The 288,358-nt window shown below is 35.7% G+C and overlaps 2 protein-coding genes across 2 annotated transcripts; both read right to left on the bottom strand.

Moving 5' to 3' along the window:
* Nucleotides 1-159,728: 159,728 nt before the first annotated feature.
* Nucleotides 159,729-245,019, bottom strand: LOC129760879 (protein yellow-like). Its single transcript, XM_055758560.1, has 3 exons — nucleotides 244,541-245,019; nucleotides 176,235-177,290; nucleotides 159,729-161,136 (listed from the first exon to the last, which is right to left on the bottom strand). Exons 2-3 carry the CDS (start codon nucleotides 176,749-176,751, stop codon nucleotides 160,076-160,078), a joined length of 1,578 nt encoding a protein of 525 aa, XP_055614535.1. The 5' UTR covers nucleotides 176,752-177,290; nucleotides 244,541-245,019; the 3' UTR covers nucleotides 159,729-160,075.
* On the bottom strand, nucleotides 192,405-265,299 carry LOC129760880 (uncharacterized). The gene is made up of 2 exons (XM_055758561.1): nucleotides 263,997-265,299; nucleotides 192,405-192,640 (listed from the first exon to the last, which is right to left on the bottom strand). Exons 1-2 carry the CDS (start codon nucleotides 265,297-265,299, stop codon nucleotides 192,405-192,407), a joined length of 1,539 nt encoding a protein of 512 aa, XP_055614536.1.
* Nucleotides 265,300-288,358: the final 23,059 nt, after the last annotated feature.

Raw genomic sequence — 288,358 nt, 5'->3', positions numbered from 1 at the left:
ATTTCTGATACATTGTAATTTCTTGTAAGGATTTTTTTTAACATATCGTTTGATTTTAAGGATTTGATTACGTCTATTCTCGTAAGCTGAGCGCTAAGCGGTGAACATCACTCGGTTCAGCGACAAACTTTACAGTGAATCAACCGATTTTTGCATGTTTTTACATGAACTTCTCGATTTTTTTAAAGAAATTTATGCAAAAATTTAAAAAAAAAGTTAAGGGATGTTGGGACTATTTAGCCGTCTATATTTATTCTTGTACAACATAGCGACACGATCAGCTTAAGGATGAATAAATCTACCAAAAAGATCATTCCAGATGAAAAATCGCTGGATTATACTTTATTTGGCTGCATTTCTTTGAAAAATTTCTTTATTTTAGGGGAAAAGAGGCAAAACAGGCCACTTTTCGTTTGGAATATCAGGAAAAATAAAGCGTTTATAAATATTTTATCATAATGTGGTGTGAACTTTTCGATTCTCTGTGTTTTTTTTTACACAAATGATGTTTGGAGATTTCCCTAAATTTTCGATGTTTCCCGAGATCCGGTATTGTTCGATTTTTTGTATTCCCAGGAATTCTCGGGATGGAAATTTTTTTTGCAAACGTTACTCTGAAATTATTTGAAAAATATTATGAATGGGTTTTCAACCAAGACAAAACTTCAAAGCCTCAGTTCCCAAAATATTCTAAATTGATTTCAAATTGACAATAACTTATGTGACATGATCATTATTACAAGGTAGATCAATGACAATCGTCTGAAAAATCAACAAAATATTTTAACCCTTTATTTCATGATTTTTTATTTTCCCTTAAAAATCGTTTTAAACAGTTGTAAATGATGTGTACATTTTTCACAGAGTTAACATTGTAAGACAGTAATCTGACACTTGAAGGTCGAATTGAAAGCGCTATTTTGCTCTGCATTTTCTAAATTATTATTAGTTGGGAATCTTGAACGCTGAATGATACTGATTATGAAATATGTTAATCTTGTTTTATGGAAGCTGAGTATCAGTCTTGAAAATAATTCGAGAACAAGCAAAGTTTTTGTTGGTAAAATCAGTTGATAAACAAAAATAAACAATTGATAAGGGTACATATAAACCCACAAGTTGATAAAAATTGAAAACTAGGATCAAAAAGCAAAAGCTCGAAATGGAAAATCAATAAACCTACGACATTCAATTGAATTAATTAAAAGCATAATGAATGCCGAAGAGGGGGAAAGAGCCGCCGCCAATGGAGATATCCGATTACTTTATGACATTTCTCGCCGCCTCAGTGGTGCAAGGACTAATGCAAGAATGCCGCTGAAAGACCGAGCAGGTCAGTTATTGACCGATCGAACAGATCAGCTCAAACGATGGACTGAGCACTTCGAACAACTCTTCCGAGTCACGAATAGCGATGGCCAACAGAACCCGCAGCTTGAAGCGCCAACAGTAAGTCGCATAAATGGCGTCAACTCGGAAGCGCCCTCGCTGGCTGAAATAGAAGCGGCAATCAAAAACATGAAATCCAACAAAGCACCTGGGATCGATTGCATCCCTGCTGAAATGCTGAAAGCCGACCCTGCCCTGTCAGCACAAATGTTGCACCGTCTTTTCGCTGACATCTGGGATACTGCAACATTCCCGGCCGACTGGATGCAGGGTATCCTCGTAAAGGTCCCGAAGAAAGGAGACCTGACAGAGTGCGGTAACTGGCGAGGCATAACGTTGATCTGTACAACCCTCAAAGTACTCTGCAAAGTGATCCTGAACAGGATCCAGGAGAAAATCGACGCTACACTCCGACGGCAACAAGCTGGATTCCGATCCGGACGATCATGTGTGGACCACATCACAACGCTACGAATCATACTGGAACAAATCAACGAATTCCAGGACTCTCTTCTGCTGGTGTTCGTTGATTTCGAAAAAGCAGTCGACCGACTTAATCATGAAAACATCTGGGCGGCTCTAAGGCGACGAGGAGTCCCAGAGAAACTAGTCCATCTCATCGAAGCACAATACGAGGCATTTTCGTGCAAGGTCTTGCACGATGGTGTCTTGTCCGAACCAATCCCGGTAACTGCTGGAGTGAGACAAGGATGTATCTTATCACCGCTACTTTTCCTCATCGTGATGGATGAGATTCTGACTGGATCGATCGACTGTGCACCGAACCGAGGATTGCCGTGGAATCCTTCAACAATGGAGCAACTGAACGACCTTGACCTGGCTGACGATATTGTTTTGCTCGCCCAAACACAACCGGACATGCAGAGCAAACTCGACGACCTCACCGAAAGTTCCAAGGCAGCAGGTCTCAAAGTCAATGTCGGAAAGACCAAGTCGATGGAGATCAACACAGGAAATCCCTCCAGTTTCATGGTAGCTGGGCAACAAGTTGAGAAAGTGGAGTGCTTCCAGTATCTTGGTAGCCAGATAACGCCTGATGGTGGTACCAGAAAAGACATCGAAACCCGGATCAGAAAGGCCCGATTTGCGTTTGCGAGTCTCCGAAACATCTGGCGGTCACGCCAGATCTCTCTACGAACAAAACTCCGAATCTTCAACTCAAACGTCAAATCCGTATTGCTGTACGGGTGCGAAACTTGGTGCACATATGCGGTGACGACGCGAAAACTGCAAGTATTTGTAAACCGCTGCCTGCGGAACATCATCCGCGCTTGGTGGCCTGGCAACTGGATCTCGAATGAGGAACTACATTGCCGGTGTCATCAAAGGGCGCTAGAAATCGAGATTCGGGAACGTAAGTGGAGATGGATTGGGCACACGCTGCGAAAAGATGAAAACGAGATTTGCAGAGAGGCGCTTGACTGGAGTCCAGAAGGTCATCGAAGAAGAGGCAGGTAGAGTGTCCATTTCCCGGCCATTTTCCCGTTCCCGGGAATCGGGAAATCTCGAGGCCTATTTCCCGGGAATTCCCGGGATCCCGGGAAATATTCAAAAACATGTAAAATTTATGCACTTTGATTCAAATATACAAAGCTTATCGAACATTTCGTGCAAACAAGCCCATAATTTGTTCAAAATGTACTCTTCATAATGTTTTTTAACTTATTTTTAATCAAATCAATTATACTATTTTCAATGATGATAAATTAAAAACTTTTAATTATGAAATAACCAGAATAAGTCAAATGAAGAATTCATTCATGCAATTAGGATTTAAAACAAATTTATCTTATTATTTGTTTGATTATTCCCACTTTTTTTCGTCTTTCTGAACACTTTACATATTTGCTCTTCATATGAAAAACCACGATAATTTTTAAAATTCCTCTGGCTTTCAAAGCTACAGGGAAATAAGTGCATAGATGTAACTTTTGAGACTACCTGCCTTTCTGTCTACCTGCTGCGAAATTTTTCATATATTTTTCGAAGTGTTGTGGGTTTTCGTTCAATAAAAAACGGAGTGGAAATACATATGATCTTTTAAAACTTATCAATTTGAATGAAAAAAGTTGCACCAAATGGCTGTAAAATGTCTACTGCCAAAGGAATCGGCATATTCTCAATGAGTTTTGCATGACTACATTTTCAAAAAGAACAATTAGAATGGTTCCGAAGGCTATCAGGGTTTTCCAGAGAAATAATTTCATACATTTCGGGAATTCCCGAATTATTCAAATTCCCGGGAATTCCCGCCCGGGAAATCTCGGGACGGACACTCTAGAGGCAGGCCCAGAAACTCGTGGCGGCTAAGCCTAGCCGCTGAAATCCGAACTGTCGACGAGAATCTTGACTGGGACCAGGTGAAGACGCTGGCTCCGGATCGTCAACAGTGGAGGTCTTTTACCACGGCCCTATGCACCGGTGGATCGGCGCGGGATCATTAAGTAAGTAAGTAAGTATAATGAATGACAAAAAACTGTCTTTCAGCTCAAGGGGACATTCAGTATCTATTATCTATGCTCTTGGACCCAATGCAATGGCAGAGAATAGGAAGATTTATTGCAAATCAATCATTTCAACACTTTTAAATTTTTTAATTTATTGATTCGTGATTGATTCTTTTGGCTCTAAAGTAAGGTTGCCAGATTTTTTCAGCACGTATTCGGGCCAGAAAAATCCGGGCAATTTAATATAAAAACCTGGCCAAATCCGGGCATTTGATTTTAAAATTGACGACCAGAAATCCAAATTTTGTCGAATCCCAGAAATTAGTCAACAATGATCAAGAGAAACAAAATGAAAAAAGTCATCTAAACTTATCGACAGATTTTGAATTGTATTTTAGGCCACCACACAAAATTTTGCTTTAAAAGCATAAATAAAAACAATTTAAAAAGCATTTTTTTTTGTTTGAATTGCCAAATAAATTGAATAAATCCATGCAATATCAAGGTTCTTCAATGAAATCCGGGCAACCGGACCGGATCGGACTGTTCCAAAATGTTTATTTTTAATATTCAGGCAAACCCAGATAAAATCATACCGGGCAATCTGACAACTTTACTCTAAAGACCTCGATTTAATACCCAAAACTTATTTTAGCAACTCAAATACGCTCCAAAGAACCTTAAACTGATTTGTCAAAGTCCAACATCAAGATGCAAAAAAAAATTACTAACCTTTTACAAAAACTATTCGTAATGTTTGAAAAATCTCGCATCACGAAACATTTACGTGTTTCCTCTCAAGTATTTTTTAGTCTTAAACCTTTTCGAGGTATCGCGTAATTTTTGGAAGATGTAATTAATTGTTTTATTGTTGTCTTGACAAAAAAAAATCCTCAAAAATTTAGTCAACTGCTCATTTCGGTAAAAAAAATGGACGGCAATGTTTTGGTGAGAACGATTTTTATTAATTTAGGGGTCATATATAATTAAAAAGTGTTCAGTCGTTTGCTTAAATATTTCAAAATTCTTTAATTGTACTCTTACAATCATAGCCTCTGTCACCAATCGAGCACGACTTGAAAATGCCGGGTCATTTAAATTTGGAAACTAGGTCAATTGAACTTGAAACGAATGTTCTCACCCATTTCAGCTGCAGTGGGTTGAAATTTGGAAGCCCGACAAAAAAACTAATTAAATTTGGTCTGATTATGTTTCAATCGCAAAAGCAGGAAGAGGCATAACGATAGAAAATCCAATTTCTACTGCCAACAATGGAGAAATTACGTATTTACTCATGGAATTCGAATAGTATTTCTCTTTCTCACAGGTTTTTTTTCTATCGGCCCTTTTCCACCGGTAAGCACAATAGGCCCAGTGAAGTTTCGAAGCAGTAGAAATAAACTAAAGCTGATTTGAAAGAGGGAAAAAGAGAAATCCGGATGAAGAATCCGAGCTCTTCGAAATTTACGATTGAATCATCATTGTTGAGATGATACTTGGGGCCGGCAATTGTTCCATTTGATTACTTTTCTTGTAAGAAGAAAAGTCATGATTATTGAGTTATTTTCAATTTGTAAATTTTTTCAATTAACATTTTAGAACAAAAATTTCAGCTCTTAAAAATATTTAAATTTAAATTTAAAATATTTAAAAATCAAAAAGTGCTTTCGAACATTATTATCTATACCTCCTCACCCCACTCATCTAGTCACCCAACCATTCGATCCCATTCAGAAACGTACCGAACAAAAAGTTGTTATGGTGTCGGAAAATCTTCTCCCTGCTCAGCTGAGATGTTTCCGTCAGGCTAATGAAATTAGTCGTAATTTGAAACGGAATGAATTTGAACTGATGGGCGTCTTCCATCCATTCATGGTGAGTGCTGGCTCAGGTTTTGCAAAATGCCGAGCCTAGTAGAAGAAATGTTGCTTTCCGCATCCGGTTGTCTAGCTTCAGTTGTTTGTAGGAATCTTGGTTTTTGAATTTGTGTTTTTCACCCATGGTTTGACAATTCGATTTGTTTGGGGTGAGGTGCCCGAGGCGAAGCTTTTGATTAAGAGTAAATTTGTTAGCAATTAAAGATACATGAGATACGATCGTTGAGATACCCTTTCGATTGTTGGAAATAAAATGAAGACGGATAGAATTTGATGGATTGTGCCAATTTATGAATCGATTGTCGGTACACTTCACTTCAATTATGATTTGTTATGTATAATTCGATACAGGGGAAAGTCGAGTAAGACGGACACAGCGTGTAAAGGGGACGCTTTCAATATTTCGAAAATTACAATATTTGACACAAATCTAATCATGGGAAAACGTTAGCAATTTTCGTATGAATAGATTTTGCTGATGCGTTCGACAAAATATTCCACATGAAGCTTATCGAATAATTATTTCTTAATTTAATTTTTTTTCTGAAGCCACCTCGAAAATGATTTAATTATACCTACAGGGTCGTCATCAGGCTGTATTCGTAGAAGATTGTATGTGGTTGTACTCCATTTACCCGAAAACCATTGCCCAGAATGAAAAATCCCCAGAATTCCAATCGCCAGAAAGAACCATTCCCCAGAATTTTTTTCCCCAGACGAACCATTCCCCAGAAAAATTTTCGCCAGAATGTACCAGAAATTTTTTCACCAGAATGAACCATATTCCGGAAAATTTTTCGCCAGAAGAACCATTTTCCAGAAAATTGAAATCATTTATCCTTACTAGAAATTATTAAAAAAAAAGGAATTGTTACAAAAAAAATGGGGTTTCATAACTTTATTCTTTTGCAACCAACGAGGATGAAGGGGTCGAGGCGGCACAAAGCCGCCGGTGTTCCCAAATCCGAGGTGGCCGCCGACCCGCCGTCGGAAGTGGCGGCCCTAAGACATTGGTCTAGGTCTGCCGGGGCTTTCTAGGTCTGCGTGAAAGCTAGGGGTGATCCCTTAGTCCCGTCCGCCACGCGACAGCGTGAAGGACATAACGTCTTTCAAGTTCGAACGCGCAGCGTGAGGAGTCGGATACCAAAACGGTTTTTTGAAGGACCGTGGTAAGCATTGAATCAATTAAAGTACCCAAACCATAAACAAAGCAGCACAATATTGGTTATAAAATAAATTTAGTTGGGAAATTTTAAAGTTGTAGTTTCATTTAAAAAATAATTTTGAAAAAAATTAATTTCGAATCATATTAAATTTACAAGAAATCATTAGAAAAAAAATCAAAAAAAAAATACTAAAGAAAAAAATCTGGGATTTGTGCCATTCTGGGAAATGGTCCATTCTGGGAAAAAAAATTCTGGTAAATGGTGCATTCTGGGGAATTTTTTTCTGGGAAATGGTCTGTTCTGGGGTTTGATTTCGGGTATTTGGCATTCTGGGAAAAATTTATTCTGGGCAATGGTTTTCGGGTAAATGGGATACAATCGTTGTTTGCAGCAAACATTTGAATATTGCTTTATTCAAATGTTTGCTGATGACGTGCAAATATATTTTTGCTCTGACAAATCAATGTCACTTTTGTTTTGAAGTTTGTGATAAAATCAATTAGGTATTTCAAAAAGTTAATGAATGGTCCTTAACCTGCTACCTATAAACCCCGCTAAAACAATAGCTCTTTTTTTAAAGATGGAATGGAGGTTAAGATCTTCCGAGACTTCAATTGGCAGATTATTTTCTCCGATTATGTTGAAAATATTGGCGTTATATTTGATCATGAATTGTCATGAAAAAGGCATGTTAACAAACAATGTATTGCGGAAATTGCACCTTTTTAGACTCATGTGCAAATAATTTCCACGCAGAAATATTTTCGCACTAACGCACACATAGACACTCGATGTAATTTTTTTTTTAAATCAGCTGTTACTCGCTTCTGATTATCGAATTACATTTCCAAACGGCATAATCGTTGTTGTTTCGAGTGAAAATTATTTTGAAATGCGATCCAAGGAGTTTAATAACGAAAATTGACCGACGTACTTCATATGTAAAAAAACGAAAAGAAAACAGAATGCATTCTGTACATTCTGGTACCAGAATGTAAGTGGAACAAACAAACCAAGCATTTTTTAGGCGTTTTTAGAAATACTAGAAGCTCAAAATTAAGAAAAAACATACCAGCCATTCCAGTAGTCAATTTCATCTAAAGATGTAAAGAATGTAAATATGTGTCATGGTCTTTGTATACGTCAGTGAGCAGATTTTATGGCGCCCAAATTATTTGCATGGGGGTCTAAATAGATGCAATCAGCCTAGTTTGCTGAAGATATGAATGTTAACTTTTTGGTAGAAATAATGTGAAATAACTGAACTCTGATGTACATCCTTTTTTCTGATACTATCTTTTCAACTTTAATCACATGATTGTTAACATGAAGAATGTTATGGTATGAGTGATTGCAAGATTTTTTTCTGTCAAATCAGATACTTGCAGAAGTCTAAAAATTCAAGCAATTCACAACAGACACATTCCACAGTGACGTGAAATATGTCTGTGACGTAGCTTATTGAATTTCCTTCAATATGAATAAAATTTGATCATTAAGCAGTTTAAATTGTTTGTGTTGTTTTGTGATGTGAATTCCCGTTAGAATTGACCATTTTTGACATCAGGACATACTACTTGATTTCCTGTTCTTTCTGTAGAATTAGGATATTGGTGTCTTCAAATTACCCACAATTTGATGCTCAAACATTCTCTATTGAACAACAACTGAAAATTTTTTAGAGCCTTCAAACTTTATGTTCACTTTTAAAAATGATATTTTGTTATTCCAACTTGTACAGTCATAAATTTAAATTTTTTTTTTCTATCTTTTTCCCTATTCTAACTGGCACATGAATAGCAACATATTGAGAAATTATACGTTAACGTTACTATTTCTCAAGGACTGTGATTTGAAGATTCACATTTTTTTTTTTTAATTTTTTTCAATATTTTTATTTTTATTCAGAAAATATCGAACAATTAAAAAATCAACTAAAATACGTTCAATTTGTAAAAATTAGACCATATGAAGGGTCGAAATAGTTTCCAGAGCATAATAAACTGATCAAATTTAACCATAAATCAAATTTTGTGACGTGAATTCACTCATTCGCGCTGTTATAACTCAGCTGGATTCCAACCGATTTCTATAAAATTTAGTTTTTCAAAACCCTTTCCTCATTTTCAAAAGAGATTTTATTTTTCATTGTTTTACAATGTTTGGGTTTTCTCGTTCAATTAAAAAAAATCCTTTTTTTTGACGTGAACTCGCTCATTTCCGACTGTTTTTGTTCGCTTTTTAAAACAACCCCATTGGATGTAAAAAACAAAACTTTTTTTTACACAATGAAACAGTATTTTTTGACTTCTAAACGTTTTTAAAAAACCAAAAAAAAATCAACCCATATGTTTGAATAAATTATTCGGTAAAAGTTGACATTTACACTTTATCTAACTAAAAAATTAATTTTTAAAATTACATAAAATTTGAATATTTGAATCTTTCAAAAACAGGGCTGCAATGCTATAGAGTCTGTCTGAAGCACATCTCTCAGATTTAAACTTTTTTTTCTTAGATTTAAGCTTTATTTTTCTCAAATTTGAGCTTTCATATGCTATGCCCTCGAGGCAAAACAGCTTAAAACTGAAGAAAAAAGCCTAAAAACGAGATTCACTAACATTTAGCAAATAGATGTTGCTCACACAATACATAGACAAATCCTATATCATTGCAGTCTAGTAGTGCCCAGTGACAATGATAAAGGATTTGTTTATGTATTGTGTGACCAACATCCAGTTGCTAAGTGTTAGTGAATCTCGTTTTTAAGCAGAGGGCGGCAACGTTACACGATTTGTCTATGTATCGTGTGACCAACATCTTTTAAATAAGTGGTCGTGAATCTCGTTTTTGAGTTTGTTTTCCTCAAATTTAGGCTTTTTTTGCCTTGAGAACATAGGAGATGAAAGCTTAAATCTGAGGAAAAAAAGCTTAAATCTGTCAAAAAAGGGGAAATCTGAGAGATGTGCTCAATATGGTTTTAATAACATTGCAGGGCTCTGTTTTTAAGCTGCTAGTCGGTCATTCCTTGGAATTGTACGCCTCATTTATGCAGCACATGCATGTGGATAAGAGTGCCCCAAGTGACCCAACTTTTGAATTATTTATGTGTTGCAGACTAAAATTATTCCTAGGCTTAGTGCATAAACTCATGACAAATTTGGGCCAGATCGGATAACGGGAAGAAGTCGCTCAACAAGCCTGAAGTTTGTGTGGAAATTTGAGGCATTTTGTTCGGGATAAACATGAAAATCCAGGTTTGCATTAATAAATTCGGTTTCCTTCGACCGATTTCTTTTAAAAACTGGTTGTTTTAAAGCCTTTTTTTTATTTACATAGTATTCCGCCTCACGACATAGCTTGACGAACATAATTCCTAGAATTCACTCGGTTTATGGCAACCGTTCTCCAATTTCTCGGACACTCCAGGTTCGCCAGATCACGCTCCACGTGGTCTAACCACCTCGCTCGTTGCGCCCCCGCCCCGGCGTTTAAAAGCCCAAGTTGTGACAAATATTTTTTCTGTAGACTGCAAATCGATTCGAGTTAAAATAATAAAGATATTAGCTTAAAAAATGAGCTAACTTTTTTAAGGGTGGTATTTATCACGGATTATTCTGCGACAAAATGTTTGAACGCCCCGACTCATTAAAAATGATGAATACCACCCTTAAAAATGCTAACCCCAGGGTTGTTAGCGAATTTTTATTTTGAAATTCCAAAGTTCTTCCCGGTTTTTCTCCGGTTTTTCCGGATGGTAATTTTCCCAGAATTTTTCATACTCGTTTTTTAATGTAAAATTGTGGAGATTAAAAAAAAATAATGTAAAGCCCTTTAATTTTGATTAATTGTTTTCCAAAACTATGAACCGGTTTGAAATCATGACAAATGTTTCAAGTTTTCATAAATTTTTGGAACGAATCCAACGAAATAGGTATTTTTTCATTGTGTCGCTCCACAATTTAAACAATTTTGCATATAAAGTTTAATTAATTTGATCTTGAAATCTCACTGTGAAAATTATAGTTTTTCTATAATTTGTACAGAATTGTAGAAAAAGAATTTCTAGTTTGTTTAGAAATATGTAGGAAATACATCGAATTATAATATCAAATGAGCTTGTGAACTTGGTTGGGGATTTGTTTTATAAAGCTCAAAATCATCATTCCTGCAGATCTATTTATTAACGAATATTTTACATTCAATATCCATTTCATGATTAAAATCTTTTGGATGTTTTTTTAAATAAAAATCAAATTCTACTTTATATTCGTGATTTTAAGCTTTTTTTTCTTTTTCTCGGAATTTTCATCCCGAAGGATGATTCATCCCTCTATGATTTTAAGCTGAATTGCATATCTAAGTTTTGAATATGATTTATTAATTTGAGTTTTGGAGATTATAAAGTTTTTAAGGTTCCTGATGTACCCAGTGATACCGGAAAAAGAGAACGTCGATGCCGATCAAAATCGAAACAGAGAAGAATCAGCGAAAGCGATGCCACTTCGTGCATCGTTCCAGAAGTAGCCGATCTATTTCTTATGGCAAAAACAAGATTAAGAAATTGATTTAAAAATAATTTAAGATTTTATGAAAAACATGACAATTTTCCCGGTGATTTGCTGAAATTCCCGATTTTTCCCCGGTTTCCCGGTGATGCTATGAAATTCCAAAGTTTTTCCCGGTATTCCCGGTTTGCTAGCAACCCTGTAGCCCATTTTTGAAGGCTTTTAACTTTTTTATCTTAATTCGAATCAAATTGCAGTCTTGGGATAAATGTTTGTCATAATTTAGACTTTAAGAAAACCCGTTTAAAGGACATCGGCCGAAGTTAACCAAAGTTATTGCTGAAAAACTGGTTTTTCATGTTTCTGAACAAAATGTATCAAAATCCCACGCAAACTTCAGGCTCGTCAAGCGACTCCTTCCCGTGATCCGATCTAACCCAAATTTGGCATGAGATCTTGCACTAGACCTAGGATTAATTTTAGCTTGCAGCGCATAACATTTTACAGCTTTATAATTTCCCATACAAATTTGGGGCAGTTTCGTGCGGATTGATCTTTTCAAGGGAACTTAGATTGCACTTGGAGATCCAACCTAGATATGTGTGTACTCGTAGTGCAAATGAAAAGAAACTACAACTTAAACCAATAGTGCAGGGGTGTCATGTAGCATAGCAAAGAAAAAATAATAACGCGGGATAATACCACAATAGATCAACTTATTGTTCGCAGTGGACTTCTTGCCAACAGGAAAAAAAATAAATTGATTTCAAAATATGGTATTAGCTCATATTATTCTCTAACGATAGACATATTGGAATAAATATTTTAATTACAATATTTTCATGTGAGAAACATTTTAAAGTGATAAAAAAAATCATCAAATCACATTTTGTTAAATTTTTCAAACAAAATAAAATAGCTTAAAAAAAAAATTTTAGAATTTTGTTGAGATAACAGCATTGTTGTTTTGTTCTATTTGGCACATTTTTCTAGAACATTTGATTTTTATAAGACATTCCTCTTTCGAGATATAGCGAAGGAATCAAGTATCCCCAGGGATCAAGAATCCTCATTCTCCCCTAATTATCGTTTATTTGCTCTTGATTTTTATGAATTACAAAAACTGAAAAAATCTTCTGAACTTTGTACAACATATAAATGTAAAAATCTGAACGAATTTTCATTTCTAAATGATAAAGTATCTAATAGATATCCACCTACAAATAATGGTTCACGATTTAACTTTCACGTTATTAAGCATAAACTCTCCACAGCCAGCTGTCAATGTTTTCCCAACAACACTTTGTCAAAATTACGCTTGGCCACACACGTATCACATTTGCATCGAAAGGGAAGGAGATTCAAGAGGATAAACTCTACATGGGCACATGGGTCAAGATGTAAGGCATTTAGCTTCAGGAAAGGATCTTTTCCAAACTTTGACGAACCAGCAGCAGCAACGGCAGCCGGGCTTATTTCCATGCTTTGGCGACATTCTATTGCCCCCTTAAACACATGTGTGGGTTGTTGAAGGGACAAAACAAAATAACATCTAGGGTATTTCATGGTCCGGTGCAAGGGTTTTTCCATTTCCCTAGATAGAGGAAACAGCAGTAGTGGATTTGGCTTCCTTTATTTTGTCTACCTTTAGGCGAACAGTTGGAAAACAATAATAGCATAATACAGTGAATATGGTAAAAAGAAAGGAAAAACTGATTCCATGGATCACAGCTTGTTTATTCACGGTCGCTGAATTGGTGCGGGTCCAATTTCATTCACCTGTAGTTCTTGAGGCTTTTCCAAAAACCCGGAAAGCCTTAAGCTTTCACACCGTCAAAAGCTTTTGATGACTGCCTATATGAGAAGTGAGTGTTAAAAGTAATAAATTATGTCAACGCTGCATTAACAGGGATGAAAGTTTGGGGATTATTTCCAGAAAATTTACCTTTTTACGTTAGAAGAGGTGTTTTTTTTAAATTTTCTAATTTAGGAACAATAAAACATAAACAAAATTTGAATTTAGAACTTCAGATATCAGCAAAAACTATCAGAGTTATTTTTAAAAAAATTGATAATTTTAGAAAATTTGTCATTCGTTTGAATTTTGGACGATTTTAACAATTCTCTCAATGATGATATTTCAGACAACTATAACGATTTCAACAATTTTGACAATTTTGAAGATTAAGACAATTTTGACTATTTTGTCAATTTTGACAATTTTGATAAATTTTGACAATTTTGACAATTTTGACAAATTTTGACAATTTTGACAATTTTGACAATTTTGACAATTTTGACAATTTTGACAATTTTGACAATTTTGACAATTTTGACAATTTTGACAATTTTGACAATTTCGAGAAATTTTACAATTTTAACAATTTTAACATTTTTTACAATTTTTACAATTTTGCAATTCTGACAATTTTGACAATCAAAATAATTTTAACGATTTGTGAAAGAAAATGTAACGATTAGACGATGTTATTAATTTCGAAAATTTTGAAAACACTTAAAAGATTGATGAATTTTTCACCTTGTTTAAGAGTATTTCGAATCAACTAACCTGACTTTTTGTTATAAACTTTTATGATTTATTTTCATGATTGTTGTTGTTTACCAGCTTTGAATTTTCTCCTCACGCGTTGAATTCATTTATCAGATTTAATGCTTTTTGAACAACTTTATCGAGGGCACTAGTGCTGACAGATTTTACGATTAACCATAAACTGCGACAAAAAAAAAGCAGAAACTCAAGTACTTCGACTCAAATTACCTAACATAAACTACACGGGCACACATTCGCGAGACCCGCGGCAAAAATTCGAGTACAAACAACTGATGAATGCGAGACGTCAATATGTCGTCCTTCAGCCGGAAGTCGCCGGAATGGCCATTGCTAAATCCTCGAACCCACGGATCAAAATGACAGTTTTCTGTCATGTCAGCCGAATGGGATCGGCGATGACATTTTACGAGCGCTCTATTTATGGATGGAGGAAAAAAAAGGGATCAAGATGAGACGGAAAGAAGTGACAGCTCAGGAGCGAAAAAAAAAATGATCAAAATACAATCGTAAATCTTCATCACTTTGACGCGACAATGCGGAAGTTTTTATTCTGGAACCCCAAGGAATAAAAAATGAGACACAACAAATGCACAGTAGAACACTATCATTCGATGATTTGTTCAAGTTTTGACTGGGAAAAGAAGATATCATGAATGTTTTTAGCGGAAGTTGGCGACTTTCCACCGGACAGCTGGGGATTTTCTTCCAATTTTTCAAGGATGTCATTCGAAGCTTAAATCTAGTGAATCACAAGTTGTGATAATTAGCTTTAATAAAATCAAAATCAAAAATTTGAGATAGAATAACAAAAGAGGGTAGATTGTTGAAAATTTTAAAAAAAATTCAAATAATAGAAAATGTATTTTAAACATCGAACATTGAAGAATATTTGAATGATGACGATTCAAACGAGAAATTCCCCAGCTGGACGACGGGAAAAAACGAAATATCAACTGAAACGCTTCAACTAAAATGTAAATTTCCCGTGGGATAATAATGTTCTCGCTTTGCCGCTCTGACTGGCCCCCAACCATTTGGATGGGAATAAAACAAAGAAAATGGCCACTTCCGGGAGCATAAATATGCGGATACTGGTGGCGCTGCCGGGAAAAAATAGCACATTAAAACGACAGTTTGATGGCCATTTTGCGTCACGCTTCGGAGCCGATTTGCCGTGCGATTTCTTTATTTCTTTTTTTCGGAATTTATTAAGGTTTTTGATCATTTGAATGAAATTTACTTTCCCATTTTTTTATTCGCTTTGCAGAGATTTTTTTTCGATTTGAGAAGCATTAAGAGAGGGAAAAGAATTCCTTAAGACTGTTTTCCTTCAATTGTAATTAAATCTGCACATCAGCACATCGAAATGCCTAAATGGCAGTGATCGGCATAGCTAACTGAAAAAATTTACGCCTCTTGTTGAATCTCTAACCCTTCAAAGTAAGCTATCGCTAACCTAATACGCTAGATATGGTGAAAAAGTTATCGCTTCAAGCATAAAGCGCTAATAAGGGTTGATGATTCACGACAGGCTGAAAAAAAAACAGAACTTTTAACTGTTAACTAATTAAAATGTGTAGCAGTCCTCAAATTTGAAAATTTGATATTTTGTCTTCGCCTTTACGTATACCCAATTTTTCCGTCCCTCAATCGATCTCGAACATATCTAAACCAATGCTGGATTGAATTCGAACAATCTTAGCAGACGTTTAACATAGCTCCGTCAATGATGTAGGCAAGAGATGAGCAACCTGCGGAACCTTCTCAAATTAAATTTATTTCTTCTATTTTTCCTGGGATAGATTGTTTATTACTACAAAAAACTAGTCAATACTGAACCAAAGTTCTAAAAAAAATTTCTCACGCTTATCCAGGCGACCAAATTCGAGCTATTTTCGACAACTTGGCAAAATCTAAGCATTGGATTTTTAAATTTTTATCCAAAATCCGGCCAGATCCGGACAAATTTGGTCGAGCCCCAAGATCAATTCAACACAATTTCAAAAGAAACACATAAAAAAATATTGTTGTCAACGAAAGACATCAGCAGCTTTTGAACCGTATTTGAGGCTTTTACATAACCCTTCATTGTTATCTTGATTGAATTAGCTTAAACATTTTTTTTTTAACACAAACATAAAAAAAACTCGATTTGACCCAGCTAACATGAAATCGTAATAGAAATGGTAATCCAAATCGATTAGTAACACATTTTCAAAAACCGTCGCAAAAAGGTTGGTATTGAGTGAATTTCCATCATTCATTTACGACAAGCTTTGCCCAAAAAAGTTGAATCGGATAGCAGTTTATTCAATTCGTAAATATGTCTCCAAAAAGTTGAGAATATGCTAATTCGACATTTACGATTTGAGTGAACTGATTTACGATAAATGGGCGGTCCTTCAGTTGACAGTCTATCCTGTCTCTTCCTTTGACCGGTTCGTAAATAGAAAATCTCACCTATAGAGCTATATCTTGTATCATATCAACTGATGAGTTGGCATCGTGGTAGCATATCGGGCAGCGAACTCGGAGGACTGGAGTTCAGATCTCGGTCGGGGATATTTTTTTTTTCGTTTATTTAGCTTTTTGTGGGGAAATCGAATCGTTGGAATCTTGTCATTGTAGATATATCGCCTCCACTTTTGTAGCTCTATGCTATTTTGGTAAGTTTTATACAATCTTTTCATCTGGTATATTTGTTTGAATTTTTTTTTTTGTTCCTGCGTTATACCTTCATAAATGTTTGCTGGGGAGTTTTTAGTTTGATTTTGTTAGCGAAGTGAAAAAATTGGAGCCTTTTTTAAACGAAATTCAGGCAATCAGGCCGTACCGGATCGTCACAAAAATTTATCTCAAATATTTGTGCAAGTTCGGGTAAAACCGGGCAACTTGATAAGCTTATACTAAACCGTAAATAACTGATATGTCGTTTACTAGTTGAATTATGCACTTCACTTCCATAGTTTCATATGAATTTATACAACAATCATTCGGATCAGTGACCTTTTTACTAACATTTTAAGCAATTATTATGTTTTTTACTGGCAGAGGTGCAACAATAAAGTCCAAATCATAATATTGTTAATTTTTCTTCAGATTTCATTTCTTCTAAGTTTTCGTAACCAGAAAACTAATGATAAACACAGGCTTTTTCAGTAATAGTGGAAAAAGATCTTTTTTTCAGTTTTGTTCAAGATACAGTTGTATAATTGATTTTTTTTTTGAAAATTTTATTAATCATCAAATTGGTCAAAAATGCTCTATTCATAGACTCTCAAAAACATCATGAATCAGCGTCGAAGACGTCAAAAAAATATTTCTAAGTTATTATTAAAAAATTTGTTATTCTGTAACACAAAAAAATTCTTGGTTTTCTGCCATAATATTACCACAAGTTTGAACAAATTGACTCATTTTTCTTGGATAATATCAACTTTCTATACCAATATCATCATATGATTTCCATTGATAATCGTTAAAAACCTTTTCTTAGTAGCATCTAAATTGAATTTGTAATTTTTTTAATCTGTAAATCCAATTTAAAAAAAAATATGAATGTAAACTGTAACCTAGATTTTTGACGAAATTTACTAAAGAGTGTATGAAATTATTGGTTTTTCAACAATCTTGCTGAATTCATATTATCAAAGAAAGGGTAGGCTTATAGCAGCATTACAAACGAGAAAATAACCCTAAGTAAAACAAATAACAGCCTGGTAAGTTGAAATTGTGAAAAAAAATATTTCTCAACGTTATTGCTCATTTAAAGTTGTTAAATTTAAAATGTTAAATTTTCATGGAAAATTTATATTAAAATATAAAGATATTAAAGATAAATTACACATAAATTCGTTGATTTTTAGATTTTCAATTTGTTGACGTGCCCTTTTTTTATTAAATACAATTACGTTTTGTTTCTACATTTCTCTCTTCCAATGAACATTATCAATAAAATTGTTCAAGTTAAATTTTTAGTGATATTTCCAGGCGGACCGCCGATGGTTTAAAAGGTTGGTCATCCCTGATGTAAGCCAGTTGGGGAACATGTTCTATTATGTCCCATCAAAGCGAATCGCCAATTTGCCATATTACCCATGAACATTTCGAGTAAAAAATGAGTGAACTCCTTGAAGAAATGTGTTTTCTACAAATGCCAATATTTGTTCATTACTTAAATTTACTTATCTGCTTCAAAAGCTTAATTTTTAAAACCTTCTCAAAAGCCACAGAACTAAACTGTGTATCAATACTTCTGATGTAGTGACAAAAGAGATGTCCCAGAATACGCGCATTTTCCCCCACTTTTAAACATCTCTCTGGCCGCCACGACATCGATCACCGGACATTTTTTGATTACAAATTGAAAAACAGACCAAAACAAAATAAAAACATTCGCACGCATCGCTCTGAAATTTCTATTTTGATTGGTTCAAAATAAAATAAAAAAGCATTTAAAATAACAATCAATGTCCTGTAACGAAAAGGAGCAGGACATTTACCGTAGTTTTACAGGGCGAAAAAAAATACGTGGTTTAAATTACGTGACACGTATTTTTTCAACCTATAAAACTACGGCAGATGTCAAGCTTCTTTTGTAACAGGACATTTGCTGTAATATTAAATGATTTTCTAGTTAGTTTCAAATCAATCAATTGAGAATTGCTTGTTTTGCACATTACGGGTTGAATTTTTTTTAAAGGCAACCATTTTAAAGTACATGTATTAATCATAACTTTTTTCTGTGTAGTGTCGAACACACCCGAGCATAGTCGAAGACTGATAACACACTAATACTAAAAGACTTTATCACTTCAAAGAAAAATGAAAATGAATTTTTAAAGAAAACCAAAGTGGATTTATTTAGGATGAATTATTCCCGAAAAATTGGGTTTTTACACTTTCTGTTCAATTCCAAAATTGACCGTTTTGAAAAATAGTGCTTTTTTCAGCATTTTATGGGTGGCGCGTTATATTGAGCACATGGGCCGTGATGAAATATACCTAGAAAAAGCATATTTCAGCTAGTTGTGTATGATTTTTTTATCATAAAATCAAATTTTAGGTCCGCCTCTATTGATGTGTCATAAAATATTGTCTGATTTATCTTTCTTCGCATCTTATTTAAAGTGTCTTAAAAGATACATCGAAATTTAAAAAAAAAACTAAATACAGACCCGTTCGTTTTTGGCAACATCCGATTTTGGCACATGTGCCAAAATAAATCGATTTTTAGAAACAACATTACCATTTAGTTTTCGTTATTACAGGACCAATTCAATTTAGACAGACACCGAAAATACGTTTTTATGTTCTAAAATGGTGATAAATAAAACAATATTTTTTTTAATCATTTTTCAAAGTACTCAAAAATGACAAAAAAAAATAAAAATTCGAAAAGTTAAAAAACAAATTCTAACAAAAGACTAAAAATTACCAAAAACAACTAAACAATTATGAAAAATGACAAAACTTACTTACTTACTTAATGATCCCGCGCCGATCCTCCGGTGCATAGGGCCGTGGTAAAAGACCTCCACTGTTGACGATCCGGAGCCAGCGTCTTCACCTGGTCCCAGTCAAGATTCTCGTCGACAGTTCGGATTTCAGCGGCTAGGCTTCGCCGCCACGAGTTTCTGGGCCTGCCTCTTCTTCGATGACCTTCTGGATTCCAGTCAAGCGCCTCTCTGCAAATCTCGTTTTCATCTTTTCGCAGCGTGTGCCCAATCCATCTCCACTTACGTTCCCGAATCTCGATTTCTAGCGCCCTTTGATGACACCGGCGATGTAGTTCCTCATTCGAGATCCAGTTGCCAGGCCACCAAGCGCGGATGATGTTCCGCAGGCAGCGGTTTACAAATACTTGCAGTTTTCGCGTCGTCACCGCATATGTGCACCAAGTTTCGCACCCGTACAGCAATACGAATTTGACGTTTGAGTTGAAGATTCGGATTTTTGTTCGTAGAGAGATCTGGCGTGACCGCCAGATGTTTCGGAGACTCGCAAACGCAAATCGGGCCTTTCTGATCCGGGTTTCGATGTCTTTCCTGGTACCACCATCAGGCGTTATCTGGCTACCAAGATACTGGAAGCACTCCACTTTCTCAACTTGTTGCCCAGCTACCATGAAACTGGTGGGATTTCCTGTGTTGATCTCCATCGACTTGGTCTTTCCGACATTGACTTTGAGACCTGCTGCCTTGGAACTTTCGGTGAGGTCGTCGAGTTTGCTCTGCATATCTGGTTGTGTTTGGGCGAGCAAAACAATATCGTCAGCCAGGTCAAGGTCGTTCAGTTGCTCCATTGTTGAAGGATTCCACGGCAATCCTCGGTTCGGTGCACAGTCAATCGATCCAATCAGAATCTCATCCATTACGATTAGAAAAAGTAGCGGTGATAGAATACATCCTTGTCTCACTCCAGCAGTTACCGGGATTGGTTCGGACAGGACACCGTCGTGCAAGACCTTGCACGAAAATGCCTCGTACTGTGCTTCGATGAGATGGACTAGTTTCTCTGGTACTCCTCTTCGCCTTAGAGCCGCCCAGATGTTTTCATGATTAAGTCGGTCGAATGCTTTTTCGAAATCAACGAACACCAGCAGAAGAGAGTCCTGAAATTCGTTGATTTGTTCTAGTATGATTCGTAGCGTTGTGATGTGGTCCACACATGATCGTCCGGATCGGAATCCAGCTTGTTGCCGTCGGAGTGTAGCGTCAATTTTCTCCTGGATCCTGTTCAGGATCACCTTGCAGAGTACTTTGAGGGTTGTACAAATCAACGTTATGCCTCGCCAGTTACCGCACTCTGTCAGGTCTCCTTTCTTCGGGACCTTTACGAGGATACCCTGCATCCAGTCGGCCGGGAATGTTGCAGTATCCCAGATGTCAGCGAAAAGACGGTGCAACATTTGTGCTGATAGGGCAGGGTCGGCTTTCAGCATTTCAGCAGGGATGCAATCGATCCCAGGTGCTTTGTTGGATTTCATGTTTTTGATTGCCGCTTCTATTTCAGCCAGCGAGGGCGCTTCTGAGTTGACGCCATTTATGCGACTTACTGTTGGCGCTTCAAGCTGCGGGTTCTGTTGGCCATCGCTATTCGTGACTCGGAAGAGTTGTTCGAAGTGCTCAGTCCATCGTTTGAGCTGATCTGTTCGATCGGTCAATAACTGACCTGCTCGGTCTTTTAGCGGCATTCTTGCATTAGTCCTTGCACCACTGAGACGGCGAGAAATGTCATATAGTAATCGGATATCTCCATTGGCGGCGGCTCTTTCTCCCTCTTCGGCTAGGGAGTTTGTCCAGGCTCTCTTGTCTCGTCTACAAGCTCGTTTAACTGCCTTTTCCAGCTCCGCATATCGTAAGCGGGCGGCTGCTTTGGCTGACCCGGTACATGCCTGCTCAATTCCGACTTTCGCCTTTCTCCGATCATCGACCATCCTCCAAGTTTCATCCGACATCCATTCACTCCTTCTTCCACAAACTTTACCGAGAGTACCATGGCTCGTCGTGATAAAGGCATTCTTGATTTCACACCACTGTTCTTCGACTGTTCCGTCTGTCAGCAGCTCCGAGGCTCGGGATTCTAGCTGTTCAACGTATGCCCTTTTCACCTCTGGATTCTCCAACCGGCGGACGTCGTATCGACACCCGACTTTCTCCTCGCGCCGTTGGACACGCGCAACTCTCAGTCGTATCTCGCCAAGGACGAGGTGATGGTCAGATGCAATGTCTGCGCTTCGTTTGTTGCGAACATCAAGAAGGCTCCTTCTCCATTTTCGGCTGATGCAGATGTGGTCAATTTGATTTTCTGTTCGGCCATCTCGGGATACCCAAGTGACCTTATGTGCTGGTCGATGGGGGAAGAGCGATCCACCGATCACCATGTTGTTGTTGCCACAAAATTCTACAAACAGCTCTCCGTTTTCGCTCATCTGTCCTAGACCATGGCGCCCCATGATGCGCTCAAGGTCCTGATTGTCGGTGCCAATCTTTGCGTTGAAGTCGCCCAAATGGATTTGAATGTCACCCTTCGGAATTTTCTCTACCACGCTGTTCAGTTGACTGTAAAACTGCTCTTTCTCCTGCAAGTCGGCAACGTCAGTTGGCGCATAACACTGGACCATTGTAAGGTTTCTAACCCGTGTTCTAAATCTGGCTACGATTATTCTTTCGTTTATTGGTTCCCATCTAATGAGGGCCGCGTAGGCCTGCGGGCTTAACAGGAAACCAACTCCTCGTTCCCGAGTAGCATGTTCTCCTCGTATGCCAGAGTAAAGCAGGACTTGCCCGGATTGTGTCTTGTGTTCTCCAGTATTAGGCCAACGGACTTCGCTCAGTCCCAGAATTTCAAGCTTGAGGCGGCTAGCCTCTCTAGCCAGTTGTTCCAGTTTGCCTTGTTGGGCAAGGGTTAAAACGTTCCAAGTTCCAATTCGTGTCCGTGTTTTCATGCTAAAAGTCGTCGCCAAAGTTCCAGGTCGGTCATTTCTTTCGGATTCCGTAACAATTTCTGAATCGGGAACAGTAGGTTGTTAGCCTAAAGTCCCTATCCCGCGATGGGGCTGCCATCTTGGACTTAGCTGGCGGGAGCCGCATTTCATAAATTCAGCCGCTCGCTGCGAGACAGACGCTGTTTGAGCCGCCCCTGACCTGGAGAACAGACGCTCGGTTGTTGTTGCACGCCGCCCCTGACCTGGGGAACAGACGCGTGCGGCCACCTTCTCAGTCTGCATGCGACCAAAGCATCCACCGGGGTTGGGTACCCGATCTCCGCTTAGGTTACTCGCACCCCAGCCGGCACCGCGGGGAGGTAGAGATAGGAGTTGTGAATAAGAGGTGATATGACCACTATGGACAAAATGACAAAAACAGCAAAAAATTACAAATGAAAACAAACACTATTAACAAAACTAATAAAGTACTAAAATCATCAAAATATGATGAAAATAATTAAAATTGACTACAAATGGTCGGAAAATGAATAAAAATAACGATTTCGGTAATAAAAATAGAAATTTTGTAAAAAATACATGAAAAAAGTTGAAAAAAACCGTTCGATTTTGGCAACATTTGATTTTGGTAACAGAAAAGGTACGGGCGTGTTTCCAAAATCGAACGGGGTTTGAAGTGAAATTTTCACAAATCAGGGGCATTTTAAGGATAAATTCATAGGTCCATGACAAAACACATCATTGAAAACAAATTGGTACTTTTTTACAGGCTTAAAACGTTATAGTTTCTTGAAAAAACGAGTGACGCGTATTAGCAACATGAATTTTCCCCCTACCGGGTCGAAATTTCCGTACCGTCATGTGAGAGTACCCCACTGGTCAATATAAAAGCCCGGGTGCGATGATTTACATCACATTGAAGTTTGTCGCAAAATATGCACGATTTGGAAGGAAAAATTTAGGCGTTTTTCAAATAAAGTGGAACACGGTGTCTTTGATAGAACCATTTTATTTGTCGAAAATAAACATAGCTGTAGATTTAATTGATCGGTCTAGCGGTGAAAAGTGATGTCCTTTTTAGTAGGGACATCTAAAGATTATGAAAATTGAGGAACAAAAATTTGATATGTGATGATATGCTTCTAAATAAAATTCTACCCGCTCATTTTCAACCTCTTTCATTTCATCTAACCTTCTATCCACCTAAATAAAAAAAATTCATAATCTTTAGATGTCCCTACTAAAAAGAACATCACTTTTCACCGCTAGGCCGATCAATTAAATCTACAAATATAAATTACGATGGTTAATCCTACATTTCCCCTTTCATTTGAGCCCAAATTGAAAATAATCCATCGGAAGGTCTAGAACAATTTATTGAAGATTTGTTAAAATTATATTATATTATATTAACTGTTGTTCATGTTTTTTTTTTCGATCTAAATTATCTCGATTTTTCTATTTTGAGCAAGTGGATTATAAACAAGTTATGCAACAAACTTTTGTCTAATTATTCCGATTTATTGAAAATTTGAATTAAATTTTATTATCCCACCTCCTCCCTTTTTCTGATCCAACTCCTAGTTAGTGACAGAAGAAGGATTTCAAATTTGTCCGACCTAAAGAACGGCACCTGTAATACATGAAAAATTTTGTTACTAATTTTATATTTTGAGCAACGTAACATCTTGAATATGTGCATAATCTGGGGAAATAAAGGTAACAAAAATATTTTAAGCATACCAAGCTGCTGCAATAAATTCTGTTCATGACATGTTGTTATTTTTTGTGTTCATAAAACTAAGAAAATGACATTCCAGGGGAAAACCGAAAACGCAGAAATCCACAATAAAATGTTTGCATTGTTCCATAGCACCAGATTCAAATCCGCGTTTTTTAGTTTCATTTAGGAAATTTGAGAAAAAAAATCTTTAATATGAACAAATGCAAAACTTAAAAAAAAAACAAAATAAAAATTCGCAACAGATCTGACAACTTAAAGTGCATGGAGAGAACATTTTCCAACTATAGTATTGCTTCAAATCAACCTTTTGATCGAAAAAAATCAATGAAAGACATGAGGTTCAGTTCGTGTACTTTTGACAAAAAATGAACAATCTTGAATTGTCGCTTGAAAACTCAAATTCGACCACATTTTTAAAATATACGAATGCTTCCAAAAACGCTAATTTATAAAATAGCTTTATTATGGTCAGCAAAGCTTCGTTAGGACTATAGCATTGAAGCTAAATCGCGTTCTATAAAAAAAATCCAAGAAACGTCATAATATAATTGAAAAAATTATGACTTAAAATCGCATCAAACCCCAACTATATGGAAATTGAGTTAAAGGGCTTATCTAGAAGAAGTCAAATTTCGTTATCAGAAACCGTCTTGAAATTCAAGATGGCGGCATCCGCTCAACTTTAAAATGCTGTTGACCACTGAAAATTTCATGAAAGCCCAACAATATGGGTAATGGGAAAGGCGAAGTCAATTTTCGCTATCTGACGCCATCTTGAAATCCATGATGACGGTTTCGCAGGGAAAAGGGCTTAACTAGAAGAAGTCGTATCTTGCTATATTTCGCTAACTTTAAATCCAACTGGCGGGTTTTTCTAAATCTTAAAATGCCCCATAATATGGGAATTGGGTGAAAGAACTAAACTAGAAGAAGTCAAATTTCGCTATTCGACGCCTTCTTGGAATTCAAGATGGCGGCTTCCGCTGAACTTTGAAATGCTGTAAATGACTTAAAATCGCATAAAACCCCCACAATATGGGTATTGGGTAAAGGGCTAAACAAGAAGAAGTCGAATCCGGCTAACTATCAGATAAAAACTTAAAATCCAATATGGCGGCTTCCACTGATTATTAAAATAATTTTAATCACTGAAAATCTCACTAAATTACCACAATATAGGTATTGGGTAGAAGGACTAAACTAAATTAAGTCGAATTTCGTTATCTTTAATCCTTAAAGATGGCTTTTGCTATTCTATTCAAAGTTGTATATTACTGAAAATCTCTTGAAACATTCACAATGAGAGGTATAAGGTGAAAAGACTAAACAAATACAAGTCGAATTTCGTTGTCAGACGCCATCTTGAAATCCAAAATGCTGACCTCCGCTCTACTTGAAAATACTGTAAATGATCGAAAATCGTATAAAACGCCCACAATATGGGAATAAGTTGCAAAAAAAAAAAACAAAACGACAGAATACTAGAAAATGCATAACTAAAAAAAAAAAAGGTTAAAATAAGTTAGAAAATTAAATAATACGAAGCAATATAAAACAAAATCAACAAGACTTATCGAAGAAAACAAAAATTAAATGATAGGAAAATTAATACAAAATGAACAAGATAAAAACTAAAAAACAAGTTAAATGTAGGTAAAAATGATTAAAAAAGGAAATCTTAAATGGGGGTTTCCGTTTACTAATTAATGCTTATTTTTCCAATAAAGTTTTTAATTGTTATTTTTTATGCCTTTCAAAGTTCAATTCAATCTCGTTGTAACAACTTAATTTTTGTTCCTTTTTTATATTAATAGTGTGCTTTTGGGTTATTTAATCTTCATCTTTAATGTCATGTCTTGTTACAGCATGATTCACCTTATCTCATCTAGTCTATTTTCGTTGTATAATTCTTTTGCCTTCTTTTACCTTTTTATCATTTTTTGTAATACTTTTATCTTGCTTAATCTTGCTGCACCTTTTTCATCCTTTTAAAATAGTCTTACCTTACTAAATCTACGATTTCTCTTGTTTGCTTTTCTTCTGTCCAGTTTTAATTTCAATCATCAAGTGTCTTCATGTTTTATCTACTTCATTTAAATAATTTACATATTTTGAAGGTTCCATGTGATATTCTAATTCATAACATTTTTATAGTTATTCGAAAGCTGCCAATATTGTCAATAGTCAATTGGACATATCTATAATGTTTATTTTTTTCAATAACAACCCTGTTATTGAAAAATTGCCAAAGAAAATTATGCAAAAATAAACAAAATGAACAGTCCATAATCAAAGCAATTAAGACTCTGGCCAGTAATTTTTAAGTAAAAAAATCTTAAGATTATATGGTTGAATTTAGCATAAAACTAGAAGCCATATTTTTTTTCTTTCAAAAGTAGGTAAATTCATCTGAAACCAAATCTTCAAATCTTACTTTCAGTTATATAGGCAAACGGTGCATTTTCATTGCCAATGATACATTTGCAATCCCGGGTGTATGCGCGAAAATTGAAAAACACCAGCCAAAGAAATAAACTCGTAATGCATGAAAGCAAACCTACATAAATCCGGGTCAATCCTATTTGTCATAAACAAATATCGCCTGGTCGAAGTGCCACCCAGTTTTCCACCATCTTACTTTCCCATTACCCGTTCGGTGAGTTTGATCCGCAAAAAATCCTGGTTCCACCCGACACAGACCAAATGGAAAACAGCTTTTCCCCATTTGAGTTAACACTGCGGGGAAAAGTAAGTTTGCAACTGGTAGTAGAAGTAGTTGCACCAAGCAAGTGACACATGAAAAGCGGAAAACGTCGTCGTCGTCGTCGTCGAATGAAAGTGCATCGGTGGAAAACGGGAAAAGCATCCAACCAATCTTCAACTGTAGTTGTAGATGTTTTCCTGCTCCTTAACCCGGTTGCAGTTACTAGACTAGGTGCTGTTGGCAATTTTTCGACCCCGGGGACAGCGTTTTGGTCCTCTTGGTCGTCTTGGTCTTCCTAGTCGTCGCGGCGTTTCTCGGTAATTCGTGTATTTTGCAGTGTCACCCGAACTTTGATTCAATTACCTATCCGGGGAAAGAGTTCAAGCAAGAGAGCAAGCTCGACAGTTTTACTTCTGCTGCACTAAGCAGAAGCGCCTGGAAGTTTTGCAATTGCACTTGAAATGATAAAAAGTTTGCAAAGTGTGTCTGGTTATCCGTGTTTGGAATTTCTGCTCTAAGTTTATATAATGAGATTACCGATGAGAAAAAACAATACAAAAGTTGTGATGTGAAATACATGATGGTATTTTGTAATAAACAAAGTAACAAGATAATGATAAGAATCTCAATGGATGAAAATTTTCTTCAAAGAGACCCATTTCTTATTTTAAATAAGGTACACTAATCAAATACCTATTATGCTAGATTTACTTAAGTTAACTTTTTTTTCGATTATAGTCGTTTTACCATTTCTATGGCATTCGCGACTTTATCAACGGTGCAGTTGGCGGATCGTTCTTGAAAAACTTATCCGGTACAACTGTGTTCGATGTTTGCTCTTGGGCTCGAACTCGCGGACATCGGCTAAGCAGACAATCGACTTGCCAACTGAGCTATATCACAAGCCCCAGTTTACTTATTAAAAGTGAAAAATACGACAAAAAATCTACGATGCTACTAAACAAACAAAATGTGATTAAAAAACTGGTACTTGATCGATTTTAGTAATGATTCAATTTTCCTTTCATTAACTGTACCTACTATATTCTTTGTCCTGTTAAGGAGATTCTTTTTTGCCCTTATGATATCATGGATCGGCTTCGTTGCAAGTTATTATTTTGACGAGTATTGTGAGTTCGTAATCCCGTATTAAAATGAAGGTTTTGGTTATTGTTACTCGAGTGTAATAATAACGGTGTATAATAACGGATTACAAATGACATAGTTTGGTTTTTGTAAGAATGCTATGCGATTCCAAAGAGTACAGCTGTTGGGTAGGTAAAAGCAGGAGGAGTCTGAAGATGTTTTTCAAACATCTATTCTGTATAAAACCCTTATTACCCAATTTATTTTTGTAGACAAATACACAGAAGTTTAACTTTTTTTACGTAAGTTCCACGAATAACTTTATCGTTTAAAAACAATTTTTTTTTTGAAAAAATGCATAATTTTATGGGTTTAATTACTGAATAAAAGATTTTTTTCAGTTGCAATCATTTAACATATTTGTCGATTTGTAGTCGTTTTTCCGAACCTCGCCTTAAGACGTGATTTCGTGATTAAATCTCTTCTTTTCTATCTAACATAAAATACTTTTTTGTTAAAAAAAAACCAGAATGGTGGTTAGATTAAGACCTAATTGTGAAAAGCTATTTCAGATAGAAAACACATAAACCAAGGATTTCTGAAATATTTTGGGCAAAAAACAAGTAGAAAATGATGATTTGTTTTTGTTTTGTTCTGATTCCAGAAAATCCCATGTTGAAGAGGATCCATAAAATTTAGATTTGGTTTTTTCCATAAGGTATAAAAAAATGGGCATATACAAGAGATACATGGAAATAAGAGATATATTTTTCTGAAAAAGTGTATATTTCTAGTATACTAATAAACAGGATATCAAACTAAAAATTCAATACTTTGAAATGAAGGGATTCTTTTTCTTGTGATAACCGTTAAATGAATTTAAATTCTTATTTTCTTATTACACTTGTAATTAAAAGTCCTAATATCAACAAAAAGCAACCTAAAACCTCATTCTTTTACTTTTACTAAATAAAAGGCAATCACACTCATTAAAAAGATGCATTGAATCTGAGAATCACACAAGTAGTAATAATGTCTACAACACAAAAACTCCAGATCACATTTTCAAAAAAAATGCTTTACTTTTATGTTTGTCTTACAATTCTACTGTGAATTATAATTATAATAATAAAGGTGCATATGTTTCAAATACTGTTTTGAAAATTTTTGGTATCATGAGTTTAATTATTACGTCAAATTTTATCTACCTTAAGATTTGTTGCAATAGCTCGTATAATTTTAAAATTGAGCAATTTTTGATTTTATTTCAGTTGATAATCTAATAAACCTACATTATTACTAAATAATGATTATAAATCTATTTATTATCCTTTATTTCATAAATAATCCAGATTTTGCCTAGATTTTCTGAATTCAGTGATTAAATTTTTTAGAAAAATGTTGCCAGATTTTTTCCCGATGAACAAATAAGGGCTATTTGAACTTCAAACCTTGCAAAATCTAAGCAGTTGATTTCAAAGTTTTCTTTTCAAATAAAAAACCGGCCAAAATTCCAGAAAATTTGAGAAAAAAAAATTGAAACATTATTATTTATACGAAACACATCTACCGCTGTTAAATTATATTTTTGGCTTAAATAAAACCATTTATTTATTTTTTACAAAACTTGTTCAAAAATTTTCATTTTTGGTCATAAAAATAAAAACGAAATTGTAGTTAACCGTTTCGAGTTTTTTTTTGTTCATTTTGCCAATATAAAGCAAAAATCCGGTCAAAATCCGAACATTTATCAAAAAAATCCTGGCCGGGCCGTACTGTTCTTAAATGTTGAACCTCATATCCGGGCAAGTCCGGATAAAATCGGACAATCTTACAAGCTTAATTTTGAAAAAAAAAGTTGTAATTCGACAATCTTTTGAAATTTCAATTGAAAAGGCGTTTTTAATCTTCAAATTTTAAGATTATAATTTATTTAATAACTAGCTGATCCCGTACGAACTTCGTTTCGCTTCAAATCATTGGTACGTCAAAATGAGTTTAGAAAATGAATTCGAAACATTCTTTCGACAATTTTGGGGAAAAAATTCAACAGTGTTTAAAGTCGCTGTTACTGTTATTATTACTTGAAATTCAAATTAAACGGTTGATTGGCTTTTTATTAAAATTTATGTGAGAGTGTTTTCTTCTCGATCGGTTGCAAAATCTAGACTCTATGGCAGAAACATGTACTATTTGTTTATGCGCACGACTCTTTTGCTTGACCTTCACACTTAAATTGGTATCAATTAACTGCCTCCAACAAAATTATTGCACAAAACACTAAACTTTCAATGAATCCCTCTTTTTCTGTCCCAGGGCCCGAAATTCGATAATTGAAACCAATTTTACGTTCCTCAAAACTCCCTTTTGCCATATTTTCTTTTCAATTTATATGTAAAATAACGTCAGGAACTTGAAAACAGTGAACAGTGAATATAGACGCCCCTTTCGTCGACCCTTGACACGGAACATGCTACCTGGAGTCAATTGCTCATAGTTTATAATCCTCATCTGAACATTTTCATCTCAATCCGATGCATGATCACGACAATATCACGAAAACAGTGAGCAACTAACATGGACGGCCTTTTTATGACCACGATTCAAAACTTGACACCTGAAATCAATTATCTTTTCTGTTAACCTCTCATGTGTCAATTTTCATTACAATTCTATGCTCAATCAAGAGAATATCGTAAAATCAGTGAACAGACAATAACCCCTTTTGCCAACCCCTGAGTCAAGATTTGAAACCTGAAAGCAAAAGAACGTCCCTCAAAACTCCTATGCGGAAATTTTCATCTCAATCCAATGTAGAATAACGTCAAAATCGTAAAAACATTAAATTTGGGTATGGACGACTCCTTCAGCCAACTTCTGATCCGCAATTCGAAACTTGAAATCGATTGCTAGTCCTTCAAAACACTCATGAGCTAATTTTCATAACAATACGATCTATAATAACGCCAATATCGCAAAAACATTAATCAGTGGATATGGACGACCCCTTTGGCCGACCCCTGACCCTAAATTTGATAACTGTAATCGATTGCTCGTCTCTCAAAACACTTATGTGCAAATTTTCATCACAATCCGATGGGAAATAACGTCAATAACGTGAAAACAATATTTGTCTTGTATGGACGACCCCCTTCAGAAGGGGTCGTCCAAAAATCAAAAAACATTTTTCATCATTCCTGGTCCTAATGAGCATCCATGCCAAGTTTCAGATCTCTAGCTCTTAAGACGGCTGAGTCTATAGAGGACAAACAAACAAACAAACAAACAAACAAACAAACAAACAAACATACAGATAATTGCTTTTTATATATATAGACTAAGTAGAATACTGCAAAACTTGTTGTTTTCAAAAGTTTATAGATTAATTTAAGTTTCTCATTTCTTTGAAATTTGATCAAATTCCTGTATTTCCGTAGAACTGTTTTAAAAATAAATAAAAAAATTGTATCTTTTTCTCAAAAGTCAACATTACTCGCAGTTATCGAAAAATCATTTAATGAAAACCTTTTTTTTCTCAATAGCTATGTAACAATTTAAAGACACTCCCAAACAAGCAAAAATCAACTCTTAATTTTTTGGCACCAATGCACTTTGGGATAGCTCCATACAATGAGGTGGCAATAAGTTTTATTTGGTGTTCAGGATTCTATTGTAAATTTAAAAAATTTTGTATGCAAATTAACATTTTTGCTGTTTTTAGATGAATTCATACAAAATTTGTTTAAACACAGCCTTTCATTGGACTAATTGTTAATTGATTGATAAATATAATCAAAACATTTCATAAAACTGAAATGTGTGAAATGATTGGCTTATCATGAGAAATGAATTTTTTTACAAACCAGCAACAACTTTGTTGAATTTGTACTCATTATTGGGTAAAACTTACCCATTTGGATGATTTTTTCAACTTTATAACCTATAACTCTAAAAACGGTGCTTTAAGGTGCCTGGAAAATATTTTATTGTATTTTTAGAACTTGAAACTAGATCTTGAAAGTGATAAAAGTATGATGCAATGCGGGGCTTTTTTTGACAAGGCTTTAAAGTTTTTGACTTTTTAAAAATTGTGTATTTACTCATTGTTATCATAAATCCATTTAGTTTGTAAGAATTTTGAACGATTCAAATGAAAGCTCTTAACATAAGCTTTCATATGGTGTTCTGTGAATTTGAGAAAAAAATGCTTTCCATATAAATATATGTAGTTTAATTTTGTTTTCTTCATCTTAAATTTTTTTCAAATTTTCGAAAGTCTGATGTCTGCGGTGCATTTAGTATCCAAGATAATGAGTTGAAAAACCGGGAATATCTTAGTTAAATATAAGGTTATTAACTAATAGAAATATTAGAAATTGATCTTTCATTCCATTTTATTTTATTAATATTTCTCAAAAATCGTTTCAAAATATAAGGAAATTTGTGCCCTTCAAGGAATAAATAAACTATTTTCATTTTATTCTTATTTAGTATTTCTCTGTGTTGCAAATTTGTTACTATTCTAAACAAGCTATTCATATTTCATTCTATTCGTTTCAGATTGAAAAAAGTTTTACAATTCAAATATTTTTATATTTTATATCAGAATTTAATTTAGATTTAGAAATAACATTTCTGGACCACAATTTACAATGAGAAATGAATTTTCAGAATTGATAGAAACACGATGTTTTCACGATGTTACTGAAAAATATATCAAAATAGCTTAAAAAGTTAAACATATCTCAAATATGTGTTTCTTGAACATCTAGTTTAAAAATGGATTAATTATAATTTCTTTGTGACAACTTTACACATATCAGAAGCTCTGGAAAAAGATACTTGAAAAGTTTCTTAAAATTTTCTTGTATTCAACATAAGCTGATTTTTTTTTAATTTATAAAATGACATTAATAATGAGAGATTTCTCAATAAGCGCATGAGTTATTTTTTATTAACTTTCTTGCATGGTAAACAAAATACGAAAATCACCTTTTTATTAACATTTCCTCGCATGGAAAATTATAGATTCGCAGATTGAAGTTGCATCAAAGAATATCAAGTTCGAACAGAAAATGGTTTCAAAAAGTATTAATATTATCCCTAGCATTGATTTATTCAAAATACCTGAAATTTACTTCCTACATTAAACTGCGTCGATTTCGGGTCATATTAAAATTTTTCAATCCCTGGGTCTGAACAGCTTCGATTTGGTTCAAAATTCATCCATGATTTTTTGCAGAATTTTCAAGTAACGTTTACATGAGTTATATGGAACTTTTAGGATTATATGGGAAAATTGATTATTTTTTTTCTGAAAAATCAACAGCATTTTTGTTTCTTCTGAAGAAACGAGCCTGTTAATGGTTTTTGTGCCTATTTTTAAATTGTTTAAAAGAAATGTTTCGCTGGAGTTCCACAATTTCAGTGATAATTTTGCGAATTCATAATTTTTGTCGTTATCAAAGCAAAAAACTTTGTTTTGATTAAAAAAACAATGATTTATCCTTTACACTCATAGGCCCAAGGTAAAAAAAAATCGGTCCTCAAAACTCAAACACCTGTGACTTGTCATTTTCTAAGCCGAATTTTGCCAACTAAATTTTGTTGAGTTTTTTAGAGCGTTAGGTTTGAATTCGATGCCCTTTTTCTCTTCTTTTCATTTCAGAAGTTGGTGCGACGTAATGAAATGTAGAGAGTACTTTCTTTTGGAAAAAAAACTCTACTTTGCCTTCATATGGTAAGAAGGTTGAATTCATCACGAGCAAATTTGTAATTCTGTATTCACTCAAACTTCTGTAATTCTAAACTCTTCACTATCTTTTATAGAATTTTCCAGAGATGACAAATTTAAAAAAAATATCAATCAAGTAAATAAGAATTTTTAACAGATTTTTTGGCGGCCTAATTTTTAGAAATTTCAGTCATCTTTTTAATATAATAATTTTTCGGTCTTCCGAAAAGTTCAAGAGACGGTGGGCCTCGAAGTGTTTATTTTTTTTAAAGGCGGCATCAATCTTGTCAAGAGTAAAATTGTGACATACCCAAAAAAAATTGAACAAATAAGTTAGACTTCTGATGAATATCCATCAATAGTTTCAATATTTGTAAAATTCGGTAAAAATTTCGATAAATCTCGCACGAGCCTTCATTAAGTCGTATGAACCTAAGGCTATGATCATTTCGAATCCGGGCAGTTACAAACGTGTGTATTTTAAAAACTATTCATTTGATCGAAAAACTCTCTATGGAGGAAATGATGGTGTTTATATGACATTTAATGTAAAAATATATAAAAATAATAATCAATGATTTCAAGAATTACTCTAACTTTTCCATAAAATCTCTTTATGATCTTTGCACACTTTTTTCAGTAATGTATGGTTTTTTTTTACCACAGAAGCAAAACCTTTGCAAAATCATGATATTTTACAAAAACTCACCTGGAAAAAGTAATTGGAATCTGGTTGAAACCTTTTCATGAGTAGGCATCTCGAGGAATTCGATGTCTTAATCCGGTTCTAACATAAATTTTTTTTGTCCATCAGAACGCATCTGTCATATTGCGTAAAAACCGGATGCACAAATTGAGATCTTTGGAACTGATCATTTTTAGTTATTTACTTAGTGTCTACTAGTCAGGCAACACTTTTTGCTTGCCGGAAATAGATTTTTTGCATTATTAAAGGAGGTGCATTTAGTTATCCCCAATAACCAGAGACTTTTTACCATATTCAAGATCAAGGGTTGGTTTGAACTTCGTGTGGATCCTAGAGTGGTTCCTTATACTTCTTAACCATTTGGTCCAAAAAAAAAATCAGAAAAAATCAACAGTTCATGAGCTTTCAAATCAACAATGAAGAATTTTCGAGGCGCAAAATGCTCAAAAGGAGCAAATTTGTGCAAACTATTTTTTCCATTTCTTTTTGCATTGTAAATATCTCAAACACACGTCAACTTAAAATTCTATCAAACATAGGCAAGATAGTCCTTTTCATAACCAACACAACGTCACTAAAATTTTGCATATCCGAGATCTATTAACGTAGCTATCATCGAAATAAAGTGCCCGGATACTAAATGATCATAGCCTTAAATTTTAAACAAACAGTTTTATTACAAGAAAAAATTCAAACTAGTCGCAATTTTTTCCCATTTTGAATATGTGTAGTCTAGACAACTTATTTTCTATGTAAAAAACAAATTTTAAAGTTGTTTTGAAAATTTTTGCAGCATTTTAATGTAAATTCCTAAGATCATTCTTTATACGACGTAATGAAAGCTTACGGGAGAAATAATCTTTTAGATTGATATGCTGTAAAAAAAATGCATTCATTTTTTTCTTGTTGCGGATAAGGTTTATCAGTATTTCCCAGTCAAACTATATATTTCAAAACATGAGGATGGTACCTATGTTTTCCATCCTATTCCAAATGCGACTCTAATAAATATGGGAAGAATACTTCAAAATTAATAATCCGTCCCTAACTGGCATTCGGCTCAACTCAAGTAGACGTGAGCAAAACGCTGCCTGGGCCAACGAAGATTGAGACTCTTTAGAAATGCAAAATAAGGTCCCTTCCGAGGCAAAGTTAATCTTATCATCCCTCGAACATTGCAACGCAGATGATAAGAAATGTTTTCTTATTTGCCTCGACTCAACTTGTCTGTAGTCCCATGAATGTCCGAAAAAGAAAACCCATCATCCACCGACGAAAGTCAAGAATCAACTTCTACTGAATGACTGAATGGTATTCATTCTGGGTCCGGCTCTATCCATTTGTTTAGCTTATTTCTGCTTACGACTTTTCCCAAAGCTGCTGCCAGCTAGGAAAATCGAGTTTTCCATCATCTTTCCCTTCTGAGCGAAAGGAAATCGAGGGAGAGCGCAAAAAAAGATGCTATAAACTATTTGCAGAAATGATTTAGCAAGATTGTGCTGCTGCTGCTTCTATCACTTCTGGTTGGCTGCTGGAAAAAGGGTTTTATTCCACTTTCCATGCCTTCGTCACATCATCAGCCAGAGAATTGCGGAAGGCTATGGTTTTATCTTCGGAGCTTTTTTTCCTCCTAGATGACATTTCCAATTCAACTTGGCGCGGAAGAAAATCAGGCTCTTTACAGACTTACAGTTTTTCATCTTCGCGCAGCTCTACAAAATGCAATAAGTTTAGGATTGCTCTCCTCCGAAACTACTTTGGCAGTCGATGTGCTGGGCAAGTGAAATGGAATCTAGCTAGGCTAGAGGAGTGAAAAAAAGAAACCGAATCTCGAATGGGTTTTTCGGTTCGTTACTGGCTTGGTGGCTTTCGGTTTGCTTGCACTGTCGTTGACTTGGTAATGTTGAGGTTTATGAGTTCTGCCAGACTGGCATCGAGTCGATTTTCGAAGAACTGAAGTACTGCGAAGTGACTCCGAAGGAGTGATTCCGTTATTGGTCGTTCAATTCCGATCGTATTTTTAGGCATAATCTGCCATTAAAAGAACAGCGACTGTTCGATGAAGAGGTTTTTGAGTGGTTTTAAAAATTCATACAATCACTGACGTACAGCTGTATGATTGGAAAATTATGTGGAACATTTCAGTTACTAACAAATTGAGTTTCAGCATAAGATTTCTATAGAAGGTCGTAAAAATGCAACTTAGCTTTTAAAATCATGGGATTCAAGGTCATTTCTTTGTGAGGCGTGATATATGTGCGTAAGCATTCTCTTTGCTATAAGATATTAATCGCTGTTTATTTTTGATTCGATATTTTAGATGACATGTTCGGCGGGATGAAATTCTAGAGAGAAATTTTATTTCTATATTATTTGAAAGAAAAGTTGATAGACAGACATAAGTGCGCTAATAGAAGAAAGCTTGATATGTGTTGACATTTAAGGCTAGAGGGAATAAGCACCGTTAATCGGGGCACGATATGCATTTTTTGGCATAGAATCTAGCAGCGAATTCAACTCGATGAAGTCAACTGAATAATAGAGCTACAGCTCGACTTGTTTCATCTAACGATTTGGCCTATTGGTAAGGTGACGAAGAAGTAATCAGAAGACTCGTGTTCGATTCCTGGTCGAAGTGATTTTTTTTATCTACAATTCATGATCGAAACATTTTGCACTAAAGGATGAGTCGTAGATCCATAAAACAAAGCAATAACAAAATAGTGTAGAATACAAACAATTCTCTCACACTCATACATTATGTTTCTTGTGCTTTGTTCGGCGAATGATGCTACTATCCGTTAAATGCAACCATCAAAATAATCGGTTATGAATGGTAAATGAAAAAAAAAATAACCTCGACCAGGAATCGAACTAAAGTCTTCAGATTACCTCTCCAACACCTTACCAATAGGCTAAATCGTCAATTGTAAACTAATCAAGCTGTGGCTGTGACTTCATCGAGTTGAATTCGCTGCTAAATTCAACAGCAAAAAATACTCATCGCGCCCCAATCTATGGAGCTCTATACGTCTCGAGTCATCAAGTCAAAGTAAAAATGCATTTTAAAATTTATCATAATGAAAAAAAAATTAATAATGTTGAAAAAGAAACAATCCATTCATCATGTGACAGTGCGTATCTTATAGATCAAGATGATTTAACGATCATAAGAGCTTATTTTCCAGTGTTTAAATTAAACAACTTTAACTTATCTTATAGACGACTCTATTACAAACAATAATAGTATTCAGCGCTGTGTGATCTTAGCTAGCTATTAACTGTACTGTTAAACGATTCGTGGGGCAACAGTGAATCTTTTTTGGTCGGAGATGTCTTAGAAGCAGCATCTGCTTTTATGGAATCGTTTATCACAGAACCGGATTTTTTGAAGCGTCGCCTGTGTTTTTGCAAACGCCGACTGTATGTGCCAATTTTTTTTAACTTTTATAATTTTTTTCTTAATTAAAACTGCCTTCATTTTTGTAACAAAATTTGTCAAGGATTTCCAATTTTTGCAATTGTTGACATAAGGTGATTACGAAATTACTTAACATAGGAATTGCATTATTAACAATTATTTACCGATTAAGTATATCTCAATAAGCGACTTTGAATGACAAGTACGAATAGATTATTTAAATTCTATTATACGATGTTCTCACAATTACTGTACGACCTTTCATGGAAATAATATGTCATCAAAGATCGCAAGCTTGAAAGATTGGTTAATTGTACAGTGGGATTAAATATTGACCTTTACGCAGTTCTACCGCGATTCAAAACAATTTTAATGATCTTTCTATACGATTAACAAAATGTTATCGTAAATAATGAACTATACAAACCATAAATGATAAAATATAACTTGGTTTAGCTACAACATGTCGTTTATACAATTCCATTCTAAACTGGATGCTTATACAATCTACAATGAACACTACTTTGCGATCTCTGGTTGACTGGGTACCTTTAGGCTTTAAGGAGCCAAACTCGTTTTGTTTGAGTACAATTGTGTGCCTTAATCTAGTGAATCACTTTTTAGTAGAATAGTAAAGAAAGTAGATAGGGAAATATGAAATTAAAAAGAATTATAGACGAATATCAATAGCTTTTAGGAAAAGGTATATTTCGAACATGTAGTCCAAGTCTATCATAGTCCGAACTACTCTCACTGGAACATAGGGTGGTTTTCTTCGAGCCCTAAGGGAGTCTAAAAAAATCGTTCAAGCGACAAGATGGACCTCGTACGATCAAACAATATGCTCGATGTCGTGGTAACCTTGGCCGCAACCACACAAGTTGCTGCCAGTAATATCATCGATATCGATAGAGTATCGCGTCTAAGGAATAATGATTGGACATGAGACGGGAAAATATACGAATAAAATCCCGACTCAGGTCCAATCTATTTAACTAGGGCTTAACATTGGGATAATCGAGTGGAGCCACCGACCCAACTCATCCTTGACCCATTTGCGCTGCAGTTGACAAGAGAGTTTCTTTGAACCAAATAGTAGAATGGACGATTTCACGTTGATACGTGTCGCCTTCCATCGCCCCCACCTTTTCCAGAGAGTCTGACTTCCCATTGCCCACTATCGAGCAATGCGAGGGAACATAAACAAAGGTGATAGTAAAGCGACATATTGATAAAGCTTTCATATTAAAATAAAAAACGAACACACACATATAGGATATCAGTGAAACTTCATGTTTCTTTGAAGAGATTTAATTTCACTTTACACTAAGGCGTACATCTTTCAACTATATGATGGCTAGCATCTTACACATGCTAAAACCACCAGCCCATAGAAAGTGTACTATGCATGCCGTGACCGAGACTGGATCTCACAACCTCTGGCTCAAAAGACTTGAACGCTATCCTCTAAGCCACAGTCGGGGTATCCGTATCTTCTCGAGTTCCGTATCTTCTCGAGGAAGTACGGCGAGTGCTTTCCCGGTTTTATCGAATGGATTGCTTCAACAGAGCTCAGACTATCCGTAATAATATAGTAGTGTCCAACTGGCCCTGAAGCGACACTGTCCAAAGCCCAGTGAATAGCTGCTAACTCCGCTACATATAAAGAGCATGGTGACTGGAGACTGTGAGAGGCACTAAATATTTCGTTGAACACTCCAAATCCTGTTGTTTCCTCTATAAGTGATCCATCGGTACAGTACATTTTATCAGCATCGACGTGTCTGTATTTAGCTTCGAAAATTCTCGGAATCAGAAGAGGATGGTGCGAGACTGTGATTTCATAAATTTCCTGCTGCATAGACAAATCAAACTGAACAGATGAATGATCGTTTAGTCTGGGCTACAAACACGAGTTGTAGAATACGAAGCAGGATTCACCTGCATTGACATGAGGACACGGCATATAGAAATAAACTGAGTGGAAACAGAGCTACCATATTCGATTACTGAGAGAATGTTTGTTCAATACAATTTTAAAAGATCTTCTGGACGGGCTCCCCACCAGGTGCCAGTGATGGATCGGAGAAAATTGATTCTTTGTTGACATTTTCCTTTCAGATACTCAATATGGGCCCTCCAGGTATACTTGGAATCAAACCAATCCCCAAGATACTTAATACACCTTGATTGAGTGTTCGTTTTGCCTAGTAGTTAAAGCTGAAGTTGAGCAGGGTTATGCTTTCTAAAGAAAACAACCATCTCCGTTTTTTGTGGAGAAAACTCAATCCCAAGCTCCAAAGTCCAAGTTGACAATCTGTCTAAAGTATCTTGTAAAGGCCCGTGCAGATGAGACTCTGTAGCTCCTGTTACAGATACTACACCATCATCTGCAAGTTCTCTTAAAGTGCAGCCTTCAGAGAGACTATTGTCAATATCGCTTATGTAGAAACTTTACAAAAGTGGACTCAAACATGAACCTTGCGGGAGGCCCATTTAAGAGATCCTACTAATTGCAATATCTCCGTGAGAAAAGTTCAGATGCTTCTCACAAAGCAAGCTGTATACGATGTTGTTCAATAAAGGAGGCAGACTCCGGGAGTGCAACTTGTCTGACAAAACCTCTATTGAGACTGCATCAAAAGCTCCCTTAAGTCTAGAAAGACTGAAGCCACTGAAGCCTCACGTTTTGCGTACGCCATTTGTATCTTTGAAGACAGCAAAGCAAGACAATCGTTTGTTCCTTTGCCTCTTCGAAACCCAAATTGCGTATCTGAAAGGAGACCATTTTTTCCACTCATTTGTCCAAACGAAACAAGAGAATTTTATCCATCAATTTGCGGATACAAGACAACATCGCTATTGGACGGAACGAATTGAGATCAGACGCTGATTTTCCGGGCTTTTGGATAGCAATGACTCTCACTTGTCTCCACTCTTGGGGAACAATGTTGTGCTCCAAAAACTGATTAAATAAATTTAACATGCGAAATTTTTGCGGCATCCGGAAGGTTTTTCAACAAGTTAAACTATTTTTTTTCATTCCTGGAGCTGAATTGTTCCAAGAGAGGAGTGCAAGTGCAAATTCGAGCATCGAAAAGCTGGAATCCAGATCGCACCTGTCTAGGGACACATTCCGAACAATTTTTTGGTTCGGTGTGGAGTCAGGACAGACTCTCCGTGCAAAGTTGAATATCCATCTATGTGAATGTTTCGCGCTTTCATTTTTTGAAGATCGATTACTCATGTTTCGTGCTACTCTACACAAAGACTTCAAGAACGTTGCTCGTGATAAACTCTCCACGAATGTACGCCAATGCTAGTTTTTTTTTCCTTTTAATCAATTTTTTTAAATTGATTTTCAAGGGATAGATATGTTTGAAAATGATCGAGGGTTCCATGTTTTCTAAAATCTTTGAATGCTTTTGATTTGTCCTTGAAAAACTTAGAACATTTGTTGTCCCACAATAGATTAGGAGGCCTTCGACGAACAGATGAATCTGGGATGGGTTTCGTTTGAGCACAAACTGCACTATCAAACAAGCGAGAAAGTTATACTCTTCCAAAGGAGGTAGAACATTCATAGAATTGATAGTTGTCGAATCGTGTACGCATATTTGTTCCAGTCAATGTGTCTTGTAAGGTCATGTGCCATATATGTTTGATTTGAAGTGCTGGCCCCATTGGTGATTGTAATTTTGATTGGTAAGTGGTCCCTACCATTGAGATCAGGGATTACCTTCCACAGACAATCCAATGATAGTGAATTTGAGCAGAGTGAGAGGTCAATTGCACTTGGTCTTGCAGGAGGTTTACGAATAATGTTAAAATCGTGGAACGAAATGAGAAGTTAGTAATATAATCAAGAAAAAAAATCAGCAAGGCAAAAAACGATGCACTGGTTTGCATTTCAAACCATGAAGCGAAAAATGTTTTACAGTTTCTAAGAACACTAGTTCCTCAATAAATAAGCAACTGTCCCTGTTCTTCCCACTCGGAGGGTGAACTTAAATCAATATTTAAAAAAATGAGAGAAAAAACCCATTCATTTTTAGTTTTAACTTCTGCCATTAAGTTTGGTTCAGGTCATCAAAAAATCATCGGAAACTATTGGGGTGCTGGAAGAACAAAATTTGACAGAAATATTACGTAAATAGTCCAAAATTCTCCCGATTCACTCCATTTACGAAACTTAATATTACAAAAAAAATTATTTTGATTGAAAACAGTCAAGAATCTGGTTTATTTCTATGTTTTATTATGTCAATACTAATGTTCTAAAATCTTTGGTACATCTTTGTACCTGAAAAAAATCAAATTTTCGAAGATGAAGGAAAGTTTGAGAGAAACATGAGGTATCAAAGAAGGAAAGAACATAAGCCGTAAAAATCGTGAATTTTTCGAAAAAGATACAACAGCTTACCGGCAGGACTTGAACCCGCAATCTCCGCTTCAGTACATAGGCGCGTTAGCCAATTTCACCAGGTGATGGAATCGACCGACACGAGCGAACAAACTGATATCAAAATTGGATAACGCGCCGTTGTACTGAAGCGGAAATTGCGGGTTCAAGTCCTGCCGGTGAGCCGTTGTATTTTTTTTTATGAAAAATTCTTGATATTTACGGCTAATCTCAAGTAACCAAAAGTTCCATAGAATGGTATCTTAGAAGCTTACTCAGCCCCGATTGAAAGCTTTATAGCGTTCTACTTAGCTTTTAAGTTCTTATTGTTACTTTCAGTTCCATAACAAAGCTGAGGCTATTCAGCTTCAAATGAAACTTAAAAAAAAAATTTTGCAAATATAAAGCGTTCTTAAGTCGTTTTTCACTTTGAATTCATATTTGCCTATTATTATTTATGTTTGTTTATGCTTTCAACAATTTTAAACTTACTTGAAAAATTTTCCTGTATGGAGATTTGAACCTGAACCTGTGGAATGAAAGCTGAGCACGTTACCTTTGAACCATGGCTGTTTTCTGGTTCAATGGTATTTAAAACATCTGTTTGAAATAATTTACGGGTTATCCTTTTAAAAGTGGGCGGGATGAAAAATAGCAAACAATCAGCTTCAAAAAGAATAAACAGAAGTTGTGAAACGAGGGCTGCCGTACGAAATAAATTATCCTTGCCTTCAATTTTGCACATCATCTATAGGTAATCTCCCTGTGAGTCGTATCCGCAACAATTAAATTTGAACGTAAGTACACAAACTGAATTTTTTTTTGTGACATACCCGATCAGAAGAGCAAATCAAAATAATAATTCAAACGTATCTCACCAAGATATTTACATCTGATTCAGTTATAATTAATAACTCTAAATTTTCGATTTTAAGTTTCTCCAATCTGAATTATATCTTATTCTGATTGACAGACTTGAATGGGGTTGAGCTCATTTTCAATGATAAAGATTTTTTTCGGTTTGTGCTAAAATAAAATGATTACATATATCATATTTTGATATGCGTGCAACTTTTTATGAAACACGAACATCGAAGTCAACGGCCCAAACCGTGAATTAATGAGTTACGCTCAACAGATCCATAAAAATGAATCCAATTTTTGGGAAACCAAAAATGGAGCATGGTTGTTGCATACAATGTGGTTTATTGACATTCCACTTGAAATTTTTCTCGAAGCACTCATATCTTGATAAGTTATAAGTTTGATAGGATTTGTTCTGTCGAATATCAAACTATGCTATCTGAATGAGATATAATCTTGAAAGGAGCATATCTGAAATTGATATAATTCAGCTATGATCGCATAGATTTTTTTAATTTTATTTGAGATATTTTAACATCCTACGAGTACTGAATAATAACTCATTTAGATAGGAAAAAAAAAGTATCAAAATATCTCATGTCGATATAATTTAGTTTTTCCCTTCTGATCGGGTATGTATCTCATTGAATAATGTTTATTTTCAGTTCAAAAAGGAAATATACCTTAATATGAGGGCCGTGAACAAAGCGCTGCAATTTCTGTTACAATACAATCCAATTTTAAAAACTGCAGAAACACACAGTAATTTTTTTTTGCTGGAAACAGCAAAATTTTGCTGCTTTTTGTCCCGCTGACTTTCCAGCAGTTTAAATTGCTGGAAAGAACAGCAAACGTCAATGCTGGTTTCCGGCTATTCAAATTGCTGGAAAATCAGCAATCCAGATTGCTGGAAACCAGCTATTTCTTTAAAAACTAACCGGTTGTATGTAGTATCAAATGTATAATTCAATTCAAAATTTTATATTGAATACAGGCTGTGCATATTATGAGCAATAAAAAACAATTATTTAATTCCAAGATTTTTTTTTATTTTCCAACACCGACTCTGAAGTGGCAGCTTTGTGCCAAAGTGTTGAACATTCGCCACCTGAGAAAAGAGTTTTGATTAGTATCTTTTATGAAATATCTACCTATCCAATAAAAACTCACCCTTGAATTGATGTCTGATTGCTAGAATATAGAGGAAAATAAAAAAAAAATATTTATCTAATTCGTAAAACAGAATCTTCAGCGTACGAAAACAAACAGACTCCAATTTGACAACTCAATTGCTAATTTTCCAGCAAACCATAGATCAACTGCTGGAAAGTCCAGCAATTAGAAAACCGATTTCTGGTTTCCACTAAAAATTTTGATTGCTGAACGTTTCCAGCATTTTTTTTTTGCTGGAAATCGAGACAAAAATTTACTGTGCAGATTCTACAGGAGGGAGTTGCAATTTGTTCCTAGTTTTTCTAATATTTTTCTAAATTAATACACATTATGTACATCTTAGATTGGCTGAAACAAGAAAACAAAATTTAAGAAAATTATCAGAATTTTTCGATTTTTATGGCAAATCTCCACATTCAACATTGAAAAATAATGAGCTCAATCGACCCACATCTCCTAAGTGTCCATCGATGAACTTCCCGTCGAAATAATGTAGTTTGTTGTTGATGTTTGTTGGAATGTACTAGGTGCTGGATGTGTCGTTAATGTTGCTGTGAAAAGGCATTCATTGAAAAGGGAAATATGAAGAATCGGAATTACTATGTTTCTACTAATGCGCAAAACGTAAAAACTATGAAATGTAGTCTGATAGTGAATAGTTATATGTTATTTAAATTTATAACCTAAATAGCTGACCCGGTAAACTTCGTTTTACCCGTTATTTAAAAAATCGTTGGAAAATGTTTACAGTTCTTCAACTTCTTCATGCTCCTGAATCAGTTTTCATGAAAATCGTCTTCAAGTTGTTCGAGTTTTGTCCCGTTTCAAGTTGATTTTGTATAGGAGCCCCTTTCCATAAAAAGTGAGATTCTTGAAACTATTATACTAACCATCTCTGACCCGAAAAACCCTCGGATACCAAATTTCGCTCCATTCCGACCGACAATTCATACGTGATGGTGTTACAAAGAAAACGCCTCCATTTTTATATATAAGAGAAGATAATATACAATCGCTGATAAATGTGCATTTCCTAAATAATTTGAACTTTATTTATGTTTCTTCCTCCACCCATTTTTGTCCAATTCATCATGACGTAGGGATAAGGCAACTTTTATTGGGAAAACTTCTGAATGAATATAATAGATCGAACTGTTACCAATTAAGAAAGGTTCTTTGATGTTCCAAAACTAAAGAGTTTGTGTTTGATAACTCTGGTTCAAGGAAAGCTGGTGCTGAAATTCAACTTTTAATTAGTAAAATATTCTCGTAATATTATTTACCTATGAACTTACTTATGTAATGTTCTTTCCTCATCCCATTTTTGTTCCGATAGCCGGCGACGGTAATAAAACACACCATTCTTTCTTATTTTTTTTTTTTTTGCAAATAATCCATTTTTGTTCACAAATTGAGAACGCCTTCGAAAAAATTTCTAAGAGAATGTAAACAAATCATTTGAAAAATTTGACACAACTCAATTCGCATTAAAGTTCCATAGAAGCTCCGCTTGGAACCAAAAAGTTTGTAAGAAGTTCCGCATGGAATCAAATAGTTCGCAAGAAGTTCGTAACGAAGCACGATAAGCCGAGTTGATTTTACTTTTTAAGGTATTTAGAACGCACAAATATGTTATATGCTACCTGTTTAGTCTTTTTATGTTCGTTCAGAAGTCCAAATGAAGCACTTAAGGTTAACGGATTTTATTTCTCTCGAGTACCTTTTACTCAGCGAAATGTGAACATAAAACGTACAAGATTAAGTAGCTATGTATGTGACTTTTGGTTACTTGGGAATGTTCTTTCTCTCTTTGATACCTCATGTTTCTATAATACTTTCCATCACCTTTGAAAATTTGATCGAATCGACACAATAGAAACTGTAAAGTTCTAAGTTGAATTTATATCAACTTTTCCGAAACAATCATAATTGAAGACGATGTTTTTTTTCTATCAATAAAATTTCTAAATTAAGTTAGAGATGTTTATCAGAAAACATTCCACTTTCGCGTAACAAATTGGAGACGTAGATGAGTTGCTACCTTACAAATCCACCTCTATTCCATCCTCAGAGGCAACCAGCCAAATAAATATCCTTGTTCGAAAATTTTAGCTCGGAAGGCCAAAAACATGCTAAGCACCATATAAACAACATTCATTCGGCTTTCCCATCCATTCATAACATTATCACACCGACAAAGATACACATTCACATCCGCATCGAGTCACATCCTTATCTTGCCCATGCTTCGATTGGATTCACATTTGAATAAATAAAACTCCAAACGAATTTTTCGGCAGCTTTTATTTATTTTATCGTTTCTTTTTCTTCTTTTCTTCTGTCTCTCTCTCTCTCTAGCCAGGAAACGCCAATCGCCAGTGAATGGTTCCAGTTTTCTCTGAAATTCCGAAAAGACCGACCGAATCATCGTCCCGGAAAAATCATCATCGACCACGTAGCAATAGAGAAAATAAACACACACACTCACAGGAGCAACTCTGCTAGTTCGACGAATGCAGAACAGCAGAATTGGGAGAAAAATCTACACGAAAACTAATTCGATTTGAATTCTCAAGTGTAACCGGAAGACAAATAGAAATCGTTTCAAATACGTTTCCGGGAAGCCATTTTCGGTCGCTTTACGCTTGTGCTTCTGCATACCGGTAGATTTTCGGTGGAACATTTTAAAGCTGAATGAAGGAAAAATATTGAAAAAATTTCGTGGAAAGCAAATAAAAAACCGATCAGAAAAATGAACAGCTTAGTGGTAGCTTTTCCCAGACTCTATTGGGTAATTTTATGAACCTCTACCAGGTAACGACTTCCGGTCAAAGTTCTATCGAGAGGGCTAAAATCATCGAGCGGGGCAGCGAAAATTAATGGGCTCATCAATTTGTGAACGAGCGCAAAATAGACCGTCAATCATTTGCCATCGCAATGGAATGGCGATTATGACAATTATGGCGTTCAAAGTGATCGTGTTTCTTGCAAGTGGCAAAAAATAATAATCGGTTTCCAATTCCGATTGGAACGGTGAAAAAAAACCAAAAGTGGAACGAACGTGTTTGATAGCAGCTTTCTGTGTTTCGGATCTCCCACGCCATCCCGCGGCAGGGATTCGATAAACAAATCAAACAGCAACAAACAAAACATAACAAGCAGCACAAAATGAAACTTCGAATACAGCTAACCCTGGATTTATGGATTATCGTCCTCTACATAATAGGTGAGTGGCATTGATTTATTGACGAATATACCGTGTTTATTGGAAATACATGCAGACATTCAATTTTCAGTTTTTTCCAATTACAAATTTAGATTGAACAACTTTGCCTGGATTCAAATTAATTAGAACTGCAAATGATTAAAAAATAGCCTTAATGGCGAATATTAGTTTCATTTTGTTGAGTGTAAAACAGGAATGGAACAAATTATTAATTAAAATCATGCCAAATTATGCAGCCAAGGATCATGAGCTGTGATAATTTATCCAGGATAATATTATGTACTGTTTTTTAAGGGTTATAGTTTTAATTGAATCATCAACAATTTAACGCATCTACGTTTTTGAATTCTTAAAAAACATAGAAAACCTGGTACAAATATTTTGAACCTTCTATCTAAAAATTTGTAAGTTGATTGGAACTGTATTTTAGCATTCGAAAAACTTTAGTTGAAACTTTTGAAAAATTGATGAAACAAGACAGAACTTACACTTGAGAATCCTCTCAGTGCATGATTTATACTAGATGGTCATTTTCACAAAAAATAACTTGGCTTTGAAATGAAATTGATGGTGAAACAGAAATTTAAGTGTTATTCTTGTGTGTTAGTCTATTGAACGATTGTGTTGCATGAAGCTGTATAGTGTGAGAGTGTTAATTATGTCCCATCGCTCTCCCGATCACTGCTTGTCTGTCTAAGCGTTTGCCTCTCGTAGGGCATCATTCAGTAGTTAACACTGTGGGAGATAAGAAGTGTTGTGCTTGTTGGGTGATTCCTTGTGAAGGACCATTTTGCATAATTCTATTCATTTTTGAGACATTTTTTGACCTAAAACGTGGATTATTCGTGCATTAAAATCAATGTATCTTTTTTTTGAAGTTCAATATGAGTAAAAGATGTAAAAAATACTCAGTTAAGATTCCGGTTGACCTAGTCAAAATTGGTAAGACTTTCGTTTGACGCGTGCCATCAGATTTTCTACAGTCACCTTAACCACTTTCTTCGCCGCAGAACACCAGCTTGATTTGAACTGCTTCTCACTGCTAACAGTTTTTTGGTCTTCTTAAAGTTCTGTGTAACTATCACCCAATATTTTTCGATTGAACGAAGTTCTGGTGTGTTGGAAGGGTTTGCATCCTTGGGCACAACCTAGACGTTGTTAGAAGCATACCATCCATTATGGCAGGATGCCAAATCCGTGCACAGAAAGGTAACGTTTTTTTTCACAATCACTATTGAAGACTTTAATGATTCTAATTTAATGATTAATGGCATATCTATTGAAGACTTTGTTTCACGTGAATTGCCTGGTTGTCGGTCCCAGTTGCAACGAAAATGCCGCTTTTCTAGGCACAGGTACAGAAAGCTCGACAAACGAGATATTTCTTGGCAAACTTTTTAATATGCTTGAAAATGTCTGCCACGGCTACCTTTCCCCTTCCGGTTGCTGTATAATACTCTTGTCGAGGAACTGACGGATGTCTGCCTCGGCTTAGGTTTCGTCGTCCATTACCACACCCAAAATTTAGTGTTTACTCCAATCATGAGCTCTCAATAGTTCCACGTCATTGGCATAAGATGTAAACTTGCCGATGTTTCGATTTGAGACCGCCAGCATTAACCTCCCAGCGCAACCATTCCAAGATAAAGGAGGTTGGAAACAATGTATAAATGAATTGATCCGCTCGATTAATGCTGTGCGTATCTACATATGTGAGACGACATTAGGAACACTGTAGGGAAAAAAACATTTCCTTGTTTCAAACCACTGAAAAACAACCTCCGGTCCAGAGGCCGGCAATTCTATTCCAACCGTGTGGAGCACATCTCTCAGATTTCCCCTTTTTAACAGATTTAAGCTTTTTTCTTCAGATTTGAGCTTTCATCTCTTATGCTCTCAAGGCAAAAAAAACGACAACTTATTTAAAAGATGTTGGTCACACGATACATAGACAAATCGTGGAATGTTGCCGCCCTCTGCTCCGGTCAAGCTGCCCGGCTGTGCGTGTGTATGTAAGCAAGTAATAGGGAAGCATCACAAGACAATCCTGGCAAACCTCCTGTCAAAAGGCAGACTACGAAAATCTAGCTCAGGTGGTACACAAGTTAAGCTGTCGGGCGAGAACGTTAATGTGGAAAATTGTTGTGAGTTCGATTCTCACAGAAGGTTTTTTTAATTTCCTTTTTTCTGGGATGAATTATCCTATAGGATGAAAATCCCAGAAAACGTTTTTCTTGTTTTGCTTGAATGTTTTTAAGAAGTGGTCCTGCACCGTTTTGCCCGAGGACCAGGGGTGCCAGGTGGTTTCGTCAAAAATCAAGACAACGCGAAGCTAAAAATCAGGATTTTTCAGTACACTTTTTGAATTTTGGAAATAATAAGCAGTTATGCTTATATTGCATAAATAATGGCGCAATACAGCACCTGTAAACGCCTTGATTTATGTTACAGCAGTACGCAACATCTTGACTGGCCTGCAGTTCATATCGCAAAACACCATTTAAATTTCATCTGAACCGAATATTACCTTCAGATAAATGGGTTTTACTATTTCATTTAAGGTTTATTCGATTTTCTCATAGTTTAGCTACAAATAAGAATATATTTGAGAATTTTTTATGAAAATCAGGACCATTCAGGACATTTTCGAGACCAATTTATCAAAACTCGAGAGTTTTTGAAAAATCAGGACGGTCACTCGAAAATCAGGACAAATCTTGATAAATCAGAACACCTGGCACCTCTGCCGAGGACACTTGTCTTTAATCTTTATGAGTGTGACGGGAAAGCAATATCATTTTTCGCGCAATTTTGGCACAAACTTAACTCCATTCGGCATTAAAATTTCGCAAATTCTTCTTCGGGTGCACGCAATCAAACTTTTCCAACAATGTCGTCTGTCAGCTTCCGTGATCTTGTTTTTGCCGTAAGGTTTTGCTTATCGTTGCGATTTATAGTCACTACCTTTTTTTAAGTCGAAAGTCCGGATCATTTTTTAGCTTCATGAACGGTTGTGGACGATATCCCCAACTTATTGGCGACATCTCGAGCGGAGAGATTAAGGTTGGAAGTGCATGCCACTTTTCTGTTCGTCACAGTGACTATATACTTTTTTTTTGCGAATTTTATTCTACGTTTATCAACTCGAAATCCAGTGCCAAGTTAAATTTAGGTGTATAAAGATCTTAGAAATTACAAATTGATAAAAAGTTCGAAAAATTTTGAGAATTTAAAAATGAGAAAATGCTTTAAATGACATCTACCTTCCATCCCACTTTTGAAAAAATTTCTACTATGACTGTAATAAATTTTACAGTTAATTGGATAGAAAGTACGATTTTTGACCACTTTTTGACCTTGTTTGTGGTTATGATCTTTTAATAAATAAAATACCTAATAAAAATATTCCTATGCTCAACGCATACCGTCAAACGAGTCATCATGCAACAGCAGGGTAAGATGCAACATTTGTATACCATAAAACTTATTCAATTTTTTTAACATAACGTTATTATTTGTGATTATTTAATGATAACAAAATGATGACGACATAGTTTCTCACATAGTGAGAAAGTTTTTTAGAGTTTTTGGTTCTCATTGAAAGTTTATAAAATCATTTTTTACATTTTTCGAACCGGTAAAAAACTTTACCCAGTATGACGGATTGACGTAATGAAACTTTATATTGCTTTCATTTGCCTATACCATCACTATTGGTTTAAAAATATTTATCGTCCAAATCATTTTTTAAATAAATATTTTAACAATTCAGTTACCAGTCTGGGCTAAAATTTATCAAAATTCAATTCAAAGATTCACCATTTAAATCTTGTTTCTATATGCGTTTCCAATGTTTTGAATCAAGCGTTTGTTAATTTCAAAATTTCATCCATCAAAACATTATTTTCTTATGATTTCAGCTAAGGAACTTTTTGCAGTATTTTTTACCCCTTAATATATGCAAATATGTACATATGAATTTATGAAAAAATGTAAAATTTAATTCGTATTTAATTCGAATTCGGCGGGATACAGAAAAAACTATATGATAATTTTCGTGCTTGGTTAGCACCAGAAAATTTAGACCTTAACTATTCTTTGTAAAATTTGAGAGCTCAGTGATGTCAAATTTGGCAATTACTTGGAAATATTTGATGTCTTATATCGTCATCATTGTGCTCTCCAAGCTCTCGTAATACGAGGTTAAGTAAGAGTCTCAGTTTTTGCCAAACTTGGTGTTACTTTGCTAACTAAATTTAAAAATTTGTACTCTCATTTTTGCTGTGTACCACCTTATGTCAAGCAATCTCGGAACAAATTTAGCTTTCAAGACTCAAAACTCATGTCAAAACCTAGAAAACAATCCCAAATTCAGAATTCTGCTACAGACACATTCCACCGTGACGTGAAATCGCTTTTCTGGACTTTTGATGCTAATAGCTTCTCGATGGAACAACAACCGCCAAAGTTATGGCTCTTTAAAGTTGTAACGTGAATCCACTCAGTTAAAACAGAACGGGGTAGTGTACTGAATTCACGTCACGAAATGTCAAGTTATTCTGAAAAATTCTCAAGAGCCTTCAAATATTATGTATGGCAGAGTGGGGAATCATGGGCCACTTTTTTTCGTTGTTCCATAACTTTTTTACTATTAAAGATAAAATGAAAATAAAAAATGGTATGGTTTTCTACATTTTCAAGGTATCATAGGGTATTTTTTAACAATTTTTAGCAAGTTATTTTCCCCAAATTCTGACTGTTTTAAAAAAAGGCAATATTTTTTGGATTTTGAAAAATGGTGGGGAATCGTGGGCCACAAAATCCAAATTGACCAAATAACATGCAAAATTTATGAGTTGACCCAAAACTGTGATTTCATAGTTCATTTCGGCATTAAAAAGCAATTTCAGATGATGAAATAAAAAAGAGAGCTGCGTATGATCGAATAGATTCCAAAACCTGGCTCTCGAACGTTTTGGAAAAATTCCTTATATAGGATGGACAACATATTTTTCATAATTCTTCATTAGGCATAAAAAAAAACTTAACAGATATGGAAAACGAATTTTAAGTTCTGAATGTGTATAAAAACATAAAAATATAGGTGGTTCAAGATGTGTGGCCCACGATTCCCCACAAGCTATGATTTGTAAATTGATTGCGTTTGTGTGACTTATTCATGTTTCATCAAAAAATCCTTTTCGGCGTGAAAGATTATGACAAAACTAAGATCATAAGCGTATGAGCATATTTTTGTTATGAACTTTAGGTTCCTTATCGATACAATTAGCGGGTGTATTTTAAATTATGAATGTAAATTTTTCTAACTTTTTTTAGCTTGATAAATAAAAGAAGCGTATGATGCGTATTTAAGTCAACAACATATAGGAATATATGCTAACGCAAAGCGACGACGATGACAGTTGGTTCAAGATTTTTATCTCAACACACATCTGAGATGTTAAAAGTGGCCCACGTTTCCCCATGGCCCACGATACTGGCACGTGATCAGCAACATATTGAGGAATCTTACTTTAAAATTACTGTTTCTGACAGTTTTTATTTATTCACCAATTCACAAAAAAAAAAATCAATATTCTTATTTCTTTAGTTCAAAATAACGAATTTATTGAGAAATCAACAAAATTATGTTCGATTTGTAAAAATTCGACCATCTGGAGGGTCAAAACTGACATCAGAGAATTTTTTCATTATAAAATTTTACAAAAAATAAAATTTTGTGTCGTGAATTCACTCATTTGCGCTGTTGTAACTCAGCTGGATTTCTATTAAATTTAGTGTTTAAGAATCTCCTCATCATTTTTAAAGAAGATCTTATTTTTTATTGTTTTAAAATGTTAAAGTTATCTCTTAAAATTAAATTTTTCCTTTTTTTATGACGCGAATAAACTCATTTGCGACTGTTCTTGTTCTTTCTTGTTTTTTCCCCTATTTTGTAGGTTTTGTATTGTTTTAAATATCGAAATTATTGACAAGCTTGAGATTTTTTGTTACGCTTACGTATAAAAATCACTTTTTGGCGGTACAAGCGCATGGAATGTGTCTACAGTTTTTCAAAATTTTTAAACTCGTTTACATAAATTCAGAATTTTCAATGACATACAACTTATTTTAAGGGTTCTGGTTGCCTTTTTCCGAACCAAAAAATGTATTTCTATTGTCATATTTTGCATTCATTATCCACTTTAATATTCTTGATTTTCAGTTTGAATATGAAGTTAGAAAGGAAAAGCTGCTTTAAAATACCGGATCTTTTTTGTTTTTTTTTTTTCAATTCATACCAAATTTGATGCATGATTGACGAAAATAATATGCATTTTCAATTTTTGATAATATTTTTTTTCATGAGTTGATCTTCGGTTTTCAATCTCAAGTTTTTCAGTAAAATAATAACCATCCGAAATTGAAAAAAAAATTCTTGTTTCATATTCAGTTTCAAAGTCCTAAAACTGAATTCTGATGAAAAATGGTAATACATCAATGCTTCAAATGGCGATTGAGGGCTCTGGAACTTGGCTTTTAAGATGTGGTTGATGTGGCGTTAAGATTCAGAAGTTCTTACTGGAACAAATAGTCTTGAAATGTAATGCGGACCTCCTCGAGTAACTATTCTATGGACCAAAACGCACAACCTATGTTCATAAAAGTTGTAGAATGGGCAACCGATCAGCATTTTTTGAAGATGAGAAACACTTGAAAATCTTGATAGACGATAGACGTAACGGACACATGAGTTGAAAGCAACTCGAAGTCTGTCCATGGACCAAGCTGAACAATTTGAATAGATAAAATCTCCGTATATAAACAATGGATAAATGTAGCATTTGAACAGTTTTAATTTTGTATTCATATCGAGGTGCCTAGTGGTAAGATTAAGCCTTTTTAAGGATCCATAGATTCTGCTACGTTGTTTTTAAGTTGGACTCCGGATGCAGCGACCATCTGATTTGCAATGAATCTTTACTGTCTTCAAGCCGCAAATTGAAAGTTCCTGTTAAAATCAATGTGGCAAAGGAAGGACAGATGATGATAGCTAACAACGTAGGCGAAATGACCGGTAAGAGCAACAAAAACGTCACCTTTCAGATTAAAGATGTGCTAGTGGTCCCCGAGCTTCGTTCGAATTTGATGTCAGTAAAGAAATTGGCCATGGCGGGAATCTGTGTTATTTTTGCCGGTGACACAGCGATCTTGAAAAAGGGCAACGAAGTGTTGGCGACAGGAAGACTTGTAAATAACCTTTATGAGCTGAAGTTATTTGTCGAGCAAAGGTGTGCAAACTTGTGCAGCGTGGATTTGTCCAAGTTGTGGCACCGTCGATTGGGCCACATCGGTCAAACTAGTATGAAGTCGTTGGTCCGGAACAACATGCTGAAAGGTGTAACAAAATTGAAGGAGCTTGATCCATGCGACGCTTGTGTTCAGGGAAAGCAGAGCCGGAAACCGTTTAAGGGAGCAAGACCACGCACAAGCCGACCCCTTGAAAGGATCCACTCCGACGTGTGTGGTCCCATCGGCCCACTGGCGTACGACGGTTCGAAATATATAGTTTCTTTCATCGACGATTTTACGCATTTCAGCACCATCTACGTTATCAAAAACAAGTCAGATGTGTTCGAATGTTTTCAAAACTACGAAGCGACAGCCACTGCTTTGCATGGAACCAAAATCGCAAAATTAACAGTGGACCAAGGGCGTGAGTACTGTTCATCGTTGCAGAAAAAATACTACGTAGAAAAAGGCATCCAAATTGAAACTACCGTGGCATATACACCGCAACAAAACGGAGTTGCGGAGAGATTGAACAGGTCGCTGATGGAAAAGGTACGTACAGTGCTCATTGAATCAAATGTTCCAAAAATTCTATGGCCAGAAGCAGCACGAGCATGCACGTACATACTTAACCGTAGCCCTACGGCCGCTCTGACCGATGGATGTACGCCAGCAGAAAAATGGTTTGGGATCAGGCCAGATCTAACAAAACTACGGGTGTTCGGATGCAAATGTTCTAGCTGGATACCAAGTCAACTCAGAAAGAAACTCGACCCCAAAAGTCAGCTCCTAATGATGGTCGGGTATGCACCTAATGGGTATCGGCTGTGGAACTCCAAGTCTAAGAAGCTGGTGATTGCTCGCGATGTGATCTTCGACGAGTTTTGCTTCCCGTACATCGCTGCTTCCGTAGTCAGCGAACAAGAAAATGTTGAATACGTTGTTCGTCCAAATATCCCATGCGAGCAAGAGGGGGAACCCGATACTGTAGCAGAGCCTTCAAATAGTTCTCAACTTGCTCCAGAAACTGAATCCGACGAATACATGTCCGACGATTCAGACGACGACGCTGACGATGACGCAGACTATGAACCACCCACACCGGTCGCGCTCCCTTCGCACTCAGAACGACGCGACATTCCCGGAGGTTCGACGTCGAGGTCCAGCGAACGGGAGCGCAGGCTCCCCGGTAAGTTCAAAGATTACTTTATGGGATTCAGTGCAACTGCTGGTAATTCATTTATTACAGAAATACCAACGAAGTACTCCGACATCGAAGGGCGAACAGACAAGCAACAATGGATGGCCGTAGACGACGAACTTCAATCAATGAAGCAGAATCACGTTTGGCGGCTCGTGAGGTGCCCAGCTGGGGTGAAACCTCTGAAATTTAGGTGGACGTTCCGTGCAAAAGATGATGGAAACGGAAACGGCGTTCGGTTCAAAGCTAGGCTTGTGGCCAAAGGGTTCCTGCAAAAACCGGGCATCGACTACGACGACACCTTTGCTCCGGTGGCCAAGTTGTCTACGATCCGCACCGTTCTAGCAGCCGGTGTTCATCAAGGTTTTTTCTTCCATCATATGGATGTAAAAACAGCTTTTCTGCACGGAGAGCTAAAGGAAGACATCTACATGGAAGTTCCTGAAGGCGTGAAGGCTCCACCGAATACCGTCTGCAAACTTCTCAAGTCCCTTTATGGATTGAAACAGTCGCCCAGATGTTGGAACGAGAAGTTTAACCGAAAGCTGTTGGCCATGGGTTTTACAAGATCCAGCCATGATTATTGCCTTTACACAAACATCCAGAGAGGTGATGAACTGTACGTCTCTACGTCGACGATTTATTAGTGGCTGGAAAGAAACAAGAAAGCATTAATATTGTAAAGAAGCAATTAACAGCCTCATTTGCAATGTCAGACTGTGGCAACGCAAATTTCTTCCTAGGAATAAAGCTCGACTACAACCAACAAGCCGGTCGCATGCATTTAACACAAACTGCGAACATCGAGAAATGCTTGGAACGATTCCAGATGACGGAATGCAATCCCGTGAGAACGCCAATGGAAAAGGGACTAGAGCTGAGCAAGGATGGAGATCGTACCGAGAACCCATTTCGAGAAATGCTGGGAACATTAATGTACGTGATGGTTTCTACACGCCCCGATCTTTGCTACCCAGTTGGTTACCTAGGAAGATTTCAACAAAACCCAACTACTGCACACTGGTGTGCTCTGAAGCGTGTTGTCCGCTACACCAAGGGAACCAAACGTAGAGGACTACACTTCGAACGAATAAACCAAGCTGCTCCGCTGATTGGATTTGCGGACGCCAACTGGGCGTCAAACACCGAGGACCGAAAATCAGTTAGTGGCTTCCTTTTCCAAGTTTTTGGATGTACCGTGTCGTGGTCAAGTAAGAAGCAGGCAACCGTTGCAACATCTTCCAGCGAAGCAGAATACATCGCACTGAGCGCCGCCGTTTCCGAAGCTGTCTGGCTCTCCGGAATCCTAGAAGACCTTGAAGTGAAGAATTCCGACGAACCTGTAATCATCTACGAAGATAACCAAGGATGCATCGGGATGGCCAAAAATTGTGAGTCCAAGCGATCCAAACACATCGACATAAAACACCACTTCATTCGTGACCACGTAGCAAGAGGAAGTGTTGATATAAGGTACATCAGCACTCAGGATCAACTGGCTGATCTTCTAACCAAACCTATGGAAACGGGACGATTAGAGGATCTCTGTCGGAGGATCGGGTTGGCCGATCGAGAGGGGGTATAATGATGCAACGATCGCCCATCTCTACGCAAGCCGTTGCGCGGGTGACAACCAGTCAACTGTTGGTTGGTACTACGCCGCGTTTTTCTATTTCCTGCTATCATATCCAAAACGTCATTCAAGCTACACGTGAAATACAATTCTCGCTCTTCAAGTTTAACCACGTTTATTCTTTTTAATTCGGTCCGATCGTCTTAGTCCCAATAGTTTTCTTGCCTTTTCCATGACAGTTCATGCTCAAAGATTACGCCAAGATTTTCCGCATAATCGGAGAAAATAATTTCAGAGTCTGCCAATTGAAGTCTCGGAAGATTTGAACCTCTATTCCATCAATTAAAAAACAGAGCTTTAGTTTTTACGTGGTTAGTAGGTAGAAGGTTTAAGTAGGACCATTCATTAACTTTTAGTAAATCATAATTGATTTTATCATAAACATCACTTAGGGGCACTGATTTGCCAGAGCAAAAATATAATTGCACGTCATCAGCAAACATTTTAAAATTGCGATATTTAAGAACTGTAGGAAGATCATTTATAAAGAGTGAAAAGAAAAGTGGACAAAGAATTGATCCTTGAGGAACTCTCGACTAAATGGGCATTAGGACGGACAAACAGCTATCAAGGAATACAGCCTGTTCACGACCCTGAAGGTATGATTTAATCATTTTCGCTGCGGGTCCAGAAAAATAAAATTTAGAAATTAATTCTTCGATGAGCTTCTTATGGGACACCCTGTCGAACGCTTTAGCAAATATGCAGCTGACCTTCACCTAAAACATTTGCACAAAATTTTTTTGTTGGTGTTATAAATTTAACATTATAAAAATTGGAATTTATCGAATAAATAAATTTTAAACTCAAATCATAAATTTGGATCAAGTTTGCTAGAACCAGATTTGAATCGAAAAAATTTCAATCTTTAACTTTTATTATTGAACGTTAGATTTTTTTTTTCATCAATATGGTTTAAATCTAAGAATTTCTACCGGAGATTCAGTTTGTTTTGAAAAAATTTGAAAGCTTTCCTTATAAAACTTGTTTTTGATTAAAATCTATTCTTACAGACTCTTGAACAAATAAAATTATTTTTACCACTCGATGGAAGTGGATTCCATATTTTGTTACTTAAAGTTTCAATATAAAAATATGGCTCACAATTTTTTTGATTTCATTTTCGCATTTCGTTTTTTTTCTGAAGCTACGATTTGAACCTTCAAGAGCCCAAATCTTTTTTGCTAAAAAATAAAACAACTTTCGTTCTACGAAAACTTCTAGGCAAACATCTATTGATACTTATCTATAGCTTTATTTTTGTGTAGTTTTTGTTAAAATTGGCCTACAAATAACGAGATATTTCATTTTACATGTAAAGTAAATATTATGCGTATTTTTTTAATCCTACCGTACTTTCCCAAACTCGCCTTTATACGGGTTCTATGTTCCATTTCTCCTTCCTGATTAAGAATTTTTTTTTCTCAAATGCCAGAATGATGGTAATCCTTTGACCTAACTGCCAATCTTTTTTTATATCGAACAACACATTGATCAAGGATATCTGAGGCTACTAAATTAATCATTTTTGGAAAAATAGGTCCATTACCAACTTTCTCATGTTTTTAAGCTTCTCTTTCAATTTAATAATTTTTAATTATATTGTTTTAATTTTTTTGTCATTCATGCATTGTTTGATCAATAATATCATAGTCAGAATCAATCATTAAACATTTATTGCATTTTATTTGAAAAAAAAACGTTTGTAAAGAATCCTGCAATTTAAAACAAGATATGTTTAATACATATAATTATATTTCGTGGTAATTGTTAAATAATTAATATTGTTTTTAGGGGATAATTTTAAAATGCAAGCAGCTTTTAATACTAAACGTAAAAGATCATCCTTAAATCCACTACACCTTCAAATTAGTCTTTTTTCCTATAATGACCTTCCTTGGAGGTAGAATTCTCGGCATAAGATTCTATGCCAGACCGGCACTAACAAGGTTTTTGATAACTGGTATTGTTCTCCCAGCGCAACCGTATTGCATATGTCTGATAGAAACCAAATATCCCATATCCTATAACAAACAAAGCAGGATAGAAACAATCAGCCAGCAAATATATTGTCAAATGATGTGCCGGGCGCTGCACACAGGGGTAAATACACCTAATAAGCGATCAAAATTATTTGCGGACAAACGGTAAACGATAGACATTTAATGTCTTCACATAATTTTTATATTTTTTGATGATCTATCAAATTCTTGAAAGAAAAAAGTGATTTTTCCACCTGGAAGGGAGATAAAAAAATTATTTCAAGAAATAATTAGTTTAGAGACTTAATGTCTTCACAAAAGTTGTAGATCTTATTATTTTAAGTAACTTTGGTGAAGACATCATAAAGATCGCATGAAAATCATAAAAGTTACGAGCATTTTAAAAATAACGAGAATTTTAACAAGTAATTTTGAGTTTTTATTTAATATCTTTTTCAGTATACGATTTACAAACTTGGTATATTTGAGAAAGTTGTTTAAATTGTTAAAACACACAATTTTGTAAAACATTTCAAATACATATTTCAACTAATAAAGGAGATAAACTACAAAATATCCAAAATAATGCCATTTTTCAGTAAGTTATAACCTTAAAAGTTCGGACGAGTTCGGATAATTTTTTGAGTGGATTTTGTTGGTCAAGTGATTGGCTTTCCATTGATTTATAAATTAAACATTAGTTTTGAATAGATTTTTTACAAAAAAGCAATCAAAAATGAGCTTTTTCCTTTAGAAACACTTAAAATTTGAAGAAAAAACCCTCAATTTTTCCTGTTTTTAGAGGAAAAAGCTCATTTTTGATTGCTTGTTTGTAAAAAATCTATTCAAAACTAATGTTTAATTTATATATCAATGGAAAGCCAATAACTCGACCAACAGAATCCACTCTAAAAATTATCCGAACTCGTCCGAACTTTTAAGGTTATAACTTACTGAAAAATGGCATTATTTTGGATATTTTGTAGTATATCTCCTTTCTTAGTTGAAATATGTATTTGAAATGTTCTACAAAATTGTGTGTTTTAACAATTTGAACAACTTTCTCAAGTATACCAAGTTTGTAAATCGTATACTAAAAAAGATATTAAAGAAAAACTCAAAATTACTTGTTAAAATTCTCGTTATTTTTAAAATGCTCGTAACTTTTATGATTTTCATGCGATCGTTATGATGTCTTCAACAAAGTTTCTTAAAATAATAAGATCTACAACTTTTGTGAAGACATCAAGTCTCTAAACTAATTATTTCTTGAAATAATTTTTTTATCTCCCTTCCAGGTGGAAAAATCACTTTTTTCTTTCAAGAATTTGATAGATTTTCAAAAAATATAAAAATGTTGCGAAGAAATCAAATGTCTATCGTTTACCGTTTGTCCGCAAATAATTTTGATCGCTTATTAGGTGCATTTACCCCTGTGTGCGCTGTGTGTGTATGTAAACCGGCATTAGAAAAAAAAATTAAGAAGGATGAAAATCTGATAAAATGTTTTTCTTGTTTCGCTTAAATGTTGTGGTCATGCATCATTTTGCTTGGGATCTCGATACTCAATGCCAGTAGTACTTTTTCAATCATACCATCTTATCAAAATTGAATTTTTTAAGAAAAATCACGTAGTTTTGATAAAATTTAGTCATGTCATGTTATTCAGTTTCGAATCAATTTAATACTACAAGATCCTTTTCCAAATTGAGGCAGGTACTTGTGTGACCTCCAGCTTGTTTTAATTTTTTTTATTCAACCCCTCCTTCTGTCCAAAGATCACGGCTGAACCGTTAAAGAAGCTGATTTAACTAGGCAGTAAACTGGACGAAATTTCAGTTAATTTGTCACGCTCCGCCATTTCCCCGGATAAGCTACATAGTAGAGGGCCCGCCGAAAAAAACACAGTAAAATAAATGAGTTCATCCGCCGAACGTGAAAACGTGAAACAAAAACACACCGAAAAAAAAACACGACTTTATTACCAGCACCAGTAAAATCCAAATTATTACAGTTTGCTTCCCAGTCAGCGGCCAATGTAGAACTTAATTGCCACTCGTTTACAATCGCCAAATTACTGACCGAATTGTGTGAGCAAGGGGCCTGAAGGGCCATGAAAGTGGGCCAGCAGGAGACCCCTCAGGGTCCCCTAAGTTTGTTCCTTTGCTCCCCTCTTCTTCATTTGGTATGGAATTTGGGTAAGGGGGGATGATGAACGATTCTCGAATCCTTCGGGGAAGTTGTTGTCTCACGTACCTAAAGAGAACTTTATTTCTGTGCTCCTGTCCTCCTTGGGGCAGCACCAATGAATGTGACGGCACGGCGGCGTGGAGCAAATGAATTGGTTCCAATTAGAGGATTCTAAAACATCGTCCCGATTCGGAAATCTTTTTAGGAAGTACTTTTACGACACCGAACCAGCGAGAGCCAACCGAAAGAAGGTAAAGGCACTGGACAGTAGCCATCTGGGTAGATGGATATTGGAGTTGGTTTTGCGATGGGTCGAATTTTCATTTGCAGTGTTTTTATTTTTCTAAACTGGCTGGGGTGTTTGCTCTGTTTTTAATGTAAGGAGGAAGCTGGAAACCAGATGCTCTGCTGGGTTGATATTCCGGAACCAATTTCCGTTTGCTTTACCATCTTTATTGCCTGGAAGAAAACCAAACAGTAAACAGTTCAGCTTGAATTGCACAAAAGTGGATAGCTAACACCCAAGTTTATCGAAACTGTTCAAGCATCCAACAATGTCGGTTGAAGCTAATCTCAAACTTGAATAAAAGTTTTCAAACGAAAAATTCAATATACAATTTTTCATTTTTTGGCATTCTAAAAACTCAATAATCAACATTAAATGACATAACACATAATTTATATTGTTATTTGTATGTCTTGCGAATGTTTTCAAGAACCTTGTTTTTAAACTTGAACATATCTACTTGAAAAAGAGAAATCACAGTTATTTTTGAGTGTAACTTCAATAACAGTCAGAAAAGGAACTAGAGCAGCATGATGACAGCAATTGAAGTGCGAAAACTTGGCTAGAGGGTATCATAAACAGCGCATTGGAAGTTCAATTCGGAAAGTGTTGTTTATTGAATCGCCTTACAGCATTTTACTAACGATTGTTAAGGTAGCTAAAAATCATCAAAGTTATTGCTTGAGGACCGAATAAAGAAATAAAATATATTGGAACTGACCAGGGGCGGTGGGGTTGATTGTACAAATTTTCAAAAATTAACCAATAAAAAAAATTTATATCTCGTGAATAAACGTGTATTTTGAAAGAGTTATGGGGCCCACTAGGTGAAGATACAGTGTGTAACCCCCTTTCTTTCAATATGATCTCATGGAACTTAGTTTAAGATTAGGGATACCATACGTACTCTTTTAAGAAAACATGTACTCTTTTTCGATCGGGAAATGGGCGTACTCTTCTTTTTGTGAAATTTTTCGAAATGAACTCTTTTTTGATGAGAGCCATTTAATCGTAAAAATGAGCTTGTTTGTTCGTAAATATCCCATATTCATGAGGGCGTCTTTGTATTGTAATTTACAGTGAGCGCAATAAGCGCCTTTGAGTATCTTATAATACTTTGAACAGTTATCAAAGAGCCAGAAACCAATATACAGAAATGCTTTGTAGCGTACAAATCTATCAAATTGTTTGTTCAAAGGTAATATACGAGCCTAAAATTTCTCAAGTATTTTATCGTGTATTGTGGGGTTTGTCAGCATAACATCTATAATAGGTACTTTCCCTTCGAATAATCCAAATAGGAATATTCAGCTTCTGACTTTTCCCTTTTCATTATTTGAATAATTATTTAAGAGAAAATTTATAACTATCATGTACGTTATGCCTAAACTTTCGAAATTTTACTGAGCGAAGAATCCAAGCATTGGATTTTAAAATGCTCTTTTCAAAAACCGGGCAATATCCGGACAAACCTGACAAAAATCCAGGCTTTTCTTATGAAAATTCAAGAGAAAATGTGTAAAATTAACACAAAATTATTTTTTATTGAGTCACATCAGCGGTTTTAATTTAAATTTTACATTTTCAAAAAAATGATTGCACGTGTATTTCGATGAATCAAACTAAAAAAATACATTATGTAAACCAATGTAGCTTTGGTTTGGATTTTGTGTAGATTTTAGACAAATCCTGGCATTTTTTTTTCGATATCTGGGTAACCAGGCTAGACCGGGTTTTTCCTTACTTTTCTTTGAAAAATCGGGTAAGCCCGGATGAACCAGGCAATCTGGAATGCTTAGTCATACCTATTAATTCCAACAAATTGGTTGTATTCGAATGATTTTAAATCACACATATTTTGTTTTGCTTTTTTTTAACTTCATGAAGTTTTCCTTACTCTTTTGGAAACGTTTTTCAATTGTACTCTTTTTAGTAAAGATGTACCGAATAGTGGTATTCGGCGAACGGCCGAATATTGACCTTTTCAACTATTCGGCCAAACGAATATTCGGCCGAATATTCGGTCGAATATTCTGTTGTGTTTTCAATAGAAATACTTCTATTTCTACTGCTATTTCTAATAAAAATTATATATATCTGCTATTTTAATGTCCTTCATGTTTTTAAGTCGATTATATCCAACCAGATCTATCAGATCTTTTTTTAGTAGATGTTTCTTTAATTTTCGAAATTTCACCATTAGCTAAAAGGACATCAAATGACTTGTAGCTTCTAGAACGTTTATCACAACAGAGATTGGATTCCAGTGAAATCTGGGACAAAACATGTCAAAACATGTGTTAAGCTATTTTAAATAGCTTTTTTATTATATAGAAATAGATGAATGTCTAATTTTTGCTAGATGTCATCAAAATAGTTGACAACGAGTAAATTTAGTCTAAATTATCGTTTTGTAACGAAAATTTAAAAAAAAATCAAGGAGACATTTGATTTTTTTATTTGATTAAGTTACAAACCCGAATAAACTCGGGTAAAATCCGGAAAGTTTAAAAAAATATATGGCTATCCCTATCAGATTTAATTTTTCTCGAATTCTTTATTTGGTTCATGGGCAAGCCTGGATATATCAATAAAATTTAAAATAAACGATAATCAAAGTGTAAAGCTATCTTTAGTAAAAAATACACGGATACATCTGAAATGTGTTACTGAAACCAAAAAATTTTGATGATTTTGAAGGTTTTTCAATATTACTTTTTAATATCTTATAAAATATCCAACATCAGTTGAAAATATTGAGAAATCTGTTGTTGTATAAATTTAAAAAAAAAAATATTTGGACTACTCAGCCTATTCGCCCGAATACCTAGCTCAACTATTCGGTGAGCCGAATATTCGGCTTAACGATTTTTTGGCGGTATCAGGTGCGGTACATCTCTACTTTTTTTTCTTTTGGGGGTTCTAGTTGAAACGATCGTAAATAAATCTCTTCTTTTAAGCATAGCGAGATATGTTACCCCTATTTTAGATATTCTGAAAAATTTTCCGTGTGAGAGAATATTGATAAATGCTGAGTTTCGTATTTTGTATACCAGGTAGACTCTTTGAGCTTATTAGGGAATCTCTTGTTATGAATGTCATTTCACAAATGAAAATGATTCACCTGTTGATGAATAGAAGAATTGTTTTAGAAACTTTTAAATTTTTTTGAGCTTTTTCATAACAATGAAAGTTAATCGAAACGAAATTTAAATGATTTTCAATTCGCAACTGAATGTTCGAGAAACAAATATTTCAGATTATATTTTATAATCAATCATTGTAATAAACTTAAAATTGATTTTAAAACACTTATTAGTCCTGATTTATTTTTCAGAATGACGATTTGAGAATATCATGTTGTATTTTATTCTTAAATTCATATATCATAGCGAATTGTAGTTCAAGAGTTTCATTTCAAAAAATCTAAATTTTATTCTATTCTATCTTTATGTAAGAACTTCATTAAATCCGAATCAAAGGAATTTAAATTTGAATAATTTGTTTGGAATAGTATCAATTTTCCAACAAAGAGGGTAAATAATATGAATAAAATGAATAATAATGTTCAAATTTTTTCTATAAATTTTCCTTTTTCTTCGATGTTTATGAAATAATTAAAACATTGCTATGATTTTTACTGATTTGGAAATGTTAAAATTCGCGCATTTTTTTTTAAACTGTTAAATGTTACAAGAGCATTGAAAATATAAGTTTTGATAAAATGATCAGTTTTCTCGATGACTGCAAATAAAATGAGTGAATTATTTTGAATTTTTAGAAAAAGTTACATAAGTTTTCTCTTTGATTTTTTTTTTAAATTTCCACGGAAATTCAGGAATTTGATCAAAATTCAAAAAAATTCAAAACTAATATTAATCCTAGATTTTATTGAAAACAAAACATTTTACAGGCTTCTACATAGATGTTTAATAAATTTAAAACATTAATATGAAAAAAATCAAACCTTTTGTGATGTCAGAAATTAAACAGTTGAATTAAATTTTCAATTGAATTTTCTTAAAATTGTCAAATTAAGTTTCTTCTTCTAACTAAAGCATTGGATTTCTGAAATTCGAAAATCTAGTAAATCCATTTTTACTCAGTTTTCCAGTTTTTAAGTAGGTTTTGTTATTTCATTGAGCTGAAATTCAGTAAAAACTGCTAAGTTTTAGAATTATACGAGCCACAGAACCAAAATTAGAGGTGATTGACAAAATCGGACGGAATATTTCATGATTCCAAAATCTTTCGAAACAGTTATTGAAACAAATGCACTAAATAGTTGTTCTCTTTCCAATAATTAAATTTTTGTCAAATCTTAAACTGGATTGTAACCTTCAAATAAGATTATCATTGTGTGAATGATTTGGATTGATGATTGGTATGAATCTTAAAATTCAGCCGAGTTCAGAAACAAAATTCAAAATATGATATGATAATTTTAAATAAGGTTTAACAGATAGCATTATGAAATTTGAATGTAAAAAAATACACATATATATATTTTTTTAAAAACATTACTCATTTTTCGGTTTTATAACTTATTTTTAAACGATGACTGATGATGAATTCAACATCTGAGGTATGATATTTAAATCAGAATTCTATTTTTTTTTTTCAAACTCATAAATTCGCTTTAGAAATCAAAATGTTGTAACAATGTGTTTATTTTGATTTTTCATTTATGCATTTTCTTCGATCTTGAAAATATTTAGAACTAAATAAAACCTAATAGGATAAAAATAAACAATAATGATAATTTTTTTTATTGTTTATTTTGATTAGCTCAAAATATTTGTAGGGTACACCCGAGTAATTGTTAAGAATTTTTTAAAATACAGTGAGCGAAATAAGAATAGTACCACTATGTGTTTTGCTTGTTAAAATATGAATGATTGTAGAACACCAAAAATTTCTTCTACAATTTGCTTTGAATTGTTCAACGGATAACTCAAGCATAAGTTTACTTTTTTTCGACGTTGCATTTGGCGTTGGGTGCGAAAAATGAATAGTACCATTTGTGTTTTTCAACAAAATCAAGATTATTTCTTAAAATTTAATGTGTAAATGTGAAAAATAGTGCTTCTTCGAATTATTCGAATAGATGAATGCATTTTAAGGAGTTTTCCAGAATTCCAAAGGTTTTCAAAGGTTTTAAAAAGGGGTTTAGAGAGATGCTCCTCTAGCGCTTAGCAATTTCCCAGCAAACATGAAATCGCATTAAAAATGATAACTCAAGTAGTTTAAAACGTTATTGCGAATCGTAATTCCAACTAATGCAAGTAAAAGGTCTTTGGAAATCTAGAAAACTCCTTAAAATGCATTTATCTATTTAAATATTCCAAAGAAGCATTATTATTCACTTCCACACAGTACATTTTTTGAAATAGTCTTGTTTTCGTTGAAAAACACTAGTGGTACAATTTTTATTTCGAACAATTTTTCCATATTTTTGTTCCTCAACGCCAATTGTTTCGTCCAAAAAAAGTAATATCATGCTTGAATTATCCGTTAAACAATTCGAAACAAATTGTAGAAGAAAATTTTGATGATTTTCAATCATTCATATTTTAACCAGCATAACATATAGTGGTACCATTTTTATTTCGCTCACTGTATGTACCTAAATTAAAGCGTTTATATGCATTTATTTCAACCAAAGAAAGAAGCTTAACCCATTCGAGACGGAGGCATCTCCGCGACTTTCGAACCTATAGTACTTTACTCTTATATAACTTTTATGTTGTTGGATTTTCATCAAAACTAATTCCCAATAGATTTTGCCTAAACTTCCATTGGTATAAGAACTTTTTTTTTCTGCGCATCAGTAAACTCACAATTTTTACAAAGGCACAAAAATTCCATTGCACACACGGTGTGAAATCGGTCTTGAACGGGTTAACGCATCTATGAAACTTCGTTTTCTTTTTTATCCTTATTAAAACAAAATATTCTCCTTCTTGTTAAAAATTGATAAGTTTCAATTTGATAAGCTTCAATTTGAAGGTGAATCGATCCTACGACCGCCCATCTGAATGAATCTTGGAGATCCTTCTTTTCCTAAAGATCGAATAGTTCCAGTTAGAACCCATTCCAGGAGACCACTCAGCATTTCAGCAGTTCTTATTTATCATAATTTTCTATAAAAAAAAAAACTCTTTTAAAAGTAATTTTTCAAACAGAACCTTCAATTCTAAATAGGAAATGTAATTTTTTTTAGAAAATCTAAAATGGACAAGTTGTGGCGTACGCGTAACGACTTCATTAACTATATTATGAAGAAATAAACTTTTAATATCAAAATGTAATGCTTAAAATTCTGAATCAATCGATATTCCGTTTAGATTGGTACGCTATTTAGATTATCTTTTATACACGTTTTATTGGAAAATTACTCAAACAAATTGGTGACGTCACCGCGGAATGAATCTTATATAGAGATGAAAATGGAAGGAGAAAAGCAATCGAAGAATGAGTGTAAAATGTGATTCTAAAATTTTAATGCATCTTCTTAATTGAAATTATCTACCCAGTTTGATTTTATTAATTATGCTTTCTGTCAAAATCGAGACTTCCTATTATAATTGTATTTTAATGATTTTGATTAAATTTAGTAAAAGGTAATGGAAAGAAAAAAAAATCAATTAACACCCTTTATTTCAAAGTTTTCAATTTTTTATTTAAATCAAGTTTCACAGCCAACGGTAAAATAATTGTAAAAAAAAATTGCCTTTCTATGTTTTACATGTCTGTTTTCGATTTGTGACTTGATGAAAAAAATATCTTAAATTGAATTTGATTAACCCTCTAAACCCGCTTGTACACGGAGTTTATTACAATCGTTATTAAAGCCAAGGCTATACTAATTTTATTCAACTATTTGCGCAGAATGATTCAAAATGTGTTAATCCATATTAATGGCAACTGTACGACAAGCAGTTGTCAAAAGCTACATCTAAAAAACCCTTAACATGAGAAAACTGGAAATGGACCTTGAAAAAGACAAATATAATCCATGTCTTCAGGCGAGGTTCCAATAAAAAAACGACATTAAATCAACAAATATGTTAAATGGTTGCAACCGAGAAAGAAGATACTGAAATTAAGTCTCTAAGCCCATGTAGCTATGCAATTTATGGCGAAAAATGTAATAATTGTTTCTCAAACGATAAAGTTATTCGTAGAACTAAAGTGGTACGTAATCATAACTAAACTTCGTTGATTTCCAATGGAAACAAATTGAGGTTAAGAGTTTTAACATAATATAATAGTTACAATGATAAAAAAAAGATATGAAAGTAAAGCTGCCAGTAGAAGTCTTACGCTTCTGAAGTGCCTATTGGAAAATTGGTCACCCCAATGAAAAATGTGACTGAAATTTGTTTGAGAAACACTCCCACGGAGTGGAAAATTTTGAAAATTTAAGGATATACCAACTAGGAAAAGTTCTAAATTTCTATGAAGATCGAGCATTTTCGTAAATTTTTAACGGGGTTTTCCCGGGTGATCACATCCCCCTCCACCTGGGGCCACGCCTGGAACTGACAAATTTATATTTGAAAACATACGGATGATGAACGTTGAGTTTGGATATTGGATAGGACAATTTAATTAAAAAACATCTCACTGAAACAAGAGTGACAGCTTTTCATAAGGTTCCAATGTTGAAGCCCTTTTTATGTACAAAGCCCAACATTTATGCCAAATTACTTTTTAAAATTCGACACAAGTCAATCACTCTAATTAACTGTCAATCGGTTTGATTCAGAAGGTTTTTTTTTTCAATTGTGCTTGAGTGTGCTAGTTCACTATAAAATCATGTACCAAATTAATTAATATCGTTGATTGCATATCATCGTCCATCACACGATAATTTTCGCTAGTATCAATTAAAAAGTTATTCATTTGGCAACCCGCATGGTTTTTTGAAAGCCATCAATCTGCAGCCGACGCAGGATGCGAAATTAATTTCATTGTTAATTTTTAATTGATTCCATAGAACTTTTGAGTTAAAATTTATGTTCTGTAAAACATCAATTTATTAATATAATTCTCAAGAAACAGGGATCATGAAAAAATTCAATCATTTGGAAGTTTTCACAGCTTCAATTCAAGCTTATGTTAAGCTGCGAATAAATTACTTCTCATTTCCAAACATTACCACACCGTTTTCAAAAAGTTAATATTTCAGTTTTGTCGGTAGCAGGCAGCAAGAAAGTAAAATAAAAAGGATCAGGATATGTGCAATTTTGTTCTTTTTGGCTCCCCAGCGCAAAATTGCCAGGCACCACTTTTCAATAAAGTAAACGGTTTTGGTTCGCCATTTTTGTTGTTGTTTTTCCTTGCTCGGACAAGCCACCGGGCAGCGGAGATTGGTGGTGGTGCTTTAAGTGGAAAAGTTTCAAGTTGACTCTTGGACCGGTCGCCACGGCGATAAAAACAACTGGCTGGAAACGCACGTCCGAAACCATAAACTGGCACTTTCCAGAAAGATGGTTCAATATTGTGGGATCAGCGAAAATAAGAGCCAATCGCCGGACCATTGCTGCGAGACAAAAGTTTTCAACGGGAAATTTTTAAATTTATCGATGTTTATAATTCTTCGAATGATACTATACCTTTATTTAAGAAAGTTTTAAGGACTTAAACAAGGTATTAAAAAAATAATAAATGATGATCCTTGATCAATGAATTAATGAATGCAGAAATGAAAAATAATACAGCAAAGTTCAAGGCTCAGAAATCATTGAATCGAGTTCTACTCATTTAGTATTTAAGAGTTGCCGCAGATGTTATGTTTAATTTTGTAAATAGAATAAAGTTTCATTATAAAATTCATGACATTTGAATTTTGCTTCTCAAAGTAGCATACTTTTGGAGCAAACTTCGCTGTAGAATGAAAAATTCTGCACCCATCTCACAATGGGAAAAAAGTGTATAAACCGCAAAGAAATTCAATATCTTCCCTTCTACATGAACCAAATCGATGGAAATATTCTTTCCAATACAAAAAATGTCCGGAGAAACGATTGTACATAGTTTCAGATGCCACGCAAGCTTATGAACGGAGATTTCAAATCCCATATTCCTCTTTATTTTGTAAACGAAAAACACTGATTTGGACTTTTTTTTAAATAGACCTTTCTTGTGTGGTTTTTTCCGATAAATCAAATGAAGGCTGTTTAAGCTACCCTACGCTTCCAAAAATTAGGTTGTGGCTCAACTATTTCAAAAAAGATAGGGGAATTCCATTTTCCAATGCGTACGGTGGCTCAATCAGCCTTCATTCGATTTCTCATTTAGTTTTAAATTTAAAAGTCCAAACATGCTTAAATTAGGAGAATTGAGGGTAAAAGCAGCTAATGATTAAATAGCCTTCATTCGATTTTTTGAAAAAAATCACACAAAATAAGGCTCAAAAACTTGAATTCTGAACAATTGTTTTCTGAAATATATTTTTGTAGATTATTTTTCGGCATATCGGTGAAATGTATATTCTTGGAGAATATCAGAAATGAAATTGATGAAGATGGATAGAAAAGTGAGAATAAAATTTACAGATGTTGAAAAGAGCGGAAGAGCATTTTTTTGCGGGGAAAACTTATTAACGTACACCATACTTTCCCCGCAACATTTCATTATTTAGGAGAAGCAGTACCGGGATAGATGTGGCACTACCTTAACCTATACAATGAAATCTGGTTGGTCCGAAGTCTACATGTGGTGAACACTTATACTCCGGACGGGGTATGGTACCTAATCCGAAGACCATCCATTTGGTTATCGTTGCCTGGCTCCAGTCCGATGATATCCTAGTGATTTACTTCCAAAGTTTTCAGTCTGATGACATCCCAATGTTTCCAGATCGATGAACTCTGTCAGCATTTGATACAACGACCTTCGCTTTGGTACCGGTCCAACGACCTCCATATGGCTTCCGGTTTGATGACCTTCGAAAACCTCGGCACAATGACCTCTGCGTGCCATGGGGATTTTTTTATTTGATGATCACCTGGTGGGGAATCCTTCTTACGGATTGCATTCCAAGGCACGGCGAGCGACCGAGTCCCCCCCAGTATGCTACTCTGGGTCCATGGTGCAACTGGACGACTCATGATACTAAGTACCCCTACGCCATAAAGTCCACCTGAGGACTCTGGTCATAATTCCAACCCGGACCTGCATCGAAGGCTGTACCCGAGATGTTAGACCAAGTTCGCGCTTAAGCGCTCATCGCCTAACTCAATTTCAAGTAAAAACTCCAGCATTCAAATATACCCTGCCTCTTGTAACGATTCAAGACCAAGGACCTCTCCTCTGACGACTCGAGATCCATCCTTTACTCGCAACTCGAGGCTCGCATGGTTTCCACGACTATCGTGCGCTCCGCCTCTATTCGAGACCACTGCAAGAGACCAATGACCTCTCCTCTAACGACTCAAAATCTTGGCTCCGCTTGGTTTGACTCGAAGCCCTCTCCTCTTTGCCCGTCCGTGTGCCGAATCAAGAGCAGCTTATCCTGGACACGCTCCTGTCAGAGCTCACGTCCGGGGCTTTTACGAAAGTATTCAGCTGATTTCCAGCGAAGACGTCATCCTACACCGACTAGAGTGACGCACCCGCCGACGACGTGAAGTCACCCTACCCGAGAGTATTTGGCGGCGTGAATACTCTTCCTCCTACGAGTTCGACTGCGAAAAAGGTCAAATTTTATCCCCGCAGCTTCCGTCGTAGGGAGCGCGTTCTACTCAGATACTCCGCGGCGGTGGAGGTATCCTACACAACGTTCGCGACATACTTTACAGCTCGGCATACGCAGAAGGTAGAGTCTTATCTTTGTATGCTTTACTGCCAGGATCGGACGCATACTACTCAGATGCTCCCCGACGAAGGAGTCACCCTACACCATTTGCGGACTGGTGCTGGTTCCAACTCCTCTGCAGGGTGGTCATGAGTCATGATCCAGGTGAACCCATCGCTGACCACGCACCAAGTATTGCCATCCTCACACATCCTCCGCACGATGTTGTCGGCTGTCGTGTCTGATCCGCTGGCGGCAAGCATGTTAGCACGTACTTCTTCGAACCTCGGACATTTGAACACAACGTGCTCTGGTGTCTCTACTGGGTCACCATAGAACGGCGAAGCCACGTGTCCAAACCGATGGTGGTACTGCATGAAGCATCCGTGACCAGTCAAGAACTGTGTCATGCAAAAATCCACCTCTCCATGTCTCCGGACTATCCAGGATCCGACGTAAGGGATCAAGCGATGAGTCCACCGGCCACGTTCCGAGCTGACATCGAGGCCTCTCTGGCATGTCTCCGCACATCGGGCATGTGCCTGAGCTTGTAGCAGAAGACATCTTCCTCTAGCAAGACCGAAATGGGCATGGCCCTCTCCACAACATCAGCAGCTACCGAAAAGATACCGTACGGTATGCGCTGATTACTCGCAGGTTCATCAGCTGCTGCACACTGCAGAGCTTTTGCAGGTTACACTGCCTGCTCAAGGCTGCCGTCCAGGCTGCCGCCCCGTATCGCAAAATGGACGAGGTCATACTCGCCAGGACCCTCCATCTGCTGCAGCGGATCGCCGAGTTATTCGACATGACCCGTGAGAGGGCCAGGAGAACCACGTCATCGGCGAATCCCACAAGTCTCACTCCCGTGGGGATACGCAATCTCAGCAGTTCGTCGAAGACAATGTTCCACAATACCGGGCGGAGTATCGATTCTTGTGGAACCCCTGCCGAGACACTCACTGTTACCAGTCCCTCGCTGGTCATATACTGTAATTGACGGTTACGGAAGTAACACTCCACCATCCTACAGATACATGCCGGAATCTTCATATGAATGAGCGACGATGCAATCGCGGGCCAACTGTCGCTGTTGAACGCGTTCTTCACGTCAAGGGTGAACACTGCGCAAAACTGGTCTCCTCTCCTCTTCTTCAGTTTGGCTTAGTCTGCCCCTTCGATGACACGTCGAATGGCCTCCACCGTACTGCGGCCTTTCCGAAAATCGAAGTGTTTATCGGATAGGCCATTCGCATTTTCGGTGTAGAGCTGGATCCAGCTCTGTACCACCTTTTCTATTGTACACCTTTCCAGCAGTATCCAGGAGACATATCGGGCGATATGCTGATGGGTCACCTGGTGGCTTGCCCGGTTTTGGCACCAACCGCTGCCGCTTCCACACGTCTGGGAAGACCCTATCATCCACGTACTGTTGCCGTGATGACCGGAACATTTCACTCCTCTTCACTCGTACCCCAGTCGTATGGGACCCTCGGCCATGTAACTTCCCTATGCTGTGGAAACAGCTCGTTGACGATTGACGCTTCACGTCTTGGCCATGACAATCCTGTACGCGTCGCCCCAGAGATTGTCATTGGCGTCCTCGCGGAGTTGCCTGAATCGTGCTTTTTTGCTCGCCGTGGTTGCCCTGCAGAGGGTAGACCTCGTAATTGCGTAGGGCACTCTTCGCTCCGCTCTCGTTGACGGGGACCTCGCTCTCGGGGATCAACCCTCTCCTCGTGTTGAATTAGGATCCACACATTGCGCAACTACTCGTTTTCGACCGCACATATTCTGTTCACGCACACAAATCGGGTTATCGAACCTCTAGTCTGACTCCTCTGTCTACGTCTGACATCACTTGCACCTGACACCTTTCTTATTTTTTTTTACTCGGTGCACAATCGATGTCATGATGACCTTTAGAAATGCATGTCTAACCCTCATACATCTGAAACCTTTTGCGTCTAGCGACTTTTGCGTCTGGAACACTGGAACCCAGATGAACCACTTTTTCCGCGCAGATTTGACGAAGACCTGTCAACGACCTCTAGTGAGTTTTGTAGCAGTTGTTTTAGCTGTACTTCTGAAGTCGTCGGTTTGCAAACATCTAACATGGAATAATGAACGAGAAACAAGAAATTTCTGATGGAAATCGGAAAAGACCATGCGACGGAAAGGGACCAGCGATTGGAAACTTGGGAAATGAAACTGCCGATCTTTCAATTTCATGGGCAGTGCCGCGCAATTCGACATCGTGGCGCTGCAGACGGTATGCTGGAAGAGTTCCACGGAACGTACTTCCAAAATAATCATATCACCTACCAGAACTGCGGTAACACACAAGTGCTTGGTTGGAGCAGCTTTTATAGTGATGGGGAAAATGCAGAAGCGAGTGAGCGGATTGTGACCAATCGAACCGCAAATATGGCGGTTGAGAATCAAGGGCCGCTTCTTCAACATTATTATCATCAACGTGCACAGTCCTCTTTTTGGAAGTACCGATGACGATAAAGGCGAATTCTACCACCGACTACGTTTTGATAGACAGCCGGCTTTTCTTTGACATCATCGACGCCAATTCCTGTCGAGGCGCCAATATCGAGTCAGATCACTACCTGGTGATGGTGAAAATGCGCCCATAACTCTCCGTAGTGAATAACAAACGAAACCGACACCCGCTTCGGTTAAATATCGCAGACTACGTACAATCGCTCGAAACATCGCTACTGGCAGAGGGAGAGCTTGACGAAGTCCTTCTCGTGGACTGTTGGGATACCATCAAGACAGCCATCAACAACGTGGAAAATCGTCGACAGCGGAAGAAGCAGCGAGTCCGAATTTTCCATAAGATATAGCGTCGCCTGGACGGGGAGAAGCTCAAGGAGTTGGAGTAGCTGCATCGTTCTCAGAAAGCACGAAAGATCTATCAAAAGCTCAACGCATCCCATAAAGGCATGAATTCACATGTCAAGGTGTTCCAGAATGAGAACGAAGGCATCACTTCGATGAACACCTGAATTTCCTTCATCGGTTGATGGTCTGGATCTGGAACACAGACCAGCTACCGGAGGTTTAGAAGGAGGGAGTGATTTGCCCCATTGCCCCATATACTAGAAGGGCGATAAATGGGACTGAGAGAGAGAGAACTACAAAGTGATCACTGTCCTTAAGGTCTCCTACAGAGTGCTGACCCGAATCCTACTCCACCGCCTAACGCCACCAGTAAACAGATTCGTGGGAAGTCACCTGCTTCATTGAGGGACGGTACGACATGATCGACCGTCACGAGCTATAGAAAATCATGAACAAAAACGGCTTAAAATAATCAGTTAATTGGCTTATATGTACTTCCAAAAATTCTGAAAAAAAGGAACCAAACATTTGGTTATAAAAATGCTAACCATGAAAGTTCTCAAATTTATTTTGAGTTTGCACGTGTAAACCTCTTTTCAAATGACCTTAGGTAGGTAAAATTTTGTCTTTGTTTAGTCAAAAAGTTTTTAAACGTCTTTCAAGTATCTGCTAGACATTCGTGCAACTCGATTGTTAACTATATTTGTGTTTATGATGATGAATAAAATACCAATCAATTTTTTCACTTGTTTGATTCTTATCAAAACTAAATGCGTTAGAAGACCATCCCTTGATTTTTATTTTACTTTGAGCTTCAAAAGTCATTGTGCACAAAATTGGATCTCTGGAAGAGTATAAAAACTTCAGTAAATCCTCGGAAAACTTAAACCCGCACTAGTTAGTTGTTCTAATGAATGTTTCCCATCAACGAAACCCAAAGAGCTGAAAATAACTCATAACACAAGACAAGAACAAGGTACTTAGAGTTTGATGAAGTGAGGCGTAGGGATGTAGCTTACTTTTGCGCACCCTTTAGGACTTCTTGTTTTATGACAAAAACGAAAGCCACCGTCATACCATTCCACAAAGCCCTTAGTGACGTTCTAGTTCTCGCTGTTGTTGTTATATCGATGCAAAGGGAAAAGGGGGAAAACTAGAAAACCTAGATCTATGGATGGGTGGTGTTTGGCGTGAAAAAGTTGTAAAGTTGCGAAGCTTCTCCCTTTCTTCTTTTGGTCGAAGAAACAGTTCTGCACTCTCAAGTCTTCTGACAGGGACACTCGAGAAATTTCTGCACTCATAATCCGTGCACACTTTTATTTTGTGAAAGATGGATGATGTTTGCCTTTAGCCGAGTGCACTCTGGCACGATCCTACGTTCCTTGGCTGTCGTTTGCGGTTTCTGCTGTTTGGTTAAGAGGATTTGTTTAAATTTGAAATATGAAGCGTCAGCGAAATTGGTACCGAGGTTGAATTTCCCATTCCGAGCAGAGATGAAAAATATTCATTTGGAAAAGTGCTACACAATTAAACTGGAGAGCCAATTCATTTCGGAGAAGGATCAATTACAAGAACTCACATTGAAGAGATTGACCGAATAAACACAATTAGGGCGTTTGATTTCTCGAGAAGACAAGTAAACACAAAGAACAATTATGCCCGAGCTTTGGGAACCCTTTCGGAAGATTTCTGACCCCGATATGCTCATACTAACATAAGTTTATGGTAGGAAAAAGAATCTGTTCCAGCAAAAGAACAAATGCGTGGGATTAGGGATAAGCATCCTCAACATTACTCACCCCCTCTTAGTGGAGCAACCAAACCAAACGAATCAACAACAATGAAAATCTCGTTTCTGATAGAACGAAATTCTATTTATGTACTCCCTTCAACAGAAAAAAACAAACAGCAAACCACATCATAAGTTTCAATTAACTCATACAATTTATAAGGTTTAGCAGCAGATCTCGTAGATTTTGTTGGGGCGAAACTAGGTTTCAATGAAGTTGGAAAATAACAGCCACCCTAGTTTTCGTTTTCATGATTCACTTCTGAACACGAGATTATGAACATTTTTCGATCAGTTGCTTGTTCAAAATACACAGTTCGTCTGATTTTAATCCTTGAATTTTAGTGGGTATGCATTAAATTTGTAATTGATGGAGGTCGTATTTTTGGAGCTCTTTCATTTTTAATGAAGTTGTTACTTTCCGATTGATTGATGACCCTTGTAGGTACGAAAAATAATTTTATTTACAGAACCTCACCCTACAATAAAATTAATTGAGAGACCACTTCCCAAACCCCTTGATAATATTTATATTTGAAACATCCAAACCGAAGAGTAGTTTTATGATTGTTCTATTCGAGAAAGCCCAAGCATATTGCAATCAAAACAGCTTCATTAATTGCTAGCAATAACCTAAACCCGAGAAGTACCAGCAACATCGAGTGACAATTTCGTGATGGGTCCTTTTCATCAACCACAGACAGGATCCAATTCAAATTCCGCACTTCAATCATCTAATCCGTCATAAACCTGGCATTTGTCACACTTTCTGCCCGAATCTCCAGCAAACATCGTAAAGCCTGGAGAGAGGGAATCAAACTCGTAACTTCCGGATCCGGTCCAGGCTGTCCTTGTTCATTCCGGAGGTTAAGTGTCACAAACCCGGAAGTACCATATACCCCGGCGTGGTGGTAATATCTTCCATGGCGTCCATTTCTGCTGGGCGGATCAGACTTTTCGGATAGGCAGAAGAGAAGCGGGAAAATCCGAACTATAACAAGTGAATAAACTTTTTTAGTGCCAACGTGCCGCCACCTCTCGGAGCTCAGATTAATGCCTTTTGGGTGGACCAGTTTGCTGCAGTAGAACAGCGGAAGTCGGCCATCGTGGCAGATTTTTCTGCTGTTTTGTTTTCGCTGAGTGGGATGTTGGGTTGCAAAAATGAAATCCCTCTTCCGGAGAAGGCCCTTCGTCATCGGACCAGTTGCAATGACACGCATGATAGGGTGGAACGAGATTACGTTGTCGTTTATTAGTAGTAAAAACAGCTTAGAGCTGTATACAGAAATATAAGTGTAGCCGGCTTGCAGGTTAAGATAAATTCCAGCATTGATAAACTTTTATGATCTCCGTTGTGAAATTAGGAGCTTTAAGTTCCATATTTTGAAGATATTAGAAAAATTTTGTAGGTTGAGGAGATAATGACAAAGCTTGAATGTGGTATCTTGATATAAGTTAACATTGCGCTTCCATCATACGGACAATAGATGAGAGCCAAACTCAATCAACGGTGTTGAGCAATCGCTAGCGCAACTGACCTTTGCAGTATCAAGTCAGCAATCAAGTTCGTTGTGCGACAGTCTATTGGGATGAATAAACCCATTGGACTTTAAATCCCGAAAAAAATTGTGCGACATTCTGGATTTGAACCTCAACAGGGTCTAGACCCGGAACTCCAGAAGGAACATTCAGTGTATTTTTTGCGATTGTAAGAAATCAAAATCTTTATTTTTTTCAGCAGTCTTTCGTTATTAAATTACAGTTATAAGATCGATCCAAAATAATGTAGTTGTATGCTGATTTGTTGCGACGTTACACCCAGCCATTACTGCTGCTGAGGACAGCATCAAACAGAGTTTACAGGCGTACAGTAAGAAATGTCATGTTAGAGAAATACAGCAAAGTTTAAACAGAAAGAGTGAAAATATTTAAGAAGAAGTGAAAAAAAGGATTGTCTCAGAAGAAAAGGTGGTTGATAGCTAGGAATACGTGGTTACGTGAAAATGATAAAGTACCCTGAACTCGATGTTAAATCCCCTGTATTCTAATTTACGGCAAACGTTGAAATGGCCGGGAGTAGAAGCTTGCTAGAGCTTGCAATAATTTCATGAAATGCTTTGCCAAGCTTCTATAGATCAACAAATTCAATGAATCGCATCCAAATTTTTTATTGCTATTAGTGGCATTAAAAACCACCTCGGCGAAAACTTTTGGTGCGAATGCAACAACACTGTTCCTCTCCCGTGGAGACCATTTTAATAACTGAAAGCATGGGCCGATAACAAAGTAGGCACATCATTCTAAACACCAGTGTTATGCGAATTTCGAAATCCAGTCTGAAAAGCTGTCTTCTCGGCCAAAAAGTACAACAGAATTTTTACAGCGTCTCGATGGTCGTACGTCTTGATGGTTGAGTGGTTAGCGTTGTAAAAAGGTAATCGCAGGTTCACTGATGACATGGGCTCGATTCCCACCTCGGTACTGGGTGTTCAATGTAAATCTTAAGCTGTCCACGTCATTTATTCAGTCTGTAAAGCCTAAATCGGCAAAGACGGTACATGTCTTTTAAAATTTTCAAAATTAGAATCAGGTATCCGGGTTTTGATATGAAATTTTTATGAAAAACGCAAAAATTTGTTGGGAGAATGTCACTTTTTTTTTTATTTTATTGAACATTTTGTTCTCACGTGATGCAAATAAAACATATGGAGCTCTCAGATAAATTCTCTGGTTAAAACTTGATGAAGCGAAAAAATAGCTATAACGCAAAAAGAGCATTTATTTTTCATGAATAGAAACGTGCTACCACGTGTCTCCAATACCAAGTGATTATTCCGAATTGGATAGATTTCCTGCATTCTACGGTACCCCGGCGTATGAAAGAATTGTTTTCCCATAAGACTGTGGACGGACAATGATTTTGGCGGGTTTTTCAATAACCTAACTGTAGAACCTCGCCACCCGATATCGGCAATTTGCGTCCGGTTAGTATCGTGGTTGCTGTAAAAGAGAGCGATTATAATTCGGCTCTCGGCTCTGAAGCTTGTACCGCCAAACGCATACACTTTTAGAGGAACACATTTGACAACCGAGGGGTGTCTCAATAGATAATGGCAATATTTCTGCACTGTGATAAATCGATGGTAATATTTACTAACAGTAGACTCTACACTAACCTTAATCCCAAACTTCCGTGATATTTATCACATTCCTGGTTCCGGGTTCACGATTATTATAAAAATACAAGGCCTGTCTTTGGTCAGGCACAGGTGAGTGTCTGTCCAATAATTTCCACCGTTAGCAAAAGGTGCTTCCTGGTTTTCACATACCATTTTATTGTTGCACGGTTCATCACGAGTCGACATGGCGACAACAGTGAAGAAGAGGCTAGCCAAAACGGAGCTGAAAATGTGCAATATCATCGCATCGATTCAACGAATTGAGGATTTCCTGCACAACTTCAAAACGGAACGCGACGTGAACGAGCTACCCATACGGATTCACACTTTGGACCTGAAAATGGAGAGCTTCGAAGAGGTCCAAGTGGACTATGAAGGTATGGGTGATTCTGATGCGTTTATTGCGGCTAATTCACTGCTCAGGGCTAAAATAGAAGAGCAATATTTCCGTACAGCGGCAGCCTGTGGCGTAGAGGATAGCCTTCAAACTTCAAAGCCAGCGGGCATGAGATCGAATCCCGGTCACGGCGTACATTCTCGGGGTACACTTTCTGTGGGTTGGTGGTTTTAGCATTTGTAAGATGCTAGCCATCATATCCTAGCAAGCTGTACGCTTAGAGTTAAGAAAAAGGAATCTCTTCGAGGAAACATCAAATTTCATTGAGATCCTGTATGTGTTTGTGTTCGTTTTTTCGTTTTAGAAATGGCGGTTAATATTCCTTCGGTAAAGCTTCCCACAATCTCTCTCCCAACGTTCGATTGTGATCTAAATGACTGGCTCACGTTTCACGATTCCTTTAACTCCCTCATACAGTCCTCCACTGAAATTTCCAGCATCCAAAAATACCAATACTTACGCTCGGCACTGAAAGGCGACGCATTGGTTTTGGTAGAATCGCTAACAATCACTTCTGCCAATTATGTGGTGGCTTGGGAATCACTGCTCTCCAAGTATTCCAACAAATATCTCCTAAAGGAAAAACACCTACAGGCTATAACATCTTTCCCGAAGGTCATATGCAAATCAACTTCAACACTACGAGCGGTGGTCGAAGATTTTCAACGTGATGTAAAAATCTTACCTACTATGCATTGGAGTAGTCTTCTTGTTCAACTTCTTCTTTATCGAGTTGACGATCAAACACAGAAGGACTGGGAGGAAGTAATTTCGGAGGGAAAGGAACCCACTTTTGAAAATTTGGTTGAATTTTTAACTAGAAAAATACGCACCTTGGAATCGTTGGCAATATCTTCAGAACAAGCGTCAAGCTTCTTCACCACAAACTACAAAACATCCTCAAATCCCTTCCAACTCTCGGGTTAACATTTTTCCGCAACTGATGGTTATCGTCCAGGATGCCTTGCATGCAAGCAGTGCCACCCATCAATCAAATGCCCAGTTTTCGAGGGGATGCATCTCAATGAAAAATTGAACCTTGTCAATAGATCAAAAAAATACAGTAACTGCTTTAGGAGCGATCACTTTGTTCGAAATGCATTTCGAACTTTTCGTGTCGCATTTGCCAAAAACGGCACCACACTTTGCTACATCTTGGATTCGAAACTCCCACAACTACCAATCAAAACTCCAATCCATATCGTCAAGGGCATCATTATTCACGAACTGGTCGTTCGGAATCCCAAGCAAATGCTAGAAATCCCACTCCCAACTCGCGCACTCCGCTACCATTCCACCTGGCGTTGATGTAATGTTATCCACGGCGGTCGTCGTTTTACTGGATGCTGTTTGCAAACAACGTTTTGCGCGCGCACTTCTGGTCTCCGGATCTCAATGCAATCTCATGAGTGAAAGGCTTTGTCATCAACTTCGACTCCCAAGAACTTCCATAAATGTACCTATTTTTGGTGTTGGTGAGTCACGAGTAGAAGCAGTTTGCTCTTCGACTACGTAACTACAAACTAGATTGGGTGGTTTTGATATTCCATTGGTCTGTTTGGTCTGTTTTGGTGGTTCCTGCTGTGACAGTTACGCTATTCACTTGCACCATCCCAATGGAAATCACGTTAGCAGATCCGAACTTCAGTGTTTCTCACAAAGTGGATTTAATTTTGGGCGCAGAACATTTCTTCGCATTCATGAAAGGTGGCTGGATTCAATTGGAGAGTTCATCCTTGGTTCTAATCGAAAGCGTTTTAGGATGGTTGATTTCTGGTAAAAATTCTAATTGCCATACAACACAAGCTATTTCCTGCAATATTTCCTCGCTAGAGTCAGTAAATCGCTCCGTGCAAAAATTTTGGGCTTTCGAAGAAGTGGATTCAGCGGTTCCAATGCCAAAGGATGATTTTTGCGAAAAAAATTTCCAACAAACTGTTTCTAGGGATGACACAGGTCGATATGTAGTCCAATATCCGAAGAAAGAAGGGTTTTGTTCAATGATAGGAGAATCTTTTGAAAACGCCCGTCGTCGATTTCATTTTATGGAGAAAAAACTGTCCAAAATAAACCTTAACCTCAGTGCACATTTTACCTTCTTCATCACACAGCACTAAAAAAGTCGAGCACAACAACAAAACTTCGTTGTGTTTTCGACGCATCGGCAAAGACTAACTCTGGATTTTCCCTTAATGATGCCCTGGTTGTTGGACCTGTTATGTACGATCTCGTCTGCCTTTTGCTGAGATTTCACAAACACAAGTTCGCTCTACTGGCCGATATCGAAAAAATGTATCACCAGGTCAATATCCACGAAAACGTTCGGAACCTGCAGAGAATACTTTGGCGGTTTGACTCGCGAGAACCTATCTCCAAATTCGAACTCACTACCATCACCTACGGTTTGGCGGTTGGCCCCTTCCTCATTCCTTGCCACCCGAAACCTACACCAGTTGGCTGCCGATGATGGTCACTCATATCCACGAGCTGCGGTGGCCGTGAGAGAAATATATGTACATACATGGACGATTTCATCAGTGGCGGAGCATCGATAGCAGAAGCAGTTCAGCTATGCGAGGAGATGGACGCACTAGCTTTGAAAGGGGGATTCCCTCTACGTGAATGGTGTTCAAATGAAGCAGCTGTTTTGGTGGGAGTTGCATTAGAAAATTTGTCATCACAAATTCCACACACCTTTGATCCTGAGGATTCGATTAAGACGTTAGGAAAGTCTTCGGTTCGATCTACAGACCAGTTTCGGTTCGAATTCATTCCAAGCATGCATCAAGGACTAATCACGAAAAGGAGTATACTGTCCTGCATTGCTCGCTTGTACGACCCACTTGGCCGTATTGCACCCATTGTAGTACGAGCCAAGATCCTGCTACAAAATTTATGGACAATTTCTATTGGTTGGGACAATGAAGTACCAGAACAAATTCAATCAAGGTGGACTAGTTTTCTGAAAGATTTGCCTAATTTATTTATTTATTTATTTATTTATTTATTTATTCTTCGTCTTCGAAATTATTCGTACAGACTGAATCTTAATCTAAATTCTTAATTCTATTCACAAAGACATTCTTACTTATATTAAAGTCATACAATTCAAAAACAACATTAAAAGCTCGAATACAAGTACTGAGTGGATTGTTGTATCCATAGCTTGTCCTGTTAACTGGTAACACAAGCCCAACATGGTTTCGGAGATTACGGGAAGGGGTGTTAATATTGATATTTAAAAGCAAAGCTGAGCAATCGATACGATTCGTGAGAAGGTCAAAAATGAATATTCGCTGTAATTTAAGGCGTCTAGCCGAAAGCATTTCTAAGCCAATTAACAAGCAGCGTGAAGGATACGGCGGCAGCTCAGCAGGATTAGTCCAAGGAAGCTGGCGAAGGGCGAATCGTATAAAGTAATTTTTTACTCTTTCTAGTTTGAGGGCATGTGTGACGTGATACGGTGCCCAAACTGGCACTGCGTACTCAAGTACACTACGCAAAGTGAACAGTATAAAGATTTGAGAGCATAAACGTCAGTGATAAATGCTGCGTTGCGACGAATGAAGCCCAGGACAGAAAATGCTTTGGCTGCAGTTAGTGAAACATGTTCGTTGAATCTTAGTTTGCTATCAACTACCACACCTAAGTCACGAATAGAACTAACCCGCTCAAGGACAGTCGAGCCAATCGCGTGGCTAAATTTGATAGTAGTCAGACACCGAGTAAATGAAACTACTCTACATTTCTTAATGTTAACGGCCATTCCGTTTTCGTTGCACCACATCAGGAGCTGATCGATATCATTTTGCAAGGCAGTACAATCTACGATGGAAGCTATTATTCGGAAGATTTTGAGATCGTCCGCGAAGAATAATTTCCCAAATTTTAATCGGTTTGCGAGGTCGTTGATGTACAGGATGAAAATTAGCGGACCGAGCACGCTCCCTTGAGGAACCCCTGAGGTGATGGTGAATAGCGTTGAGGCTTCGTGATTCACTTGAACGAATGCTTTGCGGTCTGACAGGTACGAATTCAACCATTCAACTATCCACCTCGGAAAGCCCAGATGTAAGAGTTTGTCGATAACACGGGTATGTGGAACTAGATCGAACGCTTTAGAAAAATCTACATATATGGAGTCTACCTGGCGACGAGATTCAACTACAGGGAATAGTGTGTTAGTATAGTCCATTAGATTTGTCGTTGTTGAACGTCGCTCAACGAAGCCGTGTTGAAATTCTCTGATTAATGGTTTTGACGCGTTGCTCAAAAACCGATGGACGAGCGTTTCAAAGACCTTTCCGAGAACACAAAGTATCGAAATTCCACGATAGTTTTCAACAAGTTGAATACTTCCTGCCTTGTGGATTGGTACCATGTTAGCAATCTTCCATGCTGACGGGAACGTACCCTCAGCTAGCGAACGGTTGAAAATCACCATAATTGGTGCAGCCAGCGCTCTCGAACAACCTTTCACGAAAAATGGTGTTAGACCATCAACTCCAGGACCTTTTGTAGTGTCTAAACTATTAAGTGCTGCCAATACATCTACCGTAGAGAAACGAAAGTTCGGAACGGTCACGTCGTACGTTGGCACAAAGTGAAATCTTTCAGGATGTGATGAAGGAGATGCGGTACGAAATACACTTTTAAAGAAGTCTGCAAACAGATTGGCTGCTTCCTCAGTTGTGCATGCTACACGTCCTCTATTTCCGAATTGATCGATATGCATTTCAAGAGGGAGAAATTGAATTCCACTGTTTTGCGGATGCGTTCGAATCTGCATTTGGTGCATGCATTTATGCGACAACTGTAAATCCGATGGGACATGTGAAAGTTTTGCTTATTGCAGTCCAGAGTTGCCCCCTTGCAAAAACGTAGTTTGCCACAACTAGAGCTCTGCGCAGCACAAATTCAGCTGCACTCCAAAGTCCACTCAGCTTTAAAAATCAATATTACCGATTCCTATTTCTGGTCCGACTCCACCGTGGTCTTATATTGGATCCGATCCCCTTCACATAAATGGAAAACATTCGTTGCCAAAAGGGTGGCCGATATCTAGAAACAATCCAACCCATCGAATTGGAATCATGTTCCCGGGCACTGCAATCCTGCCGACCTAGTATTTCGGGGGACATCTGTAAACCAACTACTGAGCAGCAGCTTATGATTTAATGGTCCTGACTGGCTACAGCGAGATAATCACCCAGCCAGACGTTTCGGAGATTGAGATGGAGTTCAAGATTTCCGCTATTGTTGCCCAATCATCACCCCCACCCAACCCAATCATTACCCGCTTCTCTAGATATGACCGAATGTTGAGATCCATACCCAATCAACCAAAAGTCTCATATCTACTTAAACTCGTTCCTCCAAAGTTCGAATTTCGCTGAACAAAAGTTCCAAAGTGAATTGGTAAAAACCACGTGTGAGACATTAGGCATAAGGCAGCGCACCTAGCGGTTTATTTCGGAAGCTAGTAGTTCCGCTCAAGATCAAAGATGGTTCCACTCAAGATCATATTTTACTTTTGAAAACTACGCCATTAATTGGCATTTTGACGGAAAACTTGTTAGAAAAACCCGAATAATGCTTTTTTATGAGTTTTTCTTCAATTTTAGTTATTAAGAATCGGTTCATAACGGTCAAGGGTTACATAAATTGACGTTCAAAGTCAGCGTGAATTGTCGAAAATTGCAGCAGAAATGCGTATGTTTTTAAATCTTCTAATAATATTATTTCAGTTAATAAATTTTAGCAAAAATGTCAATGCTTTTATGAAAAGATCTTGAAAAAGTGTTTTTTCAACATTTTGATAAGATTTATAAACAATCATTGCCTAGATCTTAGGAAAAGAAAATGGTTCCGCTCAAGATCAGATTTCGACTAGTTCCGCTCAAGATCATTTACCCTACCGAATTTCTTCGAATGTGAGCATGAAAGTAACAAAAGGTTCCTCAAATAGCCTTCTATGGACTTGAAGTTCCAAGAAGTTCCTCAAATAGCCTTATTTGTGACATGTAAATCGCATCATTCAGAATAAAAGTTACAAATTGGGTCTCAATTAGCCTTCTATGGACTCGAAGTTCCAAAAAGTTCCTCAAATATCCTTTTTTGAGACATGTCCGTCATTTCATGAATATGAAATGTTAACGAACATCACAAAAGGGTATATAATAAATAAATCTTGGAAATTGTTGAAATTTAAATTTATATTGAAACTTCAACTCAGAACAAATTAAAGCTAACTCGCAAATGATTGTTTTTAAAAAGAGTAAATATTTTGACTTTATAGAATTTCGTCCAACTGTATTTACTTACCACGAGTTTATCACACATTGAAAGTCAGTTGAAGCAATTCATTAATTAAATATCAAGATAAACTCAAGGATTTGTATAATTTTATGCTTAACAGTTATAAACATGGAATTCCATTTTTTTTTTTAAACTGATATTGTTTTAGTGGATGATTGATTTTTGCGCCGTTTCGTAATGTTTCTTAGTAATAATCAACAAGCGTCTTTTCTGCTGGCCGCTGGCTGCCCTTGCGGGTATCCTAGGAAGCTTATAATCACTTCGAATTTTAGCTGCCGGCAGGGCAACATCTAGGTGTGGCGTCGTGGCAGCGTGTTTGGCTATCATCTCGGAAGATCGGGTTCAAATCTGGTACAAGGACTAATTTTTTTCCATTAGGTTGTTTGATTGCATGAGTAAGCGAATCAAATAATTGTGTAGCAGAACTGGCGTGCGTGTTGGCATATATCGATTTGATTTGATTTGAAATTCATTTATTTGGAAGGGTGCCGTGCGCTATACCGATTAAGCACCCTAGGCATATATCGAACAAAGTTAAAAACAAACCAATTTAAATACAACCAATTGAGGGAGGTGATGGGAGGAATAAAGATGGATGCCGAGAAACCAGCAGCACCACATGGGCTGGTGGTGACCAAAGTAAGAGAAGATTTTTTTTGCTGATTAAACGTTTACTTAAGGGCTGAATAGAAGGCCGTTCAAATCTGTAATGGAACTTCAAAGTTTCAATAAGAACTTAAATTTTGGGCTGAATAAAACGAACTTCAGCACATTGATTATGCTGAATAAGCTGTGTTCGACCTTTTTAACGAGACTTTTGGTTGCTTGGGTAGCCTATTGCTTGCGTTTTCCCAGAAACACTTGGGAGAAAATGTTGTCACCATCGTCTCACTTATCAGTTGAGGAGATTGAGCTTTCGAAATCTGTCTTGATAAAGATTGTTCAAAGAGAATGTTTCGAAGAAGAAATTAAAGCACTTAAGAGAAAGATCTCCGTGGGAACGCGCTCAAAACTTAAACTTCTGAACCCGTTTCTCGACTCTGATGGAATTATTCGTGTTGGTGGCCGGCTGCCCCCGCCAAACACCCAATAGTCTTGCCTGGATTCCACCACTTTACCAGATTGCTCCTGATAAATCATCACGAGATGCTGTTGCATGGAAGAAATTCCCTAACCCTCGCGACGAATTTTGGCCCGTAAAAGGGAAAAGAGTCGTGAGAAGCATCATTCGCTCTTGTTATCGCTGTACTCGAACCAATCCACACCCCATGAGCCAACCCACTGGTCAATTGCCCCTTGCCCGAATTACTCCAAGTCGCACATTTCCACACATCGGCATAGATTATTGTGGGCCTGTTTTTGCAAAGTATCCCAATCGCAGAACCAGCCCAGATTGAGAATGAACCCCCGCCGCCATGAGTCCTTTCAACGCCCCTCAAATTTCAAAGTTGCACTCATCGCTCCCCTAGAAGCTCTCAGAAGGAACCACTTTGAAAACCACTGGTTTACTTCATCACACTGTAATCTGAAACTAATCATAATGCGATTAGCAGTTACACTGCAGTGTTGGAAGATTTAAATGAGTAGTAATCGCATTTTACTAATTGAGAAATGAGCACTTTCCGGTCAGGGAATATGAGAAGTGGAAAAAGAAAAATAGATCGCTAATGCAATATGCAGCTATTTAAGGACTTGACGAACAAATAAGATTAATTCTATTCCACCACTAAACCTCAATCAGTAACCAACGCACTCTTTTCATCACATTTGGCTGACTTTTACATGAAATAAATTATTAGGTACATGAAATGTAAAGCTCAGATTTTTTGCTGTGTAGCCTAAAGACTTCCCATTCATCAAACGCAGAAAATGTTTTATTCGAAAATTTAAAATTCAGAACAAGTTTATAAAGCTATATATTTGGGTATATCGCTTTCGTTATCCGTTTCTTTCAAACAACTTCTTTTAGTCCAAACATCCACACCCTCACACCTAATCCAGTAGCTTGGAAACTTTCCCACATGGAGCCCAAAATAATTGCTGAGCATTCCAAATTGCATCTAATCCCAGCAAACAGAGCAGATAACAAAAGGCTTAACCAGATACTACATCCTATACCTCTACTCTACTCTCTCAGAGCTACAACTTGCAGCACTAAATTGCTACCGTCGTCGTAGTTTGGCAGCATGCATAAACATGCAGTCAGTCCCAAAACTGCAGCCAGTTTGCATTTGCAAAATTCCGGAATGTATAGGATATGATCCGGTAGGGGCTTTTAAGCCGGTGTTTTCGGAATCTCTCTCTTTCTCGTTCCGTTTCGGATGGAAATTTCACACCAACGAAAGCTGCCTGTTTGGCATAATTTATTTTTATTTCTTGAACGTAAATAAATCGAGCGCAAGGGACAATTGGAACGGAAGTGTATTTCTTTGAATTTTAAATCGACCTTCTCGAGCAAGCACTCCAGATCGGGCCAGGAATTAAGGCCAGCCATTGAATAGGATTAGTTTTCCGGTTGGTTTTCTTTTGGAAAACGGAAATTCATCATGCAAACGGAATCTTCTAAATGTAAAATTAAAAAAAAATCTTTCAGTAGCTACTTATCTATTTCAGTTTATAGTAGGTATTTTGCTGGATGATATAACAAACAATCAACATTACTGAGTGCACTTGACGTTACAGAACAGAGGAAACGTTTACTCAACAAACTACCGAGATTGTATCAGGGAGTAGCTTCGCTCGCTTCCGGAATGGCTCCTGCGGGTGCCGCAAATTTCCGCTGAAGACGTCTGCCGGGAAACCATCAGAAGGTGCCACATATTCCGAAACATGCAGAGCAGCAGGAAGTCACTGCACACCTGTCGAAATTGTTACTTCAACGTAAAGTTGTATGTTACTTCAGCAAACAAACACCAACCTCATGAGGAAAGGGAAATTCTTCCGAACAATTTCTTGGTAAACATCCGCTTAGCTGAGCTCAAGGTTAGAGCATTTTGGCGGTCTGCTTTCAGGATTACACAAACTCAGGCTTTAAACTTTAGTCCTTTTTCGTGCATTTTATTTGGTGTGACTGGAGATTTTTCCTACTGTTAAAATTTTGGCATCTAATACAAAAAATAATTAAAAGAAACTAAAAAACCATAGTTAACATTCTCAATCTTTCAGTTTCTTCCCCTTAATACAATTTTTTTAAGTCTAAAATCAAACCGGCACTACGGAAAAAACCCTTCTCTGTTTTAAAAGTAAAACAAACCAACTCCACCACAAAGCTGTCCGTTCTAAGCGAAAAACAATAAACTTTCAATTTTTATGCACAGCAGCTCCCGAAAGAAAAAAATATAACCGACCTTTTGACCGTTCTACAACCTCATGAAAGCAAAACGGGGTCACTTCTGGTGAATTGGATTTTTATTTTATCAATCTGTGGCTTGGGTTAACCAGAGGTGGTAAATTTTAGCCAGAGAGAGCAATTTGATTGGATTAACCATCGGATGCGAAACTTTAAACCATGAATTAATGAGGAGGATTATCGATGACAGTAATATAAAACCTAATTTAATACACTTAACAGTGGATTGCAGTGGATTGATTTTTAAACATATTTATACAGCTTCAATGCAATATTTTTTTTACATGTTTTGTAATAATTGTTTAACAAGTAACTGGTTATTAAATCCATGTAAAATTAAAACTTTGTAGACATGTGTCAATCTGCTGTTGATTTCCCCAACCCAATTAACATTAACATTTACATTCAAAATCTTCACTAAGTTTAGCCAAATCGAATCTAGATGTCATTCCTGTGTGTAGTACTAATGTGTTAGTGAGCACAACAGCCTATTTTCGCGAGAGTTGACTCGAGCGGTTCGAAATGTATGTGTAAGTGCGACGTACGGCACACAGGGTTGCCAACGTTTTTTTTTTTCAAAAATCAGGGAACTGGCGAAATAAAAATCAGGCAAAATCAGGCTACGATAAAGTAACGGAAATTTTGTTAAAAGTGATGACCTTTTTTTGGTCACCGCTCCTCATTTTCTCTCTAATAAGTGTTGTGAGTCTTATTGTATTTTTGTAAACTTACCATACTTAGGCAAATAATATATTAGTTATTGCAAAAAACATCAAATATTACGAGTTTTAAAATATTTACACCTTTATGTATCCTTATAGGTAAAACGCCTTCAAGTAGGCAACGGAAACAATTTCTTGACTAATATTGCGACAGACATAGGCATCAGATGACTTTTTCGATTCAAATATTGTTGCACAGTTGAAACTTGAAAATGGAAGAAATTCGTAATAAAAATGCATTATTATTGTCATTTGGGAGTCAGCAAACACAAAGAATGACATTTTTTTTATATTCAGTTTTTTTTAAATGTTATAACCATTCAAAATTTTAGCGTAAAACACGTAGTCTTGCGGGAATCGTTTCCCAATTTTGATATAATTGTTTTTAGCGAATATTTGTGGGAATTCAATGAAATTCAACTAAATATTTATAATCTTCCGAAAGTACATACGAGGGGAAAAACGATAAGCTGTATTTTTGCTGTATTTTTGACCAAAAAACCTGATAGGTTAAACATGAAATATACCAGTTTCACGTAGAATTGATTAATCCTTCTGTTTCTAAGAAAAATAGTCGTTTTAGTGAACTTTCTATCTAAGTGAGGATAAAAAATCTTTTTTGACACGTGAAAAATGAAGAAAAATGTCATTCGAAGCCAAAACTTAGCGTATTTTCAAGTAAAAGTGGCAGTGTAAGATGGCCCTACCCCACTGGTGCGTCTTGTACAGTTTTCCCCTATTTACGAAGGCAAATATTTAAGATAATTTTTGAAAAATATAAATTTGAGAATGAACTTTTTGTATTGTTGACAAGATTTTTAATCTGAGCTGAAGCTTATCCCATTCTGAATGATATGCTGATGAATATATTTTTTTTGATCGTCCCAATTTTTATCAATTTTTCCTGTTTTGGATCTTATTCACTTTAAGTAGTTTCAATTAACGATAAGCCAACACGATTTTGGGAAGAAGTCTTTTTTCACGTGATATATTTCCGATTATTTTAAGCCTTAAACCTTTTTTTAAAGCTTAGGACAAATTTTCAGAGGTCAAAGTTTTAACTTTTGAGATTTGACTCGAAAAAAGTCTTAAATAATTAAAGCTTCAAAACAAGGTTGCAGATCTCGTTTTCCGAAAACTGTTAAATTTTTTGATAAACCATGTTTTCATATTAAAAACTAATGTAATGAAAACCGGGAAAAACATCATTTTTAAACGAGAAAAAGTGGAAAAAACTTTCGATAAGAAAAATCGCTACAATCCCTGGATATTTTTTTTTTGGTTCAATTGAAGTTGTTTTACTATCTTTATAGCATTCGCGACTTTATCTCAACCTTTCAGTCGGCGAACAGTTATTGATGAACTTATCCGTTACAACTGTATCTTTTTTTTTCAATTAGTATAACAATTATTGATTCAGCAAAATAGCATCATTTTTATTTGAATTACACAACTGAACGAGTTTGAAGCCATTATTTTAAGTCGTATAATAATCGTGGTTCATGAAATAAAAAATTAAATTGTTTATTTATTTTCATAAAATTTTGCTTATTTTTATCGAACATTTCAATAATAATTATAATAAAAATTCGTTTCATTCATTTTAAAATAAGATGTGTACATTCTTTTTGATTTGTTACAATTAAGTTTGCTTACATGAAGTTAAGTACCGTAAACTGGGGGAACATTGATCAACATGATTTTTTTGCAGATAATCATCATATACTAAATCTGAAATTAGAATATCTTAGAACTGTTTTCTACGTTTGAAAGCCTATAAATTAAGTTTTAAAATATCTAGTTTTTCGAAGACTCACAAACAAACACCTCTCCTGGTAAAATGATAGCTTTTAGAAGCAAATGGGTTTTTTTATATGAAAGTTTAACTTTTTTCCTTTGTATTGGTATATTTTTAAAGGTATTTTTGTGGCTATTGTATGATAATTTATGGATGTGAAAAAAACGAACATTTTCTATTAGAAAGCCTGGCTAAAAACCCTTTAAAATGGCTATGTTTGAATAAAAAAAGAACATAGGAACAGTGAAGGCCAAAAATATTGAGAAATGTTTTTAATTTTTGCCTCTGAATGTATGCAACAACATTGTCCATCATTTGAGTATATTCATTTTTGATGATACTTACGGTTTCGGAACCTGCAACAGAACCGTTCTTCCGGATCGGGCCGATCCATTAGCGGAACGTTATGGTTTAACCGCGACGAAACTGAATAAAGATAACTCTATTCCACCACTGAAACCAGCGTTTTCAACAGGTTATGGGCCCAGATACGTCTGGATTGGAAAATTATGAGTTAGTGAGAGGGGTACTCTCAAGTGTATTCGACTTGCGGTTAGCAAGTTCTGCAACAGCCAGCGCAGAGGGACATACCAGCCAGGTCGAGAGGCCAGCCATCAGCCAGAGGACCACCGAAGAGGGCTAGCCAGCTGATGGAGAACCAGTCAGCGCCGAGACGAGCCAGAGCCCCCGAGCCAGCGGAGATGGACCAGCCAGGGCAGAGGCCAGACAGCCAAAAGTCCACGGCTAGCCAGGAGGTACTGCCAGAGCCCGGGGAGGTTCGCGGATTAAGAGGGTTACTCTCGATTCCATCACGAGCCACGTTGCGGTTAGCAAGCGTGAGCTCACGACCGACGGCCGGGAGGAGTCCCAGGATCTGCAACCGAGATGGTTCAGCGCGAAGGTCGGTAGGTCCACCCCGGAAAATTTGGGTGGAGCTGATAGCCGAGAGGGTTACTCTGGTGCTGTGGGTGTGCGCTGTGGTCAGCAGTTATGAGCTGATCCAAGTGCAGAAAACCACCAGCGCAGAGGATCGTCAGCGCAGAGGCCACGAGATGCTTCAGGTCAGCCAGAAGGTGCCATTGGAGTTCGAGGCCGAGAAGTTGGATTCCGAGAGGGTTACTCTCGATGCCGTTACGAGAAACGCTGCGGTTAGCATTATGTGTTCTATAACGACGGCCGGGAGGAGAAGCTTACAGCCACACACTCTCGAAATCTGTAACCAGGATTGGTTCGGGTCTAATATTCCAGATGGAGTATTAGAACGTATCGAAATATGGGAGAAGCTGCTTGGCGAGAGGGCTACTCTCGTGATTAGGAGCTGCGCTGCGGTTAGCATGCGTGAATTTATCATCGTCTGTTGGAAGGAATTTCTAGCGCCTCGTAGAAGATGGTTTGGGCGACGGTTAGTTGCCACCAACTTCAGCGATGCATTAGATCCAGATGGGTCGCATGCTACTGAACGTTGCCTCCCACATTTCCGAAGTTGTCAAAGCGTTGACATAACGGAACGAATGTCCACAAAGCTTGTTGAGAGGGTTACTCTCGAGATGTGGAGCTATGCTGCAGTCAGCACGCGTGATCTCATCCAAGCCAGCAGTTTAATTTTTCTGTGACTTTGGAGGCGATGTTTTGGGCGACGTTTAGTTGCCAGCAACTCAGAGCCAGATTTGACGTTTATGGTTGATAGTTGCCTCCAGCTATTTCGGAGAGATAATAGCTTGAGAGCAACAAGAGGAAAGTCCATGAAGCTGCAAGTCGAGAGGATTATTCTCGTGCTTGGTAGCTGCGCTGTGGTTAGCATGCGCAAGCTTGTATTCGACGGTTGGAAGCTGTTCCGTGTGCATTGGAGGAGGTGGTTTGAGCGATCTCAACCACTCCTTGATTCCTGAGGCATCATGGACGGGTGCTGCCGGACGAAGTCTAGCTTATTCTCAGAGGCATCGAGAAACTGCGCTATTAGCTACAAGAGGTTGCTTCTCTGGAGTTACCAGAAAGCAACATGCAAGAAACTCTCGTCGTTCGTGTGCTGAGGTTATCAGCCACCACAATCAACGAATCACCAAATCCGGTGCCAGTCAGCGTAAGGCGCGAGACGAGAGCGACTACGAAAGTAGCAATGGCGAAGATGACGATGATGATCAAGATTCCGTCAATCCCGAACCGGCCCAGAGACGCAGTCAGCGAACAGGAGAAGCTAATCAACGCTACGTGGCTAACGTAGCCGGTGGTGATGAGGAAGAGCAACTTCAAATCGCCAGCAAGCTCAAGGGCCAAAGGGACTGCTTTTTCCGGGATACCACTATCGACAAGGGAATGGCAGCCATGAAAAAGAACGAGATTCGGACTGAACGAAGTGAGGTTATCACTAGGCAGCCGTTCAAAGAGTTGATCGGTAGTTTGAAGTATCTGGCGATATCATCGAGACCAGATATTTGTGCAGCGGTTAGCGCACTAAGTAAATACCAAGCGATACCATCGACGTATGACCACTATGGCGTTGGTATACCGCAGAAACGCGAATACGGATAGACATCGAGATTTCGCAATCAGGATACGTCGAGAAGGTTTTGCAACGATTCGATATGGCCGATTGTAAACCCGTAAGCATACCGCTTGACACAAACGTTTGCTGGACGAAGCTGAATGATGGTTAGGTTATCACCGAACAACCGTTCAACGATTTGATCGGTTGTTTGCAGTTTTCGAGGCCGAGCATCGTTGCTGCGATGAGAGCGAGATTTGGGAAGCGGTTAGCTTAAGCCAGGTTACAGGAAACCCATTCTGTTTCTGACACGAATGTTCGATGGCCGCAGCAGAACGATGGTGAGGTTATCACTGAGCAGCCGTTCAACTGATCGATTGTTTGTAGTCATCTTGGAGTTTGAACATCAGTGCTGCAGTTAGCGCACTTTGCAAATACCAGGCCAGACCGACGGATAAGCGTTGGTCAGGTCTGAAGCGTGTTCTGCGATACCTTCGACGTATGACCGATATGGCGTTGGTATGCCGCAGAAACGAGAAAAAGGAACCACTCATCGGATATGCTGATGCAGATTTTGCCAACGACTCCGATGATCGAAGATCTGTATCAGGTTACGCTTACATGATCTTCGGGAATCTAGTTTCGTGGTCAACGAAACGTCAGCAGACGGTCAGTCTGTCGTCGACCAAAGCTGAGATAGGAGCCCTTTGCCATGCAGTCAAGGAAGGTTTGTGGTTAACAAACTTCCTTGGTGAATTGGGTGTGGTTAGCACTCCTTTCACGTTAATGGAAGACAACATCCCTTGCATCCAGTATCTGGAAGATGCGTGGACTTATCAGCGGATGAAGCATCTGGATGTGAAATATGCAATCATCAGGGAGATCGTAAAAAGCGGTCAGCTTTCTTTGAGACACATCTCTACTGAGGATCAGCCAGCTGATGCGTTCACGAAGGCGTTACCAAGGGCGAGGCACGCGAAGCTGTTCAACATTCTCAATCTGCGAATTGAGGGGAGGTTTTGATACTTACGGTTTCGGCAGAGGAAATCTGCCGCTCCGTCGGCGAAACCAAAATAGTTTGTTTTGGTTCCGCATGCTTTGAGTCAATTCGCAATTGAAACAATAACAGTGATGATTGATGACGACAGCTGATGATGGTAAACACGGTACAAATGTTTACATCATCACACTGTGAAGCCAAACAACTCAAAATGGGTTCGTGGTAACACAACAGTGTTGCCAGATATTCTGGGTAAGAATATCAAAGTTCTCATTAAGAAATGAGTACTTTCCCGGTTAGGGAATATAAGAAATGGATAGTGACAATTAGCTATCGCTAATTAATATGGTTGTATTCTAATGACCTCACTGACGAAACTGAATAAAGATAACTCTATTCCACCACTGAAACCAGCGTTTCCAACAATTTTTGAAAGAAAACGTTGGAAAATTCAATTGATTCCAAACAAAAAAAATACTGTTATTGATGTTTTTTAAGCCTTCTGTGCTAATTGACATCAAAACAATAATTTTGAAGATTTTACCACAGTAAGTATATTTAAAAACTTTTTAATGTTACAAAAAAGCAACCCCTTCCAAAATATTCGAAAATGAATTAAAAAAGTGATCAATGTTCCCTCACTTTACGGTACATCCCAACCATGTACACAATGTGAATATGTCGTGTGGTGTAGTATCACAACTTCTTATGTAATATCGCATCAAGCACTGCTTGATTCATGCAGTCAATGTTTTCTTCCATTGACGTTCAAATTATATTCATTTTAAAAAGTAACCTCAGCTTTATTTGTTTGGCATGTAGGAGAGATGAGGGCATAATGGCCACCATGGCAATTTCATTACCTCTTTTGAACAAAAGTTAAATCGAAGCTCAAAAATACAAAAAATAATAATTTCATTGGGACACATCTAAACTAACTCTAAATACTCTAAAAGTTTACACACTTAGTTTTCCCAACAATTGAACGCGTTCAGCATAACAAATTATTGATAAAAACCAACGAACATCAACCAGTTTGCTGGATTTTCCAGCACTTGAGCCAAATAACTGACAAATGGGTAATCGATCTTTCGAACTTGTCAAATAAAGAATTTGATATTGGTTTCGGCCGATTTTTTCTCGAATAAAATTACTGACGAGCATAACTGCTTGAGCAAACAGAATCAAATGTTGGCTTTCTTAGATCTCAACTGAAACATATAAATTTTCCTGTAAGTAAAGTGGATAACCGGTGATACACTGGGAACAAAAGGTACCGGCAACTGGGGCAACATGCAACAATTTTCAACTTCAATGGCTTCTAAAAAACTTATGTTAACAGTTAATCGTATCCTTTATGCATCAAAAGTTTTAAGGATGCTGGGGCTTCAAATTGGCGTAGTTAAAAAAAATATTGGTTTCCTCAGTTATTTTTAATTTTTTAAAAACATGCGATTTTCACACTCCTTAGAAAATGGGGTAACTTGCAACAAACTTTGTTTTTAAAGAAAAATCTTATGAACACGTACGAAAATTCATAGTTTTTAATATATTTGCGATGCCTTAAAGACCATTACGCATGACAACACCATTTGCAGTAGTTTTTGGGTCTGTAAAAACAAATTTTCACATTTTTTTCTGAAAATAAGGATGCTGCATACATTTAGGGGTTAAATAATACTACGAAAAATTCTACAAGCTGAAATCATAAAAATAAACGTTTGGATGAATGAAATTTAAATGTTTACAAACGCGTGATGCAAAACATTCATATTCCAGCTCATGGAAACGAGATTTACAAGGTATTTCTTTGATTTGCATTTTGTTGCATTTAACCCCAGACACCTAACTGAATTTTAAAAATATTCATTTAAAAAAATTGGGTGATTGATCAAAAAATATTTTTACACCAACAATGTTGGTATAACATGAGGAAACCTGTAAAAAGTTTGTAGGTAATTTTATCAAGCCGATCCGTCATACTGGGTAAAGTTTTTTTCGGCATCAAAAAATGTAAAAATTTGTACATTTATTGCTCGATTTTTCAAATTTTACATAAAAATAAAAAACTTAAGACAACTAGCTTAAGATGCGATAAATGATGTCATCATCATTTTGTTATCATTAAAAGATAACTTTATTACAATACATTAAATTAAAAATTGATTCAATGTAGTGTTATATAAATGTTGCATCGAACCCCGCTGTTGCATGATGCCCCGTTTGACGGTACTTTCTTTGTAATTCAGCCCTTTACCAAAACTCATCAAAATAATTCGGTCAGGGATGGGGGAATCTAATAAATATCTATCAAAATGAGAACGTTTTAGCTCGTGTTCAATAAAAGGATGGAATTTCATCCCTCTTTTTAATATTTATGGTCCGTCTCAAAAAGCAACATTTTCAGATGAATCATTTAAGAAGCCTAAAATGAAGCATCATTTGTTCCATAACTTTAATTGTAGATCACAATTTTCCATTTTTGAATCGATAAAAGTTCTGGAATGCGGATGCTGTTAAAAGCAATAGAAAAAAGGCAATATTATTTGAGAAATTTTCACATTGTAAGGCTTATAAGTGAAACAATTTTTCCTATAAATTCGCATTCGCATTTGCATGAACAGTCACCTCAAACTTCGGTTGGCACTACTCGTCAACTCTCTTCCAACTGAACTTACAATCTTTTGGGATTGCACCAACCTCTCTTCAAGAAGATGTTGCGCTTCCTACTGAAATTCTTAACATTGAGATTCAGGATAATACTTTCAAATTAAAAAAATATATGAAAAAAATACAGTATCTTCATGAAGTGTTTCCAAACAACTCTTTTCATGGTACGAAATTTGGCTGATTCTCTATGCTTCCTATCATTTTTTAAATTTTTGGTCAACATATTGTTAATTGTACTTATGTGTAATTGCATATTCACTACCACCAACAAAAATTATTTGCCCCTAAAATAAAATAAAAATTATGTGTTGGTTGCTTAGTAGTCGAGTAATTTTTTCTATCTGTGTCTCCATTTACCCCATTTTACGGTAACACTTTATAATAGTTATAAACATTCAAGGTCAAAATTAACTATCTAGTTGGGCAGGATTAACAAGCCGGTTGTATTAATCGGTTGGTCAATTTGAACGTTTAACTCACAGCTGGTTTCGGGAGCAAATATTTGAATTTTAAAATATATTTTTTTTGAAGATTTTCCTGTTATTAACAACGAAAACTTGCAAATCCATCCGCATTGGAAGTATTGAAGCTTTGAAGACATTTCCATGATCCCAGCTCAACTTGTTTTTCTCTACCGTTTGATAAGCCTTATCTCCAGAAAAATTCCTTCTGGGGAGAAAGGAATAAAACTTTCCACAAAGCCCCCTGCTGAGGGACCAAGTATTGTGGAAGTCCCTTCTACTGTAAGTTTTTCCTGATACCATCTTCCTTCCCCCAACTGGCAACCCGGGTTGGGTATCCAAACGAAATCGATTTCCTCTGAGGAAGGTAGTGTGGGTCCTACGAATTTTTTCTTGCATTCCCTCAGAATTCGATTTGTTTGCAGTTCCGATTTTCTAATTTAACTTGAACGTTTCAGTTCGATTGCACATTTTTCCGGCACTTCTTTTTTTTCTTCAGATGTCTTCCTGAATGTCTGGCTGCAAAATGAAAACATCGTTTGTAGTGATGTTTGACTTTCAACTCCAAATTGGTGTTTTTTATCCGAAAAATCTGAGGTGTTTTTTTGATTTTACTGGAATCATTCTTCTAAATTTTGAAGGTATGTTTTTTTTTTATTTTCAGAAAAGAAATTTTATAAAAAATTGAATCGTTTACATTATCGTTTTAGAACTAGTAAAAGTAACCATTATGGAAGTTTGTTTTTGAATAGTTTTACATTGCATGAAATTGAAAAAAAAAAGGGTCGAAAATTATGTATAGCAAGCTGAAGTTCTGTAATAAACGAAACCCACAACGGGGTGCAGATACTTTTATGTTTTCACTAAGCGAAAAAACCATAATTTGGGGGTTGCATTCCGCTCAAGGCATTGCAGAATTCCCACTGAGAGAGAACGTTTTTTTCCCGGCTATTTTCGCAGACATGGCAAATTTTCCCGGTTTTTCCTCTGCTGCAAAGGATTTTCAAGTTCTGGGAAGTCTGAACTGCACACAGCTTCCGTCGTCGTTCGCTCCACAGTCAGTCAGTTGGTTTCTGGTCCAGATCCTACTTTGGCGGTGGTGCACCCATCTCATTCAGGCAAGTATGTGTTTCACCTGGGAATTTCCTCATTCTGCAACGTCATACACATTCCCAAAGCCCTCAGTTTGGCTGCAGCATCGAGTGGGTGGGTGTGAGAACATGTTGTACATCGCTTTTGGTGACCCACCTACAGGTACTTTTTTTAAAACCCCTCAATGGGATGAAGGGATGAATGAGACGTCGCGGTAAGAAAGCTGCAGGGCAAGAAAAGAGAGTCTGGAAAAGTGGATTATACGGCACTTTTTACCGAGTTCAATGGAAGCCAGCAAGATGAACGAATAAGAAAAAATACTGGTGATTTATATTCCGTTTCTTAGAATGTGAACAGGAGATGTTTTTGTTCTCCCAATTGCGGAATGCTGCATTTTTCGATATTCACAAGCTGTCTCTCGAGGGTATGCGGGTGTATTTTTTTCTGGACCCTTTTCTTCCAAAGGGGTTGAATCCACATTCTTAAGCCAGCACTGCAATGCTTTAAATGAATGGCTTGTTATCCGTTTTCACCAGAATACTCGGAGATCCCGAACATGTTGGAAAATTTTAAAATTTATTTTTTTCAATAGCAATTAAAAAACTAAAATCCATAACAAGTATATCTACTCTAGCTGATCTGTAACATGCGGTATTTTGCTCGCAACTTTAAAACAAATATTTAGTAATATTCAAAATATACTCTTAACACTTAAAGGCCCAACGTCTTTTTCACTTGTTGGAAGGCCTAAGATTTGTTGAACGACGAAACATGCTAGAAATTACTTAAAAGCTGAAGAAAATTACAAATCACATGATTACATTAATTTTAAGTTCACGGCAATATTTTCGTTTTCTTCTATTCAAGATAATGAAACAAAAAATCTGCATGGTGAATGCAAAGCATTGAATGCCATCAAAAAGAATTATATATCTTAGGTTATAAAACTTATTCACTGATTTGGTTTTTTTTTTTCAAATAAACCATCTTATTCATTTTATTCCAAATAACATGCAAAATTTATATGCTCAATAGTCGAAGCAAAAACGAAATTCATAATAATTTGTTTAGGGTTGAATTTAGGCAAACTAGGGTAACGTAGTGAAAAAAAAATTACAAAAAAGTTGCTTGTACTTGCATTACGTAACTCAGAAATCTTATATACATACTCAGAAATGTTTTAAAAGTTCAATATCAATTCTCTGAGCAGCTTACCAAAACTTTTATATTGAAATTTGGGCAAGGGAATTGGGGAGATGGGAATTTTGGACAAGGAAATTTTCAGAACTGTTTTACAAATTGCGAAAATTCGCACATTCTCGCTTTCTCACTGTTTTCTCTCATTTTAACTCAAACCTTCTCATTTTCTTCTATTTCATTCCCACATATAAAACCTGAATCATGAATCACTAGACATTACACCCGAGTCCGAGACTTCAGGTCTATAATCTTAGCCTTGAAACTTCAAACCTACCTTATAAAAGCTTAGACATGACACATGACAACTGAGACATGAGTGCAGATACGCTTTGAGACCTGAGATCTGAGTGAAGGCTTGGACCTTTGAGATATGGCATATGAAACATAAGACGTGATGTGCAAGACCAGCGAAATGAGGCGTGAGAAATGTGACATGAGGCGCGAGAAATGAGACGTTAGAGAAGAGACGAGAAATGCGAAGGAGATGTGAATGAAAATGAAAAGGGAGACGAATGGAGTGAGAAGTGAGCAGTAAGACTTGAGACATTAGACTGAGTCGATTTGGGGTCATTTTTGAATTTCTCAAACCCTGGGGTCCTAAAAACTTTGTCTTGGTCCAAAACTCATCCTTGATTTTTCGCAGAATTTTAAAGTAACGTTTACATGAGTAAATTTGAACTTTTAGGTTTGTATGGGAAAAATGAATATTTTGTACTGAAAAATCATCATCATTTTTATTTCTTCTGTGGAACCGAGCCAGCTGATCTGAATAACTTTGTTGAAGACCGTAACTTCGTATCTTATTAGGCAAAAATGTTAAAAACTGTTTAACAAGGTTATGTCTTTTCGCATTGATAAATTATAAATTCAATCGATATCACTGCTGGGTTCCTACACCCATAGAAGAGGTTGCAAAAATCCAATGCCTATTTAGCAAATCTCTGTGCCGATAATGCGCTGAAATGTGCACTGTGCCGAAGATGATATGTTTGAAAAACCGTAACTGGCATAAGGACTCGGCTCCCAACCAAAACGATGCATGACCACTACATTCAAGCGAAACAAGAAAAACATTTTATGGGATTTCCTTCCTATTGGATAATTCATCCCAGAAACAAGAAAATAAAAATATAAACTACAACGCCCGTAGCGAGTCGAACTCAAATCACCAATTATATCGTCTTGCAAGTCCGACATCCTAACCAGTGTGCTATTTGAGCTTCATGAAGGACGAGGGATATTTGTCATACGCTTTCTGCCACCGAACAATCACAAAAAATCGCACAACGGTGGCTTCCCGGCGTTTGGCCGCCTTTCAAGGTAGTCCTTTGTCTTGCGATGGTAAAGGGAAAGGGAACGGTAGTGAAGGCAAAGGGAAACCCATTGAATGAGAACTGTGCTTTGCTTACTGCCTGCTATTACATACACACGCTACATATACACTGCTGCCAAAGCCGGGCAGCTTGTTTTGTTATGGAAACGGGAAAGGGAACGGGAGTGAAGGAAACGGGAAACCCATTGAATGAGAACTGTGCTTTGCTTACTGCCTGCTATTACATACACACGCTACATATACACAGCTGCTAAAGCCGGGCAGCTTGGCCGGTGCGTGGTTGTTTGCCCATGGATTGAATTGAAGAAATGTTTTTTTTGTTGCTTTTACTGCATACACACGCACAGCTTGGCTGTGGTTGTTTGCCGGTAGATTGAAGGGATTGAATTAGAAGGATGTTTTTGTTGTTGCTTTTGCTACATTCACACGCACAGTGCTCGGTTCGCTGGCTGCCTGGTGTTGGCCGGTATTTATTTCCATCCTTCTTCGTCTTGTGATGCGATAGGGAGGGACGTGAAAGCGTTTTTATTTTGTTTCTTTCAGACATACGCAATTCGGTTAACTTGGGAGATTAATGCCGGTGGGAGCAAATCGAATCAGCACCGGTCGCGTTATCTTCTTGTACCGATGATGCTATGTAATTGACTACACGCCATTGGCACAGAGGCTGAATTTTGGGTGTAGCGATGATTGCATGACTTCTATTCATGCAATATTTCACGGAGCTTAAGCAGTGATGTCAATTGATTTTATTGTTTATCAATGCGAAAAGACAAACCCCTGTTAAACAGCTAATAACTTTTTTACCTAATAAGATACGAAGTTACGGTCTTCAACAAAGTTATTCAGCGGAAAATTTAAATTAGGAAATTTATAAATTGGCACGAAAACCATCAGCTGGCTCGGTTTCACAGAAGAAATAAAAATGATGATGAATTTTCAGTACATACTAAGTATTCATTTTTCCCATACAATCCTAAAAGTTCAAATTTACTCATGTAAACGTTACTTAATAATTTTGCAAAAAAATCATGGATGAGTTTTGGACCAAAACGAAGCTTTTAAGACCCCAGGGTTTGAGAAATTCAAAAATGACCCCAAATCGACTCAGTCTATTCAGACATTATTAGCAAAAAGTATGACGTTAGACGTGATAAATGAAAACGAGGAATAAGAATTTAGAAGTTAAAATCGCTTGAGAAATCACGTGAGAAGAGAAACGTGAGATGTAAGATACAAGAAGGGAGACGATAGAAGTGAGACGTGAGAAGTGATAAGCGAAAAATGAGAAATGAGGAATGAAGAGTAAGAGGGAGTTCGGAGTAAGAAGTGAAAAATGAGGACTTTAACGTGAGGAATGAGGAGTGAGAAGTGAGAAATGAGAAATGAGAAGTGAGAAGTGAGAAGTTAGAAGTGAGAGGTGAGAAGTGAGAAGTGAGAAGTTAGAAGTGAGAAGTGAGAAGTGAGAAGTGAGAAGTGAGAAGTGAGAAGTGAGAAGAGAGGAGTGAGAAGTGAGAAGTGGAAAGTGAGAAATGAGAAATGAGAAGTAAAAAGTGAAATGTGAGAAGTGTGATGGAAGATGCGAGAAGTGAGAAGTAAGAAGTTAGAGGTGAGAAATGAGGAGTGAAGATTATGAAGTGAGAAGTGAGGAGTGATAAGTGAGATGCGAGAAGTGAGAAGTGAGAAGTAAAAAGCGAGAAGTGAGAAGAGAGAAGTGAAAAGTGAGAAGGGGGATGAGATAAAAGACGGATTTCGCGCCACCTCGACACAGTATTTGGTATGACCCTCACAGAATTGAATGAAACTTTGTGTGTTTGTATAGTCCTCACGTAGTTAAAGCACTTGGCATGCTTAGTTTTCCCAAACAGGATCAAAACTATCATTTGAAAAGGGCCAAACTTTTCAGGCCATTTTTTTATGAAAATGTTTAGCACTAAAATGACAATTACTGCACAAATGTGGTCTACGGGAAAGTTTTAGTAAAATTATTGAATTAAAAAAAAAATTTCTAAGAAATATTTTGAAATCCTTCGCTGAAAAAAAATGCATTTTAAAAAGTAAATTTCAATTTCTCGAAAAAGCTATCTCAGAATTTGATGATCGACCTTTATGGAGCGTTTGACTAAGACTCAATTGAAATGAGCAGATCCTTTAATTTAATATAATCATTTTATATTAAATAAAAATGATAATTTAAACTGAATAAATAAAAAAAAATTATAATAATAATACTAAAAGTCTTTGCATGCATTTATTTTATTTATGCCTTATCAAATAAACTCAAGATTTTAGGGTCATCTTTATAATAATAATACCTTTCCAGCAACAATTTGATGTTTATTTAAAGGTACAAACCAATAAAAAACTTTTAAGCTTAAATATGCACAAATTGCAATGTTTAAACGACTGTAGTCCTTATTATTTTGAAGCGTAGAAAAAAAAATTGATTTAATTCTGAGATGGCATTTTTTGAAAATTTGAGCTTTGGTTTTTGAAATGCATTTTTCTTAGTGAACGATTTAAAAAAAATCAATATTTTCTCTTTAAATTCAATCATTTTTCTAAAACCCTCTCATGAACCACATCTGTGTAGGAATTGTAATTTTCGAGCTGAAAATGTTTATAAAATTTTTGCTTGACAAGTTTGGCCCTTTTCAAATGTAAGACTAGATATTTTTTTAGGAAAAATAAGTATGCCAAGTTTCTTAACTAGGAATGATACTTATGCCCACAAAGTTTCCTTAAATTTCAAGAGGGTCATGCCAAGTTCGTGTTGATTTGGCTTTCTGGAAGCCCAAATTACAATGAAAAATCTGCTGATATTTTTCGATTGAATACAAATTTTAAAGTTTATTTTCTTGATTTTTGTTGAATATTTCCTTGGTTTTGACCAATTTGCCCGGATATTGAAGGAACATTGGGTTGAAAATATGGAAATTCATTGTCCGAATTCTGCTAGGTTTAAGAATAAAACAGCCTGGATTTTTCCGGCCCGGAAACGTAGTACAAAGGATTCTGGCAACCTTACTTGCCATATTTGTTTCAAGGTTTGATTACAGAGGACAATACATCTCAACTTTATCACTTTACACTCTTTATCGTGGACAAAAGACTTAGATTTTTTCATTCCTGACACTTGAACTCGTGCTTTCAAATTTTTTTTACATTCTTGATTCTGAATTTTTGGTCGTTGGTTTTCAGCTCTTAAAACTTCATTTCGGCGTTTTACTTGCCATTTTATCCATGGATCTTCTTTTATTTCATCTTGGCTATTCACTCTGACCTTTGATTATCTTTATCTATATTATTTTAATTCTTGAATATAAAACCCTAATTTTCTTAAACTTTAATTTATTTGTTCTGATTTTAAGCCAATTATTTTTTTTAGCATTACCTCTTGTTACTTGACTTTTGATTCTCGAACTTCATTCATGACACTTGAGTTCGGTTCTAGAATCTCCAATGACGGTTTATGTTCCTTGACTCATTTTTCAAATACTAATTTTATGCATATGCATTTTGCACTAAACGGTGAGGCGTAGATTCATCAAACAAAGCAATCACAAAATAATCTAGGTCTATTTGAAAAATTCAAAGAATTAACACATGCTCTTACATTATATTTCTAGTGTTTTGTGTGACGGATAATACTAACTAGCCGTATAATGTAACGATAAAAAAAATCATGAATGGTATGTGAAAAAAAAATCTCCTCGAACAGGAATCGAACTCGAGTCTACTGATTACCTCTCCGACACCTTACCAATAGGCCAAATCGGCAGATGAAACAAGTCAAGCTGTAGCTCTATTATTCAGTTGACTTCATTGAGTTGAATTCGCTGCTAGAAAATACGGCAGAAAACGCTCATCTTGCCCTGATTAAAAGTGCCCTGTTCGCCCCAGGTCAACAAATTTAAGTAATAACGCGTTTTAAAATGGTCTAAAGTGAAAATTAAAAAAATTATGATACTGAAAATTGTGAAACAATGTATAAATCGTGTTGCAGTGCGTATATTTCAGATCAAGATGATTGAAAGGTCATAAAAGCATATTTGGTGGTGCTCAAAAATTTTAATATTTTCGTTACTAGGTTTTCAAGCTGGTTGTTATTTAATATTTCTGTAAAGATGAAAAGAATATTTCGGTTTTGGAGAAAAATTAATACTTTAGGTAGTACGAAACATATCCTCATGAAAATTTGTTTCAGAAAATACGTACTTTTGTAGAAAAAAGGAGCGCTTATTATGCCATGGGTGCTAGTTATGTCCTTATCTTCCCTACTATTTATTGATGTAATGGTTACATGTATAAAATTTTGTGGTGATCACAGGCTAACTTTTTCACAGATACGATAAAATTAATATACATAAATAATAAAATCTCAACGTGATGATGAAAAAATGATAATGAAATGATAAAAAACGCTTTGCTCTTTAAAAAATTCCACAGCGAAAACATTGCTAAAGCCATGTTGATTTTCAGAAGGAACAACATTTTCCATGATGCCAAATGTATCCATCACATCAAAACTTTCCTTCGAATCTGGATATAATTGCTCTTTTGAATTCCGCGCAAAAAGTAAAAGTTTCAAATCGCTTCAAAAACAAAAGTAAGACGAGGGACTGGTGGGTACCTCTAAAAACACGAAGTACAAATTATCACTTCCCAGTTTTACTGCTTATGTATAGTTTGGAACCGAAACGGCATAAGTTCTGCTGGCATTTCAGGAAAACAACTCAATTAGAGCCAAAGCCAGGAGACGGCATCAGGCAAGAGTTTTTCCCTGGCAACCAAACGAATAGCAGGCCACCAAAAATCGGCCTCAAAAATGTCGGAATCACTTGTTCGGTTCTTCTTGGCTTGGGACACAAATTTGGAACGGAATCGCCGGAACAACACCGTGAGAGTTGGTTTCAGCGGACCAGGAAAAGCGATTGGAGCCGGCAAAGTTCTCTACCAAATCGCAAAACTCAATTTGAATAAAGCTAATGACAAGTTCTAGCATTTTTCATTTTGGCACTCAGGGTATGTGTCTGTACCTAGACTTTTTTTTTCTCGTTGCTTCTCACAGCCGAAAGAATCTTCCCACCGAGCTGGAATTTACTTATTGCTTGTTTTGGGATTTTTCTGAAACGGATATTCCCTTTTTTTCTTCTGTCTTTTTGGTCGTCTTCCGTCGTAAACTGAGATTAAACTTCCACTAAATAGCTCCGAGGAATGATGGTAAAATGTGAAACTGGATTATTAAAACGATAAACGAGTACCGCTCCAGAAAGAGGAGCAAACGAAAAAAAAAAAAACAGAGATTGATGGTGGAATTTATAGAAATGAAAAAAAAAAACTTTTCTCAGTTACTGTCCCGCGCTTTGTATTTGGCAACGCCACCAAGTTATTCAATTTTGGAAGTTTTCGATTCCCTTTTTGGGAGTTTACTCTTTCGCATGGTTTTGTCTTGTTTTACAAGAAAAAAAAACACTTGATTCATGATTCATTAAATTTGTGTTTCCCTCTTTTCAGGTAAATCATCTTAAATCCATGCTACTGGGAATGATTCGTAAGTAGTTTATAGGTTTAGTTGTTGAAAAAAAACTACAGAACAACTCTTTCAATTTATAATTGAAAATAAAGAAATTAAATTGCAATGAAATTTCCAATCACCTGTGTTTTTTTGTACCAAACCTTTGAAAGTTCACTAATGAGACCCTAAGAGGCAAAGTGGTAAAAGTGCAAAAATTATTGATTTTGAGTTAATAGTGCCAAACGATTCCTTATGTTTTAACTATATTTCCATAACTTTGTCTCAACGCTAATAACTTTACATACTTAAAGGCGCTATTTTCTGTAATTTAGAAGAAATCGATTTTTTGGCCTTTTTTTAGCAAATTATTGAATAAATATTAGTAATTGGATAAATATTAGTAATCTCGGAATCAGAAATGATCGCTATCAATCCAGAAGAAGAATAAACCGATCTTAACTCTAGGGACCAATTGTACCCACAATGAACATTTTAGAGAACTTTTTTTTTGAGAAAAGTTGACAGTTTTTCATTGCTTTGAAAATATGGGATTATGAAGTTCATATTACACTCTTACGATCGTGGGCCATGGGGAAACGTGGGCCACTTCTATTATCTCAGATGTGTGTTGAGATAAAAATCTCAAACCAACTGTCATCGTCGTCGCTTTGCATGAGCATGTATTCCTATATGTTGTTGATTGAAATACGCATCATATGCTTCTTTAATTTATCAAGCTAAAAAAAGTTAGAAAAATTTTCTTACATAATTAAAAAAACACCCGCTAATTTCATCGATGGAGAACCTAAAGTTCATAACAAAAATATGCTCATACGCTTATGATCTTAGTTTTGTCATGATCTTTCATGTGGAAAAGGGATTTTTGATGTAACATCAATAAGTCACACAAACGCAACCAATTTGCAAATCATAGCTTGTGGGGAATCGTGGGCCACACATTTTTAACCACCTATATTGTTATGTTTTTATACACAATCAGAACTTAAAATACGTTTTTCCTATCTGTGAAGAGCTTTGAAAAATATTTTGTCCATCCTATATAAGAAATTTTGCCAAAACGTTGGCGAGCCAGGTTTTGGAATCTATGCGATCATACACAGCTCTCTTTTTCATTTCATCATCTGAAATTGCTTTTAAATAACGAAATGAATTAGGAAATCACAGTTTTGTGTCAACTCATAAACTTTGCATGTTATTTGGTCAATTTGTATTTGTTGGCACACGATTCCCCACCATTTTTCAAAATCCAAAAAATATTGCTTTTTTTCAAACCTTTTGATACCTTGAAAATGTAGAAAACCATACCATTTTTTATTTTCATTTTATCTTTTAAATAAAGAAGTTATAGAACAACAAAAAAAGAGGCCCATGATTCCCCACTCTTCCATACTTTTTTAACTCTAGACATTTTGGAAAACTTTTTCTTAACAAAAATTGAGAGTTGTCTATTACTTTAAAAATATGGCATTGTTTAGTTCAAATAATACTTCAACGTTTGTCATGTTGGAATATGAATTTTAAATATATTTTTTCAATGTGGGAAACATTTAAGAGTTATCAAAGAAAATCTTGAAGTCACATTTTGTTAACTTTTTCCAAAAAAAGTTCATAACTCCAAAATCAAATTATTTCAAAATTATGAAATCGATTAAGCACTTTTTTCCTTATCATTTGATTTTTGTAAAACGTTCCGAATTCGAGACAAGGCGAAGGAATCATCCTCCGATATTTTTTTTATTAAAATGAAAAATGTTGTAAAAATTCTAGCTACTTAATCAAGACACGAAGCCGCGGTTTTAAGCATTGGATTTGAATTTTGCCTGTCTGAAAATGTTTTTATAAAAAAAAACTTAACTTTTTCACTCATGAATTTTCCTTTTAAAAATTTCGATCAGAAAAATAAGTAGGTAAGTCTTTCATATCAACGAGAGGCCCGACACACTTCCGTTTTAAGTGGGTGGCTTAAGCGCCACTTCCGGATGGAAGACCACCTACCCTGTCTTAGTTTGCCCAGCTGATGAGACTCGGTCGCGAGTTCCTGTTGATTCCCTATTTTGGGAAAGAAGCGGAAGGGTCTCCAAAAAGGGATTCGTACTTCGGCCCTTTTGAGGCCGCCCCGAAGACGAGACGAAACCCCGCAGAAATTCGGGGAAAGGGGAGTTCGCTGTTGTTCGGCCCAAAGATGAACTACCAGGGTTTAAGCCGTCGTACAAGACTCCGCCCTCTACCCCGGTTTAGCAAAAGAATGATCGTGACTGGATTCGCGGCCAGTCTCCGCAGTAAAAAATCTAAAGAGGAAAAATGCGAACAGAAAAGGAACAACTTGCAACCCCCTTTTCCCAATACCTTAATTAATGGTGCATTCTCAAATTCTCGTTTCCTTCGAGACTTATCGGAACCGACTTACATTTTTGCGAAAACATTCCATTTTATTCTGTCGTGTTCATTTACATTTGTAGTGTGTTATTTAGGCCTAAGCTTTTCCTTCTCTCTCTCAAACTTTTTCTGGTGGTGTTCGTGGTGGAGTTGTTAAGTGATTTGTATGACGCAGATGCGTCCGATGTTCGTTTTCATTGATTCTTGTTTCGTGTGAAACGGATGACTAAATTCGATAATATGGCTACTTTATGCGGCTCGCCAGTCCGACTAATTGCATAGTCTGCCGATTAAATAGAGCGACTAAATTCTCGCGCTCGCGCAACATAAATTGTGCTAAAGTTGCGGGCAGCAAACGGTTCAAAGCGATCGCTGAAACAACATGTTGTTTATGTGGCAGTACTCACGTTTTTGGTTATTAATTCGTGGGGTTTTGGGCAGCCATTACCTCACCATTTTTGTTCTCCTGCGATGAACTACTGCGGCTCTCCTGCGGCTTACCACTCTAGTTGGCGGTCATGTGGTGGTAGCTCTGCTGCGGTGATTCAGCTAGACTTTTTGGTCGGCGCATTGCGGCGCAGCTAGAGAAGATGTACTCTAGCTAGCCGTCGTGGTCTGCTGACGGTTGGCAACGACGATGAAAGAAGACCGCGGTTCTCGTAGTTGCGAGAGGACCGCGGCGTGGTGGTCCTGAAGGCGGTGTCACTGTGCGATTGGGGTGTTGGTGTTTGCTAGCCGGTAGAGACGAAAAATAACCGCCTCAGCTGGTAACGATTATGCATAGCACGTAAAATAATCTCGAGTTCTAAATGAGTTTCTAATTAGATATTGGGGAGGGGGAATGCACCTTGTTCGCGGTTTCCTGTATATGCTTCCGATCGCTTTTACTGCGGAGATTGGCCGCGAATCCAATCACGATCTTTCCTGTTCTTACCGTACAAGGGTGGGAGCTCGCCCGACGATTTGGATCCCTGACTCATTTTGCATCGAACAACGGTCAACCCCCCTTTCACAAATCGCTCTGGATATTTCTCGTTCTCGGGGCGGCTCGCAAGAGTCGAAGTACGAGATCCTTTACAGATACCTCTCCGCTTCTTTCCCAAATAGGGAACCGAAAAGGAACTCACGACCGAGTCTCATCAGCTGGGCAAAACAAGAAAGGGTGGATGGTCTTCCTTCAGGAAGTGGCGCTTAAGCCATCCGCTAGAAACAGGAAGCGGGTAGAGGCCTCACGTTGTATTATTTAAGGTTTTATCTTCCTGTGAGGTAACAGATAATTAATTTTATCGGCACGAACAGTTAGTAAAATCAGTTTCGTAGGGACGTTCAAATATCCATAATCTCACCAGGCGTTGGGGAAGGATATTCTGTTCGGACCTCAGGATATTTTAATCGACGGGCCATTCTGACTCCAGAATCGGTATATCCAGGTGACGGAGCAAGTGGTCCAGTTGAGAGTTTTTCAATCCAGCAGTGGTGATACTTAGAGTTTTTTTTTCAATCCAGCAGTGGTGAAACTTGAACATCTTAATTTAAGTTAGGATAGGCGAACAAAGTTTTGTGAATGCTAGGGGTAGCTACAACTGCGGAATGCCAGACGATAACCAAAACAAATTCTCAAAGTTTCTTCGCACAAGCTAATCAAACTTAGGTGAATTCAAGAGTTCTAGTAAGCATATGTTAGTTTTAATTTGCTTCAATTTTCCTTTTTTTTCTTTCTTGGTATTTTTTTTTCTCGATTCGAAGTACTGTCTCAATTTATTTTTTTTAAGAAGTTGAATTACCAATGCAATGAATGCAAATGATTTTTTCTTTTTTTGGTTTTTTTGCTTCCTCATAATTTAGTGTAAACTTCTAAGAGGTTTTTGTTTTCTTATTTTAAACGGTTTTTGTAGCATGAAGTTGTGAATTTTTTCTTTTTTTTGGTTTTATCCAAAGCTTACTTATTTTTTTTCCTTTAAATCTTTTTTTTTATAATAGTTGTAATTTTTTTTTCTTTTCCCATTTTTTTTCTTTTCATTTAGTCATTTCATTTTTTTTCTTTTGTTAGTACATCTACGGTAGATAAGTTTGTGGGTTTTAGTTTCCACTTTTTGAACTAATTTTGCGATTTTCGCTGGAGACCGGAGACTCACGTCGTTGATGGTCAGTGACAGGCCCTTTTAGGAGCTCCTGTAAATAGCGAGGAGTTATTAAGTTAACGCTGAATCCATATGACCCCGAAAAACAATAAATTAGTTCAAACTGACAAAAACGAACCTACGAAAAATTTGATTGACTTTGAACCTTCGATTCAAGCCAATCAAATTTTTCGTAACTTTAGCGCGGAATGATGTAACGGGTACATCGGATTAAAGATATTAATTTAATTTAATATACAACGAAAAACATTAAATCTTTTTACATTTAATCTGAAACTGTAGATAACTAGAGCTAACTAAAAAATATTCCCTTATAGTAATATAAACGTGACATCAAAACTTCCAAATTACAAATTCAGAGAGCCACCCTTAGCGATCAATCATTAAAAGCAATGACTTTTCTTCTTAACGACACAAGTCTTGGCGAAAGCGTGGCTTAAGCTGCTTACTTTCGAAGATCATCACCACATTCTTGTTTGGCGTCAGTTGAATGACCTCTTTCGGGATATTTTCGTACACCTTAGGTTGACGAGAGAAAAAGTTAGGCCCCTGAAATGGATCTCCGAAGGGGAAGACAAGGCTTATCCGAGCATTCGCGAAAATGGAATTAATCGTTTAAGCCTTGCGCCGGTGAACCTGGTGTGTCGCGGGTCTCGGCGTAGGGCGACTTCCTCTGAGTGATAACAGTGGACTTTTTGAGGGATCTTTGGTCGATTAATCCTCGTATAACATTTACCACTGCACTACCACTATCCTATGCTTTCTAGGTCTAGGCTATTCGAGAGAGATAATTAATTAAACGCACTGGTGAAAGAAGTTACAAGTCTCAAAAATTACCAAGTCTAAATGTACTTTTGACGGCAAAAGAGAACCTATCTTTCCTACGCTAATCACCGGGAATAAATGGGTCGGGAGATCTTTCAGTCATCTGGCTTACTGGATTAGTTCAACTTCGTGACCGGAACTACCCGATCCGACTTAGTCGAGTCGCGAAGTTAAACAATTAAATCCTCTCTCGCGAATTCTCGGATAGCCCTTGTCTTCCCCTTCCAAATCCGAAATTAGAAACCAATCTTTTTCTTCCCCAAACTTTTAGGTTCACAACGCATCCCGAAGGAGGTCATTCACCTGATGCAAACAAAGTCTGCCGTCGGTGGTCTACGAAAGACGGCGTCTCAAGCCACAAGTTTAAAGTTGAAAGTGTGTTGGTTGATCTAAAGCCTTCAACAGCGTGCTAATGGTTTTGATGATTGTTCGTCTAGGGTGGCACTTGAAATATGAATGTCGAAATGTTTTCGTTTTCGAATTGAAATAATTTAATTTTATGCTTATTTATTTTGGTAACACTATTAAGGTTCCGAATTATGCTAATATTTACAGTCGTTTAAGTTAAATCAATGTATTTTTGATATTGGCCTTACAAAGAAAATGTTTTGCTTTATTAACCCGTTACAATATATGTTTTATCTCGAGCTACATATTTTTAAAATTGTCAATATAAATGCTTTTTTAGAGCTACAAATATTCAATACGAAAAACTATATTTCAGGTTTTTGAAATAAAATTTTGATGCTATCTGATTACAGAAAAAATTGTTAATCGTAATTCCAATGCTCAATTTTGAATCTTAAATTTGAATCCATCGTGATCATCAATAAATATGAATCGAAAGCAAAAACCCAATCAGAAGCTAGGATTGTTTTTTTTTTTCACGATGAAATTAAAGCCAGTTAATTTAAATTTATCATTGAATTTAGAAACATTTTGAATAATCAATCTGAGATAAGTTCCCAGTTTTAAATGGAAAAAATGAAGTTGTATCGTATTTTTGTAAATGAGTTTTTAATCATAAATAGGGTGCGAGTTTAAATCTGGGCCATTAAATATAATTTTAGAATCGGTTTTCTGTACAATATTTTATGTTTTCGTATCTTAAATAAAACATTGGGTTCAAATCGATGTTCACCTTTTTGTAACAAGTGAAAAAAAAAATGTCAAAATTCTTACCTGAGATGAGTTTTTGAGGCGTTTATTATTGTTTTGAATCTGTATTTATACTTTTGAATGACGAATTTCTTTTAAGAATACTCAGTAGAAAATCTGGTTCACTTTTCATCGCCAAAATTATTTGAAATTCATATTTAGACAAATATGATAACAATTAAAAATTACACAATAAACTATTTTTTTACATATAATTATCTCACCAAATAAAAAAGTTATAAATTTTACTGATAAAACAATTCAAAATTTTCAAAACGAATCAGAATAAATGTTTCAAATCTATACGATTTCCGATAAGCCATTGATAAATTATTCAAAATGATATCCTTTTTATAAACTAGAAATTTGGTTGGTGAAAAAAAAAAAGATTTAATAAGTACATCTGAATTCTCAAATAATCGTAAGATCTGGTTAAATATTAACCATGATAAAAAATATAAGAAACATGATAATGATTGTAATATATTATTTCACGCGTGAAATAAACGTGAAACAACTTAAGAATTCACGGAAAACTACTGCGAAAGTTATCAAATGAACTCTAAAATTTGTACTTCACATAACTATAGAATATATGTTAAAATATTCTAAATGGAAAGAAGTTGAGACTAGTTTCAGTCAGTTTTTTTTCGTTATAAAACTGTATGTTTACATTTTGTTTCTTACAACGTAATGAAAGCTTACGCAAGATTTATCTTACTTTACATCCCATTTCTTCATTTTTTATCGAAGGATTGATTGAAAAAATCCACTGTAGTAACTTGAAATTGAAAAAAAATAATAATTATGATTGAAATGTGCATTCTCGATTAGGAAAAAACCATTTTGAACTTTCAATTGACCTAAATGTTGATATTAAAATTTTATTTGATGAAAAGAAGAAAATATTTAGTTTTATTTCAAGACTGCCAGAGATCGAAGTCAAAAATAAAACCCTTTTCTACATTAAAATGTTTACAGTTATTAAAATAAAAGGCCAAAAAAGCTTTAAAGTTGGAAATAGCAACATTGTATATTTAAAAGACAAAATGTTCAATTCAATTCAAGTTTTGTAGTAAATATTGAAAACACAAAGATAATACAAATCTAGTTAACATTGCGCATTTTAAAATAACTTTTTTGTAACTACTTTGAATCATTTTTCGAACTTTCTCAAAATAAACTAATAACCATGATTGGTTAAAACCTGGAAATTAAGGAAATTGTTAAAAATTTCCTATCGAAGGATCAAAAGTTTGAAATTTTAAGCTCTGAATATTTTGTTGCTATCAATTAGCATATTGAGTCCAGGAAAAACAGAAGGTGGAAACTTTTTTTTCTTTATCAAATTAAGTTTCAAAAACTTTCAGGAAGATTATTTATTAAAATTAAGAATTTAAAATCAAAGACAAACTTTTAAAAAATATTTCATAAAATATAAATCACTTTGACTTTATTTTTTTAGGACCTTTTTTGGCATTCAGATTCAGTTTGGCTTTAAAATTCGGTAAATTTATTCAAAAATTGAAATAAACTGTGATAAAAACGATTAGTTTTTTTAATGTTATAAAATGATTTTTTAAATAAACTGGTCTAACAATACAAAAAAACTTATAAAAATAAATTAATTGATAACTCAAAGGAACAGCATTTTGGTGCCTATGATTGAATGATGGAGTTGGTAGATTTAAATGTCCTGAACTCGAATCTTTTTTCTTATTTTGTCTACGCCCTACGGAGTTTATAAGCTATAAAATATAGCAGTTTTGAGTAAAATCATTTATTGATAACTGTTATAGAAATAAATCTGAACCTGAATTGGTTTACTATATCTTTTTAACTCATTTAAGGAGTAATATTTTAGAGGCGATGATGCATGTTCTAAAAAAAATTAAATTCTAAAGTTTTTATTTCAATTTGGGAAAATATCATTACAAGTATTTCTGACACTACTGAATGAAGTTTGAAAAAAATGTAATTCATTTAACAAAATTTGTTCAAGCCTCCGAAACGATTTGATTTTTGCATTGAAATATCTTAAATTCTATTTGGTTCAAAACTTCATTAAAAATGGAGAAAAGTAAACCAATTGAAAACCTTTACACTTTTTGCTGAAGTAAAAAATTACTTGAACTCTTTGGGAAAGTTGAAAATGATTTAAAACTTCTGTTCTTAAATGATATGCTTTTCTTTAAATTTTGACAAAAAATGCAGAAATATCAAAAATGATTCAAAAATATTTAAAGAAGTTATTTTAAAATCAAAAGCAAAATGAAATGTCTCAAGCCTAGGGTGATTTAAGACCAATTTCCGCCGGAGGTGATAAACATGTGTTATTTTCTGATTAACACTTATTTAACACCTTTAAAGATCAAATAACTTCCCAAAACTACGTTTAAAATTTTACTTGGAAAAAACTTCCAACAAAACCTCTAATAATACCTCCCCCTCCCGATCCCACGGCCTTGCCTGTGATTCAAAAACTGATTTTAAGAGAATTCTGCGTAATAAATGCGAATCATTTGTAATTTTTTTTCCATCGCGGTTTCTGAACTTTTCAAATTAAATACATGTTTTTATTGATCGAACAAACAGTTTTGTTGCAAATAGTCAATAAATTTTGAATTATGCTCCAAAAAACAGCAAAGATTCCGTTTGGCTTAAGATACATGAGATTTTTATTGTTAATTGAACAGTTCAAAGTTCGCCAAAACAAGTATTTACTGTAACTTTTTTCTCAAATGTTAAAACTGCTCTTCTAAATAGTTGATTTATAGATTTGGAACCTTCTATTTGAGTTTCTAAGTAATGATCTCAACTTTTGCCAGAAAAAGGTGTGCCTCACTGAGTTTTTCAACAGATTTTTATCTTTTTTTTTTTTTTTTTTTCAAAAATTACCCCCAAACAGTAGGGCTGGAAAAAAGCAAGCTTCTCATTCAGATTCAGACTTCCCAAATGGACCCAGTGCCTGAACTCTGGGCTCCTTGGAAAACGGTTCATTTTGTGTAGTTATTCCTAGCATGGAAAATGTATTGAAAGTTTTTTTTCTCCTGTTCAGATTTGAATTTATTTCTGCAATTGGTTTAAGAATTCGAATCCAAAACACGATTAGGCAAGAACAGTTTTAAATGCAGAATGAAGAGCTTATGAAAATCTTTTAATAATGAATCAAACAGTTTCGTAAATCAGTTTTTAAATCAAATTTACTAGTAAATATTGAATCAAAAATCGAATTAAAGAGTATGAAGCCATGAACTATTCATTTAAAATTAAAAGTTCTGATTCAAATTTCGTATTTTTTATTCCTATCAATTGCAATTCGAATAAATATTTATATTTATTCAGTACGCAAATTTGGATTTTGTATTTAAATTCTGTTTAATATTCAGATACTTTATTCAGATTTCAATTGAAAGTATTGAATTGAAATAAATGAATCGAGAATAAAATTGTTATTTGCTGTTGAATTTTATAATACGGATAGTATACGCATATTTAAAAACTTGAAAAGAATTTTAAGCCTTATCAATGGCTTATTATTCTGATTGTTAATGAAAATTCAATCGATGATATTTTAATTTGGTTTTGATATTTAATTCGAGGTCATTAATAAAACGTAAAAAAATCTTAAATTAAGGCCATAACATGCATAAAGCAAAATTTGAAAGAAATTTTGGCATAAATAAAAATCAATTTAACGGTGGTAAAAAACATATGAAGTTTCTAGCTCATCGATGATTAATAAAGATGTTTTTTGAAAAATCGAGATTGCAGGGTATGAGATAAAATAAATTTGAAATGCATTTATTTCATCTGGTTTTCTTTAGTAATTCCATTTTTCATTAATTTTGTGCATTTTTCGCGTGTTGAGGGATTCCAGTATTTCACCAAAAAAGTTCTATGTAAAAACAAAACTAGATGTCAAAATGCAATAAAACATGTATCTATATTGTTTGCGTAGCAATAATTATCTTGAAAATTACACGCATCAACTTTTTGGAGTTGCAGTTAATTCTTCGAATAAGTCTCTTTTTTTGCAGCCACCCATCTTTTAAACGCCTGAAGGTATGCAAGAAAATTGAAGCGTAAAGGCCCAGTAGATCACATTACGCTGGCAGTCAAAACAGGTTTGATAGTTTTCATGCTGATCTTACAAATTTCAATACTTTGGTACATTTTCACAAGCATTTCGAAAATGCTTGTCATGACCACATTTTTTTGTCCTGATTAAGGTTGGTATAAAATATCATCTTTTCAGATGAATTTAAGAGCTTTTGGATGCATAGATCAAAGTTAATGATTTTCAAAACTCAACATACATGAAGTTGATAGTTCCAAAACATTTCCTGCATTGAAAATTGTGATAAAATATTTAATATCTACATAATCCGAAACGTATTTTCAGGTGAAAACCCTGAAATTTGCTATCCAATCGCTAAACTAACAAAAGCGAATCGTGATTTTATCACTCTTTACACTAGCAATGGCTGTGTTCCTTAACCTCCATGCAGCTAAACTTGACTTTTTGTGAAAACGCGCTTTCTTGACCCAGACTTTATCCCGAATTCTTTGTGCTGATGCTGTAGGAAATTGAACTTTGGCCAAGTTTAGACAGCAAACATCATTTCCCCATTCCAAAGGTCGGTCGGTCGTCTGCGCCAGATTCCTAACTTAGCTAGCAGCAGACTTCGAAAGACGAAACAAATTCCAGAGCTCTAATGAGACGAGACTGCATTGCCGAAGAGGAGCGAGCAAATAAAAAGAAAGTGAACCACCGCCATTCACGGCTAATATTTTGGTTCCGAATATTCAGATCATTCCAGCATAGCTGGATGAGAAAAAAAGTCCGAAACAATCTCGATTGTGGGGGTGGTTTCTAAATGAAGATTTGCGCACAATGTTCCCGAAAGCTGTTGCCAGTGGTGATGGTGGTGGTCCAAATTGAAACCATATCTTGGGCAAGTTTTCCGCCAAAAAAGCGTATACCAACTTTTAATAGACAGATCAACAGCAGTTGCTTCAACGCAGTTTAGCCGCCTCGTTTCACTTTTTTATCCCGAAACAGAATAAACACGACTGTCTGGAAAACTGAATGATAATATGTAGATTAGGGTGGCAGCCAATTGGTTCATTTCGAATTTTGGAAACCGAACATATACATTTTGTAGATTGTCCCAAAAAACTGACCTGTTCCAAATCAGCTCAATCGGACTTGATGTATGAGCGAGGTACCCTGAATCAAGTGCGATTGAGCTGAAATTTAGTACATGTCTGTAATTATTTATATCACTTGAGTTCCAAAAGATATATTCTTCTTCTGAATAGATCGCGATCATTGCTTAACATGAGATTACCTCTATTTATCCAAGCGAGGCCGTGTGAACAGGGGGGTTTTAAGGGGTTTAACTCCCCTCACCCATGGAGATTTTGGTCAAGTCAAATTTTCATTTCAAGAAAGGAATTTACCGTAGTAATGCGATGTTACATATGTACCTAATCCCAAAAGGTGTTTGAAAATAAGCGTTGCTAAAAAAGAAAAAAACCATGTCAGAAAATTGCAACCCTCCGGCGGAATTCGGTCAAACATTTTATTTCAAGACGTTTTCAAATCGATTCGTACTTGAAATATCCAATTTTTGTTTGGCAATAGGTCATCTGTACTGAAACTCAAATCTTGACACAAGAAGTTATTTGTACTTTGAATGAGTTTTTATTATGAAGTGTAACCAACCAAGTTCAGAATTTGAAGCCAACTATTATAACTTAAAAATTCAATAGTCTTTTTAATACTTATTGTTTGTTCAATTGTTTAATCTCGTGCATATTGGTCACCTTGAATTCAAATATTTTAATTAACCTTCCTAGGCCGTTCGCAAAATTTTGAACAAATTATTATTCGCTTGTTTTGACTAGTAAATTGATTTCGTTCCACTGGTCACATATCTATACCGATATTTATGACTTTAAATTCATTGTTTAGGTAATTTATTCAAGATTTTAAATATATAAAATTTAAATCGATTTGACCGTAATTTTGGAATTACCGGAAAAAAAATTCTCACTTTTCAAAAGAGGTAACTTTTTTTCTTAGCAGCGCTGTATCTCATTCCTCATTGAACCGATTTCCAAAACTCAAATTTTAGTTTTATTTTGATAACATGATCATCATTTTCACTGAATACACATAGTATCTCAAATATTACTGTTATTCGTAATACGAGAATGAAAACAAGAAAAAAAATCGTAGTTTTCGTACCCGGCTGTTACGATGCGCGCGTTTCTCATTTTGTTATCGCGATTCCTTTAAACTTTTCATGAAACCTGCCCACTTTTTATATACCCAATGATAGATTTTAATCTCTACAATCGATTGATATGCTTTTTATGTGGTTTTTCAAAAAATTGTAGCTACGTTTTTCGAATTTACTAAAAGATATCTTAATTCTACCAGATTTTCAAACGCCTTGTAGCAAGCAAGCACAACCCCCCGGGAGAGCAGAAATCGAACAAAGTCCATGGCTCTCCCGGTTGTGCTCTCGAAATCTGCCTTCCTAAAGCAGACTGAAGGAATCACCCGCATGGTTACGTAGGGTGGTTTGTGCTGATACTTTTGAATTTTTTTACGTAATTCATAGCTAAGTCATTGTCTTCATCATTTTGATTGTTTTTCAACTTTTCAAAGCTACAGAGACCTAGTTCAGAATTTATTTTATCTTTATTGCATAGTGTGGTTTCAAAACGACACTTAATTCAAATTATTTCGGAAGCGCGTGGATATTGTTATATTCAAAACAATCACAACCAATATTACAACGATTTAATCTTTAAGTTTATAAAACTATAAATATCGAGTTTAAATTTACATGTGAAATATTAAACCAAATGTGCATAAAAGTAGTTTAAATCATAATTGGAACTCTTCGTGGTGTTATGAGAATTAAAAGATGCTTTTAATGAATTAGTAATTGACATATCAATTTTAAAAAAAGTCGTGTTTTAAAAGGTTAAGACATTGTGTTCCAGGAAATTGTCATATCGCATTATATGTTTGACGACATCTTTTGTTTCAGAGATATTATTTGGAATAGACATTCTTAATTTACATAAGTGTGATTTTTATTATTTTACTCATATTTTTTTCAAAAAGATTCATAATTTTAATTTAATAACAGGATTCAGAACAAAAATTTGAAAAATAAACTTCAAATAAATTCACAAATAACTTCTCAAATAATTTTATGGATTCAAAATACTGCTCTTCGAATTGTGAGATAGAAACTAGTTTTTCGTGTTTTATTATTAAAATTTTTGACTTTCCAAGTATGAATTTTGCAATTCAAATTAACATTTTTCTAAGAGTTCAGAATCGTAATTTATAATGAATAAATTCATAATTGAAAACTAAAACAAAAGATTTGCTTATTCCTAATTTTAAATTCAAAACTCAAAAAAAATCAGAATGCGAATTCGAATTTAACATTTTCGAATTTAGTACAATAAATATGAAACTAACATTTTTTTAGTACGATTTTTCAATCGTGAATTTATTCTTTTTTGAATCAGGGCTTTAAAAAGAATGGAAAATTGTGGACTTTTAATTCAAAATTCACCATTGGAAGCTTAGTATTGTGAACAATGAAGTTTTGAAAGTGAATTAGAAGCTCATAATTTCGATTAAAGAGTTTTGAATTCAGAAAAAAATAATTGTGATCAAAGAAATATGAATCGTGAATATTGAATTATTTATTCTAAAATTTATTCATCAATCGGATTTGAAGTTCAGATTAGTAATCTGAAATATAAACAGCAAATGTTATTTTAATACGTACGGTTTAAGTCGCGAATGACATAAAGATGTTAAAACGACTATAATCGAAACAAAAAAAATACGTATGGTTTTTGAAATATTTTAAAAATTAACATCGAAAACATTCACACTTGTGTAAAAGTATTATGTATGTATGTAAATTTTATGTTATAATAAATATCAAAGAAGATGCCACCGAAACTATTTTGCAAAATGAGGATTCTTAAAAATATCTTAAAACATTTATGAACTAGGTCTCTGTAACTTTGCTGAAAAACAATCAAAATGATGAAGTCAATGACTAAGCTATGAATTACGTAAAAATTTTCAAAAGTATCAGCACAAACCACCCTACGTAGCCATTCGGGCGATTCCTTCAGTCTGCTTTAGGAAGGCAGATTTCGAGAGCACGACCGGGAGAGCCATGGACTTTGTTCGATTTCTGCTCTCCCGGGGGGTTGTGCTTGCTTGCTACAAGGCGTTTGAAAATCTGGTAGAATTAAGATATCTTTTAGTAAATTCGAAAAACGTAGCTACAAATTTTTGAAAAACCACATAAAAAGCATATCAATCGATTGTAGAGATTAAAATCTATGATTGGGTATATAAAAAGTGGGCAGGTTTTGTGCAGCTTCGCTTGGCACTCATCGGCTGAACGGGAGACACACGTCCTGCCTTACTGAAGATCGTTCGTTAACTGACGACCGCTCCACGACGTGGCAGCTTAGCCGTCGTGTGTGTGCGAGTAGTAAGGACGGTGGAGGGAGATCGTTGACTCGGAAAAAGGCCTATCAGCCGAGAGAGCATCGTGCTCGCAATCATCGGCTACACATCTCCCCCCTACACAAAGATTTAAAGTTAAAACGAAAAAAAAATGCAAAATTTAAAAATTGGGAACAAGCAACCACCAGAAATTTGATTTCACTTCCTCAATCTCAAACCAAAATACGGTTGTTAGCGCAACTGTAGTTAACACCTCCTTTTATGCTTATTCATGTCAATATTTAAATCTTTTGTCTGAATGCTTACTCTCAATAAGTTCATTTCTTCCACAGTTTTATATAACGTTTGTAGTATACTTAGCTAGCTCGTGACACTCAAATATCGTGGTACTTCTATATGTTAAGCCATTCGTGAACTTTCTTCCATTCTTGATCCAGACATATTTCTAGAACCTTTTTCCACAGGTGTCTTATTCCAACCAAATCGCTATCATTATCAGACCTCCTTAATGCGTGAACACGCCGGGATGCTCCTTTTCCTCCAATTAAATGGCTAAACAAAGAATTTCCACTGTCTTTTCATCTTCAAAAATCTAATGCTATGATTCCATTATATTTATATATTCTCACTACTACTACGACTATTTACAAGAAATTATCGATTTTCATGAATAAAAATTAGAACTGATGGAAAACATCTTTCCTTCAATTCAATGAATTCTGGAACGAGATATGCGTTTTCAATCATTGTGGAACTTTAAAAAAAAGACATTTGTTTCGTGCGACATCAACCGTCTCGATTTGCCACTCCTGCCTTTCCGAACTGAACAACAAGTTTGCAACTTGTTTTTACTAGACAACGTGCCTGAGACAAACTTCAATTTAATCTCGATCCAATAAGCTAATCTTTTCAAATCTACTTTTTGTACTGGACTATTCAAACTGGTGATTCCGAACCTTATTCTTATACTTTAATAAACTTTTTTTTTTCAAAGGTCGTAAACCATCACATAGTTAACCTTCAGAACATTCTCCATGTTGGCCCTCCTGACCCAACGTAAATTCATAAAGTGAACCTTCAGAACACTTTTCTTGTTGGTCCTCCCGATCCAACGTAAATTCATAAAGTGAACCTCCAGAACACTCTTCCTGTTGGTCCTCCCGATCCAACGTAAATTCATAAAGTGAACCTTCAGAACACTCTTCCTGTTGGTCCTCCCGATCCAACGTAAATTCATAAATAAAGTGAACCTTCAGAACACTCTTCATGTTGGTCCTCGCGATCCAACGTAAATTCATAAATAAAGTGAACCTTCAGAACACTCTTCATGTTGGTCCTCCCGATCCAACGCAAATTCATAAAGTGAACCTTCAGAACACTCATCATGTTGGTCCTCCCGATCCAACGTAAATCCATAAAGTGAACCTTCAGAACACTCTTCCTGTTAGTCCTCCCGATCCAACGTAAATTCATAAATAAAGTGACCCATGTAAGATTGGCTTTTGGTAATATGCTTCGTCGATAGGATGAATATATTGTTGACCATGTTTTTTCCAAACATTTCGACTCAACTGAAAAATAATAATGTCGTTCAATTGTATAACACTATGTCTCTCGTCACACCGCTTATCAATTTTAAGACCTGCTGTCTCAAATCATTCTTTTGACTTTAACTTATTAGTGGTTGTCTAGCAACGAATTTTAACAATAGATTCAGCCGTACGAATCTATAATTCCTTCTATATTTTTGCTTCTCACAATCGCATTTCTCGAGACGTCATGATTATTTTCTTTATATTACCGAAACAATGGTTTTGGCTTTTACTTCTATAGGCAAAATCCAAAATAATTATTCTGAGAATTTTCATGAGTAAAATCATCACCATATTCATATGAATTTTGTAGGGTTATTATGACCCTTTTTCAATTTTTTGTAACTTTGTCTTTATGGCAATTCTTTACAAAAACACAATTTACAATTTGACATCTCTTATGAATATCTCGTACAATTTGATATCTCGTCACTGAATCTACACATCTTAAAGAGCTTGTCAAGTTTTTTTTTGTATTTTCATTGCCTTCCTATGGATTAATTACGATAAGTTTATCTGACTGGTTATATGAATAACGAATTACGAGAAATTTCATGGTTTTGGTCACTAAATCGTCCGATCAATCAGATTCAGCAGATTAAATTTTTCAATATTTGAAAAATAATATGAAAAAAATTAATGAAAATTATTTTTTTTAAAGAAACAAATATTATGCAAATGTCTTAATAAAAAACAAACAACTATTTTACAAAAACCACCTTCATCCTTGCATCTACAATTTTTAAAATGAAGTTGATGAAAGGATACCACTTTGATGACTGACCACTCTGCTTCGCGCTACAGACCCTGATCAAAATTATCCGTAATATTTTATAGTTATATTTGATTATTCATTTACCTTTACGGTGCTTAATCCAGATACCGCACGGCACCCTTCCAAAAAACGAATGTCAAATAAAATCAAAATCTTTTATCTTTATCGACTGTAAACTTTGATATTTCGACAATAAACATTTAATTCAAACTTTGAATTTTTTTTCTCAGTGTAACTAAACTTGCCCCTTTCTGGCGGGCGAATTTGTTGTTTCTGTCGGTACCGATTTCAACGGCCCTATTTTTCTACCCGCAAACTAACGCCCGGTTCTATAATCAGAGTATGGTGGCAAATGCTCTATTTAACTTTGCTTGAGCTTGCTGCATTTTCTCTTACCGACTAAAACCACTCATCACACTAAAACTTTCTATTCAAATTATATAAGAATTCTACCGTCGGTCATTACTCAGCAAATCGAACATTTGATTAGACCGTTTGCTTTGCGACAGTAAACATAAAATCCTCTTTCCGCATAAATGCGGAGTATAAATACTGCGATGCCGGGACATCAATTTTATCTGTGATACTTAACAAATCAAATCGTCTCAAATCGCCCAAATGTAACCCCTCATCTCTCGGAACTGTACAATTCCGTTCTTTCAACTTTGCTAATAAAAGTTACATACATACATACATACATACCTGTGGTGAGTCTGAATCGTCTGCGAAACAACGGACCAGCTTTCCAACCGGCACTCGCACAAACACATCGAACCACCAGAGCTACGAGGTTCTGGTATAATTGTGTGTTAATTCACCACTCGATTCGCTAAAACCTTTTTCTTTTCACTTCTTTCTGCTGTTATTTTGAAAACCAAAACCACAAACTACACTTCCTAATGCGAACGATTCAAATACTGGATTCGATAATTCAATAGAGATCCCGCAACACACTTTGACACTTTCTTCCTTCCATGTAAGATTCCACCAGACCGGTCTAAACTTTCACTCAACTCAAGTTTCACTTATAGCACACAAAAGAAAAAAATGTCTCCCGTTCAACCGCCACAAAATAATCTTGGCAGGTTTCGCCATTGTGCAGCTTCGCTTGGCACTCATCGGCTGAACGGGAGACACACGTCCTGCCTTACTGAAGATCGTTCGTTAACTGACGACCGCTCCACGACGTGGCAGCTTAGCCGTCGTGTGTGTGTGAGTAGTAAGGACGGTGGAGGGAGATCGTTGACTCGGAAAAAAGGCCTATCAGCCGAGAGAGCATCGTGCTCGCAATCATCGGCTACACAGGTTTCATGAAAAGTTTAAAGGAATCGCGATAACAAAATGAGAAACGCGCGCATCGTAACAGCCGGGTACGAAAACTACGATTTTTTTTCCTTGTTTTCATTCTCGTATTACGAATAACAGTAATATTTGAGATACTATGTGTATTCAGTGAAAATGATGATCATGTTATCAAAATAAAACTAAAATTTGAATTTTGGAAATCGTTTCAATTAAGAATGAGATACAACACTGCAAAGCAAAAGTTCAAAAAAGATGCTTTTTTTTCAAAAATTCCACGCTAGCGACCAAAAATTCCATATGACCTTCAATTTTTCTATATGTTTAAAAAGATTTATTTTTCACAATTTCAAAACTTATTAAATAATTTCAATACATCAAAGCAATTATAAGATATGGGAATTCTGAAAAGACATTATTTACGGGGTTTTTTTCCATTCGGAACAGATTCCAAACGTTCGGATAAGTTACATCAACTGAAATTTTATAGATTCAGAAACAAGAATAAATTTCTTAACTAATGAATGTAAAATCATGAAAATCGGTTAACATATATCATCAGGGGAACGCGCGCAAACTCTCGGGTTATATTGACCCGAACGGCTTATGTGTAACTTTTTTTTCGGCTTGCCAGTTGTGCTTTTTCTACAGGTTATGTATCTCGTGGTTTTAGTTATGTGTTCCAAATTTCATATTTTTCCGATTTTTTTCAAAAGAGTTATGACGATTTTAAAGTTCGCTTCGGGTCATATTGACCCGAACGGCCTAGGAAGGTTAATTCTTCCATACCACTTGACCTTTTCGCTATAATTTCATTCATCAAGTCCAGAGGACAGAAACAGCTGTCAAATCGCTAACAAACGCACCGAACCAATTTTTTTTTGGTACCAGAACGTCAGTGTGGTTCCCGAAATAAAACACCTAACCCCAGAACAGACTCCAAATAAGGTAACATTTTGATTGTCAAACGCATCTGTTTTGTCAAACTGCAGATTTAGGAGCAATTTTAATAAGGATTATGCTGAAAACTCTGCATTTTGTGTCATACAATAATTTACATATTATTTTTACCAAAGATCCCTTTAATTGACATTCCCGAGCCGCAGATATCATTTTAAGGATTATTATAAAATTGACTCTGATTGAAATTGTTGCAATGAAGACGGCCATGTTGCCCATATACGTGTTTCACTCGTTTCATTGTTCTTCTTCCTGCGAGTTTCTGACTGAAAACTTGGTACGGAAATGTTTGCTTTCCTCGGCCCCTTGGTAAAGAGTGTCCATTGTATGAATGTGTTAGAAAATAAAGAATTAGGGCGCCAAAAAATGTAATTATAAGTGCAACTAAAATGAAATGCCTCTTCTTGCTTCAATAGTCGACAAGTCATGTCTTTTTTTACCATCCAATATGTTCTGCCAGAACACTTATTTTACATGTTAACAAATTGGTAGCCATGTGACAGTAGACAGGGTCAATTTGGGGTTATTTTAGAATTTCTCAAACCCTAGGGTCTTAAAAGCTTCGTTTTGGTCTAAAATTCATCCATGATTTTTTTTCAAAATTTTTATATTAGAAGTTTTATATTTGTACAGTTGCGTTCAAAAAAGAATGAAATCGCGTGAAGCTACGCACCCACTTCCAACTTTGACAAGTTGCCGTTTCTCTCTCGGTTGATATTTTTTCATTTCACACAATCTAGTTCAACTATCGAACTAACACTCCACAAAATTTGAAGTCTTTACGATGACGAGGAACAAAGGTACAGCTATTCCCGTAAAAAAGGGAAATTTGGAGTTGCTTCACTAAATTTGCAGTACCTTTGACAATTTTCATTGAAAAATCTTGAAATTCGGCCCAAAGATGTGAAACGCAACGCAAATCAACATCACTTTTGTTTTATCTGTGGTTTTGGTGCCAATTTGTAATTTTTCAAAAGAAAAATTTGCGCTGAACAACTTTAGCGAAGATCGTTACTTCGTATCTTATTTGGGAAAAAAGGTATTCGCTGTTCAACAGGGTTATGATTTTTGGAATTGATAAACAGTAAATTGAATTGACATCACTGCTGGTGTCTCGCGAAACATTGCATGAAAAGTAGTCATGCAATTCTCTCTAGGCACCCAGCAGTGATGTCAATTGAATTTATTGTTTTCCAATGTTTTGTCTAATAAGACACGAAGTTACGGTCTTGTAAAAAGTTGTTCAGCGGAAAATTTCCATTAGAAAATTTATAAATTGACATAAAAAACCATAAGCAGATTCGTTTCGAGAGAAGAAACAAAAATGGTATTGATTTTTCAGAACAAAATATTCAATTTTTGCATACAAACCTAAAAGTTCAAATTTACTCATGTAAACGTTACTTAAAAATTCTGCAAAAAATCTTGGATGAGTTTTGGTCCAAAACGAAGCTTTCAACATTCCAGGGTTTGAGAAATTTAAAAAATGACCCCAAATCGACTGTCTAATGTGACAGGCGTTTAATAATAATAATAAAAATAGTCAACAGAATAAGCCAAAAACACGAAAACCGCCATTTTATTTTTTGCATCATACAAAGCATTGTTAAAAGAACATTTAGTAATTTTTTCGTAGAAAAATATTGAAAAATGAGCCGGTAACGGAGCACTTTCGAGGATGCCTTTTAGAAAACAGGATTTGCGGTGGACACTATATCTCAGCACAGAATCATCTGAAGTCAAAAAATCAGAGCAAAATATTTTTAATAGATGTTTTTCTGGACCTCAACGTTTTTATTTACTTAAAAAATTTTTTATGAAATTTTTGTGGCTGTTTGAAGTTAAAACTAGGATTTTTCACGAAAAAATCCGCCATTTTTCACCTGTAAAATCTCCCCAAATTAAAAAAAATCAAAAAAGAAAAACGTTGGGGTCTGGTATTTTATATGTAGAAAATATGTTCCAAATTTGAAAAGAATCGGATAAGTAGTTTTCAAATGACGATGTCCACGGACTTTAAAAATGTGCTTTCGAGAAAAACGCGTTTGAAGTTTCTGCTCTTGCTTTCTTGCAGTATTAGATAGGAGGAGATAAAGGCCTACTTCTACAGTTTTGCTTCAATTGACTTAAAAATTTGACACAACATTCTTGAAATGTTTTACAATAAGAAAATAAAAAAATAAAAAAATCGATTTTTTGAAAGTGTTAGACCCTACCCCCCCCCTTAATCACTTAGATTATTAAAAAACGTCAATCCTTTTTTTGCGAGGTGCAAAGAACTTTCAGGGCTTAGTTTCATTAAATTGGGTACCCTGAATCCAGATATGCAATTAGTTTTTTGTTAAGCTATTGTTCATTGAAAAACTTGCAACTTTTTTGATAAAAAATTTCATAAAATCATCATCATTTTTTAATAAGACCGCCGGTAATTTTGACTTCTGCGAAAAATGTTGAAATGTTTTTTATTTGTTCAACTCTTCTAGATCATTCATCATCGTCATGATCAAAATATTTCTCCTTAATAAAATTTTAATAAACAAATTTTTCTTTCATGTAATTTGTTATCGAGCGCATCTAGTTTTAATAATATATAGTTTATGAATATAAAAAATGAATCAGTATTGAGAAAATCAATCATTGATAGCTATGATTGATTTAACTCAATACTGATTCATTTTTTTTGATATTTTAACTCTATATTATTAAAACTAGATGCGCTCGATAACATCCGTGTACGAATTCGAGTTCAGGACGCTCAAATTTATCAAATCAAAATATTCACCAAAATGTTGTTTTCTTGATGTATCATTTACATTCTTTAAATAAATTTTTAAAATTGGAAGAAGTTGTTTTTGAAGAAAAAAAATCTTCTAACAAACTTTTCTTTTTGAAATTTTTATTTTGAGTTTTTTCAAATAAATCTACCGAATTTTATTGCATAGTCTTATGAAATTATCAAATAAATTGACCACATAACAGAAACAATTCGCTCCCCTCCCCTTTGCGATGTTCCAACTCCCAGTGAGAAAAGAAGGATGTGAAATTTGTTCCGGCCTTATTTGTGGCACATTTTCAATAAATTTTTTTTTTAAATATAGCTGTGGTTCAGTCTTTCAAAATTTAAGAAAAAAATGGTTGAAGTGTTTGAAAATTAAAACCGAAAAAGTACTGAAAGTCAAGTACCTCAGTCCCCGTTTTATGCAATTTTTGAAAAAAAAATCAAACTATGTTCCTCGCTTATAAATAATCATAAAATTAAGCTTGTATGATTTCGAAGGCAAAAACAAATTTTCGGTTCCAGAGGATTAAAGCAACATTCCAAGGCTTTTGAAGTGGTTTGTTCCACAAAATTTACAACAAAGCATAGAATGAAATAAATTAATAATTTCAAATATTTTTTAACCCTCACGCGTACCTGAAATTTTTTCATCTAATGGTACATTTTAGCATCTTTAGATTCTCAAAATACAAAACAGAGAATTTTTGACAAATTTTCAAAGGTAGCTGTTTTTCGAAATTTGTGTCGATTAGCAATTTCTCAGATCCTCAAAGACTTAAATTAAACTTTGCACTGGATGTTGAATATAATAACGCGAGAATTTCGTAACAGATTTATGTTCATCAGAAAGGTTATTTTATACCCATTCAAGTGATGTTACGTAAGTGCTGCAATACTTTACAAAAATATGATTTTTTTCTTTATTATAGAGACTTCACAAAAATATGATAAATTTCGTATTTTGACAATCTAAAAATGCAAAAATGTGCCAAGTTACATCAATATTTAATCCTCTTTTCTCAATTTATCTGATATGATTTAAACATTTTTTTTGGTTCATTGATTGAAAAATACAGTATTTAAACCACTTATCTTAAGCTTGCCAGATTGCCCGGTTTTATCCGGGTTTGCCCGGATATTTGATGCAAAATTTCGAGAAAGTCCGGTCCGGCCCGGTTGCCCGGATATCGTGAAAAAAGTCCGGATATTGCCCGGATTTTTTCACAATTTTCACAAAGAAACCATGAAAAATCAAAGTTTTTGAGTAAGTTTTAGCAAAATCGATTAACGGTATTTAAAGTCGCGAATGCCATAAAGATGGTAAAACGACTATAATCGAAACAAAAAAAAAAAAAGATTAACGGTATGGAAATTTTCAACGGTTGTTTCAAATAATTTCGCTGATTTACTTTTATAAACCTTTAAATATTTAAGTGTTCCAAAAAGTTTTTGGAAGTCTACAATTACATTAATAAAATATTAATTTCTTTTTTTTTGCATTTTTTCTGTGCTTTTTTATATATTAACACCTAAATTTTGCCCGGTTTTTGCCCGGTTATTGGATTTGAAAAATTGAAATCCATGCCCGGATTTTGCCAGGTTTTTTTTGAAAAAATGCCCGGAATTGCTAGGCCCGGATGGGAGTGGAAAAAATTCTGGCAACCTTAACTTATCTATATACATTATTTTTGTGGTCAGGATCTTGTAAAATATTAAAAACCAAATTCTTAACGGCAACGTTTAGCTTCTAACTTCAGTATTCTTGGACTCTGTAGCTGATCTACAATCGTTTTTCCGAAGCATGTTTTTCGGATTTTTTTTTCTGTGAATAACAGAAAACTGAAGAGTTGTAGCTGTATATTGTCTGGAAAAAAACACATTTTAGCTACATTCCAAGGTTTGAAAACTATATGTTTTGTTAAAATCGGTTGAGAAACTAGAGAGATACAGTCCCCTCACAATCATTAGTCAATTAACGTATCCTTTCACCACAAAATGTTCGTTTATTCAGGTGTTAATTTACCAAATATCAAGCTTTACATGAATTCCTGTGATTAAAAACTTCCTCTTTAATTTCAATTGTGTTTTTATTTTCAATTTTTTTTAAAATAACATAATTTACTGAAACAAAAAACGTTTTTCAAAACCACAATTATGGGTCAAAATTGTAGCTTGTAACAACTATTAGTCAAATTGCTCACAATTATTAGTCACATTGAAGTCCATGGCAACACCCGAATATCAACTTAGAAATCATTAATATTCTGGCAAACATTCAGGGGCATAAATTCCTAGTATACATTCAAGGGGCATTTATGTTGAGCTATAGTAAGGTTACCAAACGTACTCTTTTAAGAGTACACGTACACTTTTTCGATCAAAAAATGGGCGTACTCTTCTTTTTATGAAATTTTACCAAATGTTCTCTTTTTTTGTTGAAAGACATTTGATCAGAAAAACCGACGTATTTCTTCCATTTTGTGAAGTTGTTAAACATCTTATGCGAAAACTACGAAAGAAATACAGCTTACAACGAATTACTTTAACATTTTGTTCTCATAATTATGCATTTTTAGTCATCATAAACAGTGATCATCATAAGCGCCTTTGAGTATGCAAGCAGGAATCAATATGCACAAAATTTAGGAATACTACAAGAATATTTTAAAGGAATATACCTATATGATTGTCATGTAAGTTACATAACTTCCAAGACATTAACAGTTTTTGATTGTATTGAAATATCTCGGTGCCTCAGATAGCACGAAGTATGTACAGTAGAACCCTGCTTATCCGAGCTACTATTTTTATTCAAAATCCATATAAAAATGTGTTCCATCATCACATTATATTGTTAAAGTATTAGATCTTGAGGAAGAATGACCTTAGTTGGTAAAATTCCTTGAAAATCGGTACTAAATAGACATTTTTGGTAATTTCAAAATCTAAACCTGCCAGAAACGGCAGGCCAAAATAGAAAAATAAAATCCAAGTATTTAAGAACCTAGCAATGCGCCTGAATGATATGCAAAACCAGAGCAAAAGGATTGGGTTTGTCAATGTATTTCGTTTAATTCGAGGTTGCGCTTATCCGAGGTGGTCCCTACCCTCATTACCTCGGGTAAGCTGAACGGGGTTCTACTGTTCAACGTTTCTCCTGACTTTTGGATAAATGATCTCAATGTACTCTTTTTGGTGTTGCGGTATATGGTAACCCTAAGCTATTGCAACCAAGAAATGTTCTGTTTGCTTGCAAAAAGTGACCCATGATTGTGTGGAACTTGGCGGATTCTGTAACAATCACGGGTCTTTTTTATTTTGCCAAAAATTATTGAATTTTCGCATTTCATTCGCTCAGTTTCACTTGGAAAATGTAAATTCGTCCTTTGTGCTTATATGGGACCAATTCATTTGGTTGGAATTATAGAAATATCCGCAAAAGGGGCTTATGAGTTTAAGATGTCAACCTTATAACATTGAAATTTTATGCGATAGTTCGACAGCTTATTGTTCACCTATGCTAAAAAGTATTCAAACAGCAATTTTACTGTTATCAAACGCACAAATAATATTTTTAATGCATTTCCCTAGCCGAAGAGGGAGAAAGAGCCGCCGCCAATGGAGATATCCGATTACTTTATGACATTTCTCGCCGCCTCAGTGGTGCAAGGACTAATGCAAGAATGCCGCTGAAAGACCGAGCAGGTCAGTTATTGACCGATCGAACAGATCAGCTCAAACGATGGACTGAGCACTTCGAACAACTCTTCCGAGTCACGAATAGCGATGGCCAACAGAACCCGCAGCTTGAAGCGCCAACAGTAAGTCGCATAAATGGCGTCAACTCGGAAGCGCCCTCGCTGGCTGAAATAGAAGCGGCAATCAAAAACATGAAATCCAACAAAGCACCTGGGATCGATTGCATCCCTGCTGAAATGCTGAAAGCCGACCCTGCCCTATCAGCACAAATGTTGCACCGTCTTTTCGCTGACATCTGGGATACTGCAACATTCCCGGCCGACTGGATGCAGGGTATCCTCGTAAAGGTCCCGAAGAAAGGAGACCTGACAGAGTGCGGTAACTGGCGAGGCATAACGTTGATCTGTACAACCCTCAAAGTACTCTGCAAAGTGATCCTGAACAGGATCCAGGAGAAAATCGACGCTACACTCCGACGGCAACAAGCTGGATTCCGATCCGGACGATCATGTGTGGACCACATCACAACGCTACGAATCATACTGGAACAAATCAACGAATTCCAGGACTCTCTTCTGCTGGTGTTCGTTGATTTCGAAAAAGCATTCGACCGACTTAATCATGAAAACATCTGGGCGGCTCTAAGGCGACGAGGGGTCCCAGAGAAACTAGTCCATCTCATCGAAGCACAATACGAGGCATTTTCGTGCAAGGTCTTGCACGATGGTGTCTTGTCCGAACCAATCCCGGTAACTGCTGGAGTGAGACAAGGATGTATCTTATCAACGCTACTTTTCCTTATCGTAATGGATGAGATTCTGACTGGATCGATCGACTGTGCACCGAACCGAGGATTGCCGTGGAATCCTTTAACAATGGAGCAACTGAACGACCTTGACCTGGCTGACGATATTGTTTTGCTCGCCCAAACACAACCGGACATGCAGAGCAAACTCGACGACCTCACCGAAAGTTCCAAGGCAGCAGGTCTCAAAGTCAATGTCGGAAAGACCAAGTCGATGGAGATCAACACAGGAAATCCCTCCAGTTTCATGGTAGCTGGGCAACAAGTTGAGAAAGTGGAGTGCTTCCAGTATCTTGGTAGCCAGATAACGCCTGATGGTGGTACCAGGAAAGACATCGAAACCCGGATCAGAAAGGCCCGATTTGCGTTTGCGAGTCTCCGAAACATCTGGCGGTCACGCCAGATCTCTCTACGAACAAAAATCCGAATCTTCAACTCAAACGTCAAATCCGTATTGCTGTACGGGTGCGAAACTTGGTGCACATATGCGGTGACGACGCGAAAACTGCAAGTATTTGTAAACCGCTGCCTGCGGAACATCATCCGCGCTTGGTGGCCTGGCAACTGGATCTCGAATGAGGAACTACATCGCCGGTGTCATCAAAGGGCGCTAGAAATCGAGATTCGGGAACGTAAGTGGAGATGGATTGGGCACACGCTGCGAAAAGATGAAAACGAGATTTGCAGAGAGGCGCTTGACTGGAATCCAGAAGGTCATCGAAGAAGAGGCAGGCCCAGAAACTCGTGGCGGCGAAGCCTAGCCGCTGAAATCCGAACTGTCGACGAGAATCTTGACTGGGACCAGGTGAAGACGCTGGCTCCGGATCGTCAACAGTGGAGGTCTTTTACCACGGCCCTATGCACCGGAGGATCGGCGCGGGATCATTAAGTAAAGTAAGTATTTTGATGTATTGTCGATTAACTAAAAATAATAATATGAAATAATTTCTTTTACTTTAGTAGATATCGACAGTTCTTATGATCGGTGACTAATGATTGTGTGTGACCCATGTTTGTGGGCAGACTGTATAGTGGATGTAAGCAAGAAGTGTCAAATTGCTCGTTACGGTATGATAAGGCAGATTTTTTGGCTTTCAGCGTACGTCCATAAAAAAAAATAATGATGCAAAATTAATTACTTCAAGAATTCATTTAGAGGGAAAGGGAATTTTTTAAATTGGATAAACCCGAATAAAGTTGAAAAATAGCGCCTATAAGTAGGCTATGATATTATGTAGGCATACTTCTCTATCTCCGACACTTATAAAATAATATGGCCAAAAATAGTCAATGAACCTTTAATCTTTCGATTTAGATTGAATTTTGCCAAAGTAAGGGTCCCTTGAACAAAGAATCAAGTCTCCTTCAACTATAAACTTATCACTATTTTTTGTTTCACGAAAATTACTTTTTACTCATCTACGGGATCAATTATCGTTGTTATTTTTAAAGCATATCTTCTTTAAATTGTAACGAATGCTAAAAACGACGAGTTGCTAAATTTGTCAAAACAGATATGATGAAAACAAGAAAAGTATAATTTAAACCCCTAAAACATCCTCGACTTCAAAATTGTAGCTAATTACAAATATATTCTTAAAGGCAATTATCTTTTTTGGAAATGATTATTCAACCTATAAAAGGAAACGAATAACTATTATGGTCAAAGTATTACATCAAAAGTGATATAAACCTTATTTGATGTTTTTTGAAAAAAATAGAGTTAGTAAATTCAGAAATTTATTTCATGCCTTATGTTCAAAGTGTATTATCATAAAAATGGATTGATTGGATCTGATGTTTTGTCAGCCATTTTGTCAAACAACTGTAGGCACATTTTGCCAAAACTTTTCAAAAATTGCTCATTTTTTTGTCGAAAAGTAAAAAATGCTGCAGCAAAATTTCTATTTGCCTGACCTAGTACGTCACTACTAATCGATCTAAATTCATAATGAATTATCATCGGGCCTTTTCTAATCCTTGCTTTTGAGAATATTCAAATTCTTATTGAATCTCAAACCAGTTCCAGGGCCCCAAACCTATGGATTATTAAGAAATTATTCACACATGTATCTAAGCTCTAATCACTAAAACTCGTCATCAGAAATATTATCGGAGAAGAAATTCGAACCTAATCAGGTCATCAAACCTTTCCCCTGGTTCAAGAAAAAGGGACACATCTCAAACATCAAAACAACTCTGTTTTCCATTTACCCAGGGCAACAATGGTTTGTTGTTGTAGTTTTTTTCCATCTTGTGTCTGATCAAAGACCAAAGAGACGAAATCCGAAAGATTGTTAATAAAATGATCCAGGACACATACAGTATGGAAGGCCCAATTTTACCAAAATAAAACCCTTCCTTTTTCCCTTCCTCATCGTGGGAAGCAGACGGTTTCTTCAGTTTTGTTTGTTGTATTTTTTTTATTCTTTTCCCAGATTCGAACAGCTAAAAATTCATTCCTGGGGATTGGAATCGGTCCAAACTATTCAGCATCCTTGTTTTCCGGAGTCGGGGTGTTTTTTTTTCGTTGTTTCTTGTCCCTTCACCAATCGCCTTTGTTAACTTTATGAATCGGTCATGAACGTTGTTGGCGGAGTTTCACTCAGAAGAGGAGGGAAATTGCATTGGAAAAACAGAAGACGAAGAGTGGGGGATGAATATTCACAAAACTGCTTTGATTACAATTTTTTCTATCGACCACAAATTACGTCCATTATTGGGGCAACCATTTTGTTGAATTGTGTCTGTTTGGGTATGTGTGGAAGTTTTGGCTGGCTTTGGGCCGAAAGCTTTTACTGGTCCTGATTTTTTTCCGGACCGCAGTTAATCCCTACGAAATGGACTTGGTTTGCCTTTTTACGGGCTCTTCTCGACTGGATCTTGGAAAATAAATGTAAACTCCTACCCTCGCTTCCCGAAACGACAGTGAACTTCGAACGGTAAGGGGGGATGCTCATGATTTACTTCCATCCGTAACATGAATCCGTTTTTGGGCAGCCGGCAGCAGTGGTTTGAAATCTGTGTGAAACACAAAGAATCGTTCAATCCGGAAGAGTACTGGCCTTCCGATTGGTGCTGAGCTGGATTCTGACTCTGGACCATCTCCGAGCTTATCCGATAGCTATTTGTTTGGAATTTTCCATGTGGTATACACGGATATGAGAAGCAATTTGTTTACTCGTTCAAACATACAACATCCCTACTAAGTACCCAAGCTGAACTGAGCCAACGGAAAGCCAACGTGCAGCTAGGTGAGGGTGGAAGGTTTCTAGATTAGTTTTTGGGGCATGAACATCAAAACCAAATGAGGCCCTCAGAGCCAGAAGGGATATAGGTGACAAAATGGTCAAATTTGAGTTAATTATTTCAAACAATTCTTTATAATTTAAACTGTATTTGTTGCAGTTTTAAAATTTTAAGAATATTTTTTACATATTTTTTTGTTTGATCGAAAACTAGAACTTTTCGAAAAATGTAAAAAAAGCAAACTTCGAAGCGTTTTTTCTCGAAATTATTTCTTTGCACTTGTACCCCTTTGGCTCTAAGGGCCAGAAATGTTAGACAAATGTCCTAGACGAGAGCTGTATTTTCGACCGACTAACCGACCGACTTTTCTGAAACCCAGTACCAAATCGGTTTGATTTCGTTAAATCCAACTATTTGTCTCTGGAAAACAAGTGCTATTTGATTCGATTCCTGGCAACAGGTACCAACCTTGTTGTTCATATGTGCATCAGTGTACTTCATTTGATTGATCTGAGAGAATTTGGAAATTGGTTTGACTTTGATGATTTTTTGAGCCATGTTTAATTAGAGAAAAACCAGTTAATTTGGAAAATAGACGAAGTTTACGTTCAGAAGAATTTTGGTCACGAAAAAAAGTTCAGGCTACAACTTAAGGTTGTTTTACATTAAATTTAAAAGTTGTTTGGCTTCAACTAATCCGTAACACAAAAAAACTTTCACGTCTCACGTTCCGATCGTTTGTTTTGTTTAATTAAACTCCCTGCTAAAAAGCTTCGTTTGGGTGGCAAAGCTTACCTGGTGTACTATTAGTTGGTCGCAGATTGGTGGAATCTCAGGCCTATCTTCAATCAGGAGTACGCACACAGGACCTTCCGCTGGACTTCGTTTCTGGATTTTGGTGCAGTATAACGGAATAGATTTCTTTTTCCGTCTCTTCTTTATCATAAACAATCCACATCATTGCTTATTGCTGTCATCAGTCTATCACTGCTCACTTCTCTCAGAGATCGTTCTCGGTATCTGACTCGATCGAGTGTTTTGATTTTACACCGCCGCTCAAAAGTTTCCGCACAGAGTGAAAATATTACAGAATGGAGGATGAAAAAAATGTTTTCTGTTTTCTTTGCGAGAGTTTGGTGCAAGATCCATCGAAAGTGATTGAGTGCGTGCACTGTCACAGGGCAGTGCACTTTCGGTGCAAGAAAATCTATGGCAACAGTATTCTGAAAACAAAAAAGAACCCGTTTTTCTGCTCGCCGGAGTGTATCGACATGTTTACCCGAGTGTCCCAAGCAGTAAATCGTACTGATTCCGTTAGTGAGGATATCCGAAAGCTAACGGAATACGTTCGAGGAATTAAGGAGGATCAATCATCTGTCCGTAGTGAAGTTCGAGACGAATTGCTGAAAACCCGCGCAGTTGTCGATAGCTTGGTTGAAACTAACAGGAACATAGAGGAGTCCCAAGAGTTTCTATCAAACAAGTTCGAGGAGCTAAGGGGAAACTTCAAATCAATAGGGAAGGCAATCAGGGAAATTCAATCCGATAACGAAAAGCTTAAAACTACGGTCAATATTTGGCAACAGAAACACTGCGATCTATCTAATAAAGTGGATCGTCTAGAGATGGAGCTCGATAAAGCAAACAGGTCTGCTCTAGACAAAAATGCGGTAGTGCTTGGACTACCCATGAGCGCCCAAGAAAATGTCAAGGACACTGTTCACAAATTGGCGGATGCAGTTGGGTGCCCACTGAAGGATGGTGACGTCACCGAGGCGAGACGATTATTGAGTAAAAATTCTTCATCCAGATCTGCACCGCTTCTTGTAACCTTCGATTGTTCGACTACTAAGGAGCTGCTTTTTCAAAAAAAGCGTGAGCATGGAGTTTTGCATGCAGCGAAGATCGATAGTGCCTTTGCAGGATCCGCAAATAAAGTGACAATCCGGGATGAATTAACGACTTTTGGGAAAGAACTGTTAACGGAAACCAAAAATATGCAGAACGAGCTTGGCTTAAAATTCGTTTGGCCAGGACGAGATGGCAAAATCCTTGTCAAACGTCACGAAGGAGCAAAAATCGAGCAAATTGGAAACAGAAATGACCTACGTACACTCGCTAAATCCACTCAGAAGCGCTCTTTGAACCATTCAGCCGACTTAGAAACATCCAACATTACAATACCAGAAATGTCTTCACCGAAACGTATCAACACTGGAGCAGGAGTTATGTAGAAAGTCACCGTATTTTATATTGTAACCTGTACCTTAAAAAAACAATGGATAATAAAAATAAAAATATATTACACGACTCGCTACATTCTCTTCGTGAAAACAACCGAAATAAAAATAACCGTCATTTTCTGAGATTTCTCCAATTGAATGTTAGAGGCCTTAATGATCCGAGCAAATTAGATTTTATCAAAATATTTTTGGAGCAATTCCCTGCATCTATTGATGTCCTAGTACTTGGGGAGACTTGGCTGAAAGAAGATAGAAAATATTTAGCAGCTGTGAATGGATATCGTAGCTTTCTATCCTGTCGTCCTAATTCAAGTAGCGGTGGACTAGCAATTCTTATAAAAGAATCGCTCGTAGTAACTGAGATTGAAAACTTACATGATGATGGATTCCACTATGTACATTTGCGTCTTGAAACGGGTGGCCCGCCAATTGAAGTGCATGCAGTTTACCGACCTCCTTCTCAAAATCCGCAGCTCTATTTTGAAAAACTTGATGCCGTTCTTGCCTCTTTAAAGCCCAATTCCCATTTTTTGATGCTAGGCGATGTCAACATCCCAGTAAATAAATCTAGCTGTCCCGTAGTCGAACAATATTTAGATATTCTGAGATGTTATGGGTGCCAAGTGTCCAACACATATGTAACCCGTCCAGCAAGTTGCAACATCCTTGATCACGTTGTATGCTCGGATTCGATCTTAGATCAAACCTTAAATGAAACCGTTCCAATCGATGTGAGTGACCACAGTCTGGTGTTGACTACGATCAATTTAAAAAAACCTAGAGTTTATCGAAAGTTGGAAAAAGTGATTGTACAACATGAAAAGATCAACGAAGCCTTCCGAGTTGAATTTCATAACATACATGCGAACAGTCCCACAGAAAAGTTAGAGAAGCTCAGCATACTGTATAGCCATCTGAAAGACCGATATTCTAGAACAGTTTCAGCAGAGGTCAAAATCAAAGGTTACTGCCCGTGGATGTCACTTGATGTATGGAACTTGATTCGAATCAAAGAAAAGGCCATTACGCGTTGCAAACGATGAATTAAAGGATATCTTGTTACAAGTTTCAAAACAACTTAAACATGCCAAAACTGAAGCGAAGAAAAGCTATTATCATAAACTTTTTCAAAAATCATCCCAGAAATAAACGTGGAAAAGTTTAAACAACTTAATAGGAGCACACAATGCGGAAAAGGAGAAAATCAAGATAGAGTTGAATGGAGCTGTTACGGAGGAAGGAAAAGTAGTTGCCAATGTTTTCAACCAATATTTTACTAGTATTGGAACTCAGCTTGCGGCCACTATTCCTAGAAACATTCATGCTCCTGAACAACACTTTATCGATAATAGTGGCAGTATTTACCTTCGACCAACAACTGAACAAGAAGTCATCATCAAAATAAACAAACTCGATGCTTCGAAAAGCCCAGGTCCGGATGGAATTCCAGCGCATTTCGTCAAAGCAAACCATCTTATTTTGGCACCATTGATAAGCGACACTTTTAATCACTGTACTCAGATCGGAGAGTTTCCTGAATTTCTCAAAATAGCGCGGGTAATACCAATATACAAAGCAGGGAAAAAAACGAATTGTAGCAATTACCGACCGATATCCATACTATCGGTTTTTAGTAAGATAATAGAGCAGCTGATAGCAGACCGGGTCTTGCACTTTTTGAAGCACCATAATATACTATACAGCCATCAATACGGTTTTCGCGAAGGGTCAAGTACTCTGACAGCAGCAACTGAGCTAGTAGACGCTATTCACAATGCCCTGGATAACCGCAAGCTTATGGGAGTGCTATTCTTGGACCTGAAAAAAGCTTTCGACACGATTGACCATGCTATTCTGCTTCGAAAGCTGAATTCTTTTGGAATCAGAGGTAACGCATTGTCTCTATTTGCTAGTTATCTTGCTAACAGAAAGCAGTACGTCCAAATCAATCAGTCAACTAGTGACTTTGGAAACCTGCCTGTTGGAGTCCCCCAAGGCAGTAACCTTGGACCACTTCTGTTTATCCTTTATGTGAACGATTTGCACCAGCTACGATTACATGGTAAACCCAGATTGTTCGCAGATGATACATCGTTGTCTTACGAGCACCACGACATCGGAGTAGGGGAACATGCCCTATTATGCGCCACCTAAGCGAATCGCTGATTTTCCATGTATTTCACGTACAAATTGTATTAGAAATGGGTATAATCGTTGCAGAAAAGTTTTTCCTACAAATGCCTATGATTTTTTATTACTTAAATTGCTATAGTTGCTTCAAAAACATGGTTTTTTAAAACCATATTCAAAGCCACAGAACAAAACTGTGTTGCAAATACGCGCCGCTGTGTATTCAATACGCGCCTAGCAGCCGAACACACCCGAAAGCAGCCGAAGACCGAAAACACACCAATACTTACAGACATTTTGACTGAAAAGAAAACCAAAATGGACTAATCAAAATTTAAAAAAAAAATGGAAAAGTAGATTTTTTTGGGCTGAATTAACGCTCAAAATATGGTTTTAGACTTTTTGTTCATGTTCAATGAAAATTGGCCTTTTTGAAAAATTTATGCTATTTTCAGCCTACTTCGATTGGCGCGTTATAACGAGCGCGTGGGCCGTAATAGAACATACCCATAAAAAGTATACTTTCGCGAGTTCAGTATGATTTTTTAGCATAAAATCATAGTTTAGATTCTCCTATATCGATGTGTCAGAAAATATTGTCTTATTCGTTTTTCTCTGCTTGATGACACCTTACTGAAAGTGTTTTAAAATTAAGATCCAAATGAAGAAAAACCTAAATTGTAAAATTATCACGACACAGGGGCATTTTAAGGAAAAATTCATACTTGCCATGGCGTATCACAGCATTTAAAACAAATTGGTAAAATTTGCAGGCTTAAAATGTTTCAGAATCTTCAAAACAAGGGTGGTGCGTATTAGCCACATGGGGCGTTATATGAACTTTTCCCCTAATTATCTCTCAAATGTCAAGCGACTTGGTAAAACTGAAAGCATACTTTGATGCGAACCTCCTTTCGCTCAACCTAGAAAAGACCAAATATGTCATCTTTAGTTCAGCTCATCGGCGCACCACCAACCACTGTCAGCTCGAACTCGGTACAACGGTGATTGAGCGAGTCAGAACTTTTAAATACTTGGGCCTTAATTTTGATGAACACATAAGATGGGACAAACATATAGATTGTCTCAGGAAGGATCTGAGCACCATACACAGTATAATTTGGAAAATTTCGTGGTTTATTCCCACCAAACAACTAACAAGCCTGTATCATGCATTTGTGCAATCGAAATTGCAATACATGGTCTCCATTTGGGGAGCTGCAAGGAAAACGGACGTTAAACCACTTCAAGCTATGCAGAATCGATGCCTCAAAGCTGTGTACAAACGACCCAGACTTTTCTCCACGTACAACCTATTCCACCAATCCGCGCCATCAGTATTACCAATAGCCGCACTGAGGGAACTCCAAAGTGTTATCCAAATCCACAATATGCTACACAACCCAGTTTTCCACCACAACCAACAAATCCACCAGATGAACCACAGATTTCCCACACGAACGAGGGAAAATCTGACACTACGAAGAGCAAACACCGAAAAAATGAAAAAGTCACCTGAATACTTCAGCAAATCAAAATGTAACACGCTTCCGGCATACTTAAAAATCATACCCAACAAAGTAGATTTCAAACGCCAAGTCAAAGTCCACCTCAAAACCAACTTAGCAAATTATTTAGTATGACCTACAAATAAAACAAACTGAATCGTGAACGAACCTATTAGCAAACCAGTTCGTAAAAGCCCCCTTAACAGAGAGCAATCTCACTGGGGGTTTTGAAGAAGTCAAATTCCTCACTCTGAATATACCTACCACTAATCCCCACAATACGACTGTTCTATATATTCCTTCTCTGCCAGCCACCGCCGCCACATAACTGCCCATCACAAAACCACCCGCCACCAAACCGCCACCACGAAACCGCCATCCACAATATCGCCGCAAATAACAAATCAAATAATGCAATAGTGTTAAAAAGAAGAAATGTCAAACTTGAAAATTGTCATATTGTTTTGAAAAAAATCAGAAAAAATCAATAAATATGTGAGGAGGTTTTATGCCTTTGGGAGAATGGTTTTTGGAAATAAACCAACTCCCAGGGGCTTTTCCCTGCTCAATTTGAAAAAAAAAAAAAAAATTAGCAGAGCCGTAGAAAAACCGGCTCATGGAGAAAGGGGAAGGGGGAGGGGGGGGTTGTTGGTTGACATAATTTTCTCATATTCGTTTTGTTTGAATAAGTCATTTAAGGATGTAAAAAAATTTGTAGGTTATGCAGAATTATTCAGCTTTGAATTATGTTACTTTAAAAGTTAGGATATATGAGAAATAATGGCATGGGCCATCTTATCCCGCTAGTGCGTCTTGCACAGTTTCTCTCAACATGAGATTGCGCGTTCCTGTTTATGCTATTCGAAAACTTCTGGTTTTTGAAAGCTTTCGTTTAAATGAGAGACAGCTGTGTAGAGTTTATGAAGAAGAGTTTGACGAGAACCGTAAAAAGACAAGTCAGTTTAGTGAGTAATTTTGTGACGGATAGCGTTAAGTTGATAGAAGGTAGGAAAAAAAATGAAAAAACAGATGAGGAAAGATTTACAAAAGGGTCCGTACAAAAGTAGCGTCCTTAAAATTGAAGTTTTTCAACAAAAGTTCCCACTTCGCTTGAGTTATTATGCAAAATTTTAAATTCGAACGGATTCAGATACTTAAAGAGATAATGTTGTGTCAAACAGTGCTTGATTTTACAGACCTTAACCCTTCATTTCACGTTTTTTTTTCCTAAAAAATAACTTTTAACAATTAGAAATGATTAGTGCATCAAGAAAAAAAATTAAAATAAAATACGATTTTTCACTTTTTCCATGCATTAATTGTTGCAAATTTGTTACTTTATGAAACGAAAGGAAAACTGGTAATATAAACAGTTCCTTACAAGATTTTTAACACACACGATAGTTTGGAGAGTAGTCCAGGCAAAACTGTAGGAAAAAATTACACAATTCGAAAAAATCTGTTAAACCACATCAGAAGGGATGTGAATTTAAAAGAAACATCATATTTGACGGAATTTTCAGTGCTAGTTAAATATTACAACTCATAATTTTCAAGCAAGTTAAATTTCGCATCGTGCACGGTTGCTAGCGATATTTCGTTTTGAAATATCAAAGTTTTTCCCGGTTTTCCTCCGTTATTTCCCGGATTAAAATGATGACTTTCTCGGTATTTATTATACTTGTTTTTTAATAAAATTAAATTAAAAAAAAAACTATAGTAAAACTCTTAAATTTTAACAATTGTTTTCTGATATTTGTTAACCAGTATGAAATCATGGAAAATACTTTGACCTCTTTTAAAACCTAGTCTTTTCGCAATAAATTAGTTTTCATATATTTAAAGATCGAAATGCATCTATTTATTGTTTTGCCCCACAATTTTAACATTTTTGCATTAACAAGTTCGGCTAACTTGATCTTCAAATTTTCACTGTTTAAAGGATTTCTTGAGCCACTTTGAAAATTCCAGTTTTTATAGAATTTCTACAGAGTAATATAAATTTTTGTTTGTACAGTTTGTACAGAAATTGGTAGCAAATACATCAAAATATAATATTGAATCATCTTGTAAACTTGAATGGAGATTTTAAATAAACTTAAAATCATCAGATCGCAGAGCAATGATTAGTTATTTTTTAAGTGCAGTGATGTGTGTCTATTAGACTAGTTCACTTTTCGGATTTTTTCGCTGATCACAACGCCACTTACAGGGTTTGATCCTCATTCATTTTCAAGTACTCTGGCCAAATTTGAGCTCATTTGAGTAGCTTTCCAGCGTGCGCTAGGAGTTTTATTGAAAAAAGTCTATTTTTCTGAAAAATTTCCGTAGATGTGTTCTAGCAAGCTGTTGTTAATATAAAAAGATAATTTTTTAGTGCTCGGTAATTGGTATGACAAGCATTCGTATGGACCTGTTTTAGATAATTGACTAAATCAAACCGAAAAAAATTAAAAATTCATAAACTACCAACTTTTACAGAAAATTTACTTACAAGTTGAGAGCTTAAAATCAGTAGTAAATAGAAAAAAAATATTTTCGATATAAACTTTCCATAAAAAGATAGCCTTATTTATAACCTTTAATTTGATGTATAACACTTAATGATCGCAAGAGTGCTAGCAAAGTTATTCAAATATCTATGCAACAAATTTGATTTGATAAAATATTTTTCATTCAAGTTTGCTCCACACCAACTTGTGCACAAGAAAGGATATTTTTATTCAATCAAGTACCCCATGACGGGGCCAGGAGTTAAAAAAAGCGCGCGCTTTGATCAAGTTGTAAGCAAGTCCTCTTGATGCCACGTTTTGCAGGTTGCATGATGCTAAAACTTGAATGGAGACAACATTATGATTCAAAGAATGTGATGTGAATGTTTGAATATCTTTGCTTGTACTGTTGCGATAATTAAGTGTTATACATCAAATTAAAGGTTATAAATAAGGCTATCTTTTTATGAAAAGTTTATATTGAAAATATTTTTTTTTCTATTTACTACTGATTTTAAGTTCTTAACTTGTAAGTAAATTTTCTGTAAAAGTTGGTAGTTTATGAATTTTTAAATTTTTTCGAATTGATTTAGTCAATTATCTAAAACAGGTCCATACGAATGCTTGTCATACAAATTACCGAACACTTAAAAATTATCATTTTATATTAACAACAGCTTGCTAGAACACATCTACGGAAATTTTCCAGAAAAATGGGCTTTTTTCAACAAAACTTCTAGCGCACGCTGGAAACTTACTCGAATGAGCTCAAATTCGGCCAGAGTACTTGAAAATGAATGAGGATCAAACCCTGTAAGTGGCGTTGTGATCAGCGAAAAAAGCCGAAAAGTGAACTAGTCTAGTGTCTATACATATTCAAACACATGTAATAGAAAAAAAAATTCTTCACACAAAACAATGAATAACTTCAGTAGTGCCCTAGTCATTTGAACTTAAGAATCTTGAAAATATTGAAAATCGACCGGGCTGAACTTAAATCGTTGGAATGTAAGATGTCATTTTGTATCAGAGTAGAGACTTAAAAGATTTCGACAGGATTTTCAAAAAAAGACATACATATATTCCAGCTCAGAATACTTAATGGAAAAGTTTATCGTAAGAGAACGAAAAACAAACACTTGCAATGTAAGGCTTTGTACCTCAGGCCAATTAAAAAAATGAGACTCTACTTAAAAAAAACTCACGCAACCAAAATTTTGGCTATTGCAATATACAAGATGACCCAATCCAGCGTGACGAGATAAAGTTTGCAAAACAATTTTTTGGTATATAGTATGTAAATTTGCACAGTTCATATCGCACATTGAAAACATTTTTACCTCTAAGTTCAAAATTGTATTCGCTACAATTTTAAAGCCAAGGAAATCGTTACATTACAACGCGCCACTTTTCAACTTTTCTGTTTTTTTTACAAACCCGTATTTTTTCTGCTCTTCTATTCTGTCAAATTTTATGAAAATTCAGAAAAGAATGAATGCATAGCAACCAACAAATCCAACAAACCAACATCAATTTTATTCCAATTTTTTTGTGCGTTTTATGTGAATATTATTTAAAAAAAAAACTAAAACTAGGAAACTTTTATTCGTAATAGCGTTGAAATGTGTTTCTGATTCTTTTTAAGGAAAAACAAATGACATTTTCAAAAGCCTACAATCTTTTCAACGTTAGTTAATGGACACTAGAGTGCCTAAATCAACCGACTTATGAAAATCTTATAAGTTGCAAGCTAAAATAGATCATAGGCCTAGTACAAAACCCAGTGCCAAATTTGTAGGATAGGATCACGGAAAAAGATGGTGCAATGGGCCTAAAATTTGTGTGGAATTATGAGAAATTTTGGAACATGGATGCATGTCAAAGTTGGAAGTGGGTGTGCAGCTTAACGCGATTTCATTCTTTTTTGAATGGAACTGTATGAAGAACTTGATCTTTTGCAAGATTTGTTTTCAAATCACAGATAACTACCTGCTTATGATTCACAAAGATTCTTTTAGTAAATGGATGAGGATTTCATTTTTAATGATAGTTTGTTAATTTGTAGAAAAGCTATTTTCCATTAGTTTACAAATTTGCTATTACATTTTTTTCAACACAATTTGATATATTTTTGTTATTGTTCATTTGTAGCTGGAGGCGGTGGGCGATGGGCAGTGGTTTTGTGGAGGTGGCTATGTGGTGGCGGTGGCTGGCGGAGAGGAAGAAAAAAAAATGATACGGTGGCAGTTAGTGGCGGATGTGTCTGAAGTGAGGAACTTGTCTTCTCTTTCAAGCCTCCAGTGAGATTAATCTCTGTTAAGGAGGCTTTGATGGACTGTTCTACTGCAGGTTCAACGATCTAGTTTGTTTTGCTTTCACTTATGTTAAATAGTTTTCTAAATTGGCTTTAAGGTGGATTTTTAATTGCTGCTTGAAACTTTGTTTGTTACTGATGATTTTCAAGTGTGGAGGCCGATTGTTATATTTCATTTTACTGAAATATGCGGGGGATCTCTTCATTTTTTCAGTGTTTACTCTTCTCAGAGTCAGGTTTCCTCTGGACCTTGTAGGAAATCGATGATTCTGTTGCTGGCGCTGAACTTGTTGATTGTGGTGGAAAGACGGATGGTGCAATATACTGTGGATTTGTACGACACTCTGCAGTTCTCTTAGGGCAGCTATTGGCAGAACTGACGCCGAGGCTGCTTCAAAAAGGTTGATTGTTGGGAAAAGTCTGGGTTTCTTGAACACTCCTTTGAGACAACGGTTTTGTAATGCTTGGAGAGGTTTTATGTCTCGTTTTCTCGCAGCTCCCCAAACGGAGACCATGTATTGCAACTTAGATTGCACAAATGCATGGTATAGATGTGTCAGATGTTTGGTGGGTACGAACCTGGATAACTTCCATATCATACTGTGTATAGCACTGAGTTCTTTTCGTAGGCGGTCTATATGCTTGTCCCATCTTACCAGTTCATCGAATATGAGTCCTAGATACTTGAACGAATTGACTTGTTCAATGACTGCTGAGCCAACTTGGAGCTGGTTGTGAGATTCGGGCTGCCGGTAAGTAGATCGGAACAGTACATATTTTGTCTTGTCCAGGTTGAGCAAGAGTAGATTAGAATTGAAGTATTCTTGAAGAGTTTTAAGATCTTCTGACATCTGAGCTACAACTATCCTTACATCGCAGTTCTCGTACGATAAGGAGGTATCGTCAGCGAAAAGTCTTGGTTTGCCGTGCAAATGCAGCCTATGGATATCGTTCACATACAAGATGAACAGCAAAGGTCCCAGGTTGCTGCCTTGAGGAACTCCAACGGGAAGGTATCCAAGATCACTAGTCGATTGATTAATTTGTACATACTGCTTTCTATTCGCAAGATAGTCAGCGAAGAGATAATTGGCAATACCTCTGATTCCGTAGGCATCCAATTTGTTCAATAGTATGGAATGGTCGATCGTGTCGAAGGCTTTTTTCAAATCGAGGAATAACACACCCATTAACTTGCGATTGTCGAGAGCATTGTGTATAGCAGGGGTTTTCAGGTCATTTGCTCGGCGGAGCACTTTTTAAAACCAAAAATTTTGGTGGAGCACCTACATTTTTGAAAGAATAAAAAACCCGAGCTTTGAAAACTTGATAGTATTTATCGTTTGAATATGATGTGTCTTTTCATCGTAGTCAATAAAATTAGTAATGAATGGCTACATTTCGAATAGACTTGTTTTCATTAACAAAATATGTGTCATCAAAAGTAATGATTTCAATAGAACAAATATGCTTTCTTCGATTTTTAAGCTGTAACAATTTTGGTAAAAATTTATGGCAGAGTAGACTGACGTCTGGTTCCGCGTTTAGTCGGGATCGGTATTTTGTCTTCGTTGCGAGATAAATATGTGGAAAATCCAGACTCACGTAGATAACTTGTGGAAACCGGCAGAAGAATAAGTTTTGCTTTATCGGACAAATTTTGAAATTCATTTTTCAGTTGTGGCTTGTGATATAGCTCAGTTGGCAAGTCTGTTGTCTCCTGAGCCGATGTCCGTGAGTTCGAGCCCGAGAGTAAACATCGAACACAGTTGTACCGGATAAGTTTTTCAATAACGATCCGCCAACTGCAACGTTGATAAAGTCGCGAATGCCATAAAGATGGTAAAACGACTATAATCGAAACAAAAAAAAATTTTTTTCTTGTGAGACACCAATTCTTTCCAATAGCTTTTTGGATACGAATCTTTCCTGAAGCTTTGAATCCGATGTCATATCTATCCAGCATTCATAATCTTGCGATGTTATTAATTCTGGTTTCTTTGACATAAAAAAGGCTGTTCCACGAATTTAAAGTCTTTTATAATTGTATGATATTTTTAGGGGAAATATTGCAGAAAGCTTTTCAAAAATCCTGCGGCAAAACATTGTAATTTTAATTGTAAATGACTTCATTAAACACGTGGACCTGTTATTTTAACTTTGCACCAAGGAATTCAAAAAAAAAAAATTCAACGAAAAGTGTTGTGATTGTCATAATTCTTGGAAATTTCCGGATATAAATTCGAGTTCATTTCTGATTTAAAGCTTCTTTTTTAAACTGTTCAGGTAGAGCTTTTTGAGCGATTCTGCCCAAAATTTGATTTTGCTCTTGATGGTCATGGTTTTGCCGTTTTAATAGAAGATGAGTTCCGATCTTAATTCAAACAGGCGAGACAGCGTTTTTCTACGAGATATTTAGTGATCTTCGGTATGAAGTAGTAGCGTGGAATGTTGACTACCCATCTCTTCGCGCAACGCCTTGAGAATAACCTTGAATTTTTGGGGCGAGCCTTGATAAAGATGATTATTTTTAAGCTTGCGTCCAAGACTTACTTCAAAGATGATGATAGTTTCTTGATTGCATGTCGATGAAGGATGTACTACCCCAACTTATAGTCTTTTCTTTGATCTTGGCAACGACTCCAGCAGTCTTTCCAACTATAGCTTTCGCACCGTCCGTACATAGATCAATGCAATTTATCAATGGAATATTGTTGTCCGTAACATAATCATCAATTAGCTTGAAAATTTTAGCCTCCGTCGTAGAAGTTGGCAATGGCTTAAAAAGGAACAAATCTTCATCGAAACATGCAGAATTTTGATAGCGAACAAATCATCATCAGAATTGCTAGTACTGCTACATCTGTGGGTTCGTCAAGCTGCATGTCGATTTTTGAAGTTCTCAATCGAGAAACTAAAATGCTTTCAACATCTTCAGCCATGTCACAAATTCGCCGAGAAACCGTATTGTCAGACAATTCCACTCTTTTTTCATCAACCATGATACGGACGACTACTTGAATACAAGATATGATTAATTTTTAAGCAATGGTATGCGCTTCTCCAGGTTTTCCAATCGGTAGCTCACTTGAGGTTCAAACCTCGGGCAAAACTAGTGGACTTCTGAATTAATAAACGAACACAAAGACAGCAGTTAGGGAAAAACTCGTGGATAACTAGGTTGCCACTGCCAATAAACGAAAACACTATAAGTACGGCGCCAAAACAGAGTGTTTTGCACGCTCAGTTCTGCAACACAACGTTGTTCGATCAAAGCTGGACATTTTGACAATCCACTATTCATTGCCAACAGGGCTTTAGCCGCCAGTAAAACAAAGTAAACAAAATTTATTCGTCCGTACTATATGCCAGATGATTTTTTTCTCATACTTCGATAAAAATAAAACGATAAAAAAATATCAGAGTTTTTCAAAGTTGGTTTATGATTTTCGTTGCACACGTCGCGGAGCACTTTCAAAAGCTTCGCGGAGCACCAAGTGCTCCGCGGAGCACGATCTGAAAACCCCTGGTGTATAGCATCGACTAGTTCAGTCGCTGCTGTGAGGGTACTGGAGCCTTCTCGGAAACCATATTGATAGCAGTACAATAGTTTGTGCTGCTTTAGGAATTGTAAAACACGAGTTGCTAGAAGTTTTTTCAGGATTTTACTAAATACGGATAAAACCGATATGGGGCGGTAGTTGCTGCAATTCGTTTTTTTCCCTGCTTTGTATATCGGAATGACACGTGCTGTTTTAAGGGATTCCGGGAATCCAGCTGATTGAATACATTCATTGAATATGTCTCGGATCAATGGGGCTAAAATATTGTGATGAGTTTTGACAAATTGGGCCAAAATACCATCTGGTCCCGGGCTCTTTGAAGAATCCAAATTGTTTATCACTATGAGAACTTCTTGTTCGGTTGCTGGCTGCAAGTAAATACTATCACGATTGCCGAAAGATGGAGTGCCATTGATCTGAGCATTTCTTGGAATTGTAGCCGCTAATTGAGATCCAATGCTACAAAAATACTCGTTGAAAGCGTTTGCAACTGATTTTCCTTCTTCTGTTATCGTTCCATTCAGTTCTAGTTTGATTGATTCGCTTCTTGACTCGTTCCGTCCTATAAGTTCATTCAAATTCTTCCATGTCATTTTTTGATTTGACGTGTGGAACAGTTTATGGTAGTAACCTTTCTTAGCCTCAGCTTTGGCACACTGTAGCTTTTTGGAAACGTGCAGTAGAAGATCCTTTAGATGATCGTTAGCAGGGTACTTTTTGCATCGGGCAAGGGTGTTTTCTTTGATTCGTATAAACTTCCATACGTCTAACGACATCCATGGGCCTTTTACTTTTACTTCGGCAGATATTGTTTTCGAGTGTCTAGCTTTTAGAGCACTGTGCAATTCGATAATTTTGTTTAGCTTCTCCAGGGCATTTGAGGCCTGTATATGCTCAACTTCTACTAGAAATTCAGCATTGAATGATTCATGTTGAGTGATTGTTTTTTCCAGTTTACGATAAACTACAGGTTTTTTAAGATAAATCTTTGTCAACACCAGGCTATGATCACTGATGTCGATTGGAAGTGTGTCATTCGAGATTTGGTCAACAAAAGAATCTGAACATACTGCATGGTCGAGTATGTTGCAACTAGCTGGACGAGTTATATGAGTGTTTGAAACACGACAATCGAAACAACTCAGAAGGTCTACGTATCGTTGAACAACAAGACAATTTTCCTGATTGATAGGGATATTTACATCGCCAAGCATTAACAATCGGGAGTCTGGCTTCAGGGATGCAAGTGCGGATTCTAACTTATCGAAGAAGATCTGTGGGTTTTGAGAAGGTGGGCGGTAAACGGCATAGATATCTATAGGCGAAACTCCTGGCTTCAAGCGCAAGTGGATGTAATGGAAACCGACTATGTTTAAGTTCTCGACTTCCGACACTATGATTGATTCTTTGACAAGAACAGCGAGACCACCACTGGAGTCAGTACGACAGGAAATGAAGCTACGATATCCACTGATATTAGCAAAGTGTTTCCTTTCTTCCTTCAACCAAGTTTCACCTAGGACCAGTAAATCAACAGATGCAGGAATTTTTTCCAAGAATATTTTGATTTGATCTAATTTATTCGGATCGTTAAGGCCTCTTACATTTAGTTGGAAAGCTCTTAGGATATGGTGATTATTAGAGATGTACCGAATAGTGGTATTCGGCGAACGGACGAATACAATCATTCTCAGACATACAAAAGGAAAAGAAATAAAACTAGGTACTTGAAATTTAAAGTTTTCATCGAATCACAACAGCAGTGTTCAAATAGTATCTAACGAATAAATTTACTCTAAACAATCGTTTTGTAACGTAAAATTTCAAAATTTCCAAAGAGACATTTCAGTTTTTTATTTGATTTAGCAATAAATCTGAATGAACCCGTATAAAATCCGGAAAGTTTAAAAAAAAATTTGTCCATTCCGGTTTAACTTTTCTTGAATTCTTTATTTGGTTTAAGGACAAGTCTGGATATATCAAGAAGTATAATCGATATATAATCCTATTTAAAGTGAAAAATACACGGGTACACTTAAAATGTTTTACTGAAACCATAAGTTTTTGGTTATTTTAAAGCTTTTTCAACATTACTTTTAGATATTTTATAAATTAACCAACATCATTTAAAAAATTTACAAGTCTGTTTTTGTTAAAATTAAAAAAAATAAATATTCGGCCTATTCGGCCTATTCGGCCGAATACCTAGATCAACTATTCGGTGAGCCGAATATTCGGCTTAACGGTTTTTTTGGCGGTATTCGGCGCCGAATATTCGGCCGACCGAATATTCGGTACATCTCTAGTGATTATGTTTATTGCGGCAGTTTTCAAATAAGGAATCCAATGACTCGTATAATTTATTTTTAGTATTTAACATCTTAAAATCTAGATATCAGATTTCACTTTTAGCTCTTAATTTAATTGTTCCCAACTCTAGTGTTGGCGCGCTTCGGTGATGACATTTAAGGCATGGAAGCTTCCATATCGATCGAGTGGTTTAGAGAACGTTTCTGAGTAGATTTAGCAAGATTGCGAATATCGTTCCTATTTCCAATCTGTTCTATTCTGGCTCCTTGATGGCGTTTGACGAGGATCTTACCATAACGGCCTGGCCAAACAATTTTTATTCCTAGTTCTTCTTGTAAATTTTTCGTTTCCATCAGCAGTTCTTTTCCGAAATTAGTCAGATCATCTCGGATTGATATTTTGTTTGAAGATCCAGCATAAGTAACGTCGACCTGCGCCGCCTTCAAAGGTCCATATTCCCGCTTTTTCTGGAAAAGTAGCTCCTTGGTGGCAATGCTTCCAAAAGAAACAAGTAGTGGTGTGGTTCTAGTTGATGGATTCCTGCTCACGAGTCGCCTTGCTTCAGTAACGTCGCCAGTTTTTAGAGGACACCCTACAGCAGCTGCTAGTTTATGTGCAGTATCCAAAACATTTTCTTGAGCTGTTGAAGGAAGCCCTATAACCACCGCATTTTTCTCTAATGAAGTTCTATTTGCTTTATCAAGTTCCATTTCGAGACGATCAACTTTATTGGATAGGCCACAATGTTTTTGTTGCCAGACGCTCACCGTGTTTCTAAGCTTTTCATTATCCGACTGCATTTCCCTGATGGCCTTACCGATAGATTTGAAATAGCCTTTTAATTCTTCGAACTTACTCGACAGGAACTCCTGTGATTCCTCAATATGTTTGTTTGTTTCAACAAGACTGTCGACGACATCTCGGGTTTTAAGTAATTCATCGCGCACCTCGCTACAAACCAACGACTGATCCTCTTTGATCGTACGAACATACATAAGCAAGACATCTTAATCATAAATAGTAAGGGTTACCAGATCCCTCAACGCCAAAAAGAGTACATTGATATCATTTACCCAAAAAGTCAGGAGAAACGATATAACTCCGGTTTTTCTAGCTCCCAGCAATCCGGTTGAAAGAAGATAACAAGATCCATTTAATTATCAAGCTTTGCGCCCGGAAGGTATGCAAAACAGAAGGAAAAGGATGTACATATTTTGTATTATCTGAGGAGGCCCCGACTACCTTGAAATAGCGCGGTTCTACTGTAACGAGCAACCGAGTCATTTCAATTCAATCAAATTCTGTCAATTTGTTGAGGTTATGCAAAAGTTGGTTATTCGAAAAGATAGCAGTATTTAGATGTTGCTGATGCTGAGAAACCACAAAAAACGTTATAAAACAATCCATTCCCATTTGTGCGCATTTAAGCATATTACCTTGTGTACATATTGTTTGCATACTCAAAGGCGCTTATATTCCGGTTAAATATGTATGTTAATGAAAACAAGATGTTAAAGTAATTTGTTGTAAGACGTTATTCCTTCCGTAGTTTTTGCATAAAATGTGATACAACCTCATAAAATGGAAGATATACATAAGTTTTCCTGATCAAATGTCTTTAAAAAAAAAAGAGTACATTTGGTGAAATTTCACAAAAAGAAGAGTACGCCCATTTCTCGATCGATAAAGAGTACATGTACTCTTAAATGAGTACGTTGCTACTGCCAAATTTCACCTGCTCTGAGGCCTAAACGAAACCTCGTTTTTCATTAATATTGAGAGTATATTGATCCTAAATTTTGCTGCAGAAGAAATGAGTATGGGCACGATTTAGCTCTTCAAGCTCTTAAAAAAGAGGTGTAGTTAAGGTCTGAGTTTTAGCAAAATTAAGCCTCACTTTGCTAGCCATGTATGAAAATTTGTGCTCCATTTTTGCTGTGTACCACCTAATGTCAAGCAAAATGAGAGTACAGTTGGCTCTCAGGACGTGATAGAAATAATTTGCTCTAATGATGCCATAAACGTCTGCTCGGATTGCGAGAAAATTAAATGACCGCAGATCTGTTCCGGTTCAGAGGCATGCAGTTGGTGTCACACCAGTGAGCGAAGGTATTGAACTGCCCTTTGCAAGAGATCGACGTCGCCTTGGGCATACGCAAGTTTAGGGACATCAAGGAGAGTGAGTGCATCGTTAAAATAGATGACAAAAAATTATAGGTCCCAAGTGGCTTCCCTGGGGCACACCTGAACAAGCGGAGAATTGTCTTGAAAAAGTAGTTTCCAGTTTGAACAGATAGTTTTCGTACCGTTAGGTAGGTCCCGTCCAGTAGAGATTCACAGAATTCTATGCGTTCGAGTTTAGCGATTTCAATAATGTGATTTACTTTATCGAAAGCAGCAGATAAATCAGTATAGATGGCGTCAGTTTGGGATTTCATGGCAAAGCGAAGGCAAACGATGTGAAAAACAGCAAATTTGTTGTCGTTGATCTTTTTGGCAAAAATCCTTGGAGAAGTATTGCTATGCGGACGAGAAAATCGGATCCACAACAACCAATTCGAACAGTTTGTCTATCGACCAGAGAGCTGAATTTCCACGGTAGTTGTTATATCTCTCTTTTCACCTTTATTTGTAAACAGGGAACATGTAAGCCAGTGTGGGAAGGATTGCGAAATCTAGCGAAGCCCCAAAAATGTGCCTAATGGAAGTCAGAAATTGGGGCATGAAACGTTTCAAAAAGATAGCTGGTATCCCGTCCAAACCCGTTGATGATGAATTCTTAAGCTTAGCTGTTGCCTTCAAAATGGTTGCGTTTTCGAATGGAATACCGTTTAAGGGAACATCCAGAGGTTAGATATTTATTACAGCTATATCCAGATGCTCCGAGGAAAAGGGCCCTGTTGTGAAAACGCTAGAAAATTTCTCAGCAAAAAAAATTGCATATTTCGGGATCGGTGATTGCTGTGAAGCCCTTCAAGAACCTTTGGGGACGGAAGCCCGAATTCTTACCGCTGATTTTTGACGTACTTCCAGAAAGATCTCGGGTTGGTCTTGAAATTACGCTGTAGCCGGTGGAGAGAGTTCTGGTAGCAACGTCCAAGAACTAAAAAAATCGCTCACTCCTCGGAACGCACATGCAAACGCATCACCATCCGCTCGCTTTTCGGCTGTGCACAATACTATCACGAATAGCAACACACACAATTCTACGACAGCGGTTTCTATGTTGCTTGTATTACAAAAAAAAATCATAAGGAAGTCTGAGCAAAGGGATCACGAATCCCTCGTATTCGCCTCATGAGAATTATGGTTCCAATCTGTAGACGTCTTTTTAGGGAAGTTTTGTTATGTCAGGTTGAAAGAAATAAGTTGATAAGTGACCAAGGGAGCTCGTGGGTTGGAAGGTAAGTTACGTTTCGGAACATGGCGGTCAATTATGTAACTCAGTACGTTTAAAAAAGTCGTAGCGGCAGCATTGCGTTAAGAAAGATCAAGTTCGTTCTTCCATTAGATGGGATCTAGGACGAAGGAGATAGCTTCGTAGTTGAAGTTTTTGAAGTCCTGGTATAAAGAAGCAGCTTCCTCTATGGGGGCGTTAATTTTAGTGACATCAAGTGAGACAACTAAAGCTTGATAATGGGAAACTACTTTGACGAGAGGAGTGAAAGCTAAATCTAAATCTATAGTTGGATTACAGAATCCTTCGTTTATGAAGCAGAGGTCAAGCATACGGCCGTTCTCAAAGCTGTTGATCTGGCTCAAATATTCCAGGGAGATGTTGGAAGTAGCAGGAAAATAGGAGCGCATAGGATCTGGAAACAAAAAGGCACCGTGGGAAAGGCACCACTTTAAGCCAGGCATGTTGAAATCACCAATTTGTTTTCGGAAATAATGAAAACTGCCACAGAACACACTTTAAAGCTGATTTATTTTATTTTTTTAATGTTTTAAGTCTGAATGATGAACTTAACTCGAAACAAATTACTGACGAATGTAATGCCACCGTATGACCAGTTTTGAACTGAAGAAAAGTAAAACTTACTAAACATAAGAAACAATGCAAGTTTTCGAATGGTACCGATTCGCAAACTCCTAAAATCTATTTACACTTGTATACATCATCGTTAGAGTCCTATTTACACACTTCATGGGAATTTTCTTTTTGATGGGACGATAGTGTCTTACACTTTTAGTTAAGATACTGCACGGTAACTGAAATCAGGAATGAAGGTCTGATACCTCTTTTTAGGATTACAACCATCTAACATGCCAAAAGTTTAGCGACCAAAGCCAAAACAGCCATCGAAAAAACGCTTGCACTCATTTGAGCTGCCCCACTTCGTTTGCTGCTGAAGACTCCTGCCGTTTCCAATCTGCTAGAAATAGGAGTCGTCGACGAGATTCCGTAATTAAGTAAACTGTTGTCGACTTCACCGTCGTATCGATACTTCAGGTCGTTGTTGAACACGTTGTCCGGGGTGTCAACGTAGCTCAAAGCTCCCGTTTTGGCGCGTAGAATTCGGAAATTGACCTCGTTAGAATTCAGTTTTCCGGCTACGAAGTTGTGCAATCGATTGACAACTACGTAAAGGTATCCTTCATGGTCGAATCCCCTTCCATCAACCCATTGAATGTGGGTCTTGTCCTTTGCCACTACGATTTGGTTTTTAGGAGTAAAAGGTAGGTAAGAGTCCCACCGTGCGATGGCATGTTCCCCCAGAAGGCCGTAGTACAGCTCACCTTGATTGTCCATGATCATTCCATCAGTTTGGGACATTTTTCGACCATAGTCAGTGACAGACTCCAGGATGTCTCGAGGACTTGCCTTCGCAACAAACTCCGGATCACGGAGCAGCGAAGCCGGAAGTGAGTACAGATGGTAGCTGGATAGAGGACTGTAGTAAACATTTCGTTCGTAGTTTTGGTTAGCCAGCAGCGGATCAACATGAGGGTCGATGTCGTTCTGAATGTGAGGATTGTAGAAAGGTCCCAAAGCGATTCCGTCAATGTGAATCGAGAAGTTCAGCTCAGTTCCATTGATTCCGAATCGAACAGCGTTCTGAGCGGCTCTCATTGAGTTGTTTTCCCGAACTTTCCAGGATCGGTTCAGCCGACGGGAGTAGACGACAATGCCAGGGTCACCTCCACTGTTATCGGTGATGTAAGCGAAACCTCCAAAAGCGTCATCTACGACAATTTTGTTCAGATAGTTCATGCCAGCCGGGACGACATCTTCGGGGAATTCGTAACGCCAGACGACGGTTCCGTTACGCTTCAAGTCCAGCAGCAGCAGTTTAGGTGGGCATGTTACGTGATTGGTTCCTGAAAAAAGAAAATAATACGCAAAATTATTTATAAAAAAGAAGATTTAGTTAAAACTGAAATTGATTAAATCTTATCGTGATTTTGGAGTTTTGAAACGAATTTCAACAAGTCAGTTTGAATAGAAAAGGAACAAATATAGGTAAATTACATTCAGCAGTCTCAACTAAAGGATAAGTCCAAACCGTATTTCCAGAGCAGAATTTATCATAAGAAAGAATGTTTTAAATTGAGAGAATGATTTTTTTTTTGTAAAATTTTCGTATTATTTTATCGATAAAACTTGAAAATTGTAAATAAAAAATCCAGAAAGGTTTTTCAACCAACTTAATAATAAACCAAAATCAAAATTTTAGCCATGATTGTTAAGCTGATCTTGGCTTTAAACTTCTTTAAAGTTTTGAATTTTGAAATAGTTCTTTGAGTCATAAATCAGATTGTTAATAGTTACACTTCGAAATTATTTTACAAAATTATATTAATTTCATGACTTTGTTTTCCATCCTTAAAAATAACTTTATAACTTTATGTTAAAATGGAGCAGTTTAACAGAAATCCATAAGGAATTTTGAGGGATTTTTTATTGTAACGGATTTGTACATTATTTTTCGACAAACAAACATAGGATTGTCTCACTTGGATCGGTTTCAATGAATCTGACATAAGCTACAATTGGGCTTGGGGCTTGCTAAAAAGAATTAAGCTTGCTTTTTACTCTTTCACAATTTTTTTTTAAGAATGACAGCTGATCGGGGTGAAATTAGAATGAACGCTTTTGCTTTCTCTGTTTAACACATGAAAAATCGTGTGTTAAATTATTGAAAAATATAATTTTTATGGAATATTATATGTTTCAGTAAGCAAAATGATATATATTTGAACCCGAAACCGTCCTAGAATATCAATATGAGATTATTGGAAGATTGGTGGCTTGAAACATTTCTCAGGTACACCCAAATAAAAAAAATCTACTCAGGCCCTTAGGTAATGAATGAAATCTATAATTTTTCATCAGATTTTTTTATAGATGCTACCAGAAAGCCCCGACAAAAAATCTAAAGGAATTTAACTGATTAATTTAAACTCATGGCTTCAAAGCGCTGTATTTCGCTTGTTTTTCAACCGTACAAATTATACAGTTTGTACAAAGTTTTCTGTTTTGCAAACCTTGGAACATAATTCATAAATGAAACTCAGAAAATATTCAGCTACAATAATTTATTTTCATGTTATTCAAGTTCGAAGAATCAGCAATCCATTGCTTGATATTTAAAAAACCATATTCAAATTCATAGATCAAAACTTTGCTGTAAATACGCGCCGCTGTTTATTAAACATTCGCCTGTAGAGAATTTTTCTATTTTGTTTGAATTCCTGACCGAACACAAATTAGCTTCAAACAGCCGTTCGAGCCAAAAGTTGTTATCAGAATGTCGTTGAATTCAAGATTCCTTATTATCTTGAGACTATGGTCCAGAAAGAGATTTGTTTCTCTCTTTCGTTCAAATACTGAAAGTATCTATACATCTTGATACTAAATAGGTCTGTTAAGATACTCAATCTATTAACTAATGCTCACAAATCAAATAGATTTGCATTATATTTTATTTCGTCCCAATATTAAACTACGAATACATATTTTTGGTGTCACATTTTTTTAAATGAAGTCGGTAATATCTCCAAAATTCATCGAATGGCTGGCTCTCCGAATCTTCTTGGTCCAATTTGGTCCAAAATATATAATTTTGCCACAAAAAAGCGCTAAAAAGAACTCAAGACTGGAAATCACTACGGTTTCCTATTTTCTTTCCTTTAAACTGAAAACGTTGGATGTAACTCACATAGCTCCACCGGATCATCCAGTTCTAAGCCGAAAAGATATCGAGAATTGTTTACCTCACTCTGGTTATCCGGATCTTCAGAAGCCATATCGTCCCCGGATTTTCCGGGGCAAGTCTCGAGATCTACTGAGAATTTGCGTTCAATTTTTGTTTTCAGAATCTTTAGCATACGAGCGCATGGCCGTGATAAAACATACCAATAAAAAACCCATCTATGCGAGTTCAGTATGATTTTTTATGCACAAAATCATGGTTTAGGTTCTCCACTATCGATGTGTCAGAAAAATATTTTCTTATTCATATTTCTCTGCTTGGTGACACCTTATTCAAAGTGTGTTAAAATTTAGATCTAAATGAATAAAAACCGAAGTTCTGAAATGTTTACGACATAGACGTATTTTAAGGAAAAAATCATACTTTCCATGGCCAATCGTAGCATTTATAACAAATTGGTGATATTTTGAAGGCTTAAAATGCTACAGATTCTTCAAAACACGAGTGGCGCGTATTAGCCACATGGGGCGATATATGAACTTTTCCCCTATAAGCAACAATTTTCCTAGAGCGATGAATAAATTCTAAGGACTAGTGTGCTCGAGACGTGGAGCGATTCTTGATGAATACCGTCAAACGGGGCATAATGCAACAGCGGAGTTAGATGCAACATTTATATAACACCGCACTGAATCAATTTTTAATTTCATGTATTGTAATAAAGTTATCTTTTAATAATTACAAAATGAGGATGACATAATTTCTCGCATCTTAAGCTTTTTTAAAAGTTTTTTTTTATTTTTATTTAAAACTAGCTGATCCCGTACGAACTTCGTTTCACTTTAAATCATTGGTACGTCAAAATGAGTTTAGAAAATGAATTCGAAACATTCTTTCGACAATTTTGGGGGAAAAATTTAACAGTGTTTAAAGTCGCTACTATTACTATTACTTGAAATTCAAATTAAACGGTTGATTGGCTTTTAATTAAAATTTATGTGAGAGTGTTTTCTTCTCGATCGATTGCAAAATCTAGACATTATGGCAGAAACATGTACTATTTTTTTTATGTGCACGACTCTTTTGTCGTGTTTCACACTTAAATTGGTATCAATTAACTGCCTCCAACAAAATTATTGCACAAAACACTGAACTTTCAATGAAACCCTCTTTTTCTGTCCCATGGCCCGAAATTCGATAATTGAAACCAATTTTACGTTCCTCAAAACTCCCTTGTGCCATTTTCTTTTCAAATTATTTGTAAAATAACGTCAGGAACTTGCAAACAGTGAACAGTGAATATAGACGCCCCTTTCGCCGACCCTTGACACGGAACATGCTACCTGAAGTCAATTGCTCATAGTTTATAACCCTCATCTGAACATTTTCATCTCAATCCGATACATGATCACGACAATATCGCGAAAACAGTGAGCAACTAACATGGACGGCTTTTTTCACCACGATTCAAAACTTGACACCTGAAATCAATTATCTTTTCTGTTAAACTACCATGTGTCAATTTTCATTACAATTCTCTGCTCAATCAAGAGAATATCGTAAAAACAGTGAACAGATAATAACTCCTTTTGCCGACCCCTGAGGTAATATTTGAAACCTGAAAGCAAAAGAGCGTCCCTTAAAACTCCTATGCGGAAATTTTCATCTCAATCCAATGTAGAATAACGCCAATATCGCAAAAACATTAATCAGTGGATATGGACGACCCCTTTGGCCGACCCCTGACCCTAAATTTGATAACTTTAATTGACTGCTCGTCTTTCAAAACACTCGTGTGCAAATTTTCATCACAATCCGACGGAAAATAACGTCAATAACGCGAAAACAATATTTGTCTTGTATGGACGACCCCCTTCGGAAGGGGTCATCCAAAAATCTATAACATTTTTCATCATTCCTGGTCCTAATGAGCATCCATGCCAAATTTCAGATCTCTAGCTCTTAAGACGGCTGAGTCTATAGAGGACAAACAAACATACAGAAATTGCTTTTTATATATATATAGATTTTAAAAATCGAGCAACACACGTACAAATTTTTACATTTTTCGATGCTGTAAAAAACTTTACGCAGTATGACGGATTGGCTTGATAATATTACCTTCAAACTTTTCACTGGTTTCCTCATGCTATACCAACACTGTTGATGCAAAAATATTTTTCGAATAATCACTCAATTTTTTTAAATAAATATTCTTATAATTCAGATAGGTGTCTGGGGTAAAATGCAACAAAATGCAAACTTAAGAAACACCTTGTAAATCAAGTTTCTATGTGCTGAAATATGAATGTTTTGCATCACGCGTTTGCAAACATTGAAATTTCTTCTATACAAACATTTATTTTTATGAAATGAATTTGCGGCTTTATCGGTGAGGGTTAAAGAGTTGAAATGAAAGACGGATAGAAGATCAGAAGAAAATTCTAAGGTGGTGAAAAGAGCGAAGAGCATTTGAAATAGAAGCTTGACCACATACTAAATTCTTTGTCCCACACCAATTTATTTTTATGATTTCAGCCCGTAGAATTTTTCATAGTATTATTCAACCCCTAAATGTATGCAGCATCTTCATTTTCAGAAAAAATGTGAAAATTAGTTTTACAGGCCAAAAAATTACTGCAATTGTTGTTTTCATGCGTAATGATCTTTAAGGCATCGCAAATATATTTAAAACTATAAATTTTCAAACGTGTTCATAAGATTTTTCATTAAAAACAAAATTTTTTGCAAGTTACCCCATTTTCTGAGGAGGGTGAAAATCGCATGTTTTTAGAAAACTAAAAATAATTAAAGAATCAAATAATTTTCTAACTACGCCAATCTGATGTCCCTCCATCTTAAAAACTTGTTATGCATAAGGGGTAGGATTAACTGTGAAAATCAGTTTTTTAGAAGCCATTGAAATTGAAAATTGTTGCTTGTTGCCCCAGTTGACGGTATTTGATAGAGAAGAGTTTAACTCATATAACAACTTTGACTGTGTGATATACGCGATCTTCTGAAATGCTGCTCAATGTTCATTGTATTAAAAACTTAGTTTTCAAAATCTTTGGAAAGTTCGAATTTATTGAATGAGAGTTTTCTAGAAAACAAGAGCTGATAAGAAAAAAAAACTAATCGTATTGGAATCAGCACTTCCATATTAGTGAAATTAAGCTCTGAAAGTCTTCGCACCACGGAAAACTTTAAATTTTGTTGCTTTGTGTTATCTGTAATTTCCATCACTTCTTTTAAGCATTTTTTCCGTTTGTTTTTGGTTATTTTAAACCATTGGTTTCTTAAGTGGTCTCCACAGTGATTTGAGCGTTGTGAGCTTTCAAGCGGACTCTACCTTTAATTTTGGGGAGTTTGGAAGGCCAAAGGAAAAAAGATCATATCTCGCGTGAGCTTTCATTACGTCGTATGAAACATAATGTAAAAAAAAACAGTTTCATTGCAAAAAAATACATAAAAATGAAATAAAGGAGTCGAAACTTTTTTTAATTTAGAATATTTGTAGTCTGGACAACATATTCTATGTTTGAAATTCAAATTTTAAAGTTGTTTTGATAGCTATGCAGCAGTTTACTGTGAATTTTTAAGATGTTTCATACGAAGTAATGAAAGCTCACGCTAGATAACAAACTTTAAAAAGTATTCGAACCACTTTCACATCATTATCAAAATTATATTTAAAAAGTTACTTCAACTATTCATAAACATAAACATCCATCAAAATTTTAAAACATTTGTTTACAATTCAAAAACTTGAAACTCTCGTACGTAAGTTTTTAAAATTTGTTATTTCGTTTGCCTAAATTCAATAGCAAAAGCTATAGTATTTGTAACGTGCTCCTACAAAATTAAAAGAATGTACAGTGGGGTAACATATGGCCAGATTTCAAACAGAACCGGTTTAGTTTTGGTAGATCTCTTAGAAGGACGACTTATTTTTATATAAATTTGTATTTTTTCGATCGAATTTTTTTTTTCATAAATCATAATCAAAAGCATATTCATCTTGTTTATGGATGACTTTCCCGATACACATATCAAATCAAAATTGAATATGGTGAAAAATTCCACTGAAATTTAAGTAAATAATCTTTTTTAAAGCCGAGAGCTTAGGAACGGTACAATTTTGTTTCAATTCACATTAAACACCTACAATTTTTTTCAGGAAGACTGGTAAACTTAAAAACTTTGGAAATGGGCGGTAATTTGACATTTATGGAATTAATTATGATGGTTTTAAATCGCTTGAAAGAATTCGTAGAAAAAATGCATGAAACAAAATTTCTTATTAAGATGAATCTGTACTTTAAGCAGGCATATGCAGAAATTTTAAATTTTTATAGCGCATTCTGATTGTGCATTGATATAAATAAACAAACTAGAATAAAGTTTGATTAGTGTAATTGCAGGATTCTTTCATCAGGTATCAGTATAAGGTTGGCTTTAAAGCGACACGTATCTCCTTATATTTGGAAACATTGTGTCTAGCCTTTTTTTTTTTTTTTGATAAATTTCATCATTTACCTGCAGAGGTGCAAAGAGATCCCATCATGAAACATGCAGTGCCGATTCTAACAGCCCGACGTCAGCTCCGAAAAAATCATCTTGCAAAGTTGCAGACTGATTCTATTTCCCTTACGTGCAGAGCGTCGAACGTGTCTGCAAGTAAAAGTCGCGATGACTGCACGTTACGAAAATTTCAAACTTGCAAGCCCGAAGATAAAATCCCTTGAGCCGAACAGAAAGAATCATTTCCGAAGATAGCTACAGTCTGCAAGTTGCTTGCATGCAGCGCGATGATGCGATGTACGTTTGCAAATTTGCAAGTTGCAACTTACAAGTTACAGGACGGTGGACTCGTTCTTGTGCGGTTGGATTCGTTCCACTAACCTAGGACCGACCGAACCGAATCCATGGAGAAAGAAAGTGATAGGCCGAAGAGCCACAGCCACCGACCATCAATTCAGTTGACGTTCAGCCATCGAAGCGTGCGTGTGTAGCGTATGTACATGGCTGTCTGCAAAACACTCGGCGCGCCGCCGTACTACAGAAGTAAGGACATGTTGGAGTTGTTGTTGTTGTTGGTGCCTTCGTGCTCGTTTCGTTTCCTTCTAAGACGGATTCGAAAGGAAGTGGTGCCCAAATTTTATTTGAGTTTTCAATGATCATTCTAGGGTGTTTAAGATAAATCATCAAAGCAAATAAAAACTAGTTTGTTTTGATTATAACTTTGTCATCTTACAAGTTATTTATGAAAACAAAAGTGTTAATAAAAGCTTATCTTAAAAATGTTGGAAAATCATCTTTATTGTTCTATAACACAGCTGCGGCCCGAAAAATTCAATCCATTCTCCATGGATAGGATCACTTGATAAAATAGAATCACATATTAAAGATTCACCCAAGTAACCATTAAGCCGCAAAAAGTGACTTTTATTAGGCATTATAGTACATTATAGGATATGCCCAACAAAACCAACTACCTTTGTACTCCACTTAAGGGCTGATCCAAAGCCGGTTTTGGCCTGCAATTCGGCTTCTATACGGCCTGGCCTCAATTGTCAAAATATTTTTCAGTGGGTACAATCGGTTGAACCCACTGAATGAAAATTAAAAAAAAAGAAAAATTTTGTTTTTGTTTTGTCTTTTTCCTCCCAAAGCTATTTGTTTCCCATCTCCATCAATCCTTTTTATCTGATGTTGGTTTTTTTTGCCGAATGGAACACGACTGAAGAATCGAACCTTTGAACGTTCAAGCTTGACGGTTCTTGGCTTTGCATTTACCTGTGCCTCTGCTTGATGGACCATCTCATCCATGCATCAGTTGAACAGAATTTGGCATATTTAAACATAACACACCCGAGAGTTACATCCAATGCCCCAATCCAATGAATCATTCATCACAACGGAGACAAAAATATATTTTCCGGATACTCAAAAATAAAGTGATAAAACAGTTGACTTTTTAATCTTTCATTTATTTCTACAATTTTGAATAGTTTTTCGGCACTTGTTTCTTTTTTTTTCAATTTTCAATCATTTTTTTTTATTTCATAACTTTTTTCACTAATTTCTTAAATAAGAAAATCCTCACTTGCACCTGAAAATGTATTCCATCAAAGCAAATACCGATATTCGTTTGGGGCACTTTTTCGTTCGCTCTGCTTCTCCATGGTCGACCGGGTTCAGGTTCTTAAGAACGGTGCGGATTCCCTTCGGACGCAGATCCAATGGCTCGTACTCGATGTCCTTGAAGATTTCCGTCGATTCCTGCATTTCAGTTAATCGAGAATTGAGCTGGTTCTTTTCCTCAGCTCAATTTCAAACCAAACCAATCGATCGCCGCGCCGGTAAAATCATCTTCTGCTCCGCAAAAAGCCAAACGAATGGAGACTTTGATTTTTTTTATTTTAGTATTACCCAACGTTGTTTACTTTTATTGAAAATGACTTAGCGGCTTGTGAAGGCAAGATAATTCATTGACTGAGCTTATACAGGGCTCATTTGACTTTTGAATGTCACGGGGCTAATTGGCATCAGTAAAACTTTTTGACAGCCAATTAGCACTGAAATGCTGTTACACTGTCCTTATGCGGCTTATAACAGTGCTTAATGGTTTGTTGGGCAGTATTGAGAGCAGGGTTGCCAACATTCACAAATTCAAGGAGCTTGAAAAGAAAAATCAAAGAAAATCAGGTTAACATAAAATGATCGAGCTGAGTGCCTTTTTTGGTCACCGTTGTAAAATAAAATGGAGTTGATACACATTACCGTTCATAGTTCTATTAAATAAGCTAAGTGCTCACTGTCACTTCAACCTTTAAACGCGATGTTATTTGATTTCATGCCATTAATTCATATTTCGTATCAAAGCGTTTTTTTAATGTGATTCAGCGTTTTTCAAATATGTGATTCAGCAGTTGTTTGAAAATCTACTTTTTTGGACTTGTTTTATTTAAATTTTGATATTTGAGATACTTATCAAAGCCTTTTGCAAAAATTCTTCATAGTAGTTCTCGCGAAGTTAAACTTAAAAGTGGCAGATTTCAAAAGTTCGTTACGAAAGATACGCAAACAGTTTTAAAAACTTGAATAAAAAATTCCGATTTGTATGAAAATGTTCATTCATGTTAATCCTTTAGTCAATTTATTTTGATAAAAAGTACATAAGTTGCTGACTTTGAAACATAAATCAATAATTTATTCAGTTTCCATACTTCTTATTTTGAAGATTATGCAATTGACTGATTGATGGGCGAAAGCGTGATATGTTTAACCGTGAAACGTCCAGCTTTTTATAAGCAGTTTCGTAATATCTGAGATAAATAGCAACCGTTGAGTAAGATTTTTAAAATTTAAGTTTCTACGAAGACTGCAAGTAATTTTGGCTTTGAAGTAAAAGAAATTTTTTCTTCCTTCTGTTGAGACGAAATTCTGATGAAATTTTATACCAAAATGAATTATAGATATTTTTCAAAGTATAACTTAAACCGCTTTACAGTCTTCAGCAAAGAAGTAAAAAATAATATATAGACAGTAATTGATTTATCATAGCACTGATTTTTAAAAGCCTTATCAGTAATACTGGATGCGATAGACAAAATCTGACCAAAAATTCGAGTTCAGGACGCGAAATTAATTAAAAACAAGTTATAAAACTTTGACAGAAGATTCGAATCAAACAGTGTGTGAAGTTTTTGAGTTCAAGGTTGGAATGACGACGAGCAAGCACTGAATTTCTATTGAGTTTTGTACCGATCTGTAAAAACTTTCTGTAAAAACTGTAGATAACTTGGTAAAGATGACGTGATTCTTATACATGTCTAAGCAAATGAAATTGAATTCTAAAATTGAAATTCACACAATTTAATCTGTGATCCTACTAATCAAGTGATCCTGCCTTTGGAGAATCGATTGAATTTTTCGGAACGAAACTTTAAAGAATTTTAAGGCAGCTCTGTTATAAAACAATATAGATGATTTTCCAACAGAGTTTGGATCAGTTTTAATTAACAACTTTGTGTTTATAAATAACTTGTAAAATGACAAAGTTATAATCAAAACAAATTTGCTTGTATTTGCTTTGATGATTTATATCAATCACCCTGGTATGATAATTGAAAATTCAAATAAAATTTGGGCACCACTTCCTTTCGAATCCGTCTTAGAAGAAAACGAAACGAACACGAAGGCACCAACAACAACAACTTCAACATGTCCTTGCTCTTGTCGTACGGCATGCCGCTTCGCTGGCTGAACGGCAACTGAATGGATAGTCGACGGCACCTCGGCCTATCATTTTCTTACACCATGCCATGGATTCGGTTCGGTTTTAGGTTGGGTTGGGGTGGATCAAATCGAACCGCACAAGAACGGGTCTACGGTTCTGTCTGTAACTTGCAAGTTTGCAAACGTACATCGCATCATCGCGCTGCATGCAAGCAACTTGCAGACTGTAGCTATCTTCGGAAATGATTCTTTCTGTTCGGCTCAAGGGATTTTATCTTCGGGCTTGCAAGTTTGCAACTGTTCCTAACTTCGGAGAATCGTTTGTAATTTTCGGAACGTGCAGTCAAAGGATTTTACCGCGCGGTTGGCTTTTACTTGCAGACACGTTCGACGTTCTGCACATAAGGGAGAAAGAATCAGTCTGCAACTTTGCAAGACGATTCTTTCGTGGCTGACGTCGGTCTGTTAGAATCGGCTAAAAGTCGTGCGCTGCATGCTACATGTAGGGATCTCTTTGCACCTCTGTTTACCTGTTACGATGGGAAAAAAATTATTTTAAATTTTTACCCCCGATGCAATAGTATGAATAACATGAAGAAACCCAAGAGTCCCAACTACAACAAATGTAGGTATCTGGTTTGTTCGAAATATAAAAATAATAAAAAAATATATATATATATAGGTGTATGTATTTTTTAATTATTATTATAGAATGCACATATAGGCTAAGACTTTATTTCGAGAAAAAAAAATAATAAGATAACATTATGTTGACCGTTTTTCCAATACAAATATATAAATTGTTGAAAGCAAGTAGAAAATTTTCGATTTCTGTTCCTTCAATTGCATTACAGATTTTTCATCCATGGAAAATATTACCAAGTACCGATTATTAGGCTTACGAGTAATTTTATGCACTTTCCAGAAACGGATATCCAAGGAGCTGTTTTGCCTTGCAATGGTTCGGAGGAAGACCTTCTCACCTTCTTTTTCCAACTGTGGGCAACCCGGTACAGTAGTCCTGGCTTTTCTTAACGGTGGAACCGGCGAGAATGGGAGCACGACCAGGTCAGGAATTTTTCCACTTTTCTTCAACTCAGTTAGAGTGTATCTATTTAAGCCATGTTAGGCTCTGCATTTCTGCCGCATGGTACCATCCAATTCCCGAAAGGTAACCAGATCCATAAAATCTGGGCTGGAATTCAGATGCAGGAATAATCTGAATCGATTTCACAAGCTCCGAAGATACTTTATCGAAGTACCTTTGATCGATAGCAGCTCCATCCATGCGCTTAATCGTCAGTTTCAACTCTGTTGAATCAGACATACGCGCTTTCTTGTCAGTATTGGCGGCTGGTGACTTGGCGGGACGTTTTGCTGTATCGCTGGAAGGACTCGCAAGAAGATCATCTTCACTTATGATGTCCATATTAGGCTCAGCTAGAGACATTATCTCAAGTTGAAAATTTCAAAAACTTTAAGATAAGGAAGTACACGCTTTCTCGAGCAAGATCACGGAACTAATGAGCACATTATAAGTTGCTACATTTGAGCCTTCGAATTAATTGTTTTCCTTCAACAATAATCACAGAATAGAAGCAGTCAATATTATTTGAATAGTTCATCGACCTTTGTGGTATAAGCAGTATATCATAAAGGTTGATGAACTTTTCAAATAATATGATAAAAGACTCGCACATACGTGTGTCATGTGAATACTATAGGAGATCACGATTTTTAGACACATTTTTCAAAATGGTGCATATTCACAAAATAAAACAATATATGTAAAAACCTTCATAAAAAAAAGATAGTATGCAAAAAACCGCGTTTCATTCTAAATTTAACTATCCAATAAATGCGTCATTATGACTTTTAGAAAAAGTTATTTATTTTTACAATTGCACGAATAAGGCAGAAGACCAAAACAGACGAAGAACACTTATTTGGATACACTTACCTCGGATTGAAGTATTTGTAGCTCACAGCTAAATCTCACGAAGAGAGAAACTTATTAAGATGAATCTGTACTTTAAGCAGGCATATGCAGAAATTTTAAATTTTTATAGCGCATTCTGATTGTGCATTGATATAAATAAACAAACTAGAATAAAGTCTGATTAGTGTAATTGCAGGATTCTTTCATACATGCATATGGTTTATCAAAAAATCTGAACAACTCAAAAGAATTTCAAATAATAATAGAAATTCTGAACGAATATATTGTAAGACTGTCTAAACAAATTATGATGGTTTAATTCATGAACATTGTGCTTTAGCTCAAGAACTGTGGAATTATGAAACCATTCATTGATGTAGCTTTTATATTGAAATGTTTCATAAAAAAATCAATAACCTTGCCTTGGTCATTCTTCAGTTTTTAAATTAATTTTACTAACAACCATGATCTCATAACCATAGAGGCAGAAGTGCCAAAATGTCACATTCGAGAAAACTTATTTCAGAGCTTCTGTACAGATTTTTCAATTATTTTGCGGAAAAAATCTTATACTGTCACAGAGATCGGCATATTGTCAAAGAGCTTTGTTTCAAATGACAAAATTAACAGAAAAAACTGTCCATTTGAAAGCTTGTGTAATGTTCACTGTGATATAAAATAATTAGAAACTTAATAATGGATTCCAAGCTATATAAAGATAAACAATTAATAATGGTCGGGAATTCCCGGGAGTTAAATTATGATTCCCGGAAAACGGGAATACCCGAAATTTTCACATTTCCGGTCGGAAAATCCCAAGTTCAAAAAAAAAATTACATTTTTTTTTACTTTCTGCCCTTTAATTTTAGGTTTTAGCTTATTCTCTTTGATTAAATCGATGCAAAAATGTATCTGTACCATCAGTTATGGTTAAGCTTCCAATGTTATTCGTTTATCTCTGAAATTGCCGGAATTCAATTTTTTTTTATTATTATTGACATTTATTCATCTGACATTTTTTGTCTTCATGAGTTCAATTATTGGAATCTATGTTAATTTTAAGATTCGTATATTCTGCTAAACTTTGAACAGAATTTAAATTCAGATTTAAAACTTCATAAACATAAGTTTGAATTCATGACTTCTTTTTTTATATCCGAAATCGCAGTAATGAGTTAGTTGACTTTTATTGCAAATTTAACTTTAAATGAATTTGATTACCAAGATTTAAGATATGCCTTGTATTTTAAATTCAAACTGATTGATTTCTAGTTTAAGAATATGTTCGAGAAATGGTAATTTTTATTTAGTTTTAACTGGACCTGTTATTTTTACTTTTGGAAATTTTTATTTTGAATGTTTTTACCCCTTTTGCGGATTTTTTAAACTCAATGAATTTTTAAGTCAGTATCTAGACACCAGCTGTTTTTTATGAACCTCCTATATTCTCTCTACAAATTGATTAAAAATTTATATCAACCAAACCGGAAGTTGATGAAGTATTTTTCCACCAAATGATAAAGTAAAAACACTACTCCGTGCATTTAACAATTCAGTTTTGAAAATGAGAAATTCGAACCGATTTCTGTAAAGATAACCTTTTGAAATCATTTTGATTTTCATTTCTCCTATTATTGCAATATTGATTATACAGGACCCGTTCGATTTTGGCAACATTATTGCTTAACCGTTTGTTTTTGGCAACATTCCAAATAACGGGTTCTATTTTTTTATTTAAATAAATCAAAATAATTTTAAATATTATATTCGCTTTTAATTTATGATATTGGCTAAATTATATAAGTTAAAAGCAGTCAAAAATTGCATTTCATTGCTTTAAATTAATATGATTGCATAGCTTAAAATTAAAAGTGACAAAAAAAACCGCTAGATTTTGGCAACATTCGATTTTGGCAACAAAAAATCTACGAACGTGTCGCCAAAAACCAACGGGGTCTGAATTTTGATGGTTTTTTAGTTTTGTCTTACAACAAAATGAAAAAAACTTAGTGTTTTAACAATTCCATTCAGCATTTTATTATTCAAAAATTATTTTTTTTGGAAGGGGGGTGCTGAGCTCGGAAATACGACAAAAAAGGGCGCGTTAGTGAAAAATGTTTGAAAACCACTTATCTATACCATGAAAAATATAGAGGAAGCCACCCAACATTCAACACCCCCAATACTGGGTGTTGAATGTTAATCAGAAATTATTCACGTAAATTCAGTCTGTTAAGCCTAAGTCATTTTTTTTCTATCCTAGATCTGGATAAAGTTTTTTTCGATAAAAAAATCTGCACAAGAAAGAAAAATAGAGACTTTTAGAAGAGAGGAAATAAAACTATGATAATGCCAAAATCTGTAAGATAATGTTAAGATTTTGATTGTAAAGCTTCGAGTCCTTATCGGCTTGGAATTAAGAAAAACGACTATTTTAAAATAGCCGATCGAAATTTAAATTCAAGAAATTAAAAGGGAATTGTGTAGGATGGACTTTTAAGGTGTCTTCATAAGCAAATATTTAAAAATTTAAGAGTTTTCCCATGTTTATTAGGGGCAAGGTTGCCGAAAAAAATTCTGTTTTTTTTGAGAAATATAATTCTGACTTTCTGTGAATTTACCCAAAATTGTGTGATGAATTTCTGTTACTAATCATCATACTTTTCTTATTCAAAGTAAGAAATCTAAATTTGATACTTTCCAAAAATAATAATTTCGGAAATCCATTCAAAATTTAAAAATTCTGTAATATCTGTGAAAATTTCAAAATTCTGTGTTCTGTGACACAGAATCTGGGATGAAAATTTGCTTAAATTCTGTGAAACTACAGATTTTTCTGTGATTTTGGCAACCTTGATTTGAGGTCCGCGAAGACATTTTCATCGCAAGAAGTACCTAAGAAAGTTAACAAGTCGTAAAATATCATAAAAAATTAAATCGACACTGTAGTTGATGAACGTTGACCCTATATTTGAAAAAAAAAACCTTGCTCTATCCCGGTAGTTTTATAACCCAGACAGCAAGAGAATGTGTTAGGATCCACTTCTACCAGACCATCTCAACCAATAAACATGTCTCACCTCTGTGCAGTGTTTCCGTTCGGCCTGAATCCACCACCCACATGATGCCAAACTTGTCGATGGCGATGCCCTGAACGAACTGCAGCGCCGAACAGTTGCCCCGTTTGTTCATCTGCCACGATGGGAACGGTTCGATTTCCGGATCCGTTCGACCGTTGTTGTCCGGGCGCACAAAGTAACCGAGGGTCGCCGGAACTCCGGCCAACATCCGGGGAATCGTAACGTACAGCCGGTTGGCGTACGGTTTGCAGTCGGAAATTATGACATTCCGGGGCACATATTCACCCCGGTACAGGGCCTGAGCTCGTTCGTCTTCACTGGCGTAGGCAAAGTCCATCATGTTCCACTCGTAGACAACCCGGAATTGGCGGTCCGATTGAGTTGTGGGACTCGATGGCGTCGGTGGCCCCAGGACCGGAGCTTGTTCCGTCGACGTCGCCTCTTGGGTAGAAAGTTCTCGGACGCACAGGAAAATCATCACCGCAGCCAAGCAATTCCTCTGGCCTCTGGCCGCCATTTTGGTTCTATTAATTACGCCTCAGCACAATCGCGCAGTCACACTCCAAAAGACGACACTGTTCTACTAAATTGACACCGACCGACAGTAAGTCACACTTGGCTCAACATTCACAGCTCTCGGCAATTAACATATCGTGACCGGCTAATAATCAGATCTTGTCACAGCGATATCTAGTATCTAGATATATTCTTATATTTCTCACTTCTCAAGTACACTCCGAAATGCGATTCACACTTCCACTCAGCCCTACCCTGACCTGTGTCTGATCTGTTCTGATAGGAACAAGCTCAAGATTACTTATGATTATTATGATACCGATATACGATTCGAGATTCTAACAAACTTCCTCCCCACTCCGGTAGAACCCAAAAAAAGTTGAGAAACAAAAACACAATACGACACCGATGGGGAGTGTGTTTTGGAAAGCTCTTCACCCACTTTGAGATGAAGATACCGATGATGATGATGATGATGATGATTCGTTCGTTCAAGTGACTCGTTCTCTGGGCTCAGCTTCAATTATCACTCCGGTTTATCTGGAAATAGAACAACAACAAAAATCGAGAATGAGAAGAAGTCTCTAGGTATAAAAGATGATATCAGTTGCATGGATCAGGTCCGGTGAACATCACAAGCATCAGTGGGTGTTAATTGAATTATTGCGAATTTATTAGTGGTTTTAAGTTCTGTTGATGGTTCTGGCTCCCTAGGTTGTGTGGTAGGAATAATTGTTTGAAGACAGTTGGGTGCATTCTGGATCCATTTCAGAGTTGTTTAAAGCTTACACTTCAATGAGGCGCTTTGCATTGAGCTCTTTAACAGGAAAATCACGATTTCGATTACACGTGCCCTGGAAGATTTGATAGTATCATGTTGGTTTCACGTGAACTCAATAACACCCACGAGTATTTGAATCATTTTTTTTTTTATTTTCTTATTTTACCAAAAAAAAATATTAGGATGTAAACTCAGTTGCAGCTTAAAAATTCAACTCAAGAACTCTTAAGTAGTTTAAACACACATGGTTGAAACTTACGATTAGGCTATTCGCATTTTTATGATCGCTGATGGAACTAGTAATCACTAGTTTCGAGAGTAGGACCTCACTGAAGTAGTGAATAAAGAATTAATTCTGTTCCACCACTGAAACCTGCGCGTTAATTTATTCAATTTCAACTAAAATAAATTCTGTCTTAAGTTTTTGCGATGCCTTTCAGGGATACAATGTAACCGGAGGCGGTTAGGTTGGGGGAGTTTTTAAAAGGGGTAGGTAAGTGGCCGATTTATGCGCCACTCCCCAGAGGGAGATCTTCCACCTGTTTTGCTTTGCCCGGCTATGAGACCTATCCGCAGGGCGGGTATAGTCCTTAGTTTTAACCCAAATAAGATTAAGCCCCCAACTGTCCCTGGGATCCTCAACAGTTGATCGATGCCAACCGAATGTTCGGTGGAAAATTTAACAGAATTTGAGAAAAATGAATGCTCGGTTGGCTAAGAGAGAAACTCTGGAAAATAACGCAAAATTATCATAGGTCAACCTCTTCTGACCGGGATACCCTAGATTGCTTTGGAGGAAGGAACGGAGGTTGGAAACATCGGAGCCAACCCAACTCAAAAAAGAAAAATACGCCCGATAAAATGTGAATTCCCTTCCTCTGAAATTTCCAGTAAAACTAAATTTTATCGGTAGAAAAACGAAAAGAGTTTTGTATTCAAAAAATAATTTCCATTGTACAAAGTTTATTACAATCTTGTATTCGGGATTCAACTCTTTCTTGCTAGCTAGCTTCTATTTTTTACTCTGCACCCTTGGTGCGGCCTACTCTGCAGATTTTCCCCCAAATTAACTTCTGAGCTACCTAATTTTACAATCTATTTTTAGCTGGAACTCAGGTGCGGTAAAGTAGTGCGTGTTCTAATCGAAAAACGGCTCAGTAGTTTGCTGGCCGGCCATGGACTTGACGGCTAATAACGACAACCGTCTTAAAAAAAGCAACTCAGTGCAGAAAAAAATGATTGGACTAGATCCAAGAGTCGAACTCAAGTCATTGGATCGTAAAGCGCCAACGCTGACGACTAGGCTGTCAGGTGGCGGCGAAAATAGACGTTTATGGACCAATCAAACTACATCACATGCGCATGGATAAATGTTTCATAAGATGAGTACTCACTCTTAGAGATTCATGGGGCTGGTTTTAATTACCCATCGAATCTTCCGTTGCTGTGCTGCTGTCGCTACTGCTGCTGCTGCTGTTCATAGCACGGTTACAACCGCCAGTGGATTCACCAGCGTGCTTCACCGGATGTCGACGTCGTTGTTGAGGTCTGGTTGATGCCGTCGGCGTCCCGATGAAAATCGTAGTCGTCGAGCCGAAAACTGAAGCCGTCTTGCGTATGCCGCTCAGGGGTAACGGTTGCTATTCCGCCTGAACGTACCACCGTTGTTGTAGGGGTGGAGCTTCGGCTGGCGTGTTTTGTCACGAGTCGGTGATATGCAGTACCGGAAGTGTGATCTGAATCTGCTTTTTGGGATAAGAGTTAGAACACGCTTCGCACTAATATCTTTCCGCATAATTTACCCAAGGATTTTCTGAATCGCACTATCAAGAAAACTCCTATGATTCTGAAGCACTTTATTGGCGAATGCTTCACTTTACTACGGGGGAAAACGACAAAATTAATTCTACTAAAAACCCAAAGGGTAGAAAATTCACATTATAAGCTCTACCTTTAATAAGAGCACACGATTCGCGGATTATAATACCCGGTCCTGCCTCTACCACAAACTAGGACAAAATGGACGAGTCAAGGTATCAATTCCTCAAAAGAAGATAGCGAGTCCATACATTTCTTCAAAACCGAAATTCGTGCCGACTCTCGAAGTCACGACTTTCTCCGAAAAAACATTTCTTTTCAAAACTCAAATTTTCGGTTGCCCATCCCGAGGCGTCGAACGAAAATTGAGAATCGAAGTTCGGCTGAGATATTAACCTTAAAAGAATAAAAAGAAGAACGTCTTCCCTCTCTTTGGATCAGATTCATACACGGACAAAGCATCCCAAACGGTCATCGCCCTCTAAAGGTGTTGCATATATCAATTTTCGAAAACCCCAAATTTAGAAGATAGCCGCCCGCGCTAGGCAACAGAACTCATTCAATATTGCGGCGGCTAAAATGACTAAGCGAGGACACAGTCTCTTGCGGAAAAGCTTTTCAGAAGACGGCGGCAAATTTGAGTACTGGTCGGCTGGAAATGTTTGTGAGTGATGATACGGTGGGCTCTCTCTTCTAAATCTCTCGATAAAAAAATGTCTTCGTTCATGGAGTTTTAATAAAAGCTAACGCTAAATTGAATTAAGAAATAAATGAAATTTCTTAATTTTGCTACCTGTTACATCATTCCCTACTAATTTTTCGAAAATTTGATTGAATTAAACGAAGTTTACATTCAATCAAATTTTCGAAGGTCGCATTGAAAACCATTAAGAAAAACCTTTATTCTGGGGTCATATGTTGTCATCATCAATCTAAAAGATCGACTCTTCCTCTGTTTACAAGATGCAGCAGAATCGTTACACTTGTACTGACCATCAGCGTTTTGCAACTCCGGTCTCCAGCAGAAAAAGAAATTAATCTTAAGAACGGTTATTCAAAGATTCGACCGAAGTAATAATCGCTTGCCTTCAAAATAATAATCGAACTATCTGACTTCATAGATCGAATTGACCACTGCTTCAGTAAATTATAACAGAACTGTTCTTGGACGACCTTTCGTGCTCGTGAGTTAAAATAAAACCTCAATCGTGTCAACATTCGATAAAGCTGATCACCGTAGTTCTCTACTACAAATTTGATCACTACACCTCATGTAACATTCCTATAAAAAGAACTAGTTAATTCGACCAGAGCCCATTCCTCAGGACTTCCTAAGATCTATGGGATAATCTTACTAACTGAAAAATAATACTCGGTATTCTGCATCTTTCACTCCTCAATATAACAACTAAGAATCCTGTGAAATCAGCATCAAAACCTTAAAGGTCTGCCTTTGTTTAGAAGATAATACACTAGAAAATACTTTCCCAGTACTAACATTTCCCTATCCAAAGACTCAACTATTATTCTGTACGCGTTAAACCTATCAAGTAAAACTCGAAGAAACTCAAATCGCAACTGAATAAAAAAAAACGTTTGACGCAAACTATTATGTTGCGAAAAAAAAAGTATTTAACTTTTTCTACTATGTGACCCACCGTCACAATAACTCGGTAACTCACGAGACACTCAGGCGCGCGATTGAAATGTCAGTCAAAACGTAAACAAAAAATTCCGATTATCGGTTCGACGCGGTCCACTTCGGAAGAATTCCTGTGAAAATGTGCGGAAAATCGTTTTAAATCTCGTTCCATTTCGAACAATCAGCCTTCACCTATGTTGAGGAGAGTTAACAACATAAATTTGTATCGTCTATCGTTAAGTAAGTAGCAAAACTTTCGTCTTTTCTTTCTTTCCAGCTGGATCATTGCTATTCTCCATCAATCTGGTTCCGTGGGGAAATTGCCAATCAATGCGAGGAAAAATCAAGGCGTTTCTCGGAAAAACTTTCGGAGCTGGATCACTGCATTTTCTTTTCGGCATGTTTAGTGGATTTCTGACTCTGTCCGTGAAGACCACTGTCCACACGCAAATTCTTCGTGGAACTCCAACAACCAGCAAAATAAAAGTTAAAAAGAAAAATAAGAAGAAGGTGAAAATGAATCAAGTAAGTAATCAATTAATCCAACCTATCTTAAACAAATTCGAACCCTGTTTTTGCGTCCTCTAACATTTTTTTAAGTCTTTTAGCTCGACGTACTGGATGAAACTACTTGAGGATCATATATCGAAGGAAAATCGATTGCTGAAAACCTAAGAAAAATTGGATGGAATTCTTTTGGAAAGAAACGATTTGGTCATACGAAGAGTTGGTGGAGGTAATCGTGAGTATTAATATAAGAAAAACTAACACTAGTAATAAGAAAACTAAAATTAGAAATTATGAACTAGGCTTGGTTGTAGAACCAAAATACTAACTACTAATCTACAAAATTTACAAATTACTATTTACATTTATGCATTTTTGCATAATTGAATCGGCTTGACTGAAGTCAGGTTGAACTTTTCCTTTCGTTCTTTTCCCGAATAACTTCTTCATCCGCGCTTTTCTCGTTGTATGCAATTTTTGCTAGAACGGACTCGCTTTAAACTTCATATCGAATATTACTCTGATCAGGTCATCATCCAGGACTAGCGCGTTTCACATACGAGTTTACTTCTATGGGAATCATCGGAAATTATTCTTTCCACTCCCTCAGGGAAAAGTTCTTCCATCTAGTCCTGTGATCTTTTATGGTCTTCTGACTCAATACTACCGTTCTTCGGTCAGTTTCTCCTCGTCTTACGGTTTCTTTCATAAACTTAGTATTGGTGCGCTCGCTCTTTTGGGATGTTTGATACCTCTAAATTGATTCGAGTGAAAAGGAAGTCGTTTTAACGTCAACTTTTCCAGCGACTTCAAGTTAGGGCCATCGTATTCCTGCATTATGCAGTACTTTATGTAGGTCATTACTCAACTCAACCTATCGTTTAGAAAGTCCTTTACTATTTAGTTGAATCAACGAAATCCAACCAACTACTAGGTTGTAATTGAGTCTTCTAGTACCGAGATCAATGAGTTTTTACCCCGAAGGTGTTTTATGAGATTTTGTTGCTTCTAAGGAAAAAGTGACATAGCTGTAGGTTCCTATTTTAGTTTGTTGCATCTGGTGGTTCAGTGTTGAACTTTTTTAGATGGTTTGCAAAAAATACTCCTAATCGTTTGCCCTCACAATCTTCTAACTCATATGAGTGAGATCCTAGTACTCTTCTGACAACGCAAGTATCAAATTTAGGAGCAAGTTTTTTACAAAATCCTGCCCCCTTATCAGAAAGGTCGAATGTTTTTTTCAACACTTTCTCTCCGACAACATAGACTGGACATTTTGCATTTGATCGAAGGTTATAGGTTTTTTCGTGACGCTTATACGCAGCTGCCAAATTCTGTTTGACTTCTTCGAAAAGTTTCTTCCGTGATGTGAGCGTTTCGTTAGGACTTTGTACATCGGTTTTAGTGTGGTCTCTGATCCGGGAATATTCACTACCATCAGAAACCTGGTCTCTACCAAACACCACAAAATAAGGGCTGTATTTTGTAGACTGGTGAACTGCTGTTCTAATGGCGTGCGCGATGGCCTGAATATTATCGGCCCAATGTTTGTGTTCACCTTTCAAAGTAGCTCGGATGGCTGTTGTAATAACACGGTTTACGCGCTCCGTGTTGTTCACCTGAGGATGGTAGGCCGGTGTTAGCCAATGGTTAACGTGATAGGATTTTAGGAGATCTGTGAATAGTTTAGAGGTGAACTGCGATCCGTTATCAGTCAGGACAATCTCAGGGACACCAAATAATCGGAAGATCATATTCTCTACAAATTCAACTAGCGATTCAGCTTTTGCCTGGCGAAAGGGTTGAACCAGTACAAATTTACTAAATACATCAGTAGCAACTAAGAGGCAGGTGTGACGATTCTTACCAGAAGGTGGAAGGGGACCTACATAATCAAGGGTAACAAATTGCCAGGGATATTCCACTGGTTTTTGTGATCCCATCGGTGGGGTTACATTAGTGTTTCCAGCTTTGCTCGTCTGGCAACGCAAGCATTGTCTACAAAACTTGCGAATTTGTTCGTTCATCTTCGGCCAGAAAAACCGTTGCTTAATTGTAGCTAAAGTTTTTTCGTACCCAAAGTGGGCTTTTTCATGTTCCGTTTTGATGATTATGTTACGTTCAGATGAGTTAGGATATTCCTTCCATGCAAACCGCGGGTCACTTTGTTTGTTAATGTTTGGAACATATTTCAAAATTTTTCCATCGTTTACTCTGTAATCCTGATAACGAACAGGATCAGCAAGAATGTCTGCTGCCAGCTCCTCATATTCTGGATCTGGTTGGATAACGGTTACTGTCTCGATTGATCGGGAAAGGCAATCCGCGGTAATATTGTTCTTACCTTTACGGTATTCGAGCTCGATATCGTAGGATTGTATCCGGAGAGCCCATCGAAGTAGCTTCGAATTCCCTGATTCTGCTCCTATCTTAAATAACCAGAGAAGGCTTCTCGCATCTGTGACAACTTTAAACTTAGTACCTTCTACGTAGTGTCGAAAGTTGTCTATTGCCAACAGGACTCCCAGACATTCCTTCTCAACGGCTGAATACCTTCGTTGGGTAGCGCTCAGCTTTTTACTAAAGTATCCAATTACTCTAGTTTCCCCGTCTTGGTCCTGAACCAAAGCTGCTCCAACAGCATTCTCCGATGCATCGGACTCGATTGTGAATGGCCTCGTGAAATCCGGATTGGCTAGGATAGGTGCGGAAGTTAAGACGGATTTCAACTCGTTGAATGCTATTTCTGCTTCTACTGTCCAAGTTACTTTTTTCTTATCCTTTTTCAAGAGGTCTGTTATTGGTGCAGTAATCTTACTGTAGTTAGGGATGAACCTCTGGTAGAATCCTGCTAATCCCATCAACCTTCTTATGTCTTTGACACATTTTGGACGAGCGTAGTTTAGAATTGGTTGAATTCTAGCTTGGTCAATGCAAACCCCTCTTTCTGTTAACAGATAACCGAGATACATGACCTGTTTCCTACAGAAACGGGATTTTTCTAACGATATTGTTAGACCGGCTCTTTTTAGACGTTTGGCTACTTCCTGTAATAGTTTCAAATGCTCCTCTAATGTTTTTGTCGCAATGACGATGTCATCCAAATAGACAAAAACATAGGGTTGCAGGTCGAATCCCAATGTTTTTGCCATCAGTCTGCACATCGTAAAAGGAGCATTTGTGAGACCAAAAGGACAAACTTTAAATCGGAACAAACCTTTGGATGTTCTGAATGCAGTGTAGTTCCGGCTTTCCTCTTTCAGAGGGATCTGAAAGTAGGCATCTTTAAGATCAATAATCGAGTAATATTTAGCCTTTTCCAATCTGAAAAAAAATATCCTGCATATTCTGCATGGGATATGCATCCTTAACTGTCATGGCATTGATGCGTCGGGAATCCAAACAGACACGGATTTTCCCGTTCGATTTCCGGACTGGGACCAATGGATTGGTCCATTCGCTATAGCACTCCTCGATTGCATCTAGTTCCTTAAAACGTTCGATTTCTGCGTCAATTTCTTTTTGGATAAACGGCGAACACTTATATACTGGCTGATTGCGCGGTTTTGCATCCTCCTTTAGAATAATCTCATGCTGGATGAATGAAGTTTTCCCTAGCTTCCCAGGTGCTGTAAATTCGAATTTTTTAATTGTCTCGATCAGCTCAGCCTTCTCCGCTTCACTTAGCTCATGCTCCGTCTCGACTGCCTCTGGAACTGGTTCCGGGGGTGTGTCGAAGGCCGGTACGTCTAGAGTTTCGTCAATCAGGTCCTGATCTAGTTTCGGGAGCTCTGCGGACGGTTCAATGTCAAAACACAACGAAGAATCTTTTTCGGCTTCCAACGTCTCAATCCTTTCTAGCCCGTTCCCAGTATCGATCATCGGAGTTATCCCGAAGCTTTCCCAGAAATCGGTGCCGAGAATAAGTTCCCTCGAAATCTGTGGGACTACGATTGTTGGAATAACCTTGTGTAAGATCCCGAAAACACCTTGTCGTCAATTTGCGTCCGATCTGTTTCGTGGTTGCCGTGAAAGAGCGCGACTATCACCCGGCTCTCGGCGTCGAAGTTTGTCTTGCCAAACGCATGCACTTTTAGAGGAACACATTTGACAACCGAGGGGGTTCCTCATAAATAATCACAAACTTTATACACTGCAATAAATCGTTGTTTATACTTATTAATAGCAGACTCCACATCCCTTTCCTCCTCCAGAAAAAATAATCAGAAAACAAAAAAAAACGCAGCTGGAGGCATGAATCTATTTTTCTTTTTTGGTAGAAATGTATACAAAATGTAGTCTAATCCAAATATCGTAATATTACAAACATATGTAGATCTGATCTTGGTCGGCAATTCAGTAAAGGTTCATTATTATCAATTGGTTATGCAGTCACTTCCACTTCCACTTTTCTTTCGACTTAAAGATTCTGGGCTTATGGACAAATAGCTTATGCTATCCTAACGCGGATGGTTCCCAAAAGACATCTGGTGAAATTGTTTCCTTTCACAGAAGGACAACGGGCGAGGAATCATTAGTATTATCTTCATTCCTTCATTGCCTTTGACAACTTCGTGTTTTCCAGCTAAGACTTAGATTATTACTGACTCGTTTCAAAGATCCGTATCTGACTTATTTTTCAGAAATCTTAACCTTTGTGCGTTCAGTTTTTATATTCTTTTCATATTACCAATAAACAACATTTTTCCACTTGCCAGTTTCCATTGTCTTTTATGTCATCAAAGAATCAACTTCCGTTGTTAAGAACTTCACCTTCGATCTAACAAAGATACCTTTTTTAATAAGAAGTTGATTTAATTTATTTGAGGTTTTACGAAACCGTATTTGAAGGTTATCTTCAAAACTATAGCATTTCATCCCAGCTATGCCTTCAAGAAAACGAAGTGCAAATTCTTTAATCCAATACTAATTCTAGTGGTATAGTTTACATCATTCTATCGTTTGCAAACCGCCTAACTTAACTATGGGAGTTATTAAGCAAACATTAGCGACACCATGTCTTCCATAGAAAGTTTAGATTAGTTAGGGAGCTTTTGGAAAGTTTTTGAAAAACGGCCATACATTTGTCCTAACTACAAAACGTCAGACATGGCATCGCGGATTGCATTGGTTTAAACTTTCTGGTATGCTGATCTCAAAGGTTGCGATGCGCTCCATATGCCAACACTCACGTTAGGCTCCGAACCATAATAATGATTTTCGATAAGTCTGAAATTTGAGTGATGTGGCTTTGTCAAGTTTTCTCAACAAGCCTATTTACATTTGGAATCTCTTTCTTGCTGTTTATTAACATGTGACTCATACGGGTTGGATCTCAGTGGACTGGGAGTTGACCGAACCTGGCAAGCGAAGCGCTGGAACAGCGCACTGCAATTAAAGATTGCACTTCACATGCCAGATAAGAAACTTCTCTTCAGTAAACACAGCGGACTGGTAAGTTGGTAATGGTGGTGGCTGCTGCAAAGATTCCTAATTCTTCCGTAGGGTTTGAAAAGAACCGGGATTGTGCCACCGACCAGTAACCCAACTCAGCTGAACCCCGGGAAGACCAAATTCAGGGTACACCAAATAAGAACAACTGATTGCTGATTCATTTCTCTACTTATTTCTTATTACTGTGCACTATTTACACTAAACTCAAATTCACCACGCGTGGAGTGGAACTGACGAAAGGCGCATTGAAAAATGCGCCCTTAATTAGGCTAGCGGGCAACTACACAATCACGTGCTCGCGCCACATGGAACCTTCTAGGCGCATAAATCTCAGTTTCAGCGAGAGCAACCGTCTCGCTTTCTCAGAGCGGTTCTCTCGTGTCTATATGGCACTTTCCTCTTCTCGGCAGTCGTTGCTGGCTGCTGGCTGTCTGCTTAAAATAAGAGTTTAAAACATCGTCTAATATTTATAACATCCTCAAAACATAAATTTCGTTCTTGTTCATTCCCAGCTCTAGTCGTGATCTGCTGTGAAATCTGTTTCCTCGTGATCACGAATATCATAGCTATTTCCATTTAGAGCCCATGAACAATGTAGCTCAACGGATCCTCTGTTGTCTGTCTCCGCTAAAGAATAAGTTTAACTTCCACATAACCATCATGTTTGTCATCAAAACAAATTTTGTTAACGTGTATCAGCGTTTTGATTCTCTTCACCTTGACCGACTCATTATATCTACTCTGGCGAGCATTGTTGAATATGTTTTTTTTTGACAACGTGATTCTATTTCTTTTCTTACCGCATTTTGAGCTTGAAAGCCCGACATTGTCATACTGAGTCTACGGGTAACAGCTACTATAAACACAAACATTTTCGATTCTAATAGATCAAGCAATTATTTTTTACTTCTCATTCTTTTTGGTCCCGGGTGGTTTAACAGTCTCAAATAAATTATAATAATAATTCTTTTTCGTTGAACCGTTCCAGTTTCGCTTCTTCTAGCTGATTTGAATCATTCCAATTGTCTTGCTTCGTGTTCAGTTTCCTTTCTATTTGCAGCGCTGTGGATTATTCCAGACTCGCTTATTTTTTGTGTACAGCGCTTTGGATCGAACCAGCCTCGCTTCTTATTCATCTTTTTTTAATACAGCGCTTTGGATTATTCCAGACTCGCTTACTTCTTCTTCCTTTTTTTGCACAGCGCTTTGGATTAAACCAGTCTCGCTTCTTATTCTTCAATCTCCTTCTCAATTGCAACGCTTTGGATTTTTCCAGACTCGCTTTTTTCCTCTTCTTCCTTTTGACTACAGCGCTTTGGGTTCCAACCAGTCTCGCTTTTTTTTTTTTAACAGCGCTTCGGATATAACCGGTCTCGCTTTCTTTTTCAACAGATTTTAAGATTTCATCGAGTTTCCTCCATTTTGATTCCGTGATCAGTCGAATTGAAAAAAAATTGAGAATTTGCAGAAGTTCCACCCGAGCTTCATTTTATTTTACAAGGAACTTTCTGCTCACGATTCAATTTTAAAACATCTAGTTCAATATGGGTTTTTCAACTCACCATTTTGTATCCTACCGACTGCGCCAAATTGTAAGATCCCGAAAACACCTTGTCGTCAATTTGCGTCCGATCTGTTTCGTGGTTGCCGTGAAAGAGCGCGACTATCACCCGGCTCTCGGCGTCGAAGTTTGTCTTGCCAAACGCATGCACTTTTAGAGGAACACATTTGACAACCGAGGGGGTTCCTCATAAATAATCACAAACTTTATACACTGCAATAAATCGTTGTTTATACTTATTAATAGCAGACTCCACACCTTGGTAATATTTTTATAAGTGTAAGGTAAATTGACGTAACCAAGACACTTGTATTCGGTGCCATCAGCAGTACTTACTCGCACCGCAGCTGGGAGAATTTTAAGTCCATTTTGATTGGCAAGAGCTGCAGAATTAGTCACGCTAATGCCAGCTCCAGAGTCTAAAAGCGCATCTATTTCGGTTTCGAATACCTTCACCCGAATGTGAGGGCAATTACCCTTGTTTATTCGGATTTGGTGTATTCGAAGTAAGGGGTCAAAATCGGTATTTTCGGGAATGGTGACATTTTGAGGGATAATCGCATTCCCTTCGATGCATCCCTTTCTTAGTTTCCCTGACGAGGTTCATTCGATCTGCGACCAGATCTGGCTGCACATCGCTCGCAATTACGGATTGTTCGACCCAAGTGCCCACATCCAAAACAAAAAACAATTCTCGGTGCTGTGCAGGCCCTCCAACTATGTCCTCTTCGCTCGCAGTTCCAACAAACCCAATTGGTGTGGTCCACGTTTCGCTGACCCACATCTCGCGAAGTCTGTACGGTGGCTTGCTGACTTCGAGGTTTAAAATTCGCACGCCCTTTTTGCTGCTGATCCCTTGGATTCTGCGGCCCATTTGCCGGTGAGCTAGGTTTAATTACATTCACGGAAAAAGAATGTTCACTGTCGGTATCGCTTCCTTCAACGTCGATGTTATTAACCGTGCGTCTCGGAGGCTCCCAATTTTGGTGCCTGAGCGCGTCGCCTGCATCGCTCCTCTGGTTGTACTTGATTAATTGGTCAAGGTTCCGAATTTCGACGGTAGTTAGCCTTGAGTGGTAATGTGGCCTCATATTATCCATCACCAATTCTAATTTCCTTCTCCTAGACATTGGTTTGGTCAACATTTTGTTGAGCTTTTCAATTTCTGTTATAAACGCGATAAAAGACTCACCCTTATGTTGTTTCCGCTCGTGAATCTTCTGCCTGATACCTCGATCTCTGTTAGGGTTCCCGAAACGATACCTGATTTTCCCTTCAAATTGCTCCCAATTTTCGATTTCATCTACGAAGGTAAAAAACCAGTCCGACGCAGGCCCTTCCAGTAACAAGTGAATGTCTCTGAGCAGTTGCTGTCTGGAAACATTTTCTCGCTCTGCAATTTTCTTGATTTTAAAAAGAAAATCCTCCACGCTTATCGAACGTTGATCTCCGGAAAATCGTATTTTCCATTTTTCAACCCTACAGCCCTCATCTCTACGCCTTTCTTGATACCGCGAATGCTGATAATCGATTGTCCTCCTCGAATTCCTGCTACAGTTCGATTCCTCGTCCGAACGGTCCCTAGGCTTTCGCTGGTAAAACTCTTCGTCGCTGCCCTCATCGCTACTCAAATCTGTATGACGATTAGCTTCTGACCGTATTTGGTTACCCTGGACTGTCCTGTTAAGAAAACGTAGAACGTTGTCTAACTTCCCCTCTAAATTTGCGATCTTCTGAGACATGTTATCCCCGCGATCTGGTTCCTCCCACTTTGACCTGACAATAGGCCGCATTTTCGGACTAGAATAGCTACACGCTGGTTCCTGTTCAGCTTCTTGCTCCGGCTCGCTAGGTTTTATCAAATCCTTAATCCTTTCTTTGATTGGCGTACCAGGGAGAAGGACCCTATTAGCAGACATGCAATGTTCAATCCTACGTATAAGATCCCTCCTCATTTTTCGTTGATCCTCTGAAGTAGCCTGACAACGTTTCGTGCGATACCAGTAATGGAGTAAACGCGATTCGTTTTTTCCGTCTATCCTTTTCCGTGCGCATGATTGTATAATATCATCGATCACGTTAGCAATATCGTAATATTTTACTGAAATTGACTCCGACGAACGAAAATTTCTTTTCTCGCTCGAATCTTCTCTAAACATTGTTCTCAATAACCGTTGTTTACCTGTAAGGTCTAAATTCTTGGCCACGTCGCCAAGACGTCCGCGAATCTCTAGCTCGTAATCAACTTCTTCAATGCTCAAGTGCTCCGGGCACGGAAATCGATCCATGATGAAAAATAATCTGAGTATTATTTCGTGACAAAGATTAGGGATTGACAATCAATGTAGCAAACCAAATGAAGCAAATAGTAGAAACAAATAAAAATGAATTAAGTAAACTCTAAAAAAAAAAACTAATATACTAAGTAGGTAAATTTGATGCCAAGTTAATTGAAACTAAAACAAATTAAAAAAAAAATATATGGGAAATTTAATAAGTAAATTGAAAAAAATAAAAATAAAAAAATTAGAAGTAATACAAAAGAAAATTGTGTGAGAGATTTGAATTAAAAAAAATGTAATTTGATTCCGTGTTCGAAATTGTTTTTCACCGTAAAGGTGCGATAATTATCAACTCAAATTCTGAGTTGGAATCTTAGGCTAATGAAACTATTTATATTATATGAAGCGAGAAAAAATTTATATACACAATGTAAGAGAACAGTTTAAATAAATATCAAATGAAAACAAATTGTTTCCAAAATTTATATCCTTTACGAAAGAAAAATCACTCATGAAAATAAAATTTTTTCGAGCCTGTGTTGGGCGCCAAATGTAACCGGAGGCGGTTAGGTTGGGGGAGTTTTTAAAAGGGGTAGGTAAGTGGCCGATTTATGCGCCACTCCCCAGAGGGAGATCTTCCACCTGTTTTGCTTTGCCCGGCTATGAGACCTATCCGCAGGGCGGGTATAGTCCTTAGTTTTAACCCAAATAAGATTAAGCCCCCAACTGTCCCTGGGATCCTCAACAGTTGATCGATGCCAACCGAATGTTCGGTGGAAAATTTAACAGAATTTGAGAAAAATGAATGCTCGGTTGGCTAAGAGAGAAACTCTGGAAAATAACGCAAAATTATCATAGGTCAACCTCTTCTGACCGGGATACCCTAGATTGCTTTGGAGGAAGGAACGGAGGTTGGAAACATCGGAGCCAACCCAACTCAAAAAAGAAAAATACGCCCGATAAAATGTGAATTCCCTTCCTCTGAAATTTCCAGTAAAACTAAATTTTATCGGTAGAAAAACGAAAAGAGTTTTGTATTCAAAAAATAATTTCCATTGTACAAAGTTTATTACAATCTTGTATTCGGGATTCAACTCTTTCTTGCTAGCTAGCTTCTATTTTTTACTCTGCACCCTTGGTGCGGCCTACTCTGCAGATTTTCCCCCAAATTAACTTCTGAGCTACCTAATTTTACAATCTATTTTTAGCTGGAACTCAGGTGCGGTAAAGTAGTGCGTGTTCTAATCGAAAAACGGCTCAGTAGTTTGCTGGCCGGCCATGGACTTGACGGCTAATAACGACAACCGTCTTAAAAAAAGCAACTCAGTGCAGAAAAAAATGATTGGACTAGATCCAAGAGTCGAACTCAAGTCATTGGATCGTAAAGCGCCAACGCTGACGACTAGGCTGTCAGGTGGCGGCGAAAATAGACGTTTATGGACCAATCAAACTACATCACATGCGCATGGATAAATGTTTCATAAGATGAGTACTCACTCTTAGAGATTCATGGGGCTGGTTTTAATTACCCATCGAATCTTCCGTTGCTGTGCTGCTGTCGCTACTGCTGCTGCTGCTGTTCATAGCACGGTTACAACCGCCAGTGGATTCACCAGCGTGCTTCACCGGATGTCGACGTCGTTGTTGAGGTCTGGTTGATGCCGTCGGCGTCCCGATGAAAATCGTAGTCGTCGAGCCGAAAACTGAAGCCGTCTTGCGTATGCCGCTCAGGGGTAACGGTTGCTATTCCGCCTGAACGTACCACCGTTGTTGTAGGGGTGGAGCTTCGGCTGGCGTGTTTTGTCACGAGTCGGTGATATGCAGTACCGGAAGTGTGATCTGAATCTGCTTTTTGGGATAAGAGTTAGAACACGCTTCGCACTAATATCTTTCCGCATAATTTACCCAAGGATTTTCTGAATCGCCCTATCAAGAAAACTCCTATGATTCTGAAGCACTTTATTGGCGAATGCTTCACTTTACTACGGGGGAAAACGACAAAATTAATTCTACTAAAAACCCAAAGGGTAGAAAATTCACATTATAAGCTCTACCTTTAATAAGAGCACACGATTCGCGGATTATAATACCCGGTCCTGCCTCTACCACAAACTAGGACAAAATGGACGAGTCAAGGTATCAATTCCTCAAAAGAAGATAGCGAGTCCATACATTTCTTCAAAACCGAAATTCGTGCCGACTCTCGAAGTCACGACTTTCTCCGAAAAAACATTTCTTTTCAAAACTCAAATTTTCGGTTGCCCATCCCGAGGCGTCGAACGAAAATTGAGAATCGAAGTTCGGCTGAGATATTAACCTTAAAAGAATAAAAAGAAGAACGTCTTCCCTCTCTTTGGATCAGATTCATACACGGACAAAGCATCCCAAACGGTCATCGCCCTCTAAAGGTGTTGCATATATCAATTTTCGAAAACCCCAAATTTAGAAGATAGCCGCCCGCGCTAGGCAACAGAACTCATTCAATATTGCGGCGGCTAAAATGACTAAGCGAGGACACAGTCTCTTGCGGAAAAGCTTTTCAGAAGACGGCGGCAAATTTGAGTACTGGTCGGCTGGAAATGTTTGTGAGTGATGATACGGTGGGCTCTCTCTTCTAAATCTCTCGATAAAAAAATGTCTTCGTTCATGGAGTTTTAATAAAAGCTAACGCTAAATTGAATTAAGAAATAAATGAAATTTCTTAATTTTGCTACCTGTTACAACAAGAAGAGATCAACGACAGAGCAATTTTTATTTGAGATAAATAGTATAGAAAAGAAAGAGCTGAATGATATCTTCCGTTTTGATTCACTATATCTTTAAAAAAAAATCTAATAATAATAAGAAAGTATTTAACTCTAAGGTTCAAGAAGACATTTCCATTTTTTTTAAACGTCTAAAGCGGTAATAATACGTTTTGACAATTTTTCTCGAAATAACGAAACAACGAAAGCTAATTTAGGCCCTCAGTATTAAAGGAGTGCAAATAAGTAGTGAACCAAACATTCCTTCATAACTCAATGTACATATATCAAGTGAAAGACTCAGGTTAAAAAAAATCTCTTTTTCCATTGGATAAAACTCGCTCGAAAATGAAAAAAATAAGCTATATTGAGCGCCTTGCCACCTTTAAAACGTGTTTTCTCGAAATTTACCCGAGATTTCCCGACCGAGAGTTTCCGGGAATAAAATAAAATCGGGAATTCCAGAATCCCGGGAAACGCTTAAAAAATCCCGAGAGTTTCCAGAGCCAATAAAAAATGCTAAATAACTAAAAGTTTTCACGATTTAAAATGATAGTTCTAACTTGAAATATAAGCTAAGATCATGGTTATAAGAACTGTGGAGTATTGGGGGTTTTAAAATTGTCTGAGGGTTTTAAAATTGTCAAGCAAAACGTTCTTTTCAAACATACTTATTTTAATGATCAACTAAAGTTGATTGATATCGACTCAGAGCTAAGGTAAAAACTTCTTATTCTTATCCCAGGTCCGAAATTCTACTACAGATCTTCCAAAAATATCTCATTTGTTGGTATAATTTTCAAGAATATAAACGCTATCAAAAGTTGTTCACAAAAGAAGTTGGTGCATGAATTTTGGGTACAGTCCTTAAGGAGTGTATTCGAAAAAAAAAAATGCAACACATTGTTTCGTGAGTAACTTTCAAATGTATGGATGAGAATTGATGAAATTGTCAGTGAAGCTACCTAGTGATAAAATGTGTACATGTTCACAATTTGATGACAATCTGTCAACTGGTTTTTTGAGAAAACGTCCAATACTGAAGTTCGTTAACAAATTTTTTCGGGCAGGATCGAGAAAAATCTCGAAACGTCCCAGTAGAAGACCCAAAAATAGCTGGAAATAAACATTTCGACCAAAGTTCACGTGATTAATAGTTAAAGAGGTCCCAATTGTAAGCAAACATTTGAATTAAAGTGAAAATTATAGATTCCATGAAGGAAAAACAATGTGAGAGGATTTTTCAAGCTCAATCCGAAAAATGAATAAAGAAAGTAATAAAAAAAAAGTCAAATCTTTCTGACCGATTCGTCTAGCTGATTCATTTCTACAAGGTAGAAAAGCTGCGCACCGTTAAAATAAACAAAATACGGTGGTCAAATTGTGCGCAAGATATTTGGACTGCTTGTGGGGAGATATTTTGTAAAATTTTGTAATGGACAGCAAAACGAAATCTTTAGCGGTCACCTGTCAGGTTTCCAGCCTGAAACTTTTGCTGACAAATCTCGCCACTATTTTCCGAAGATAAACAAGGAGAAGAAATTGAAAAATTTAATGTCTAGTACTTGAGGAAACTAACGATCTCTGGAAACTGCAAATTACTCAGTCTTTAATAACGATTGACACGATTTATCGCTTAAAATACGAAGTAGACTACTTCCAAATGCAACCGATTTCTCTGCAAAGCTCTTCAATAGATCCCACAAAGTTTACAATCTGTGCTATCACGCAAAACCAGTGATGGAGTGATAAAAAGTCAAAAATGTTGTTTTTTTGCCTAAGGAGAACTATCGGTTAAATTTGTTATAACTTCGACCAAGTTCAAAATTTGGAGTTATTTTGAAGGGTTAGCTTCAGGAAACAGCAAACGTAATAAAAAATTTCCTTGATTTAATATAGGGTGGTCCTTAGTAAGTATTTTAGCTGGCACATCTGAAGTCCAAAAGTTAAAGTCGAAAATCTATCCCAAAAACCAGTAGGGTAGGTGTTCCTAATTTGGCATGTGTACCTCATGTTAACATACTTTTAAATTTTGACTGTTTTTGACGTTATTTTTCACTTATCACAAATATAAAAAAAATTATCATGTAACGGATCATGTGAACTTTCATTTTACAAACAAATTAGTTTTCTAACTCACAGCATTTTTTGTTGAATCTGGATTGTTTCAAAGTTTGTCCAAATTGAATGGGATTGTTAGCAAATATCTTAAAAAACACCTGTTCAGAAATGGAAGATTAAAGCTCAATTTGTCAACCGATTTTTTCGAAATTTTTCGTCGGATTGTTTTTTATCATGATTTAAGTATTAAGTATGTAAGAACCTAGTTTTTTTCGTGTAAAAACTGAAAAAAGTATATGTCCACAATTAGGAACACTATTTTCAATGTGTTCCTAATTATGGACATAGTCAAAGTTTTCCAAACTATATCAAAGTCATAGAATGTATTTGAAATAAATTTGGTTGATTGAATTGTGTTTCAACTTAATGTTAAAGGATCTGTTAAAATAAACTGTTTTGAACTAATAAAACATGTTTTTTTTACTTCAGTGTATCCCAAAGCTAAAAATGTTGAAAGAACGGACCCTTCGCGACAGAGAAGGAAACCATCAAGGTACAAAGAGCTCCTCAACGAGAACAGAATCGAATGGAAAAGTTAAAAAAAATCTCAATAAAATACGTTGTATACCGTCATCTGGAGCATCATGCAACACTTTTCAACTTCAATGGCCTCTAAAAACCTAATGTCCACAGATAATCCTACCGTTTGTACATCAAAAGTTTTAAGGTTAATAAGACATCAAATTAACATAGTCAGAAAAATAATTGGTGCCACCAGTTATTTACTAAATTAAGGAAACAAGATTTAAACTGTGAATCATTGATTTGCATGTCGATGCATTTTAGCCCAGACTGGTAACGGAGTTTTAAAAATATATATTCTTTTAAAATAAATGATTGTCCGAAAAATATTCCTACACCAACAGTGTTGATATAGGATAAAAAATTCAATATGAAGTTTGTAGGTTATATTATTAAGCCAATCCGTCACATTGTATAAAGTTTTCACGGCATCAAAAATGTATAAATTTCGATTTTTCAAATTTTCTATGAGAATCAAAAACATTAAAAAACTATCTCACGATGTGAGAAACTATAGCATCATTATTTTGTTATCATTAAGTGATAATTTTATTACATTATATTAAAATAAAAGTTAAATAAGTCTTGTGGTACACAAATGTTGTATCGAACCATGCTGTTGCATGATGCTCTATTTGATTGTACTTATTTGTATATATTTCGATGAATTTTCTACTTTTTTAAATAAAATAAATGTATCCATTGGAAAAGTAAAAGTTAGAATTTCAATAAGCTTAACATCCACTACTTTCTTCAAAACTAGCGTAGAGGAATGTTGTGTAGGATTTAAATAGTCCTTATTTCTCTATTAATATTCCAAAAACGTTGTAATATTTATGAAAAGATGAGTTTTGAGATTTTTCTCATTAAAGTATTAAAAAAACAGACCCATATGCTAAATCAGGAACAAATAGTGTAATATGGGGTACGCTGATACATTTTTCCTCATATGTAAACATTAGGAACACCCATATGTTAACATTAGGAAAAATTAGTGCCAAATTAGGAACCTCGACACACTTTGTAAAACATGATATTTTTCGTAAATTAAGGCTTGAAATGATTATTTCAAACCGAAACAGAGCTCAGAAAAAAATTTGGAACTTAGTTACCAAATAATTGTATATCTAAGTATTAACGATTCGGCGTAATAATATCAAATCTAAAAACCTCTGACAAAATATAGCGAAATTAGGCTCACTTACCCTATATAGAACATAACGAAAATTTGCATATGTATACATTATATTTCCAGGAAACTTAGCTGAAAATTTCATTGTTTTCCCTCCATGCTTTCAGAAGCTTTTTACAGAACACAGTGTTGCATTTTAATCGAATACACTCCTTAGGCTTGAATATCGAATTTCCAATAAGACTAAGGTTCACTAAGGTTGTCTGATTGCCCAGAATTTGACGAAATTATTTAAAAATTTCAGTTCGTGATAACTAGTATGTATTTAGTGTCAAAAAAAATTTTTTTAATATAGTTTTTATTATAGTTTTTATCTTATTGAGTTTTTTTCTTCTGATTTTAATTGAAGAATTACTCAATTTGCCTAGATATTGCCCAGATTTTGGGTTTTAAACTTTGCAATTAATTGCCCAGATTGTGCAAGGTTTTTTGATAAAATAACATGGATTTTAAATGCTCAGATAAATGCAGAAAAATATCTGGTGAGCTTAGGTTTGAGTCATTTCCGATGTTCTTGTTCCAATTATTTTGAAATCTTAATTTGTTTCCTGTGACCGGATTGTGGAATCTGTTTCCAGTTTATTATTCTTAATTTCCAGTTCGGTTTATAATTGGGAAAAAAAGCCGATTCGAATCTTGGTTGGTCTTTTAAAACTAAAATTAGATCAATTTTCTATGTTCGAAACTCATCATTCTAGAATATGAAATGGAAATATTTATAATAACAAACCATTTCTAAGATTTTTACTCTTAATTCTTATGCATAATTGAAACTTGAAAAAGTTCTATAATGGTGACCCAAAAGTGCAATATCAGAGTTTCATCATTCGGATTTTTCATTCAGATCCTCAAGTTAAAAGACGAATAACTAACTGAATTAAAAACTATTATAGAAAATCAATGATCAACAATTCAAATAAGAAATTTCTGGTTAAGGATTCGTCTGTTCTGTTCATAATTATTGGGAATTTATGTTTGGAATTACGATTCAGAAATCTACTTAATAAAGAATTCAAAATTTTTATTCAGGCTCAAAATGGAGAGTTCAGATTCGGAATTTAAATTCAAAATTGCCCAAAGCAAAACACAAAACAGGTAAAAAGCACTGTTTTGAAATATATTTTTGATGATAATTAATTATTGATATAAAAATTTGCACTTAGTCTTAAGGTTCAGAAAAATTCAGCTGAAAATATATTAAATTTGTTGATATTATTGTAGATTCTTTTAAAACAAAGATTTAAACTAAAATCTGAATGAACCGAGTTTACAAAAGTTGAAAATAAATCTGATTTGAACCATTATCAAGTTTTTCTTTCAAATAAAGCCTTCATTTATTTAATTATTTATTTATTATTTAAAGCTTAAAAAAACCGAACACTTTTAGAACTTTTTTCTTAACAAATTATTTTAAATAAATAACTGATATTAGATAAGATTTTAAATCCAAATCATGAGTAACTATTAGCATCATTTTCTTACTATTCTTTATATATGCATTTTCTAGCAAAAATGTTATAGGAAAACTTTTGTCACCAAACTCCGAGACACCCCCCCTCCCTTTTCTCCCCTCTGATGCAGTTCTTTCTTCGGCCCTGGCTTGAAATACAACATTTTTTTTAATACATTAAATTTGATAAAAAATGTTTTTTCATTCGAAAATTTGTCGTTAAAGTGCAAACGACAAAGAATCTATAAAACCAAACAAATCCAATAGAGAAACGCTACGAAAAGAATTCGAAAGTTTCAATTTTGCAACGCTCATCATTTAGAACTTCCGTTCCACCAACTGATAATAGTAGCAAAACCATCGGCAAAGAAATGACATATTTTTAAACAAAAGAAAAGTTTTTCGAAAATTTACTAGATTTGATAAATAACCTGAAGTCTAGTTAACCAACGTCCATCGAAAGTGAACATTTTTCGTTATTATTTCCAATTTTTGCAGCAGGAATCCGCAGGTTTATCCGCTTAAGGTCTTAGTTTTCGGGTCTTGGGTTTTATAATTGTTAAATAAATGTTTGAGACATTGTAAAAGTTTGAATTGTTCTGCAATATGACTAACTGAAAATAAAAAAAAATACCGTGAAAAGATTCTTATGCAGTAGAGTGTTGAAATCTTCATTTTCAATTTTCTGGGATCCCGAGAATTTCGGAAAAAAGGATCGTCTGATTTTCTCATTCCCGAGCCCTGAAATGGCCGAGAAATGAACACTCTAGGATAAGGTTGCCAGAATGTTTTCAGCACGTATTCGAGCCGGGCAAATCCGAGCAATTTTTTTAAAAACCTGGCAGAATCCAAACATTTGATTTCAAAATTGACGACCAAAAACCCGGGAAAATTGGGTCAAGACCTAGAAGTCACTCAACAAAAATTAAGAAAAAAAACTCAAAACAAATTTTTATCGTCTAAATACATCTACAGGTTTTAAATCGTATTTGGGTTTTTGAAAACCTTTTATGATTATTTTCAAAACAGTTGCTGAAAAATTTCGTTTTGAAGGAATAAATAAAAAAAAATTAAAACACATTTTGATCTGCCGTTCCAAGCAAAACTGTCCCATTTGGCTTCTGGGTCAATTCCCATTTTTTGCTGAAAACGGTCTCATTTAGTGTTAATTTTCGATTAAAAACACAAACAAGTATATATACTTTGTTTTGAAGTGAAAAGAAATTTTCATCAAGGTGGTTTTCTTTATGTTGATATTCCCACGAGCTTATAAAATGATAGCAAAAGTTTTACCGTGTGACAGTTTTTAGTAGAATTAGCTTAAATATGCGTTCTGATTCTACGCAAAAGTGTGAGCATTTTCGGCTCCTATTTTCCGTTTGTTGTAGGCACTATATTATTTTTTTGGTAGAAATCATAGTAAAATGATAAACTTGAACTGATTACTATGGAAAAACTGTCGATGAATTTTCAATTTGACAAAAACCTGGAAATATAGCTGATATTTCAATCGCGTTTTACTCGCTTGCTCGTTTTTTCACATGGGACAATCTTGCATGGGAGGATATTGATTGCCTAAAAAAATGAATGAATCCGGTCATAATCCGGGAATTTATTAATGAAATCCGGACAACCGGGCCCGGCCGGACTGTTCCGGATTTAATTAATAAAATCCTGGATTATGACCGGATTCATTCATTTTTTTGTTTGAACCCGGATTAAAACCGGGCAAACTTACTCTAAGTAGGCTAAAATTGATGACTTGCGAGAACAATCTAAAGATATAAAAAAATGCTTTTTATATCAGTCCAACCGATTTTGAGATCGATTATATTTGGAAGACTTAAAGTAACCGCGTCTTCATTAAAAAGATTGGCATTATTTGTTTTTTATGTGTTTATTATCCTACAACCTCTTACCTTTTAAGGTGAAAATTAAAATAAAAAAAAATAAGTAGAACGATCACCAAACAAGTTTATCAAGAGGCTAATGAAACCTTTCCCTTATTCGCTTTATTTAGGGAGGATTAAAAAAAAAAACTTTTATTCGTCATCTGGTTTTTAAAACAAGAAAAAAGATTCTCTATCGAGATTAAAAATTGGATAAAATATTTTCATTTACATACCAGCAGGAGAAACAAAATACTGATTTAGGGATTCGAAATTCTAAAAATGAATTGTTTGTTTATTAGTTTATCAGCATTATTGTTGAAGTGATGTTCTTTTCAATAAAACCATTTCAAGATTAATTTTCAAAGATGGATAAAAAGTACAAAGAAATGAAAGATGGTGAAAATGAGCGAATATAATTTTTTGTGCAAGCATTCTCATCAATTACAAAATTTTTTTTCAACACGAATCAATTATCATTCTCTCATTTTTTCGAAATTTTTATCAGTCTGTAAAATTTTATAATCTTGAAATGTTTTTACTGAAATAGACATCGCTATCACCGATGACCGACTTATAAACAATGAAACCGAATCGAGAAAAAATGAGCCAAGCTCAGAATCTAATATTCTGCCAAAAAACCAAAATGATCTTGAAATTGAAATTTCTGTGTTTTATTCAGGGGTTAAAAATATAAAAGTAAAATTCTGGCAATCAAGATACGAGATATCTAATAAGTTAGAAGACATAAATCACATTTTTTGAATAATATATTAACATTTTTATTTATTCAAAGGTAATAATGCAGTTTTCACATAAAAATACATCAATATTATAAGAAGTAAAATTTCTTATAAGAGGTAAAAATTCACTTAAAGTTTGAAAGAGGTAACTGCTTCTTCGATAATAAAAACCCCTTTGAATTTATGTACATGAAAGAAAATTACGATGACTACAAATTTTGAAATTTTTAGGGTCTGGAAAAATGAACAATGTTCTCCATAAAAGAAAATTTGAAAACATTTATGAACAAAAAAACATTAAATAAAATGAAAAAAGCGAGCTTTGACAGTACGTTAAAAAAAACACAGTTTTCTGAAATGCAAAGGGCTGAAGAGTTTGACTAATTATTGGGCACTGATAGTAAATATGCAATTTTAATGTCAATCAACTTGAAAACAGCTAAAGATTTATAAAGGTTTTTTGCACCATTAGAAAAACTGTATAACATAACAAAGATTTTGAAATCAACATATATAATTCAGTAATCAAAAACTTAAAAAAAATCTACAAACTTTATTTTGACAAATTTTTCCAATTCAGCAAAAATACTGAAATATTGCCGATATTTTGAAGGACATAAAAGCAAAAGTGAATCTTTGATTTTTCCTAAACCTAAACCATATGTAGATATAAAATTATTTAAAATCTTTGAAAGTAATAACTCATATACTTTCTCATATATGTATCTTTCAAAATTTCTGAATAGTATACCTAGTATAATTTAAGTTTTTTTAAATTGAGATCCGAATCCTTGATATTCAATCATAAAAAAGATACAAAATCTGTTTCTATTTTTTGATTATTTGTTATTGAACATCGATTTTACTCAAAACTAATCGGTTTTCAAATGATATCTTAAGTTTTCAACTTATTATTATAAACCATTGAAAATGAAAATACTAAAAAAAATGAGATCACAAGAATATGATTTTTCTACTTTGAGAATAATCCTCTTCAAATGTGTTTTGCTAGCAAATAATTTCATATTCCTTATCACGATTCAACAAACAAATCTTGCCTCGCCACGTGTTTTGGGCAAACATATTTGTCAAATCCTCTCATCCCATTCAAAGCAGACATATGTACGTAGACACAAATCATGGCCCGGTACAAATCCAAAAATATTATCCTTGTAATTCATCTGCCGAACGTCACGTCACACATGGGAAAATCCGTTTTCCCGGAGCGCACAACTTGGAGAAATCGGAACGTGACTTCTGAGCCGGGTTTTTGGTGTGTGTGTCTCTTTCTAATTAATCAGCACTAATGAAGTGATTTGGTGTTTCATTTCTTCTAACTTTTTTTTCTCTTCTCCTTTTTTCCATTATTCTACTTGCAGGTGAGACAGAAGTCGGTCCGGTCCTTTCCCATCCACAGATCCGAGAGAAGTCACGTGCTCAAGGATGATGAAATCCTCTAATGACGATCTTTCACGGATGATTAGTCGCCCGCCAACGGGGAAGACTCAGCACGGAAACTCAAGGACACATGTGGGATAAGTCTCTTCCAATTCATTAATTTTTGTCTGATCCGGATTTGTTTTCGGTTGGTGGAGGGAATCGAAAGAATATGTTTTGATTGCTTGGGAAAAATAACTGAATCCAAAAAAAGCTTCCATGCAATTCTATGCTGAGAAGTCCTCACTAAAACAGAATCGAAAATTGCTACTTTTCGACACTTCTTTTTTGCTTTCTAATGTACATTTCACGATTCGCTTGATCCGAAATTTTCTGGTTGTCCACATGCGGTTATGTTAAGGTTATTTACCAGAATTATTTTCAGCACGGTTCCGGGCTTTTTTTTTAACTAAAAACCTGGGAAAAACCCGGGCATCTCATATACATTACATTACATAACATAACATTACATAACATTACATAACATTACATAACATTACATAACATTACATAACATTACATAACATTACATAACATTACATAACATTACATAACATTACATAACATTACATAACATTACATAACATTACATAACATTACATAACATTACATAACATTACATAACATTACATAACATTACATAACATTACATAACATTACATAACATTACATAACATTACCTAACATTACATAACATTACTTTACATTACATTACATTACATTACATTACATTACATTACATTACATTGCATTACATTGCATTACATTGCATTACATTACATTACATTACATTACATTACATTACATTACATTACATTACATTACATTACATTACATTACATTACATTACATTACATTACATTACATTACATTACATTACATTACATTACATTACATTACATTACATTACATTACATTACATTACATTACATTACATTACATTACATTACATTACATTACATTACATTACATTATATTACATTACATTACATTACATTACACTACATTACATTACATCATATTACATTACATTACATTACATTACTACATGATGTAATATTACAATGCATAACTCTCTTTTTGATTCTTGAGTTTCCATCTTTATATCTCTTATGTTTCTCAACCGATTTGAACAAAATTTATAGTTATAGAAACCTCGGAATTGAATTCGAATGATTTTCAGACAATATTCAGTTGCAACAATCATTTTTAACGTTATGAAAAGTCTAAAAAAATTAAAAAATATTCTTCGAAAAAAGACTGTAGATCAGCAGCCAAATGGTCAAAAGTCATGAAGTTTCTGAAAAAGCTTAAATCAGAAGCCGTATGTTGCGCAAAACTTTTTTTTTAATTTCGAAGACAATGACCCAAAAAAAGATGTATGCATTTGAAAATTAAGTTACGTTCGTTTTAATCACAATTACCCTATACATGTATCTCAAATATCTCAGAAAAAGCTGGTTCGGACACATTTGACCTAAAAACCCACTTGAAATAAACCACCATTTTAATACTAGCAGTATCTTAAACAATTTAGTATAAAAAATTTGATATTAAGATACTTAAATTTATCAAGTTCATTATAAAATTTGTGTGTGCGATAGCCGAACAGCAATGGAAAATTTATTTATGTCAACCATCACAATTAATGATGGTTTGTGCAATTTGTGCATTCAATATTCAAATGAACGTTCGATGCAGATCTATTATGCAAAATTTTCCGCCTTGGTTGGTTGAACAAACAAATCCCCCTCGGAAAAATGGGTTATTCATCGGTAGGTTCGTTAAAATTACAAATAAATTTGATTTCTTGGAAGGCTTAATCGAACAAACGAAAAAAAAAACAAGTTGAGAAATCAATCTAAAAATTGTGAGAACATTTTCCCTGAAATAATAGGTTCATAAAGGCGCTTTACATGCAATCAAATTGATTGATTACAGTAATTGAGGGTTCTCATGATCTAAAGTTCACTTATCTGAGCGAAAACACTTAAATAGAACAGAGGCTGAAAAAAAGCTAGACACCGAGTTGAAAATGACTCATCCAGGTGACAAGGTTGCCGAAATTACAGAACAATCTGTAATTTCACATAACTTTGAGCAAATGTTTATGAAGGATTTCTGTCACCGAACACAGAATTTTGAAATTTCAACGGATTTCACAGAATTTCAGAAATTTTAATGGATTTACAAAATTATAATTTTTTGGCCAAAGTAAAATTTTAATTTTTTACTTCGAACTGAAAAAGTTTCAAAAGATTGGTCATTTAAATTGATTTTTCCCAACTTAATCGTAAAAAAGACCTTATATACCATGAATTTTTTTAATCAAATGGAAGGAAATAGAATCACAGAAATACATCACAGAATATTTTGGTGAAATAAAAAAAGGTAGATTTTTTTTTCTCAAAAACACAGAATTTTCTTATTCGGCAACCTCGTTTACCGTATGTTGCCTGAGAAATAATTGTGAGTATATTTAAATGTTTTTGTCTTTTTTTTTGTAAATTTACACTGAGTTTAACATTTGAAGAATTGAAATTCATTTTCACAGTGTTGTAAAATTTTCTCAACTTTCAAATTGCTTCTTATGAGCTTAATTCTGATTTCCAAGCGCTGGAACGATTCCGTCAGAATCCGTTATCTTTTCAAAGGAAATCCATTAAGGCCTCAGGGAACAGATATCAAAGATCTCACGGGAAAACTAGCTGCAGGGAGCACAATATGCGAACGTGATTAGTCAGGTGCAATCAGACAAGATGCTGTGTAATTAATTTACAATTTATAGATGGCGATTAACATTTTTTTCCCATCATCCTCGCTCGGGGATGAATAATCAATACGATTGTTGAGATTTGATGTTACCGTAAAACGGGGTAACATTGATCACCGGGGTAACTTTGACAAGCAATAAATTTTTACACATTATCATCAATAACTCAGACTATAGTTTGAATTTTTGAAAACTGTTCTCTACATTTGGAAGCCTTTTTATTGAGTATCAAATTGGCAAAATTTGGTTTGTATTTAATTTTTTTCTGTAAGTAAAATTGTAATTTCAAAATCCTAAAATATCTATGTTCTCTAAGGCTCGCAAACAAACAGCTCTCCTGATGATACCAAAAAGCATTTAGAAGCAAACGGGTAGTATAAAGCGGAAAAACTACTTTTTATCTTTGTATGTGTATAGTTATGGTGCTATTTTTATAGTCGTTTAGTGATAAATTTCCTATATATAAAAAATAAGGACATTTTCCAAGAGTAAGCCTGTACTGGACAAATGGATAGGAATCTTATCAAGTGGTCCTTGAAGAGAAAATGAAAATGGAAATAATGGGAGGGCCAACAGGAATGTGTAAAGGTAAAATTTCATTTGGGTTTTGTAGTTCAAACTATTTATCAATTAATTTATTTTTTGCCCCTAAATGTATGCACCAAAAAAGTTCTTTTTTCGATTACAAATGTTTTTAAAAGAAAACGTTCAAAAACAAGGTAAAAGTTATAAACTAGCATTTGTAAATATTATGAAGGGGTTTTGTATCCTTTGTGATAAAGAAAACTCGTAAAAACTGTCAAAAATAGAGACTGACCAATGTTACCCCAAAGCATCAGATTCAAAACCGAGACGAAATCGATTTTTAAATCAATTTTAATGTAGTCTAATAAATTTCTACAACCATGTTTTACATTTTAAAAGTCCAGTACTGGTTTTAAAAATATGAAACACGCATTCCAAAACACATTTCCCTTAACAGAAAAAACCACCAAAGAGAACTCCCCCCCACCCCAAGAAAGTTGGAAAAAATAGATGTTAAAATTTTGATGTCAAAAATATTTAAAATGCATAAAAGGCCGAAATCATGTGTTATCGCGAAAAACTTTTAATGTCAAAAATCGACCGCAACCTTTCAAAGCTGTTCGGGTCAATACGACTCAAACATTTTTGTGATCATTCCAATATACTGATGAACTGGAAGTTTTGAGAGACCGAGTATGTTCTATGAATAAGGCATTCAAGTTGATGACAAAAAACTAAATTTTGTGTTAAGAAAATCAGATCATTGAGAATTGAAATACAGCGAAGCCTAACTTGGATGTTTATTTTAAAAAGTAAGATTTGTGTAGATTTAGTTTATCGGCCTAGCGGTGACAAGTGATGTCTTTTTTTGTAGGGACATCTAAGGATTATGAAATTTTTTTTATAGATAGGTGGATAGAAGATTAGATGAAATGAAAGATGTTGAAAATCAGCGGGTAGAATTTATTTAGAAGCATATAATCACATATCAAATTTTTGTTCCTCACGGGCCTACTACTATGAAGCCTGGTCACGCCTTGTAATCTTGGTTCCTCACGCTGGAATATGATTGTTCGCATCACATGTTTGTTAACGTTAAAATTTCATCCATCCAAATATTTGTTTCTATTATTTCAGTTAGTAGAATTTTGCGTGAAAGCTTACCCCTAAATGTATGGAACCCAATAAAGTTTTTTAAATTCAGCTTTTAGGACAGACAATTTATTATGTAGAATACAGTCCTATCAAACCCAAAAACTATTGCAAATGGTATTTTATGACCTTTTTTCTTTAATTTTTTTTTGTTTTGTTTTACCACCTTTGTGGCATTCGTGACTTTTATATCAGTGCTGCAATTGGCGGACAGTTATCGAAAAACTTATCCGGTACAACTGTGTTCGATGTATACTCTTGAGCTCGGACTCACGGACATCGGCTCAGAAGGCAACTGACTTGCCTACTGAACTATATCACAAGCCCCTTTTTTCTTCAATAGTATCACAAATATGTCATAAACTATAAATTTTCTAACGTTTTAAGTTTTTTTTATATTTACAAACATGTTTGTTGCTAATTACCCCTTTCTCTGGGTTAAAATAAAAACGCATGTTTTTGGTTACTTAAAAATCACTACGTTAGCATGATGTCTTGTTAAACTAAAAACTTTTGGTGCATAAGTCGTATGATGATAGTTTCATAATTAAAAAAAAATAGTTCAAATTTTTCCTAGATGTTAGCATTACCAATCTTATCATATTTGTCTTATTCAAAGCATGAAATTTAATTTTTATATTGGAAAAAAATTGATAATTTTTAAAATCCATCAAAAATTGAAAAAAATTGTGAGATCTGAGAATATTTAAAAATTCTGTGTTCAGTGACACAGATTCTGTAGTGAAATTTTGCTCAAAGTTCTGGGAAATTGTAGATTTTTCTGTCATTTTGCCATTAACTCCGGATTCCAAAATTCACGTCACCAATCACCGTTTTCAACTGATGGTGTTTTTTAAATCACTTGAAATTAATTCAAGTAGCAACAAGCTTTATGAAAATTGTGTAGAAGCACCCGTTTTTAAGACGAAAATTGGTCAATTATTAGAATAAATCATATCATTTTTTAAATTTTCATTCTCTTTTCTTTGATTTTTATTTGGAAGCCCTCAGTTGTTAAATTCAGAGGATTCAATCTGCATGTTCAATCATTTTATTGTGGTTAATTATACTTTTGAACCAATTTTTATAAAATTCGCTTGAAAACCAATCCAGTTACATCATATTTCAGGTTGAATTTGTATGAGAGCTTCTTCCATAAAATGTGAGTATCTTGAAATTATTATAAAAACTATCATTGGCCAAAAAACCGGCGGGTAGAAAATTTCACGATCATCCGTTTATAAATTGTGGTGTCACAAAGAAAACGCCTAAATTTGTTTATGTTTATAAGATTAGGGCAATCATGCTGAAATCTGAAAATACATTTTTTGAAACATTGCACTAGAAATTGGAAGCTACATTTTGTGTGAAGTTTGAAAAAACATGAATATATCTCTTTTTACCAGTATGGCGTGAGAAGATTTATTTCAATTTTGGGCCCAATAGATTGAGCCTGTTTTTTTCGGTTTTGGTCCTCAACTCTACACATTAGACCGTTGCAAGCTTTGCATGGCAATTTCAAATTCTTAAATTTTTACACCTCCAATAACTTTTTATGGTTGTTTTTGCTGCCAGAAATAGCAATAAAAATTTTAGAAGCGATCCATTCAGTCCTGAATTAGCGCAACGAGTTTTAATTTTGTATGGAAATTTGTAAGGGAAACCAAAATTTTTCATTCAAAAATCGCCAGAGATGTACTGAGAGTTCCAAAAAATTTAACTTTGGATGAAAAATATTCATTGATTCTTGCAGTGTTATTCATGTGAACAAAGCAAAACCCTAACTTATACCCCAGAAAAGTTATTCGATGTTATAAAAAAATATTTTTCGAAATATATTTTTTTAATATTTGCGTTTTTTTCTGCTTATTTGCAAGCTGACTAACCGTAGAATGGAGATAAAAAAATCTCAAAAAACTGATTTGCATTGCCAGAGAAATTATTGATTTATATAATCTTTGCAAAAACTTTTCATGCTATCATTAACAGCTCTTGCAAGCATAATCCGCAATGTTTAAATACTTTTCAATGGATTCAGATATTTCATTTGGAAATGATTATAACTTTTTTCATGAAATTCATAGCTGCTTGTCATGTTAGCAAAAAATGAAACTTAAGAATAGTCAAAACCAAAAATCAAAGACCTACTTCATTTCAAGCTTGTTTGAATTTTCTGGATGATTTAATGGGCAAAAATTTCTTCTTCCATACAAATTTCCATACAAAATTGAAACGCGTTGCGCTAACTCAGGAATCAACCAAATCATCTCAAATTTTACACTGATGCTTGGTGAACCAAAAGTCATCGAAAAAACATATGGGAGCAAAAAGTCATTTTTTGCAGCGGTCTACTACACATACACCCAAAGAAAAAGGTCGTATATTGGATAATTCATCCCAGAAACAAGAAAAAAAAAAAAAAAGATTTGATCTCACAACAACTATTCTAAACCTTCATTCCGTCCATCGATAGTTTCTTCAGTCATACGCAAAGCGGTTGTGTTGGGAAGTTAATGCCGAGGCGGTCTCAAATAGAATAATCGCCGCAAGCATTCACATCTAATGCAATGCCAATGGCGTTGAAATATTGAGAACTCATGATTAGAGTAAAGGCTGAATTTTTAGTGAAGAAATAGAAATTTACTTATACTTTAACTGGAAGTTTTGAACCTTACAAAATTTCAATAGAATTTGATATTTTGTAATTGAAAGTTAAATTACTTAATCACTTCTACTCTAAACTATTTCTTTTCAAAATGTTCACTAAACCGTTTGAAGCTTGATACTTAACATTTGATATCGTCATTGATGGAGATTTTTAATTTACAATTTCAATCAGCGAGGGTTAAAAAGTTCCATATTCCATCATTGAATATTCAAATGAGTCTCCATAGGCTACTCATGTATGCAAAATATTTTACCTTGGTTTGAAAAAAAAGCAATAATAATTCCGCATAACAAACATCAAAAAGTGACTTTGTTCGAAAGGCCATTTAATGACAATATTATTCCAGCTGAACACTTTAATGCGGATTTTTCTTGTGATTTATTGGTTGGTAATGAATCAAGCAATTTATGTTATTCAGCACAGTACTATGGATTGTGCTTATTTTTATGCCTCAATCCTAAAAATTACTCATCTGCAAGTACGCCGTCGATGATTCTAGAAAGGCAAAAAGAAGACAACAATCTTAAGAAATCTGTTCAAACTGTGGGATCAATTTGATTAACTCATTTTGAAATTGAAGCGCCCTATATGCAATCAAAATCAATTAATTGAGGTAATTATTCCGTCAAGCTGAGACTTGCTCCTCCAAGCTATTACTTCTCGAAGTGCAATGGAGACTGTAAGAATGCACCCGGTTCCCAGTTTAAAATGACTCATCCAGGTGAGGATCTTGATTCCCAGGTACTTTGCTCGAGAAATAATTGATTGATTGTTAGGAGCATCTCGAGCTTTTATTGGGAACCTAATTTATTACCTCCCATAGTCTTTTAAATTTTAATGATTCATGAACCGTTACTGAGAAAAGATTTTCAAGAGAGAACAAATTTGTTATGTTACTCTTCAACAAAAGATACCCTGAAACTTCAAATCCAGATAAAGATATGATTTAAAAACATTTTTTAATAATCGGCATCAAAGGTTTTTCAGAAGTTTTCCCCAGTGATTAATTTTCGTCAGCTATTTCCCGGAACTAAACGGTCCAAAGGCTGATAAAATGATAATATTATTCCCGCGTTTTTCATCCCCACCCTTACTACCCCCTCGAACCGGGGGACAGACAGCCACGTGCTCGGGTAGATTTTCCCACGATCTAAACCAGAAATAATTATTTTACAGCGGCTCTGCTCAACCGGAGAGTCAATCAACTGACCGCAAACACCCACCGGGCACGAGAGCTTTCAGAATCCGCTGGCTGGCTGGCTGACTGGCTGATTCAAGTGCAACTCTAATCACTTCTGACTGATGTCCGCTGATTCAAGTCGACAGACACAGGGGTTGATCCCATTGTTGATGCTTTCGCTACTCCATTTAGTTATTTGGTATCGATTATTTATGATTATTGTATTGTGTTATGCAATCGGGAATGGCTACGTGTTGGAGCATCAAACTGTAATCATTATCATCAGCGTCATCATCATTAGGTTTACGGGCGCATTCAGTGTTTGAAGGCTGTGATTCATTCATCAATTCATCCCCCCTTACTCCTTCTAAACTATACAGCTGTAGGAGAACTGTAAGTAACCAGAACGAATTCCTCATCTCTATGCATTTGACACACTTAGCAGGAACTACTTCCATTTCGGCCCACATCTACTTATGTTTATTGGGGACCAAATTGAAACCGACCGACGACCCTTCGACTACAGCCTAGTGGCGCATAATTTGAAACCGCTCAGCCGGAATGCATTTGACAGAGAATTCCGTTTGATTGCCTCTCCGAAAACCAAAGTTGATGCAATCTGAATGCCCGCATTTCCCGGATACGCGTCGATTAAATTTGGTAACGATCATTAATGAACTTTGATTTCGACTTTCGGTTGCCTTTTCGAGATCGATTCTTGGGATTGAAGTAAGATTGAGTAGCAATCTTCTATAAACTAAATGCTGGCTCAACATTATCTTATTTCTGGCGTAAGTTTGTACATGAAATTATCTATTCTTATTATTGTGTCAATTATTTTTGAATATTCCGAGTTCTTGATCACAAATTTAAAAAAATCAAAATAAAAAACTCGAAAATAAATAAAATGATGGCTGTGCTGTACACTATAATGTGCAAGGTTGCCGAAAAAAAAAATTCTGTGTTTTAGTGAAAAAAAAACTCTGACTTTCTGTGATTTCACCCAAAAATTCTGTGATAGTTTTTTGTGGTGATATTTCCTTATGTTGCATTGGGAAACATTGGGTCTTTTTTACATTTTACCTGAGAAAAATCCATTAACCTTAGATACCAATCGTATCATATTTTTCCAATCTTAACTTAGAAATCCGAAAGTTATATTGACATCAAAAATTTAAATTTTGAAAATACGTACAAAATTAAAAAAAATCTGTAAAATCTGTGAATATTTCCTAAATTCAGCGTTCTGTGAAACAGATTCTGTGATGAAAATTTTCTCAAAATTCTGTGAAAGATTTCGGCAACCTTGATAATGTGGTCTATAGGGTGGCATTCAAATGGGTCATGTAGATTTCCAAAACCGTCAGCAAATATTTTGTAGATTGGCCCAAGAAAACTAACCTGTGCCAAATTTTTAGCTCAATCGGACTTGGCTAGTGAACGGTAGACAATGTGCAACTCGAGACCCCATACACCCAACCCTCGGGTAGTGGTCATATCACCTCTTGTCTGCAACTCCGATTCTCTACCTCCCCGTGGTGCTAGCTGGGGTACGTGCAACCTTAGCGGAGATCGGGTACCCAACCCCGGTGGATGCTTTGGTCGCATGCAGACTGAGTCAGGGGGCTTCGTACGCGTCTGTTCTCCATGTCAGGGGCGGCGTGCGGAGTGCAACAACGTCCTGGTGGTGTTCGGGACCCAAAACAGCAACATCACGACGGTCCTCCTGCGAGATAGTGGGGTTAGCTGCGGGCATTGCAAGCCTGTGACTACAAAAAATATAAGCAACGAACAACGAACAACAAATTTCGGATGGAAATCGGCAAAGACCCACGCGACGAAAAGGGACTAGCGATTGGAAACTTGGAACATGGAACTGCCGATCTCTAATTTTTGTGGGCAGTACCCACGTGCTCTCCAACGAATTGAAGAGCCGCAAATTCGACATTGTAGCGCTGCAGGAGGTATGCTGGAAGGGCTCCACGGTACGAACCTATCCAGATGGTCGTGCCATCTACCAGAGCTGCGGCAACACACACGAGCTTGGAACAGCTTTTATAGTGATAGGAAAGATGCAAAAGCGCGTGATCGGGTGGTGGCCGATCAACTCACGAATGTGCCGGTTGAGAATCAAGGGCCGGTTCTTCAACATCAGCATCATCAACGTGCACAGCCCTCACCTCGGAAGTACCGGTGACGACAAAGACGAATTTTACGCGCAGCTGGTGCGTGAATACGACCGTTGCCCAAAACATGATATAAAGATCGTCATCGGGGATTTCAATGCTCAGGTCGGCCAGGAGGAGGAATTTCAACCGACAATTGGAAGGTTCAGTGCGCACCAGCTGACCAACGAAAACGGCCTCAGACTTATCGATTTCGCCGCCTCCAAACGGATGGCCGTACGTAGTACCTTTTTCCAGCACCGCCTCCCACACAAGTACACCTGGAGATCACCGTACCAAACTCAATCACAGATCGACCACGTTTTGATCGACAGCCGGCACTTTTCGGACATCATCGACGTCAGATCCTGTCGGGGCGCCAACATCGAGTCGGACCATTATCTGGTGATGGTGAAGATGCGCCCAAAACTCTCCGTAGTGAACAACAAGCGAAACCGGCGCCCGCCTCGGTTAAACATCGCGCGACTGAAGCAACCTGAGGTCGCGGCAGACTACGCGCAATCGGTCGAAGCAGCGCTGCCGGCAGAGGGCGAGCTTGACGAAGCCCCTCTCGAGGACTGTTGGGATACCATCAAAACAGCCATCAATAGTGCGGCGGAGAACGTCATCGGTTATGTGGAGCGATCTCGACGGAACGACTGGTTCGACGAGGAGTGTAGGAGGGTGATGGACGAAGAAAATGCCGCGCGGGCGGCAGTAGTGCAAAGAGGCACCCGTCGAAATGTGGAAAATCATAAAACAGCGGAAGAGGCAGCGAGTCCGACTTTTCCAGGAGAAAAAGCGCCGCCTGGAGGAGGAGGAGCTCGAGGAGCTGGAGCAGCTGCATCGTTCCCAAGAAACACGAAAGTTCTATCAGAAACTCAACGCATCCCGCAAAGGCTTCGTGCCGCAAGCCGAAATGTGCCGGGATAAGGACGGGGGTATCCTGACGGACAATCGTGAGGTGATCAAAAGGTGGAAGCAGCACTTCGATGAACACCTGAACGGCGCACATGCAGGAGATCAAGACGGTGGGGGAAGGTACATCGCCGGCGTAGCCAACGACGAAGAGGAGCCACTCCCAACGATGAGTGAAGTTAAGGAAGCCATTCGCCAGCTGAATAGAAACAAGTCGGCTGGGAAGGATGGCATCGCAGCTGAACTCATCAAAATGGGCCCGGACAGGTTGGCCGATTGCCTACACCGGTTGATAATCCGGATCTGGGACATAGAACAGCTACCGGAGGAGTGGAAGGAGGGGGTAATATGCCCCATCTACAAGAAGGGCGACAAATTGGACTGTGAGAACTACCGAGCCTTCACTGTCCTCAATGCCGCCTACAAAGTGTTCTCCCAAATCCTACTCCGCCGCCTAACGCCACAAGCAAACAGATTCGTGGGAAGTCACGACGGACCAGATATTCACATTACGGCAAATCCTTCAGAAATGCCGTGAATACCAGGCCCCTACGCACCATCTATTCATCGATTTCAAAGCCGCATACGACACGATCGACCGTAACGAGCTATGGAAAATCATGGACGAGAACGGCTTTTCCGGGAAGTTGATCAGACTCATCAAGGCGACGATGGATGGAACGCAGTGCTGTGTGCTGATTTCGGGTGAATTGTCGAGTTCATTCGAATCGCGAAGGGGGCTTCGACAAGGTGATGGTCTATCCTGCATGATGTTCAACGTGGCGCTAGAAGGTGTTATTCGACGAGCGGTGGGCGAAATGCGGGGCACGATTTTCAACAGATCCAGTCAACTTATCTGCTTTGCCGATGACATTGATATAGTCGGCAGATCATCTGCGGCGCTGGGGGAGATCTACCGCAAACTGAAACGCGAAGCAGGAAGGATTGGGTTGATGATTAATACGTCCAAGACGAAGTACATGCTGGCCTGCGGATCCGAAACCGATCGAACCCGCTTGTCCAGTAATAACAAGGTAAGGATCGACGGCGCCGAGCTGGAGATTGTCGAAGACTTTGTCTATCTCAGCTCACTGGTGACCGCAGACAATGACACCAGCCGTGAGATCCGGAGGCGAATTATCAGCGGAAGTCGTGCCTACTATGGACTCCACAAGCAACTGCGGTCGAGAAGACTTAGCCCTCGCACGAAGTGTAAACTGTATATGACGCTCATTAGACCGGTTGTTCTCTACGGGCACGAGACATTGATATTGCTCGAGGAGGACCTGCGTACACCCGTAATATTCGAGCGACGATTGTTAAGAACCATCTTTGGCGGCGTACAGGAGAACGGAGTGTGGAGGCGAAGGATGAACCACGAGCTCGCGCGACTCTACGGCGGACCCAGTATCCAGAAGGTGGTGAAAGCTGGCCGGATATTCTCGCATGTTGCGAGAATGCCGGACGACTGTCCTGCAAAACAGGTGTTCGCTACGAATCGGGTAGGAACAAGACGAGCGGGGGCGCAACGAGCGAGGTGGTTAGACCAAGTGGAGCGTGATCTGGCGAACGTGGGGTGCCCGAGAAATTTGAGAACGGTTGCCATGGACCGAGTGAATTTTAGGAATTATGTTCGTCAAGTTATGTCGTGAGACAGAATACTATGTAAATAAATAAACGGACTTGATTTTGGGGTGCCTCAAAGCGCCCAAATTTTCGATTTTTAACCCTCTAAAATAAGGTTGGCAGAATATTTTCAGCGCGTGTCCGAGCCGGACGAATCCGGACAATTTTATAAAAAACAAACCTGGCAAAGTCCGGGCATTTGATTTCAAAATTGACATTAACAAATCCGAGCAATATTCGGGAAAATTTAGTCAAAACCCAAAAATTACTCAACAAAAATCAAGAATAAAAAACTGAAAAAAAACAATATTTTTGTCAAAATTTATCCTCAGATTTTGATTCGTATTGAAGCCTTCCAAAAAAAAAAATTATGATCATTTTTTATAAAAATGGCTCAAAAAATTTGTATGGAGGTAAAAATTAAAAAAATGTTTTTCTCATTTGATTTTCCAAATAAACCCGGATCAAACCGAGCAACCTTACTCTTAAATCAACGGAATTGGGACCAAAGGAAACTGAAAACTTTTAAACCAAATGACTTAAAAATGCTTAAAGCATCCAAAACTGATGTTAACTCGAAAAAATTTTTGGTCAAAAATCGACTTCACATTCCGGACCATACATTAAATACCGTCAACTTGGGCAACATGCAACAATTTTCAACTTCAACGGTTTCTAAAATATTAATGCCTACAGATAATCATACCTCTTGTACATCAAAAGTTTTGAGGTTGGTGGGACACCAAATTTAGGTAGTCTGAAAAAATATTGGTTTTACCAATTTTATTTTGTGCTGAACTTGCTGAATACATTAAGGGGTAAGAAATACTACGAATATTCTATTAGCTTAAATCATGATAATAAATCATAGGATTGATGAAATTTGAATGTTAACAAACGCATAATGCAAAATAATCATATCCCAGCATATGGAAACGAGATTTATGAGATTTATTTAGTTCTGATTTTAATTTTGTTGCATTTTGCTCCAGCTGTCTTAATTATAAAAATGTTTATTTAAAAAAAATAGTGATTGTCCGAAAAATATTATTACAGCAACAGTGTTGATATAGGATTATGAAAGCAATCTAAAGTTTGTAGGTGATATCATTAAGCCAATCCGTCATACTGGGTAAAGTTTTTTAGGGCATCGAAAAATGTGAAAATTTGTACATCTATTGCTCGATTTTTCAAATTTTTTATGAGAATCAAAAACTTTTGAAACTCTTTCACGATGTTAAAAACTATGTCATCATCAATTTGTTATCATTTAATAATAACTTTATTATAGTAAATTGAAAAAAAATTTGAGTGAGTGTTGTGGTATACAAATGTTGCATCTAACTCTGCTTTTGCATGATGCCCCGTTTTTTCGCTCGCCTCGAAGCGTGGTACACTCAGGCGTAGGCATAACGCTAATATATTTTTCAATGAAAGTCAATCATTAAATTATCAAACTTAAATTTTAAATATTAATTTTTTTTTAAATCAAACTGTTTATGGGTGATTTAGGTCTAGTTTCAATAATAGGTACCCGTTTAGTACCAAAACAGTAACAGCCAAACCTACGTTCAAAAACCTAATTTGAAATTGCAGATAAGATAATAAACTAATTATTATTGGGTTTTCTGAAAAACAGTTGGCTCCCTTCTGTTTAGAAGAAAAACGTGGATTTATGAAAACCACGGGTTTAACCCCCCACCCCATGGAGATTTTTCCAAGTAAAATTTTCACCGTAGAACGGAAAATTACTTAATCTTTAAAGGTGACAAATACAAAGTGTTAACAAGCAAGTCAATTTCATCTAAAATCACCCTTGGCTTTAGACATTTCATTTCACGACACTATATGACATTCACAAATTAAATCTTATTTTTGATTGTTAATTTCGATTTGCAATTCAATTAATCCAAACTCTCAACTTGAAATACAAAAACCCAACGTCGTCTTTAGAATGGGTTTTTATTCAAAAGTGTAATTGAACAAGTTTAGAGTTTGAAATCAATCGATTCTTCAAAAAAAAATTTATCGAATACTAATTTTATACATCAAAAAGCGTTACAAGTGTTCACCATTAGCGATTGTCATCAGAATTTGCAATACAAAAATCTAATCCCTTGTATCTACTTCTTTAATACTATAAACTTTGATTTACAAGAAATCTTTTAATTACAAAAATTATGATGATATGAAACATTCTATAAAACTATTTTCATTCTAAACTTAATTTTGTGTTTCTCGTTTATTTAAACGCTCAACATCACATTCAGAAAAGTTTTGATAAATTACACAACATTGATATTCTTTCTAGGTGCAAACAATTGAAAGCTAATTTTGACTTGTTTGAGTGCCCTGAAATATTTTTTGAAAACAAGTTTAAAATATTAAAGAAATTCGTACACTTTTTTGAAAAAAAAAACAAAACATTTTCAAAATATTTTTTTTGAACAATTATAAACTTTTCTCAAAACTTTTCAATTTTGTAAATTAATGCTCTGCTAAAAAAGTTACAGAAGTTTTCTATTTGACTACTTTTTCCCATTTAATTTTTTTGTATAGAAGTTATTAACCAAATTGAATTTAAGATATTTTTCTAAATAAATTTCAAATCTAATTGTTTTACTGGTTTCAATAAATTTAATAAAGGAAATCAAGATTTTTTTCATATTTCCGCAGCTTTGTCAAAAATGTTTGTAGCTTTCCAAATTAGTAAAAACTGTGGAGTTTAACTTTTTAAAAACATCATCAGCAAAATATTATCCCTTAATAGAATTAAGTAAAATAAACAAATTCTGAATCAGAATTTTTTCTTAAATGGCGATTTGTCGATCGATCAATAACACTAGTTTAAAACATTACAAAAAAAACAATGAACTTTATTGACTGGCTCATATTTTTATTACGAAATCGGGCGCTGAATCCGAAAATGAAATTTGAAAATATCTCAGCAGAACGGTTTTTGAGTCATGCTCCAAATATGAAAGTTTGGAATAATAAAAAAAAGTAATTTTACTTAGATTAAAATATCTCGGTTTGTGTTACAGTAATTTGAAATCTCCATTTTGCATATTAAAGGTGAATGAATTTTTTATCAATCGTCTGAACTTCATTTTAGCGTCTAATCAGCAGTATTGTTTATAAAAGTTGCATTATAATAGATTATATTATAAAAATCGCATTTATTTAGAAAAAAATTGGTTTTAGATAAATTTTTATACCCGAAGGTAACATTTCAAAATTTTAATTTTCTGTTAGCCGTAAATGTCAATTCAAAACAAAGATTCCGAGTGGTTAAATATAAAAATCAGTTTAAAATTGAAGAAGTTTTGGTTGTTTAACCATAACAGTAATTTTTCATTTCTAATAATTTAACGAACCATTGTATACTATTCCAAGTCAAAATTATTTATTAAATACCAGAAAGTCACAGGCCAAATTTCAGTAAGATGTGACCATGGGGAGGGGTTGCTTGAGACGTGAGTTGAATTTTAAGGTAGTTTTGAATTGACATTTAAGTTCAGTTGAAAATCGTTTTTTTTTATTTTACCATCGGATCTAAAACTAACACTTTTATTTTTCCAAAATTTCATATTTACTCATATTAAAAACTGTTCTATTGAGATTTTTTGAATTTTAATTTCGGATTCAGCGTCCGATGCTGTAAACTAGTGATGTCAATGATTGATTCCACTTAACACTTAAACCTATTAAAACTTATCAATTTCAGATCACCAAAACTAAAAGTGATAGGCCAACTTTGACAAATGATACCTAATCAATCTTTAAAACATTAACGTTAGACGTGTTTAATGAAAAAAAAATCTTTTCTCAATGTTCAGAAACTTATCTTTCAAATCTTCTTATTTGGTTTTAATTTTCAAATAAATTTACTGAATTTTAAAGTGCAGATTTTGTTCAGTTTTTTAATAAATTTACCAAATGTTAGACAAATTATTTAAATTAATTAAATATTATTAATACGTTTGTCTTTGTTGTTCAGTTATGAATTTTTGTGTTCTGAAAAAATAAGCCTTCGAATTTAAGTTTTTAATTAAAAAAATGTTTAAACATACCTTCTGTTGTTTTCAGGATCCAATAATTGAATTGAAATTGAAAAAATCTCAAGAACTTGTAATGTTTATCATTAAAAACTGCGGTTAAAAATAAATCAACTTTTTATTTATTTTTATTCAATCACGTTTTATGAATCGATTATGATTCTTGAATTTATCTTTATAAGAATGATTGAAAATTGCAACTTTTTAGCTGAATTTTATTGCGCAGAATTAACTTGATTTGTATTTTCAATTTTTATAACAAAATTGGAATTCTTTATTTTTATTTTTATCAGTTTCTTACTGATCACTCGTGACATGTATATGTGAGTATAATTGAATTTGATGTATTAGAAATATATAAAGTTATAATTTTGAACTTAAAATTCTTTGGAATCTTTTGCCTTTTATTTTGTAACTTTAAATGAAAGTATTTTATTCCAAAAAATGTTTAATCTATCACTTTGATCACTGGCTTTCTTGAGTAAATATTAAATATTATCTTCTTTTTATCGAATTTAATTCAATCACCAACCACATCATTATCAACACATTTAAAATCGTGATTTTTTTGCCAAATTTAAAATTCTTCAGTGGAAATATACCCTTCAAAGTAACGTAAAGAAATGTAAATTGAGGTGAATACTAAATAACAATTATTATCATTTTCCCGGCAAATTTCAATAATGGATAATTTTTTTACCAATCTGACATTTCTTTAAGAACACAATTTTTTTTTAATCTGTGGTTTGGAAATATTTATCCCAAATTCGAAAACTAGTCTGCTCCAAATGGTGTTAGTTATCAATTTTCCTTATTTATCGTGTATTTTTTTGTATTTTTTATTTTGTAAATTTGAATTTTGAACCCACCCTCCTCCTCCTCTCTCCCCAAGGACGGGTAGTTTGCACGGGCCTCATTCAACTAGAACCATATTCAGACCCCGATCTTTTGTTAGAATTCTTGATCCTGATCCTAAGCCCTGATCTCGAATCCTGAAGTTAAACCTGGGTCCTTATTCCGGGTTGTCATTGCGGATCCTGATTTTGATATCAAATTAAAATTTGGATTTTGGTCCTGATCCCGAATTGTTTCAATTTCTCCTCTATCACCGAAAACAGAAGACCACCCATAAACAGACAAGATAATCGGTTGTAGAAAACACACAAAAATCTGCAATCGTCTGACTTATCAATCAACCAGACAATTTATCGGCATCATGACGATGCGATAAATTGTCAATCTTTTGCAGTCTCGCCTGGAGTAAAATTGTTAAAAGGAATACTAAACCCCTCTGTGATGTTTTGGCTTTAAGATTTTGAGAAAAAAAATTCAGTTGATGGATTATTTGCCATGTTTGTCCTCCCGTTCGTTTGCCTCTCCCTCCTCACGAGTCAATCCTTCATTCCTGTCCAGAAGTAACAGATACCAATTAAGATACCTCTCAACAAAAGTTGTTCAGGTAATAAGGAATGTCAAAGCTCAAACTTTAATGAATCTCTTTTTTAAGCTGCCATAAGATTGAAATGATTTAAATCCGACGATTAAGCGAAATGATTCTGTGGAATTATTTAAAGATTAAAAATAATGCAGAAAAACAAAACAACAGCGCCTCCAGCCAACGTTTGGACCATGTCGCCTCATGTTTACCCACTTGCAGCAGATGTTTCAATAAATCCGATTACTGACAGTTTGAAAAAAAAAACTCACAGCCTACATTGCGCCTATCGATATTTACCCATCCATAATTGGAGTAATGCGATTCATCTGCCCAAACAACAAGAAAAACATCAAAAAATGCATACACACAACACACAAATAATTAAAAACAGATCCCTTATGGGCTTCCTGAGCGATCATCGGGCCAGGACCTATTACACGAATCATTTGTTATGCAAATAATGACCTTTTTAATCGGAAACATGCAACAGCAAAAATGAAACCAAATATTAAAAATTTTATATCAAACGCCAGGGCCTTAATCAAACGGTGGCGGGCGTTGCGGTGCTCAAAGTTCATCATGGTGGAAAAATGTTGCACCATAAACCAAACACACATCCATTACCGGGTTCATTTTTGTCACCAAAAAACCTCCAATCAATTATTGACGCACCATGAAGCAAACAGTTTGAAGGTTTGTTTTTAAAACTTTGATTATGCAGAGAAGCCCAATTTTTTTTTATGAATCATGTTAATTTCAATAATGTTATCGATTCAATTTTCGCGTTCCTACTCTCGAATCGATATTAATTTCATATCCACTTCAAAATTTTCTCAAATTTAAATCGCTCTAACCAAAACCGATCCAATGATTGGCAGTGCGTCATTGGGCTGAAGCTTGTCAATAAAACGGAACGAGGAGAGAAGACGTAGTTACAGGTAATCAATGTCATCTTCGTTTTAAATTTACACACACACAGCCTAATGCTCAGTCACGTTCGCATACAAAAAAGGCACACCCACACTTCCACATCAAGCTAGTAGTGGCTAGCTAGTGGTCAGCGTGGTGTCATTTCATCATTTATGCTAATTTCATTGGCAAATTTTGCGCACCATTTAACGCGCGCTTGCTCTTTGGACCGAGATATGCGAATGCGATAAGAGTGGGCCAGAATTTGTTTATTGAAGAATTTAGTAGCTACCTCTGACTGGTACTTATAGTGGACAAATTATCGACTCGGTGATGCTCTTTCAGTTTTGTTGGTTGATTGCAACTTTTGATGCTCGTTTTAGAATTGACTAGAAAGAAATTGATTTTTGCAGCGCTGAGATCTGACAAATCTTTTAATCTCGCGTGAGCTTTCATTACGTCGTATGAAACAAAATGTAAACAAACAGTTTTATTTATTACGAAAATAAATACCGAAAGTATATGTTAGTCGTTATTTCTTTTCGTTTAGAATATTTGTTGTTTGGACAACATATTCAAGTTGTCATATACAAATTTTTATGTTTTTTTCCTAACTATGGCAGCTGTTTTCGCTGAATGATGAATATTTTTCATACGATGTAATGAAAGCTCACGCGAGAAATACTTGTTCGAGTTTTGAGAATATCAAACAGCTTCTTGTTACAAATGATTCTCGGCAAAAGGCTGGTGAAACTTTCATTCAAATCTTAGGTGCCATCTTTAATTGAAATACCTAAATGTTCTATATTTCATGAATAATTTTTGCAAAGATGAATTTTTTGTCGTATTTTCGTGAGACTTTTAAAGCTCAATAGCAAAAATATTTAGAAAAAAAGGTTTGTAGAGCACTTTATATGATTTCTGAACGACAATACCAGATTGATTGCCTCCAAGTCTCATTGAAGCATTGAAAAAAAAATCGTTCAAATTTTGATATTATCTATTTTTTAGAACTGCTTCTTCGAGTTATATAGTTTATATTATTTGATGTAAAACTTCCCTAAATAGCAAATTATTTTTTAAACACATAGCCACACAAACAAAAAACAAATTAACAGTAAAAAGAATTTAAGTTATACTGATCAAATCGCAAAAGTCGAAATAAAAATCGTGAACTGTGCAACTCAACTACTCAGCAATTGAAGCTGACAAGTATTATGTACCGCTTAAGATTAAAGAGCATTTTCTTATGGGAATTCGTTCAAAAATTACTACCTAATAATTCGAGGGAGAAAACTTATTCTGAATATTATTTAGAGTTAACCATTGGATTGAGAATATGGCATTCGGATGAACGAATTAACTTATCGAAATTATTTTAATTATCCTGTTTTCTTCATGTTTACAACGTTTTGAAACGACGGAAATAGATATTTAGATTTTCTAAAAAAATTAACCAAAGTTTAGTATCTTTGATTTTAAATATAAATAACTATAAACGAAGCCAGTTTGCTCCATTTAACACATTTTTCTAGAACCAGAAGAAGGCTTTGAGATATTGCTGATGAATACTCTCATCAAAGGGATCAAGCCTCCTCACTTTCTTTTATGTTTCTCATCATGCATTTTTATGTGAATAATGAACCCAATAAAAGAGAGAGAAATTTTTTATTATGATATTCGACCTTTTTAAGATGATACAGAGTTGCAAGTTTTCAGAAAGTCATTCGAAATTGATACTCACCGTAATCCGCCTTGCCAGGTAAATTTTTTGACGTTTCGGAGTTAGGACAAATGTATGGCCGTTTTCAAAAGCTTTCCAAAAGCTCCCTAACTAATCGAAACTTTTCTATGGAGGACATGGTGTCGCTAGTGTTTGCTTAATAACTCCCATGAGTATCAATTGTGCAGCACAATGAATTCCGTTGTGACGCTCAAAGCTTTCGATGTCAAATGAAATTCGCTGAACATCACAACTAGAAAAAAATCACAAATCCAGAATCCTATTAGAGAAATCTTCAGCTGTATTCCCCACTTTTTCCCCTACTATTTTTTGACGACAATTTTATTTGTATCGAATCTATGGAATATTTTAATGTATCATATAAAGTGATTAGCTTTTTACACTAGCGGCACGCCTAGATGTACGCTTCGATACAAAAAAATTACTAAAGCGCTTTAATGATTGGAGTTTATGGAAACTTTTTAATAACGAAAGTGTTATAGCTCGTGGGACCTAAGTTTAAAAAAAGTGTCTATGTACACAACACACTACTTTATGAATTTCGTGAACAACACTGTAGTTTTACAATATTATCTGCAAATACGGCGCTTTGGTACTTAACAATTCATAACATAATTTCATAGTCAAGACAACTTAAATGAAAAAATTATAATATTGAGCCGTTAGCGCTATGTCGGTTTTTAAAGTTTAAAAGCAAAAACATAATACGGGATTCAAAGCAATACATGGAATAGATTTTCTGGCTATTTGAAATCAATAAAATATGCTTGGTTAGCTAAACATAGAATACATTAAATGAAAAATCGATGTTTGATTTAACTCTCAAAGGCTGAGATTTTAACAAAAAGAAACGATCAAAACTCAGGTTTTCTAAGTTTTTTTTTGTATTTTCTCGGCTGTTTACATACAAAAGAGTAACAGATGTTGAACTGTTTATGATCACAGTCATCAAATCTCATAAGGTCTTTTCTTCAGAGCATGTTGTTTACGAGTGTATGATATCTAAATTTGGAAATATTAATGAAGATCGTGTATTCTAAAACATATTAAAACATTTAGAATTAAAACCTACTTTTTATATCAACTAAATGAAGAATTCAATGATAGAAGCCGTAATGTCCGTGATAACCCAAGTAACAATTTTAGCTTTATTATGGTCAGCAAAATGTCGTTTAGACTATAGCATTAATCTTCATAAAAAGCTAAGGCGCATTCTATAACATCACCTGGACTCTAATAAAGCCAAAATCAGACTATTTGGCCCTACCCTAGAAACGTCATCAAGACATATCATTGTTGGTCATCAATTTTGGTCACCAAAGCTTTTAAAAAGCTTTTATTAAACATGTTAGAAATTTTTGTTTTTTTCGATTCTGTGAGTTCTCGGAGTATTTTTTTTATTTTTTCCAGGAACCATAATGGTTGATGAATGATGTTTGCATTATTCAGATATGATCTGGTAAAATTAATAGCTAAAAAACCAATGTTTTAACCATATAATGAGCGTCTTTTCTACTGCCAGTCAAGATTTTAGGTAAAATGTGTATGAAATAGTATCTTAAAATAAATGCGCTTCGTCAAATCTGAGGGTGAATCATGATGGAATTGATGGAAAAAAGGCCCGAAAAAATATTTTCCAATCCTTGCATTGTGAATCCATCAACATGGCGTCATTTTGTGCCCTTCGATTTTGCAACCAACATGGCGTGAGTCAATTCATAGTTTTATTATGGTTTCATGATGACCCCAAAAAAAGCTACGATTTGACGTTTCTCTTGCAAGCCAACCAATAACACGCTAAGGATGAGTTCCTCATTTCTGAGTTGTTAATCATTAGTACAGTAAATGAGGACAGACTTTTTGAATGAAAAGGGATTGATTGTGAATGACCCGTGGAATAAATCATGAGTTGAAGTCAAATTTCGTTGTCTGACGCCATCTTGAAATCCGAGATGGCGGCTTCCGCTGAACTTTAAAATGTTGTAAATGACTTGAAATCACATGAAACCCCAACAAAATGGGTATCGGGTGAAAGGGCTAAACGAGTAGAAGTTGAATTTCGCTATCAGACGCCATCTTGAAATCCAAGATGGCGACATCCACTCAACTTTTAATGCTTAATGCTGTCAAAAAGTCGCATTAAACCGCCACTATACGGGTATTGAATGAAAAGGCTAAGCTAGAAGTTGTCGATTTTTTTCTTTCCGACGCCATCTTGGAATCCAAGATGGCAGCTTCCACTGAATTTAAAATGCTGTTAATCAATGAAAATCGCTTGAACACAACTTTTTTCATGTAATACTACATTAACACTACTATTTTAAGACAATTTAGATCATTTTAAATCACTTTTATTATTTTTTCATAATGTGTCTAATGCATTTAGAACTTTTCTTGTATTGTTTATAGTTTTTGATTTTTTTTTGCCATTTATGTAATTCTATTATTCCTATCATGCTATTATGTCTAAATTGTATTGGTCTTATTCTAGCGAAAACTATAAGGTTATCTTGTTTCTGTTAACCGTCTGATTTAGGCACATGTGCCAAATTCGATGTTGCCAAAAACGAACGGGTCTGTATTGTGGTGGTTTTTGTGGGATTTTCAGTCACTTACAGATTTTCAGATAAACGCGAAAAGAGATATTTGACTTCTATCATTTAGCCTTAGCACCCAATACAATATATTTGGGAGTTTCATGCTATTTTCATTCATTTACAGTATTTTTAAGTTCAGCTGAAGCCACCATCCTGGATTTCAAAATAGCGTCAGAATGCAAAAATAAATTTTTTTTAGCTTATCCCAATTGACAAATACCCATATTTTGGAGGTTTCATGCGATATTCAATGATTTAGAGCAGTTTTAAAGTTTATAGAAAGCTGCCATCTTGAATTTCAAGATGGCATAAGATAGCAATATTCGACTTCTTCTTGTTAAGCCCTTTCACCCAATACCAATTTGGGTTTCATGTCATTTTAAGTCATTCACTACATTTTAAAGTTGAGCGGAAGCCGCCATCTTGGATTTCAAGATGGCGTCAGATAGCGAAATTCAACTTCTACCGGTTGATTTCTTTCAACTTATAGCCCTATAATATAGGTTTTCTGCGATTTTCAGTCATTTACAGTATTTTCAAGTTGAGTGGTAGCCGCCATCTTGGATTTAAGATAGCGACGGGCAACGAAATTTGACTTCTACTCGTTTATTACTTTCACCTAATAACCATTTTGTGAAGGTTTCACGATATTTTCAGTAATTTACAGCTATGAAAATAAAAGCGGAAGCCGCCATCTTGAATTAATGATGGCATCAAGCAACATTTTTTTCCTACTATTTGGGCCCTTTCACTCAATACTCATATTGTAAAGATATTCATACCACTTTCGGTGATTTCAAGTTTTCAAAGATGTATTTTTTTAATTTTAACTCAAAACCAACACGCATAACTTACCAAAAATGTGTAAAAATGGAAGTTCCAATTCAAATTTGTGCTATCTAATCTGAGCGTGTCCTGTTCTGACATCTTGATCGAGAACTGTCACTAAGTTTTATGGCGGTTTAATAATCAGGCACTGAGTGCTATTATAGAAGATGCAAAAGAAAGCTTGGAGCAAACTTCCAAGTTTGTGTTTTATTATAGTTTAAAAAGAGCATTCATAACTCTTTCAAAATAACTAAAACAGTATGTTTAATAAAAGTTTTATTAGCGTTTTCAAAACCATCTGAAAACATATGGTCGAAAAAAAATAAGCATTCTGCATGACCATAATTAAACCATAATAAAACTTCCTAATGCTAGTTGGCATAATCTGTGTTACTTGGGAAGCTGTCCTCACAGCGAAGTTATAAAATTAAGATGATAAATATTATGATTATAATGAGAATGATGATAGATTTATGACAAGGGGATAATTTAAAGGCGCAATACAATTTTTAATGCTGGAAACGTTGCTGAATTTATAGCGTTATAAGTTCTGAACAATTTAAGCCATTATTACTGCATTAGACGGTACCTTTTCATGAATTCGATATACTTTGAATAATACCGGTTTTATCGGTTTTATAAATTACAAATACCGAAATACCGGATTTTAAGAAAAACGGTAAATCCGACCACCCTACTCTACACCTAAGCAAATAAACTGATTAGTGGAATGGGGAATTTTTTTAATCACACTCTCCTGGTTTTTGCTAATGTAATCAAAAAATCTAGATGCCCAACTTTCATAAGATGGTTCTATCATGTGAAGAGTAAAAGTAATAATCCAATTTCTTAGAGAACAAATTCAAAATATTGTTTTGTTAAAAACTAGGATGCAATGTATCACAGCAATTAGTACATTTTTATTAAAATTATCCTTCACATTGAAATTCATCAAAAATCGTATTTGGGTACCGTTAGCTAGTTTAATATTTTACCATTTTGATTTTTGGTACATATTTTTGCGATTGACACACTATTGTTGAGTATCTATATTTCAACATGTTATTACTGCAGGATTTTACTATTAAGGATCCTCATTGGGGTTTGCTGATTTTACATTTGTTAGAATACACATAAACGTCAAATGATTGATTGTTTGGTTGAAAACTGTCTTTGCTGAACTTTATCAGGAGCGTAATCAAAATCACATAATTAAACAGCAAATCAATCATAATGGAACTGATAACGTGATTAACTATCAAACGGCGTAAAACTCAGTTAGACGGCTCACTTTTTTTGTTTTTTGCTACAATCTGATAGTGTTTGTTTCGATTTTCCAGGTTCCTGGTTTTGGACATCCAACTACAAAACTGCACTTAATATTGTATTTTATATCGAAAATAAAAATTTATACTATTTGAAAACATCAAAACAGCGTTGAACTTAATTATTTTCGTCAACAAATACAAAACGGAACGAGCTCAAAAATGTTCGCGATAACGTTTTTTCCAAGATTTTTTGAGAGCTTTTTTCAAAGATACTAAAATTTCCATCACTGCTCATATACCTATCAGTGCTTCCATATCCTCCGATAATAACGTACGAACCGATTTTTCCGATTTCAATCTACATTCGAGACGTTTTGTAGCAACTTGATAAAAACACGTCACTTCGGAACAACTGGTTGCTTCGATCTTCCGGGCGTATCCATACATTATGCAACGCAATTATTATTTGAGTTTTGGAAAGATGCCAAGCTCTTTATTCAATATTTTTCATACTGAAATCAATTGTTTTATCACGAATTTCAGCAGAATATTAGCGGTACAGGCTAATATAGGAAATTATTATGCAATTGAAGGAAAACGAAAATTCTAGTACTTTTCCTATGTACTGTTTGCGAAATCTCATAATAACTACGTCACCATGCCTAGTGTGGGCCAATTTCACGCTCGATGTACGGTATGCTTTAAAAATATCAATCTGTCAGAAAATCACAAAAAATGAAGATATTTTTAAGAGGAAAGCTTAAATATCAACATGACATTTTTATACATGCTGCTTCTAAAGCGACACAGTCTTTTCTTCTAAAAGTTTCAATAAAAAAAAAAACTTTATAAAAAGGGTAAAATTAAGTTCTTCCCAGAAATCATTAGGATAATTTTCAATCCCGAAGTCATAAGAGCCAGAGTCAGGTTCACACAGCAGAGTCTGACTGAAATTTGATGAATCGTCCTTGATTGTTCTTCCAATCAAAAACCGTCGACCACCCGCTGCCGGCTGATGGCCAACAATCATAAGCTCACTGGAGGTGTTTGCGAATGCAAAATGCGTGCTTTCCTTCTTATAATAGCTCTATGCTGCTGTTGCTGCTGCACAACTCAAAGAAGACGGTGAATGACGGAAACTGGACGGGAACGTGCTTTTCGAACCTAAACATTTGGCCGGTACCTGAACTCCGTCCTAACTCGGTTCTGTACCTACATTTAGTAGCAGGTTTTAAGAGTCGTCCGTCCTTTGGTCACATTTTAGCCCGACTGATGATGTTGTTTTTGTTTCTCTCTTTGCGTTTTGCTACCTTCAGTCGGGGCATCTGTGAGTGGATTACAAAATGAAGCACCTGTATAAGGTGTGTATCTACACATGTCCGGTTTTCATTCTTCCTAGTGGAGGGAAACCTTCCTTCGCACTTCTGCTGCCTGCTGTTGCTGCTACATTTTCGACATCGTCGTCATATCACACAAGATCCTCTCTGCCTGATATGTGGGTTCGGATGCAAGCTCATGGACGCACGATCTCGAGGCGTCTAAATTAGTGGTCATGCCGTTTTTGCGTTGGAGGATGTATTAAGGTAGGCTCAGTAAGACAACACATCTCACCTCTAATAGCAGCCATAAGTACAAAGATTGGGGGTGCCCCATTGGCTAAGCAAACTAACGATAGGGATCGGGAAAAACGGACAGCTCCAAACTCAAACTCGGCCGTAAATTGATTTTACGCCCAGTAATAACTGTTATTAGACCCTGCTCTCCGTTAAGGAATCTACTCCAAGCAGTTGGGGAGACGTATAGTTGGTACTTTTGATTCGTTGTTGGGATAAGTTCCGGTTCAAACTTTAGCAATGGAAACAATCAATGTAAAAAATTTTTTATTTTTGAATACATTAGAATTTATGTTATTTAAAATTTGGAATTTGAAGGGAAAAGAACCGTTCTTTTTCCAAATCATTTAATCCGGTATGCTTAATTTCAAAATCTGAATTCAGTATTTTAAATTCTATTGTATTTTTTCAGGTCCTTCAGCTGATTTTTTTTTCTAAGCGGGCCACCATACTCCTCCATACCAAAAAGCTCATTTGAGCCCCCTGATAATGGACGCTAACTGTTCTCAGCATGTCTAGAAGCAAACAAAAAAATAACATTTAAAACTCAAACGCGGACAAACTTTAATCATGCTGAGAAAGTAAAAAGTATTATATACTACGAGGAAGTATGAAAAAACAAAAGAGAATTTTACTCAATTAATCTCAGTGGAAGAATATTCCTTTGAAGGGATCCATTTTGATGATTCAGGTCCTTCAGCTGATTAGAAAAAATACTTTAATTTATTGAACGTTCCAAAGTTCCAATCTTCAAAGAATCGTAATCAAGGACTGTTATGCTTATAAGAGGTAATCAAAATATCAGAAATATTTATATAATACACTGAGGTTTTTTTTACGCGGTATTTTGTCCCGCGTAAAAAAAACCGCGTAAAAAAACCGCGTTAATTCGAAAATCCGCGTTAAAAAACCGCGTTAATTCGAAAATCCGCGTAAAAAAAACCGTGTTAATTCGAAAATCCGCGTAAAAAAACCTCGTTAATTCGAAAATCCACGTAAAAAAAATTTAATTAAAAAATTCGCGCAATAAAGCACGTTACTAAAAAAAACGCGTAAGAACCATGATTATTTAAAAATTTGTGTACAATGATAGTTTATTTTTAAGATAAAAAGCAAAATCAATTAGATTAATAGAATAGTAGAATATAGTGAGGCTTATTTGACAGTTTTTTTTTTTTTTTTTTTTTGGTTTCCCAGGTGGTAAATTCGAAGAAGGAATTTTACGAATTGTTCCCAATGCACGTCGAGTGCCGTGTCTACATGGGAACAATGGGTCAACTCGTTATATACTCATCCGTATATACATATGCCCTAAACTCCACCTGGGGCGTCAGACTAATTCCCAAACCGGTACCTGCCCTAAGGCAATACTTCGGTAAGGGGGTGTCTAATTCACGCATAGCGCTACTTTCGCAACACTCGCCAAGAAGTTCATATTTTAATTAAATATCATCCTGACCGCCCAACATCATCTTCACGTTGTGGTCCCATCGGCTACGCTGATTGTTTTGCGTAGTTCATTTAATAGCTTCGGACTCTTTAAGCTTAGTTAAGTTAACCTACGTTATCCTGCGTCAATTGCAATTTGCGTCAGTCTCCAACTCCTTTGCAAAGCAGCCATTATCCGGGCGAGCCCATCACTGACTGCCTGCCATGTGTTAATGTCATCACACATCTTCTGCAACATGTTGTCCGCTGACGTTTCTGGTCCGCAGGCGGCGAATATGTTGGCACGTTCCTCTTCAAATCTTGGACAATAGAATACCACGTGTTCGGGTGTCTCGTCCACGTCACCGCATGTTAGGCAGACCGGCGAGGCCGCATGTCCGAACCTGTGGTGATACTTCATGAAGCACCCATGACCAGTCAGGAATTGCGTCATGTAGAAACCCACTTCGCCATGCTTTCTCTCCATCCACTCTTTGATGTTTGGGATCAAACGATGGGTCCACCTCCCTTTTTCCGAGCTGTCCCACAGCTGCTGCCAGTTAGCCATGGAGCTATCTCTGGCTCGTGTTCTCACGTTTTGCATGCCTCTATTTTCATAGCAATATGAGTCCTCCACCAACAAAACCGAGATGGGCATGACTCCCGCTACAACGCATGCAGCCTCCGACGAAACGGTGCGGTATGCACTGATGACCCGCAAATTCATTCGCCTCTGTACACTGTTCAGCTTCTGCTGGTTACACTGGATGTTAAGACCAGATTTCCAGGCCGCCCCTCCATATCGAAGGATTGACGAAACTACACTCGAAATTATCCTTCGCTGACTACTTCGGATCCCCGAGTTGTTCGCCATTATCCTCGTGAGTGCGGCCGTTGCTGTTGCCGCCTTCTTGCACACATACTCAACGTGGTTTTTAAAGCTGAGCCGGTCGTCAATCATCACACCCAAATATTTAAGCTCACGCTTTGATTCGATAGTGCATGATCCAACTGTAATCCTGCCTGTTTGCGGTGAAATCAGACAGGCAGTTTCATGTCTCATGTCTCAGACATGCTCAGGTCTCATGTCTCAGGTGTCATATTCCATGTCTCAGGTCTCAGGTCTCAGGTCTCATGTCTTAGGTCTCAGGTCTCATGTCTCATGTCTCATGTCTCATGTCTCATGTCTCAGGTCTCATGTCTCATGTTTCATGTCTCATGTCTCATGTCTCATGTCTCATGTCTCAGGTCTCATGTCTCAGGTCTCATGTCTCATGTCGCATGTCTCATGTCTCATGTCTCATGTCTCATGTCTCATGTCTCAGGTCTCATGTCTCATGTGTTAGGTCTCATGTCTCAGGTCTCATGTCTCAGGTCTCATGTGTTAGGTCTTATGTCTCATGTCTCAGGTCTCATGTCTCATGTCTCATGTCTCATGTCTCATGTCTCATGTCTCATGTCTCATGTCTCATGTCTCATGTCTCATGTCTCATGTCTCATGTCTCAGGTCTCATGTCTCATATTTCATGTCTCATGTCTCATGTCTCAGGTCTCATGTCTCAGGTCTCATGTCTCATGTCTCAGGTCTCATGTGTTAGGTCTTATGTCTCATGTCTCAGGTCTCATGTCTCATGTGTTAGGTCTCATGTCTCAGGTCTCATGTCTCAGGTCTCATGTGTTAGGTCTTATGTCTCATGTCTCAGGTCTCAGGTCGCAGGTCTCATGTCTCATGTCTCATGTCTCAGGTCTCAAGTCTCAGGTCTTAGGTCTCAGGTCTCATGTCTCATGTCTCATGTCTCGTGTCTCAGATCTCGAGTCTCATATTTCAGGTCTTAAATCTCAGGTCTCATGTCTCAGGTCTCAGGTCTCAAGTCTAAGGTCTCAGGTCACAGATCTCATGTATCATGTTCTTAGTCTCAGAGCTAAGATTTCCCAACTACAAAAAGATTCTAAGTGTTTTCCTTTGAAAAAGTCTTAGAATATTTTCTCTGAAAATCCGCGTTAATTCGAAAATCCGCGTAAAAAAAACCGCGTTAATTCGAAAATCCGCGTAAAAAAAACCGCGTTAATTCAAAAATCCGCGTAAAAAAAGCCGTGTAAAAAAACCGTGTAAAAAAAACCGCGTAAAAAAAACCTCAGTGTATTTGTTTAATTCGTTCCCAAAATGTATCTTTTACAATTTTATGAGAGTTCATCCTTAAAATTGGGCTTCAACCAAGATTGATTGAAAGTAGTCGTTCCTGAAAGTTAAGATGAACCATATCAGAACTGATTAAAATTACGGATTAATTATTTGATAGATCATCAAATTGAGTATTGTTTGTTGAATGTGTAAAAGACCTTTTTCAGAAACGGTAAGCCGAAAAAAAAGTATAACGAATGTTCGCGAAAGAGTCAGTCGATTAACGAATTTTGGCGTTAACGGTTGTAAGTGACGATTTTTCAATTTTTTGAAAGAAGATCGAAAAATCCGACACGCCGGAGAATCGACGTGGAATCATTAGGTGAGTTATTAGTAGGGGAAAGTCGGGTATGACAGAAACTTAAAATTTGTCGAAAATAAGAAATAATGTTTAGAACAATATAATGATTGCACAAACAGGGCCGTATGAAGAACCGACTCATGGAAAGTCTTCCTTTTCTAAAAAAAATTCTATACTCAAACAAACTTAATCTTCCAAACTATTTTGCAATTTCAAAGATTTTAACCTTTGATGAAAATGAATCAAATTTTCAAAAAAAAGTAAGAGATAAAAATCTTCAGATTTTTGGATCAAATTTTCTTGATGCAAACTTGAACCAAATTAATGATTTTAATATGAAGTTTGGCTTTGAAAAAAAAACTGCAAAATTAACACATTGCAAACAATAAACGGGATATCTCGTTTTTTCGCTTGCCGCTAGTATGCTGCAAGCGAAAAAACAAGATATCCCGTATATTGTTCGCCATGTGTTTATATTGCAGTTTTTTTAATGCTAAATTTCATACCATTAAAAAGCGTTATTCAAACTTTATTAATCTATCCGAGTGAATTTTAGGAATTATGTTCGTCAAGTTATGTCGTGAGACGGAATACTATGTAGGGGAGATGGGGGCATAATGGCCACCTTAAGGAAAACGGTTATTTAACCATAGAAAATAGCTATAATATGGAGGTTACATTATTGTTTCGTGTTCAGACACTTGAAAAGCCTATTCCCTAACGGATTGGAACGTGAAAAACTAGATGAAAACGTTGAAAAATGCATTTTAAAAAATTTTGCCTGAAGCTGAAAACCAGCCACTGTGGAGGCATAATGAGACCCCCCCCCCCCTGAGGCAGTATGAGCACCATTAATCAAGGCAAGAAGTGCGTTTTCTGCCGGGGAATCTAGCAGAAAATTCAATTCGATGAAGTCAGGTGAGTCGTGGATTCATCAAACAAAGCAATAACAAAATAATCTAGGTCTGTTTGTAGAATACAAACAATTCACGCACGCTCAAACATTATGTGCTTTGTTCGGAGGATGATGCTACTAGCCGTGTAATGTAACAATAAAAAAATCGATCATGAATTGTAAATGGAAAAAATCACCTCGAACAGAAATCTAACGCTAGTCTTTTGATTACCTCTCCGACACCTCACCAATAGGCTAAATCGTCGGATGAAAACTAGTCAAGGTGTGGCGCTATAAATCAATTTTAATTCGCTGCTAGATTCTACGGCAGAAAATGCTCATTATGCCTCGATAATATGGTGCTCTATATGCCCCTAGTCAACAAATTTAAGTAAAAACGTGTTTTAAAATTGATAAAAGTGAAAAATCAAAAATTTTATGATGGTAAAAATTTAGAAACAATGTGTACATCATGTTGCAGTGCGTACATTATAGATCAAGGTTATTTTAAGATCATAAGAGCTTATTTCGTGGGGCTCAAAAATTATAATATTTTCGTAACTTGAGAACCAAGCTAGTTTTTTTTTTTAATATCTCTGTGAAGATGATAAGGAGATTCCTTTTTTTGTGAAAAATTAATACTATAGGAAGTACGAAACAAATCCTCATGAAAATTTATTTAAGAAAATACGTACTTTCGTAGAAAAGAGTAGTGCTCATTATGCCCTGGGTGCTCGTTATGCCCTCATCTCCCCTAAATAAATAAATACTATTTAAATTATTTACTTTTAATTTTAAACTGTGAATTAAAAATAAAATATGAATTTACAAAGATCTGAATGTGACTCTGAATAAATCTTGGAATTCCATTTCGAAGCTTTAAATTAAGAATTAAGTTTAAGAACTTCGAATTTGAATATAACACAAAATTTTCTCTTTTGTCATACTTGGGAAACATTTATCAAAATATTGAAAATGCATATGATTTCGAAAAACATGATTTAAATTTGATATGAAATGTAAAAACAAATTTGAACCAGGATTACAAAGCAGTTTTTCATTTCTAATCTCTTATGATTATTCGAATTGAAAATCAAGATTCGTGAACTGCATCTTTTTGGAAAAAATATGCAACTCGCCGTTTTTGATATTTTCTGAAAGCTTGTAACTTCAAGTTTCTATGCTCCAAAAATTAGAACGATTATTGAACCCGTTGATGAACTAGAAGCATTTTCGTGGGAGTAAAAAAATTGCGATTTTTCTGAAGTTAGGGGAGACTTGATCCCCTATTGAAGGAGACTTGATTTTTATTCAAGAAGCCCTAATCCTTGTATAAAAATCAAACAAAACCCCAAGATAGAATGTTAATTGACTATTTTGGTCATGTTTGTTCTCATTTCACAATTTATAGCAGACATAAGAAAAAAATTCTATAACTTTGTCTTAACGCAAATAGCATTGCATACTTAAAGGCGCTATTTTTTTTATTATTAAGAGAAAATTAATTATTTTTGCTCTTTTCTTCAGACAATTGTTTAATAAATATTAGTTTTGGATAAATATTAGTTATTTCGTAATCAGCAATCATAACATTCAATTCAGAAGAAGAATATGCCGTTTGGAAGGGGGATCAATTATACACAACTCTAGGGGATCAATTGTACCCATAATCAACATTTTATAAAACTTTTTCTGAAAAAAGTTGAGAGTTTTCCATTACTTTGAAAATATGGCATTATGAAGTTCATTTTACGCTCGAACGATTGATAACATTGGAACAAATATTTTTTTAAATAATTTTCCCATATAAGGAACATTTTAAAGTGATGAAAAAATATCTTCAAGTTACATTTTGTGAAATTTTTCAAACAAAGTTCAATTACTCAAACAATTTTTTTGTTAAATTTTTTTAAACTACAAGCATTGTTATTTTGCTCATTTTGGCACATTTTTCTAGAACATTTGATCTTTGTAAGACATTCCAGTTTCGAGATATAGCTAAGGAATCAAGTATCCCCAGGGATCAAGTATCCTCATTCTCCCCTACAGTTTTTTTTATGAGAATTCTGGAATCAGAAGCTCCGATATGGGTTGAATTTAATTCAAAATTTGATATTTAGACCTGAATTTCGATGAACAAGTTAGAAAATTTTGAAAAAGTGTAGCAAAATTTTGTACTTGGGATGGATTTTTGAGATAAGGTTATTAGTTCTTAGTCTAGATTGTTACTCTTGAAATACCTTACTCTATTATCAGAATTTGGTTCTAAATTTAAGATTTTGAGTGTTAAGTAGAATACCTCGCTTGCTGTTTTGAATCCTGATGGGGGGGGGGACTTTTAACACCTAACCCCCCCCCCCCTTTTCTACGGCCATGAGCACAAATATAATGCAAAGTATCATAATAGTAAACAAATCTAACAAAATTTTGAGAGCGGACAATTTGATAAAATTTTCTCAATTCAGAAAACGTTCCATAACTCACAATCACGTTTTTAATATTTTATTAGACTTCACATTGACAGTGCTGAGGAAAACCAGCGGATTTTGATCAACGGGGTTGTGCAACGAAGGTTTTGAAAAATCATTTTCATGTAATGTTTAAAAATTGAAAAATGTAAAGCGTATTACAATTATAAATGAAGAACATGATTTATATCAGATATAAAAACAGAACATTTTGTATGATTGTTTTTTTTTAAAACGACGAAATTAACATTTGAAAACCAAAATACAAAATGTAGATTAAATATTTAAAGCACAGAAACAGTTATCTTTGGAATAACTTGAGGAAAAGAATCCAAATGAAAAGATCTAGAGTTCTCAAAAGTCAGAAAAATTTTGAAACTGTACATCAGTTACAAAGCTGACGGATGCAAATCGAATCATCGCCGGTCGCGTTATTTTCTTATGCCAATGGTGCTATATAATTGATTACACACGATTGGCATAGAGGCTGAATTTTGGGTGTACACTTATTCTGAACTTAAACTTTCTGGAGACATAAATAGCTCTAAAATAAAAAATCACAAAAAAAATGTTTTTCTATCTCTACTAGATGATTTTATATCTTTAATTAACAGCTAATTTTCAAGAACAGTGAATTCTCTATCATGCATTTTAGAGTGACAAATTTGGGACAGTGATCAAATCGGGTAATTTTAAAAAGCACTCTTTTTAAATAATTCCGTTGGAATTAATCAGAAAACATAATTAATGCGTGATTTAAAACAGTGTAGGGTGTTTGTTTTGTTTGCTATTATTTGATCATTATTGAGTTAAGTTTCTTTTTCATAGGAATACCATAAAATTTTGTTGCTATGTATATTTCATAGATCACTCTGTTTCCATCGGTATTATCAAAAATATTGAATGATCCCCAGAAATTAAAATCCCAATTACCTAATAAAAACACAAAGTATTAAAATACGATTAAAAATGTATTGTCTCAAACAACTTCCAATAAAAAAAAATCTAAACTTACAACTGAAGGAATTTCCTTCTGCTTATTTCGAATACAGCTGTACGGATATTAGACATCATAGTTGATTGGGCTGATGCTTTAGATTACTCGATAAATGACGTCATCTTTGTCTTGAAGAAAGCTCTATTTAGGCTCTCAGAGCCAAAGAGGTACAAGAACATAAAAAGTAGATTTAAAGTGTATAATGTCAACCGTCTTTTCATTTTTGAAACTTTGTTTGGTGATTTTTTAGATTTTTAAGTTTTATTTACAAACTTTTGCGTTCGAAAGATTTTTTTTTCAAATATATGGAAATCGGAATAAAGCTTGTTTTCTCGAAATAAACTATTACACTTAGGTTTTTTATTACACGGCTGTTTTTGCACGTGTTTTTGCCATGGATGATGCGATTCTTCTACACGGCTCCTGCGAATCAACGCGTTTTTTGAGCGAAAATATTCCAAGTCCAATACGTTAACGACAGAACTCAAACCGCGTAAAAAAATCCTTAGTGTACGCTCTTATATCTCAACTTTTCTTCAAGAGTCTAAAAACAAGCTTTTGATCATATAAATGATTTGTTGTATTTTTATATTTATTATTTTGATAGTATTAACCAACTTTATAATTGTTCATATGTGAATATGAAACACTTGTATGAAATCGGACATCTTTTCTATATGTAATTCTTGAGTCGTTATCAATGTTATCTGGCGGTATAACAAGGTTGTCAATTGAGACAATATTAATAAACAATCTTCCCGAAAGGAGAAGGTTTGAATCTGAGTAATTTTACATCAAATAAAAAAGTGACAAAATCGGGTCCAAAAAGGTGACAAAATCGGGGGCAGACATAGTCGATGCGTGAAAAAATCGGGGATTTATTGTACTTATAATGTAGATAAAATGTCCCTGAGACACTCTAAGTTAAAAACGCTTCGCTTTGGCTTCAACAATTTTGATTGTTTTAGAACAGTTATCGATTTCAAAAAGTTCAACACAATCTGGTTCAAATTCATGGAAATTCGGACCAAGCTTTTGAAAATATAACCAACTGATTTTAACATTTGGGGTTCACAGTGAGGAAATTTCAGCCAATAACGAATACACTAGCACGGAAAAAAAAGTATTTTTTTACCATAATCTTCTTTTATTCAACCATATTTCTGATCGTATTCTCGACCAACTAAAAATATCAAACTTTCAACTTTATATGTATACAAAAGATTTTCGGATTGTTTTTGTGTGTTTTAAAATACAAAAAATAGATTATACTTTATCAATATGATTGAGTGCGGTTCAACTATAAATATTATAGATTCTATTACATATATATGATTGAATTTCTCCATTCTATCATAAATATGAAAGATTTGACTATAATTGTATAATTGATTCAATTATATATTGATAATAAATTTACTAAAAAATTATTGATTCGATTATAATTTATAGTTGATTGTGTATTATTGTGTATTATAGAATAAGAAGTAAACTTTATTTAATTCAAAAATAAAATAAGAGAAATGTAGTTTCGGAAGTTAAATATTATTCATCTATTTCAGATGGCTCAGAACCCTTAATTTTGGTTGAAAAATGATAGCTAGCAGAAGAGTAGGAACATTATATTTTTTTAAATTTATTTTTCATTTTTTTGTTTAAACAAACTTGAACTTCCATAACATAACACTACAAGTAGGTTGGCAATCTCGGTCCGTTTTTCGGATCCTTGAAGCAACCATAGTTGATGATCAGCCGCACGTCTGGCTTATCAATTCCCATGCCGAATGCGATGGTAGTTATGATAATTTGAATTTAGGTCTGGAAAAATCGTTCGTGGACTGCTGGAGTTTTTCTTCGTTTTAATGTTTAATATTACCTCCCATATCCAAATGTGCAAGAGTTATTTCTCGTACGACAAAAAACTATGAAATAGTTAAAAAAGTTTCATGTCTCGTGAATGAAAACAAAAACGGCGGCAAGAGAAAAATCTAAACATTGATGCCAGTAAAACCAAATTTATTTATTGTAAAACGCCTCAGATACAATTCAAATTCATTTCACAAAGACAGCCATAAATACATATCTATGTATGATAAAAATTAATAATTTAATAATTAAATTAATAGTTCATTGCTTTGAATCAATTGTACAATTTTATTCGAACGTATCATATCTATAGTTGAATCAATTATACTTTTATAGTTGAATCTATTAAATTGATTGTTGATCAATTATATAACTGTATTCGAACCTATCATAACTATAGTTGAATGAATTACACTTTTATAGATAAATCTACCATACTGATAATTGGTTGCGTGACGTCAATCAGCAGTTCGTTGTTGAATCTATTATCTTTATAGTTGAATGCCTAAATTCAACTTTACAGTTTTCTTTGAACCTACAGTACCGTTCATAATTGTATAGAAATTGAAAGCATGAGCACTGTCACTTCGACTTTGAACATCCATAACTTTTTACTCTGATGATATTTTTTGATCAAATTTTCTGCGTAATATAGATCAACTATAATACTATTGCAACACAAAATTTGAGCTTTCTGACATTTGTGTGGCCTAAGATACAGTCATTCTACGAAAATCGGACTTTTTGGACTTTTACCATTCAATCTGCAATATCTCAGAAACTACGCTACGCATTCTTTTGAAATTTTGCAGAGTGGTTGTTGAAATATAGAGTAAGCATGTCTGAAATTTTTGAAAAGTTCTAGCGATGGTATCAAAAGTTATATGAGGTACAACTTTTCATGCATGAACCTAAACATGAAATTTCTATAGAATTATGGACGATTCCTGAGAACAATATTTTTTCAATCTACAAATCGGTCATAAAAATGACCAAAAGGAGAGATAAAGAAAAGAAAAAATGGGATAGATGATCCATTTGTGTTTTGAAATCAGAATCTCACGTATTGAATTGAGTTTTTGATTGAAATAGATATACTGGTTGTTGAACATAAAATATGGTTTTCCTATGGAAACATTCGTCCATAATTCTATAGAAATCGCATTTTTAGGTTCGTGCCGGAAATATTGTACCTCGCGTAACTTTAAATCCCACCGCTATAACTTTTCAAAAATTTCAGACATGCTCACTTACTACTTAAACAATCACTAAGCAAAGTTTCAAAAGGAAGCAAAGCCTAGTTTCTGAGGTATTCCAGTTTCAATGGCAATGTCCAAAAAGTCAGATTTTCGTAGAATGACTGTATCTTAGGCCCCACAAACTTCAGAAAGCTCAAATTTGGTGATATAATAGTGTGATTGTTGATCTATCCTACGCAGAAAATTTGATCAAAATATATTATCAGAGTAAAAAGTTATGGATGTTCAAAGGGGGCATCCATAAATTATGTAACGCTCCTAGGGGGGGGAGGGAGTAAGCTCGAGCGTTACGAGTTGTGACATAGGGGAGGGGGGGAGGTATGCTCATCGTTACGTAACGATTTTTTTCTTAAAAATTTCAGCTTGTTCAGCAGTTTGTAGCTTTTTAGATGTCATGCAATTTGTGCAGAATATATGCAAACTGATATCAGCTTGAAATTAGTAAACTTCAACAAAATTGAAACTGGTTTGTAACCTTTCCTCTTTAAAGATTTTGAGATAGACTCCATATTTCAAAATATGTGTATTGGATATCCGTGAAATAACCGTTGGAAAACCGAATATTAAGTACATTTACCCCCAAGAACTCAATCCAATCTTAAAACGGAAATATTACAATTTTCTCAACTGATTTAAAAAATGCAATTTTGACTATTCCGACGAAATTACTAAGTGGAGTATATTTTGCATAACAATTTATGCTGCTTGAACAGAATAAAGTAAACAAGGTAAATCATCATTTAACAGGCATAGAGCAACTCGTAATAAGACACTTAATTTCTCTTATCAGAGAGTTATCATCAGTACTTAAGAAGCGATTTGGATAGCTATTAATTCCGTTTTGAAGAACGTTAAAACTTTTGTGTTAAAATCTTTTTTTTTTCTTTGAAAATGAGTTTTTTAAAACATGATAGGATCGAAGGGGGGGGGGGGGGGGGGTAATTATCAGTGTTACGTAATTTTCATAGGGGGTACATCGAAGCGTTACGATTTGTGACATATGGGGGGAGGGGGTCAAAAAAGTGCATTTTTTGCGTTACGTAATTTATGGATGCCGCCAAAATCGAAGTGACAGTGCGCGTGCTTCCAATTTCTATACAATTATGAACGGTACTGTATCATATCTATAGTTGAATCAGTTATACTTTTAAAGTTGAACCTATTATATTGATGGTTGACTGCGTAAACGCATTAATCAATTTGTGGTTTATCTATTATATTGTTATTTGAATGCCTTAAAAGCAAATAAATTTTGATGACTGATGATATAATTGAAACAACAGTCGTCTTTTTTCTCCGTGAGTTTATAAAATTACAAAAAACGTGAACTTCATTGACCGACCCTTATTTTTAGTGTCAAACCGGATGCTGAATCCTAGAATGAAATTTAAACAGTTTTTGAGTGCTGCTTTAAATGATACATTTTGTGTTCTGGTCGCAAATTGTCGTCCGAAACGGAATGCGATATTAAATACGTTTCAGACGACAATACAAATTTTTCTTTCAATGTAATTAGTCAATTAAAAAAAGAAATTTATGAAAACCAGTTTATTTTGCACAGTCTTTACTTGTTTTAGTTTTGTGGTTTTTATATTTCTCAATAAAATTTGCTATACGCTTCATAAATTTGTTTCCAGAAAACACTATAGTTTAACATAAACGGTAGGCATCTCATTCAAACTACTCAATTTTCATCTGTCACCTGCACCAGCGATGTGTAAATAAATAAAATTATTTAAATATCAATCCATTCAAGTTGAATAGAAAATCCACCCGCACCACGGCTGGGATTTACTTCCAGAATCCCTCAGTTACAACACCTATCGACAATTTTCCATTAGTTCAATCATTTATCATTCGAGATGTTTATAGCCGCGTGTGAATTGTTCCGTATCAATCGATAGAGACGGCGACCGACCCGTGAGATCTTTTGGCCGGCGGCGGGGCGAGAGCCATCTATCTGCGGATCTCGGACACAAGCGCCAAGGCGGGGGTCACCCGGCTAGTCGGCGCAAAACGGCTCAGAATCGTGACGGTGGATAATGAATATGCATAGAGAAGCCGCTCCGCGCGTACCGAGACGACACATCGCAACCGGGTCCATTCAAAACGGGAAACTGCCCCTGAGTTGCCGGAATGAACTTTGCCCAACTAGTACGTCCTCCAATCAATATGGAAGACGCGCTCGAGGATGTCCGCTAGCCTAGAATCTAGCACACATAGTTCACAGCAGCAGATAGCTGGGTATCATTAACCGAAAATAGCCGCTGAGGAGTGCCAACAGGGAACCACACCCGGATTTTTTGCTCTTTTCCTATTTGTTCGGCGGCAATCTTCTCAAAGTTCTAGCTCAAGTACCTTACGAGGGTATTCACACAGGCGAGTGCGAGCAGCAAATTTCATCACCGGTAGTGGTTGAGAATGGATGGCCACTTTCTGCGTGTCGAAAGCACTTCAACACGTCTCTCACGCTAATCGTGAACACGAGTTTTAGCGCTTTCGATGAACGAACGCAATCCGGAAGTAGTTTCCCACTCTCTTCTTAGCTATGAACATCTCGATGAAAGAACCACTTGAACATCATATTATGAGCTAGCGTCAACACAAACACTCTTGCTAGAGAGAACTTCCAAAATAGTCCAACACGGGTCCAGAAGAATCTGACGCTTCTTCGAAAGTATAGAAAAACAGGAACCAGAAACCCAAAGAACCGGAAGGAAGTTTTCTTAACCCCCCTTAAAGCCGTCCCAACTTCCGGCAGCTTTCATCATAATCAAAAGCACACTTACGGCAGATTTTTTTGCGGCTCCTCCAAGAAAAACGGGGGTGGTCGGTGGCTTGGGTTGTTCGTCTTCAGCAGTTGCTCAAGCATAAAAGTCGGTATCACTTAGCCCAACAACAACTGCCAGAGCTACTATCTCGAGAATCACTCAGACAATTTTCTTCTTCACACTTTTTTTTCCTATCCACTCTTTGATGTGCCTCACTCAAAACGGATCATTCATCAAGCCCATTGACGAACAGGGAGGGAAAAAATATTTAATTGAGCAAACACTTTCCACGTGATGGAAAAATTGCCGTAGTCCTTCACAATCAAAACAAAGACTCACACCCCGAGGAGAGTCACTTTAATTTTCACGAGAAAATTAATCCCAAAATTCTTGGAGTGTTATTTGTTTTTCAATCAATTCACGCTTCCCCCAAAACATAAAAAAGCACGATTCTTTCAACGATTGTTCAGTAAAAAAATGGTTGCTGCCCGTAGATCGTCCAGTTGTGAACTGAGCGGCATCAGCGATCGCCGAGTCGTTGATATATGGAAAGAGATAGCTTAGAAGCAGCCATGTATTACCCTCCTAGTAGGTAGGTTGTCGAGTTGAGATATCACAGGGCATCATTCAGGGCCTGGCAGCGTTTGGAATATCGTACAATTTGTGCATCGATTTGCTCTCACGGCGCTTCACGCCGCGTTCACAGTATTTTGTTGGTTGATTCTCGCTTTTTCGCGGGTGGAGGTGATCAATTAGAAGCCTCGGGCTTGGGCGGACACACTTAAAGCAGTGGCGTCTTAATTAGCGGGGTAGAGTTGGTTTTATTGTGATCGTTTGATTTTTTAGTTGAAAATTATTTTGAAGATCACTTCTCAAATTCATATGAATATATGAATACGCAAGTTTTTGTTTGATACTCTGTGTGTATTTATATTTACAACCGCGTTTGTTTTTGGCAACATTCGATTTTGGCAACACTCGATTTTGGCAACATTCGATTTTGGCACAGGTATTCCGGCATCCGTGTATATACCTGGTGATACGGATGAAAACTTTTTCGTTCCATCCGTTGAAATATGAAAGATATTTTAATTAATGTATGTATGGACATGAAACGGCGAACCCAGTATCCAGAAGGTGGTAAAGGCTGGCCGGATACGCTGGGCGGGACATGTTGCGAGAATGCCGGACGACTGTCCTGCAAAACAGGTGTTCGCTACGAATCCGGTAGGAACAAGACGAGCGGGGGCGCAACGAGCGAGGTGGTTAGACCAAGTGGAGCGTGATCTGGCGAACGTGGGGTGCCCAAGAAATTGGAGAACGGTTGCTATGAACCGAGTGAATTTTAGGAATTATGTTTGTCAAGTTATGTCGTGAGACGGAATACTATGTAAATAATAAAAAAATGGACATGAAACAGATAACAATTGTACATTTATAACAGACGAGCAACAATCAATGGACTCCTAGCCGTTGGACTAAAACGAAATCGTCAAAAACAACAGACAGCAAAGTGAATTACAACACTACATTTCATAATTATTAACAACGTTAACAACAATTATTTGTAATAAAACTTCTAGTTCTCTTGAAAAAGACCATCAAAACTGGTCGAAATGTCTGGTCGAAATGTCTGGTATTTCAAAAACCACCGTTGTTTGATCTACATGCAAGACCGAAAAAGCCAAAATAAAATAACCATATATTTAGTTATTTTAAGCTTGACAATCTCAATAACTCTTATGGTTTTAAGCCATATCAGGGAATTTTATATTGGCAGCCCAAGGAAAATTATATCATGCAATAAACCTGAAATTTTTTTAATATAGTCAAAGCAACTTGTTAAGATGAAAAAGAAATATTTCTTTCTCAAACCTTTTCGGATGAATTTTGGTAATACCATTCTGAAAAGTCATACAATCGGAATGAGACATCCTTCAATTTTTTTGATCATTTTTAGAAAATGTTTAGAATTCATCTAGTGTTGCTAGGAATTGAATGCTTTAAATTTTGTGATTTCAAGTGAATTGCATCACTATCATAAGAACGAAATGGAAGATCAGGAAACGTTGTAAAGCACCTCTACCTGTCATGCTCAGTGGCTAAACAAAGGTTTCCAATTTCCCGGTTTTATTCGGGTTTGCCCAGATATTTGAAATAAAATTTAAGAACAGTCCGGCCCGGTCTGGTTGCCCGGATTTCATTAAAAAGCTCGGATTTGGCCCGGATTTTTCACGTAATTTGGCAATTTTATTGTCAATTTTTTTTTCATTTTGCTACTAAAACAAAAATTTTTGAACAGATTTTGCAAAAATAATCATGAAAGGATTTTTCGAAAATTAAAATACGATTTCAAATTTATTTTTGAATTTTGATGGAAAAAAAATTATCTTTCAATGCTTTTTTCAATAAATTCTGATTGCTTTGAATTTATATTCTAAAAATTCAGAATACATTTGTTTTCATTCAAGATTTCAAATGCTAAGAGAAAAATTATCAAGACATAGAAAATAAAAACAAATAATAAAATTTAATCCCTTTTTTTAACAACGTGTATTCAAAGATAAAATACAAAATAATAGAATTTTCCACGTTAATCGAAAGTTTAATATTTCTTTTTGTATAATTCTCACAGTGCTCATCTCTATTCACTTACAGAAAATTGAAACCAAAAAATGACACAAATTTCGATAACATTTTCCAACTTTATATTGATTGAAAAGTGTTGCTGTAAAAAAAATGATAAGTAAATATTTTTGGATTGTAATGTATCTGTTCAACTCAATTCTGTTAATTCACAATAAGATTGAATCGGTACATTCAATGGTAGGTCAGAAGAAAAGCCATTCTTAATAATTTCAAACTACATTGATTGAATTTTCATTATTCTTCAGATGTTCCTGTTTTTTTTATTTCATATTTCCCGACATTCATACTTAAAGAACGTTTCGAAATGTTTAAATGCAGGGGCAAAGACAAATCGAGAAAATCTACCAATTTTGAGGAAAAAATTATTCATTTTCTTTTGGAATCATTATATTTTTGAATACATGACCAAATTAAAGTTTTTAAACAGGAGTGACGACGAAACTATGTACGTCCATACCTTAATTGAAACATTATGGATTTAGTGTTCTTAAGTTAGCGGAACTGAACATTAGCGAGCTCACTGAAAATTCAGCGAAAAATAAGTTCACTCTTCAAATGTTTTCTGACTTATTGAAGATTAGCAGATTTCCGTTTTTGTGTCAAACACTGCCAGTTTGGGATTATGAATTTTAAACTAGATATTTCCAATTGAGGTGAGCTGAATAAACTCAAAAATATCTAAACTCGATTGTCGAAGCATTTTAGTTCTGGATTTTTTACCTGAAACGAATATATCCCATGACACTTTTATCCACTTATGGAGGAATCATTGTTTCAATATCAAATATCATATCAATATCAACAAAGTTTGCCGGGTCAGCTAGTAACTTATAATGTTTTCAGTAGGTGAAATGTTTTTATCAATAAATTGATTGATCATAAGATGTAATTATTGAAGTTAACGAAACACAAATAATCGATTTCAGTTCGCATTATTCTTTTCTAAAGCAATTTAAAGATTTTTTCTTGATGTAAAATCATGTTCAATGTTAATTTTATAGTGTACAATTTGGATTTTATGGGAATTTAACAGTCGTTATCTATTATGTCAATTTTAAAGAACTAAAAGGAAATTTCATCAAAAAATAATATGCAAATTTCAATTTTTGATCTTCATACCTTTGATTATCTGAAAAGTTAATCTTTTCGAAAACTATTTTAAAATTTGCTTAACTTAGACTTTTAAAGTGTGTTTCCCGAAATCAACTTTATGGGCAGATAATCCTTTCTTTTTCATATGTAGAAAAACCTAAATCTGAGAATCATCCAAAATCATTCATTTAGACCATAGGTCGGCAACCTGCGGCTCTTTAGCTCACTGCGCAAAAATTGCGATAATTGCATCTTGTAACCTAGCTCACGGATTTTTGTAGCTGAAAGGACCAAATGGTAAAATAGCATTTAAGAAGCCTCATTTCTCGCTTTTCCCTTTTCCAATCATATTGATTGAATTGAAATTGAAAATTTTAATGTGTCTGAATAAAGATACTTCATTAGCACCCAGATTGCCCGGTTTTAATCGAGATTGCTCAGATTTTCAATGAAAAAATTGAGAAATGCCCGGTCCCGTCCGTAATATTTATCGAAAAAAAGGCCCGGATTTTCCCAGGATTATTCACAATTTTTAAGAAATTCCAAATTTTCAACTTGTTTTTGTGAAATAAGTTCGCATTCATTTTTTTTATTGTGAGATAAGATTTGAACGCCGCTGATGTGCCTTGATAAAAATCATTTCTCATGTGTTTATTTTTAGCTTTGCCCTTGCCTTTTTATGGAAAATACGTAGATTTTTGTTGGATTGGCCCGGATATTAAATGGTTTGAGGTTTAAAATTTAGAAACCCTATGCCCGGATTTTCTGACCTGGGTACGTACAGAAATAATCATGAAAGTTTATACAATTTTCCCGTTTGTTTGAATAACGTGCCGCTATTTAGCCTACCTCCATTCTGATACCTGCATGAATTTCATTTACAAAACATCCAAAACTCAGAATTGAGAATAATAAATTAATACTTGACAACTTTTCAAACTTAAATAAGCATTAAGATTGAATGAAAATTTCAATTCTAAAAATCTGTTTGAAAACTTAATCACAGGCTAAATATTAACTTGTAATTATAAACTAAATTTACGTTAAACCCCGAAGCAGTTTTTAATAATTAAATTGTTTTTATTATTTAAGAAAAGGTGAACCTTTGAGTCTTTGTACATCTAAAATTTTAAGTGAGATTCTTGCAGCCAATATTTATCAAGAGCACACAAACTTTGAACGAAGTTTAACTAACGGACATGTTTTTTTTTCATTTTGATAAGGAGATAAAGATTTTTATAAATTTTTAATCAATATTCTTGAACTGATTTTGCCAGTTGAAATTTACTGTTACCTTATTATATAATATGTGTATCGAATTTTTCTATGAAGCCTACAAAATCACATTATTACAGATTTAAACTGGTCAAACCACAGATTTTTTTTCCCAGTAGTCAAAGCTTTGTCAAGAATTGATAAATAATATTCAATGTATTGAGTTTCATTTTTCATTCAATTGGACGCACATTACTGAAGAATCGCATGTGAAACTCACATAAAATGAGGTTCTGGAATTTTGAAGATGCATAAAATTCTGAAGACACGTTCGCTTGATGTCATGAATTTTGAAAATTATACCAGTTATCTGGAGCCAAATTTTTGATAATTGAAATTTTCGGCTGCGTAAATTTGAGTTGAATTTAACCCCACACTTCTTAATTTTGAAAGGATAAGCTCAATCTGGGGAATGTCATAAAAAATAGCTTGAAAATTTCAAGAAAATTTATTTCCCTTTAATTGTTATTTCAATAGCTTTTCTCTGTCGAATAAATTATAAATGTTCTGCTTATAAGAGTATGTTCAAATTTTTCTATTCATAATTCTGCAGAGTGTTGATTTAAGCTTTATATGGATTTAAAATTTTCTTAACTTAATATTTGCCAACGAATGATTTGAAATCAAACCATGTTCGAAGAGCAAACGATTCAGAAGAGAATCCATATCAGAAACAAATTTGAAAGAAATATCCAAGAGTTAGAAGAAAACTCTAATAGTAAAATTATGAGATGATTCAATGTTAATGTTTTTCGGTATATCAGTGTTTATTTTCTTAAAATGATGTTTTGATAGATCCTACGTTTTGATGCTGATTGGCATCTTCCTCAGGGAATTAATCTATCGTTCTGCGTGAAATTTTTGTGCTTATGTGAAACTTATTGTCCACTTTTTTTTCTTCTTAACATTTTTAAAATTTATATTGATTTAAAACTTCATAAAAATCATTAAAAAATCCGAAATAAGTTCAAAATTATAAAGACGATGAGAGAAGAAACAACGAAGAAAAAATTGGACAAACATTTTTTTTTTGTTGAAAAGAGAATCAATATATCTTCAATGTGACTCTTTCAAACTCTGAAATTTTGATAATTTTAAATTTCTGGCTCTTCCGACTCAAACGGTTGCCGACGATACTAAAGGTAGCCAAGGGTGCGCGTGCCAACATTTCAAATAAACAAATTAACACTAGAAGGACCGGCAAATTGAATATACCTATTCGGACCGTGACCAGTCAAAATGACTGGTAAAGGGGAAATTTTTTCTGTCAAAATATTTTTAAATTTTTTCTTTTGAAATTATTTTGTTAATAATTCGATAACATTTTTGTTATGAAATTGAAATATTTTTTCACCATGGGTGCCCGGAATCACCTCAGTTTGGCATAGTTGACGAATGCGTATATGTCATAAAATGAATATGTCAAATAATTACCAAAAAATTGAAACACATTACCAATCTAATAATGAAAACATGTTAGATGGCTATGGTTATTGACCATGGGTGCACGGTTTCACTTCAGTTTTGTTTTAGTAGATGTTTTCTAGCATCCATCGTTCGGAAGTTTTTCAACACGTTGCCTATAAATTATACCTGATATTGTTGGTTTTGAAGCATATTTTCTATATAAGTAGAGCAATTTACCATGGGTGCACGGATTCACCGCCATTCATCCAAAATCAATTTTTTTGCATGTTAAAGGTAAAGAATAAAGACTTTTAAAGATTCAAATGAAAATTTGTGTTATATACATGGTTTTTCACTATGGGTGCACGGATTCACCGCGTTTTAATCAAATATTGGACTTTTTGCAATTTTTTTAAAAAGCATTATTACAAATCTTAACTAAACCAATGTCGAAATAATCCCCCTTATTCTGCGCCGCGCGTGAGGTGACGATAGTCGAGTCGAGTCGGAGTCACATGAGTCGTGTCACCTTATTCCCGAAGCCGATGTGACAGAGGTTCATGCCCAGCTGACTACTAGATTAGGATAAGAACTCAAAAAGTTCATTCTAAAAGACGTTTCTCACCTGAAGCGACTACTGGAATCGGGTGACTAGGGTGATTCGACTATTGTCACCTCACGCGCGGCGCAGAATAAGGGGGAATGTCTTTTATGTTAAGACATAATTATTTAAATAACGATTTTTATTTTAAGCTCCGCTTTTTCATTCCTGGAAAAGAAATATTTCAATTATTTCTTGAAATAATAAATTCATTTATTTATTATTAAAAAACAGGTTTTTGCCATAGTATATTTATCTGATAAGATCTGATCAACATCCAAGAAATTGGAAAACGGTTATCATCAATCGAGTAAATTTTAGGAATTATATGCATCAAGTTATGTCGTGCGACGGAAAACAGTGGAAATAAAAATAATGAATCAACATGGTCAAATGTACACATTGATTTGTTTTTCCTTAAAAGTTTTTCGATTGACTAATGTTGCATTTCAAATACCTATCATATCTAACTCAAAAATATTCTGTGTTCTGGAGCAAGTTGAAAACTATTTATTTCTATATAATTAACAACGGCGAATTTACAGCCATTCCGTGCACCCATGTTGAAAAATCTTAGCGCCAATGTGGTCTATCAGATAGACTGGCGTGAGTCTAGTCTAGGTATGCCAAGTGTACTGGGTTCGATTCCCGGTATCGGCAAGAAAACTCTAGGGTTCAAATCCCGTAAGTTGCCGACAGGTAAGATGTGTTTTCTCTTATAATAAGAATGTTCAATCAGTTGCCAGCTTTATACACGGGTGCCGGAATACCTGTAAGGGAACTTGAATTGGAAATTCGTCGAACCTAATAATCTAAGAATGCATGTGAATACATACTTGGGCAGAAACTGCGGTGAATCCGTGCACCCATGGTGGATAACCAACGTATGAAGAATAATCAAATATAAAAAAAATCATTTAAATTGTTCAGTTTCATAGACATAAGGTCTTCTAATTTGAATAAATAAGTACACAATTCATAATTATTTTACTCATACTAGTTCAGTATAAAACATATTTATCACCTAAAATAACTCGATTACTCGAATGGACATGTATTAAAACTAACATAACTTTTACAAATCTTGATGAAATTTCGCCAAATTTTGACAGAAAGTTCGATTATAGTTGAGCAACAAAACAGACCAAAAAAATTGGGAGTCAAGTGCTTGAAGCGCCACACAGCGGTCGATCCGAGAACTTTTTCTACAAATTTCCATGACTTCGCATCAAAAATCAATAATTTCATAGCTAATGACACACTCCTGCCCACCATAAATCAACTAAGGCTCTTTGTCTTGAATGTAGATTGCAAATAAAACCAAAAGCAAGCGAAAAAAATTTATCTTGTTTGAGTTATAGGTTTGTGAATTTTACCAGTCATTTTGACTGGTCACGGTCCGAGTGTCCATGGTGAAATTTTTCTCGCTTATTAAAAGAGCTAGAAAAATAAAAAATACACAGTTTTGTAGAGATTCAAAATTCATGAAAAGTCGTATTTTTTGCGAATTTTTAGAGCGTAGTGTTTAAAAGATATTCAACAAACAAAGTGTCGCACCAGTCATTTTGACTGGTGCGGTCTTTCTAGTGTTAAAAATGATTATGGAGATACTCCTTTCAAAAAGGCTTAAATTCACCCACATCTTTGTATAATTCGCATAACCAAAAATGTTAACCTCATAAGAGCGGCTTACAAAGCACGAATAACATTACTAGCATTAGCGTGACCATAAAATACATACTAATTAGAGATGTACCGAATATTCGTTCGGCCGAATATTCGGCGCCGAATACCGCCGAAAAACCGTTAAGCCGAATATTCGGCTCACCGAATAGTTGAGCAAAGTATTCGGCCGAATAGGCCGAATAGGCCGAATATCTACTACAGACTTGTAAAAATTTCTAAATGGTTTTGGATAATTTATAAAATATTCAGAAGTAATGTTGTAAAAGCTACACAATCATTAAAAACTGGGGCGGGATTATGGAACTCGAAACAATCGAGTTTCGTTCGATTCGACCAACTTTGGCATTACCGATCTCGATTCGAATGGAACGTTTCGCGATGATCTACTACCCGATTTACTCGAAATCTAGTACTTTAAAATTTAGAACTCGAACGAGACTCGTAATACTGATTCTAGTTCGATTCGAGTTCAACTCGAAACGGGTAACTCGAATCGAATAGGATTCATAATTTCACCCCTGGTTTCAGCAGAACTTCTAAGGTGTATCCGCGTATCTTTCACAGAAGATCGTACAGGAGAGTGCTGAAAAGTATCGCTTTAAACTTTGATTATAGTTTATTCCAGATTTTCTGGATATATTCATGCTTGCCCATAAATCCAGTCAAGATTCCAGATAAGTCAAATCTTGCCGGGATGTCCATATATTGTTTAAAGCTTTCCGAATTTTGCTCGGGTTTATTCAGATTATTTGTTAAATCAAATTTAAAACTCAAATTTCTTTTCAAAAGTTTTTAGATTTTGTATTCAATAACGATTTTTCAAAAAATTCAAAACAAACATAAATTTAGCCCTTTTTTAATTTATTTTTTTTTCGAAAATCGCCCAGAATGCCTGACCGTGTGGAGACGTGTGGTTGAAAGTATGGTATGCTTAAGGTTAAAGATTATCTTTCTTTTCTATAACTATATATCTAGTTCAATATCAAAGAAGCAATTTCAAATAGCTTGGCACCTATTTCGACATGTTTCGTCCCAGATTTCAAAGCAACTCAATCTCTTTAGTGATAAACGCTCTAGAAGCGACTAGTCATCTGATATCTTTTCAGTTATTGGTGATAATTTGAAAATCAGAAAGATTCCTACTTAAAATGTATAATCATCCGATAATTTCATATGGCTGAAAATAATCAACTAGAAACATTAGAGGCATTAATACGGAAGAAATAGAAAGCATCGAAATAATCGCTAAAGTTTTTTTCATTGAAAACTCAATAGAATATTAGGCCGAATATTCGTTTGGCCGAATAGTTGAAAACGTCAATATTCGGTATTCGGTCGTTCGCCGAATACCACTATTCGGTACATCTCTAATACTAATGTCAACTATTAGAAATGTTTTCAAGATCCAAATGACGATTTTAAAAACTATACTGCTAAAGTAAGCAATTCTATGACATTTTCATGTAATTGAACACATACCATCCAAAACATCAACCATACAATATATCATGAACTAAGTCGCTCTACGCTTTTAAAAGAAAATTAAGGTCCTGGAGCTGGCGGTTTTGCCTCTATTTTGGTTAATACAACTTCTTCGATACATAACTTTCTCTCCCACGGTAGATTTTCTGGACCTCATCGTAACTTTTTCTTGTCTCGTCAAGATCTTTAGTATATTACTCATCCGTGAACATCGGAAAACCAAATAGCCTATTCTCCATTTGAAATTAAAATTGAATTGAAGTACTATAACTGAATTAATATTCATTGAGAAGTTCAAATTTTCACAACTTTTTACGGGTGCTGATTTTCAGCAGTTTTGTAATTATTTTGGATTTTATGCGTGACCTTTATTATCAGAGGGGGATGAGTGGTTAAAATCCATGTTCTATAGAACACGCTTAAAAGATTACATATAGCTTGTTTTTCATATTTTGCATAGAGTTGCGATTTTCCAATACAAAAAAAGTTAAAAACTTCAAGTTTGGCAAATCAAATATCGTAATAAGGTAGCGATATTATTAAATGTATTCTTATATTTATTTTGATGTGGAGCGTGATCTGACGAATGTGGAATGCTCGAGAAGTTGGAGAACAGTTGCCATGAACCGAGTGAATTGGAGGAATATTGTTCAGCAGGTATGTCGTTAGATGGAACACTTAATAAATAAAAAAAAATAAATTTTGATAAAATCTAAATCATTAAAGCCAATGATCAAAAATAAAAATTGATGATTTTCAAACACTTATGAATACCCTTCAGATCATTGAAATAGATTATGAGTGCTATCGCGTCAACATTTCTAGGGAACTGTTAACCGCTTTCGACCCAAGATGCTCAATCGCTTTCAATTGATCATATCATCAGACCGATTGATGTAAGCAAGTAAAGATATGAATCACCCCGACCCTCAACCTCGCGATGAAAACAGCAGCAGCAACAGCAGGGTAGCTGTAAAAGCACAGCGTCCAACCAACAGCCAGCTAGAGCGTCGCGATGCTCTTTCGTTCATTCATTCCTTTGGTTCCTCGCTCGTTCGCTTGTTTTTTTTTCTCATTCAAAGCGTGATAGCTGGGCTCGCGTGCCCCCTCGCGGTCTGATCGAATAAGTGCGACACATGATTTTAAATTCTCCACCAGCACCGTTTCGTTTCAAGTCCAAAGCATCTCTCAGTCGTTTATTCGATTTTGGCTTTGCTAAAGCTGAGCACATTTCGATCTGGTTGCTTATTACTGGTAAGTGACGAGCTTTTTTTTCGATCATTTTACCTTTTTGTGGTGCTCATTTGGACAATCTGGCTACTAAATTTAAACCGATTGGAACAAACTCGTCATTGAATGAAGTTATTTTAAATGACGCGGCGCACACAGGAGTATTTCACCCAAAAACCTGGCCAAAACTCAAAATTTAAATTTCATTGGTTTCTTTTATGTCAATGTTTATTTGATTCTTGAATAAATTTAGCACCATGTACCGGTCAGTTTTTTTTACATCTGATTTGTTTATAAGCTGTTGCAGCTGTCGAAACTTTAGTATTTTTATGAGATAGAATTTTTCTACGAATCGTTGAATCAGCGCGACTACGTTATATCAATGAATAAAACTTTCTTTAGTGACTAAAAATGAAAATTTGAAATGGAAAACTTCAATTGAGGGATGTTTAATAATTTTAAGTATAATATACAAAATTCGATGACTATAGAGGCAGTACGCAGTGCTTTGAAAATTCTTCTATTTATTTTTTGTTTTAAACGTTGATTTTTTTTACAAATTTGTGTTTTTGTTTATGTTCCCTGCAAGTCCCGGCAAAATGTTTGATATCATTAGAAAATTGATAACTTCAATAATCATGTGCAAAAGAAAAAACTCCCGCAAACTCGCGCATTTTTGATATTTTTAAGTTTGAAGTTTAAAAATATTGATAGATTTTTTCCACAAAAAAGTCACCTAGGGCCTCGTTTATTTTAATTAAAGCTCAGTAAAATAAATGTTCTTTTTCGAATATTTTCAAATGTTATTTAAGTTTCAAAAACAAATTAAAATAATTTAGATTTTTTTGAATTTTACAATTTTTCTAACCTGGATTATCTATCATGTCATATAAATGTTAGAAAATTTCTAATAGAAAATTATGAAAAAATACGAAAACGGTAAACAATATTTTAAATGATCTTAAAAACGTTTGATAAGTAAAAATAAACTATTTTATTGATTTCAAAACTAAAAAATTCTTTTGGCCAATTTTTTCTTCTACGTACTCCTGTGTGTGACGGTTGTCACCGAACTATAGAGAATCGATCACCTAGCGTCAGAATTTCCATTTCGTGATCAGACACTATTAGAGGCGTGAAAAATAACTGAACCCATATCGTGGCTCGATTAAACGTTCCCGCTTCCAGCTTCATTCATCGTTGATCGGGTTTATGTTGGTACGGATTTGTTTTGTTCATATCGAACAGGAAACTTCTAAATGTTTAGTCGAATTGCGCGTCTGTTTTCGTCACTGACTTTACAAGTTCACTTTTCAACCGATAGCGGACTTTGCGTTGTCATCCCTTCTTCTCCCTATCGGATTCCTTCCCATATCTGATTCGATTCGAGACGATCATTTGTCCCCGTCTGATTGCGTTCGATTGATTGGAATCGCGTTTCAATGGAATAGTTTATGGCGCTGCCCGTTACTAGTACTAGGTAAGTGGTGTTGCAATGTTTTGTTTTTAATTTCATTGATACCGTTAGGCATCCAATGAACTTAGTTGATCAATTACATGGATCTTGGAATAGATCAAGGCATCAGGGCGATGTGTGTTGACACAGCAGTCATCGCAATCCAATGGGACAAGTTCAAGCTCACGTGATTCAACGGCTCTGCTTTGTCTTAAAAGTTTCCTTTCATCATCATTTTTAGAATATTTCAATCATTAATATGACTGTTTGAAATCTTAAGAAATTAACCCAACAAGTACAACATTTTCTTACTATTTATAATAATTTAAGTTTCTAGTTGGTTTCTTTAGTAAAATTCAAGTGACAAAAACCTCCAACGCCGCGACGCGTCGTTGCAAAGCGACTCAGACGAATAAACATTACGTCCATGGGGGTTTGTGATAAAGCTCAGTTGGCAAGTCAGTTGCCTCCTAAGCTGATGTCCGCGAGTTTGAGCCCAAGAGTAAACATCGAACACAATTGTACTGGATCAGTTTTTCAATAACTTTCAGCCAATTGCGACGTTGATATAAAGTCGCAAGGGCTATAAAGATGGTAAAACGACTATAATCGAAACAAAAAAAATACGTTTATGATTCGTTTTAAACTTGTCAGACAAGTACAAAAAAGTTGTCAGAATATGGATTTAAACTTATTACCCTAAAAAGAGTAAGGACTCATTCCTACTGTTAAAATTCAAAATGTATTCCAGAAATATAGAAAAGGATAAAACTTGAAAATAGAGAAATCCTTCAATTTTTAAAACTCATTGATAATTCTAGAAAGAAACAATAAAAAAGGAAAAAAGTTTTTTTCAAATATATATTTATATGTATTCAAATTTATTTATCTTTTTGGAAATAGAAGTTTTTGGAAAATCGCTGTTATTTTTTCTGATTTGCAAATTCCAACGAACTTTTCAATCTCAATTTATCACAAACACCTTCCTGCACCCAATTATCAAGGTTATGCAGAAATTAGCAAACCCGTATTTGAATGAAATAAGTATTTCAAAAATTATTTTTCAACTTTTATGGGCCATAACTTTAGAAATACTCAAAATAACGACTTCAAATCGGTTCAGTTTTGATATTCGAATTTAAATGTTATTATTTCACTGAATCAATGACTGCAATTCTCATTTAAAAAGTCATGCATTAAAGGGTTAAATTGAAGCCAAAGATTTTTTTTTTAAATGGCACATCGTAAATCTTGATTCGATTTTTTTTTCTTTTCTGGATGTCTCTATTTCAAACTGAAAAAGATCTCAATTCAATGAGTTTTTTGCTTAGCTTAGCTTTGCTTGTTTGACTACTCATATCCACCCTTAATCATTGAACTCGAAATGCAGTGTAATGAGATATGTGGAGTTTCGGGAAGCAACAATTCCAATTTTTTAATACGTTTGAGACTGTATTAAAATATCTTAAAGTTAACAATGGCTTAGAATATATCTTATTGGATACAAATTTAAATTGCTTACGATTAATGCTCCTCTTAGTTGAACTCCTGGTACTGCGTGACCTTCCTAACCTCCAAAAACGACTTTGTTTCAATTACAGCACTATCAGAGAATCTGTTATGATGATCACTTTTTGAATAAGTTTTTATAATATTTTTAACATTACGAATTCACCTTAGACCAGCGATGGTCGTTCCGGATTAACATCAATTGTAGTTTTCTGTTAGTCGTGCCTACGTGCCTTTTAGAATAACTGTGAATTTTAATATTGTGTTTTAATTAAAAAGTCACACTTAGCAATAGTTATCTTCCTGTTAACTTACTGTTTCCAAATGCTTATGTAACGAATTAAATAAACTATTCTCAGAAACTTTGATTCTTAGATTGATTTTTCATTCATTACTTGTTACAAATGGCGCAAAACTTCAAATGTATAGCTTCTAATTTCCTACCTGCTATGATTATTATTATTATTTTATGTGCGGCATTTTCGAACATTATTCATGTTAATTTACCGAAATGTCATAAAACTGCTGTTGAGTTTCGCTGAGATGAGACGTGTTGACTCCTAGTCGTGACAAGATATTCTTAGTAAAAAATATTTTCTTTGTTATAGGCGATGGGATCGCTGCCGAGTTTAGGTGATGATTTTGCATTTGTGCTAGGCAGCTAAAACATCACCCAACTTTTGATAGATCTCATGAGCATATATTAAGGAGAGATAGAATAGCTTTTCAATTCCATCGCACCAATTCGTTCTCGTCAAGCGCGTCCTAGCTCAAACTTGAATAAAATAATATCTTAAGAGTGTTGTAAAAAAGTTGCAAAAGTATTGCTTAAGTTCCAATAAAACACATACTTTCCTGTTTTATTAGGGCTTTGGTAACTGTTTTAATAAAGCTTTCAATACGCTTTTAAAACTAGCGTTCAAGCCAAGTTGAAATCTGTTTTATTGGATTTGACAGATGATTTCGGTATCGAATTTTGAATACGGCGAATGCGCCATCATCGCTGTTTCGAGAAAAACGCGTTCAAAGTTTGACAGTTCCATAAGCTCCCAGCAAAAATATAATTTTATTTCCTTCATTTCTCAAAAACCAAATATCCTTTAGATAGCTTTGTACAATCAAAATGTAGGTCTTTGAACATACTTTTCCACCCAGCTGATAACTCAGTTTGTATATATTTGGCGCATTCGTCCTTTACAAAATTTGCTACCTATTTGACAATCGAAAAGAACGTTTGCACGCTTAAACTTTTTTACCTGTTTTTGAGATAGCATAACCTGTTTTGAAAAGGTCACAACTCAAAATTGAGAAAAACGGGCAATCAAAATGGTTTAAATTAACACAGCTAAATTCATCTGAAAAATAAAAACAACTTTGTTGCATCCGCATTCAAATTTCAAATCAATCGCAAACCATTCTCTCCAGATAAACAGCCCTTGAAAATTTCTAGAAGACTACAGCCACCGGCTTCTTCTCAGCAAAGACGGAGAAATGAGCTTCATCGCAAGCGAGAATGCTCATTCTAAGCTTTCATCAGCCTCAACTAGTTTCAGATAATATAAAAAGTCAGAATGAAAACCACTAGCATTGGCCGATCATTGAATATTACGATTTATTTGAAGCGTAACGCAGTTCTGATTATCGTAAGCAAAACATCCGAAGCACGTTTTATAGAATCGTTTTATCGCTTCCAATTGCAACAATATCATTATAGTTTGATATGTTGCATATTATTAATAATAGCGTTTCCTAAACCGTTAGCATACTGTTTGCAGAAAAGTTTTCCCGTACAACTGTTTTAACAGTTTTTAAACAGTTACATAACCTAACTACAGATTTAAAATTTAATCTTTTCGGAATTCACGATTGAGGCATTGTATTTTAAAATTTCTATAATCGTTTGCTGAAATATTTATTACGTTTTATCAAATCGCCATTTGACGATTTAAGAAATTGTTTGGTTATAATCCTTATTCAAGCAGGTTATTATTTAGCTTTGAGATCAGGCTTTTGATGACAGTAAATTATCTATTCCATAACAGTCTGAGATTATTTGATAACAATACCTACTTGTTATTTAAAGATAATCGCCTATCCTCTAATCATAGTCTTCTTCTTCTTCTTATTTCTACTTGAACTGCATCGCAGTTCGGGTTGAAAGGGCCAGTGGCTAAGACTATATGCCCCTAATCATAGTCAAAAGGAATCAAATCAAAAAGTTGCATGAGTTCCAAAAGTTTGCAAAAGTTGCTTTTGCCAAGCAACAAATCGAAAGGTTCTCATTTATTGTGACAAACTAGTCTTACTCAAAATTTGATAAATCCATCATGAGCGTGAATCTCATTTAGAGAAACGTCAAACGAAGCTGTGGTTTAAAATTTAAAATGTGGAATTAATAATTGAATATTTTTAGTTCATAATAAAGAATTTAATTGAGGAATTAAGCGTTTAGAGCAAAAAATTATGAAGAAAAAAATGATATTTCAACGATTTTTGACAATTTTTGTAAAAGGTCTGTATTTTCATTAAAAAATTTCTAAATTCTAAGTTTTGAGTTTTTTATTTGACATTTCAAAATCTCATTTCTGTATTCTAAATTTTTAACTCAAAGTTCGAATACGAATTCTAAATTCTAAATTAAACCTTAATCAGAAACCCTAATAAATAATCTGAACCTGAAATCTAAATCTAAATTCTGAATCTGAAATAAAAAATCTGAAATCTGAATCTAGTCATTTTTTAAATGAGATGAATATAATTCCGCGAGTTGTAAATGAGTTTCCCAATATGATGTGGACTAATATGTATGATAATTTTGCGAAAAACTGCATATCTAGTGAAGGCAAAACTGTACTTTTTATGGTGTTCAATGACTTAGTCCCAACTAATAGTAAATTATTCAGTCATAAAATAGGAAGAATTGGTTCCCCGAAATGTCTTTGTGGTGATTTGGACTCAATCAAACATAGAATAAACCAATCTCAACCAGCCAAAGTCATCTGGAATTTCATATCAGACATCATCCGAAATCGAATGAAAATTTACATAATGGATCCAGAAGTCTTGATATCATCTGTTATTGGAGAAAAAAATTGCAAGCTGAAGGCTGCCCTGTGGTTAGTAGTAGAAGCGATGTGTTTTAATTTAAATAACCATAGTAGAAATGACATCAATCGAATACGAGATTTCCAGAAACGAATTCGTGAAAAACGTTGGAACAGTAGAGTTATCTTCGAGAAACATTTCAAAAATTTTTTGAACATCTGTTGAAATAGCTTATCGAAAAGAACAGAGTTTGTTTTTTTTTTGTCTTTTGCAATATTTGTTATTGTTACATACGTGCATACATATTGAATGTAGAGATTTGTATAAAAGTAGGTAGATAATAGTTTAGGTATTGATTGTAATAAAAGGATTCAAATAAACGGAAAAAAAACAAAAAAGAAATCTGGAATTTTAAACTGAAATCTGAATCTGAAATTTTAATCCGGAAGTCTGAATCTGAAACCTGAATCTGAAATCTGAATCTGAAATCTGAATCTGAAATCTGAATCTGAAATCTGAAATCCGTGAGTTTGAGCCCAAGAGTAAACATCGAGCACAGTTGTACCTGATAAGTTTTTCCTGCAAACTGCATCGTTTATATAAGTCGCGAATCACATAAAGATGTTAAAACGACTATAATCGAAACAATTTTTTTTTATAAAAATAATAGATATCACAGTTGCAGAAAATTGAGCTTGAATATAATGGAATAAAGTATAATACCATCCATAAACAATTAGGTATATATTTATAATATGAAATATCAAAAAAGATTCAAACAATACCTACAATAATATAACAGTCATTACGTTATCAGCATCAGCACAATTAATCAACAAACCACGCGGCGAGAAGGCAGTTCCTCCTGCTTCTGGGTTGGGTGGTAGATTTGGTGAGCGACAAACACCACATAAAAAGTTTGTCCACCGAAAGAAGAGATTCTAATGAATCTCTTGGTATATAAAAAGTGACCATTATGAGTTCAAATTTTAGAGAAATCAAGCTAACAAAATCCCGTTAACCCGCCGACACAAGGGGGAGTTTGAAAAATGACAAAAAAAAAACGTGAGTTTCATTACCATACTGAATAACTGAGATTTTTGAGGAACCAACTTTGTTCTACGAAAATAATAATAAAGTTAACGAAAAGAAACTAAAATTTGAATTTCGAGAATCGGTTCATTGGTAAGCGAGATACAGCAATGCAAAGCGAAAATTGGGTGACTTTTTTGAAGTAAGAATTTTTTCTACCGGAAGTTCCGGGATAGCGGCCAAACCTTCCGCTGGACCCCTACATATTTGTTCATCTATAGAAAGGTAAATTCTTAACAATTTCGAAAATCGTTAAGTTAGGTCAAAACATATTGTATATGTATATCATTCAGAAGTTATAAGCATTTCAAAAAGAGCTCTTTTTTGGACTTTTTTCATTCGGAATCGATTACCGGTAATTTCCTAAAACATATCGACTTAATTTCAAAATGTTGAGAAAATAGATTAAATTACCTAAACAACGAATATAATATCATCAAAATCGGTTATTATTTGTGGCCAGGGGAACAAGCGCAAGAGCTCGGGTCAATATGACCCGAACGGCATATTATCGATTTTTTTCATGGGGCCATTTCCGGTGGTCACCGGAAGTTATCTGGTACTACAGATTGTTTCTTCTGCGGCTCTGCATAATTGTTCCAAATTTCAGATTTTTCCGATTTTTTGTCACGAGTTACGATGAATTGAATGTACGCTTCGGGTCATATTGACCCGAACGGCGCGGGAAGGTTAAGCGAGCTATGAAGGTTGGCATAAAACTTAAATTCTTCTCGATTTTCGGTTGATTTTTCTCGGTGATTTTGAAATAACTTCCATTTAGTTTACGTTTCGGTTTACTTTATTAAAAGTTTTCAACCATCTTCAGAACTGTTTAATAACGGAAAAAAAAAATTAACTTATCAATTGAAAAATTTTTTAAAAAAATATCTTCTTACACTAAAGCTATTATACGCCTGCTGGGGCAATCAAATTTTAATTTTCGCAGTCACTGTTGTTGCTGCTGCTGCCGCTAACTGTCGACGCTACTACTGTTTTCCGCCTGACTTCCGCGTCGTCTTTTTCTCGTAGCTTTTTCCACAGACCGTTGTAGACACTTGAGATACCTTTGGTATCCTGTTGGATGTTTACCGCTCGATTCTCTCGCATTTTGATGTGTAATTTTTCGGCTATCCGTCGGTGGGTCGTGTTGGTAATTCTCTCCAATATTCTCGTTTTAGAGAAACCAAAAACATGACCAGGACCGTTGTCTAAAGCGTGTTGCGCCAACCCCGTGGATTTTTGTTTTAGGCGTACGTTATTCTCGTGCTGCTTGATGCGTTTGAACAATGTTTGAGAAGTTTGTCCAATGTACTCGTTACCACAAGAGCATGAGATGGCGTACACGACATTCGTTTGCTGCATTAACGGTATTGGGTCCTTGAGCTTCGTGAAGATGTTCGACTTAATTTTATCACACGGCTTGGGAGCAGCAACCAGATTGTATCTCCGCAAGATTTTGGCAACTTTTTCAGTCAAACGTGGTATGTACGGGAGCGATACGAAGCGACTGCCGTCCGGTTTATGTTCTTTATTTTCCAAAGTGTTGAACATCAGATGTACTCTTTTTTGTATTATGTTGTCGACCATATTTTGCGGATAGTTGTTTTTCTTGAGAATTGACTTTACTGTTACTATGCTGTTTTTTCTGTTTTTAGCATCGGACAGTTTTAACGCACGATCAATAAGCGCAAATGCTGTATTGGATTTGTGTGTATATGGGCTTTCAGAAAAGAAATCTAAATAGCGCCCATCTGGTTGTTTAGGGAACCAAGACTTTTCAATCATCTCCCCTGTTCTGTGCAAAGTCATATCAAGAAAGCGGATTTTCGCATCATTCTCCCTCTCGATGGTGAATTTCAGGCTCGTGTGTGCGGAGTTAAATGTATCGAAAATTGTGTTCACATCTTCTTCCCGTGCAACGATGAAGCAATCATCCACATAGCGCCTGTAAATCGAGATGTGAACATTCTTCTTCTTTAGTTTTTCAATACATTCTTGTTCAAGTCGTTCCATTGCGATATTTGCGGCGACACAACTTATCGGTGAGCCCATCGGAACTCCATGGATCTGTTCGTAAAATTTAGAGCTGTATTGGAAAAATGATGCACCCAATACAATCCTAAGAGCTTGTTCCAATGAGCCTAGCGGGATGTCGGTGTATTTCCTTAGCTTGTGCCATTTTTCGTATATGTATTCGAAAGTGCTCGACGTCGGTACATTTGTGAAGAGCGAGGTAACGTCTAGCGAAAACATCACACAGCCTTCTGGGACCTGTAGCTTTGAAATTTCGTCTGCAAATTCAAAGCTATTTTTGACATGGTACTCAGTTTTTCCCACAATGTTATTTAGGATTGCCGCTAGATATTGTGCCATGCGATACGTGGCTGATCCAATTGTGGAAACAACAGGCCGAAGGGGTCTGTTTTCTTTGTGAATCTTAGGTAGCCCGTAGATTCTCGGTGGATGACTGTGGAATACTTGGAGTTTGTTTTTTATAGCTGTGTTTTTTGTGTCCTTCTTTCCACCATCCTTCTATAATCGTATTAAGTTGTTTTAGGATTTTGTTCGTTGGGTCCGAAGGTATTTGTTTGTATGTTGTTGTGTCGGATAAAAGTGTTATCATTTTTTGGCGATACTACGCTAGCAGCAGCAACAACGATAGCAGCAGCAACAACAGTGACTGCGAAAATTAAAATTTGATTGCCCCAGCAGGCGTATAATAGCTTTAGTGTAAGAAGATATTTTTTAAAAAAAATTTTCAATTGATAAGTTAATTTTTTTTTTCCGTTATTAAACAGTTCTGAAGATGGTTGAAAATTTTTAATAAAGTAAACCGAAACGTAAACTAAATGGAAGTTATTTCAAAATCACCGAGAAAAATCAACCGAAAATCGAGAAGATAAAAGGAACGGTGACCGAAACCCAGTTTATAAAACTTAAATTGTTACTTGGGCAGGACTATCATCAGGACTACAGCTCATACTCGAATGCAAAAACAAATGCTCGCTCTTTGAAAATTATCAATAACGGCGCCGGCCACGTCTAAGTAATCAATGAGGAATGTTTTCGTTTCACTAAGTTCTGATCACAAACTCTGCAATTGAGTTGTCATTTTGAGCTCTTAATCCAATCCCTTAAAAAATATTAGTTTATCTGAGTTTTTATATCGTCTTGCTCTGATTTTATTCTTGGAATAAATTTAAATATTTGAATTTGAATTTTCTGAATATTTTATTTAGCATCATAATAAATAATAAAAAGTCAATAAATCTAAGCTGGATTGTTGCGAAATTCAGCATGTTAACACTAAACGTACCGGATGGGGTTTAATGATTTCTTTTAACTTCAAATGACTCTTACTCCTAACAGTGTAATTTGCCAATCGTTGTACCCTTACCCTTTGTTGCACAGAATTCAAGTATGTGACTTAAATATGATTCTTTGACAATATTCAGCTTCAATCTTGTATATGTTCGAAAAGTATCAAAAATTATTTATATGAGATTTTTGTTCGTCTCTATCGCATTGAATAGAATTTTTGTGCATTGAAGGATTAAGCCAACGTTTATCGATTTATACATTTATTCTTTTAAATTGAAATGAAATTGAAAATCAAAATAATAAATCAAATAAATTTTGGTTAGTTTACAAGCGCAAAAACATCAATCCTTGAAGCTTTTGTTCTTGTACCACTTGTGGTTCAGTATTTTTACATGCTCTAACTACTGGAAGAGCTTTAAGTTATCTTTAAGTCAATTCTGCCATATCATTCGGTCGTTCTTCCAGTGTCCAAACAGAGTCTGGACAACCTGCCGGGGGAGAAACATTCGATTTCCCATCAAAACTCTTGCTGTGTATTTAGAGACATCGATGATGATGACTGGTCAATAAACCGGGCTTAAAAAAGTTCGTCCGATTCCGGAACGCATAAAATTGCTTTGACCGATTCGAACGAACACAATAAAGCCCCGGATTTGTGCCCAATACTTAATCCAACCAGCAAACGACAATCCACTGGTCGGCATATTCTTAGTCTCTAGTCCTCTCGTTTCGGGCACTTGAGGCGGCAGATCACGATCTTGGAAATTGCGTATCGTCATCTACCAGGCTGGACTCCAGTTGAGAGGCTCAAGTGGCAATTCTCGACTTGAAGCTGCTTCATTGAATGGACAGCGAAATGATTGTATGAATTTTAGTTTTCACACTCCTCAAACGAGTGCTCAATAACCGACGACGATTAATAATAATGCACAATTTTGTTTTAAGATGGCTTAATGCCTTGACCAATGGGGGTAGGTACGTCATTCTCACCTGCCCAGTTCCATCTTGAGGTTTTAGTTTGTTGTTGTTTCAGTTCTACTGACCGATAAATATGTGCAGCGTGACCGCAAATTTTAGTTACAGCGCGTTATCTGCTACGCATCAGCTCAAGAATAATTGCCGGTTACATGGTTTGGAGCACCATTAAGCGAACTTGGATCGTGTTTAGAATTAATGAACCGATGATGATGGTGATTCACCAACTAGGCACAAGGTGACGTTATTGGATTAAAGCGATTTTGTTTGATCGAGATGTTTGTAAGAGAAGAGTATACTTGTTAATGTTGTCCATAAGAATTTATTCGAACTCATTAAATTTTATTTTACCATCATTAAACAAAACTGCCATTCGAAGAATCGAAAATTTCCTCATTCACTATGAGGAAAATTGTACCGCACCCTTGATTATCATAATAATAACTATATTGTGGGAAATATGAATGAATGGATCATCTTGGTTATCTGGGGTGGTCGTTTAGCCTGATGACAAACGTGTCTGGCTTATAATCCAGTGGTCCTTGTCTAGGTTAATTGTTAGTAAATTTTGTAAGTCTTCCTATGTAAAATGAACACAAATATAAGACCCATTCCAGCGTGCCGTCACAACGTTTGTCGAAAAATGTTTTTGGTATATATTATGTAAATTGTACAGTTCATAACGCAAATTCAAAAATATTATACCTCTAAGTTCAGATTTTATTCAGTACAATTTGTTAGTTAAAGTATTTGTAGTGAATGAATCGTTATCAAAATACAAACAAAATAAATTGTGACGTCACAATGCGCCACTTTTCTGGTTGATTTTTTTTTTTAAATCCGTAATTTTCTGCGCTTCATTTTGTTCAAACTTTATGAAAACTTCAGAAAAGTATTAACTAAATACAACCAACAAATAACTGTTTTTTTTAATTTTTTTAAAAGTTTGATTTCAATTTTTTTTTAGCGATTTAGTTTCGTGACGCCACAAAGCGCGGTTAAAAACACGGGTTTGCATTGCATTGTGATGTCACGAAATTGTATGGTCAGCTACAAGAAATCAATTAAAAACATAATCCCAAAATCAATGTTAAATTTTTTTTGCAAAGGAAAGGCATAATAAATTTAATTTATAAAGTCTTGATCTATTCAAAGTGAGCTAATGGACACAATAGTGTCCAAGTTAGCTGTATGCAAATCTTATAAGTTGCCAGCTTAGATTAAACCTAGGCCTAGCACAAATTCCAATGCTAAATTTGGGGGATCTGACCACGGAAGGCGCATTGAGCCTGAAATTTGTATGGAACTATGAGAAATTTTATTTGGAAGGAACATGAAAATACAGTTTTGCACCAATTTCTTAAGTCTCTATCGGCCGATTTGTTTTCATTCTAGTTACCTAATCAAGAAGTTTTAATTTTGTTTGTTGAGATTACGGTAAAAAAAACATATTGAGTTTCAAAAATCAGCTTCTTATGAGTCAAATACGAAAAATAAAATGATTATTTATCGACGCTTATAAACCCGTTTTTAAAGCAACATATTCACCGTCTCACGTCTCACGTCTCACGTCTCACGTCTCACGTCTCACGTCTCACGTCTCACGTTTCACGTCTCACGTCTCACGTCTCACGTCTCACGTCTCACGTCTCACGTCTCACGTCTCACGTCTCACGTCTCACGTCTCACGTCTCACGTCTCACGTCTCACGTCTCACGTCTCACGTCTCACGTCTCACGTCTCACGTCTCACGTCTCACGTCTCACGTCTCACGTCTCACGTCTCACGTCTCACGTCTCACGTCTCACGTCTCACGTCTCACGTCTCACGTCTCACGTCTCACGTCTCACGTCTCACGTCTCACGTCTCACGTCTCACGTCTTACGGCTCACGTCTCACGTCTCACGTCTCACGTCTCACGTGTCACGTCTTACGGCTCACGTCTCACGTCTCACGTCTCACGTATCACGTCTCACATCTCATATCTCACGTCTTACGTCTTACGTCTCACGTCTCACGGTTTCACGTCTTACGTCTCACGTCTCACGGTTTCACGTCACACGTCTCACGCCTGACTCCTTGTGAAAAAAAACCTAAATTATTTTGTGCCGAAATTCTGTTAGTTGTTGTTTCTTTTTTGTCGGCTAAATTTTACGCATAGTCATTGGCAAATTTCTAGCCGTTAGATACTTGCAGCTGCGCTATTGAGAGCTCAGTAAGATCATTCAAATGAGTCTTCTATTTTTTATTACCTGCGACGCGTAAATCATAATCTTATAATGAGTAGTAAATATTCCTCTGCGGTCGAGTGGCTTCGGCGATCGTGTTGTCTTAAGTGCTCTTTTTTCTCTGTTAGAGGGTTGAGAATTACTTAGTGGGTATTGCTTGCTTTAGTGGGATGGGCCTGTTCCATAGCTAAGCTCAACGTTACGGAGTAGTGACCATTACAGGTGCGCTTAGTGAAGATCTACAATGTTTATAGTAGCTGCTCAATTGCTTATTATCATCTTACTCGGACAGTAATCGACCCGTTTGCAGGATGATCACGTTTGCTATGATGCGAAGATTTTCATATATGGATTTGTTTTAGTGCGATGGGATAGGCAGTTTTCTTTGTAATCTCCGCCTCGAGATGACGCAACTCACCTGTTTGTGACTTGTGATTACTTACTGATGGCAGCAGGTATTAATCACAAGGTAAAGTCACTCGGATGAATAAAACTAAAGTTTCATCTGGATTTCGGTCACGATTTGCGGTAGCAAACGGAGAAGTTTCAACTAACTCGTTCAAATGTAGCAAATCATCCTTATTCTTCGGTCATGTTCGAACAGATTACTCAGTCATACAGTCAGGACAAATTTGTAACAATCATATTGACATGAAACGACAACATGGCAGAATAAATCATCCCATTTGTCGTATCCTCAAAAACGCACATCAACCCGGACCGACAAATACATCAACTCGAAGGAAGTCATAAATAAATTGTTCAGCAGTAGCGCAATCCCTGGAAGGACGAGATCCAACGACCGTCAGAAATTGCGACTTTGACCAAGGTCAGCAAACTCCACCCACATCCTTCCTCGCTCCCTCACATCAGCCCAGCACAGCATCCGTCAGCCTTGCTTTGTTATTGTTGGACCAAAAGGCGGCGGCAGCAAAGCACAGAAACGTAAACCATCTCCAGCCGTGAATTATGAATTGTGACAAGGGTTTATCACTCATTTCAATGTTAAGGTGTAGCTACCCGGCACGGCGGTGTCTCGGAAAGCTTGTGGACATTGTTTCCTTCTTATTCTTCTCATTCACAACAACACATCACACATCATCGCCATGTGCGGGTGGACATATTAGGTAGGTACCTACTTCGTTGTTTGATGAAACGTGTCAAAGTTCTTTAGCTGATGATCTCCGTCTCTCATGAAACAGAAGGATGCTTTGTGTGTTTCAGTCAATGGGAACATCGGTAGTTGTCATTCATTTACTACACCGTTCAAATCAATCTTGACATGGTGATTAGGACAACATTCTGAATTATATCCACGGAATTCCAGTTTACCTTTTTGGCTTTCTTACAGAAAGGCATAGCGAACGGTCAGTTGGGGATATCATTAATTAAGGGTCCAAGACCCCACTTTATAGGTACCAATCGACTCAGCTCGACGAGTTACGATGATGTCCGGGAATTTGTATGTTCCATAAAAACGTTCTTAACACATTAACTCCTATTCTAGGTTTCACGATTTTGATGAATTTAGTATCAAAAAATTGCATTTTTTTTCCTGTAGGACTTATTTCAAAACCAAAAAAAAACAAAATTGTTTAAAATTTGTCTATTCCATAGTAAATATCATGCTTATGTCGGCTCCAAAAAAGGTAGCCATTTGCTCAGCAGCAGTAGCCAGCAATCGCTAAATTCATTACGGAGGCGATCGAAAATTTGACAAAAAGATCATCGAACAAGTATGCTAACCACTTGACCATAAGTGAACGATAGGGATTAAGTAGTTCAAACTGAAAGAGTTGGAAACATTTTGATGGTAAAACTCAATCACACTTAGGCCGTTGTCTTTTGGCCGGTTTGCCGTATGTCGTTATCACAGCAAAACTGCAATGATACGTTCTGGCTCTTTTTTTACCGCCATGCAGCAAATGGCGGTTCTGGACAAGGCAACAAAAACAACAGCTTTCCTTTCAGATTGGTGATAGGGGGTTAAGAGGAAGTATAGAAATATGTAAGTTCAAAAACTAAGACAGTTCCGCATACGCAATTACTAATTGTGGTTGACTGATTCGAAAACTTTTTGGAACTTCAGTTTTTCATCCAACCGTTTCGAAGAATCAGTATTTAATCAGTATCCAATAACACTTCAAACTCTGAATTCTGATTCAAAATTTAAGTTCATATAAAGAACTTGGATTCGGAAATTACTTCTAGAATTCATATTTAAAATATAAGATTAAGAAAATTAAGATTTCATGCACAGAATTCGGAATTCGAGTTGAGATTCCAAAGCTCTGAAAACAAATTCAAATTTAAACTTTATATGGGAATTTCAGTTCAAAACTCTTATTACGTATTAAAATTCAAAGATCAGATTCGGAATTAAGATCCAAATTCAGAACTCAGATCCAGAGTTTATCATTATCATTGGAAACTATCATTGGAAAGTATTCTAGAGCAAATCCAGTTCAAATTATTGTCTAAATACTCATACTCATGATGCTATAATTTTTTTTTATTAGGTTAAACTTTTTTAATAAAGATATGTTTGATGTTCTTATCATTTATCAATTTAACAAACCTATGACCAGCAGCACGAGAGTTCGGAGTGCTACCACAACTCCACGATTATCCGATACCAGATTTTTCAGATTCAGAAACCAATTTGAGAATATCAAACAAGCTCAGAATTCAGATTCAGAATTCGAATTCAGACTCATAACATACGTAGTTTAGACTCAAGTTGTGAAATGAGGATCCGGATTTCAGAACCTTAATGCATTATGCAGATTCAAAACTCATATTCGTATTGCAGCAATGTAAAAAAATAATTCAATTCCAGTTCATATTTAACCGGCAACATAAACTCTCAGTGTAGATAGCCGATGAGGTTGACGGACACTCATTTGTGCACTCACGTAACTCAATGAAAATGTAAACAAACCGGACCGTCCAATTGTGTTCGAGCTATCGTCGCGCAACTCGAGAGAAGGTAAGTTCCGCTGCTGTCCTGGGGCACATCTTCTCACATCCGCACTAGGCGGTAGGCCGGTAGGCGAGGATGGAGTCAATCATCCGGTTAGCATGTCCCGCTACGAGGTGGAACCGTCCAAATTTTGTATTGGAATTTTGTCTCGCTGGAACCAGGACACCAATATCCGCATATAAGTTACCACAGGTCTAGCCCTAGCCAATCTCGATCAAGATGACCTGAACCGTTTCAATGGAGCAGAAGCCCGATGCGGACGTCATTTTGGTCTTTTTGGTAGGTATACTAAAGTTTAAATTTTTAGTTCCATCTCAATCAATCATCTTTACTTATTTTTAGACTACTAACATCAGGCCCCTGACCATCTGAAGCAAAATGCTTCAAAACCGTGGAATTGCTCAAGGGATCTTTGGTAACAGATGACAGTGCAATCGGAAGATGGGTGGGAGGACTCGCCACGGATTTGTGTTCCTCATCGGACCGTGAGTGCGTTCCAAGAAGGTCCACAGCAGTCTAAGACGAATCCATGGAAGCGAGGATACAAATTGTTGCCACTAACGAAGCTGGTCAGGAAGTGGATCCGTGAGCACGTAAGTCAATTTATTTTGTTATTATTCAGGTTCAGAATTTCAATTCTGCATTAACGCATAGAGGATCAAGCACGAGATACACTATCGCCGCGACTGTGCTACACTAAGAAGCACAAATCGAATGATTTAATTTAAAAATTAAAATTTTGTTCGACAAAATTAGAACCAACCCTTTCGGTATCTCAAAGAAATTTAATTTGTTGAATTTGGCCCAGTGGTTTCGGAGATATAGACTGCCAAATTTTGATGTTTATTGCCAAGATTTTTTTCGAGGTTCTTAATGTGTTAAGACAAATTTAGATTCAGAGCTAAAATTCAGGACTCAGTACGTGGATTCAGTTTCAGTTCAGAGAATCAGAATTTTGAATTCAGATTGAGAATAATGATATGCCATCACGATTCAGTAAAGTTTGAAGACTGACTATAAGTTCAGACTCACAATTTTTATCCCGAATTCAGATCAAAACTGCAGATCAAATTTCGACTTATAGTTCAGATTCAGGATTCAGATTTAGGATTCCGATTCTAATTGAGAAGTGATTGAAAACTCAGTACATAATTTGAATTCAAAATTAGATGTAAACTCAGGATTTAAATTTGAATTTCTGATTTTAGATTTAGCATATTCAAGTTTTCGAAACAGATTGAAATTTCGAAATCTGATTCACAAATCAGATTGAATTTAAATGCACTATACTTTGTTTTGCTGAAGCATTTTCCATTCTTAGAGGATAATTTTTTTTTTTATTCTAGCGATACATAACTACAGCACATGGCACCAATTCAATGCATTGGAAGATTCCTATTTAGAAATTTCTAGCAACAACATTAAGGATTACCCTTCCATATTTGAACCCAATATTTATATCATCTGATTGAAAATTCAGAATAAAATCAAACAAAAATCCAGATTCAAATTTCAGTTCAGAATTGAAATATAAATTCATATTCAATGTTCAGTTTACGAATCAGATTCTGATTTGAATTCAAATTTTATAGTTCAGATTAAGAAGACAAATTACGATTCATATGCGGATTTGGATCCTGTTCAAGATTTAGAATCTCAATTCAGATTTTGAATTCAGTTTCAGGGTCAGTATTTAGAACCAGAGTTGTGATTCAGAATTCAGAACCAGTCAGAATTCAGAACCAGAGTTGTGATTCAGAATTCAGAACCAGAATTAAATTTCATAGTTCAGATTCCGAATTGAAGAACAGAATTGAGAACCAGATTCAGGTTTGGATCTGAATTTAGAATCAGAATTAAACTCAGGATTCAGATTTTCATTCAATTTTAGTTTTGCAAATCGGAATTTCGATTCAATGTTTGTATTCAGAATTAATATATGACATCACGATTCAGTTTTGCTTAAAGACTATTATTCCAGTTACAGAAAATTTATTCGGAACTCAGATAAAAAATCCTAAATCAGAATCCAATTTCGAAGCCAGTTCGGATTTAGGATTCAGGCAGAATTCAGATTGAGAAGTCATTTAAAGCTCAGTAATAAGAATTCAAAATTAGATGCAGATTCAGAATTCAGATTTTGAATTCTACATCTTGTTCAGATTGAAAATTTAGAACAAAATGAAACAAAAACCATTCAGATTTTAAAATTGCTTTTTAGATAGATATAGATGTAATTTTGTTCGAACAACAAATTGATATGAAATTTCGATTGAGATTCGGCAGTTAGACTCAAAATTGAGATTCAGAATAAGGATTCTGATTTGTTTTTTTTTTTTTTTTATTTTAATCTTTTTGCTATCTAAATTGCGTTCTGTTCAATTTTAAAAATGTTTGAAAAATCGGTATTCATAAAGATTTTGAAATCAGAATTCAGATTACAAATCTAAATTCATATTAAGAACTTGGTCTCAGAAATTGCTTCATAGAAACACTGTTATGGCAACTTACGATTCTCTGTCATGAATTTCTTCTCTCTTTGTTAATTTTTCAATGCAGCAAATGGTGTCCACGGGGCTTGTCCTCTGCCATCAACCTGAGTTTAAAATAGCAACAGCCTTCCAATAAGAATTTTTCGAAACTGAATTATTCTGCTTTGACAGGGAATATTTTTGGAGCTTATTTTTTTAATCCATCTATTTTTTCCTATTTTAAAGTCCAGCATAATTTATGATATACAAGCTTCAATATTGCCTAAAAAAATCAATAACGTTTGAAGACTAGACTAAAGCCTTTTTCTTGTCCTTCAACATAAAATTCAAAATAAACCTAATCGACTTTTTCCAGTACCGATACAGTTTTCTTGGAGAAAAACTATATCACAAAACGGAAATGGGTCATTTTAGTATTATCTTTTTAAGCAGCTGTCTAAAATATATTTTGTATCCTGAGAGGATACATTTTGTTCAATTTCTCTCGAAAATATAGTTCAATTTTTGAAACAAGATCATAATTCAGAGTCAGATTTCGAATTTAGATCTAAATTCAGACTCACCTGACTAGATTCAAATACAGAGTTCAAATCGAAATTTCAGTTTTGAAATTTGAATGAGCAATTTGAATTTAAAGTTTTAATTCAAAATTCATTTTCAGATTCAAAATTCAAATTCTGAATTTGGATAGTGTATTTAAAATTCTGCATTAAAAAAAGTGCACAGTATTGTTTTAATAGCTAACGTCCCCACATACCCCGGTGTACCTTATAGAACTTAAATTCAATATTCAGATTCAAATAAAAATTTCGAATTCAAAATTTTTATTTTGGTTTCAGATGAGTGTTGAATTCAGAATCATATGTCCATTTAGGAGTAATGATATAAATATTCATATAACTATCTCCCTCCCAATGAGCCAATTCTTTTTACTAAATATATGGATGAGGTTTAAAAAAAATGGATCATCCTAGAACTAGGTGCCACAGCCAGCCATCAAAAATGTAATTGTTTCAATTTATGCAGTTGTAAAAAAACTGCTAAATAATGACAAAATTCAAACATACGACCATCAGCGCGAGAACCAAGAGCGCTACCACGATGCCACTTTAGGACTTGGATTGAAGGAAGAACTTACCTGTTCTAATACCAGTCTTTCCATTCATAAAATGAATTATTTAAAAGTCAGTCCCCTTATCCTCCAAAAAACGTACTGGCCACCTTTTTGGCTTTCTTACAGAAAGGCATAGCGAACGGTCAGTTGGGGATATCATTAATTAAGGGTCCAAGACCCCACTTTATAGGTACCAATCGACTCAGCTCGACGAGTTACGATGATGTCCGGGAATTTGTATGTTCCATAAAAACGTTCTTAACACATTAACTCCTATTCTAGGTTTCACGATTTTGATGAATTTAGTATCAAAAAATTGCATTTTTTTTCCTGTAGGACTTATTTCAAAACCAAAAAAAAACAAAATTGTTTAAAATTTTTCTATTCCATAGAACATATCATGCTTACGTTGGCTCCAAAAAAGGTAGCCATTTGCTCAGCAGCAGTAGCCAGCAATCGCTAAATTAATTACAAAGGCGATCAAAAGTTTGACAAAAATTTCATAAAACAGCAGAGAATCGATCCCACGCCATCTAGCATGAGAGTTTAGGAGGTTAACCCCTTGAGCGTCGAGATATGTGGCTCTCAAACTTTAACAGTTTGAATTATTTGGATTATAAATGAACTCGTTGAATATAAGTTCGTTTATCCTCCAAAAAATGTACTGGGCACCTTTTTTTATATTGAGTTTAGTAATTTTTGCAATCGATTTTCTTTAATCATAATCTTTTTTATAGATTAATAATATATAATTCAGAAATAAGGAATCCATTATTGTGTCATTTATTTCCAAAGATAATTGACACTCTGTAAGAAAGCCTCCAATCCACTGATAAGTGTATTAAATCGGGTTTTTAAAGTAGCAACCACGAAAGGTTTTTAAGAAAGAGTTCAAAATACAGTTTTTGAATTTGTTAAAACTTATGTTTATTACTATCAATCAAAAGTAATAACACACAATAAACATAATAAACAATCAGTATATTTTGTACAAAACTCGACAAATTTTTAAATAGAAGATGCTTTACAATCTTCAGTAATGAAATTGTATCCAGGAATCTGTCCATCCTGAGGCTCGTTTCAGTAAACAGGAAATAATTCGTTTATTGTAATTGATTTCTCCCTTAGTTAACTGCACACTATGGCTAGCCTGAATTGATTAAGATACACTTTCCTGAGTTCTCTAGAGATTCTAATCATCCGGTTTATCGTTTGAAAGCTGCATCATTGGCATAGCTGTAAAAAAAGCTAGCATCTCAACTCAGCTGTATAGAAAAGAAAAAAAACACTATTGACAGTTCCAACTAAGAAACCGAGCCTCATTAAGTCAATCAAACAAACACCCCATTTGTAGACCAACATCCGCAAGCCCAAAAACATAAACCGCAGCTGTTTTTTTGCTGCTGCTGCCAAATTGCTTGGAAAGTACAAACCTTCTCCCACCTTTTACGACCAGCGCAGGGCGCCTCAAGTCCCATCGGCATATCGGTGGACCTTTTCGGGGCTGCTTGTTGATTCTGTCGCCGCGTACCTTGTAGTAGGTGTCAAAGGGTGACAGCAAGGAGAGAACAACACGGTCTCGCTACTACCGTGTGAATTATGCCTCTTTTTTTATGATTTGGATCCAGGTTGACAAAATTTTACCAAACACCAGACCAAGCCAAATACACCCTACTGGGTTCGTTACCTAATAGCCCTCTTATCTTGTCAGATGTTTGGGGTAAATTGAACACACATGACCCCATGGTACAGTTTTTTTTTTGTTGGGAACCCTGTGGTTGAATTCCGCAGATGGTGGAAGTTAAATAAGAGAAGAAGGATTTTTTTTAAAATACGAAAAAAATATATGTCACATGAGTTAGATTAGCTTCCAAGATAAAAATATATTTAATATTAGTTTTACCTTCCATGGCGACCGTAACAAGCTCGTCAAAGAATCTTTTATGTTTTCACACTTCGGTTGATGCCATTTGCGATACTATGGGCGATTTCTATGAAAACCTTGAACTTTTCTTTGTGTACCTTTGGGATTTTTTAAATTTTCCACTCAGTGGGGGTGATTGTGGAATGAAAAAATTTATTATTTTATAAAGGCTTAACATTGAAAAAAGTGTGTTCTCCTAAATAAAACAGCTGTAACTTATAATTCCCTAGACCAATTTTCACCATATTTCATTTGTTAATTTTCTTACAGTGTTTAATTCGAATTTGATGACCATATATGTATCTTTTATATTTTTTCATACATTCATATCTATTTAACTTTCTAAAAATACTCAAAATACTACTTCTAAAATCAGAGGTAATGAAAAAACCTTTTAAAAAATTGAGTTCAGGAGTAAACTTTCAAAATCGGTATTTAAAACATAGTCTTAAGAAAATTACCTATGCTTTAATTTTTCCCAGGTGTTCACTGATTTTATAGTGATAAAGCTATCACGTCATCACGGCTGGATTTAAAAATTCACACCAATTATATCGCTGATTTTGCAGCTCATCCACACATAGCTAATTGAAATTCTCAGTAGAAATCCAGCTTTATAATTAAAATTGAAAATCCACTCTGAATCTTATAGTATTCTTATTTCAATTTCAATTGATAAGGGTTTTTCATTGAAAAATAGTATTAACTATCAGAAAATTATTCATTTTTTTATTTAATTTTTTATTATACAAAATTTTTATAAATATTGAGGGCATCAAGCAAAAATTCAACTTTCCACTTTTTTCATAAATCATTCGTTCCAAATTTGTTGCAGTAAAATCTAGTATGAGAACTTGAAATTCAAGAGATAACGAATAAAAATTATATATCCAACGTTTCATGCTCAGAAATTTGTTTTAAGTAATTTTGTTTTTTAATCAAATTTATTCCTCCTTCCCCTCCATTGAGATTTGTTCCATGCAAAATATTCAGTTTCAGAAAAGAATTTATCATATGAATGTCAGAACTATTTCCGTCATATACGGGTCGGAAAAATTCGGGCTATTTTATCTAAAAACAGGCAAAACCCGGGCATTTAATTTAAATTGTTCAATATCCAGGCCAATTAAGTCCAAATATAGGAACTACTCTTCAAATATCAATTTTCAAATCGTATTTTAGCTTTCCAAATTTTTTTCATGATTATCTATATGATACTCGCTTAAAATATTTCGTTTGAGACGCATAAATAAAAAAAAATCAACACATTTTGATTTTATTTTGCTTAACTTGGTCGAACTTTTCCCAAATTTTCCCAAATCTTGACACACAAAAACTTGTTTTTAATATGGGCTTTTTAAAGAAGTGTTACTAAGCAAGTTTGACCATCACTTTGATAATTAATCATTTAGATGAAAAAAATCGTTTATAACATTACATTTTTATGCTGATATGAAATATTCCTCAAGGACCCAATTCCAGCCTCTAATTTTTTTTTTATATAAATGCACAACTCCACATTCAAAAGGGGGTTTTTTTTAATTACACAAAGCAACCAAACTAACATTCAAGAGATAATTTGGTATTTTGTGGGTGACCTGATTTTTTTATAAATAGGTAAAAAAATTATTAACGAAAATTCTGCGCTTTTTTGACAAAACTTTTAAACATTACAATAAAAATGTTAAATAAAGGTTCCTATCAACTTTCTTTCTCCAAGTTCGCAAGTCATTTGAACTTCTGCGAAAAAAAGTTATAGAAGTGCGCCTTATTTATTTACTGTTCCCAATTCTGTAAAAGAATGGACTTTAAACGAATGTTTAAGAAAGTTATTACTTCATTGAATCTTATATCTAAAAATGGAGGCATTTTCTTTGTAACAACATCACGTATGAATGGTCATTCGGAATGAAGTGAAATTTGGTATCCTAGGGTATTTTGGGTCAGAGATGGTTTGTATAATAGTTTCAAGGATCTCACTTTTTATGGAAGCTGGTGCTAATACAAACTCAACTTTATTTGTTACGATTTCCATAAGAATCTATTCGCGAGCACGATGCAGTTAAGGACGTGTAGATGAAATTTAACATTTATTTCGATTCATACTTTAGAAGGTAAAACAAAGTTTACCGGGTCAGCTAGTTTAATATATTTCTGAAAGCAGAAACCAAATCGTTTTTCAGACTTCAACAAATTTGTCAAATGAAATGAAACCTTCATTTTTGGAAATTTTCAACAGAAAGGTCAGAAATACTTCTCTTTCCAAATTATTAAAAACTGTAGTTTTTTTTTAAAATCATTCATTCATCATCATCATCATCATCATCATCAGAATATCAATCCTTAATTAAATTAAATATTATAAACGAATTCAGAATCAGTTTTTTTCTTTCACGTTTATTTGTAAGTTCGGGGGAAAACTGTTATTATTGATGGATACGAAATAAATACTCTCTTAGTTTTTTGTTTAATTTTTTATTTACCTACCCGAGAAAAATGGTCTGGCACAACATATTTTAAAGCGTTATCACTACTAAATTAAACTTGTTATCACTACTAAACTTGGTTTCAGAATAAAAAGCTTTATAAACAGAATAAAAAACCAAAAGCTTCAGCAACAGAATAAAAGAAAATAAAAAGCTGTATAGACATTAAGAACGAAAAGCCTTATTAAAAATGGAGATAAAATAAGAATTTTAAAATCAGAGCTTTCAAACTTATTTACAAAGTCATATTCATATCAGATGTCTTAACTAAGCTTGCCAGATTGCCCGGTTTTTCCAAACTTTCCCGGGTATTTGACACAAAATCCCGGTTGCTCGGATTTTAAAAAAATTGTTTATTTGTTAAATTTGACCAAAAAAATTTAATTGAATACTTGAAATTTGTATTTTTAAGTCCAAAACACAGTTCTATCAAAATATTTACGAATGGTTTTCTGGAATGAAAAAAATGGTTTGAAATCTGCTGATATTTTTTAATTAAAAAAAGTTTTTCAGGTGTTTTTTTTTTTCATAATATTTGTTGAGTTATTTTTTAGTTTGGACCAAATTTGCCCGAATGCTGCCCTAATTTTGGGTTGAAAATTTTGAAATCTAATGCTCGGATTTTGCCAGGTTTTCAGATGAAATTACCCGGCCAAGAGATCTGCGAGAAAAAATCTAGCTACCTAAACTAGCTAGTCTAAACTCATCAAAAAATCTTAAGCACCAATATCAATACTTTGTTCACTTGCGTTAACAATGAATTTTTGATCAGATTGCAAATAAAAGTGGATAAAGTGAGTAACATAATTAAAATCTTAATATTGGAGTTTAAAATTAGGATCTGACTTGATTTTATTTCGTTTCAAATTCATCACATCAATAATTCATATAATGGATTATCGTTAAAAAATATTCAGGAACTGAATAACAGAAATAAAATATTAAATATTAGGAAGTGAAGGTTTTAAAACTCTTTTCCAGATTTCTTTCAGATTCAGCAACAATAAAGCAAAAGAGGGCATTGTGTGTTAAGAGTTTCCAGAACCACATATCTTGTCTCTTCATGCATACAATAATAAATAAAATTTTAAGTAGAAATCCAGCTTCAGATTTTAAGTAGAGAACTCACTCAATTTCTAAAATTATTTTTTTCAATTGCAATTGAATCTGACTCTTCAAAAGAATAGTGTTAGCTTTCAAAAATGAACCTTTATTCAATTTTTTTTAAATAAATTATTCAAAGAAATTTGAAAAAAAAGTGTTTATGAAGAAAAAAAATTAGTTTTTTCCTTTTTTTTATAGTTCAATCATTGCATTTTTTTTTCCTATTTCATAAATTTCAGTAAAAATTAAATAAAGCTTCATATTTCAGAATTTGAATGGGATAATCTTATTTTAGAATAAAACGAATAAGAAATAAAAAGAATTTAAAATTTGAAGAAGCGGAACAAGAATTGCTTAAAATGGTACGATATTTTCGAATCGTGATACAAATACTTTGTAAAATTATTAATTTATCAGAGTCTTACATTCAGTTTTTTATTCAAAACATTTCTTTAAAAAAACAATAAAATTCATCAATCAAATTTTTGATTTTTCTAACTTATAGATTCAAAATGAAAATCAATAAAATTTTGTTCTGCATTTTCTGCTCCAAAGAGAATTGTTTTATTTATAATTGTTTAAAAAAATCCTTTAAAGATTTCATAAAGTGACAATTTTTAATATACCAGATATCAATTCTAAGGTTGCTCGATTGAGCGGATATCTAATACAAAATTTGGGAACAGTCCGGTCCGGCCCAGTTGTCCGGATTTCATTAAAATGAACGGATTTATTAATTTTATTTGGCAAATCAAACACGAAAAAAAAAAAACGATCTTCTCCAAAACGAAATTTATTGAGCAAGTTTCTTAAAAATAATCATGAAATGTTTTTGGAAGCCTAAAATACGATTCAAAATCTGGATTCCAGGATTTTATATAAAATTGCCCGGTTTGTCCTGCCCGAATATGTGCTCAAAAAATTCTGGCCACCTTAATCTGGGCATATTAAGAAAATTACACAAGTCATTTAATGAATTTGTGCATTTTGTGGGCAAAACAGTAAAACATTTAAAACATTAAAAAAAATAGATTTTTATTCTATTCTCAGCTTTCTTGAAAACCGCAAGTAATTTTGACTCCTAAGAAAGAAAGCTACAGAAGTTTTTTTTTTGATTATTTTTCCTTATTTCTGTAAAATAAAGGAGTTTTGATGAAATTCAAAAGAAATGTTAAATGAAATTCTATTCCAGATATTTCTTAAGACATAATTCTTATCGTTATGCAGCCTTGAACAAAGTTGTTTAATAGATTCAAATCTTTTATATCACATGTTCTAAAGTTTTCTTTTGTGATTTCTGAAATAATTGTAAAGATGTCTTTTTCAATTCATTTTCGATTTTTTTTTTCAAATGCTTGTTTCATTAAAACTAGAATATCTAAGCAACATCTGAGTCCTTGATTGAATGCAGGATAATAAAAAGATTGAAAATCAGTTTTTGATTTCCATGTTGTTTAATCTGTTATGAGTGATTGATTTCACTCAAAATTGACTTTTTTAAAAACATCTCATCGTCATATAACATATAACAAGAGACTATATACAAAATTTGACAAATGATTCCAGTTCAGGACGTGAAAATCTTCCAAAATCAGTTATTTAAACATAGGCAACCAACATGCTGCTCCCTAGTGTAATCTTCGTACCAACATTTCTCTCACAGTGATTATTTTAGATTTGCAGAATGTTTTATAAAAAGATGATAAATTGTATTAATGTTGAAAAATAAGAAATTTGATGAAACTTTCCATTATTTTTATACTTCTTAAAGTTTATAATTTCCGTTTTCAATGCTACTTTGCTTCAATTCGTTATGACCCATTCAAAGCAGCCCTCAACTGGGGAACTGATTTTTATTTTTCATTATTCAAAAATTAATTGCCCAGCCTTAGAAAGATTCTTTCTTGAGCGTCATTTTATATCAAATGATTTTCTGGTGACTTTTTTAGATATTGTGTATGTTAGTATGAATATGAGGCTGGGTCATTCGGCCGAAAGTCATGAGGCCGAAAGCTATTCGGCTGAAGGTCATTCGGCCGATGGACGTTAGGCCGAATGGGCTATCTAGCCGTATAGGTCACTAGGCCGAATTGGTTATTCAGCCGAAGGCTGTTAGGCCGAAAGGATGTTCAGCCGAATGGTCACTAAGCCGAATGGTCATAAGGCCGAATGGTTATTAGGCCGAATGGTCACTATCCATTCGGCCTGATGATGACTTTTCGGCCTGATGACTTTTCGGCCTAACGACCATTCGGCCTAACGACCATTTGGCCTAACTACTGATCGGCCTAACATGCAAAAAGCAATTATATGTCTTATAGGCTTAGCATAAATTCGGCCCAACGACCATTCAGCCGAACAACCATTCGTAAGACATAAGACGTGAGACGTGAGACGTGAGACGTGAGACGTGAGACGTGAGACGTGAGACGTGAGACGTGAGACGTGAGACGTGAGACGTGAGACGTGAGACGTGAGACGTGAGACGTGAGAAGTGCGACGTGAGACGTGAGACGTGAGACGTGAGACGTGAGGTGTGAGACGTGAGACGTGTTACGTGAAATGTGAGACGTGAAACGTGAGATGTGAAATGTTAGACGTAAGACGTGAGACGTGAGACGTGGGACGTGAGACATGAGACGTGAGACGTGAGACGTGAGACGTGAGACTCAAGTAGAGAGACTTGGGAAGTGAGACGTCAGAGTAAGACGTATGAAGTGTGAAGAGTGAGGTGCGTAATCTAAAACTCACTATGGCTTTTTTGTCGTTGTCCTCATAGGTCGAGACTCGAAAACAAGTGCGTAAATTAATTCTCGAGTGAATCTTCAATTTAAGAAGCCGAAGAGAATGAATGATGAAGAGGTGCTCAAAATTTTGCTGCACACATATCGTACCGTAAAAGAGACATAACAAACCCGGCTACTTTTGAATAAATAATTGATATCCCCACACAGCCAGACTGACACGGGAGATGATGATTTAAAAATATGATGCTGTTAGTCGAGTGATTAACAAATTGGTCGTGGTCCCTAATTGAGTTGTTGTAACCGTGTGCTATGCGATCGACGATTGGAATCACTAGAGTAGCTTCAGTGACTTTTTGAAACAAAACAAGTCAACTCTGAGGAGTGCCTTTTTTCGGAAATTCAAGGGACCCATCATTTGCCAAATAACTATTATTGAGCTCATATATATATTTAGAAGATTCGTGAATGGATAAGATCTGCATTCAAGTTCAAAGGAGACAATATGAGCTGCTGGTGGGAATCAATCAGAACAAATCAAGAACAACGAGCGACGATAGAAAAGTTCCCATCCTTCGCCGGGGGATCGAATTGTTTCGAGTCAGATTCCTTCCCGTGCTGGAAATTATGTCATCGTATTTAATAACATATCAGACGGCTTGGAGCTTCGAGTTGAGTAGCTTCCCTCCTCAAGAGATCAACATCGAGAATGCGCTTAGTCGTGATCTCAGCAGCCAACCACAGCTGAATTCCTAGTGGCTTGTTGTTTTCTGAATGGGTAACTTACTCGAGCAAGTGCTTAATTTTTCTAGACTCGACTAGACTGAATCTCGGCCCTTGGCCCTATGTATGTAGGGGAGATTCCAACGCAGAACGTCGCACACGTTGAGCTGTCATTCAAAAAAGCCACAGAAACCGCTAGCCGCGGATATGGTGGGTACTTAAATCGTAACCTGTGTGGAGGTCAGTCAAACTAGTCGATTGACTTATTTGGATTTGGAGCTTCGCTTAAGGGGCAGGTTGTTAGCACAGTGAAGTGCGAATCTATATTAGTTTTTGTTGTTCTGCAAATATTATTGCTTGGATTTTCAGCTTCTTTTCACAACAAATTCGCACGATGAACATAATTATTTAGAATCGTTTTTTTTTTGCTTTGCTAGAATAAGCACACGTAAAGCTAATGAATAGTGTATAAAAATCTCTTATTTGAAACTTTTTGAAATGCTGTGACTGGGTTGAAAGAAAACAGATGAAAAACCTTTTTGATTCTTCATTCCAATAGTCTCATGGATTTATCATAAAATCATATCTATCATCATACCTTAGCTTTGACGTAAAACTAGGTCTTGCGATCGAACCTCGCGTCACGAAAAGCTTTCATTTGAAGGCCCACAGTTGTGAACATACTGTTTATTAAAGTGAAATTTCGTCAAACTGATTGATTCTTATTGATTTCAGTTCAATTCAGTAAATTCATATGAACTACATATCGCCCCATTTTCAAAGGAATAAATAAAATCTTTTTTTTTTAATAAGTTTCAAAATCTTTACACATTAAATATTCATAAATTAACAGTGCATTTTGCATACTTCCCTCCCATCTCCCCTCTTTCTCATTATCTTTATGCCATTGACAACAGATGGGACGCAAAAATATGGAGCCACTTTAACTTTTATCCATTTATTTTTTACTTAATGGTGGGCAAAAGTAAAGGATAATGACTCTTTGAATACATCTTATTTAGTCTTTAAAAAACATGCTTTCAAAAATAATATAAAAAGATATGATGAAAACAAGAAAATGGGATTCAGTCTTCCCATTCTCCCCTACAGTCTACGACATTCAATGGATTTTGGTTCTCTTTTAATGTAGGAAAGGCTTGTTCAATCAACTTCAATCCATTTTTTGACATTTTTCTACTTTGACTGAAACAATTGGGATGGTACATTAATTGAAAAGTGCTATTTTTACCCCTCTCTCTTACATTTTTTGTGGTCATGACCTAAGAAAAAACAAAAAAAAATCCTTTTGCGAAATGTGGCTTAAGCTTTTTAAGGCACTAAGTCGATTTTTTGGAAGGTTTTTTAGTTAATCTACCTTTTTTCTCCGAATCATGTTTTGAAGATTTTTTTTTCTTAGACGTAGAATAATTTAAAAATGAACAGCTGTAGCTGAGTATTGTCTGGAAAAAAACATTTGGGTTATGTAACAAGTTTACCAAAATTATAAATTTTGTACAAATAAGAAGAGAATCAAGAAGGATATAGCGATTCTAAGCGAGGAGTGTTAAATTGACACCCAAGATCTGATTTAGAAGTTTTTTTGTTTGAGATTTTAGGGGGCGTTCTTCGTTAACTCTCTAGAACCTTACATTTACAAGGCTTAAAAGCTTAGCACAAAAGCTTAGATTTTTATTAAAAACAATTTTCGTTTTATTTTGAAAATTTTGCTAAAAATTGCATAAATACATGAGCTTAGGAACTTTCAGTGCTTTTTTGGTTGTTGTGAATTTTTACAAACTTCAACAAAAAAAAATGTTAAAATGTATTTACACTGACTTGAAGCTTTATTTTTATTTAGTTTTTGTTTGATCTGTTCCACAAATAACATTGATGTTTCGGCTTATTGTGTTTATTGTGCATATTTATCGAATGGATGTCGTGCTTTCTCAACCTCGCCTTTAGCCGGGGGTTATGTTTATACGTATAAAAATCAAACCAAAATGGTGGTAACTTCTTAACCTTACTGCTTATGGTTTTTGAGATCGAAAAACTCATTGATCAAGGATTTCTGATGCTACCAAATTGATAATTTTTCAAAAATAGATCAATTTATAGTTTTCTTATGTTTTAAAATTCTTTTAATTCTCTTAGCAGTAGTTTTTGACAATTGCTTGTCAAACAGTTTTCATTAGAATGGATTGTTAGTTCAACATATTTTGTAAGATTTTGCGCAAAACTTGAATAAAAATAATTATTTGCTGTGGTTTTATGTCGATTTCAGAAGACCCCTTCTAAAGGCGGAGTTGCGCACGAGAGGGTTAATGGAATGTATCAGAAAAGAGGAAAGCTTGAAAGTGTACTGTAGAAACTAGTTTTATATCTATTCAGGAGGGAATTCACAACATCGCACTGAGAGGGTTTCGGATAGTTGATTTAAATCGCGACTTTACTGATTGCTGGTTAAAATCAGACGTTTTTTCCAGGTTTGGCTCTCTGGTTCTCTCTTTAAACTAGAGACTGAGTACCAGTAAGACTGGATAAAGAGAACAGAAGGAAGTGTTCCAGTCTTTGAGCTTAATTGTTGGGTTAACTCATCAGTCCATTTTTATGAACATACGCTTCCATCGAATGGCATGAACAAATTTGAATGAAATACTTAATCTTAAAAAAAAAAAAATTTATATTCAAATAAAGTTTTGCAACATTTTGTTTTAAAAATTAAAAAACATACGTACAGAAACTCTAAATAGAAATGTTCGTGTTGTTTTTCTTTCTAATTCAGTTGATAATTAAAAAACACACAACAGACTACAGCTTTTAGCAAAGGAAAAGGGCTTGTGATATTGCTCAGTTGGCAAGTCTGTTGTCTTCTGAGCAGATGTCCGTGAGTTCGAGCCCAAGAGTAAACATCGAACGCAGTTGTACCGGATAAGTTTTTCAATAACGATCCGCCAACTGCAACGTTGATAAAGTCGCGAATGCCATAAAGATGGTAAAACGACTATAATCGAAACAAAAAAAAAAGCAAAGGAAAAGTTTAGATGCCTCAATTAAGAGAATAGAAGTATCAATTATCAAAATTATGTTTTTCATCATCGATAAATTTAATCTAAGGTATCATTATTTTACAGTGAGAGTAGAAGAGCCAAGTAATAATTTTAGTTCTACTAGTTTTATCGGGCTTTAGCTAAAAATGATTCAAGATAGCGGTTTTCGTT

Source organism: Uranotaenia lowii, unplaced genomic scaffold, assembly GCF_029784155.1.
Source record: "Uranotaenia lowii strain MFRU-FL unplaced genomic scaffold, ASM2978415v1 HiC_scaffold_8, whole genome shotgun sequence".
In the NCBI taxonomy this organism is placed as follows: Eukaryota; Metazoa; Arthropoda; class Insecta; order Diptera; family Culicidae; genus Uranotaenia; species Uranotaenia lowii.
Note: the sequence above shows the minus strand (reverse complement) of the source record. Positions and strands in the feature narration are given on the sequence as shown.

Coding starts and splice junctions, on each gene's coding strand:
- LOC129760879 (XM_055758560.1), bottom strand. CDS start 176,751: ATGGCGGCCAGAGGCCAGAGGAATTGCTTGGCTGCGGTGATGATTTTC. Junction 161,137..176,234: donor AACGGAAACACTGCACAGAG/GTGAGACATGTT, acceptor TTCTTTTTTCAG/GAACCAATCACGTAACATGC.
- LOC129760880 (XM_055758561.1), bottom strand. CDS start 265,299: ATGTTTTCGCTAGACGTTACCTCGCTCTTCACAAATGTACCGACGTCG. Junction 192,641..263,996: donor CGGCAGCAGCAGCAACAACA/GTGACTGCGAAA, acceptor CCCAAAAAGCAG/ATTCAGATCACACTTCCGGT.